Source organism: Neopelma chrysocephalum, unplaced genomic scaffold (genome assembly GCF_003984885.1).
Source record: "Neopelma chrysocephalum unplaced genomic scaffold, ASM398488v2 Primary Assembly neopelma1_299, whole genome shotgun sequence".
In the NCBI taxonomy this organism is placed as follows: Eukaryota; Metazoa; Chordata; class Aves; order Passeriformes; family Pipridae; genus Neopelma; species Neopelma chrysocephalum.
Genome location: NW_020897961.1, coordinates 1 through 288,358, shown reverse-complemented (window position 1 = coordinate 288,358; position 288,358 = coordinate 1). Strand labels below are relative to the sequence as shown.

General features: G+C 43.4%; 4 protein-coding genes across 9 annotated transcripts; 1 reads left to right on the top strand and 3 right to left on the bottom strand.

The window, feature by feature from the left end:
• Positions 1-89,901: 89,901 nt before the first annotated feature.
• CASTOR2 (cytosolic arginine sensor for mTORC1 subunit 2) lies at positions 89,902-212,497 on the top strand. Of its 3 annotated transcripts, none has more exons than XM_027704949.1 (9): positions 89,902-90,326; positions 157,708-157,778; positions 200,977-201,170; positions 201,935-202,067; positions 203,355-203,478; positions 204,030-204,140; positions 205,497-205,579; positions 208,107-208,201; positions 212,279-212,497. In XM_027704949.1, the coding sequence occupies exons 1-9, from the start codon at positions 90,214-90,216 to the stop codon at positions 212,342-212,344; spliced, it is 990 nt and encodes a 329-aa protein (XP_027560750.1). In that variant the 5' UTR covers positions 89,902-90,213; the 3' UTR covers positions 212,345-212,497. The 3 variants fall into 3 exon arrangements, with proteins under 3 accessions (XP_027560750.1, XP_027560749.1, XP_027560748.1); XM_027704948.1 differs by lacking the exon at positions 212,279-212,497 and adding an exon at positions 209,019-209,500 and having other exon boundaries at positions 89,908-90,326; XM_027704947.1 differs by lacking the exon at positions 212,279-212,497 and adding an exon at positions 208,989-209,500 and having other exon boundaries at positions 89,908-90,326.
• A 14,645-nt stretch (positions 212,498-227,142) lies between these two features.
• On the bottom strand, positions 227,143-243,092 carry RCC1L (RCC1 like). 2 transcript variants are annotated; one of them, XM_027704945.1, is made up of 11 exons: positions 242,777-243,092; positions 241,518-241,647; positions 238,952-239,080; positions 238,038-238,104; positions 236,875-236,926; positions 235,178-235,262; positions 233,991-234,172; positions 232,613-232,697; positions 231,407-231,580; positions 230,032-230,117; positions 227,143-228,495 (listed from the first exon to the last, which is right to left on the bottom strand). In XM_027704945.1, the coding sequence occupies exons 1-11, from the start codon at positions 243,068-243,070 to the stop codon at positions 228,418-228,420; spliced, it is 1,362 nt and encodes a 453-aa protein (XP_027560746.1). In that variant the 5' UTR covers positions 243,071-243,092; the 3' UTR covers positions 227,143-228,417. The 2 variants fall into 2 exon arrangements, with proteins under 2 accessions (XP_027560746.1, XP_027560747.1); XM_027704946.1 differs by lacking the exon at positions 231,407-231,580.
• A 670-nt stretch (positions 243,093-243,762) lies between these two features.
• Positions 243,763-252,360, bottom strand: NCF1 (neutrophil cytosolic factor 1). 3 transcript variants are annotated; one of them, XM_027704943.1, is made up of 11 exons: positions 251,809-252,360; positions 251,211-251,345; positions 250,846-250,921; positions 249,503-249,668; positions 249,308-249,363; positions 248,881-249,003; positions 248,381-248,488; positions 247,534-247,651; positions 246,826-246,930; positions 245,144-245,286; positions 243,763-244,231 (listed from the first exon to the last, which is right to left on the bottom strand). In XM_027704943.1, exons 1-11 carry the CDS (start codon positions 251,878-251,880, stop codon positions 244,113-244,115), a joined length of 1,221 nt encoding a protein of 406 aa, XP_027560744.1. In that variant the 5' UTR covers positions 251,881-252,360; the 3' UTR covers positions 243,763-244,112. The 3 variants fall into 3 exon arrangements, with proteins under 3 accessions (XP_027560744.1, XP_027560745.1, XP_027560743.1); XM_027704944.1 differs by having other exon boundaries at positions 251,265-251,345; positions 251,809-252,357; XM_027704942.1 differs by lacking the exon at positions 251,809-252,360 and having other exon boundaries at positions 251,265-251,793.
• Positions 252,361-253,721: 1,361 nt separating this feature from the next.
• Positions 253,722-288,305, bottom strand: LOC113978195 (general transcription factor II-I-like; the record flags this gene model as incomplete). Its single annotated transcript, XM_027704941.1, has 22 exons — positions 253,722-256,714; positions 258,217-258,291; positions 260,599-260,637; positions 261,968-262,033; positions 262,864-262,892; positions 263,808-263,991; positions 264,791-264,874; positions 266,417-266,469; positions 267,342-267,525; positions 268,359-268,424; positions 270,202-270,309; positions 270,795-270,878; positions 271,532-271,590; positions 272,100-272,283; positions 272,782-272,853; positions 274,836-274,894; positions 275,212-275,395; positions 276,088-276,171; positions 278,564-278,616; positions 280,011-280,194; positions 283,198-283,263; positions 288,204-288,305. Coding segments are annotated over 21 exons (2,003 nt in total), but the record flags the coding sequence as incomplete, so codon positions are not given.
• Between the last annotated feature and the right edge of the window lie 53 nt (positions 288,306-288,358).

Sequence of the window (288,358 nt, the reverse complement as noted above, 5' to 3'; positions counted from 1 at the left end):
ATTAATGCCACATCCCTCAGGTCCAATAGGCTGAAAGCCCATGAATCTTCTTTTAAAAAAAGAAGCTACGTATTTTACTTTAGTGGTTTGGGATGCTGAGAGCCCTGAATCACTCTTTCAAAAATAAAGCTTATGATGTCACAGGGTGTCACACCCTTCATTTGTAGGGTTGTTGATGGCTTGAACATTTCTCTTTCCCTGTCACGTTCCCTCCTCCGAGCCCGTGCAGATGCAGGGCTGTAACAAAATAACCCCTCCAGGCAACACCAGCCGACAGAGCATCAGCAGCAAGCAGCAGCGTGGAGATGTGCACCCACAGCTAACATTGAGCTCTCCAGGAACCTTGGAAATCCAGTTATGAGACTTGCACAGCAACAAACCCAAATGATCTGGGCACAGAGTATGAAGTCCACGACTCAAACCCTCAGGAGAACTGAGAGCTCACACCTCTAAGGGTACATAGCACATTCACACATTAACCTCAGAGCAGGTTGCTATAGGTGTATCCATCACAAAGAATTAAAGGTTGCAGAAAAAATTTCTTAAAGACACCTTTTTGAACAATTCAAATGCATCAAAATGAACAGAAACTAAAATTTTATCAGCAAATCCTCACCAACAAAACATTCAGTCTAGAGGAGGCAATAGAATACCATCAAAGCACTTCTCTATTTTAGCAATGCTTTGGGGATGTGAGCGCTCCACATTTTCTTTTTAAATGTTGACTTGCCTAATTGAAATGCAGCTCATGTGGCACCCAGGCTTACTTCTGGATCACTAAGAAATTGGTCCGATTTGGAAATGTCAGGATCTGGTTAGCAATTCAAATGACCACAGTGGTAATTACGGCTTTTCATGTTCCAGCATGTTGCAGTGCATCAAAACTGACACAAATGCCGGGGTTTATAATATCACAGCATGGAAATAAATGTTCAAAATGATATGAAAATGTGCTGGTAAGAGATTAATAACTGTTCTTCTAGGAAGAAAGATGGCTCTTTTCAACCAATATATTTTAAAAAACACTTCTCTGATAGCATCTCTCCTTGAGGAAAACTGAATTATATTATCACTCATAAGCTATAATAATTTCTGTCAGCACCAGTCAGAATATTTGAAGGAAAGGAGGAGGAGAAACAGGGAATAGGTTGTGGGAAAAATAGTGCAATCTTGTAAATAATTCCAGAGAGATACTACTTAAAGGTTCCCCTCCAGTATTTTGTTCGCTCTCCCACCTAGCAGAGCAGAACATATTTCAAGTGTTTTATTTTGATCATAACTCTGTGGATAGGGAGCAATGCACCGTGAGCGATGTGTGCAGCCCCACGATCTGTGATACCAACATGTCATTTTGAAATATGGGCCTAAAGTAGTAGGCACAAGGGAACCTTCTTTTCTTTTTCAGGGTAGAAAGGTCTTTTGAAGCCTGACGTGCCCCCAAAAGTCTGCTTATGAAAAAAAATAAATTAAACAAGCAAACTACTGTCTTCGGTAGTTCTCTTGTGCAGCAGCCAACTGAGTCATTCAACTGCCTGCTAACTATGGAATGGTTCAAACAGAGATCAACACTTGGTACTGCTGCTGTCTGCAGAAAGTGTCTGAGGTGAGATACCAGTCAGCACACCCACAGCAGCTGCACACCTATTTTGTCACCTGACAGGTCACACAACATGCTCTCAACCATATACAAGACCAAGAGTAAAATGAACAGACCAGTGCAACATCCTCACAGGCTGACCCAAGCCTCAGGAGAACACCTGTGCTTTCTCTGCACTCATATTTTCTTTCCACTTGGATAAGATGTTGGATGTCCATGTATTTATCCATGATGTTAAGATGGAGAGATGTGTTGGACAATACCTTCCCTCCTGCCCCTGGCAGTGCTGCTGTTTCATGGGGTTTGCTGTTTGTTCTGAGCAGCATCTGCACCATTCTCTTTAATCCAGCATAGAAAAGTGGCTGATGCTAGACCTGCAGCTCCCTCAGCATGTTACCCCACTGTAACCTGGTCCTGATCCCAGAAGGAACAGTTCTATATTACCTAAGCCTCTGGTCTCTCTTGGCCACTCATCCTCTTATACCAAAGATGGATGTTCTTGAAATGACCCTGGGAAGCAGATCAGAGAGCTGATGGAGAGTAGACCACCCTGAGCAGATAAACCAGGAGATAAACCAGGACAGGAGAGAAGGGGAAACTTTTGGTTCCATCCACTTTGTCCTGTGGCTCACTGGTGCATAACACAAAGTCAGAAGCAGAAAGTTTCCTCCCTTAACAGTGGTTAAAACTTAGGCCAGAGTAAAACCCAACAGAAGTGAACCAGACAAACAAACAGTCAGTTACTAATGTTAGGAGGTGTCATGAAAAAAATACATAAGATTCTGCCTTGAAGAAGAAACACTCTGCAGGAGGTGAATCATGTCTCTCACATCGTACTGAGCACGGGGCTTACACTGACGCACTGGCAACCACGATAAGCCCAGAAAAATCCCAAGGGAAAGTGAACCTCTAGGTTCCCATCTTACCACACAAGGCCCTTTTAAGCACTGGATTCAGCATCAGAGATACATCCTCATCTCTGTCATTGTCTTTTGCACACTGCCTCAATTTCTCCAATTCTACAACTGTACGCCTATTTTTCTGCTTTAATTATATACTTTCCAAGAAGCAAGTGCCAAGCCTTCTCTTAAAACAAAAGATTAAAGTATTTTATCTACTGATCATTTGTGAAGTATAGCTGCCACTGAGACACGGCAGTAATCAGATTTAGTGAAATTTGCCCATATACAGGGAAATCACAGCTAGAGAAGCCCCTGTCAAGTCAGTTCTGCTGGGCAAACATGCCAAGAATGTGAACCATAGGTGAGCAGACAGTGCACATGACTTTAAGACACCTTCAAGTGACTAACTCATAATCCTAAACAAGTCATTTCTCTGTCTCAAGTACAAGTGCAAAACTTCAAGGAATGCAAATTCCACTAAGGACTTCAAAATTGTATCCTTACAGAATTCTTTTACTATTGGAAATGCAATAATATTTTCTGAATGAAAGCAAGGCAGAGTAAGAAAGATTTTGCTGGAATTAACACTTCATCTAGCTCATTACCTGGTGAAATTTCATAGGCACATCTTCACTGTTAAACATCCGTACAAATTTTTGCTGTATTTTCACAAGCACATGAGATGCAAATAATGCACTGCCACACCAATGACCTGATCAACACTTCCAATCGATGGTGGGTGGACTGGACTATTGATTGCACTTCAAAGAGCTCTAGAGACATGAGGAAATAAAACATATTTGCATGGTGGGGAGAAACTTTAGCAAGTCTAGATGCCAAAGACTTGCCTGAGCTTCAAGTCCTCTATCAGTAGACACAAAAACTCAGCTGGCATCTTATTTCCTCAAATTATTTATTGCTAATGCCACATCTTACAGTATTTTGAATCCAATTTCTATGTCATTGAGAATATAACCAAATTCAAAACTCTCATTTACATTTAATGAGAACATTACAAGAAACAACACATACTGAAAGCATTCAAGACAAAGTACCATACAAAGCATGAATCAATTCAGAGCAGTAGGGGAATTGGCTGCCTGCCTTATTTCTCCCCAGCTATCGCCCCAAGAATGTTTTCCAGCATTTTCAGAAGGGAAATAAGTTTTGCAGAGAACTGACTCTTAACTTTACAGCTCCTTCCAGACTTTGGAGGAAGAGAACTACAGCCAAGACTGCAAACCAAAGCTCCAGTCTAGTAAGGTACAGCATTAGTGCTGCACTCAGGCAATCCTTTCATCCCAGCTCTGCAAGAAAATAATGTCTTTCTATGGTATGACACAAACAACCATGAGAACTTAAACTTCTGTTTCTTAAAAAAATGTATCAACAATATACTAACCAGTAACTGCAGAGTGGAATTAATATTCTACCACAATAAAAAAAAAAAGAAACCAGTAAAGTGCAATATTTTTATCTCAGAAAAAAATCACATCTTACACAGTAAGCAAACATATTTCTTACTCTACAGACTGCTTCTGTCCAAAATCAAGGTCTTAGTTTACAGCTGGGATACTATTTTGATTTAAGAGAAAACCAAGGATCTCTGCTGAACCAATTGTGCTCTGCATGAGAAGGCATGCCCATGTGCCACAAGATTATTCAGAGCATTTCTTGTCTTTAGAGCATGGGAAGTAAAAAAAAAAAAAAACTGCAGAGAAATTTCTGCTAGGAGCATTTTGGTGAACACTTTAGCTCATGAATTCAGTCAGACAATGAACAAGTGCAGAACTCTTCTTCTTTCTTTACTTTTAAATGTCTAACAGTGACTTAAAAAAAACCCATGGCATTAGCAATGAGTCCTTTTGCCTTTGTATGAACCTGAACATAGACTGCTATATAATGATGTCATTTAGACCAACAAATATGGTACTACAAATTTAAACATGGAAAAAGAAACACGTTGCCTATGTGAGAGATTCTGTTGCCAAAATCTGAGCTCCTTCATTCACACAAACTGTCACACAGGACTGGACCTCAAAGCTGACAGTTGTGCACAGCAGGTGACCCTAGTCATACTCAGATGGCTGTCACCATTGCAGAAAAGTAAAAAATAAAACATTTATTTGGACATAAAGATAAAATACCTCATTTAAAGAAGTTCATTTTGCGTGAGTCAAAATCAAGAAAGGTTTACACTATAAACTGTAGAGAAGAGATTTTTTTTCCATACAGGCCTTGATATAAAAAGGGCCCACAGGCTCCCAGGTGAGAGTTACAAACAATAATAGTAGCAGTAATTAAAGTTAAAAAAAGGCAAATAGGCAGATTGGATTCCCAGTAGATGAAGGCACTCTAACAACTTACAATGAACACATGTTTGAAGTCAACTTCAAGTAATATGCTAAAAAGAATTATGCGCATCTGCTTCATGCTCGCTGAGAATAATATCATCAAAACTGAATTCAAGTGTTTCAAAGCTACAGAGAGCCTGAGCTTGTCTGACTTATTAAAATTAACCATGTTACTGAGTTACAAGCTTACCCCTTTGGACGAGCAAATTCTGGCTAAGGTCACTTCATCAAGCAAATGTCTGTATTTAAAAGGCATTAACAATACATTTTTTCTAGTTAACATATTACTAGATTGAGGGAGATTTTTGAAGTTATTTAGATTTTGGAAGACCCACAATAACACTCTTTAGTCATAATATATGAAGACATAACAATATTCAATAAAATTTAAGAAAACAGATCAAAACTAGAACCTTAGCTGAATTTTTAATAAGGCCAAAACGGTACTTGATATGAAAACACCCTTGTCATAAGTTTACTTGTTCTAAAAAAGCAAGCAGGAATTTCTCTTTCCCCTGCCCCATTGCAAAAGAAAGATGTTGAATGGGGGAGGGCGGTTTGCCTTGCGTGATTGATTTACACAAAAGAACTAACTGGCAGGACTGCATTCCAAGCTGATGGCCCTCCTAAGAATTGTGGGGAGGAGTGATGAGGTTTTTTTCTTCACTCCTCAGAAACGGGATTCACTTCACTTTTGCCTTAACTCAGGCAAGGTGTGTGTTGGAAAGGCTCTGAGGTCATTTCGTTCTCCTCTTGGTCATCTGTCTGTTTGCTGGTTCCAGGTTTGCCTTCGTTTCCTGCACCCTGTTCTGCCCCCAGCCTGGACCTGTTTGGACTTCATCGGAGAGGTTTGACCCACCTACAGAGGAACTTTATGGAGAGGAAGTCGCCCTTTCCCTCCTCTGCTCCCATGTTTGGCAGCAGTTTGTGCCTATCAGTGAAAAGGGGGAAATCCTGGCCACAGCCAGCCACAGGCAGGGTGAGTTTTCGTGGGAAGAACCCCCTTGTGTCCCTTTTCCCCTTCTCGGTGGAGGAAAAATCTCCATTTCCAGCTTCTCCCGAGGCCAACAGCGCCCCCGCTGGCCGTGGTTAGAATTGCACCAAAAGGCAGAAAGTACCAAACTGTTTCCTTTCGAGGGGGATTTTTGGGTACAGGGTTATTGTTCGGTTGGTTTTTGTGTTCTGCCAATACACATATATCCTTTAATAAAGGGCTGGGGTTTTTTTTTCTTTCTCCATACTTCCTCAATTGGAGCCTCTTAATTTCGGATTTACAGTTGCTTAGAGAGAGGAGCTTGGTCTACCTTATAACTCATCCTCCTTAGCAAAACACTTTAGTCTCATTAAACTGAGACAATCCTATTTTTACTAAAGAGTATCAATTAATTTTCATTTTATTTAAAATTCAAATAAATAGAAAAAAATGTAGATTTGACTGTGGTTTGACATTACTGAGGCCATTGCATCTTCCACATCCCTTATGCAAATTATGGACCTTGTTTTCCTTGGTCAAATGTGAAATGGGAGCAGAGAATCGGAACAGAAAGTTCCAGGTACTGTAACAAGTTCTTTTTTCCAGTCTTCATTTTTCCATAATATAATATAAAGTGGGAAAGTTAAGATCACAATAGACAAAAAAAAGGTTAGGTTTCTCAGAATGCACTATACAGAAACCTGGATTAGCATAGTGGTAACAGCTGAAAATTCTGACTCCACCAGTCCAGCTCTGTCCCAGCCAGAAGGTGCTGGGAGAGCTTGGCCCAGGTGTGCAGTTATCAGTCCATCACCACCAGCTCCATTTCCCTGTGCAATCGATTCCCTCTGATTTGAGGCACCTCTGAGTATCACTGCAATACAGATAAGTGTTTAGGTGGCAAACTGACAGTTTTAAAGACCATTATTTCCTTTGCAAATCATGGCAATCCATTAGCATGGCAATCCATCATTCCCTGTGGGATCTGTTTCTGTCTGAAGACAGATTTACTCACTGTGTTTCAACTGTCCCACATGACTGTAGGCAATTTTATTTTTAGTATATTGGCACTAACAAACTGAAACCTACTAAATGAAAATAATTTTATGTCACAAAATAAAACCCCCTCATTTTATCAGACACTGATCTGATTATTGTCTGAATAAAGCTAATCAGTGTAATTACACAGTTTAGAAGTACATGCTGTGGACCCACAGATCATCACAGACAATACTTCTGTTGGTGCCAGCTGTGTTTCAGGTTTACTAGAGTTTTCTGTAATGTTCTTTTTCAAAAAACTCAGGGGGTTTAAATTATTCTTTCAAATTTAATTATATAAATAGAAATGGAAGATGTTTCCTACCATTTGCTTTCCAGTGAGAACATTCCATCAAAAGGTAGCAATTTGGAGATGAAGCACAGTAATTCCACACATTGTGGTGCTCCATCAGCAAAGGGCTGGATTTGGAAATCCAGAGTCCCACTTCATTGCCCTGACAAAACTGATAAACAGTTCACTTAACTATTGCAACATGGACATTATTGCCATCATTTAATATCTTAGCATTAATATGTGAGGCTGCCAAAGGATTCTAATCACAGGAATACTGTTCAGGCTTAAAAAAGAATAAAAAGTAACCCAAAAGCAGCTTTATCTAATTAAACAAAAAACAGATCAGAATGTACTACTGTCACCACCATAGGGACAAGGGTCAGTGTGATAGTATTCTCCCTTTTATGCCCTGTGGCAGGCAAAATTTGATCTAAGGCTTGCCAGAAATTCAGTGACTATGATCTGGGAATTCCAGCTTCACCTTTACCCAGTTGATCCAGCTCTGATCTGAAGTATCAATGATGTTCTCTTGCACACAGGTTCAGGAGCTCTGGGTTGAAAACCATTTTGACATTTCTGGTTTGGTATCCTGCCCTCAACAAATGAATCTGATGCTCATGTATCGCCTCCTGGCTACTCACTGCCACAGCCATCTGTCCTCGTGGCACACTGCCTGCGGACTAGGGGATGTGCCAGTTTTACTGGGGCACAGATGCCAAGAATAGGTGGTTTCAAATCCACAGCCAGCATATTAATTCAGTGCCATCTTGTCTTAATGCCCTTCCTCCACCATCTCAAGGAAGGCAAGAGTAGCCATACAAGAAGACACCAGAACTCTGTCCAGCGTCCTCTCTGACTCCAGATGCGTGTCATTAACAAGTGCTTTAAAACAAGGGTATCAAGACCTGAACAATTACAGAATAACCTGCTCATCAAAAGCCTGGAAATATTTCAGATGTAAACATGCATATGGGCTTCTCTGTAGAAAGTGTTATAAAACCTGGAGTGAACCTCTCATTTAAAACTGGAAATGCCTCAATGCTGTTAATCATGTAAAGCAAATTAAAGCCACTCCAGCCCTGACACAGTGCCAGTATAGAAAGGTTTAACATTTAGTACATAGTTGAAATCATTTTGAAACTCTTTTTCTTTGTTTTCTTATCTCCATAATGGAGACAAGCTTTAAACTGAACTATCTGATTGCCTGAATATGATTAATAATGTTGTAAATGCAACTAGTTCTTCTATACCTCAATTTGTGTTAAGGTTAAAATCCTGAAAAGTGAATGCTGCATTGGTGTTATTGTGCTTAATTTTCATGCCTGTCCCCATCTGCCAGACTGAAAATTTCACTATTTGTACTGGGTAGGCAACCTTTTTCCTGGGGAGGTCACACAGACCACAATGAGAACACACTCCCACAACTCCCCCAGCCCACGACAGATGGTAAGTTGGTAAGTGAACTTCCTTCTGCTTGGTAAGAAAGTAAGTGAACTTCCATGGGGTCAGGAAGGACTGTAAACCAATTTCCAGTCATGTTTAAGGAGTCAGTAAGGGAAAGAGCAGTGAAGAAGAGGTTGCAGACTATAGGGATGATAGTGAGAGCACTTGCCCTGGTGCCAGGATTTGTGCCACTGCTGTGGCTGAAGCAGTGAGTTACCAGGTAGTGAGTTCCTCACTGAGCACCTGCCCGGCCTCACAGCCAGCTGACAGCTCTGTGCTGCTGGCACAGGCAGAGCGTGGATTCAGAACTGGCCTCAAGGCTAATGGCAACCACACAGGACAGATCAAATCACACAACATTAAAAACCAAAGCTGATGGAGTTGCAACACATGTGGTTCCTCTGAGGAGGTGAGATCCAGCCAGCACATATAAATACGGCTGACTTTTTTTGGCAGAGAAGAGATTTTCTTAAATACGTTTGATTTCCCCAGTTATATGGCACACAAATGTGCCAATTTTGAAACACATTTGAGCACTGAGTACAACACAAAGGCTTTTCAGTCCTGAACCAGGAATTCTACCATATTTGGACAAAGCCCATTTGAATAAAAAGCTAAACCACAAAAAAAGAAAAGAAAAAAAAAGCTAAACCCAAACACTTCATCCATTTTCTGCTCAGGTCCCAGAAATTATTTACACTTTTCCTTATGACTTCATCTTTCTCTCTCTTCAGATACCTCCTCCACTCTTCCCATCCAAACTGCTCAAACTGCTGTACAGCTCTCAGGTAACTGAAGACCAGAATTCCCAAATACCTATATCTGTCAAGTCACTTACAGCAAGCTCCCTCACAGATGTCTGCTGCACCAAAAAAACCCTGACCTAAGCCCACAGAGTCTGAAACACCAGTGAGCATAAGTTCCCTGAACTCCCTGAAACTCCGGGTAGATTTACCACAAGAAGAGAACAATGCTGAGTTCCACCAACTGAGTTTGCCTCCTTCTCCTGACAGGAGGGGCTCGCACTTCAAATCAGAGGATTTCATGTCAAATGGTGAGAGCATGGTACTAATAACACCAAGGTCCACAGATTCAAATCCCATATGGGCCATTCACTTAAGAGTTGGACTCAATGATCCCCAGAATATTCTGCGAGATCTTAAATCTGTGCAATATCAAACTATTTAGCACTTGCATTATTAGGTATATTAGCAAATAATATGCCCAAGTCAAACCTCTTGTTTGTGCCCTGCAGTCGTTGCCATTATTTATGGATGCATAGTTGTAGTTCTAGTCATTAAAAACATTTCAAGTCTTACCTCAATTGTTAATCCTTTTGGGCATCAGGCCAAGTAAACTCACACCAGACATGTTTGCCCCCCTCACCCTCCACAGCCTCCCCAAGACTCTGCCCTTCACACAGTCAGGTGCAGCCCTCTGCAAAATCCCTTGCAACTGGCAGACAAGGGACGTGCAGGTGCCCTTACTGAGAAACTTGGTTGTTCTTTAACAGAGTGGGGGAAGGAGAGGTCCCCACTGGCACAGCAGTAGCTCTTTACCTGCTTTTCTGACAGTGAATTAGAGCAACCAGCAGAGGAAAGACGCTGGGACTTTCCCAGGTAGTTCAGGAGCTCTCCAGGACGATTAGCAGGTATCTTGAAACTAGTGAGGTTCATGTAATGGGCAGCCAGTACTACACTGGTCTCTTGAGCCTGAGGATGAGGAAAGCAAAGAGTGGCTTTTCCCCCCCAGCCTTCCTCTCAGCTCTGCTCCAGGTTCTCTGCTAGGACAAAGAGAGCTGACCTTGACCCACCTCTGACAAGAAGTCAGTCATGGGAGCTTAGCTCACTTTTTAAAAAGAGGTGGCAAAACTCCAATGCATTCCTCCTGTGCTGTCTGCTCAGAAAGGGGTCAGAACCTTCTGTGAATCAGAATATTTGTTTCATACAGTGTATGTGTTGCTCTATATGTGCAAAGTTTCCTGTAATGTCTGTATTTATCTCCCAGTGGAAAATTTGTTGCACATTAAGTCAAATTCCTTCCATTCTTGTTATTTCTGCTCTATAATTACATTACAGACTTCATAAGCTAAAGCTGTGAAAAGCAGCAATCCTCTCCGTTTGAATGGGACCAGATTACACTTGCTCAGAACTCTATAGGATTTGTTTATGTTTGCATGATTACAAACCGTTTTGGGGAAAGAGGATTACTCTAGCACTATGTTTGTTTGCTTTTTAAAGTGCTTGTTTTTCCATCATGTAGCAGATAACATCTCTAGTCATCCTGACTTAGTACACTGAGCCTCCAAGACAGATAATTATAGCAGAGACAGATAAGGCCTGTTGGAATATCTCAGCTGATGTATTTCTGTGCAAGTACAAAGTCTCCAGCGCCGCTGTCTATTGGTACCCAGCTCAATTTAGTTTCTCGAGTCCCAAAAAGACAACCTCCCCCTATTTTGCTTTCAGATATTTTAAGTTTTCTGAAAATTCCTTTCCCTGCCCCTCACCAAACCAAAACAGAAAAATTCATTCACACTTTCCTTCTTTTACACCCATATGAGAAGGAAGCACCTCTACTCTGGGAACCAATGGCAGAGTCCCAGGTCATGCAAGGACTGAACTACATGTGCTTCTGAGTCAGAATTCCACTTCCCTAATTGCTGAACACTTCAGCCTTCCTTCCACAAGAGGGAGTTGCCTTTCCCCATCCCCAAAGATCACTGATCTTTAGGTTACCCTCTCACTTTTAACAAAAGCTTGAGAAACCCTGCTGAGCATCCTGCCTTCACAGAGCCATACCCTGACACAGATCTTGGCAAGGCTCCCTCTGAAAAGGAAATTGTGTCCATGTACACAGGAATGGAAAAACATCTCAATTCACTGCAGCATAAACCCTTGGAAAGTACCTTAATTGCATTAACCAAACTAGATACTTAAATGAACAACAACAAAAAAGGCCACAAAGAACAAATTCCAGAATCCTGTGTCACTTCTAGACACCTGTTTTCTTGCATGAAAATCAGACTCATTCTGTCAAGTGATGTTCTTCAGAAGGGTTGGTACTGTGCACACCAAAAATTCCCAGGCAACTTTGACAAGCAGAGTCCCCAGAACAAAGTCACACTGGTGCTGCAAGGTAGGCAGAGATAAGTTACACAGAGCTGCATGTCACAGCCTAAGATAACAGCAGACAACCTTACAGACTGCAGAAGGTGCCACCACACTATACAAAGTCAGACATGAAGCCAGGGTACCTATTGATGAAGGATGAGGGGAAAAAACAACACTCAAAAGGATGTATAAAGCCTCTCTGTTCAAAAGGTTTGATAAAGCAATTCTTGAAGCATTAACTAAACCCACCATGTGGTAAGAAGCCACTTGTAACTGAACACAAGCAATCCTTAAAAGCTCTGCAAAAGCAGAGGCTGCGTGCAAGGAGCTTTTGTTGGATTGTAGTGGGTTTGTAACCCTCCCTAGGAGGGAAATGGAACTAGGATAGGTCACCTGATGTATATTTTTCCAATGAGCTATTCCATACCATGTTACGTCAGCTCAGATATAAAGAGACGAGAAGGAAACAACTTCCCTCTTCTCTTCCAGGACAGTTGCGCGGGATCGACGGCTGTTTTCGGAGGAGGAAAACACCTTTTGGGGGGAAGTAGTCTTTAGTTTTCCCTGTGTGTATAGTGCTTATAGTTCTTTTTCTTCTCTGAGTAAATATAAAACTGTCTTTCTCAGCAGCCTTGGTTCTGCAAGGTTTTTTTCCTTCCCCCTCCTTCCCTTCTCCTTCTGCCTCCGGGGGGGTTGGGTGGAGTGTCAGTGGACACCGGGCGTTCAGCCAAAGTAACTGATAACGTGGATCTGCAAAGGGCTCCAAATGTGGCACCCAACTAACAATGGAAAAATGGGTATCTACCAGGGGCAGAAATGTGTATTTTATCTCTCTCTCAAAAAAAAAACCAAAACAAAACAAAAAAAAACAAAATAAAACGAAAACCAAACCACAAAAAAAACCCCAAACCAACCAACCAACCAACAAAAACGAAAAAAAACCAAATCAAAACAAAAAAAACAAAAACAAAAAAAAAACCCAAAACTCAACAAACAAACAAAAAAAAACCCTGTTGCTGTTCAGAGCTCTTTGCTGCAAACAGGACTGTCAGGGGGAAGCAGGACGAGGTATTTGGCTGCAGGTCCATATTTTAAGAGACCAGAAAGGACCCCGAAGACCCGCATTGCAGTGGGACACTGCAAGAGAGAGCAGAAGCTGGGGTACCTGGTGTCTATGACCAGAGCAAACTCACACTAACAACAGTATCTTTGTATGGGATTTCTGTCCTCTATGCTTTTAAACACCTTTTTTCTTACTTATACTGATTAGAAATTAGAAACAATGATTTGCACCTTTATGGATGTAATTGACAATATAAAATTACAATAGAAATAAAAACTGAACTTTCCACCCAGTGTTAATGAAAGAAACCCAAGTGCCATTACTTGGCACAGTAACATGCTACAGCTCCTGTCTTGTGTTCTGTTCCTGTCTTATTACAATGATTTGGATTTTGCAGTTTTTCCTCCAAGGAAATTCCTAACACGAAGAGAGGAGAGCTGGTGAAAATTAAAATTCATGTATAACACATAGAAAATGTTCCTTTTAAGTAATATCTCCAAGGACTATTTTCACTTAGACACCTCATTCTTTCCTGTAGAGAACCCAAAAACATTGACTAAATATATAAACCCTATTGGATACACTTGGGCTTGGAAATATCATTTCAGTAATCATAAATCCATTAATATGAGAAAAACTGATAATACTAGAGTAATACTATGCTGACAGAAGTAATTGCACATTAGTAAGCATATAGTCCCTGTAAGAAATGGCCACATTACTATACAAATTGCCTTTAAAAAAAAATAAAAAATAAGCTTTTATTCCCCCTTCTTAAAGTACAGGTCCTTACTGCATGTAAAATGTTTTAAAAATCAAAACAAATTTCCCCGAGTTTTAATTGGCTTTCAGTTTGACCCAGTAGCTGAGCAAGAAAGTAGAAATTTATCAACTATAATTACAAGCAACTTTGTTAAAACAAATTCATGTGCCTGGAAAAATCTAGTATAGAAACAAAATGTCAAGTAAAAACCACAATGTAAAGGTTAAAAAACTAAATTTCAGGTGCTACCTTTCATTTTTAGACACACCTAATTTAAATCAGGGTGACACTCAAGACAGGAAAAATTCTCTTATTCTTTCAGTTGAAACAATTCACGGAATTTGACACAAATTTTATCGGTCTTTGGTCCAAAATTATACAACTTTGGAAAATAATCTTTGTTCTGCCACTGCTATATTTCTCAGCTTCATAAATATTCTGCCTAATGATATCTTCATTTAAAATACATTCCTCTAAATGGCTTTGTTCCCAAAATGATGACTGAACACTAATTAAGAATTCTGAATTATTGTGAAAGAGAGTAACACCTATGTATTGATGCCTCAGAGCTTTTTTCGATTTTTTAACTTTTGAGATTTTAGGAGGAGTTGTGTAGTAAGTGTAATTTTAATGTAGCTGCATTACACCCCTTACCCTTTAGCATAATGTTTACACATACGCAAACTTATTACCCCATTTCATATCAATCCCTCTAAATTCCGTGAGCATGTTTAGTCTTCAAGGTAGAATTGTAGAAAATCACCTCTGTTTAAGATCAGTGGACCCCAGGCCTGGACTAGAAGATACCACACAGACACAGCAACTTCCAAGCCCAGAACTTTGGAGGAGCTCCAAGGACTGTACGTGCAGAAGAAGATGAAGATGAGGAAGTGGGGGTCCCAAACACCCCCAGACCTAATTCCCAAAGGGGCGTGTTGGGGGGCAGAACGGGGCAGAACTGGGGGGTGGATAGATCTGGGATTGGACAGATGACATTATAAAATCATGGAACCACTCTCTGGGTGTGCCCATCGGGTTATTTTTACCAGTGCCATGGAAACTTAATACATGCTGCCATTAAGCAACAGCAGCCTCTTCCAATAACAGTCCCATTTTTCATCAGAACTCAGGGAACTTTTAATCCATCTACAGAATAAATCATTAGCTTTTCCCACTCTGAAGCATCTAAACAAAGCCATTCTCAGCTCAGAAAACAGGAGACACCCTTAACGGGTAGATATTCAGGATGCTGGCAGATATGACCCCGAAAGTTAACAGCTCTACAGGTTCCCAGGGGTCACATTATTGGTTGCTCTGGGGAATCAAAGTCTGTCTCTCACACCAGGAAACGCTCAGTGAATCATGTGGCCATAACCTCTTCTGCACACACAGCTCCATTCCTTATCTTCCTCACTTCTGCACCTCAGATTCTCCTCCTTCGAGGATGTAACATTCCTCCAGGAAGAACATGGTTTAGCTCTTTTGAAGCTTAGTGACTATTTTATATCCACTTACCCAAACACTTCCCTAATTATGTACAGATAAAGAAAAGTCAAAATTACAGGAGATATTCAGCATTTGCAACAAAAACTCTCATGCTACATTCCATCTAACCCATATTGGGGTAGAGGCCAGTACATAAATGGCTTTAACGTCTTTTAATTTTAAATCAAAGATTACAGCAAAGATCTCCTACCAAGTTTTCATGGCCTCCATACTGAGGCTGCAGAAGTTGCAAAGGGGTAGATGACCTAAAACAATAAAGTTTTTTAGTCCAGCTGAACGACAGTCCTCATGGACTCTTTGTATCTAGTATTTCACATAAAAAAAGAGAAATCTATATATGGAACATGAGCTTTCACCATTACAAAGATGAGAAAAGTCATTCATCAAGGAAGAAAAATCAGTCCCCAGCTGTAAGCAATTAGGAAAAGAAATGTATTTTACATTTGAGGGTGAAGGCAGCCACACATTCCTGTGAGCAGGCCCCAAGTGTGCTCTAGCCATGCTCCAAGCTACCTGGGAAGCATGGAACCATTAGCCTAGCCCTGAGGACCATCTAATAACCCTTGTCTTTTGAGCAAGGGTTGTCAGATCAGTGTCAGTGTGAGTGTGTCCCACGCCTAACTGCTTGGATGCTGCCAGCATTTAGAAGTACTGGACAGATGCATTGTAATGGGATACTCCAGGAAGGCAAATTTCTCCTCAGCCTCTCCAATAAAACTATGCCTGAAACATACAGTGGGAGTAAAAGGCAGCAGGAACTGGCCACAGCTCTAACTCTATGGCCACCCCTGTTCTCCTTTAAATCTGACCCATCTGTCTCAACTTATGCAACAAGATAAAATGGTGAGCTTCAGGAAAGCACAGCTCCAGTCTATTTGGCTGCAGAGCTAGGAAAGGTCATTCCACACTTCAGAGAAAGGGCTTGGAATGTTTTCATGGGGCCTCCTCAAGTGGGGATAGAAATGAAGGCTGTTCTGTTTAAAGAGTTAGTTTTTGTTGTATTAGGAAACCACCCTGTTGGCACCTTTTTTCTTTTCACATGGATTTTTATTTTCAGAAAGAAACAGGCACCTGAAAGACACACAGAGATTGCTTGGCTTAAGATATTCTTTTATATCTGCATGGCCACTAAGGCGAGTGGTTTCCTGTACCATGAGTTTCATACCCTCAGGAAAGCATGGATGTCAGTGCAAGGGAAGGCCAGCTGGTCTCCAAAGCATGTGGTGCAGTACCAGTTCAATAGAGTATCATCACTGCAGTTAAAAAGCAGACTGCCACATTTGGATTACAAATCCTGCACAGTCAACTAACAGATTTAGAAAAAGAACATAAGATGGAACAATCCAAAAGGTTAAACTCATCTTGCCAGGGATACTGTGTGGCTTGCATGCAACAGCTGAGAATGAGGATATACCACCTCCACATACAGCAGCAGAGTGGGGGTGGAGGGGGGGAAGGGAGGAAAAGTAAAGTAACCCTAAAAAACCCAGTGGTGTTTGCAAAATTCCTCCATTGAAATATCTGAATCATTACTCAAACAACTGAAAACATGGGCTTGCTTAATATATTTCTTTACCAAGCAATGGAAAACCACCAATCAAAACTTCCTCCAAAACTGCAGTGAGTTGGTCTCTATGATCAGTTATTTGTTTGCTCATTAGAATAAAAGTCCTGTTTCTGAACCCCAGTTTCAAATAGCTACACTGACTGTAAGCAATGGAATCAGGATCAAAACAGAGGTAGTCTGACTCCACACACAAATGCAGGCACACCATCAACAAGCCACACTTAGCATATGGTGGAGCGTGGAAATAATAAATGACACATCAAAGCACTTCCCAGCTGTAAAAGATTCTCCTTTGTAACTCATCAGCTCATTCAACTGCCAGTTTACTTCATTACAGTTCATATTCAATACAAAGTAATAAGAACTGTTTTACTGAACTAAATATGGGCTAATTTGTAGCAATCTGATCCAGAAGACAATAATAAAGGCCTTAATATTGCCTTTTCTGTTATTAGAAAGCACTTTTATGATAAAAGAAAAGTAATTCACCATTTGGTCCTAATGTACTTAAATGGAAAAAATCCTTATAGTTTTCAAAAATCCTGAAATAGAGAAAAATATGCTAAAATTTAGGTGCAGCTGTTTAGTGAAGAGGTCCAATGCTAGAAACACCATTATTGCAAGCTCCCTCTGCAATCAATAAAGAGTTTGTTAAAAAAGCCATGGAAAAGGGTGAACTATTGTTCAGGTTCAGTGATTTTTTTTTGTTTTGTCTTTAAGGCACTGACATCTTTTGTCATCAAAACTTGGAGGAATTTTTTTAATTTAGTATTACATAGGTGTTTCAGCCAAAGTCTCACCAGGCCATATCCCAGCCAAGCCCTCGTTTGCCACTAATTCAAAGCAGACAGAGTTGTTTCAGGTATAAGAATAAAGACACCCAAAATCTGGTACAGGAGGCCTGCTGTGTTTCCTGCTTAGCAACTAGAGTCACTTCAATAGTAAAAAAACTGACTCCATGTTAAGCCTATTACCAGCTTTAGGCCCTTTTATACAACTCTGCACAGCAAAGTATCTCACATGGCATCACTATACTGTTTTCCAACTGGGGGGAAAACCTGCGTGGCATTTAGATGAAAGGCTAATCCATATGACATTACTATAAATTTGGGCCAGGGTAGTGTGAATGTAGACTATTATAATCCTTAGCCACAGTGAGGAAGGTGGTGTCCCTCAAAGTCACCAGTTTTTTAATTGAAATTGAAATGAAAGGGACAGATAAATCCCATTTTTTCAGCAATAAAAACAGTCTCTAAACCTGCATGAGGAAAGTTAAGATTCCTGCTGAAAAGGACACTGACTGTTAAAATGAGGAAGTACAATTTATTACTGTACTCCAGAGCAACCTGAGCCTACCAAAAAAAAAAAGGTGAAAAGAAAATATGAGACTCAAAACAGAGGGCTTATGTCTGCCTGCCTCATGCTATCTAGTGCCTGTGAACATAATGCATACTATACACTATAAGCTGGAGAAGAGAGTTAAAAGATTGAAACAAGGAAAAAGAAGAATAAGAGATGCACCCTTTTGCTGGTTACCCAAATCAATGGCTAGAGCAAAATTAGACCATCACATTTCAGACACTGTAACATGAATATTTCCCGTGCATTTTGCACATTTCCAAGCACTCCATTGACATCATAATGTAGTTCTAATTTTTTTTAAGAATATGATAAAACCTCAGTTTCATCTATGTTTCTGCTGGGAGAGAGAACAGGAAGGATTAGAAATGTAATTCACAACCATAATGTTGGTTAACAGAACAACAAGCTACCAAAAAGATTCAGATGGTTCCTGATTCATGATAATTCTTGGGTTTCACATATATCCTGGTTGATTACATCACAGTTACTATGTGCTTGCCCCATTCCTATGCTCACCCCAGGTATCCCTCACTGGCTTGTGCTGGTGACAGAGCACAACCTCAAGGGATCTTTCTTCTAGTACAGTCCCATGTTGATGGTTATCCTCCAGGGAAATCTTCAGCAGAGAGCTAAAGGTATTAAAGATAAAATATGTTTTATTTTGCTGACTTTTCAGATTAACAGCAATGGACTGAGGCAACAATATTATTTTTATATTTTAATTAATTGGGTCACAAGAAAATGGCTTGTCACAGTTAGCCTTACTGCTGCTGTCTGTGAGCCCAAACACTATCTAGAATATCCAAGTGACTTTTAAAGGACTTTTATGGATATTCTACTCTCAAAGGATGCTAGATGAGATCAATGGACGCCAACCAAGATCATTATGTATGACTTACCTTGCCCATTTCCTTCCCTCTCTGCCTTTGAGGCTCTTTTAGTGAACTTAATGTCTTCCTGGGGAATTTCATTTAATATCTTGGCAGCACACTCAATTCCTCCTGTCAGATCCTTGAGGCAGTCCTATAAATAAAGGGTAGAATGCTTTATCACTAGAGTCAGCAAAAGAATTGTGCACAGTGATGTCCTTATTCATATCACAACATTATTAAAATGTGCATACCCTTTCTGTGATTCAGAGGCAAAAGGAGGCAAAGCAACTTTAACAGGAGCTTCAGCCCTCTCTGCTCGTAGATGTGCATGTAACACTTGGTACTCTGAATTCTGCTCCACATGAACTGACATCTCTGCCTGCTCTTCCTCTGTTAACACAGGCCCACATCTCACTGCTCTTGTGTGATCACATGCTTCGTTTGTGTTTAATACTGATATGCAAACCGTGCACTTCAAGTGTCAGCAAATGGTATAACCTGCTGGGACAGATATTAAGGTTAGAGCTCATGGGTACTAATCAACTTTTGCATTTCCAGCTGCCCATAGCATGCCAAAGACCTGGAAATAGTCACATAGGGTCTCCACTACAAGTTCTACAGCCTGTTGCTGTATAACAGTGGGCTCAAAACTTTGATCTAAAGTAAAACAGGAGGCAGGTCATTGCTAAATGTGCTAACTTAAAACCAGCCTATTTCAAAAAGACTTTGAAGTCCTTCCTAGTGTTATAGAACAATCCAGTCAGGGAAGACTTACAGACACACATTGTAGCCAGACTCATAATTTTATTTCATACACTCTTCCCATGGGCTTTCATGGCGAGGAAGGCTTTTATTCCTTACTTTTTTTAAAAAGAAGATATTTCTAGCATGAGGAAAACACTCAAATAGGACCCAAACCTACCATTTCACCACTCAAGAATTGTAGCCCTACAAGCATTAACATCAAAAACTTAACCAGTTCTGAAGTAGGCAAGGTTGCTTCATGTATCTCCAGCATATCTCTCCCCCAGCAATAGAAGGACTTTTTCTTTTTCCTATTTTAAATTATTAAATAGTTTATTAAAAATTATAACTCGATGTTGTATAGTAACAAAGTCCAAAAAGCATCAGCAGCATCTCACTCAGGTGCATCAGCTTTTAGGCAAAAATATTTACCCTCTGATTCTGCTTTATAAGTAGGTGGTTTGTATTCATCTACCCAGGGGGAGAAAAGCTAGGAGCAAGAGTATCCTCAACGCTATGAGGTGGGGCATTATATTAAGAAATCAATTTCTAAATAGTTTATATCTAAGGCTTATAAAATTTCTGCAAAACATTATGTCTTGACAGTGATACCATGGAGTAAATGCTCCATATCAATTATTAGCAACCTCTTCCAGGAGAAAGAGAAGGAAAGGAGACGTGCCCCATTCGAATGAGACTGTAAAGTTAATCCTCACTAGAAGGGAATGTGCCAAGCGTCAAATTTGGTTAATTTTATGACACAGTACACATATTTTTCCCGAAGTGCAGCCTTCTAAAATGGGCAGAAATTCCAATAGACCACCTCCTTATGGGAAATACCCGCAAAGGAATGAAGTATCACTGTGTGCACAGAGATAGCACTGCTCCCTTACTCCCATCCTCTTGACCTGGCGTCCTCACCAAAATTGTTAAACTGATCCACTACAACAAAGCTTTATGGAACAAACACAAGATTCAACACGCAGTAAGTCCCACACCACTAACTAGAACGCTTTTACTTGGTGAATGTGCGCTTGGGGAGGGTGCATTCAATTAACTCCTGGGCCATTTCTTGGCTTGTGAGGGAGCTGAACATCAGTGCTTGCAGATGCTGTTCTGCACTCTCTGCCTGTTCAACAGCCCTTCACAGTGATTCTTAACCCCGGAGCAGTGAGGTGTTACACGTTATTGCTGTGAGGCCTGATGGGTGGGGTGGGGGTTGGGAGGGAGATGAAGAAAAAAAAAAAAGTGTTCCAGAAGACAGACCTTCCAGAAGTCCTACAAAACATCTTTTTTCAGAGCTACCCTGCATTACCAGAGTTGCACTTGTACTTAAAAGGAAAATGAATGATCTATCCCTCATTTACACCTCATAGGCTGAGGTGACTTGGTCCCACACACCTGGCATACAATGATAGACAGAATATCAGTACAACTTACACTCATGGTCCACCTCGGGCACTACAGTTACCAGTCATCTTTTATTCCAAATCTAACAAATAAAACTTTTATCTCAAATCCAGTATTAAAGTACACTTCTTCTCTTATTAAAATGCTCACCAAGGAAGAACAGAAAGTGCCAAACAGCAAAAGTGTTGCTGTTGTAGGGCTCAGCTGATGCAGAGCACTCTGACTTCAGTAGTCATTATTCAGTGCTTACTTAATAAAACATTCTTTTCAGCTCAGTCACTGATTCTCTAAGCATAAACAACATTCAAATGTTGAATTTTTAATAGTAGGTTTCCATGAGGACTTCACTTGTTGCAGAACTTCAGCAAAGTGTAATAATACAGTTCAAATAGACTTTACTTATGCACATGGGCAGGTTTTCCACACAGAGCCAAAAGAAAGATCTTTTCACTGGACATCTGTTGATGGCTTGTGGAAACTGATTTCCATTTATCTTGACGGCAGCTAAAACAAAATTGTCTAAGGTCTCAAGGGGAAAAAAAAATCTGTAAAATTACTCTTTTAGATTTGTCTGAAGAGCCAAAAAACCCAACATCAATGCACCAAAACCAAATTCATTTAGCAACAGACAAATGTAGATAATAAATATGAAAAAGTAGAATGTTCACACATATCTAATATATATTTTTCCTTACATACACACACAAATATGTGGTTGCACGGTCACAAATTAAACCAGAAGTTGGGTGCACTGACTTGCAGGCTAAGTAAAAAAGAAAACACTTTAAAATCATATGCATGTATTTTTAAACATGAGCATGCAATAACATTCCTTGTTGTTTTTGGAATGGGTATCAATGTCAAACTTGGGGCTGGAATGTCATCACTGCTGGCAGGGAACAACTGTGAGGACACTCATGTATGCAGTGGTCCCACTGACACCATCAGGTGTTGTTTATGCATGATACAAGTCTAGATGTCAAAGCAAAACAGAAGGAGCCAGCAGGGAATATACCATGGAAAAATGTAAGTAGAGAAGGATTAGCTACCCAGATACCAATAAAAATTAAGACAACATTTTCCTTCTCTTTAAAAACTGGATTGTACTGCAAAACAGGAATGATCCCAATACAAAAGAGCTGACATTTAGGCCTTAAAGACACTTAAGAGAAACCTAAAATTAAACACACTTTTCTACAGTTTAGAATCTCTACGCTCAAAAAACATTTTAAAAATCCTAACTACTCTGTTTAAAACAAATTTTTCTCTATTCTGTTAAAACATGGGCCCTTTTAGCAAGAGAAAGCCAACAAAATATGTATTTAAATACTCCTCATTTTTTAAACACAAGCTTACCTGCACATTACTCTTACTTTCAATATCTGTATTCACTTTTGGTTTGAACTACAGAACAGCTTTAAGGAAGTAAGTAACTTACTAAAAAAAGATTAGATATCTCCAAAACCATTGTCAGAAGGTATTTGAGTACTTTCCCAAAGGCTTATTCTTTCACTGCACAAAGCACTTAAACTCAAAGTGCTGAAATATTCTGGTTTTTGGACTAGATGCATCTATGTGCAAAGCAGTTCTGCTACTGGGGAATCAGACCAAATTCAGGAAAACTGAATTCCATCTTATTATTTTCCCTAAACTTACTCTCCCAAGGGAGCTACAATAAATTACTTGATTTCTCCTCCACTTAGCTTCCCATACATAGATGACAAATCTATTTCTGTGCTTTCCCTCTGATTGGGGGATCCAAATCCTACTGATTTGGATTTCCATGTGTGTATATATTAAAATTGTGCAGCACTCTAGGATCCTAATCCTGTTTGATTCCCATTCATACATGCTACCAACAAAGTGTTTAAAAGCCCTACCAGTTAAAAAAAACCCCACTTTTAGACACAAAACTGGGTTTACACCAGCACTGTTTAGGCCAAGATGGAAAATCAGAGAGCTTGGAGTGGTGAGAAATAGCACACCATAGCTACACCAGATCATACTGCAGAGGCAGCTTTCTTGTCCTCTGAGTATGTAAGATATGGAGCAAGGAAGCAAAGTGCTAAATTCTATAAAAAGACTACAAAATTTTGTAATCATTTAAATCATTCTACTACATTATGCCTACCAATAAACACACATTCACTAATCTAATGTAGCACACAACATCAAATTTTCAGGAAGATTCAAGTCACAAGACTTCTACAAATATTCTTCAGTCTGCAACACATTAACTTCACTGATTTCCTCTTACCAAGACAACGTTAACCTCTCATAATTATGAGATATACATTGACAAACCTAAGATATGCAACCAGCCTCAACGCGGGGCATGCACTTTTTGGAAACCAACTAGATGAAGGACTGTCAGCCATTAAATCTGACCAGGGAACAACTGGTTGAATTATTTGTGCAAAATCAGTGCCATCTTGAGACACCTTCAGCTCCCGCTTTGTTAAAATTCACAAGAGTCCTCATTAAAGAGATGAAGGTGCATTAAATTAAGGCAGAAATTAGACCTAATTTTAAATACGCACTGGTTTAACAGAACCTTGTAATCTGCTCAGATGCATTACCTTGTGATTCCCTTAATGTTTCTTTAATGATTTTGGAAGGTAATTCTCTGTTGCACTGCAAACCACTTTTGTTCAGACACATTCAAGTTTTCCCACAGTGGAGTAAGCAAGTTATCAAGAGAACTAATTAGCTTGACCTTCTGTTTGCCCAGTAATGAGAAGTGCACCAAACAGGTCTCTCTTTTCACATCTGAGTCTGTCAATTGAAGTTCAGGCTTTCTATTAGTTACATTGTCCTCAAGAATATTTACCACAAGCGCAGCCAATATAAGGAATGCCCTATCCACTCACATATTAACACTACCAGTTAATAGCTTTGAATTTCCTTCAGAGGAGGAAAACAACAGCCATAAATCATAGAATCATAGAATCAGCTGGGTTGGAAGGGACCTCTGAAATCATCACTCCAACCCTTGATCCACTTCCATCGTGGTTCCCAGCCCATGGCACTGATGCTGCATCCAGTCTCATCTTAAAAACCTCCAGGGATGGAGAATCCACCACTTCCCTGGGCAGCCCATTCCAAAGCCTGATCACCCTCTCTGTAAAGAATTTCTTCTTAATATCTAACCTAAACCTTCCCTGGCAGAGTTTAAGACCATGCCCTCTTGTCTTACTGATAGCTGCCTGGGAGAAGAGACAGACCCCCACCTGGCTACACCCTCCTGTCAGGGAGTTGTAGAGAGTGAGGAGGTCTCCCCTGAGCCTCCTCTTCTTCAGACAAACAACCCCAGTTCCCTCAGCCTCTCCTCACAGCACTTGTGCTCCAGTCCCTTCCCCAGCCTCGTTGCTCTTCTCTGGACCTGCTGCAGCCCCTCCATGTCCTTCCTGAGCTGAGGGGCCCAGAACTGGACACAGCACTCGAGGTGTGGCCTCACCAGTGCTGAGTCCAGGGGAAGAATCACTTCCCTGCTCCTGCTGCCACACTGTTCCCGATCCAGGCCAGGATCAGGAGAGAATTGTTTCTTGCACTAAAGAGCGTCACAGACCCTTTACCCATTCTCAACAGTGTCATCCATCACTGTGAACAAGGATCTTAAGCTCACTGAGTGCCCCCTGAAGAAAGTCAGCATATACCAGTGCTGTTCACACAACACTCACACTACGTTAAACGTCATATAAATTACCTTTTTCAGAAGGAGGTGCATCTTCCTCTTTTAGAGTTCACACACCTGACATCTTGGTGAGTTGTCCACTGGAACACTTTTCTACTGACAACAGGTCAGCTGCCATTCTTCTGCCTGAAACATAGCTGACATGGGGTAAAGTGGCAATCCTCCTTCACCCAATGCCCCAGTGATCAGGGCATGCGGATAAGATGTAGGAAGCCCAATTTCAGTTTCCTTCTCTACTTAAAGGAGGTGCAAACTTTCACCTTTCACTACGCTACCAGCCAGGAAACCTCAGAGCCTGGAAACTCGCAGTCAGTCCTGGGCAGGGAATGATGAAGGCAGAAGCCAGAGGCAGGCACACGAGGGAAATGAATTCTGAGTTTTCTACATGCAGAAGACTGCCCTAAAAGCTTAGCCACATATCAAACACAATCTTTTCACCTCTCATATTTCTTCTGATTGGAACTGAGAGTTCTGACTGGTCTTGTAGTATGCATCAATATGTTCAAAACATACGGCACAAGATGCCCCTTGGAAACAGAAAGGCTGCAAGGAGCCTAGTGAAGAGTCATGAAGCAGAGACAAGGAGCACTGTGCTGTTCTCAAGGCAACCTGGAGCACACGCCCACACAGGGCCTGGTGGAGGCTCCCCAATGACCACAGATGCCTGCAGGCTAACAGAGTGGATTTTAAGGAATGTGCTTCTAGCCTTAGACATCCAAATTCTGCCTACATCCCAGTGTCAGCAACTTAAAGTATTTGGAGACTTCTTCTCAAGAGGTTCTTAACAGATCTAAGAGACCAAAATCCTGTGTTCTGAGTCCCAGACTCATTCCTATTCGACTTGGCAAAACTAGCACACTTCTATAAATCTGCACCCAAATTAATTTCCAAAAGAAAAAAATCAGTTTCCAGCAGTTTTTGGCACCAGTCAGTCATAGAGGCCCAGGTATTATTTGCTCTTCAGTAAGAACACACCACATTTTGGACAATAATATCAGGCATCAGAATTCAACCGGTGTTTAATATCTTGTGGGTAAAGCACTGCCTGAAAACTGAGTCCCTTTCTTAATTCTGCCTTAGAACATGGTTTAAACCTCAGGGAGGAAATCAGTTCCTCTTTCTCCAGATAAGAAATGGAGATAAACAAAATCTCTGTTATAGCATGCTTTGAGAACTACATAATAGTAAGATTACATTAGTACTAAGGGATAATCAGCACCTCATGGTAAATGGCACTCCTTCAAATCCTTGGCAAAGAACCACCACACTTCTGTTTTAAAACGAAGCAAAACCAGGTAATTAGCAACAAGAGTAGCCACCAGCCAGGCATCTTGTTTTCTCAGTCACAGTTTTATAACAATTATGAAATCTGTTGGTCCACATTCTTTGTTCAAAATTTTCAAAATGAGAGCAGATCCCAGCATTTTCACTCTGGGGCATCATCCACCCAAGAGGTGATGCAGACTGCTCAGTCCACAGCAGAGCACACTGCAAAGTCAGAAGAAACCCTGAGCCCTTAAACATTTTCTTTTGCTCGTGTCAAAATATGAAAACTGAGTGTCCTTTACCTTACAAAAGACCTTACTAGACACTAAAAACACAACTCAGAAGATTGTTCTTCTTTTATAATTAGAAGGTAGTATCTTAGAGAAACATGTTACAAGGGCACCTGTCAATATGATGCCATATTCTTCCGTATGAGGATTATCCACATCATCTAATGAGAACAGACAGCCAGGACAGCTGGGTCAGAGTGCTGGGAGCTGACGTGTTTGACAGGACACAGCATTCACGTGGCACTGTGTAAGTTAACGGGAGAAAGGCTGAAGGGAAGTTCTCCTTCCACAGTACTCACTAGAAACTATTTTGCAATATTTGTATGACCCAGGAAGAAAACAAAATAGAAACCAGAAAAAACTTTATAGTATACCCATAACATTAGCTGCATAATCGAATGGTAAAACTCATTCTTTTATTACATCAGTATTTCTCTCTTAGTGACATAAATTAAGCATATTTTTGGCAGTTTTCCCTTGACAGGAACAATTCTTTTATTCATGAACCTGCTCTTTTTAAGGGCTGACTCTTTAGAGCCCATTAGAAAAACATCAACACATTTTGTTTTTTTTAATGCAAGGAAAGAAATGTTAAGCAAGCTGCCATTCCCATTCTTCAAAATAAATCTGTTCTTCTCTCCCAGTTTTATACCACTACATAAAACCGATTTCAGCAGTTACTTCTGATTTACATGGCTGTGGAAGCAGTCACAAATCCATAGCACACGTAAAGGCATTTCTGTAGCATCTCCTTAAGCTGCTGAGTCAGCATCGCATCTAACATAGGACAGCAGAGGAATTTCAAGTGCTGTGCTGCCAAGGGAAAACGTGCCTGGCTTCCCAGACTACAGGTTATTATTCTTATTGCCACAGTGCCCTGAGAGCAAGACCCTAGGTACAGGTTGCTGTACATATCTCCAGCCAGAACATTTTTCGAATATTTATCACCTAAACAGATAGTAGCAAAACCAGACCTAGGACGATGAGACAGAAACCTCCACTGGGGTTTCTTCAAGGTCTCTCAGTGCACCTGTGACAAGTATAAGTGCAGTTCAGGGCCACAGCACCATATTTCCTCTCCACTTGGATTCCCTCTGAACAGGACAGTGTTTTTCGGTACAACTTGGTATCCTCTGGAACTATAACACAACTTATCACGCTAAAAAATTAAGGTTGTAACTTCTCATACCTTAATTTTTTCACATGTTTGTGGGGAAACGGCTTTAATGAAAAAACATTCTTTACCTTTGGAAGTAAATACGTATCAATAATTGCAGGTATTTTAGCTCTCTCCTTTTAATGACAAATGGGGAAGGGTGGTGGAAATCAAAGAGACACATCCTATCATTTGAAGGTCTGGATCAAAAAAAAAACAGAACTAAAAGGGAGGTGGGTGTATCCATAGTGATTTCACTATCTTTGTGTATTTAGGCAGCTTTCCTGAAAACAAGAAGTATTCTTCTGCAAGTCCTTGGGCCAAACATGTTTCAATGAGGCATTGAAATTTATCAGGTACTTTTAAAAAAATTTTTTCTAGGAATTTATAAAGCTCTTGCCTAAAATCACACACACTCCAGTTCATTAGGCACATTATTAAACGATCTAACTCCAGTACTTCAGTCAGTTATTGACTTTACACTAACCAAAATTTATTATCACTATTTGTTCATGACTTACATGTCTTTACAAAAAAACCCACAAGTTCTCATTTCGTGTTAACCGTGCATTAATTTATTCATCAGTTGCAGATGAAAAGCAGAAGAAAAGTATTCCTTAGCACATCCAGTGCCAGACTTCCAGACTTGACACAAAAGAGTTCTCAGACACCTCAGAGGCCATGTATTTTAACAGATGCTATCATTTTTGCCGGCAGCCCTGGCAATAGTGGCACTTGCATTCATACTCTCCTCCTACATAGCAGCCCAATCCAAACTGCATATTTCCACCTCCAGTAATACAACAGTGATACCCTCCCACCTCCTTCGCTTTTTCCTTCTTTATTTGTTTGTCTTGCATAAAACTCAGAGGGAAGCGAGTGTGGAAAGGTCAATTGGCTTCATACTTGCACCAAGAACACTGGTTGTTTACACCAGGCCTTCCCTTCATGTTCAGCAAACACGCAGCATCAGGGCAGTGGCAACTCACCTTCTCCTGAGCTCTTCTCATGTGACAGGGTTTTCATGGATCAGTGGCTGCACATCACTGCTTCAGTTAGAAGGTAACACACTCCACTCCATGAGATGTTGGACTTGAGGGTCTGTGTCCAGCTGAATGTCTCACCAGTTACCAGTGCTTTGCTTACCTTGAACATTAGACTGCAGCTCATTAGTGGCAGAGAAGTTGCTCTGGGTCTATTCTGTGCAATGCCCACAACGAATGTTCCAGTTCCACTGGAATCTCAAAGTACAAGTGTCACATAAACCACAACTTAAGCTGGGAGCAGGACACTAAGCCACAAATTTTATGTAGCAGTTTGTAGCTCAGAGACTACCTTTCCTACACATAAAATAATTTAGCTTTTTTTTCTTTTTTTGGTAAGAATAAAAGTCAAACATTAAGAGTTTGCAGCTGATTCACTGATATCCCCCAGCCTAAATCATGCTGCCTAGCTTTTTTTCCTGTTTTGCTGCATGACTCGGACAAAGACTATTTTTTCATTCTCTCCCTCGATTTATGTTTACATATATGTACAACAGAAACCCACATTACCCTTCTGTAATTAGACACTGTGCAAACACCTGCCAGACTGCCATGTTTGAACAACTCACCATGTGCTTGTAGTGGTACAGAAATCACTGGAATGCTGCACAGGGTGACAAACTGCTGTAAATATCTTACAGGAAGGTAGTCTGTTTACTTACATCTAGGATATGAAACTCTACATACTACTAAAAAAAACAATACTTAGTGGCAGAGGAGATGAACAGACAGGCAATGATCTCCTTCCTTAGCATTTTCTAGACTTGTTTTCTGCCTGTGGGCACTGTGAATATATCACCAGTCTCTGAGGATGTTTACATCCATATTTCATAACTCATAAAGAGTGAAAACAAATACAATTTTCCAAATTCATCTATAATATGGAAGTGCTCAATCTGAGGAGCAAAATGAGGTCTTATTTTCAACATACCAGGGGGTGGGGGAAGAAAAAATTCAGGCCCTCTCATCAGCATGTTCAAAAAGCCCCAGAAATCCCTGTTTGTCCTGAAAGTGAGCTTGCATACCGTGTATATCAAGGTATTACTGAAACATTAATGAGATCACTTGTGTGCTTAACTAGGCATTTTCTGATCTGGAGCAAGAGCCAGAACTACTTAAACAACCTCACTTCCTCTGAAATCAATGAATCTCTAGGAAATCAAGAGGATTTGAACACCTGAACAACAGGTGAGCTCTGGTTTCAATTCCACAGTTTAGCACAGAGCTAAGGTGGTAGCCTGTGGAAGTTTTCATAATAAGATGACTCTTAAAATCTTTTTTTCTTTTCAAATCATACTGGGTATTTTCATCATATATTCAATCACACACTCATTTTCTATTTGGGGACTGAAAAGAGAGCAAGCAGGAGCTGAACTCAGTTTCCCAGCCACCAACATGACACTTATATTTTCCCACCATATTTCATATTTGTTCCTACTGGTTCCCTAGGCCAAATGCACAGCAACTTCACTGGATATTGGGTCAGACCCTTAATACCAAAAGTGGTCCTCAGCGAAAGGCATACAGCCATACCAGTTGTCAACATCTGGTACCAACCAATAGCACTCACAAAAAAACCTGAAAGTCATTCTATAAGAAAGGACATTTGATTTCCTTCTGTGTCAGAACAAAAACTAAAACAACTAGAAAAAGCAGAGGAGAACCCTGTCTCTAAATTCTCCTAGATAAGACATGAACCTGGAAGATGGGAAATTGAATTTCACTTGCTGCTTTCACCCACCCGAAGCAGGGTCTTGAACAAGCTTTCCTAAAAGTTTGAGCAAGAGCACCAGCCTGGCAGCTATTGCACTAGGTTGGACACTATTTTCAACAGGGAAAAATGACCAACAGATAAAACCAAAATGAAATCCACAACACTCTAAAGCTTACCTCCTCCCATCTCTCGAGTCTAGTTACTATTCATCTTTAAAATCACCACCACATTCAAGTAACAGTTACATTCCATACACAAACAGATATTCACTGCACCCCCCCAAATCCTGCCCTGCCACAAGAGTGATCTTATCAGCCCTACATCAGTGTGTTGTCCTTTATCACACACGTTTTCACTGTACATTTGTCTATTGATCCATTCAAAGACTACTTTCCTTCTATAGATGGAAATAACCTTTTTTTCTTGCTGTAGAGTAGCTGGCCCATCTAGGATACTAAGAGGAAAAACTTCAAGCCATCTATTATATGCAAGTGATTTGTCTTCATAGAACAGTCCTAGTGAAATGGATTGCTCCAACATTCATTTTCTCTATATTGCTTCTTACAAGCCAAGTCAGAGGATGCAAATCACATCCAAATGTGGCAAGTAGCAACAAACAAAGCCAAAAGAGCAGAGGAAGCCAAGATAGATTGCATACTTACAAGAAAAATAAAGAACAAACAACTATTTAAAATACTTTCAGTACAAAAATCACACCTACAGCGCATTTGACTAAATAAAGCAGCCTGCAAAAACTGCCAGTCACACACACATTCCCATAACTGCTGTTTCCCAATGCAGATTCAACAATGTTCAGTCCTGGCTTATAAGTATCTCCCTCCCTAGCTAAGGCAAATCTTAACCCAAATAGCACTTCTATTCTTTCACGTGGATCCAGTTATTTCCTCTCATCACCAATATTTCCATAGTCTTTAGCACAAAATATATGGATAAATATTGAACCGTAAATGTTTGCTAAAGAAAAGAAGTAGGTCTGAATATAATCTCACTGACAGTTGCTTGGATCATGCATGATTACAGAAAATCCTGAGTTGAAAGGAACCCCCTAGGATCATCCAAGTCAAACTGTTGACCCTGCTCAGGACACCCCAAGAATCCTACCATGTGCCTGAGAGTATTGTCCAAATACTTTTTGAGCTCTATCAGGCTTGGTGCTGTGACCACTATCTGTTCGAGTGCCTGACTTCCTCGGGGTGAAGAACCTTTTCCTAATATCCAGCCTAAACCTGCTCTAGCACAGTTTCATGATGTTCTTTGGGTCCCTGTCACTGGCCACAGAGAACAGAGACTGTAGCTGCCCCTCCACCGCCCCTCATGAGAAAGTTGCAGACCCCAATGAGGTCTGACATCAGTCTCCTCCTCTCCAGCTGAACAAGTCAAGTGCCCTCAGCCTCTCTTCCTAAAGGCTTCCCCTCCAGACCCTTCAGTGTCCTCATGGTCTCCTTTGGACACTCCCTAATAGCTTAATGTCCTTTTTATACTGTGGCGCCCCAAACTGCCACAATATTCAAGGTGAGGCCACACCAGTGCAGAGCAGAGGAGGACCATCCACTCCCTCAACCTGTTGGTGATGCTTTGCCTGATACCCCCCAGGACATGGTTGTCCCTCCTGGCCACCACAGCACTGCTGATTCATATTCAACTTGTTCTCAACCAGGTTCCCAGATCCCTTCCCACAGCTGCTCTACAGCCTCTTGTCCCTCCGTCTATACACACAACCAGGGGTGCCCCAAACAAGGTGCAGAATCCTACACTTTTTTTTGTTAAACTTCATGCGTGTAGAGGGGAACGATGCTGAAACTGAAACCATACACCATTGAAATCTCAACAAAAACTATTTATTACCAAGAGGTCATCAACAAGACGAAAACCCGAGAGAGAGGAAGGAGGAGGAAAATAATCCCTCAGTATGACTCCCCCTCTCACCCAGATGTTGCTTACGAAGTTTTGTTACAGACCCCAGAATGCCTGGAATGACCCAGAGCAGAAGCTGCACTCTTGGAGTGTCAGCAGGCTCACAAGAGAACAGACGTCCCCACAAAAGGCAACGTTGTCCTTTGATGTGAAGCTTGCGTTCCCACTCCCAGCATGAGCCATCTGCTTTTTATACAATTAATTGGTGACATCTACCTGGGCAGGTGTGGCCAGCACCGACCAGTGAGAGGCCTTCAGTCCCTCCCCCCATTGTGTAAGTGGTATCTCTTCTGCACATGCATGGGTACTCTGGAATGTCCCTGCACCTGCGTGCTGCACCTCAGGGGGGCTTTCCTAAAAGAGTCTGGGGGTTTACTTCATCATCCTCCTCTTCACTTTCTTCAACAAATGGCCTTGAAAGGCCATCAGCCAATAGTGAGGTACCAATTAAATATAGTTTATACAAGATGCTCCTTTCAAGGACGAAAATTCTCGTTTATCAGTGCTTGTTTCCCCCTAACTTGGCAAGAAAAGAATAAACTCTCTACAGGTTGAGAATTACCATAGGTACCTGCTCTGTGTCCACAGAGCACAAGGGCTCAAGTACAACAAACCTCTCTGGCAATCTTAGCATCCACCTGGATTCACTACAGTGAGGGAGGTACTTGAATAATCTACCTGTATTCCTCTTGCAGTAACTCAGTGAACAGCTATTCATGATAACTGGAAGTGACAATGACAGTTGAATAGTAAATAACAGGTACCTTTTCTTAAGAAGAAAGTGATTTGAATAAAGCTGGTACTGCACTTCTAACTGCTGTGTCTAAACACAGAAAGATATTGAGAGTTTTGAATCACCATGCCATAAAAAAAAAAAAAATCCTATGTAACAGGGAAGAATTCATTTCAGTCTAACTTTTTAAGCTGGAAAAATAGGGGCTACAGCATTATATATAGTTCCATCCACCAGTAAGAGCAGTTTTTATTCTGGACATATACTAGTTTAAGTCTTCAGTGGCTTTACACTCACTGAAACATCATAGAGCATAAAAAACAGTTGAATTTGGTGAGCTTATACATCTTTTCCAATCTTAATGAACCTATAATAACATAATATATGCTTATATATATATATAAAATATGATAATATGGAAGAGCTCTTAAGAAAGGTGAAGCGGAATCTACTACTGTCCAAAAGAGAAAAACTAATATTTTGGGAGGAAAAAAAAAAGGAAAAAAAGAAAAAAAAATCCACTACAGTTCCTACTGGTATTCCTACAAAAAGACTAAGACCTCTAGACATAAATAACTTTTGCAAATGGCTTGCAACCCTCTTTTCCTGCCTTAACAAAAAGCATCCTTTTAGGGTACCTCACACAAAGCTCACTAAACAAAAAGAAACTGTGCAGTATCTACTACAGAAAGCTGGAAGTAGACTGTATACCCTAGTGACTGGCATAAGTCAAAATAACTCCATTGTTGTAGTGAATCATATTCCATGTCTTCTTCAAACAGACAGTGAGGTTAGTTATGCCAAATATCACTGTAAAATAACAAATCCAGGCATAGCTTTCTTATGTCACAGTAGCCTGGTCTGGATTAAATTCTCTAAGATGCAGGTTAAAAAGGTAACTTGTTCTACTAATAGGTTCCTCCAAGGGCCATATTCACACTTCCTAAATTATACTCAAGTCCCTGTACTTTATATTTGCTAAAATTGGACTGTAGTTTAATAATACATGAGTTGTCTTTTCAGCAGTTGCTCCATCAGTGGATCTGTCACCACTGACAAAATACAAGGAACTTAAGGGATTTTAAATCCATCTCTTAATGAAATTACATGATGGGATTTCTGGGATCATCTTCTAAACATGATGGGCAATGGCTACTACAGCACTACTGCCTTTCCATTTGCCTTTAACAAATGCATTTTTTAATGATTTCTCTGAATAACTGTCATCAAAAAGAAAGATGCCTAACTGCATATTCCCTTTAGAACACAATTAAGCAAGGCCTGTGCCCTCTCAGTGCTGAGATCTCAGCAGTGAATCTCCTCGAGTATCACAGCACCCTTATCTGTTGCATCTTAGGGCTGAACCGGGAGAAAATAATAATAATAAGCAACATCTTAAGCTTCAATCAGCAGGATCTGCAATGGAAATGATCAAGAGACCCTCAGAAATATTAAAGATTTACCAGACGTATGTTCATCCTGGTTTGGGGTGGGGTGAGGGAAGCAGGGAGGGAATTATAGAGGCATTCATTCCTAAGAAATAGAGAATGAAATACAGTTATCATATTTATCCTTTCACAGAATAGTTATGGGTCTCATTAAAAGTATACTTACTATCCAATCTTTAATGTTTCATGTGGGCAAAAAATATTAAAATAAATACTCCCCATTCAGCTCTAATGACTGTTATTTACCTCAGTAATTCTGCTTGCAGGGTGGAAAGCTACTCCAGAGTTGCCCCACTACAGACTAACCTTCAGAAGACTTTCCACTCTGCTTGGACTAGCTGTACACTAACCTCCAAGGGAAAAAGCCTCCCAAGATTCTTTTGCTGCCCACACTAACACAGCATCAGGAATGAGCAGAGTGATCTTGTGATACAGACTTCCCTATTTGTACTCTCCAAAGAAAAAGAGAATCTAAACCTATTCCTCTTCAAAGGGCATTTCTCACACTTATTGCTGCAAAGACATAGAAACAATCCTTATCCATAAACCTATCCAACAAGCACCTATGCATATGTGCAAATAACTCAAAGAACTTTCTTGGGATTCCCTTAATTTCCATATGTAGTCATCTATGAACAGTGTCATAAAGGTTAAACCCTTACTTTTCAACTGAAATTGTACCTAGAAGCTTCAATTTTCAGTCTGCAGACTCTGGGAATGTATTGTTGTCACAGTCACATCATGTTATTTCCATCAAAACAGCTGGAGGTTTCCAGTGTAGGAAGCAATTACTGTGAAAAGTGTCAAGGTGTCATTCTCCCCAAGTCACATGTTTAACTTCACATTATAGCATTTGACAGGAAACCAGCTCTAAGCCTCCACCAAGAAAAAGGAAAACAGAGAGAGAGCACACGTGCAAGTCACGAGAGAAAAGATCAGTTTACCCTGTGCTATGCAAGCAGATTTCGACAATGCTGACTGATGCCAGAGTTGTGGTACACCTCTAGAGTTTAATTGCTTTGGTGGAAGGCAGGTTTAGGTCTTCATTAACAGTTTGCCTTGACCCAACAATGCACGTACAAAAGACGTAAGTCTAAAACAGCACGATCAGTAATTTCCTGTTCAATGGGTTTTCCAAGTATTTTAGGAGGCAATAGTCACATTTCATGTCAGGATTGAGAGAAAATGTCCTGCCTGCAAATGCACAACAAAGAAACCGAGTTACTGTGACACCTTTCTGGCCTAAACGACTCAATTTAGTGACAGTACCAGATACAAAGGACCACACACGTGCCTGAAGCTTCCTGGCCTAGTGACTTCCCAGGGTATGTCCACACAGGGGAACAAAGGTGGTGTTGTACTCAAGCAGACACATCTCTCAGCATACAATACATCTACTAGCTTAACCCCTGTAATCTGACCAGTTACACTAGAAAACAATAAAGTACAAGCCTAAATAGTAACAAGCCAGCAACCTGGCTACACATTCCCTAAAACAAACAGAAGTGCCTTCCTCTACATCCTCCCCACATCTGATGGCCAGTAGGCACATTTTGCTCTCTCCAGAGCACCCTGCAGTCTGACCCTCCTGTGGAAGACCCTTGATGTCTTTCCTCCAGAGAGAGCAAGCCAGTCTGCTCCGTGTGACCAGGGGAGCCTTGGCTCATGCCAGAGTCAGCACACCCCAAGGAACAGTTCCTTGTTCGCAGTCCCAAGTTGTTGGCTCAGACCACCCACACAGGGTCTCGTTCTCCCATTTCACTTGGCACCTCAAGAGCCATGCTATTAATTTTGAAGTTAATCATTTGTGAAAGTATTTAGAGGGGAAGTAAAAAAGCAAGTGAGAGGACTTCACCAAAAAGAACTTCAAAACTCTTCAAGCTGGAGTCAAGACAAGGAAGTGATACAAAACATGTGAGATCCCAAATTCCAATTCCGCTTAGAGCAGGAGTCTCTGGTTCATACATTCTATTCTCCAGCTACTCATGGTATATTAAATTAATGGAAACTGTGAGCTTTAGCATATATTTAATAGCTACACTGTGCTTTTTTGAGCAATGATATGACTTTCTTGTGTATTCAAAAACACACATGGATGCATTTATGTATATCAAAAATACACATGCAGGCTTCGATGTTACTCAGCAGTACATATTGTCCATGTTCAAACAGGGCTTTAGGCTGTGTTAAGCAATGCAGAAGTAAGCTGGTAAAAAGTGTCACAGTTCCTCAGAACCTAGCAAAATCTTAAAAAAAAAAAAAAAGGTAAAAAAAATCAGTTAGGAGAAAGATGTTCTTCCGTGATCAGCCAGAGTCCAATAAGCCTCTGGTCCTCCCACAGTATGGCCAAAACATCATCCCATTGCACAGACTGCTCTCACACTGACACAGCTGTAAAGGCTGTGGGACACAGCAGGACAAGAGGCAATTTTTCATCTGTTTTTCCATTGACACTAACTAGACAAGGCAGGTTTGGCTAAACCTTGGTGATAACACTCGAGGCAAGAAACCGAGGGTCAAATCATCTGCCACCCAGAAGGATGAAGACAACATCTTCTGTTCCACCCCCCACACACACAGACATCAAGGAAAAATAGGAATTGGGGTCCAAGGGGGGGGGTTAACTAGTCTCCAAAGAAACAAAAGTCTTCGTTTTGCATTCTGCAGCTCTAACTTCATGTGTGTTCAACTGCAGGAGGGTGAATGCAAAATAATAGAGCATTGCTTCCACCATGTGCTACAAGAGATCTCTGCAATCAAGGGGTTTCCTTTTGCCTTATTTTTTAAACCACAAAACCAGAACTGCTATTTGTATTGGCACATTCAGGACAGAGGGTGAGGAGAAGGCCTCCATCTCTGCCTCTTCTGCAGAAGAGAAGAGTTTTTCACAAGAACACTCCCAAAGAAAGGATATCTGAACACAATATTAATGCATTTTAACTGGACCATTTGTCCCATTGATATTTTTAAAATTTTGCCTGCTCCATTTTGTCCCTTGTTTGAGATAAATTTTAACTAAAAATTAAAAAAATATTTGAATATTTGTTCTCCCATAGCAGTTGAGTATTAATACAAAAATTATACCTTCTTCCAAATATGTAAAAATATTTTCACATATTTTAAATCTTAAACAAGTGCTATCCCACAGATAGGAAGGCAGCCAGTGAACCAGAAAATAAGGGAAATTTTCTCAGTTTCAGACCTTCATTTCTGAACCACACTAGAGGCCTGCAACGAGAGAGTCTCAAGATTTTCTTGATTCCAAGTACATATTGGAAAGCATCTAAAAAAAACCAGCTTTATGGCTGTACACTATGGTTCTTGCATCAAGAAATCTTCCCCTGTCAGAAAAGAAATTCTGAAGGGTCCTCTGCCCATTGTCACAGGAAGCTTCACAGAATTAGCAGTCTCCTTATGTAAAATTTGGTTTGTCTTATCTGATCAAAAGATTGGCTCTAGTCAGATGTCTTCCTTATCCAAAGAAGATCCTGAGCTGCTCTGCTACTTCTACTTTCATAATACTATAAAAAAACCAAACAACCCTAAACATAGAAACTATTATAGAAAAAATTGTTTGATGTTTATCTTCTCTCCATTCCTCCTCTTTGTTCTGTACTAGACATTGTCATACAGCAAGACTTCATGTATATAAACAAAAATCTGTACAAACCAGTAGTTTACTTCAATTTTGTTACTTCTGTCGTTTTACCTGGTCTGGTAATTCACCATTATTTTTCCTACTCCTATCCAGCACCCCTATCCCCTTCCCACCCCCCCATCATTGTCTTTTCTCTTTTCCTGCTCCATATGTTTATTCTATACTTCAGAAAAACAGCATTTTAGCAAGCAAATTCGGGCAAAATGAACTGGTGTATACTGGCTGGGGCGATTCTCATTCCAGTCCCTACTTTTTCTTTTTAAATTATGCAAGATGAAAAAACTCCACTCTGAATCAGTGAGAACAGAAAGTAAACATGAAGCATCCCACTCCCCCAGTATGTCATGCTGTGGCTACAAACTACACCCTAAGGGGCACAAATATGCATACATCTCCCCAGTAAAAATCAATTTTCCTTCTCCAAAGGAGCATGAAAAATGCGAAGATCCATTTTGCTCCAGCAAGACACTGCCTCAAAAGACCAAAGGCTGTTAAAATGCATCCAGTGATAGAAAACTTTTAATACTTTTTGACAAATTTAATTCCTCTTTATTCCTAATTGGAACTAGCAATCAGATGAGGTTAGAGTTCAGGCGAGTTGTGCCAAGTGCATGCCCAGCTGCCCCACCTTCCTCTCCTCAGGACGATGCTGCAGCTCAGCTGCAGAGCCAGGCAGTCGTTCTGCCCTCCCTTCCACTAAAGGCAGCCACCAGCATGACACTTCCACAGCGAGCCCACCAACGAGATCCCACTGCTGTCTCCAGCCCAGAAGCAGCTCTGATAGAGCCCACAGACAGCCTTTGTGACTGGAGAAGAACACAGCATTACTGTTCATGTCCATCCTCTGGTGCACTCACAAACCGCATGTGTTGTGACAGCCACTCACAATGAGAGCTTGGCTCTCCTGCTGGAGCTGTCAGCCCTCATTGTTTTAGCTCTGGAGGCCCCCAGTTCAGCCCTGGAGCATGAGCCAAAACTGTGGCTGCAACACAGACACTGTGGAAATACCAGCAGTCAGTGGTCCCAAAAGCTAATGCTTAGCTCAGACATACCCAGGGAAGATACAGTAGATGGGCCTCTCCAACAAAAAAGTGAAACTGTTAAAGGAAGGAATTACAATATTGTCCTTATCTCCTGCAGTGGAGCAACTCTGACAAAGTAGTGACACCTCTGACACGGCAGCCTCCCAGCTGACACACAATTTTACTGTATTAAAAGCTCCACTTAATCTGTCTCATTATAGACTTCAGTTTTATAATGTAACTACGTAGGTCCTAGTCAGACAGGTCACTCGCAGCTTAAATAAAACATTTGCCTCCTAAACTAGGAGAGGAACCATGAATATTGTTTTATTTATGGATTAAGTGTGCTAATAGAATACTTCATCTAATCCTGTTTTCTAAGCAGCATGGCTACTTACAATCTCAACATGAACTGTGTAATAAGAGCAGTTTCATACAGTGCCAGGCTCCTCCAGGTTTGATGCAAAGGCCACAGATGCCGTGGTTAACATCCATCACTGATGATCTGATTAGGCCTGCACTGAGTGATATTGGAACATACTATGAATTAATAATCATCAGAAGGATGAAGGGTTGAAGGTGGTTAGAATTTAAATTTGTCACGTTTATACAAATAAATCAGACATAAACTAATACATAAAAATTTAGTGCTTAAAATTTGATTTGCTTCTGTAGAAAATAAATCAAATTCTTGATTCAAAAAATAAGCTCTAACATAGATAATGCAGATTTTCATTGCAAGAAAGACAACTTCTGCTTTCCAGTTTCAGTTATTGTCATAAATTCATTAAAAACTACTTGAATACAATCCTTAACTCCCGTTGAGTAGTATCATGGGGTTCAGGAGAACACAGAGTATCAGTTGATGTTACTGAGTACAAACAAGCAAGTCTGCATAGCCTTTCTTTGTATAAAATGTCCCCAGATGACATGGGTCACACTTTGATCCCTGTAACTGTATGTATGACTCAAATAATTTCTGTCATGAGAAATGATGAAAAATTGTCCATCCCAAAGCATGCAGACAGAAAGATGAATAAACTGTAATGACTTAAGTGATACCAGTTGACAGAAATTACAGGGTAGTCAGATCAGCTCCTGACAGGCTGGATTCCCTTGGATTTCAGCCAGCAATGCAGAGTTAAAGCCACTCTCAGGCCTTCAGTAAGGCCATTTAGTGTGAGGATAGGGCTTAGCCCTAGACACTGGAAATCCTCCTATCAGAAGCAAAGAACTGAATCCAGAATTTCCAGCAGAAATGCGTTGAACGAAGAGGCCATCACGCTTCTATAGCAAATCTACTTCCTCACATCAAACTGAAAATTAAGAAACTATGGTTTTCTGGACCATGGTCTTGCATATTGGAGTTCAGGGAGAGGATCCACAAAATTCCCAGTAATTTATACTTGCCAGACTGTCAGTCTCTACGAAGAATAAAACACATGACTGAAGCTGGCCAGGGCACCTGAGGAGGCTACACTTCTAACAGTATTTCATCAGCTGCTATAAAATCCAACAGTTTTCCAGTCTGCTCCATCTCCAGCAGATAAGGGAACTGCTAAACTCTGGGATATAGGAGAACCCCAAAGCCTATGCAAACACCAACTGGTTTTAAAGCTCTGATTCCCAGCAGTCTGGGACTGCCTTAGCTCAGCTTTGATGTTCAAGTGCTAAAGTCAGCCTGCACTATATATTGCAGCATGGCCTGGAAACCCTGGAGCAGAGCAGGTACTGGGGTCAGGGCAGGCCCAGGCACACAGCAGCTCTGCTAAAGCCATTACAGTGGGATGCAGCACACGCACCCCCCGACAAGCTCTGCTGCCTTCCCTGGGCCCAGGGCAGGTACCACCAGGAATAGCTCTGCTCTGGTCAGGCACAGCATGTTTGTTGAGAATAATGTAATCATGGGAGGGCTTTTTAGGCAAAGATTTTTAAGGTATTTCTACGCCCCACCTTCCCTCATCAGAGTAAAAAGACCCAGCTGCAGACAGGAAACAACAAGAAATTGTTTACTGTTTCCATATTTGGCCTAAGTTAACAGCAAACACACAAACACAGCAGGACCATGCACTTAGGTGCCGTGCTTCCATGGGCAACCTCTTCATTTCATAACTGATTTTTGTCCCACTGACCTCATCTAAACACACAGAAGAAGCCAGCATAAGAGTTACAGCCTCAGTGGAATCTTCTGGCCCTTCACCGAGGCTATCAAACAATCTGCTAGAAGAGGGTAGAACCTGCAGAAAAATAAAATACATTCCAGAAGGAGAAAAATAAATAGAACACAGTATGGGTTCTCGCAGCACCAGCATGTTTTTGTTTCAGTCAAAGGTTAAAAGCCTCACCTCAAAAGCTCTTTTCATCTTTCAGAAAATACATTTTTAAAAAAATAATAAACCCTATATTGTCCAACCCTTCACTTCACAACCTCCTCACCCTACACCCCCACGGGCTTAAACTCCTGCTCCCAATCCCACACACTGTCCCACAGCCTGTCTTCCTTTAAACCTCACACTCATGGTACTTGCCAGGCAACTGTGAGTCCTTCCACTGGGGTGATAATCCCAGCAACATCCAAGCTGGCTAAAGCTGTTCCTGAACATAAGCTACAAACTGCTACTGAAGTACCAGCACACTAATTCCTCCCAGTTTTGACTCCTGTAACAAGCACAACTGCTTCACATGGAGATCCCATCCCTACCCAACCTGCATTACTCATGGTCACAGATGGCATCCACAAACTATAGCTAAAAAACTTCAATTTCTGACCTACCCTAAAGGCATAAATACATATAAAATATATAAGGCAGCAGAATTTCACTTAAGCTTTTCCTCTGGACGGAACTATCTGAGGAGCAAAGTACAGCATCAACCGAGCAAGTCTAAACCTGTCTTCGTTTTCCTTCACGCTTCAGTCTGTACAGCCTTGGCTAATAACACTCCTGCATCAGCAATTTTCATTCTGTGGTTCACACTTCTCTGGTGGGCAGGGAGGGGGACCACAAAATCTTTGGGAGACATCCACAAAAGGCATCTAAGAAAACTGGGTTTCTGCACACCACAGAACAAACCATATATGGACCCATAAAAATTTCACACAAGTCCCTCATGATTTGGAGGGAAGACTCCAAGAGCCCCTACTGTCCACTGTGATATTCCAGTGATAGAGAAATCACTGATTTGAAACTTGAAAAACCCAAGTTATTTTACCAGCTCTGTCCCTCCAGCAACAGCAATAGACAGGACTTGTCACTGTTCTGTGCTTCAGTCTCTCGACCTGTAAAATAAGGGGGAAATTACTGCATCTATTTTTTAAGATTTAAGACCTACCTAGGAATAAATGCTGTTTGTAAAAGGTCTGTGTCGCTACTGTTCTGCCTCTTAAGTTCACCTCCATAAACCTTTGCTCAGTACCTCAGGTAGTCACCTTGAATTACTGAGTCTCCTGTAATCAGACTCTGGAATTCAGCACTGGATGCCACACGTCTATGAACCATCCTGTTTGCCCACATATAAATGATCGTTGTTGAGTTGCTTTGGTGTTTACACATTGGGGGCAGAACATTATAAATACTGTAAATATTAATGTAGATGGTGACAGTTACATGTTCAGAGTCATATGTTTGAAAGCAGTTGACACAAAAATCCCAGCAAACAGGATCATATAAAAACAGAGCAGGAACAGAATGCAAAAAACACTGGTCAAAGCAGCAGTCTATCATTATGGCACCATTAAGGCAAACCTTCCTAAGCAGAATTATCCTGTCAATGCAGGGACAGAAAGAGAAGATTGCATATAAACTGCATGTTTACAGAAGTACTTCAGTTTTTCCCAGCTGTTAGGCAGAGCTAAGTAATGATCTAAATCTTGCACACCTTCAAGGATGCCCTGCTAGTTCAAACCTTTAAGGATTTTGTATCTTCAAGTGAATTTCCTAATTTATTATTAATCATGCATAAGATCTTCTGTAAAGGCCAACAAGCCTTTGTGCTAGCTTGTTGTACAAACACAGATTTGTTAGCATTTATCCCTGTTTCAGCAACCATACTATGACAATGTGCGTATTTGAGATCTCATACACAATTCTCTCATGTTACAGGACCTAGTGTCCATATGGCTTTGTTTTAAAAACTTTATTTTTATTCCTACTGCTTCCTAGAATAATTCCACAGAAGAGCTTTTGTATATGCTTATCACTTCTAAAAATGCGTGACTTCATCAGAAGCACTCTCAGTTCTGCTCTGTAGAAGCATGACCCAAAACCAGTCACAAACCAGTGGGACCTCCCTATTAGGTAGTCTGGGCCTTGAAAAGCCCTTATGAATCACCTAGCCTTCATTATGCTGTGCAGTAATTTGTACATCAAATGAATCCTCCTGCCACTCTTCATCTCTTGTATCGTGTTTCTTCAATTTCTACATTCCTGGAAGCTTCTATTGCTTTTAAATATAAATGCAAAAATCTGCTCTGACCTTATTCTCCCTTACTAATATCACAGAATCAAGGAAACCAGATAGGCTATCAGCACCAATCATGACTTATGTCCTTCCTCTACCCCTTGCCTCAGCTGCTGCTTCCCACAGCACAAGCAGTTCATTCCCAGGCTTGCTCAGACACGCATGGTTTCAGCACAGAAAGCTCCAACTGAGCCTCTTGGGGGAAACAGGACACAGGTCACAAGTTGCTTCCGCTATGAAGAGCCCAACTCATGGGTATCACTCACTCAGCAGAGTCCATCAGCCCAAGCATATACAGAATATGCCCAAACACACAGAAATTGAAAAATATGTCTAAATATCTCATTGTTCTAACTGAAAAGTGTTCTAATAGAAAAAAAATGCAAAAAAATGAGTCTGCTTCATTTTTGAATTACAGCACAAAGGTCACAAAATAAATACTACAGTAACTTAAGACTAATGAGGTACTGCCCATAGCACTCCTGCAACACCAGTGATCTTACAAAATATTTCTTTATTCTATGCAGCTGCCGATTTTGCTAATGGAAGCCGTGGGTATTTTTCTTAATGTTTCTCTTTTGTTCCCCATTCTCTTACTGTATGGCATATGCTATTTCAATTATAGATACAAGAACATACTTCTTCATTAATACAGAAAAATCCTTGATCAGGGAAAAGACTCTAGAAACAGCAACAGGTAAAACATGATGGAGACAAAAGCACTTGGGGCCCAGCTGCACAACACCCTGGAGGCTGGTTTCCCACAGGAGCTGTGTCAGTAACAGCACTAAGCACAGCCCTCACCACGGGAGTGACCTGAACTCCCAGCACTAGCCATTCATGAGGTAATTTAATGAGAAATCACTGCAAACACTTGTTCCCTGTATTACATTAAGCACCTTGAACAGCAGGTGGGCACTATAACTCCTGTCCAGGCCGGGGTGAGGCCAGGCTGGGTCAGGAATACTGGGCTGGGGCCATCAGCCTCAGCCTTGGACCAGCACTGGCCTCTGCTCAGGGACCTGCCTCTTCCTCTACCAACAACTTAAAGCACCGAATTCTTAAATTGAGTGCTTGTCGTTGTGGAAATACTCTTTCAGGAGGGGGGTTGTGTTGTCTGTCTCCTTGTGCACAGTGGGAGTGTGTCAGCAGCACTGTTGGAATGGCAGAACTGCCATTCACTGCTTCAGCAGGTGAATCGGCCATTAGTACCCACGAGGAAATGTGAATCCTATACTTGAAAATCATTCTTAGTCTAAGATGATGCTAGCTGTCTGGATAACTGTACTGGTTTTCTTTTTAAGTGCTGTGGGTGACTTTTTGTTTATAAACTATTATATAATCCTGCCTCAGTAACACCAATAGAACAAAAGGCTGCTGTTGTTAGGCAGGAATTGGGAGCATCCAGGGATTAAAGCCTCACTCCAGTAAGGAGCCTGAGTTCCCTGGGCTCTGCCCTGCTGTGCATGGGCCTGAATGTGGGAGTGGGGCTCTGGCAGCTGTGGATAGAGGATGCTGAGCTTGCTGCGTGTGGTACAAGTGTTCTGTCCCAGAATCAAAGCATTCATGCATAAGGCTAATTTGTGATGGTTTCAGGCCAAATTCATCTAGCCCAATGGACTTTTCATTTTCTCTTAGTAATCTTATTCAATGAAATAGCACAGGCATTTTCTGAAATGAAAACCTCAGTTCCTTGGTACTGCTTAGTGATGGCAGAAAGCTCGGGACCCCTGGGCACCCCCCTGGTAAGTTTTACTTGGAGGGGCTCCCCTCTTGGACAGCTTACTGCAGGGGTGGACAAGGACTCGCTGCATACTGATAGAAAGGTATTTGTATCTTGTTTGGTTCTTGGTCTTGAGTTCCCATAAGACGGTGAAGGATGCTTCCTGCAGGCCAATGTAGCACAGGTGAAACTCCTGAAGTTGGTACTTAGGGTGGTATTTTGATAAGATAAGGATCAATCCCTTGGCTTGCATGATTGTATTTATGGTATTGGTTCCCTTAAGTTCATGACCACCCCATAAACCGGGGCTTGGGCACCGTTATTGTGTTAATAGTTTTGTGTGTTTATTGTAATTTTGTGTTGTCTTGTTTGTTTTCGGAAAAGTTATTGTACACCTGATATACCTTGCTCACCTTGAAACATCCAGGAGCACACAGTTAAAGGTATTACCATGCTAAGAATTGCTATATGGGAGGTAGTGCTGAACAGTTAACTATAAGCACACTGCATCGGATAAAATCTAGAATTAAGATTTGTCCATTTTGCAAATGTTGGTTATATGTATGAGCTTTGTGTAACAGATGTAACAAATACATCTTGGGGCCTGGGGGAACTCGAGTTTGAGTAAGGCTTTAGATTTGAAGTGTATACGGTGCGGACTTAATCAAAAGTTGGAAGATATCCAGTGGGTGAGATACCATTGCTGCAGAACACACAGGTTGATATTTGTACAAAGTCACCCTAACTTGCCACAGAGCTTTGACACATTTTGTGGGAAAGAGTGACATCTGGTGGATCTTATGAAGTTCTTTCGAACACTCAGAAAGAACGTAAAACAGATATTCCAAAAGAACTTACAACATTAGAAACAATGAAATTTGGAAGTAGAGACTGTAAAACAGCTGGAAGCAAGATGGAAAAAAAAAGGGAAGAAACATTCGCAGAAATTGAGAAATTCAAGGGTAAGTTAACACCGAAGATAGAAAGGGGGAGTTTTGATTCACAAACTATACTAGATTTTGGGAACTGGAGACCAGTTTGGAAAAACCATTATTGTCTTGGTTGGTATATTGCAGAAAGTTTAATAGAATAATATTCTAATAATGGGGGGAAGACTTAGCAAAGAAATAAAGACTAAAATTCCTCTGGGATGCATATCAAAGCATTGGAAAGATTTTGGAGGTATTCTGGGAGGAAACCCAAGTAAAAAATCATTGATTAAATATTGTACACAATGGTAGCTGCTATATACTTTAGATGAAGGAGAAAAATGAAGAACGGCTCTCTAGATTACAGTACGTTACAGTTAATGCTATTTTTGAGACTAGAAAAGAGGCAGGATGAGGTGATGTATGCCAATATATTTTGCACTTTAGGAAATAATCTGGAGTGGCAAAAAGATTGTGCTATTAATACTCCTCCCCAAGATCACCTTGTTTTGGCATTAGAAAAAGGGCAGAAAAACAGCAAACCAATGAGGCATTGTTGCTCAGCGTGTAGTATTGGGCAAAGGTGTTTAAAATTAGGGAAAAAAGAGAGTGATGAGGAGAGCATTGTAGATGCCCAGGAGCTACAGTCGGCCAGTTATAGAAGAGAACTCGAGTTTAAAGGTCTGGATAAATCTGGGCCTGGGGAAATAACAGATTCTGGAAGTATTGCAGGAAGTGTGGCAGAAAGTTTAAATGATCCAGGAGAAGGGACAAGTACACATGTCACCTGCAGCCAGACTAAAAGGAGAAAGTCAAAAAGTAAAACTGAACATTTAGTTGCTTCCTTACGAGAAGTGATTGGACCTGTGGGAGACCCAGTAAGAATTAAAGTACCTTTTTCGTCAGGAGACTTGAATAACTGGAGAGAAGAAGGTAAACATTTTAGACAAGATCCTAGTAAGGTAGCTAAAAGATTTGTATTGATTGTGAAAAATCAAGACCTGGCTTGGAGTGATATAGACCTAATGCTCTCAGAATTGACAGAAATGGAGAAAGAACTCGTAATAAAAACAGCATGAACTCATGTACAGGGAAATATTGCTACAGGAATCTTGAAGGAATACACAGTGGATAAACTTTTTCCACTTCAAAACCCTAACTGGAATCCATATGATCCCAGACATTATGAATTGCTAAGTAAGTAAGTATAGGGATCTTGCAAGAAAAGTGGGTAGAGCCCTTCTCAAATCTTCGTTCGCGAAGCCTAGCCATGATGATAGGGATCTGGTACAACTAGGATTAGAAAATACCATACCTAAAGCAATAAACTGGGCAGCTCTGTACAATGTCAAACAGGAACTAAATTAAAATCCCACCAAATTCCTGAATAGGCTTAGAGCTGCCATGAGAAAATACACAACTTCAGATCCATCCTCAGACACAGGGACGCAACAACTTGCAGATTTAACGATGGGACAATCTACCTCTGATATTAGAAAAAGGCTACAGAAAACTAAAGAACCTGACAACAAAGATTTGGAAACATTAATGGGAGAAGTGTGGAGAGTCTATAGGAACCGAGATAAGAGTTTGGCAAAAGTTGTAGTAGCAGCCCTAACACAAAATTCAAGTGGACAAGGGCAAAATATTCAAGGTCGTGGCCAGGGTCAAGGGATTCAAGGAAGATACCGAGTGAAGGGAACCAGTAGACCTGCCCCTAGGGGACCCACTGGTAAAAATTAAGCTAGGGGAAAAAGAATTAGACTTTTTAATTGATACTGGGGCTACATTCTCTGTTTTGAGTCAAGAATTGATACTTAAAAGTGATAAGTTTTTTAAAGTCATGGGTCCGACTGGCCAAGCAGAAAAGGCTTTCTTTTTGAAACCCCTAAAGTTCAAAATTGGAAAACAAATGGGAGTGCATCAGTTTTTATATTTACCAAATTCACCCAAACCCCTATTGGGCAGAGACTTACTAGAAAATTTGGGAGCTCTAATAGAATTTAAACAAGGTAAAATCGAATTTAAGGTAAAAGAAGAACAATTAATTACAGCTCCGAGTTTAGCAATGAGCTATGCAGAACCAAACCAGAATAATCAAGATATCAATCAACTTTTGGATCAGGTATACCCTGGAGTTTGGGCTACTGACACACCAGGCAGGTCAAAATGGGCAACTCCCATTCAAATAGAATTACGACCAGGAGCAAACCCAGTAATTAGGAAACAATATCCACTGAGGTTGGGAGATAGAAAAGGAATTTAACCAATAATAGGTAAATTCTTGAAGTTAGGGCTTTTGGTAGAGTGTGAGTCAGATATCAACACCCCAATTCTACCAGTCAAGAAGCAAAATTGAACCTATAGGTTGGTTCAAGATTTAAGAGCAGTAAATGAGACAGCTAAAAACATACATCCAGTTGTTGCAAATCCATATAGCCTCTTAAAAAAATTAAAACAAAATTTAGTTTGATTCACAGTACTAAATTTAAAAGATGCCTTCTTCTACCTCTTCTTAGCACAGGAAAGTCAAATAATATTTGCCTTTGAGTGGGAAAGTCCCACCACTGGCAGGAAAACTCAGCTCACTTGGACAGTGTTACCTCAAGGGTATTGGGATTGCCGGATGTGACGAAGCCCTTTTGGTTGTTTTCATATGAACGACAAGGAATGGCCCCAGGGGTCCCAGCCCAGCAGCTGGGGCCATATAAAAGAGCAGTAACCTGTTTCTCCAAGCAATTGGATGAAGTAAGCAAAGGATGGCCCACCTGCAGAAATACAAGTAGGATGCTGAGGACTCAACGTGTCCAAACCCAAAACATCTTATACTCAAGTGTCTATAAAACCTACGAGAAACACCACAGCACTTGCTACCTGAATTGCTTGCTGCTCTGGTCAACATTGGTACAATTTGACGCTGAGTAAACCAATGACTGCAGGATGTCTTTGTCATAATGGAAAAGTGAATAAAGGTTTATCTAAAAGTGTAAAAATACACTTTGGGGAAACCTCAACTACTACAGTTCCCAAGGTAACAACTTCAACTGTAACAACACAACAACAAATTCTGAAATGCAGCTATAAGCACAACCCAACTTTTGTAGGACTTTATGTAATTAGGCAATCAAATGAACAAAAATTACTTTTGGATCCTACATACTCCCTTAAAAGTCCAAACAGATATTTCTAGTATTAAAAGAGACTGCTGACCATATATCCTCCAAAGCATTAAAGGATGGAATGCATGGATAGAGACCAGATCCCATCAAAACAGAAGGAAGAGAGATGCAACCAGATGGTTTGGAACAGGGCTAGGAGTACTTAACGCCATCGACCAAGAAGTCCTAGTAAATTAACTTAGTGCAGTGACTTCTGATTTAGGTAAGCTAAAAATTCCTTTGAGGTCATCTTTGTTAACTGTTCAACTGCTAACGATGCTTGCCAATCACACTTCGGAGGATTTTATGAAATTTTCCAATTATACTGATGGAATAACCAAAAGAATTGCCTTTGCCATTCAATGTGTTCAGACTCAACAATGGGTACAATCAGTAGCTGCAGGAATACTTAGAGAAGGAACCTCAGGGATACTATGCCAAGAAATCTGAGGGATCATAGCTAAAAACAGCTCCACAACCCAATTTGAAAAAGATCATCAAGCATGGTGGCAGCTAGTAAATTTCACTTATAGCTCACATATAGAACTCATTGAAGCTTATGTGCTCACCATCAAAGAGGCCCAGGAGCAAACTATTTTCGCTGTTTTAATTTTAGGAGCAATACACCAGGGCACAGTAATCAAACCCATAGGCCATAATGTTTAGGCCAAGTTTAATAAAGACAAAGGAAATTGGCAGTCAATCAGTACTGAAGCCTGTATTTCTAGAGGACAACTAGGGTATGTTTGCGAAAACGCTGTCGTAGAAAACGAAGGCTTGTGTTTAGATACCAAGGATAGTGTGTGTACATTTGAAATGTCTTTGCATTCTACACTGCAATCACAGGTATATTGTGTAGGTAATGGATGTGCACGTATTAGAACCTTTTGTATGAATATAACTATTGATAATTGTCAAGAGATTACAAATGGCACTAATGTTTGTGTTTGCAATTTTGCTAAAATAATAGGCTGCCATTTGAACTACACAATACCAATAACTACCAAAGAGTTGATTGAAAATGATTATCTGCTGTATCATGATGTACTTAAATTACAAATGGGGATGGATATAAGTCTTTTCCAGAAAATGCTTGAACATCCAGACATAGAAAAGATGGTGCAGGAAATAAATAAAGCCACCTGACGTATACTCTGGCAAGTGAAACACGATACCGAGAGTACAAAAACCATATTAGCAAAGGTAGAGCAAGTAGGAGGACATCATTGGTGGGATATTTTTCTGGGATACTCCCCCCCCGGACCTCTCAAGTGTTCCATTTCGTAATACATCCTATCATAGTACTAGTGAGTACCATAATATTGTTATCATTATTCAGTTTATGGCTACGGTGCAAACTCAGTACACTGACTAGGAGAATATAACTAATATGGTCAATACAGAATTCTCATCAAGAACAATTGTTGAACTATAGATTATGACCCTTGCAAAGGAATTTGCAAAGGAACAAAGAAAGGGGGGAATTGATGGCAGAAAGGCACAAAAGGCATTAAAGATGGCTTAGTTGGTACACCTTGCCCTGCTAAGCCAGGAGAAGGTAATTGCCTAATGTTTGTTCTGCCTGCTTTGCTAGAAGAACATTGTAGGAGCACTGGTTAATGTCTTGTTCTGTTCTGTTTACTGCACCAAAATCATATCATAGAAAGAATGCTAGGGAGTAGACCACAAGGTCTACTAATAAATTAGGTAAATTAGATGTTTGAAGTAGATTCAGGAGGCCCAGAGCCAGGATTCTGCAAGCTTGAAGAATCTACATCATCTAGCAAAGAAAGTTGAAAAGTTCAACCCCGAGGAAGACAACACTGACGACCGCCAGGAGGATGAAGGCTCAGTGTCGACCACCCCAGTGAAAGACTGAGCGTGCACCAAAGAAAAATCTGGAAAATCTCTGCCCAGAGACCAGCCTACCTATTAATATGTGTGTTAGAAGGTGTAACTGTGCAGAGCATTAAGACACATGGACCCAGCAGGGGAAAAACTGAGACATTTATTCAAAGGGTCACAGCCCTTTTATAGCCAAATATAAACAGAAAACATTCCTTATAAGGCAAAAAGTGTGACTGCAACATTTGATTGGCTGCTAGCTGTTGCCTAGGGAAACGGCAGTTTTCGGAGCTACAGCTCACTTCTGTAATGAGTTGCTCTGTTCTCTGCAAAGGTCTGTACTTTCCAGGCTCTAATTCCCACATAACTGTGTATATAAAATGTATAAAATGGTTTGTTTTGCGCTTTTGGGTCAAGCAAGTCTGTGCAGTGCAAACTGCCCCGCTCCCAATGCTGCAATAAACGAATACCTTGCTGCTTAAAGATGCAAAGTCTCTGTGCAGTTCTTCTGTTCCGAGGTTTTTCGGCATCATTTAATGCAAATCAAGAAGATATTAACTGGGGCTCATACTATTACTGCTTGAAATCCAACTATGTGTAAAATTCTCATTTGGGTTGTTGTTGGTAATTTCTTTTGGTTTTGGTTTGTTGTTGTGTTTGAGTTTTTTTTAATCCAGTACTACAGGCAGCAGAGGATGCCAACTGGCACTGTCGTTTCTAGTGTAACACATTTTTTCCCCACATGACTGCTGCCAGCCCTGGTACAGTTCATAAGCTGTACAGCAAGAGCTCGTCTCAGGCCTAGAACTAGCAGAGAAACCCTTCAGCACCAAGCAGACTGGTTTTCCTGATGCGAAAAGCTGAAGGTCATTTGTTCCTTTCATGATGGCCAGTGGTGCTGCTGTTGTGCACAGAAGTACTCTAAATAGTGGTGGTATTTTTCTGGTGTTTTTCTGTGGTAAGGTACTAGGGAGAGCAAAACACTACGGCACCTAAAATTACTCCAGATATCCAGTATAATTTCCTTATGTGTACTTTTTTGATCTTTGTGTGCCAATCATCTGATCTAATTCTACAGGGAAAACATGCCTGTCTATTTCTGTAATCCTTATTGCTATTTGCACAGCCCTGGAAGAGACTTGGAAGAGACTCTTTTCATTGTCCCTTAGTTATTGTCATATCACCAGGCAATAAACTTTTCTGCTATAAAATGCAAAACTGAAGTTAAAATAAATGGTCAGTTTATACTTGTAGACATCACCAAAAAATTGATTGTGTAGTATTTCAGTTAATTTAGGAACATTTACATAATAGGGAAGGAGGTGGTGTGCAAATTCTCTATTTCTCCAGTTGAGAATTCTACTCCCACGTAACCTCTCCAATGTGCTGGTTTTTTCCATGCCTTCCAAGACTCCCACAATCTCTAGGCAGAAAATGGTGAACTGTGAATGACTTTCCACTCATTTAGAGATTGTGGCAAGTCTCAATAATGATCACTTCCATTCTGAAAACAGCTGCAGCAAGGAATGTATTGGGTTGCTAAAGATTTTCATGACTAATAATCCATTTGCATTTCTTCTATGTATGGCAGAGTCATGTTGTCATTTGTAAGTATAAAATGTTCTAGAGCTTGATTGCCCAGCGAAGATATAAAGCAAGGTTGATTTTTATTGTCTGCATATGGAACACCTGTATTTAACCTACGAAATTTATAAGATAGTCCTGGGATTTCGTAACAGCTAATAAAATAATAACTTTCAGTGGGGAAGCAACATAAATCAGTGCTGCTTGCATTGGCTGGCAACTTGCTAATTTGTTCTAAACCAAGCACTAATCTTTAACTGTCCTAGTGAAACTCAGTGAAAATGTATTTTTCAAGTTGGGAGAAGGCCCTGTATTAGGAGGAGGACAATGCCCAGTGTTTATCTCCCTGATTAGCTGTAAATAAACCAGTTAAAGTATGCAGCTCTTTCATAAGGCTTTTGGGAAAGGCTCATGACTTATTTGCTTGACCTGGGAGTGGCCTGTTTCACCCCATTTTCAGGCATGCTTTAGAAAGAAGTTTCATAGTACTTATTGATACAACACACTGTTCAACACACATGACAACAATTCTCCCATTAAGAAAAATGCTAAAGATTTGTTAGGTTAGAATTAAACCTAGAAAAATGGAATGGAAAAGGAAATCTCAAATGTACATAGCTTTTAATAGTAAAGCTTGCTCCTCTGTTGTTCTTCTACATCAGCTGAGAAAACTGTTCATCTCTTCCAATAAGTTCTGCTAAATGAAATTGTCAGCATAATTCACCTACTTGGGAATAATTCACCTTCCTCCTGTAGAAGTAGTATGAACTACTGAAGTAACCTTTCATGATCTAAGACATAAACCTCAGATGCTGCCTGGGTAGTCTTCATGTGTGTAAGAACAGCTATCATGTTCTTAATCATCAGACTGAAATTACCATCCCTAAAGCCAGATAACTGAATGTTTTAAACTTTTTTGCTGTCTCAGTACCAAATATTGGTTAGTTACTTTAGCATAATATACCTTTAAAAATACATCTAAGCCCCTTCTCAATGTCATTTCCAGGGAACATTAGTTCACTGATTTGATGCTTGCTTTTTTTCTTCATCAGTTAGCAAGTCATTCTAGGTCTTTGCCTCCACATAGTAGTACCAATCAAGAAGCTTTAAACTTACTCTCCTTTATTAAAAAAGTTTTGCATTGTGTTATTTTGTTTTCAAAGTGCAAGGCATACTTGTATAAAGTTGCCATGAGTCATATTTTGTCATCTTTAGGCAGGCTAGGGTGATACCCTTCTCTGTGAATAGTGCTGGTGGCATCAATAACAAGTGAAATGTTGATTTCCTTGATTATCAGTAGGGGAATCTGACCTTTGGAGTTCATTGTTCTACTCTTCATCCATATTGTCTAGTAAAACTTTAGTTCTCCTTTCTATGCATTATGTAGCCAGAGAAAATTTGAAGTAGCATATAGCAAGCCATATCTGTTCTAGGAAAGAGCTTGCTGGGTCATCTGCTCTGTCATCATCTTCCAGACAATCATTGCTCTTTTAATCCCAAAACATGTAACATGGCCCAGGCTTTGCAAATATCTTCTGCAGTCTGAAGGTGGGTATCCATCAGAGACAATTCTCCTGAGCCGTGTGTGGTATTTCTAGCTGTGCGTCCTGTCTGGATCACCCCAGTTTACTGTCACATATACTGTGGCAATCACTTGGTGTTGGAAGTATCTTGTGCTATTCTGTGAATCCTCTGGGAAACAGCCACCTGCTGACTCAGTGAAATAAGGAGACAGCTCAGCTTACCAGTATGAGTGAAAGGGTCTGTGCAGTCTCGACATTTTACAAGTTACACTGTTTGACCTTCAGCTTGGGTGGTCTGACCAATCTGCCTAAGTCCTATTAGTGTGTGGGAGTTGTACAGTGCAGGATTCTGAATGTTTTTATCCCTGAAACCAAGGGAGGACATTAGTGAAACTGCATGTGCAGTGCTGGCTGGTAACACTGCTTCTGCTGGTGATGGAGCCAGGGACTCGAAATGGATTGTGTTTGTTGACAGAGAGCACATCTGGTTGCCATACAACCGTGCACTCCAGAGGTCTAATTCTGTCCTGATTTACTCCCCATCTGGTTTGTGGCTGTAACTCTTCCACATGTGCCACATGTTCATAAATATAATTCTTTTATCAGTGACTAAATCTGGACAGAACTTGGTCTTCTGTTTGTGCCTATAGATTTAATTTAATTTTAGTGATACATTTGGATTCAGGAGGCTGAATATAAACACTTGCTCTATGCTTAGATCTGTAATGTCAGTACTTCTTGACCAGAATACAGAACTACTAGAAAAAGGCTTTCTAAGTCCCTTGCTTTATTTAGAGTAGTGGTTTTTTCTTTAAAAACATTCAATTTTTAGGATAGAACAGTTGCACTGTAAAAAAAAGAAAAAATACATATGTGTGCATGTATGCTAATGTCTATATGGAGAATGATAATAGTGATAAGCTTTTGGCCACCCGAAACCTTCATGTTCTTTACTAGTGTTGAATGTCATGATTGCTTAGTGTTACAGCAAGAACAGATCCAGTCTGTAACTTTATCTCTTTTGTAGGTAGGATTTTTTGGAAGGTTTTCTAATATCTGTAATTGTTTTTAGGAGTGATGCTACCCATTTGAGACTTTCTTATGCATATGATAGAGGGCAGCAGCATAAACTGTATTAAATAAAAAAAGCCACAGGCTGATAGCTCTTATAAGCATGCAAAAAATCCCTTTTTCCCCTTTCAGATGGCTCAGATAAGTATGGATGGTTCTGATACTAAATTTGTAATTAAATCTGTGTCATCATTAATTCTAATTTTATCTTTTATTATTACTTAAGTTGTTTATTCTTTTTATGAATGCTTCTTCAAGACAAAGAAGGAAATGTATCTAGCACGTGGTAGAAGAGCTACAATTAAAGTTGCATATCTGCTTTTACTACGACTGATTTTTCTGTACTTTCTCAATTAAGCATATTTATTATTAATAAAGCTTCTGTTAAATTTTGTTCTTCATGTATGAACCCATAACTTCCATCCCACCGCTGTTAGGCAGGAAGTCAGGTGAAAATGTGATGGGCATCTCCCAGGACAGTGAGAGTGCTTTCAGTGAGTGCAGAAAATGTAGTGGCTGCTGAATTTAGGAAAAATGTTTTGGTAAATGTGTTCTATTTGCTTATATGTTTTCATATTGTATTTTGATAGAATTCCTGTTCACTTCCCTTTGGTACCCACATGGTACAGCAGGAGCTGTGCAGAGCTAGGGAGCTTCCATGCTCACTGCTCCTCTGTGTGTGTCCTGAATGTAGAAGAGATTTGAGGGAGCTGATCTAGTATGCATGATCCAAAGGAATGAGAATGAAACTCAGTGTCACATAATTCTGAGTTTATACTTAGAGGATGACAATGATTAACTTTCCTACTCCTTTTCTGCCTGTAAAATAGGGATATTTTCGTTCACACCTGTCTAAAAATAAAGCTTGAGTTGCTTCATTACTACACTGAACATGACAGCTGCTAATAATTCTCTAATTGCAGATTTCTTTAGAATTTCATAGGTATACCAAATTTGAAAAATCACCTTTTTATTTCTTTTGGAGAATATTCCAGTAAGTGTGCAATATTTGCTTTCTGCTTCTTGTTTTGTTTGTTTTTGTAAAATGTCAGCAATTTATAAGTGTGTTGTAACTGATTTCTCCACTGTGATTTCCTTATGCTGAACAGACTCATTCTTCAAATACCAGGCTCATCAAGCTCATGAAGTTTAAAATCCACAGTTTGCTACTTTGAAAGTAATAGAGACACACTGTAAGATTCGGAGCTTTTTCTTTTACCTTTTTACTTTTTTCCAGGGGCACTTTGCTGCCCTTTGTTGACTTTCTCCCTTTAACCATCTTTCTGAAGATGTGTCGAGAGGAAAATGATTGTGACACGTGCTGTATCAACTGATGAGTACCTAATGCATCAGGGATCTTTCTCATCAGTTCAGTAAGTTGTAAGGGTACAAGCTATAGATGAGTGGTCAGATGGCCGTAGAAAATTATGAAGACAGTAGGTTTAAATTTTCTTTCCAGTGCTCAGAGTTTGTTTTAAACTGCTCTGACCTCACTGGAGCTAATTGTGTGTGAGTAGAGTAGTGAAGTGCAGTGAAGAATCCAGTCTACACAAATGCAGAAGAAATCTAAATCATTAAATGATAGCTGTGGGCTTTCCCAATAAGTGTATCTAATATAGGGTAATACTACTCATTTTAACCCAGGTAACTAGAAATCTAACCAACCTTGTTTATTTGCAGGGTCATAATTCTGGTCACAGTGACCAGCAACTCTTTCCATGTACACTGTGCAGAGCTTCTTTCAGCTGCCACCAAGTTCTTTGCTGCTCCCCATACAACCCCATCTGGGCATGCACCCCATTGAGAAATTTTTTAACAGTCTCTCCCAACATAAGCTACAATGCATTTTACAAGAGCAGACATACCTGGGGTTTCTAGAAAGGATGGATAATTTTAACTTTGAGATTAATATCTCCTTAAGAAATAGGACTGTTTCCTACAGGTACCTGTGGCAATAGGCCACAGCTGTATCTCTTCAAGGACAGAGGAGACTAAAGAAGTTCCTGCTCTGCTCTGACCTGCTTGATTCATGCTAGGGGTTAATACTTTCATACATCTGAGAACTCCTTCAGAGTACCAAAGCGAGTCAGGGAAATAGTTTAAATACTTCATTTCTAACATCTTGGATTATCTTAATCAAAAGTGAAGCCCACCCCAATATTTACTTGCTAATAAAAATTGTATGCCCTTTTACAAAATGGCAGTTAAATATGCTTACAGTTATCTCTGTATTTGTATTAGTTATTGTATCCTCCCTAAATGACATATAAATATACTTAAGAAAAATTGGTTTGGTTGGTCCTGGCTATACTGTTCAAACAAATGATTGTTTGGGCTCAAATGAGGATGAGCTATCTGTCATGGATGCTGGCTTTGATCTGATCATTTAAATCTTTGTAGGGAGCAGCGAACTGTGCTACTCCAGTTCTTGTGGATCAAACTCACAACCAAATTCTGGTTGCTGTACACTTTCTGCATTTTTAATGGACAAAAAAGACCATTCTACTTAGAGAAAGTGTATGCCCTGCTCAATGCACTTTCTTGCCTGGGAATAGTATGTTTTCAAGTGCCTTTTGTGATGGAAGTGACAGGTTGCTTTCAACTAAGGCATTTGGTAGGGGCTCATCTGCTCAGGGCTATGCAGAGGGTGGTTTGTTTTCTGCACAGATAACTAGAAAGGGAAATTGGCTGGGTGCACTGCAGCTTCCCTGCATGCAGCAAAGATAAGTCTCCTGGCTTCTGCTGTGCCCAAATAAGATGACAAACCTGATGAATGGAAAAGCTTCATATCTTAGTCATGAAGAGCACAGAGGTGAACAAGGCAAATGTTCTGTTCTGAATGCCCTGGAAGTATCGACTGTAGGCTAACAGTGGCTGAGCAAATGGTTCACCCTTCAGAGTACAGCCCTCTGAATGAATGCCAGTGCTGTCCTGCAGATCTGTCAGTCAGATGGGTTATCTTGCCTCAGAAAATGGATGTCAGCGACAAAGATGTGTTTGTGATGCTTTGAGTTCACATCTGCTTTTTTGAAGAGGATTGCAGAAAGTGTCTGGCTCTGGCCCTGTTCTCATTTTAAAAGTTAAACAACAGTGATTATCCTCAAAGTAACTATACACTCCAAAAAAGCAGCCTTGCTGAGTGTTGGTGTTCCTGCCAGTGTTTGTGTTCTTGGGAGCATCTCTGGCTACTGCTCATGCAGAAACAGTAGTTTGGTAGGCACATATTTACAGGAGAGGAGCTTGGAGCTGCAAATGCATTCCCCCACTTGCTCCACAGGATACTCCAATAAGAAGCAGGAGGAGAGAAGAGCTTGTAATGAGGAGTCAGAGTTACAGAACTGACCATCAAAGATACCCATAACACCTCAAGGCTAAATACCTCTGTATGTGCAATGTTATATGTCATATCAATTACTCTTTTCCAGAAAGAGTAGGGGAAGGAAATACAACAATAATTCCTTAGCTTTGCTGTATATTTGGGGTCGTAACCTGGTGTAACTCAGGATATTTTTCAACCTGAAAGCTAAAGCAGATGGAGGAGGTTGGCTGGTTTAATGCTACCATTAAGAATAAGAAATTAATAGCTGAGCTCAAGACCTTCATACCTTTTGTTGCAGGGTCTGTGTCCACTAAGGCAGCCCAAGACCTTTAAAGAAGACCTGAAAGAAGGAGCTTTACATGAGTGTTGCAACGACTGCAGAAGACAGGAAAGATGACACTGTACACACTCGGCTCCAAGGCTCACAACTCTCTCATTTCAGGAGAATTGTATTCATGGAAACAGGGTATTGCATTTCTTATCCAGGGGATCAATATATTGCATAGAATCTCTTGTGTGCCTGTTTGTGTCCATAGGTCTTATCTTATGAACACATGTGAGATATCCTTAAAAATATTTAGTCATCTTAGTGTTCCCTTTATGGGCTTAGATCCCTTTTGCTATATTGAGTTTGGTGCATTCCACTTAAACACTTCCCTGTTAACCTCTCCCAGAAGTGCAGGCTGCACTGTCCTTGTGTTTCACTTACTCTGCCCAACTCTCTGCCTGTTGCACCTGTATTGTTACTCCAAGCAACGATGATAGTGTGAGGTATTACTCCAAGTATGGGAGTGGGAGGATAAAACTGGGAGTCAGAATTCTGCTTTGTGTTTCTGGATATGCTGCTAGCTGACAGGCAGACTTCAATGTAATCATTTAACTGGTAAGAATACTGAAGCAAGGAGGTGAAACCTCTGAAGTGGCTTCACGTCTCTGCAGATTCTGTAAGGGTGGTGATTATTTTGTAGTTGTTCAGCCTTGTTCAAACAAACTGGAGAAAATGGGAAGTCAGTTCATTTGCACTGATTAAACCTTAGAGGTGGGAGAGGTCGAGCTGTTCTCTGAGAGGGAGAGAAATGCTTTTTTGACCTTGATTTCAGCTGCATTTGGCAAGAGAAGCTGACTGATAACACAGGTGCCAAGGAACATGCCTCTCTTTAAATGAGAATTTTTCTCTGTGAGAGATTGTCTTCATTTAGTAAATTAAAACCCACCATCCAGGCTATGGAAATAGATGGCCTCTTTCATTAATGATTTTGTTGATTACAATAACTTGTATTTAATTGCAATGTACATGACTGGTATGTTCCAGGGAAGCTGTGTGTCATCAGAGAAACTGGGGAAAGTGAGTTGTTTGCTCTGCCAATAGGTCAGGTGTTTTTTCTTGATTCCTCCCTGTGATCTGTTCTATGTGTTCTATATGCATGCATATTAATCACTGTAGGCAGACTTTAATTATAGGTATATTGTACTGATTACTTCCCAAACGACTATGTCTTCTGAAGTGTGTGCTAGCATACAAGAAGAATTCTATGAGCAAAATTTAAAAGTTCTGTTTTGTGTCAGAAGTCACTACCTGGCAAAGTCTCACCTGATCTTTCAAGCAAGTAGCCTTCAAAGGAACAAAAAAATATTTTCCTAACACTATAAAACAAAGAATTAATTTACAGCCAAATGCTTTTTTGTTTTGTTTTGCTTGGAAGAGATAAGAGCCAAATATATATAATATATAAATATATACACAATAAATAAAATAAATAAAAAATACTTATAATATACAAAATATCTTCCAGAATTAGCTATTTTAATATTGAACTTTGGCCAAATTCCTTTCGAATGTGTGTCTGAATGTGTGTCTGAATAGAGGATCTGTAAGTGGAAGCTGGCAAAATGGGTGTTCATGACTCTTACAATTGCTTAGAGGGAGGAGCTTGGTCTTCCTCATAACTCCTCCTCCTTAGCAAAACACTTCAGCCTCATTAAATTGAGACAGTTCTCTTCCCTGTAAGAAACAGTAGCTGACCCCACTTATTGGAAGGCAGACACAGACTGACACAGCCAGCTGTAAACATTGGAGACTTCAGCATAATCTTTGTAACCTACAAATGAGGGTTGAGTACTTCCTCCAAGTCACTTGTTAAATCATCTGAGGCACAACTCAGGGTAATTTTAGTCAGGCCTTTGAAAATGTGCAATCCTATTCTGGACAGTGTTTTAGGCCCCAAAACTGCAGGACTTGTTGCTGAATAGACCTTTGTCTACGTGCCAAACTTCCTCTTACAGCTCTAGAATACTGTAGTGGGATTGGGATTTCTGCACAAGCAGATATTTACAACCATTTGTTCCTGCTACATTGTATTTTAGCTTACTAGCAGGAGTTCATGATTCCTATTAATGGGAAATACATACCTGCTAATATAAGTCAACTAACATACCAGATCCAGAGTCAATACCATGACCATTATCACTAATGCTAGAGGGGAAAATGCTGCTAATATGAATAATCTTATAATCAATGGTCTTTTTAACAGCCTCTGGTTCTCATCCAGAAGGCAAGCACGTGTTCTGAAAATTAAAGAACTACGTAGCTGTCGTGAAGGACATATCACAGAAGCTTGTAAATTGCATATCCAACACTGAGCATGCTTCTAGGTTAGTAACCTTTGCTTTTGCTTCTTCTGGCCCTTATCTGACTGCACACACATTCTTTCCTACTGCACCACTCATCTGTGATGCAGTGGTCAAGATCTTTGTCACTAAAAGATCGGTAGGACTGAGAACAAGAACCTTTTTTGTTTAAAATGAAAGAACATGTTCCCCAGCTGGAAGTTACCATGCATCACATCATCTGTGAACCAAGCACAGAGGGAAGAAGCAGTGCATATTGAGTAGTGGGTTACATCACCACCTTCTCTTTAAAGCATTGAGAAAGTAGAAATTTTACTAAAAAGAGCACCATGTGCCTTATTGCAGATTTTCAAGATAATGCTGTTTATATCTGATGAACTTGCTTATTAGCTTGCTTACAAAACTACTACACATTGAGCACTCTGAGAAAGTCTCCCCTAGATAAACTGAGCATTAATCCACTACAGGTAATGCTTAGGCCATTGCTGTCCTGTCATAATTTGCATCTAAAAAAATACTGAAAATATTTTTGCTAAGTCCCATAATAATAAAAATAATAGTGCATTACAGTCACTTCCTGAATTTTGCTCCTGGCTAGGGAACAGAAGAGGTTTGAGGTTGGAATTTAGCTGTTCTTTGGCATTTGATGGTATTGACTTCCTCATATGAAGGCTATAGGGGAAAAAAAAAAAGATGATCAGTGACAGGAAGACACTCATGAGTGAGACTGGGAACTGCAATAGAAGAGCTTCAGGTCTATTTGTCTACCTTTATGAACTAACATTAGCTGGACTTCATCCTGCCCCCTCTACAGAGGGAGTCTGTCAGGCTTAGTTCTGGAATGCATGACAAATATCAGTGCATCATCCTCAGACAGAGAGATCTTCTCCAGGTTTCAGGAAGAAGTGAACAAAAACTTTACAAAACATATTATTTACAGGAATCGTTCCTCAACAGGAAATGGGACAAGTCCTGCTCCCAATTTAAGTCTGACTTAATAAACCTTAAATCAAGCAGCCAGAATGTCGAGGACAGAAAACACTTAGTAGGCTTACCAAGAAAAAATTACTGAGAAAAACTAATCAAGAGTTATGGAGGGTGGAAAGATACTGAGGATGAGCAGTCATGTTTCCCAGGCTGCTGGTGGTGCCAGGGTACCAGGTCAGCAGTACAGGTTTTCAGAAGAGGCATGATAGACAGATGTAAAGCCCCTACTCAGAATATTGTCTTACTTAGGTTGTCTAGCTTTACTTCAACCTATGCAAGCATGTTTTTCCCCTGTTGTTAGGACATGCCAGTATGTCTTATGACTTGGGTAACTTCTTGTCTAGGTGGATATTTTTTAGTTATTTCAGAATTTGTAAAGGATAGCAAAGGAAACTTCAGATCTTGCTGTCTGCCCCAGTAGGTTGTGTTGGGTTAAAGACAACGTATGCCAGGGAAGCAGGACCTCTGATGGAATAGAGATCCCTTCCTCCCAGACTTATGTAAATTTGAAAATATGAGACCTTCGAGTAACGTGTAGAAGCAAAATAACAGTTTACTAAAAACAGGGAAGAAAACAGAACAAAACAACAAACACACAATAACAGAAAAATGTCACCCAAAAATCACTCCTTCCCTTCTGCTCCGCCAGGGTGGCAGCACAGGCGGTCTCAACACGGAGATGTGGTCCCGGGGGTGGGGCGGAAGCAGCAACAATGTTGGCTGGTGGCGGGACACCGGCAGGTCCCCCTGCGGCGGCGGAAGGGGGAGGCAGCAGCAGGAAAACCTCCGGGATGCGGCGCGGTGCCGGCACCGGGCACATGCGATGGGTAACTCGCCTGGGGCGGGCGGCAGCGGAGGGCACGGAGCGGGACCAGTGGGAGGCACGGGATGGCAGGAAGGGGGGGGAGCGCCAGTGGGCTCGGCCCTGGAGCGGCGTGGGACGCACAGAGGAGGAGCACAAAGCAGGTTCTATCGTGGTTGCCGGCGGCTCCCTCCCAGTAGCAGTCCCAGGAGCAGGACAGGCGGACGCTCCTTCTCGATTGCCGTGTCGGAACAAAAAGAGGAGCGGCTGGTAGCAAACACACGGCAGCTCTGGGTGGCAGGGAACTGGGGAAGCTCCCCCAGCAAGTCCACAGCCAGAGAGCAAGAGCACAAAACTCCTGGCTCTTTTGTTCTTCCCAGTCACCACGGGATTCCCACTCCAGGGATCCCGTCTCCCTCACTGTCTGCTCCCCCTTGCCCACAGCTGATCCGGTATCCCGGTGGCGCTGACCCATCCTCGGGCAGCTGCTCAGGCTTGGGGGGCCACTGGGTGACTTGAGCCGCCCTCCCCTCATGGTGGCATGGAGAAATCCAAGAAGAGAATCCAGACCCACGACATAGGCCTACTGATATATTAGTTAGAAATGAGACTAATTGAAATCCATGTCAGTTTAATTCTTAATGAGATGCCCTGTGTGACTGATTATTTTCAACAGTTGCTTTTTAATCCTCTGGGAAGATCTAATTTCTTAACTACATTTATAGGAAGAAGTTTTCATGTGAGTTCAAAGAATTTGTAAGGTTTGAGTCAGATCTGAAAATTGATTGTATAGGCTAAAATAATTTTATCATGATGGAGATCTCATAGTTAATCTTTGTGGTTGTTTCCTGAACCCACAACAGTGTTTTTCTAAAATTCTGATATAGGTCTAGCTAAACACTAATCATTACACAGCTTTTTTCTTAGTGCCATGCAAAACCCAGTTCTAAGCTACAGAGACTCACAGAACCATCAGTGCCTGAGCAGAGGGGCAATAGGCTTTTGTCTGTTGCTCTGTATACTGCTCAATGTCTGTACAAGGGGCTTGGCAAGCAAATTTGCCACGGGAATTTTCATCTGAATTTACCTGAGGATCTCACTGAAGTAGAACCGCAATAGTGGGAACCAGGTGTATACCTAAGGGAGAAATGCTAACAAATGCACAGCATCTCAAGTCAGCAAACTGCCTGAGTCACCCAAAGCTACCAGAAAACAATTTCCCCTCACCCACGAGATTATGCACATACTCCACACTAAAATGGTATCAGAGCCTGCCATGGCACTCTTAATGTAAAACCAGTTTGGATGTAGGACAACACTCAACTTTTTTTTCACTCACTTAAGAAGGATTATGGACGAGGTTTGAATATTTTCCAGATCACTTGAACTCTACCTTGCTTTGTCAAGAGTTTCATTGATTTGAAGGCAAAGAGATTATTCCATTTAATCCCCATGAAATGTGTTCTTTTGGCCAAATAGCACATACCCAGGGAAAGTTCAAGGGGCTTCTTTTCAGACTAGATTGCATGACACATAGGAAACGCACAAAATCTGCATAGGTGTTTAAGGAATTTTGTGTGTCAACAGTAAAATAATGGATAATTCACATAATCTTTGCACATCATCAGTGTTAGGATGGTTGTCAGGACCCTAGGATGCCAGTCTAGGATATCTTCCTGCCTACCATGGTAGTATGGCTTTCTTATTGTTTTGTCTAATTAGTTATCTGTAAGGTTTTTAAATTAAAGAAAAATAAGTCTAAATTTGGTGCAAAACTTGAGTGGTCAGCTATTCAGTAGCTCGTCTGTATTTGTTAATTGTGCTGACATAGCATCTATTGATCCATTGAGCTTGGACACATGATGTTCCCGATTAAATTGAGAACATGAATGGCTGAAAGATGACTTCTGGAAAAAGCTTAGTTTTGAGTTTCTATCTGTTAGTGCACTGGCATCCCATAAAAGAAATACTTTGTTTGACAGAGTTCAGGAAAAAAAGTTTTCCTGCAAACCATATCTATGCAGGACCATGAGATCCATTTGTCTTGGAAATTTCTTTACCTTTCAGAGCTTAAACATGGTTGACTGTGATGGGCTGACCCTGGCTGAAAGCCAGGTACCCACCAAAGCCATTTTATCACTCCCCTCTGCAGCTGGACAGGGGAGAGGAAAAAAAATGAAAGCTTCATGAGTTAAGGTAAGGACAGGGAGAGATCAATGTGAGAGATTGTGTTCGAATCTCACTGGATTATTTATTGGGTTGGAACAAGCTGTATGTGGGGGCAGGGGGCAGGCTGAAGCCCACCTGGCAGGGCCAGCCATGGCAGCATGGATCTCACATGGCTGGGCTGGAGCCCACAGGGGGCAGCTGTCAGTAAAAAGGACATCTGGTAGCCCACCCACACCATCCCCCTGGAGCCTCTGACTGGCCACACCACTCCTTCCTATGGCTTGGAGGGCTCTGAGTGAGCAGTGAGCCCGATGTCCCACCTGGGAGAGGTGGCCACGGTAGCCAAAGTACATAAATACAGGAGCACATGAGCTCTATCTTCCTCTTCTCTGGCTGCCATTGGGCGCAGCCCCGGCACCCCTTCTGGCGGGCACCCTGGGTGGGACCCCCGGAGGGGAGAAAGGAGAAAGTAGAAGGGGAGCTGTGCCGGTGAGGACTGTGCCCTCGTGGGAAAGGAGAGGGGGAGCCCCGGTGCACACAGAGGTTTGGCAGCCCTGTTTGGGGGAGGGGTGGGATGTCGGGCGGGCCGTGGGGGTCCTTGAGCTGGCAGGAGGCCGGGCAGGACAGTCCCGTGTGGAGTTATGATGTGTCAGAGGTGAGCAGTGTGGGGGAAGATCTGTGATAACACGGTGGGGGGAAGATAAGGTCAGGGTGGATAGTGGGTTCTTCTGGGGGCTTGAGGGGTCTCGACCGGGCTGGGGCCTTGGGAAGTACCTGAGCCCCAGGTGAGTGTGGGGACCAGAATGGTTTGGTTTTGGCTCACCTGCAGTTACTGCCCAGGTTCAGTATGTTTTGGATATACTTTTTGCATCCTGGAAGGGTGGTCAGGACAAAGGGATGTTCCCGGGTATTTCCTTGGGATCGAGTATAGATGGGTGGCAGAAAAGTAGGGAGTCAATCCGCTTTAGTGGGAAAGAATCCTGTGTATCCCTTCACGGTTGGGAGCTATGCTGGCATTGGTACATGCCTTCGGCAGGGTCTCTCATGCCAAACAGGTCAAAACCATAGGGTCAGATACAATATACCCATGGGCAGGATGAGCTCGTTATCCTTCTGGCAGTCATCCTAGGAGAAGGACAACTCTAACTCCAAACCCAGGCAGATGGAGCTCCTTTAGCCCTGTAAGGCCATCCATCTAAGAGAAGGTCTCTCTAATTAAACCTACGTCCTGAGGACCTCGCTGCCACCATCCAAGCTCGCTCAGCCCTGGCAGATGAACCTTAGGATTAAAGGGTGGGTTCAGTTCCACACATACTGCATCTCACCTAAAAAATCCACTGTGCAGGCTCGAAGGCTCAAATTTTTCTCCTTTTCTAATCTTTTTCTTTACTCTTTCTCTCTTCTTCTCTCTCTTTATGCCTGTTTCTTCTCTTAATCCCTCTTTCCTTATTTATTCTTTCCTTAATCTCTTGTGGGTAACTTAAAACTGATGGGTTGTACTTTACTAAGTTGTGAGGTTGGTGTTTGCTGTGTACTTTGTGGAATCTTCTCCTTGGTTGTATGTTACCACTGTGAACTTTTTGCCAAAATGCCTATTTTCTCACTAAATTAAATGAAACCTCTTGAGTAAAACTGTGTGGCTTTTTCTCTTTATGTGACCTCAAAGTAGTAAAGAACAAAGGCTCTGCAAAAGTTCAGTGGGAACTCCTGGAGTCTTAAATATAAAATACTCCCAGTAAAGCTCGAGGCTGCAGGACTGAGGCATTACAGTCAGTCACCGATCACTGTCATGGGCAAAACAGACTTGACTTGGGGAAATTAATTGAATTTATTACCAATCAAAACCAGAGCAGGATAATGAGAAGTAAAACAAATCTTAAAAACACTTTCCCCCCACCCCTTCCTCCTTCATAGGCTCTCCTGCCTCCCTCCAGCGGGGTGGGGAGAAGGGAATGGGGGTCACGCCAGTTCAGCAGAGGTTATTACTGCTGCTGCTCAGGGCATGGAGTTGGAATCCTTCCCCTGCTCCAATGTGGGGTCCCTCCCATGAGATACAGATCTTCATGAATTTCTCCAATGTGAGTCCCTCTCATGGGCAACAATTCTTCACTAACTACTCTAACATGGGTCCCTTTTCATGGGAGGCAGTCCTTCAGGCACAGCCTGCTCCAGCTTGGGTCCCCTACAGGGTCACAGGTTCTACCAGGAAAACGCTCTCCATGGATACACAGGTCCTGCCAGGACCCTGCTCCAGCATGGGCTTCCATGGGCCTCCCCCCCTCCAGCATGGGGCTCCTCCATGGGCTGCAGGGGGGTCTCTGCACCCCCATGGCCCTCCATGGGCTGCAGGAGCACAGCTGCCCCACCGTGGGCTGCACCACGGGCTGCAGGGGAATCTCAGCTCCAGTGCCAAAACTGTTGCCTAAAAGACCTCGGAGAAAAAAGACTCCAGGCCAATTTAGTGTAGGAGATAAGAGAGCAGGAGCTTTAATGAGTCCTTAGGTCCAGAGGAACACATTCCGTGCACACGCTTTCAGACAGTGGCTCTATGATTTTATAAAAAGGTCCATCCAATCCCAATTTGTCCATCTCCCAGTTCTGCCCCCCGACACGCCCCTTCAGGAATTGAGTCTGGGGGCATTTGGGACCTCTTCTTCCCCATCTTCATCTTCCTTGAAGCACGTACAGTCCTTGGAGTTCCTCCAAAGTTCTGGGCTTGAAGGTCGCTGTGGCTCTGTGGTATCTTCAGGTCCAGGCCTTAAGGTGTTTTTCTACAATTCTACCTTGAAAAGAAGACTAAACAGTTAACGGAATATTGAGGAATTGATATGAGATTGGGCAGTAGGGTTTGGGTATGTGTAAACATTATGCTACAGGGTAAGGGATATAATACAGCTACAGTAAAATCTACATTCACTACACATCTACTTCTAAAATCTATAAAAATTAAAATATCAAAAAGCTCTGAGGCATCAGTCCCCCCCCTTTAGAGCTGGACAAAACTCAATCTTGTCCAATCTCTACTACTTACACCTAGCATTATACCAAAGAGATGACCAACATCTACAGCACTGGTTCATGCAATGAGCTATTATACAAACACTAATTATGTATATCACTAATATAAACAGTTATCACTAATATAAACAATTGTTTTATCCAGGTCCAGTTCAGTAACCATGAAGTAAATTTGTGGAGAATGTCTCCAAAACTTAGTGAGACATCATCAAGAGTTATCTGTTGTAGAATTTCGGTTTGCTTCCGAATTGCACCTCCTGCCCCTCCTGCACTGCCCTGGTGGTCTGCTGAGCTGTTCCTCACACATATTCTCACTCCACTCTTCCCTGACCTCAATTACCTCTGCACAATAACTTTTTTTTCCTTCTTAAACCACTTATCCCTGAGGCATCACTGCCATCTCTGTTGGGCTCAGCCTTGGCCAGCGGTGTGTCCGTCCTGGAGCCAGCTGGAATTGGCTGTGCTGGACATGGGGGAAGCTTCTGGAAGCTGCTCACAGAAGTCACCCCTCTAGCCCCCCTCACTCTCAAAACCTGGCCACACAAAACCAATACATTGACTTTCTATGCTTGTTGTTTTCTGAGATTTAAAGCGGTGACAGGTTGAATGTGGTTCATGTTGCATGTGCAGATTGTGTTTTTTCAATAATCACCACTGTGGGAACCATTTTCCCTTTCTAAGTGAAGCGTGAGCTCTTTTTTGATAAGTGTGTTCTACAAATTGGAGAAAGTGAGGCACCATCTCGAGGTTGAATATTGCTTGAAGTATTTTTGTAACCTGTCCTTCTCACTACCTGAAAAGGTACTAAAGGACTGGGTTTTTTGCCCTTTTTGGAGCGGGAGTTAACCAAATCTTCTCTACATGTGCATTCTGGAAGAAGAACAATTTAAATGTGAAGGTGTAGGTAAGTGTATTCTCAACTGGTTCTTGATTTATTGGCCTCATACAAGCAGGTGAGGACCTGGGGCTTGACTTGGTTGAGTTGTGTGTTTGTACACATCTGTGATGCTTTTTGCTTTCTGATGCAGCCCAAGCAGCAGCTTCCTTATCATCCTATTGCTGTCTGTAAGCACCTGATAAGGAGGAGAAAGCACTAGCAGATAAGAAGATGGAAACTGCCAGGGTCTTCAGCCTTGAGCATTTGAAGGGGCAGCTGAGTCTTACACTGAAAATTGAGTGCTATTTTCTTGTAATACCCTGTCAGAGAGTTCGAGCCTTGGGAATATGATGCTTCTCTCTTTACTCTTTAGTGCAGTTCCTTGCACAAAATGCTAAAGTTGAAATGTTGAGCCTTATTTGTTATGCTTAGGCCTCAGTTCATGGATTAAATGTATTTTCAAAGCATTTACCAGGTTGTCTGAGTATACAGCTTGTTAGAATTATTTTTTCTAGAATAGGAGATTACTCAGCCAAGTGGAGAGGAAATGGGCAGTTTCCCAATGAAGTTTTGCTGTGTACAGTCAGGAGTAGCAGACCTGAGCTATGAGACCCCAGGGTCTGCTTTGCTGTTGGCAGTTCCTGACCACCAGGACAGTGTCAGTGCAGTCCCTGATTAAACAAGGTGCAGAGCAATGGACACACACATATGCCATGCTCCTGTGTTTTGAAAGACAAAGAGCAGAGGAAAGTCAATAAGCAATCTGTCCACTTGCTGTTTGGCATGTTACAGGAGAAATTGTTTGTTTTCCTTTTTAATTTACTCTCTTAAGGGACATCCAGTTAAACTTGGTGGAGGCCACAAGGCCCAAGTTCAGTGTAACAAAATATTTTAGTATCAGGGAGGCCATGAACCATTTCAGAAATGTCTGCTGATATTATTTGTAAGCTTTAAAAAAGTATTTGCAGATATTTTCTACATAGCCTGTTCTTTTTAGTGCCAGCAGTCACTGTCAGTCTATCCATACAGAGATGATCTACTCAGAGATGTGAGAAACTGTACTAGTTCAGTGGTGATTGTTTTCCCTGTGCCTGAAACAAACACCAAAGAGCACAAATACAAGGATATGGAATGTGCTTCCTTTGGTTCCCTCTGTATTGCCTGCAAACCACCAGTGGAGGAAGCAGAAGTGCAGGAACTTCCCAGGTGCCAGAGCAGGACAAGCAATGCAGATGGAAAAATAGTCCTCTGGAACTGTGCCTGAGCTCTGAGAGGGGTGCATAGGTGGTGTGTGTCTGGCTGATTCTTCTGGGATAGTTCCTGAGCTGAATAAACTTCCATCAATACACTGATTTCTTTACTCATGTTGTGAAGAGAACGTTTATCAGAGGTTCTGTTACAGTTTGTGTAAACCAGAACAAATGCCCATTTTCTGTGTTAAATAAAAAACAAGTTGGGGACAGGCCCTCAGAGGATATTGTGTGTAGAAGCTGAGATAGTAGTGTTCCATCACTTCAGTACATTTAGGTATGAGAACAAAACTTCTCCTTTACCAGATTCCAAAGAGGAAACACAGTTTCTGCTTCTTTAAAAAGATGTTAATCAGTTTATTGGAAAACGTCTTGATGAAACTGCCTCTAAAGCAGTTAACTGCTATGAAGGAGATTTCATCACCTATTTTGGGACTTGGATATGCATTTCTATTGTATGTAGGGGAAAAAATTAAAACATATACATCAGTATCAATTAAGAGGTGCTATGAGTCCTCTTTGCAGAGCACTAAGAATGCTGTAATCATATTTATAAACAAAAATACATAGTCAAGACTGTGATGAAGCATGCAATCTAAAAATATTTTGTGTTAGATACAAGAAAATATTCTTTAAGTTCTACAAACCATTTTGCCGTATTTCCTTCCCAGCACATACACACTGATTTCTAATGAAATATGATCCCAGTAAATGTTGGGTTTATGGCGCATTTACAGTGACCCCAAGCATCCTATTTTTGAGGGGGTTATGTTAAGCCTTCTGGAAGATATTTGTCTTTCATTGTCACCTTCTAAAATAGCTTTTCAATCTCTGGGGACTGCAGTTCATCTGACTGCTTTAGGCACGTGCTTCAGTTCTGTGTTCAGTAGAGCCTTCAAGCATGTGCTAAGAGCCTCATATTGGGAAGACTTTAAGAAGGTGTTAATGGTGAGCATGTGCTTAAACACTCTGGTAGAGGAAAGCAGACAACTATTTATCACCACAGTTTTGGACATCACCTCTCAGTTGTACTTCTTGGCCGGGTGCTTCTGCTACTCCGTTGGAATGGCAGGAGAACCACTTCAGTGCCGAGTCCTGAGCCACAGGTAGAAACGAGCAGTTTGTAACACCAGGCCAAGCTCAGGTGCTCAGTGGTGACGTGAAGCTGCTCTGGAGCGAGCACAGAGGTGACACCCCTGGCAAAGCTCCATGCAGGAGGTGGGGACAGTCACACTGTTCCTGGCCTTGGGCTGAGAGATAGGGCTCACCTATCCATACTTCTTGACTTCTGCCTCTGGTGCCTCCTCCCTTTGATGCCTGTGGTGGTGCTTCTGCTAGTTTTGAGGAAACTTCTCTTACATGGAAAAAACATATTTAAAAGGGCCTGTAACGAAAGATGACTGCAATTATTGCAGGCTGTTACATTTGCACATTTGAAGGTTAATTCATGTACTGCACTCAGACACAGTCAAATATCCAGGAGAGATGATTCTGATTTTAAAAATAGACTGGTTATTACAAAGCAAGCAACTGAATAGAGATGAAACAGCAGAAGTCCACCTGATTCCAGTATTATAAAATTGTTAATGACACATAGTAGGAAACCTTGTGCCAACTTAACTATTGCTTTTCTTGTAGAAAGTGACAGAAACAAGTCTGTGCAACATAAGGCGTAGGCATTCGCAGTGTGCTGGCAACTTAAACAGGGGTCCAAATTAGTTCCCTATGTCTGAGCCCCCTTTGCTTTTTCCAAAAGTGAAATTTTTGTGTCAAAGCTTGAAAAAGTAGAAAATGGAAAGGTCAAACAATTTCAGGCATGTCCAGGCGGGTTGTTCCAATGGCACCTCCTCAAGGCTTGCCCTTGGAAAACAGAGGCTGTATGTACCAAGCAGCATGTAGCACACCAGGAGAGTGAACAAGCTCCTTGCAAATGCGTACATACCTGTCTATATGTAGAGCGTGTCTGTGAAATGCTGACCTTCTTATGCTTTTGCAAAGTACTGGCCGTGGTACTGCTGCTTCCCTTTTTGCTGTTGGCTTTGTGAACTTGCAGCAGAGTGGCCTGGCTGCAACTTCTGTAGTTTGTGCACTGAGAGCCAAATATTGGTCCCAGTGAAATTAAATGAGCTACCTCCTGCAAGGAAGCGGTGACCCCTCTGACAATGACAATTTGGCCTTGAGAGTGCCAGGCAGATTTAGCCAGCATATAATGCCAGAGTTCCGTATTCCTTCTGAACACAGCTCTCCTGAAAATTAGTTGGTGGGAATGCGCTTGTTTTTACATTTGTAGACTATATAATCTCAACAGACTTTTTTTAAAACCAGATACTGCATGTGCACGAATCTTGTGTCCATCACTTATGAAGATGATCTTGCCCTTTGCAGCCAGGTGAAATGGACTGCAGAGACAGGGATGTGACCTGGCCGTGCCCAGGGCAGAGCATTTCCCTGGGAACATTGCCTGTGATAAATGCTGGGTTTCTGTTGATAGGAGCATGTGTGGGATATACACTTTCTGCAGCAGGGAAAAGAAAGGGTATTTGGGCTTCAGCCTCCAATAAACTGTGTTCCTTTGTGCTTGAGGTTGTTGTTACCCCCATGATCTTTTCAACAGTAGAATTCTCTCCCTTTGTCTTGATCTAGATTATTGCCTTTCAGTATTTGATGAAAGGAGCCTGAGGCCCCAGGCAAATGGGAGGAGAGGTAAGATTGGAAGCAACAAGATAAGTGATTGGCAAATGGTCTTGGATTTACTGGACTCCAATCCTGCCTTATCTTTCTGTTGACTACTTGTGAGTATTCAGCAGATCCTGCTGGGCTGGGAGAAAACTGCAGCGACCCTCTGCAGGCAAATGCTGACATCTGTCTTGAAAGAGAGGTGTTTGTGCATAACTATTAATGCCCAAAAGACACCAAACCTCTGGTTCTTAGTCTCACCAAAGCCCTCTAATGCTGTTATTAGAACAAGGCTGAGTGTTTGCTTGCACAGCATCTTTGCTGGCCCATCCACATCTCTACTCACATCTTTCCAAAACAGACCCACTTCATGGAGTGGTATGTTTGACCCACAACAGTCATTTGCATTAGTGTCAGCAGAAAAACCCTGCATGGTTATGCAGGAAAACAAGCACTTTTAATTTTAGCAGTCTCTTGTAATGTTAGTTTCTTGCAGAAATCACCACAACTTGTTTTTTGTTCAGTTTTTTGTTTTTGTTTTTCGCCCAATATTTTTGGGGGAGGGTGGGGGGCAGTGGGAGGGGAAATCTGGCCTGCTCCAATTTGAGTGGTGTTAGAAACAGTAATTTCTTTTACTGAGATTGAAGAAATTAAATAACTGACTTTCCACTGATTTTCCACTACTCTTTTATAGAAGTTACATAGTCTTCAAGCTGGACCCTGAGAAATGCTAAACTTATACATTCAATGTGAGTAGGCACATGGCATTTTCTTAATAGTGTATTCCTAATGTGTTTTCTAGGGCAAAACATAAGCAGATCATGGAAGCAAATGTATTCCTGCTGTTGTCTTGGCCTTAGGTGTCTAATCTGTTCATTCTGTGCACTCATGCATCCTTTTCTTCTCTTACCTTATTAATGAGCAGTAACACAGCAGAGTGTATAATATGTAGCCCTTGTCTGTCCTAAGCTATAGAGCTGAAAGGGATCTTGTTTACAAGGTCTGCTAGCTGTGGAAGACAGAAGGTAATGTCTTCAGAGATGAATGGAAGTTATAAACACAGGGTCTGAAAGGCATCCTGGGTGATACTTTTTGAATTAAATATGTAGGTGAACCTTTTAAATATGTTCATCTTATTTTCATCTGACCATGCAAACTTCTGTTCAAGAATCAACTGCAGAAGTGACCCTTTGGAGCCTATATTAACGTTCATCTGGCAAAGTTTGGGAATTTCATAATCATATAATTGTTGCCAATATGTTTTTCTTTCTCTTCTCTGCTTTTCTATTGATGGCATCTGTATTCTGTGAAGCCTTTTCAATATCATTTGCTGCTGCATGAAAAGTTATAAAGTCAGGGTGACCATACTAAGGGTGTTTAAGCTTTGTAGAGAGACTTCCATCCACCTGCTTGGAGAAGGAACATATGAGTGCAGGAGTAGGTAGTATGTCTCATATTTGGGTGCTGGTTATGGATTTGAAATTTGCAGGGGTGAGGACACAAGAAACTAAACTGCAAGGCTGGCACCTGGACGTTCCAATTGGTCTGGCTTGTTCTCTTGTACAAAATTTTACAATTTTACAATTTTCCAAGTAATTGGTATAAACATGGAAAATAGACAGTGTAATGTATTGTTAAATCAGTTTTAGTGAAAGCTTCTCATCATGAAAATGTGATTGAAGCTATTATTTTTGTGACAGCTTAGTGTTATAATGGCAGCATACTCCATTGATGAGTGGAATCTGAAGATTCAGAACATGCTTCCAGCTCACATCCTTTTGGAAGAGAACATAACTTCATGTACAGCCACACTTCAAGGAAAAAATTTAACTCTTTCAACACGTATCATCAATGCAGACACAGAACAGGATGATGTGGAATGGGGGAAGTCACTTAATGCACTCCTCTTGTCTTCCTTGTTGAAGAGCTTGCAAAAGGGTATTGGAGCAACAAGTGGGAATGAAGCAGCCTGCTCTGTTCTGGCCTGATTCATTGCATTGTTCTGTTGTCATTTGGAGAGGAACACTTTCTCTGTGCTTCCTTTCAGGTTTCCAGAGTGAGTCATGAAGGAGAAGTACCCAGGTGGCTTTAAGCACATACCTGTCTCCTGTCTCTAGCACTCTTCAGCACACTTGCACAGTAATTCCAGGTTTTAGATAGTAAAAGGATGTTCCTTCTTGAGAGTTTATTGACAGGAATTAATCACAAATTTCTTATTGAAATGTCTGTGTTGTAAAATGATAATTCATTAAAATTAAACCTATTTTTTTTCAGGAGAGGGCTTGTTCTGAGACTATCCCATCACACTTTGGCTTTTACAATCATTTGTACAGGAAAGGTTTTGATGTTGTTGAAACATCTGCTTTGAACAATTCTTTTATAGACTGTACTATTTGAAACACATAAATGGGAACTTAAATTGAAAAAGATAAGACAAAATGGAGAGTTGCCATGAAACAAATATTTTGATTTTTTTGTTCTAATTTACAGGAGGAAAATAATTTTAAAGATCACATTCATATAGCCTGGAAGAGTGTTTCTCATTCTATTCTAAAAAATTAAGGGATGGGAAAATACCTAGTTGAAAGTAAGTGAACAGAGCAAAATAACAGTTCATTTCTGCTCTTTGTAGAAGGATGTTACGTTAGTGTATGATGTTATAGTTTACCTTCCTGAGGCCCATGACAGTCCCTACTCATGTTTGTCCTCACTGTGTTTCTGTTCATGCATGAACTTTAAAGGTGAATTCTGCACACCTCAATCAAAACCTCTTGGGAATTCCAAGCTGGTAAAGATTGTAGGGTCAGTACTAAGGATTGCTTGCTGCTACTCTGCATTTATTTAATATATTAATATAGTAATATAGTAATATAATATATATTAACTATCTATTAATATAATATTAATATACAATCTATTGTTATATATTATATTATAATATTATATATTATAATATATATTGATATAATATATTGATATATTAATATATTAATAAATCTGTATTTATCATCCGATTTCAGCTGCAGCTGTTGCACGCAGTGGGAGATCAGCATAGCAGGAAACAGCATCCTGATTACTTGTGATACCATGAGGGCAAACTAGGTTAATAAGCAAGTCATCTGTAAATTGGCAAAGCATGGTGCAAAAAAGCCTGGAATTGGTCTTCTCTTTAAATCTCTTACCACTGTTTCCACACAGCATAGTGGGAGTTAGAGAACAAGTCTGAAAGTCAGAGCTGGTGTAAACTAGTGCTATTCAGCGAAATCTGGTGGAGTTGTACTATTTCATACCTGCTTTCAAAGAGGGCTTGCACAAAAATGATCATACCATGGAAGTGACATGATGTTACCCTGGCTGCCTAAATTTGTTCCATCTGCTGCCGGAGCAGATAAAAGGAGATGTAATATATGGACTATGCTATGTGTGGGAGGCAGCCTGCATTCTGTTTTTTCAACACTTTATCAATGTCATTCAACTTGTAGTAATTTCTTTTAACTTACAGCAAAGACACTTGACTAGAAGTTCCTTTTTTCTCTTTTGAGTGACAAAACCAAAAAAACCAACACTCTAGCTTTCCAGTAGTGGCCTAAACTGTTATTTCTCCTCAGTATCAAATCATTTGTGTTCATGGAATTTGAGTTTCTGGCAACCCTGCATTGCTAGCAACATGCCTTTCTTTGCTTCTGGGTTGGACAACAACAGTGTAACAGGAATATTCTTCTTGCCTATCAGATGAAGCCTTCTATGATCAGCTGGTTGATGCATGTCTTTTAATTCGTCATGGATATTTCTGTGTTTTCAAGGAGATGTCTAGACTGAAAGTTGGGAAGAAACAGACTTAAAAGGCTGTAAATCTGTGTCAAAGAGTCTAAATACAGACATGACAAGTGTGCCAAAATCTGATTTGTAAGTGTGACTGAATCAAGCCTTACAGGATTATGTTATGGATCTTTCTCCTACTGTTAGTCAAAAAGCTATAGCCAAGCCATAACTTCCTACCAAACCTCTACATATTTAGACTGGATTATCTAAGCAAGTGAGACACTTAACATTTGCAGGAAAAAATCTTGTGAGGGAAAAAAAAATCTGTGATTGGCATCAATCTGACATTCAACATCTGCATTTTAGGAACATAATCTTTTTATGCTAATTGGGGTGATAGATTTGCTATTCCTTCTCCAGATGCACCTTCGTATGTCCATCACAGTACCAAAGGCAGTGTGTACAAGTTGCTGATTGAATCGTGGCCACCTTGTCAGTCAGATGTGGCCATGTGGATGCTGGAAGTCACTATGCCAATAGAAGCTGTGGCATGGCAGCAATGTCTGTATTACTCTTTTGGTCACAGCAGATTTCTGTTGACCCAGGCTTCAGCAAAGAGCCCCTCCTCTCACCAAGTGGGTCTTGAATTTTTTTTGTCTTTTCTAGGCCTTGAGCTTTACAGCTCAAAAACCTGTTGGGAAACACACCGGGGATGAAGTGTCTCTGCCAACCTTCCTTTTGATAATTGATAGGAAGTTTGGATGCTCTAACTCTTCTCTGTTTATGGCTAATGCATGGGTCATTGCTGCTTTCTCCCTGGGCAATTCCCTCTGGAGGGGCTTATACACCAGCAAACTCTAAAGTACAAAGCATTATCACTTGTTGCCACAACTGTGTTTGCATACAGAAAATGAGGTACATAAAAATGTCAGTCACATAATACCAATCCACAATAAAGCTTATTTTGGACCTATGAAAGGGCTTAAGGTGAGATAATGTCATGGTATTTGAAGCAGCTGTGATTCAGCTCTTAATCCTGACTGCAGACTTGTGTCCAGGTGACTGTGGGCTCACAGTTTGTCTGTGGACAGGTCTTCCTTGTTGCTCAGAACCTCAATTAACTTACACTCAGCTGTATTCCAGCAAGCAGTGTCTACAAGACTTTGTCTTCATCCTTGGCTTGTGGCTTCCAAAGAAATCAACAAAAATATTTTCCAATGGCCTATTTTATAGGTAGGCATATAAGCACATCCGAAAGGTAATTCTTTCATTTCTCTTTGTCCAAGTTTGATAGTGACTTGAAGCTAGTCGAGAATGCCACCTTGGAAACACAGAATCAGGAGGAGGCAATGTTCTCTTTGGACTCGGGACAACTGCAGTGAAACATGCATCACCTGCCTTGAGCAGAGGCACCACAGCACAGCACCCCGAGCTCCTCAGCCCTGGGCTCCAGCAACAACAGCCCCCACACACAGCCACCAGCACGGGCACGACACACCCAGGTTGAGCTCGCTGAGAATTCACCAAGCAGCTGAGCTGTTTTAAAAGTCCTTGGCATATACGGGGTCTGAGACATTTGGGAAGGGATTTAAACAGTGCAGTTGCTTGGGATAGCAGAAAATGAGATTGAGAACCAGAAAGAGCCTATCTGGGCTAAAAAAATCCAACTTCCTGCAGTTATACTCTTTCAAACAACATCTTACTGCACCCACATCATTTAAACAGAGGATCTGGCACTTTTAGACAGATTTTTACGGCTCTTAAGCATCATCAGAAAACACTGTTTCCCTAGTCAGGGAGCCCAGCTTGCGCCTTGTTCCACTGATTTAGTGAAATGGTGCTGGAAATGAATCTGCAGGTATGCATGCAAGGAGAGCCAGCCTCAAGCTGGAGGGTAGAGAGTGAGGCAGGGTTTAAGTCTTATGCTTAATCTTTCTAGATGCAGCACTATCACACAAAGTTACAAGGTTTTGTCCTTGTTTGTTTAGTTTTCCTTAGCCAAAATAATTATCAAATCCCGAGTGTGAGTACAATGATACCATTTGTGTTAAAACTGGAGAGTGGAAACAGAGTGCTGTTTCATGAAAAGTACAATGTTTTTGTGTTTTTGTTTGATCTCTTCTTGAAAAAGGAAACCAAAGCTCCCAAGCCTCCATTTTGGAGAAGCAGAGTGAGACAGTGACCAAGTTCCTTCCCCTACGGTAGTAGTCCAGTGGGAAAGGCCAGGTTCAAACACCTTTTCTAAATCTGGCCTTCCACACTAAAGTGATTGCCTTTTCTGGTTTGTGTTTGTCTGTCTGTCTGTCTGCCCACCCCTGCAGTGTATGGCTAGTGCAGAAGGACCCCAGAAGGAATGCTGGATCTGCCCAGTCTTGCCAAGCAGTTGCATTGTGAGCACTGGAACCTGTTCCCAGTTAATATTTCATTGAAGCTGACAGTTTTCCACAGAAAGCTTTGGTTTCAACAAATCAGCACTTTCCAACAGAGAAGTCTTTTGCCAAAGAAATTCTCCAAATATTTAGTTGTGGTTGTGATAGCTCCTCAGTAGGGGGAGTTCTGGTATGCTTAGTTAGAGGTTCACATCCAAGAATTTGGAGAACCACATAAAGTGCTTTCATGACTGTGGTTGGTTATGAGGAAGGGATAAAAATGTCTAGGACTTCTTCTCTTCTTTGGGCTTCATTGTCTCCCACTGTTCTTTCTTTTTGCACATTCCTAAGTTAAAGAAATACTGTGTAGTATTTATTCCACTATCATTTTCCCTTGGGACAAATTATTCCAGTGCAGACACCTTTCTGTTATTCAGCCTACTGGACCAAAAGCAGTGAATTATTTTGATGATGATATTGCCTTACCTTCAATTCATCTATTTATTCTGCATGTGGACTCATTTTTTGTTATTTCTGCCTCAGAAGTTTATCCCATTTCTAGCTCTGCCCAAGAAGCAGATCACAAAATCACTGCCTACTCACTCCAGTTAAAGAGTAAGAAATGAATTGGAGTTATGTGGGAAGAGAGGTAAGGACGTTAACATCAACAACTGAGAAGGCACAGTCTTCAGGTAATGAACAGATTAGGAAGCAGGTAACTGTCTGGAGTCTCTCTTCTTGGTATGACTCCTTTTTTTTCCCTTTTCTGCTTTCTGCAACTCACAAACAACAATACAAAAAAACTAAGAACAATTTATTGCAGCGTTCTTTCTCTAGGATAACATTTGCACCCTTGTGAAAATAGGCCACTAGAAAAAAAAATCAGTTCTCAGTTCAGTAAGTGGCTTTCACTGTCCATCCACTCAATTGCCAGATCCTGCTCTCCCCTCTCAGCCAGAGCTGTCCTGCTGTTTGTTTGTTGGACCTCATGGATAGTAAAAAGCGCCAGTTTTCTTCGCACGGTACTTATGGCATATCCACTTCTCCCCACCCATCCCCCTCTGCACTCTCGCCCCTCCCTCCTTGTTAGACACGATTACATGTTGTTTGGCCTCATTCCATTTAGTTTACTTTGTTGTATCATCCTGAATTTGTGCGTAGCATAACAGCTCCAAAGATCTCCTGGTTTGAACCAAATGATGGAGTAGGCAGAGTTCATTAAAATAAGTAACAGCATAGCAAGAAACACAGCCCTGAGGTAATCAAAACTGAAATTTGAAAAAGTGACTCAAAGTGTGTTACATGCTGTCTGGTACAGGCAGCAATGGGCCCTTGAAAACAGTCAGTTTTATATGTTCTATTCAAACCTGTCAACTCTCCTGACGAAGACATGGGTAGTTATAGCGGGGGGAGAGAAAGCAGGTGGGAGGGGGATATGTGTGACTATATCATAGAACCGTGTGCCTGAATTCCTCCTTTGATCCCCAAAGCTGGAACACTTCATGTTGTTGTTGCTGTTTTTTATTGCAGCATGTGGCAGAAGAAAGCCATGATTAAGCCTAGGAGTGGAACTGTTTCATATAAAGCAAACTTTCTACACAATTAAATGTGTAGACACTGCCTCCTTCCACTTGCTCCCCTGTGTGTCTTGCTGTCCCATTTCTTTAGACTGCTTGTTTTCAATGTTTGTAATGTTCCATTTTAAAATATCTCAGTGGTTTTTAGCCTGCTGTCTAACAGATTTTGTTAACACTCCAGCTTTAGTTCCTCAGGGCACTCAGATTATTACTACGAAAATTTTGCTCTTAAAATACAGGCTGAGTGGTTTAGAAGAAGGTGAGTTTTTGTACCTGTTAGACACTAGACTGGATGTAGCAGTAGAGGCTACAAAAAACGTCTCACATTCTGCCATCAGCATTTGCTACTGTCAGAAACAGGATCCAAGGCAAGATGGTCCAGTTCTGCAGCTCATCATATTCATCGCTGAATTTGTTTCAGCAACTCCTCCCTTGCAGCATCTATGGACCTACAGATACGGTGTATTACCCAAGTAAAACATATTCTCTGGTCACCATGGTGGAACACACAATCTGAAGATGTGAGAACACATTTCTAGTTCTCTGCAGAGGTATACTGTTGATAGATACTTTTCCATGATTTTTGCACTTGCAAATTGGAGCCTGAAGCAATCATATGTGACTCCCAGGTGTTAAAGAAGCAAACTTTGTGTAGGCAAATGTGTGTGCATTTCCTAATTGTCTAGTTATTTTTATGTCTCTTTAGTACATTCTTCATTTTGGTCCTGGTCTGTGTCTACTGTTAAACTCCTTGGAGTACATGAGAGTAGTTGTTGTGCATGCTGCTGTATCCTGTTTTCAAGGCATAACACTGGGTTAAAAATCTTAAGCTGGTATGAGAGGCAAGAGGAGGAGAGTATTTTCAAGTATTTGTTGGAATGTGCTGTCTGGAATCAAAAGGGTTGAGATACTTGAAGGAAGACCCATGTTAGAGAGTATGAGAACAATAGGCCTTTACCTTCTAAATTGCTCCAGGAGGACTCGTTTGTATCAAAGTTATCATGTAAAAGAGACCCTGCTGAAGAGGACAAACAGGAGGGAATGGATGCCAGTAACGTGCTGGAGGAGATGGAGATTGTTAAGAGAGACCAGGCTGCTTCCCTGTTGTTAGCTCCTGCCAAGAGAGACGGGACATGATGGCTATGATGGCTCAGGCCCTCTATCTCTTATAGAGGAATGGCCAACAGGCCCTGCTTTGTCCCAGCAAAGCCACTTTGCCTAGCTGGGATTCCCGCCTGCCTGCCTCAGCTTCCCTTAGAGAGGGCAGGCCTTAGAGTGGATTTAAAATATTAAGTTTCCCCCTCTTTGCTGAATTTCTGTCACTGGAGCTCCCTGTGGCCACACAAAAGCTTTGACTAGCACAGCAAATGTGTGGGAATTAGTCCCTTAGAGCAGGCTGCAACATCTAAAGCCAGCTTCAACAGCAGTAAATGCACTGCCACAGCCAAAACCTCCCTAGCAAGGAAAGAGCATGGTGTTCCAGGCCCACAAAGCCAAAAATCCCCAGGACTTATCCAGAGGTTATACTGACTGAGAGATTCAGGGGGTCCTCAGATGGCAATGATAAAACCCTGTGGGTTCAACTTAGCTGCAGTAGTTGTGAAAGAAGCAGTGTGGTCAGAAGTGTACTGCCTTCTGTGCATGTAGGGTTACTCTCTAAATATATGAGCAAATTAAGGTCTTCTCACCATTAAGATATGGGATGTAGTTTATTGAGAATATGAGAGACAACACACAGGGGATTTTTCCATATGGCATTTTATGTGGAATTAAATCTCGTGAATACCTGAATCCTATGGTCCAACAGAGCACAGAGGATTTTGTCCTGTACAATCAGAACTTTCCAGTGTGTAGAAAGATTTTCTGGAAAAAAGATTGGATTGGTCTTTAGGAGTCCCCAGGCTGCTGTGGAGCCCCACCTGGTCACACGGTAGACTGTGAGATATGCACTATGTTCCTCAGTGGGAGGTACAACAAACGACATTGAACAAGATATTGATCTATGCTTTCTCATGAAATCTTGTCCCCACCAGCAGATGCCTTCTTGCAGAAAATGCTCTGTCCACTGCCTCCTGCACTCTGGCCTCTCTTACAGCACTAGGTTTCTATAGAGCAGTGACAGTGTTTGTTTGATTTGGTGCAAAACGGTGCAGTTAAGGGAGGAGCTGGGAATAAATTTCAGATCCTTAATTTGTGGATCATTAGCTCTGCATAGTAACCCTTGGGAGACAAGGTCACCTGCTTCATGGGGTGGGAAGGTGCTTTTGCAAATAAGAGTGTTTGTTCAACATTGCTGATCCCTGCTGATCCGTTATAAAAGCCAAGTTAGTTATTGTATTCACGTTATGTACAGTCATGTGATGCCTGAGGCCTGACATACATTTAGCCAGTCAGGAGAGATAAGGCAGGCTACAATCTGGCTTTCTTCCCTGAGGTTTGCAGAATGTGTTTGCAGATGTGTTGATCTTCAGGAGGCTGGGGGGTGGGAGGGAGGGAGCATTTTCTTCAACTGCTTATTTCAGTATCCAAAGTAAATGAGAAGCTGAGGTCATCTTTAACACCTCTTATTAGCTGTGAAGACATTCTCCCCACATCCTGAGCCTGCTGTCTCAGTTTTGTATCAACAATGCTTTTCAGCCTTCATAAAGTGGATATGACTTCAGTCATTTCATCTGGCATTGTGTAAGAGCTAATGAGCTGGACTGGGTCTGTTTCAATAATGCTTATTGCAGCAAACAGGTTTAAGTAGCTCACCTGATCAGCAAAACAGTGTGATCAGCATCTTGGCTAGCAAACTTTCAGCTTCTGTCTCGTGATGTTTCGGTTCAGCAACGCGTGTATTACTTTTGCTCGTTTTACCTCCCGGAGTTTGAATGTTTCCAGTAAAGTCATAGGTTCAGCTTCTTAATGCATCTAGGTTTTAAATGAGAATGAGGGATTCATAGGAGTGGCTGTAGCCATGGAATTTCCAAGGATGAGGACAAACTTTGGCAAACACTAGCTAAGAGAATGAGGAATTGAATAAAGTTTAGCAAATGTTGCTTGCCTTAAATGGGGACAATACTAACCGGCCACTCTTTGGTACACTGAGTTTTGGCGAAGTTGGTGAGTACTGCAGTTGGAAGTTGCTGTGTCCACTTACACGTGCCAGGTACATGGAATTTCATCCCTTCTATCCAGGGGCTACATAACACTGATTATAAGTGCCAAAGCTTCCTTTCTCCAGCCCAGTACTGGGAGTTGTGTTGTTTTCTGTTCTAGGACAGTAGTTGTTGGGTGTCACCAAAGCATAGAACACAGGTGGGGGAGATGCGAGTTTTTGTCCTCCCTGACCGAGGTGTTTAGTTGGATAATCTCCATTTGCAAGCTGGGGAGTGAATGCTTAATTGGAATTCTCTGCTGCTGTTCAGGTTAGGGGTAACGTAGCTTTGTGCACAGTGGGAGCTGCCTTTGCACATCTCTTGGCTCCCGTGGCCTCCCCCAGCTCTCCTGCAGGACTTGGCCTCTCTGAGGAGCTGCTGCACAGCAGAGTCTCACCTGCACCTCTGCTGACCTGTGAGCATGAGGTGTCTGACCTGCTCAGCCCACTTCATACTTCAACAGCAAATTAAAGTTCTTCATTAGTGTATTTGATAGTTGAATAAAATGCTTTGAAACACTGGCACATTAACTGCAATCAAGTTTTGAAAGGTCTCTGGTTGCTAGAAGGAAATTAGCCTGATAAATTGCTCTTTTCAATTAAACAAATGGGTAATTTTTCACAAGCAAGCTCAGAAGCTATCATTTGGGGAGCTTTTTTCCCCCCCTTTTTTATTTTTATTTTAGTATATTACACGTGATTGTTCCTCAAGAATTGATTTTTTTTTTCCCCCAAAGAGACTAATTGTCCCTGAAGTGTAAGCAGCTTGTAAACCCATCCTGTCTGTCTGCCTCCCACAACCCCATAGTGATCTCATGATCGAGCAGTGGCCTATGAATTGTACTTCCAAAATGACAGTGACTGATGGTGTGACCTTGGCTCATTGCCTGCCTTTCTGTGCCTTTGTTTACCTGTTTGTCTAAAGAAGCATTAGCCTCCCTGGGTCAAAAAGGCCTGTGTAACTTCAGCAAGGAGTTCTAAGGTAATTATAGTTACTCAGTAACTTTCACCTCAGAGCAAACTGAGCAAGGAGGCTAAGAAATGTGGTGGCTTCCCTTTTGGTCAAAATCAGCGACTGACCTGAAGGTACCTCTGGTCCTCAAACCTTTAAACAGAATCTGCATTCGAAAGCACAGCTTAGGAGCTGAAACAGATTGCTGTATCCCTTATGTATTGAGTCTAAAAGGGATCCCAGAAACACACATTGACCCTGGTTTCACACCAGAGCTACAGATGTGCCAAGAACTTCATATGCTCCATCTACTAAAGAAAAGCAAATGCTAGTACAAACAACTGCGGCACTGGATTCATCTTGCCTTGGGCATATTTATCCAGGGTACTGCCATTACATCATTCGCATTAGGCCTTTATTATCTGCTATTTTAGATCTTAGAAGCTGCTACAAGCCCTAGTCAGAGGTCAAGATGCTGTTGAACTTCAGATCTTTCTGAAAGAAGAGCATAATTCTGCCAACAGCAGAGCAGTGTTAGATTTACAGCAGTGTAATGTCATACAAATCATGAAAAAAAATTTTATCTAAATTATATTTATTTTTAAAAATAAGGTTTTGTTGCCAAAAATATAGACACTGCATGTTAAAATCCACATGGAAAAGACTACTGTACCTTCATCTTTGAGAACTAAATAAGGTATTTTGGGGCTTTTTTATGCTATCAGAAAAGACCACAAATTATTTAAAAACAAACTTCCACCATCTAAATAAAATAATACCAAAATATCTTGCTGTAGTTTGGAGTAACTGCATAAAACATGACTCACATGTTTAGAAATTCTCCTTTATCTTTCCTCTGTGTGCAGCACTGATCTTCATGAACTGTTTGTCACAGTGCGTAATTACATTCCTTTCACCTAAACTGCATCTACATATTTTAAATTTCTATTTCCAGAAGCTGATTGTTGTTGAGTGTTTCAGTTTGGTTTGGAAGAAATCTTCATGCAGTCACTTGGGTGGTGGACTTCAGTGTGCTTTATGAGAAATTTTGCGCTCAGACAAAATGCAGACTCAGAAGAGCAGAGTCTACCAGAAGACTGTTGGTGACCTGTATTTTGGCTGTCGCTGACAGAAACACTTGAGGCAAAAATACAGACCATCTCCTTGAACTCAAGTTCTTCATAAAACACTGCATTCCTTCTGAGGACCTCACTTCCAGACAAACAGTGCTCCAGAGCAAGCAGGAGATGGCTCTTGCACTGCTCACCAGTGGGAAGGTCCTTGTGATCGTGAGCAGAAGCCAAGATATCTGACAAGTGCCTATCAGTCCAAGTACAGTCTGTATTCTTCTGCTGGAGAACCTCCACCACCTCTGGCCTCAAGGCTTCAAAACCCAAATTCTGTTTAGTGTTATGGCTGCTATCTGACCTAGAGCACTTGGAAATCTCATCTACTTACGACAGCTCATGAGCACTCTGCTTACCATCCAGGCAGCAGATGACTCAAGGGGCCTGGTGAGATTTGTTTTGCTGTTATCTCTGTTTGTGTGTTCTTGTCCGATCCCCCCATTCTTGTGTTCTGCCTGCCCAGCATGTGCTGTGGTAACTGACCCTGGAAGCTGTGTGGGCAGGGAATGGGTTTTGGTTTAAATGAAAAGGTGCAGTTACATCATCTTGCACAACAGGTCCCTGCTCTGTGTCTGGCCTGGGCCAAGTGAGTCCTCTGGAGCTGGAAGAACATGGAAAACTTGGAATTGCAGTAATAAAAAAATATTATAGAATGTTATGTATAATAACAACACATTCTAGGCTGCTCCCTGCATGGAATCTCCCAGGTATACCTGACAACAAAGGATAGAGAGATCTGAATACTAATAACAGCTGGAGGAGGGGGCCTTTAATAGTATTTTGGCTAATTGCCAGGTTGCCTGCTCTTGAAAAATTTGCCTGTGCTGAGCTAGACATATTTTTCATGTGTAGAAAATTAGGTTGTTGGTAGGACTTTATATTTTCCTAATGCTTCCTGCAGTCAACTGTGCGAAGGTTCACAATAGCCATGAGATCTGTGTTTCTAGCTCAAAGGCCTTCAGGCCTTCTTTGAAAGACTTGGAAAACTATAGCAGCTGAACAGGTCCCGGAAAGAAATTGCAATTTTGGAGAGCTCCAGATGTAAACTTAGAAAATGAAGAAGTATTTTTGTATTTTGTGTGTTTGGGTTTTTTTTTTTTCTTGTTTGCTCGATTCTTCTTTTTTTAGTAAATACAGATTACTAACTCAGGGCCTTTTTTCTCCTACCCTGAAGGAAGAACAAAGTCTCTGATGATTTGCTTGTTCAAAAGGTCTGCACTGATTTTACCTTTGGGTCTGTTCTAACATTTCTCATTGTTTCATTGTAAGCATTTTCTGTGGTAATTAGACTGTAATAGCATAATCCCTGGTGGCCTTCCTGGAGTGTCTGGCCTCTCTGAGTTGAGAAAGCTCTGCTTAGTGACAACATATTTTCCTCTAAGTGGGAAGGGGAAGAGTTGATGTTGTGAATGGTGTCCTGATTATGATGGAAAATCTCTTAAAAGAGGGAAGTTTTGCAGCATTTCCTAAAAGTGATTCAGGCTACATTTGTCTGATTTCCTCTGGAAGCTCACAGCAACCAAGATGGTGCATGTTTATTTTGTCTCTGGCTGCTTCCTTCTGGACTCTGTGGTCTGCATTGTCCCAGAGGAACACAGATATCTCTGTGATTTGTAGATGCAGGTGCAGGCATTTTTTGTAGCTGGGCACAGATACATTCAGAGCTTTGAAGTCCAAGACCTTGAACTGCCAGTGGAAGCAGATTAAAAATCCTCTTTAGCTTCCTAAAATGCAATGCCTAGAGTCATCTGAACTGTTGTATGAGGCAAAGAAAGAAAACTAGCTTTTTAAAGGCTTCTAAAAAATGAGGTAGAGATTTGATATTTTATCTTGATTGCATTTCCTCTGAATGATTTTGACGAACTATTGATGTGAATATCTCTAATTTCAAGGGTTTTTCCTTGGGATATAACAAAATTAGGACAGCCTTTCAAAGTATGGCCACAGGCAGAGGAAGAACAGATGTGTCCAGGGGAGAAATACAGCCATCCCATGGGAATGAACACAATAGAAAGCCCTTGGAAATCCTGATTTTGGAAGCTTGTCCCCAGAAGAACACAGGCCCTAAAAACTTAACTTGCAACTGCGGAAGCTCTTCCTTCTCTATAAGGAAAAGGAATGGCTTGGAGTGGGGCTTGGCTAACTGAGCTCTCATCTTGTGCCCTTGGACACATCCTGTGCCTCAGTTTTCCTCTGTGCAGAATGGAAGGGTTGCTATTAATGGTCTTTAGAAAGCTTATTTGAGAACTACTTGTGAAAAGGGCCATAGTGACTGGGGGGTGGTGATGTGTTCCTGGCAGAATCAGTGTCATCTGAAGTCAGAGAGAGCCTTGTACAGAATCTGAATCAGGTTTACAGCCCAAGTCCTGCTTTACAAACACCCCAAGACTGAATTTAATTGCTGTGTCAGCGTGGTGCCAGTGAGGTGCAGCGCTCACAAACAGCGTGGCTGCAGCTGGTTGGTGTCATGACACTCCCAGTGCCAGAGCAGCCCCATTTCTGGGGTGCTGGTTTGGAGGCTCATCCCTTCCTATCTCTATTCAGCCTCTTTGTGTTGAGGAGTAAGGCAAGAACTGGGATGAACAGGCCATTCACCCTTCCAGCACTACAACTGTCACACGCACAAGGCTGGTTTTATATTCTTGACAGCTGTGATTTTACCTCTGTAACATTTCCACGCAAAGTGAGGGGGTTTGCCACTTTATTTTTGCTTCCCAGGGAAATGGACGAGGACTCCCCATCTGCCACATGAACGTATGAAAATGGTAACATTTGACTATTTCCCTGTGGTTAGTGAAAACTTCTGAAGTTCTCCTTATTGTTGGTTTTTGGGTTGTGAAAGATTTTTCCCGATAGGTGCAAAGAAAATGAAACAAACAAAACTAACACCCCAACCAGCTGGGCACTTACAAGCGTTGATTCCCGTGTTTAATTTGTTTTTCTTTCTTTCTTTCCTTTTTTTTTTTTTAAGTGACTGGTCAAAACTGCCCCTTGAAAGCAGTTGTGGGGTTTGGGGCAGGGCAGGGGAGGACAGACTGTCCCATCCAAGTTGGGGGTAGTGTCAATCTGCTAGAGGGTAGGAGAGCTCTGCAGAGGGATGTGGACAGGATGGATAGATGGGCTGAATCCAATTATATGATGTTTAACAAGGCCAAGTGCCGGGTCCTGCACTTTGGCCACAACACTCCACGCAGTTTTACAGGCTGGGACAGAGTGGCTGGAGAGCAGCCAGGCAGAAAGGGACCTGGGAGTTTGGATTGACAGGAAGCTGAACAGGAGCCAGAGTGTGCCCAGGTGGCCAAGAAGGCCAATGGCATCCTGGCCTGGATCAGGAACAGTGTGGCCAACAGGTCCAGGGAAATGATTCTTCCCCTGGACTCAGCACTGGTGAGGCCACACCTGGAGTGCTGTGTCCAGTTCTGGGCCCCTCAGCTCAGGAAGGACATTGAGGTGCTGCAGCAGGTCCAGAGAAGGGCAACAAGGCTGGTGAAGGGACTGGAGCACAAGTGCTGTGAGGAGAGGCTGAGGGAGCTGGGGCTGTTCAGCCTGGAGAAGAGGAGGCTCAGGGGAGACCTCCTCACTCTCTGCAACTCCCTGACAGGAGGGGGGAGCCAAGTGGGGGTTGGTCTCTTTTCCCGGGCAACCAGCAGTAGGACAAGAGAGCACGGTCTTAAACTGCACCAGGGGAGGTTTAGATTAGACATTAGGAAGAAATTCTTTACAGAGTGAGTGATCAGACATTGTAACGGGCTGCCCAGGGAGGTGGTGGATTCACCGTCCCTGAAAGTGTTTAAGATGAGACTGGATGTGGCAGTCACTGTCATGGTCTAGTTGACGAGGTGGTGTTGGATCATAGGTTGTATTTGACGACCTCAGAGGTCTTTTTCCAACCTGGTTGATCCCGTGATCCCGTCCCGTCCCGCCGGGGCGGCGCGGACTCCAATTCCCGGCATGCAGCGGGGCGCGGCGCAGGCGCAGGGCTGGGCTTGAGTGGCAAGTTGTTTGTTCCAGCGAGCACCAGCTGCTCGGCGCCCCGGGCTCCGCTGCTCCTGCCCGGCTCCGCTCCGCGCCCCGCCGGCCTCCCCCCGCCCAACTCCGGCACCCTCCGCTCCCTCATCTCCCAGCCCCCGGAGCCGGGAAGGGGCAGAAGGAATCGAGGGGAGGCGGGGGAGGAACAAAAAAAAAAAAAAAAAAAAAAAAAGAAAAGAAAAAAAAAGGCACCGACGATAACAGCCCCCTCCCCCTCCCCATTCAAAAACACAAAATAAACCCCAGGAATAGATGAACTACAAATGAGAAAGAGGAAAAGATGGAACTGCACATCCTAGAGCACAGGCTCAGAGTGGCCAGCATAGCCAAGGAGAGCATCCAGTTGTTTACCTATGGATTAATCAAACTTGCTTTCCTGTCCTCCAAGACGAGGTAGGTGCTGGGGATGGGGCAGTGCGGGGGCGCCCTCCCTGCGAGGGGACGGGGTGTTGGGGGCGTACCCTCCCTGCTCCAGGGGGGCTCGGGGCTGCAGGGTACCCTCCTTCCCGCACAGGGGCTGGGGTGGGGGTGTCTGCCTGGCAAGTGAGCACAGCAGCCTCCTTCTTGCAAAGGGGGTGGGTCGATGGGTGCTCTTCTTAAAAAAAAAAACCAAAAACCAACCAAACAAAAAAGGCATCCCCTCCTGGGATGGAGGACACCCCTCCTTGCAAGGGGGCAGGGTGTTGGGGTAGGGGACACCCTCCTTCCTGCAAAGGGGCACGGTGCTGAAGGGGGGGGACACCCTCCCTGTAACGGGGCAGGGTGCCGGGGTGGGGGAGGGCACCCTCCTGGAGCAGTCAGGGCGCTGGGTGAGGGGGTCTTGGGCGTGGGGGAACACCTGGGTCTTCCCTGCTCACACCCACTATCCCGGGACCGGGAGATGGTGATACCCGCGGGTCAGCGCTCGAGTTCGGGGTGTCCCAGCCCGGCTTTGGGGACCCCCCGCCAGCAGCGCCCGGGCCGGGCGGGATGAATGGGAACAGGTGGGGGCCGGGGGGCCCGGCCGGGCCGGCAACAAAGGCAACAACAGCGGCCCGAGGAGGAGCAGGAGGAGTGGTGGTGGTGGGTTTTTTCCCTCTCGCGCTCTCTGTTTTCTGGGGTTTTTTGTTTTGTTTGTTTTTTGTTGTTTTTTTTTCCCCCTGGTTGTTGTTCCTTGCAGTACTTAAAACGAAGCCTCCACACGCGGGTTTGTTTAAAAGGTGCTTTTCCAGTGCTGCCAAATTGGAGGGAGGTCGAGGGGCAGCGCATGCCTTGCACTTGAAAATTGTGATATTGAGTAATATGGATTGTTATAGCTTTCGGGAAAAGAAAAAAAAAAAGAAAGAAAAACTTAGTAGAAGGCACTGTGAGAATTTTTATTTTTTTTTAAGAAGAGGAAACAAGATAGTGTGGTCAGTTTATTGAATGTATGTAAGGTGCTAGGCCTGTCACACAAAACAACTTGAATTGTAATCGTGTATTCTTCTGTCTTCACTTAGCTTGGTGACTTTGGTCTATACAGAAAAAGAGAATGTAAATAACACGACTCAAATTCTTATTTTTCCTGCCTGATAATTAGTATTTCAGTTTTTTCCCCACATTCATCTTGAATAGCGTTCTTGTATGAAGGTGGGAAGTTTTCTTTGGCTGTAGGAAAGTAATAAATAGATAATAAATTTACTTTTTATTTCTTAAATTGTTTTATTCCAATCTGTAATTCAATCCTCTCTCTGTTATAATGCTTATGGATGAATGGAGCTATTTGTGATGTAATTTGATCACAGTCCCTTATCTTATGCATTGAAATTTCACTCTGATTTGGGGCTCATCCCATTTGGCTCACCACTGACATTGTTTGCTGAGTAAAGTGTATCAGCACCTTGTTTACTGCTGTCCCTGAGTACTCCACAGGACATTAAAATAGAAATGTATGACTGAAGAGCCTTTAATGTGTTGTTTTATTACAGTTGAAAGTTGCTCCTGATTTTTTTGAAGGACTTGTTGCTCCTCCTCCCATGCTTAAAATGTCACTGTTAACATCAATAGTGAAGTCTTTAAATCTGCACTCCTAATGCATAGACTGGAGTTTTGGAGGTTGTTTCTCTGGGGTATTATATTTTATTTTTCTTTTTTAAACTTCAAGGATGGTCCTGTTGTCTTTTTGTTTCACACTAAATTTCACATCTTCAATGTTAGAGAGCTGTGAAAGGATCAAGGCAGTAAGATAACCCCTTTGGAGTGTGATACCTTGTCCTGCATTTGGGTGCAGCACTTGACAGTTTCATATTGTCTTTGGTTGCTGTGGTGTCTGTCCCTTTCCACATACACTGTGAGTATCAATCTTTTCCTTAGCTTTTGTGGAATCTTACTGATCAGGAAGAGTAAATGTTTGTGTAAAACTTTGTTGGCATGGGAAGCCTCTATTTATTTCCCTTTTGTTTGTTTTATTATTTTTGCAGACAGTAGAAATGCAGGGGAGAGAAGGGAAAGTTTGTTTGTATCATTCTTAAGACAACTGACAGCACTGGAACCTTGCTTTTTCCCTTGTGCTTTTGCCTGCCCTGATGCAAACAAGGTCCCTGCCCCACAGATCTCTCTGATGAACACCAAGTGTATGAGGAAGGTGAGGGTCTCCAGGAGATGTAGCTCCATAAATATATGATCCCACTGTTTCTTTTTCCTCCTCCTTTAAAAAGTGAATATGCCCAGGAGACAACAACTTTTTATGGGGGTGCAAGAGACATCTCTCTTCCTGACCACCCCATCTGCAAAGGACCCATTAGGGGACGAAAGGGGAAGGTGGCCCACATCCCTGCTAACCTTTTCTGATGAGATAGCAAAGATGCCAGTTACACCACCTGCATTTTTCCCAGTGAGACCTTAAACGGAGTTTTTACCGGTGCTGCAAAGCTGCCAGTAAGAAATAATGATTTGTGATCCAAAGGGGTGGCAGTGACATCATCAATATTCTTATGTTGGTCCTGCAAGAAACTAGAGATTTTACATAGCCACCTGTGAGAAGTGATTTGGAGGGTCTCTTTTATATTTTTCTTAATCCTCTTGGGAAGAAAAAGTAACAAATCTCCCTCTTCGTTTGGCCTTTTGCCACTCTCAGTCTGCCCTTGTTAATGACATGAGTCTTTTAATTTAGCTTCTGTTACAATAACAGTATTTTTTGTAACAAAGAACAGCAATTTTAAAACTATTCCGATGGCTGGAACCAAGGCAGCAGTTAACAAGGTGAAGAGGTGAGACCAGTAGTGAATAAAACAGTGAGCTGAAGTGAGCTGAAAGAAAAACACTATTAATCATAACTGTGTTAGGCATGCCGTTTTTTATGCAAAGTTGCATTAAGAGAGGTACTTCAGGAATAAATAACAGTGGAACTCCTGAGCAGTTACACTGAGCACTGTGCTCCTGGTGCTCTGCTTGTGTCAGTGCAGACTTGGTGATTCCAACGGGCTCTGCCAGGTACCCAGTGGAGGAACAGATCCATGTCATTTTTAGTTGCATGCTGAAGATTTGCACGTGTCTGATCTTTTTGCTGTTCCTCTCATCGTCATTCTGGTGTTTTACTTTGTGTTGGTTGGAGCGTGTTGCTGATAATGTCAAGGTCATGGGTTCAATCGCCGTGCAGGCCATTTGCTTCAGGGTTCTGTGATCCCTGTGGGTCCCTTTCAGCTCAGATTCCTCTGGGACTCTGTGTCTGACTTGAGGATTTTTACCTATTCAGAAGGTGTGCAGTGTGTTTAGGTATGTAAATATAACAACTGTGTGTGGCTTCACCATTGCATCCTTTTTCTTTTGCACATGCCTCTGTAAATGTTGGTTCTCTGGGGCGGGGAACTGTGCTCATCTGGGAACTCCCACCTTCAGCCTGTGTGCTGCAGAGCAAGCGGCTTCCCTCCCATCAGAACTGCCTTCGCTCCCTGGGTCAGAGTTAAACTGTCTTGGGACATGTGACACAAGTAACCTGCTTGAAGACTTGATAGACATACTAATATGTTGCTATGTTCTTGGACTTGATAGACATACTAATATGTTGCTATGTTCTTGTCTTAAGTTTTTTTTTTCCTAATGGCAAAATATTATGTAACTGCATCTCGTTTTAGTGCATGGGAATTAAATCTGAATGGAGGGGAAGGACAGCCTGGGATGATGTTTGCACTGAGCCACTAGTGCATGCAATAGGGAGAAGGAAGGTGAGCCTGACCTTGTGTTTTGAGTGTATATAAAAATATATGGAGAGTCCAGGAGGATAAAGTGGGATGAGGATTCTTCCAAGCACTGTATTTTATATGATGTAATTAGCCTGATTTCTGGGTAATGCTTTGGTAGACCCCTGAACATCTGGAGTCAGTGAGTTAAAAAGTAGCATTTCCTGTCTATTTCAGTACCTCATATAAAGATTTGGTGGTAAACAGTGAAATAAAGTAGTTGAGGGAAAAAGGTATATTATTTAAATTGTAATGCTATTAAATTATAACCAGAATGAATCGGAGCCATTAGTTTTTTCACAGGGCTGGGTGATTAAAGTAATTGTAGGTCGCTTGTCTGGCATCACAAACTTTAAAAATCTCGGAGGGTTTTTGTTACTCTTTGGTTTGAGATGGTCGTTATGTCAACACACTGAAGAGAAGGAACAAGTTCTGTATGTGTAAAGGATGAGATTTTGGTCACAGAAGTTTCTAAGGCTGCCATTCCAAAAGCATCTGTCACTCTTGGTTCTTTTTCAAGATGCTCTGATCTTCTTCTGAAGGTACAGTTTGTGTGTATTGGTGACTTGAAGCAGAATTCCAGGCTCTTTGCAAGCTTGCAGGTTTGGCACTAAGTACAGTTGGCTGGCCAGGCGAGTGAGGTGCTTCCCAGAGAAGCTGGAGGAGCCAGGCTGGGCTCTGCTTGTCACTCACCTCTGCCATGGGATGCTCAGAGGCAGGAGGTATTCTTAGCGTGGAGAGGTGCTTAAAAATATTCATTCTACTAAAAGTGTAGGAAGAAGTGAAAACTACGATAAACTGTACGGAATAAGTTGATTTTTTTTCTTTAGTTTGTGAACAAAAAACATAATTTTGTGGTGGTATTTTTGGTAATCTGTCCGTTTTGCTTAGTAGTAATTGACACCTCTACTTATGAACAGTGTGCTGTTGCTATTAATATAAGTGTTTCTCATTCCCTGATCATTTGTTTACTGTCTAGGTGTCCTGAAATTGGAGATACTGTTATAAAAAGTCTATTTTGGATTTCAGAAAATAATAGGACAAACAAGTGCTTAAAATGTATCCACGCATCATTTAAAGGCACTCAAGAGATCAGCAGCCTGTTTCCTTTGGTATGAACACAGAAAAACGTGTCTTCTGTGCCCTTGTATGAGATACAGATCGGTCTGCAACACTACATGATTATCTGGCAAAGACAACTCCTGGAGTTAAAACCTTTTTTTTTTTTCTTGTGGCTTCTGCCATCCTGTGCATCCAAGGAAGACTGAGTAAAGGCTTTTGGCAGTTATAAGACAGTGTCTACTCATCTAAAACAGCTGTTTTCTTTTGGTGTGGCAGACTCACAAACGTCTTGAATATTTTCTTTTCTTTTCTGGGGGTGTATGTGTGTGTGTGTTATCTGAGGTTTGGGGACCGTTTGTTACAGAAGGACTGAGTGCTGATGTCCAGACACCCCAGGAGGCTGGAGTATGGGAAGCCTCATGGCTTCAAGCCTACCTGCCCTTCCCCAGAGCACTTTGCTGCCTTGCTTGTGTCACTGTGTGCATGTGTGGTGCTGAACTTGATGGTGGATGTTCAGAATGAGTAGAGGTAGTAAGAGTCAGCTAACTGAGAAGGAGAGAGAATAGAAGTTACTTGTTTGGGCTAAGGAGAGACATAAGTGCTTTAATTGTGGATGTCATCAATTTATGTGCAAGGCTGCTGGGTGTTTCAGATGCTGCAGTGTTTTAGAGTGTTAAACCTTGGGAAGAACAGGTTTCCTTCCTGATGGTCTCTTTTCGTTTATCTACAAATGTTGTTATTATTTCCCTTTCTTTTCTGCTTCTGGCACACAGGTGACCAGTGGGGCACTGCCTGATTTTGTCTTTTTTGCCTGATGGTTCTGTTCTGTGGTCCTCAACCTACCCTGTGGTCCCATCAGGCTGAGGCTGATGCCGTGTCAGAAGCTGACAGGAGTGCTTAGAAACTAAATGAGATTCAAAAGGTAGACCATAAGTGCTGGATCAAACCCACACTGTAATACTGGGGAGCACTAAGTGGTGGAGAAATGTTGATTTATATATTGTACTTTTAAAATAAATAACTGCCTGTAGTTTGTAGTGGGATGGGTGATTGTCCTTATTTCCAATGGTAAATGTTTCAGTCCATTGGCAGAGCTGTCACATGGATGAGATGCATGTTCTGTGGATAAGGTACAGCAGCAGTAATATAAAAGAAACACCAGTAGTGCCCATTCATCTTGAGTTGAGAAATAAAAAAGAGGAAAAAAAAATTATCGTGTAACTCATTAAAGATCCCTTCAGCTGAATATTTGTTTATTACTTTGAGATTAAAGTCAATATTTAAATGAAAAATATGACTTTTATTAGTTATTAGATGGCTCCTCCTGCAAGCTGGGTACTCATGCTTCAGCAGTATAACCAGTGCAGGTCTGCTAAGGGAAAGTATGAGTATTGTGCATTTGTCATTGGGAAGCAACAGCTGAGTTGTTCATTAACACAATAGTTTGAATCCACAGGCTACTCCTCCACTGAGTTAAACTTAAATTAGGCACCATTTGATGGCTGAACTGTTTAACAATGCCTTGTTTGTGCTCTATAAATATGTAAATCTTTCCACTTAATTCTCTTTTTTTTAATCTGTTGAGCACACTACCTCATTTATCCAACACACAACTTCTTAATCGTCCTGCGTGTTTCAGAGTTTTAATATATTTGGACAGGGGCTGCAATTTCTTTTTTCAGAGGAAACAGTGCAGATTTGTTCTTTTGTTTACTGCCAACTCCAAGGTAAACTCCAGCTCTGATCTGTTGGTAGCTGAAGGCTGGTAAAGGAAGAATTATACAACAGGAATGTGAGGAAATAAGTCCATTCTTTATAGTTCAGAATCAACAGCCTGTAAGCTGCAGCTATCATTTCAAAGTAAAAAAGATCTCTTCTCCCCCTGGAGCTCAGCTTGGTTTTGTGCAGCTAACTGTAAGATATATTTGTTGAGAGAGAAAAAAACAGACAAAAATGTTTTATTATGGGACAAAAGAAATTAAGGGTGATTAAGCCAGTTCCGTGACTATACAATCCCGTGTTAGTTCCAGACATTCTGCACAAAGTTTACTGTGCTGACCATGGAAACAGAGTATCTGATCTAATTTTTGTGGGCTGATGTATAATAAATGTTTTGTACTGGTTGATAAAGTTTTATTTTCACATCCAAAGAAAAGCAGTGAATGCCTAAACTTTCTCACCGACCAGAACAACCTTACTTTGGTCTGTTAAATGTGGTTTACTTCAGATTAAAATAAAAAGCCTACTTCTGACCTGCAGTCTGCTTTGGGAAGCTTCCAGCAGTAATGCTGAGGTACCAAAGCTGCTATTTAGCACAGTTGGCACATGGAATAGAGAAGTGGCAAGTTTGCTTGGTGGCAGAAAACCATTTGTTAATCCTTTGGGGGTGATTTTGTGGGGATGCCTGGGTAGGCAAAGTGATTTTTTCAGACCTTTGTGGTCCATTTAAATTTTGTTAACGTGGTGGAATAAAAGTTTTTAAGATATTGTGCTACTTACTGGTCAGTAGTTGTAGGGAGACGTAGGCTGTTATTGGTGGTAAGCTGTTCTTGATCCAAATTCTTTCAATACAAATTGTTTATAATAGGAACCAAACCTTCTAGTAAGTGTGAATGTGTATTTGACCAAGATGTAACTGTAAAGGAAAAGTTCATTTTCTTTGCCTGCAGAGTTTTAGTGCCCTTGTTACAGAGGATACTGGAGATGCTATAAGGTGTTGCTGTTTAAGAGTAAAATGCAACCTTTAAGTCTTATGCAAAGTATTCAAATAGATGAATTTCAAAAGTTGATGCTGAGGGAATTTCTAAACCTGAGAGAGGAAAATTTACAGGTTTTGACATGGGTGGAACAGTTAAAACATAGGTGTGACTCTCCCTGTCTTTTTCTGTTCAGGCTTTTTAGAAGAGAACTTGGGTGCAGAGAATTTGGGTGATGATCTGCACTAGTTTTAGTAATACCTGAATATTTATCCTAGTTCCGTGGTTAAAAGATTGGCATTTGACCCTTTCTTATGCCACACGTGTGTCCTGTTTTACAGGGTGAGTTGGTTGAAGTTGACAAGTCTGAGACCTCGATTGAAATGGCCCATGTTAATGTGGTTTAAATTTGTAGCTTTTATTTCTTTTCCTAAAGAAAGATTGACTCTTCTCTCTTGATAACCTCTAAGGCACTGAACTGCATGTAGATGTAGTCTTGGGAGGAAGAAAAAAAAGGTAGCTCGTAATAATGAGAAGGATATACTCTGTATTCATCTAAGCAACTGTATACATTTACATAGATTTACTTAGTCTTTATTTTTATGCTTTTTTGAAAGTGATGGATGACTTATCACATGATTAGTCTTTGAGTTGTGATGCTTTTCAAGCTGCTTTTGGGTGGAAATTGAAGCTTGGTTATAACATGGAAAACAAACATTTTCATTTGCTCTTTTTAAACTACTACACAATATTAAATGTGCTAAGTGTTTAGGGAAAAAAAAAATCTCTGCCTATTTTGTGTTTAGAACTAAGCAGTGTAATGTGACCTGTACTAAACAAATGAAGCTGGTGGTGCCTTGAGGCTGTGCTTGGCAAGGCACTGGAGCTGGGACGTCTCAGACTCCCACACCTACTTCTTGTTTGCAGACTGGAAGAAGAAAACCCAAGTTTACTTGCTTTTTCAGTTCCTAATTGTTTCTCAACCTGGAACGAACCAGTAATTATTTTGAACTAAACTGAGTAGTTTCAAATAAGGAAAATATTCTCCCATCTTGCAGAAGATGCTGTTGCTGTCAAAATCTGGTGTGTTGCATGAGTGGACTTGTTCCCGTGGCTTTATCACTGATTTCTCCTCTGCTGACTTGTTTCATTTGCTTTGGAGTTTCAGCAGGAAACATCTTTTTATGAGTGTTGTTTACATTATCTTATTTACACCTAGGATGCCATCAGTCCAAAAATGTTTGGATTTTAGATATTCTTCTATTAGATGAGCTAATGTTAAAATAAAATTGTGCTCTTAATTGTTTTCACGTTCAAACTACTTGGTTGCAAAAGGGGGATGTTAGAATTGACCTTTCACTGCTGTGGGGATTTAGGACAGTTGATGATATACTGAGATGTGTTTTGAGTAGCATGTTATTTACCCATTTGGCATTTTTGTAAGCCAAGTAGAGTTTTAATGTGCATTACTTGTTTGTGTCTGCTGAGCCAGCAAGGTATAAAACCACATGCTTGTGGCTTGGTCTCTCCTGAGCTTACTGCAGGTCTCAGACTAGTTAGTGAATGGTTTTCTGTGGTGAGCGGTGGGTCTGTGTGCTTTGCAATAGTTTCCTTGCATGAACTAAGGGGTCACAAATTGACATAGATTATTTTTGTCAAGAGATCTTTCTTCAGGCAAAACCCAGCAGTGTGGACAGGTTATGGCAATTTCTGTACAGATGAAATTAATACATTATTCTGGAAAATGAAAGGGATCTGAGTTACCTGCATTGCAGGGTAGGTAATGAATGGTATGTACAGATTTGCAAAACAGCCAGATTCCTAAAGAACAGGTCATGATTTTTAATGCAGTTTGTTTTTTCTTTTTTTCAATGATTGCTTTCTTTTCAGTGTTCCTGGCATGCAGGTATAATGGTATTTTGGTGACTGCCAGGAACCACTTTCTTTGCTAGACCAGTGTGATGCTGGCTAAGCACAGAAAAGTTAGCAAGAATTCAGCTTGATCGGAGCAGGCTTGGTGGTTTAATGGGGGGAGAGGAAGAGGAGGGGAAGTGACAAAGCCCAGAGTTGGCCTTGTGAATGAGCATGGATGGCTCATGGCCTGGGAGCCTCACCTGGGACTGATGGTTAATGCCACAGTGGAGCCTTAACCTTTTTGTGCAGTTTGTCCACGCCTGGTGCGTTGTCACAAAATTAGGAAATAGCAAATCTTCACAGAATGGATGAGGTCGAGAAGGATCTCTGAAGATCATGTAGCCCAACCTTCCAGCTCAAGGCAGAGTCTAGAGCAGGTTGCTCAAAATTTTGTGCAGTGGGATATTGTGCTTAAAGCCATGCAGGGAGCTTTGCTCTCTGCTGTGTTAACATTTTGTTGACCTCGTTGACATTTTGATGCTTTGCTCCATTTGGCATTACTTTCCACATAGCATTATAATGTGTAATTTAATGTCTCATTTAAACACGACAACGTGTTTTTTGAATGTGAGTGAAACTGTACAACCTCTCGGTTATGGAGAGAACTGTTGGTATGGATGAGAGACTCTTTACTGCAGTAGTTCATTGGTCCTTTATGTTGCTCTGTGAGTATTTTAGGCGAAACTGTGTATTTGCTGTAAACTGTGAAAAAGTAGCTGAAACAAACTAGAAGCCGAAAAATTCCATAGCTGGGTAAGAGCAAAGCTTGCCTTGGGAAAGGGCATGTACTCACTTCTGGGCCAGTGCAGACAGCTTAATTCCAATTTGTAATGGGGTTAGATAGATGTACAAGACTAATGAAGGTTCCTCTACCCAAGTCCTCTACACAGAAGCTTTATTCATGTCCTTGATGCAAGTAAGGTAAAGTACTAGAATGGCATGAAGTCCAAATGTGACTTGGTTTGACTTTAATGTGCCACTGCTCGTGTTGTGGTGCCCTTCAGTAAAAGTTGTGCTTTGGTTATTGGGCAGTTTCTGAAATCCCACTGTAACAGTGGTCATGTGATGAAACCATGCTGTAGGGAAGGGTTTTCTTTGTGCTCTTCCTATTGGTATCAGGTTACTGCAAGCATTTCTGAGTGGTTCTCGTAATTCCTGTACGTGCAGTCATGTTGTTGGCTTTGTCTTGTCACATTACCCCTCATAGTGCTGTGTTCTGGGGGCTGTGAAGGCCTGACCCCAGGACAAGTGCTCTGTGTCTGTATGTAGGGAGAACCTCGTGTCTGAGGAAGGGTAAGTTTAGAAGGGAAGGGTTTGCATGGAATTGCTGAGCTATGCCCCGGTAGCTCTTATGCTGTGACAGGCCAGAAGTATTTCTTGTTTGCACAAGAGTGTTAAATCAGCCCAGAATGACTAATCTAAAACGGCTTTGTGTGTTCTGTACCCATATGAATGGCTCTGTTCATTCAGATGGTGGTTGAATTGTAATCTTAGGCAATGATTTAAATATGAAGTAGTCCGAAAACAATATAGTTATCTAGTGGCTTTTAATGATCTTGTGAAGCAGTGTATTTTGAATGGATATCTCATAAAGGTGATAATGACCTAATTATTGGTAGGGGGGAAAAAGGAGGAACAAAGTCAGAAGTAATAAATAGTATGTTCATATGTATGTTATATGCTTCCTATAAAATTTGTGTTCTTTTGAGGTGTACATGAGCATATGCTCGAAATTAACTTTCTTCCATGTTTATAGTTTATCACTGAGGCTTTCAACTGGTGCATCCTTGGCTGTTAGTCTGTGTTTGATAGCCTTCTATGGAAAGGTATTGCTGTTTATCTCGCTTTGAGTTTTTCTGCTGCCATAACCATGTGTTTTTCTTATGGATTTTTGGATGGCCACACTACTTATAACAGTTAATGGCTCTATCTCTAGGTGCAGTCTTCGTTTGCTGGATTACTGAGGGGGGTCATAGCAAAGCATTTGATGAAATTCCTGTCCCTGAGTCAACAGTTCCCATCTCCAGTGTTGTGGAAGTTGCTATTAACTTGCTGAGTGTGTTTCAAGTTCATGAGAAAAAAAAACCAAAAACAAAAGCCAAAAACCTACACTTTGAAGCCAAATCATTTTGTTTATGTTTATGGCACAGGGATGGTTAATTTGGAGTTGGAGTGGAAATGGTTGACTTATTAACCTTCCTTTACTGCCCAGGAGAATGAATGGTCAGATGATTAGATCTTGTTGTAGGGAGAGAAATAATTTATTTGTAAAGGTATGAAGTGTATGAAGAGCAATGGTGTTAACCTTTATTCAAAACTATAGGGCTGGCTTTTCCTGTATGTGTTACTAGTATCACGCTTTGAATATTACATTTTCTTATTTTGTATTTTTATGGTAATGGTTTTTCCCTTTTACTTGGGTTTGAAAAAACTCAGTGGCAGGAATAGAACAATTTCTGGATTCAAAATAGAGTGGTAAGTTTTACTTGGCCTGTTTAAACATATTACTGATTATATATTTCTTGCAGGATCAGCATAGAGAGAAGGACAATGAAAGAATTTCATTGTGTTCCTTAAATGAGTCTTATATAAAACGAAGTTTAAAATTAATTAGGACCTACCTATTAAGCACTTGTCAGATGTTCTCAGTGTCAGGTTTTCTTCACATTTAATGCTCACTTTATATCGTGTCTAATGTGAGGTACATGATAATATTTTCAGAATCACCTAAGTCCCATTAAAAAAACCTGACTTAAGCAGTTGGGTACCCCAAGGCTCATTGGAAGCCAGTGGGGCTTACACTCCAAAATGGCTGTTGTTGTTTGATGGGAAGACATTTAAGGATCTTAAAAATTTTGCCTCCTGGTCAGACTAGTTGGCGACAGTCAGGACAGGAGCAAGGTAAAAATGAAATTGAGGGGAAGGCTTAGTCTGGCTGCTCATGCAGGCAAGAGTGAAGATGTATTTCTGAGAATTAGTAGAGGGAACCAGAAGGAGGGTCTCTTTGTTCTTCTCTCTCCACATAACCAGGTGGGTTATGGGCTGTCTTGGCTCCATGTCTCCAGCAGTCCCAGGTCCTGTGGGATCACCTGGTACAGCCTGTTCTGGTTGTGCCTTTGAGAGCTGGACAGATGCTGACTGGATTTGCAGAGGGAGAAACTGAGGAAGGCGAGTCCCTTACCCATCTCACACAGCAGGTCTGCAGTCGGACCTGACTCTTGTTTTCCAGGTCCTGCATAGTGTTCACCACTAGAACTACTACTTTTTGGTAGTTCCACCAGATGAAAGTCATGATTTCAGTCCCTGTGTTTATTAGCCACTTTGAAGTCCTTGTCATTCAGCTGCTGCTTTCTTTTTCTTTCACCTTTTTTCTTCCTAGGTTTGGATTCGTTAATGGAAGTGTGCTCTGTTGTCTCTCCTTGTACCTTGAGAGAGCAATGTTAGCTGGAAGATGTCCATTTGAAATTCCAGTAGTAACAGCAGTCTTCCTGAGAGTCATAAAGAAAACCACCAGGAATGTACTCATATGTATGTGTGGCTTTTTAATACACATAAACACACATGTATATGTACATATGTGTCACTCCAAAGTCAGAGCACTCTCGAAAAGGAAATTGCCTCAGCCAGAAATGAGAGGTAACTCCTGCTGCCACATGTTTTTAGGAGTTCTAATAGCTGTGCTTGAGAACAGAGAATGTCTCTCTTCCCAGTATCCTTCAGATGACAGCTGCCACAATGAAGGCTGAATATGAAGAATACATTTTCCTGTGGCTGTATCCTGGGCACAAGGAGGACTCTACAGCTCACAACAATAGCGGAATACAGAGCTGCCAGCAGGCAGCCTGAGTGGACAAGTATAATCATGTACTGCTCTGCTTTCAAGGAAATTACAGTTAGTGCACTGACTTGCTCATAATAGCAATGCATTGTTTAGCTTAATAACTTACCAGCTCTCCAGGAACCAACTAGTGATCACTGTCATCATACACTGCTAATCATTCTGTTCTCAAATTGTCCCAAGATGACCTGTCACATCACCTATTAAACAGGCAAACTGAGTGCACTGTAATTTATTTTTTTGAAGCTCTGAGGAACGATATTGCCCACCTTTTTTGTTTTCTTGTTTTGTCATTATCTTTGTCATATGTAATTGTGCCTGTAGTTTTTTTTAAATGTTGAGTTGAAAGGACATTGTCAAATTGTGTTGGGATTTTTTTAGATTGATAGAGTTTTTGTTATTGCCACGTTTTTGTGATGACTAGTAGGTAACTGAATCTGAAACCTGCCTTTTAAAGAACATTTGTTTTTCATAAAGCGTTTGGGGCTGGGGGTGATTTTTTTTTGTGGTGCTTCTCTTTAGTACCTGAGCTCCTGTCAATCACTAGTAAGTGTAGCCTGACAATGGCCCTCTGTAGTCATGAAGAATGATTATCCCTCTTATATAAATGTGGAATTTAGGCACAGAAAGATTGAGTGATTTACCCAGAGGCATGCAGGGACTTGTGGAAGAACAAGACAGAGGAGCAAGCTGGTTTGAGTCCTGATCCTGATAGGCTGTATATCCATGCTGAATGCGTTCTGGCTTCTTGTCAAAGGGTTATTTGTGAGCTCTGAGCTGCTGGCACTAAAGGAGCCTTGTAGCATTTTTTCTGATGGAAAGTGGCCACAGCTTCACTTGCAGACATTGAGATGAAAGATCTAGAATAGTGCAATGTACCAAACCTGTGAGGACACCTGCCTCTATAACTTGCATGTCTGCGTGCCCCTCACCACGAAACGATCTCCAGCCTGTTCCATGCTTAGGACTGAAATGGTGAGTCAGTTGAAAGGGGAGGGAAAAGATGGATGTGCTCATCTGAAACAGGCCTCCTTGCTGTTCCAAACAGTGCAGGCAACTGAAGGATGGTATCTCCTGATCTCAGGAATTCTGCAAACTGGGGGGTGGGCTAATTTTATTAGACTCGAACAAGTTCACCAGGATTTAAATGAAACCTGGAGTGTTTTTCTGTCTTTTCAGTTGTTTGCTTTGGTTTCATCTCTCCTGTGTCTGTCTTGAGAAAGACAATTGTATCTCTTGATCAGTGACGACCAGAATTAAAATAGGAAGGAGCCTTCTGCTGCAAGATTTATTGCCTGGCACACCTACATTGTCTGATGAAGTGTCATCTTTTGTTATGTTTTGAGAAGATGCTGTCTGACTGTGGTATCTCTGAACCGAATGGGAAGACGTTTGGCCACACCTGTTCTTGTCAATTATAGCAATCTTGTTCTGGCTCAAATTATACAGATCTTTCTGTATTGTATTGAAAAATTTAGGTGCAGCCTCTGCTAATAAACAGAAAAGATCAGGTTGTTATAAAATGGCAGTCTCTACAGAGGCTTGCCTTTGCATATGCTTTAAATGCTACTTCTGTCAGCGAGAAGTGAGAAAAATGCTAAGTATGTCGTCCTCAGACAACTTCCTACCTGAACTTTACGGTGTGACTTTTCCATGGGAATATTTCCCACTTCTCCAGGAGTTTGCCATCTTTCTTTGAAAACAATTGTTCAGATAGTTCCCTGCTGCAAGTTGTCCTGTTTTATTGGCTCTATTTGTTGTAGGGCCAACAAATGATGTTCAGCCCAAACTCCAAAGTGTTACTGGTTCATTGTATTTTACATTCTACAAAGTTGAAGGGCATTGCCAGGTGAAAAGGTAGAATAGAATAGAATTAGAAAGCCTAAAACCTCCTATTAAACAATGCCAGTGTGCTCTTTAATACAGCATAACCACTGTGCAATGATTTGCCTTACTGTGTGTTTTGAAATGTGTTTGACTTGGAAGTTATGCTTGACCAGAGCTTTTTCTTGCAAGAGGTATGTCTGTCTTTACCATGTCTACGGATGCAAGAGGGGAAATGTCAATATACAAGCCAATGATTTTGTTACAAATCTCCATGGGATGCCCTGATAACCCAGTTCTGTGCCTGGCAAAGTAAACGAGTTAGTCTCTGTGTTGATGTTGGCGAGTTAAAGCCTGGGCTGAAAAATTCACGTGAGAGGGAGTGTTTCTGCAAAACCCTGTTCATGCAAATTGGACATTAGTATGCTTGAGGTTTCTGTGAACAATGCTGTGTGTACAATGCATTAAGATCCTTGGATTAATTCATTTTATATTAAAGCCAGGTCTTGATTATTTCTGGTGAATTGTGTGAATGCTGAAAGTCCTGTACAAAGGGGACAAAACATCTGGATCTAGATGAGCAGATTGGAAGCAACATGGCATTTTGTTGTTGGTTTCTCAGCTTGGGAAACTCAGCAGATGACAGGATTGCTGATGGTTCTTTCCCCAACATCACATTCTAGACTCATTTGTGTGGTTTCTGCTACTTAAACTTTTATTTTGCCAAGGCTCTCCCGTCCCTTTGTTCTCCTGGCTAACTGATGTTTGCAGTGTTCCCGTCCTGTTGCAGGGCAACTCCGCCGTGGTTTGAGGCTGTTGTGTGTTGTGAAGTGTGAGTGTGAAGATGCTGGTACTCAGTGTGATGATTGCCTAAGCCTTGCTCTGTTACCTCTGACCCTTTTATTGCTGCCTCTGTGGCTGTGAGATTCTGTTCAATGCAGGTTTGTTGAAGAAAAAAATCCATGGTGGCTCTGTGCCATCATTTCAAAGAACAGCTATTCACCAGGCTCTTGATGGAGAGGTTTAAGAAGAAATTATTTTGCTCCTTGGGCATGAAAATGCTGGTTAAGAGTGTAACTGGCACAGGACTACCTTTGCCCTGGGAATCTGGCCAGAGAGAATTTTTTTCATTTCCATTTAAGCTGTGGGTCTGCACCCTCAGTAGGCTTTTTCATCGATGTTTTGTTTACAGCTGTCAGTGCCTCACAGGAGCAAGCTGTGATGTCTTGCACTGAGAATAGCCTGTGATGCCTCAGAACAGCTCTCCAGCTGCTTGGCAGTAGTGGACTGACATGCTGGGAGAGGGAGGATGCAGGGAAGAAAGGGTGCAAAGGCTAAATCAAGGGTCTAGGAAAACTTGCATGTTAATTTTGGGGTTGCGTTGAGTCTTTTTTCTTTTTTTTTAATTGTGAAATTGAGGGAAACATCTTCTCTAGACTCCTCTTCTGTAAGCATAGGTGAAGAGATTGATCCCTTGGGTACAGGTGACAATAGTGCTGCCCCCTTTACACTGCCTTTGTTTAGAGCAGGAAGGTCTGAAGTTTGCTACTGCTGAAATAATTGTGGTAAAATCATCCAATCACTTTTTCTTCAACAAATCCCTACCTCCAAAATGAGGCAAAGATTTGTTGAAGATAAAGTTATTGGATCTTGGCTCATTTTGGAGCCTAGTTTTGTCCTTTTTTCAGGCACCTTGTATGGTTGTATCACAGCTGGCAGTGATACAGGCTCATTGCAATCCAGGCAACGAGGAACTCTCAGGCGAGGAAGAAGCTAACTGGAGCATGGCCCAGCACTGAATGGTTTTTGATAGACAATGAGCAAGTTAAGACTGTGTAACAGGAGAAATCTTTACTCAGTCACAAGCAGTGGCCATACTGACATTAATGTAATTGGAACGGACAGACATTTTCCCTATCTGTTGATAGATTTGAGTGTTACTTTCTTTTCCCAGTACACTTATATTTAGTTTTTAAAGTAGAAGATGCACAGCTCCAGAATGAAGCCTCATGCACCAGCTGAAACTTTACAGCAGTTGTAGCTTTCCTTATTGCAGCCTCACATGAAACTGAAGCTTATTTTACAGAAATCCAGTAAACTACGCCTCAGCATTTTTTTGGACAGCTCAGCAGTGACTGGCTTGGAAACCTTAACATAATGTTGTATTTCTGTTGTGCTGAAAGCTTGCCTATGATTTAGTCTAAAAGATTCTCTTCCTGTCTTCCCATCATTTATTCCTCTCGGCACAAAAAAAATACCTTGACATTGTGTGAGCTGATTTCCACGAAGGTAACGCTCTTCCCTGCAGAGAGTCTGTCCTGGCACTGGAGCTTCCCAGGAAATTTGTCAAAACTGCTACACCTTGGCCTCTGTACCTTCACAACGTGTCACATTGCTATTAAACTAGTCATGTCCTTCCGTCCAGGCTGGCACACTGACAGATTTGAAGCAACAAGCTCTATAATGTCCTTTTTACTATTTTTACCCATGCATTTGTGTGGCCACATGGAGCCTCCTCCCGAAATGTGTGCAGCCTCCCCATTCTGCAGATGACAGACTGGGAGCAAGTTTCCTTCTTGATGCCATATAGAAAATCAGTGTTGTATAGTTACATGGCACCAAACTAGTGAATGTAGTGGCTGCATCCAGAATTGGGAAGTGTCTTTGTGGGAGACTGGCTTCAGTGGAATTATCCGATATTCTGGTTAACTGGTTCATTGCTGGCTTTCTGAAAAACCCATAATGTCCCTTAGTCGTTTTCTTTCATAATTAACCTCTTTTCCTTGGTCTGGATTGTTGGTCCTTAAATAAATTACATCCTTCATGAAAACAATTTCTTTTGCTTAGAAAAGATGCACAGACTCTTCTTCTCTGTGGGCTCCTAGCAGGATTTGTTTCCTTGGTTTGTCCTTGTGTCCTGAAAAGAATCCAGAGTGCTTGGGCATTCAGGGATTGTGTTTACTCATTTTCAGAGCAGGATTTTGGTCCCTTTGCTGACAGTTTGTCTGTGACTAGACACCTTTTGAAATAGTCTGCAGATTCTGTGCTGACAGTCCTCAATCTGTTGTCACTCATTTCTTGTCTTGTACTTTACTTGTTTCAACATTATCAGAACTGTTCTGCTCGCTCCCTCAAACCCTTTAGAGTCTTGTTATGTCAGGGTGTGTGGGAGAGGGTTTTTTGTTGATGGGGAATCTCATATTGAGTCCTTTATCTTTTATATCTCAGGCCTTGGAGGTATTTGGTTCTTCCCAAAATGTGCTGTTTTGAAGAAATGCCTCTTGTGCTCAACTGGCTAAAACCTTTGCTGCTGAAGCACTGGGATTGTCTGATGCAGCTGATTCCTTGGGGCAGATCCTGTGCAAGAGACTGGAATGCAGGCTGGAAACTCTTGCAGTATAGGTGGTAGGACAGTGGGCAGGATCAATGCCATGAGAAAACTTACACCAAAGTTACAGGCTTGATACATGAATTACCAAATCAGTTTTTTTCAGAAGGTTAAACTGTGTAATGACAAAGCCTTTTCTCTCTCTCTGCCTCCCACCCTGCTCTCCCTCACACACACAATCATCTTTTTCATTCTTCTTTCTCTTTAGTCTGCAGAAAGCTAATTCTGCAGAATTCCTGGCATAAGGAAGAAGGCTGATAACACTGGTGTGTGATACTGAAGCTACAGCCATTACATAGTTTTCAGCACAGAGCTGGGGGAAGAGAAGCCTCATAAGGGCCCTGTGTCCTCTTGCTACATCCAAGTCCAGTTGTGTGCCAAGTGCCCTGTTTGGGAGAAGGCAGAGGTTGTGTAGTGACTACAGCACTAGGAACCAGGATTCCCAGCTTCTATTCTTAGCTCAGCAACCAATTCATTGCAAAGCCTCTGGCAAATCATTCAGGCCTAATCCCGCACATACAGCAGCCCCCAACAAGGTCCTTTCTGTTTTTACTGGGGACACAGGATCAGCTTCTTAACTGCTGCTTTTCTGTCTCTCCGCGGGACTGGTGGGTTGAGAAACATCTTCATGCAGAAAGTGTGATAATTTGTTCATATTTGTGAAGCAATAACATGGGCATCACTGGGGGGGTGTGATCTGACATCCACAAAGGCGGGTTGATTGATTGCTGTTATCAGCTGGATCTTTGGAGCATGGGATTTTTGGCCTCTCTCCTCAGAATACAATTTTACATGATTATAGAGGATAATGCTGGAAATGCCTCTGCATTGGGCTCGCCACATGTCCAGATGGCAAGGTCAGTGTAGCGTGGACCCTGCTCAATTGCTTTTTGTGCCAGGGTAAGTGCTGCTGCTTCTTTTCCCCTTTATGCCACTGGCACAGCTAGAAATTGAGGAATTATATGGCTGTCAATAAATTCTGCAAGATGGAAATTAATACCTACAGTGAACCCTGCTTTTATTGACCTTAAAATAATTTCCCACCCTTTTCAAAGGTGAATGACAGTGCTCATTTTTCTATGGTACTTTTGCTTTAAGATAATCTGAGCTGCAATCTGAAAATTAAATGGTATTAAAAGCATTCTGTGCTAGGAGTTAATTTCTGGAGTACCTTGTAAGATAAAAGGGCATAACAAAAAGGTACTTTAATCTGCAACCCTCTTACCTTTACATTTGTCTGTGCTGTGTTTTGTAGCATGTGCAGTTCTGGTATCTGCCAAGTGCAGCATCTTGGTCTGCTGATTTCTGTGAGGCTTTATTTGCCTGCCTCAGGCAGGGGCAGAGGTGGATTAATCTGCAGAGCTGTTGGCAGAAATCCGTTAGCAGGCTTTTCAGGGGAGATCAGCTCGAAGAAAACACAACTTGATTTTTGTGTCAGTTGAGTTTCTGATAATATTAGAGAAAGTGTGGTCTCTTTGTAAACTTAATTCTGAAAGCACAGAGCCTGGTAGAGGATTTTTTTGTTTGTTTTAGGAAATGTTTTAATCTAGTGGCACTTCATGCTCTTGCCTATGAAGGGACAGGTCCATTCCAGCGCTTACAGATACTTGACAGGGCTTGAAAGTGGGCAGGCCTTGCTGAGTTAATTATTTAGGTAAAATAAGAGACAGAAGAGCAGAACTATTACCTTCTGTGTCCCTCAGGCTGGGACAGCATCCTCTCTTCCGTTCTCTCCAGTGACTGAAAATATTGTCAGCAACAGCTTCCTACAACAAACCATTTCTGGGAGCTGGGGGGGCAGTGGTGCAAAGAGCACAGGTAGCCCATAGTCAGAAGCTTGAAGATGGCTTTTAGTTTGTTGGGGGTTACATGCCTGTACCTTTAAATATACATATCAATTTACTGGTGTCTCTCCAGCTTTACAGTGTATCTGTTGTCTCTGACTGCATATGAGGCAATGGATTGGAGCTGCCACAAGTGCTGGGGACTCCTGGTCCTCACGGAACTTCACCCAGGGATGTACCTGCTGGTGCCCGTGTCGCACTCTGGTGCTGGGGACACGGTCTGAATCCACAGAGAGTCTCTGAGGTTGATGCACTAGGTCTGGGTCTGTCCCCCCCAAACAGTAATAATGATGATGATAAGAATGTCATCTGTCATACAGTCGTCTCTCTGTCTGGCAGTCACCTCATGATGTGCTTTGGAGGCCTTGTGCAGCAAGCTCCTGTTCTTTAAAGAGATTCCTCTCATTTTGATCTAATGCTTGTCTAAATATATTTTTTCTTCCTGAAAGTACAGGAATCTCTTGCTTTCCTGTCTGCTCTCTCCCTCTATCCCTTGCTAGAGCCCTCCTGCCCTGAAGGGGAAGGCTCTGGAAGGAGCCTGTTTGCTGCAGTTCTGCCTGAGGGCACCAGTACCCCTGTGGGTAAGGCGTGGGATGTTTTGGGGGCAAGTTGGTTGGTTTGCTTGTCTCAGGAGGACTTGGAAGTAGTTGTGACCTTCCAGTTTTCTTCCCACCTCCTTGGTAGAGAAGGTGACAGCCCTGAGTACTTCTCACCGCAGAGGAGCAGGGAGGCTCATCCCCAACAAAATGGGCATCAGAAAAAGGGCCAGGAAAATAAGCCTTTGCTCTGCTTCTCCAACTACTGGACTGGACAAGCACTTTAAGATGCACTTAAATGTAGTCCAGTGTTGACTAAGTTGTGCACTGGATGACTTCAGTATTTTTATTAAAGCCTGCCCAAAATCTCATGGAGGCTCTTGGACTCTTTTATATACTGCTATTTTTTTCCCATTATTTTTACTGGAGTTTTAGCCACAAAGCAGTTTTTTTGGTCATTTTGTGTTAATTTCCTTTTGTTGATACTAGAGCACCGTATGATTTAGGGATTTGTTTTCAGGCATGATATGAAAGCCAATTACTTCCTTCTTGCATCCTCTGACTAAGAAATCATAGGACTTAATCTTTCAAAAAGAGAAAAGCAAGGAAAAATTTTTAAATGCCTAGAAGTCTTTGATAAGTCCCTAGATTTGAATTTATTTTTCATAGCGTAATGACAACAAAACATTAGAAGCTAAGCTCCAAACTCCATAGCTCTGTGGACAGTTTTCTCTTTGGTTGTTTGTCCTCACTGGGTCTAATTTTGCAATTACAATTCAATCTGTTCCTGAGTATGTTCAGTAATTAGGGGTACACTGTTGATATTTATTGTTAATATGAAAGTGTGTATTTGTCTTGTTTCAGCCCTGTGACTTGCTTTGGTTATCCATAGTCTTCTAGCTAATTAACCTGTATATTTTCTCCCTGCCTCTTTCTTCATATTCTCTCTTGCCGTAATTTGATAAGAGAAGGAGAAACTACATCAGGAAACTTGGGAGCACTAGTTGCAGTGGGAAGGCGTGTGACAGTGTTTTACAGAGATTCCAACCTAAAGGCAGGCTGCTGTCTGGGCAGTTTGGGAAGAAAAAGGTTGTTGCTTCCTCATAAAGTGTCACTTTAATACAACCAAAGGAACATCAGCTCTTTGGTTCACTCATGTAACATGTGACTGACAAAGCTGAGAGGAATCATATTTCAGTTCTGAGCAAAGTAGTTGTTAAACTTTCATCTAAAATTCCTGCATGGTCTAGGCAGTAAGGATTGCAGGCATGCATTAGAAAATGCAGTACTCCACAGTGCAGTGTAAACCCCAGATAATTTGGGAATGTCTGTCTGTAAGCAATGATAGGAAGGTGTGCTTTTATAAAAGCTTGGTCTGTGTTAGATGGTTGGTTTTGCTCCAGGGTCAACGTGCATCGTTACCAATATCCCTGGTTCATCAGGCTGCCTCGGGCCATGACGAACTTCAAGCATGAGTCACTCCATTTAAATTTTATTAGCTAGGTATGTGATTAAGTGACTTGATAAATTGGGAGTGCAAGTTGTAAGTAGGGACTGGGGAAGTGTTCCCCAAGTCTCTCATCTGGCCATGACTCTGTACTGGTATACTTAGAAGACTTGTTTGTTTCCAAGACTTACTAATGAGCTGTTCTGAAGTTTGGCAGAAGAAAAGTCAGATGATTCTTTTGAAGATGTGCTTGTGGGATTCAGAGGTGATAAACCCAGAAAACTTATTTTTTAAGGAACTAAGTTCTGTGGAGTATCATTAAGAATAGCTTGTTGTCCGTGGCTGTCTGAACCATTTTTAACATTTGATATAGAGGGATTACAATTCCTTAAATTTTTTACAGAGATCTTAATTTTTGTAAGTGCTTATAATATTCCTCAAGACTTTTCCAACAAGATATATAAAGGATATATTAAAACTCAATAAAATTGATAATGTTGTGTGCTCACAAGCTTTGTAGCAAGGCAGTATTTACAACCTGGACATGCCTGTGTCTATTTTTCATGCATTAAAAAAATACAAGACAGATGGTTTTAAACATTTTCACTCAGATTAAGTATACATACATTGTCAAAACAATGCAATTAATTTTAAATTCTTGATATATATTTTTAAAATAAAAATAGAACTATTCTTGTTAGATTATTATTTATGTTTCAATCTGAGCCTCTTCAGTTTCAGAGGCATCATGTTTATTTTGCGTTTTCTGTTTAGGTGAGCTTCATATGATTTATTTTTATAAGCTTTAAGAAAGGCTCATGTCACAGGGTCAGTGACTGTAAAACAGATCATCAATGCTGAATTTTATTCCAAGTGAAATCCCAAACAGTGTCATATATACCTTGACAGCCGGAAGTTGGAAATGTAAAGAAAAGAGACAGAAATTACTTTTTTTTAAACCTTGGTTTGTGTCTAACTGTATCTTCAGCTGAAGAATAGGCTCAGATCTGAATTAAAGGGATCAAGCCTGTATAGTGCTTCTCAGATGACTCTCAGCCGAGGTTTTGGGTTTGGGTTGCACTTGTGATGGGCAAGTCTGTACCTTCATTCCCAGTGAAGGGCTGCTTTGTTCAGCATCTCCTCTGAGCACCCTTTGAACAGCTGCTACTGAGCTCACAAATGTAATTGTATAGTGTCAGTTGTGTTGGAGACAACATTGAAATGTAGGCTTGTGCCTGGGCATCTGCATGGGAAACTGTCCTGGTTTAGCTTCATCCATCCTCAGCCGTCAGGTGAACATTCAGGTTGTTAAAGCCGGTGAGTACTTTTAAGCAGAAAGGTGGGATAAGTAGAAAAAACAGCACAGCAAAACGTGGACAAGTGCTGATGGCATCTGCTTGAACACTCAGGAACTTGCCAGGGGCCTAATGGAAGAATGTGGTGTAGGGGGCTGGTTGGAGTTGCTTCTCCAGGTGTGCAAGGTCAGTGCTGCACGGTAACCAGGCACAATCAGACCAAACACTGCTCGGAGGCCGTTCTTGGCTGGGCAGCTGTTCTAGGAGTGCTGTTACCACAAACTCTGAATACAAATAGCTGGACCAGCAGCATTTTAGGAAGAGTGGTTAAGCTGCAGAACACCTGGATGAGGTTGGCTGGACATTCCATTTTCAGAACTGACATACCCGAATAGACAAAATCGCTGTGAATTGGGCCCCAAGAAATAGGAAGACTGGTTTTAAAAGGTAAGTTTCTTTCTCTGATTAGTATCCAGGCTTTCAGTTTATATTTGTCTGCAAACAAGCCTAAACCTATTTACTTACTTTTTTTTATGTTTGGTCTTGCATAATCACCTTGTTCAGGGTAGAGATTTGGAGAAAAGATACTTGCTTTGTTAACTGTGTTGCAATGAATGATAGCTCAGGATTATGCAGGAGGCTAAATGAGGGGAGAGATTTGCTCCAAAGCTGCAGTACCTTAGAGTTCCTGACCTCTCTGGCTTTATGGAAATCATTAATCTGAATGTGATCCCATGCCTTTGCAGAAAGAACTTCTTCCTTTTCTCAAGCTGCATCCTATTCCCTTCCCTACTGCCCAGAAGACCTTGTGGTAAACTCAGGGTTTCTAAAGAAAACACAGAAGCATTAATTAATTGACTTTGAGATAGGAATAATGAACATGTGGCTCTCATTTGATAGAGGTTTAAACTAAATATTCCTGGCTGTATAAATAGTGCTCGGGAGACTTATGTGACATCTGAACATGACAAGCTTTTATTTCTTGTCTCAAGCCAAGTTTTGACAAAGCCTGGAATTTCTTGCATGGGAGACTGGTGGGATGTGACTGTGTGGTATGGGTTTAGTATGGTGAGCAGTAATTGATTCAGAGATCAAGGACATCTACTAGAAACTCTTCATGAAAGAACAGTGCCAGATCCTGCTTGATGGGCAGAGGAAACTAAAACAGGAAGTAAACGAGTGACAAAGAAGGTTCCCTTTCTGCCTTTGAAATAGCCATCATTGTGGGTTTTGAGCCTGTGCAGTTAAAGGATTGTGACTGCTCCTCTTTTGGCTGGTGCTTGAATGGATAAATGGTTTCACACCATCGGATTACAAAAGTTTAACAGTGCCCTCAGCAAGTAACTTGCATGAAATCCCTGTTTGAAGAGCTCCCAAGCTGAGCCTTGCAGATAATCTTGAAGGATGGTGGGCAAGGCTGCCCAGTGCTCACCTTCTGCAAGTGCCAACTGCTGGGCTGGCTCCTCTGGTCCGTTGACCAGTGCCAAGATCTTGGCCAGCCAGTAGGGCATGGATGCATGTGTGATACATGTGCAGGTTTTATTCAGGGGCCCTTCAGAGCTGCTGGGGGAACCTTCTCCCTTTTGTAACACTTACTTTCTTCTGAGACAGCTTTGTGATGATGCCAGGGCTGAAAGTCCTTGTTTTTTGACATCAGATATTTAAAAAATAGCTACAGAGAGCAGCTTCCCTTTCTCAAACATGAACAGTTGTGTACATGCACTCTCAGCACTCAGATTCTATGCAATGAAGCAGGAGCCCTGTGGCAAAGAACTGGGCTGTTTCTTGAATTACTACAGTGTTTAATCAACTTTCTATTTTGAGGAGTATCCCATTGGCTTGTAAGAGATCTGTCCAGATCACTTGCACTTGTGGGGTTTTTTGGGTTTGTTTGGGTTTTTTTGGTTTTTGGTTTGGTGGCAGTTTTTGTATGTAGTTTTGGTTTTTCTTTGTTGTTGTTGTTCTGCCACACTGAAATGTGATAAGGAACTTCAGACCTGCATTTGGGAGAGATGGTCCCAGCCCCAAGATGCTTACACAGATCACTGAGGGCTGTCTTAGCGTGCAGTTTTGACAAGGAGATAAACGTAATTTGGAAAGGTAGTTTCCATGAAAGTCGTATTTCCCAAAACATGTATTTGTAATATTTTTATGATGTGGTGTGCTGGTCTTGACTGAGATAGAGTTAATTTTCTTCACAGTAGCTGGTATGGGACTGTGTCTTGGATTTCTGCTGGACACAGTGTTGATAACTCAGGGATGTTTTCATTATCTCTGAGCAGTGTTTGCACAGAGCCTTTTCTGCTCCTTGCCCCACCAGCAAGGAGGCTGGGGGTGCACAAGGGGTTGGGGTGATATATCTGGGCCAGGGATATCCCAGCCCGGGTGCTGTCATGCTCAGCATCCAGAGCAGGGGGCAGAAGGGAGGGGTGGATGTTCAGAGTGACGTTTGTCTTCCCAAGTCAGCATTACATGTGCTGGAGCCCTGCTGTCCTGGGGATGGCCGAACACCTGCCTGCAATGGGAAGTGGGAATGAATTCCCTGTTTTGCTTTGCTTGTCTGTGCAGCTTTTCCTTTTCCTATTAAACTGTCTTTGTCTCAGCCTGTGAGTTTTCTCACTTTTACCCTTTGAGTTCTCTCCCCCATCCCAGTGGGGGGGGGGGGGGAGGAAGCAAGCAGCTGTTTGAGGCTGACTTGCTGTCTGGGGTTAAGCCATGACACACGGGCAGATTCTGATGAAAAATTGTTATTCTAGAAGCTTGTTCTGAGTTTTCCCTTGTTAGCTTATGCAAACAGGCCAGTTCAGACAGAGGAATAAAATCATCATTGCCGTTTACCTTGCTGAACTGAGATACAAAACAAAGTTTAAAGAGCCTTTTTGTGTGCAATCATTTCCTTGTTGTTAATGTCTCACATAAGTTAAGCTCCCAGTTCCTGACACAAGGACTTTTGACTTCCTGGGTTTGTTGGAAAAGCTCTTTGGGCCCAGGCAGCGCTGTGGGTGCAGGCAGGGACATGTGCCCAGTGAGTCAGGGCAGGGAAGCTGCCCTCTCCCTCTCCGCTTCCACAGCTTCCCAGGGGCTGTGTCTGTTCCAGCAGCACAAGTTTGCAGCTGGAAAAAACTGCGGATAAACAGCCAGCAGTGGTTAAATCCAGCAAAACAGCAGGAAATACGCTGGCAAGTGAGCTTCAGCAGAGTTTAACTTCAGTTTTGTTCTTGCCTTGAAAGCTATACAGACAGTTTCCTATTGAAGTGCTTCCCAGGGCATGTTGCATACATAGAAGTATCAAACAAATCTCCTGAGCTTTCTGCATTTTCAATCATGAAACTCTGTTTTCAGTTTTCAGCGAGTTTTCTTGGTAGCTGGGATGAGAAGTGAGGTTAACACATAATTCTTCAGGAAAAATGTATTTTGTTATCAAACTGTAACAGTAACAGTGAAATTATTAAAAGCTGTCCAGAGCAGTGGACTTCACCTTCTTACACAGGCACACATTGGTGGGAAAAAAAGATTTGTTTTTATCTCCCTAGACTATTTCTATTATCTGAATGCCAAGAAATGAGTAATTTGTGGTTTTGTTTTTCTTTTTCGTTCTTATAAATAACTTTTGATGTGTTTTCCTAAGGAAGTTGGAACTAAAGCCTAGTTCTGGAAATGTTAAGCTGTACATTGCTTTCTCTTTGAAAGCCTCATGAAGGAGACCAAAAGAAAAAAGCAATTAAGTTTAAAAAGTCATAGTGGTGGCTTTTTCTGCCACATTTAACTTTAAATGAAGAAGGCTTCCTACAAATTTCCTTCCATATTTTTCTCCCATGCTTTCTTTTGTTGTGGTGGTTTTTTCTCTTCCTTTCAGCTTCTCTTAGCCACCAGTTGGTGTGCCAGGCAGATCCTTCTGAATTACCTGTTGGAGAGCCACAGAGCTCACAACAATCTGCAGTCAGGCCTCAGTGGGAAACTGGATGCTGGTGCTGCTGGCTGGAGGGAGAAAGTGGCCTCTGTGACATGGGGAGTTTGCAAGTGAGAGTTCAGGCGAGCTCTGGGTTACATCAATAGTTCACCCACATTTGGTAAAACACAGTGAATTTGTTCTGTCATGCTCATACAAGGAGCCACGTATCTACTAAAGGTATTATTTGTAAAGCTGGAGAAGAGACCGGCCCTGGAGGATGGAAGAAATTCGAATTTTTCTGCTTTTTTCTTTTTCATTGAAATTCAAAATATTGGTGATGCATCTTACTAGTTTTTAACAGTGAAAAAAAAGCTTTCTGCACTGACCTTTATGTGTGTCCAGATGCTGTTTTGTTAGTTATTTACAGGATAAATTGTATGATCAAAAAGCCAATTCAAATAACTTTCTGCACTTTCAGTATGATTTAAAAATAAAGCATGCACAGACTGATCTCACAGGCTTCAATTCTGTTTTCAGGGTTTAACCAAAACATTGAATTACTTTTACCTTTGTGATACTGTGAGGATTATTTTTAACTAAGTGAAGTGTTTTAACATGCTCTGATTTGTTTTTCAGCAAATGTGTTTAACATTTGATAGAGAGGGGCTGGTTCTGGGAACAAGATGTTCTGTGTCTTGCCTCACTTACCTGAGAGTTGGGTAAATACTCCTTGAGGATCAGGAAAGGAGAGGTTATTGATGAATTACCTCCTGTTATAGCCACGTACAGATCCCAGAATACTTTTGCACAAACTTCAGGGAGGAGATGATGTGTGCAGGTTAAATGCTCTGATCCTGAGCTGTGCTGTAGGAGCAGCTTGTTCCCTCAGTAAACAGTGCAGAAAGCAGGTGAATCTGAGCAAGTGTGGTGGGTTGACCTTGGCTGGATGCCAGGTGCCCACCAAGCCACTCTGTCACTCCCAGCTGGACAGGGGAGAGAAAATAAGATGGAAAAAGACTTGTAGGTTGAGATAAGGCAGGTCACTGAAGCAAAAGTGAAAGTTTGTGCACACACAAGCAAAGAGAAAAAACAATGATTTTATTCTCTACTTCCCATCAGCAAGCAATGTTCAGCCACTTCCCGGGAAGTGGGGCTTCTGCACACGTGGCAGTTGCTCAGGAAGACAAACACTGTAAATAATGAATGCCCCCCTTCCTCCTTAGCTCCTGTCATTAGCTTTTATGTCTGAACTGACATCCTATGGTATGGGATATCCCTTTGGTTAATTTGGGCCAGCTGGCCCCTCCCAGGATCTTGCCTATCCCCAGCCTGTTGATGGGGGGAATGTTGAGAGACAGCGCTGATGCTGTGGGAGCACTGCAGCCAAAACGCTGGTGTGTTATGAACACCTTTCCAGCTACCACTGCAAAGCACAGCACTGGGACAGCTGCTATGGGAGATGAACTCCATCTCAGCCAGACCCAGTGCAGCAAGGCGTTAGCTCTACTCGTTCTTAATCCCTGATGTACTCTCAGTCTACTTTTAAGGTTATACTGAAGCCTAAATATTTATTTTCCTGGGAAAAAAGTAATAAATAAACTATTTCTTCACCAAAACAACATTGCATAAGAAATTTTGTAATTTTTAAAACAAGCCAACAGGTGAACTTAAGGGGGGATCAAACCTACTGCAGAACAACCTGTACCTGGCTCTTCCTGCCAGGGCTGTGCACTCTGGCATAGCACAGAAGGCTGGAGGGAGCCGTGGCTGAGCTCCCTTTGTGGGGTATATTCCAGCATAAGGGGGTCGGACCAGAGAACAGTGCTTGGCCCTTTAATCAGCAGAATGCATGAGACCCCAGAGTGTGGTGAAGAAACCTAAGTTTTCTTACCACAGTGCAGCTTTTCGGGGACTTGAAGGGAAGATCCATGGCTCTTCCCATGGGCTCGACCTGAGTGTAGAAGATGGGATAAAACTATATCGTGGTTTAGGAATGGTACTCCCCAATTTAGTGCTCCCACTGAGACTCTCCAAACCATGCTGCTGCTCGCTGCCTCACCCCCTCCTTCTTCCCCTGTGATGGAATGGAGAGGAGAATTGGAGGCACAAAAGATAAAGATCAGAGATAAGACAAATTTACTGGAAACAGCAATGGGATAAGAAAACGAACAGCAACAGCAACAATACTAATGACCAAGGGTACAAGAAAGAGGTGAACAATTCTCATGGACACCCCAACAACAGACAATACCCGACCGCTCCCTCCCCACACTGTGCTGGCCCAGAACAGACTCCCTGTCCCCCGCCAGGGGCAGTGATGTGGTGTGGTGTAGAATAATCTCCAGGTCCTGGCCATGTGCCCTCCTGGCTACTGCTGAAACTGACCCTGTCCTGGTTGGAACCAGGACAAACTGCCTGTGGAGAGGTTTAATCCAAGGATATTTGAAGGTGATGGAAAAAGACACTACACAGCAATGGACAGAAGTTTGACAAAATCTGGGAAACTGAGACATGTTCTCCTAATCTTGCAGTTGTAATGAGATTTCTTCCCTTTCAGAGTGATCATTAAGATTAGCAGAGAGCGTGAAGGTCTGGGTCAGAGCTGAGTCATAGCAGGCACTTTGGTACTGAAACTTTACTCTTTCTTCATTTCTTCCAAAAGTCAGAGTTGGCTTTAGGTTAATCTTACACCTCATCTCTTGCTTACTGCAGGGTTTTCCTTTCCCTCTGTCCTTGTTTTAATCTGTTTTCCGGTCTGATGGCAGTAAGGTGTAGGGCTGAGGTGTGCCCACTGTTCCTGCATCCCATGCATGTCAACAGACTGAGAGACAACTGATGAAATAAAGAATGGGGCTTCTAAAGTGGATGCCTTCAATTGTCTGATTTATAAGCAACATCTCAGGGAAGGAAAAAAAAGGGATGTTTGTGAACAAGAATTTGCCATGTTAGTAGCTCCTATTTTGGTTGCAAGTAGGAACTTTACCCTTATTTGCCTAAACTGCATTCAGGTGTTTCTGAATATGACTCCTCTCCCTCCATGTCAGCCAAAGGCATTTAAGCAGAGTATACAACTGTGTGGTATCTTAATTTCATGCTTGGTAGCTTCCAAAAACTCAAAAGAGGCTAAAGAAAGTTTATGTTTGTAGTTTGTTTTGGAGGTCAGGGTGAAGGGTAGATGAGAGATGTTAACCTTGTAATATTTAGAGAGGTAGAGTTAGCATGTGTGTTTATAGCTACCTAGTGCCAACTTGCGCAATAAAAACCGTGTAAGGTTTCCAAGAGTATCAGGAAACCCAGGGTAGTGTTGGGAGAGGGAAAGGAAGACAGCTGCTCTTTTATAGATCAGATTGCAGGAAAACTTGGGTTACTGTGCTGTTGTGTTATTACTGGGGCAGTGGGGTGGTGTGAAGTGGAAGCAGACAGATGCATCACAGATGATGGCTGGAAGTCTCTTTTGTTATACGGAGTAACGGACTGAGTGGCAGCTAGATCATTTTAAGAAGTGATGTTGTGATTTTAAGAAGTGATTGCTGTGTTGTTATGTTCTCTGCCTGCCAGCCCGAGCAGTCTGTGGCAGTTATACTTAGTGCACGACCCTTCAAAGCAGCTGCACTGCAAGGCCTGAAGGCTGTGCAAGGGAAAGTGGTCTGTGTGCATCCAATCACAGAGTAGTTTATGGTGTCCCTATCAGGACTTTTGGAAGTGCCCCAATAAATACAAATACTGTATTTGAGCCATAATCACTGCACTGTAGCAACATTGCTTAAATGCGTAATAACACATCTGTGGGGGGGGAAGTGAGAATTACATGGTTCATTCAGTACACGGGTAGGAAAAATTGCTCTCCTTAGGTGTCTTCTCTGTGGCTCAGTTGGGATTTATTGTCATAACTAAATAATTTTGTACCAACAAGTAGCCATTTTCTCCCATTATAACTTTAAATACTGATTGGAGGTGGAAAGGCAGCACTGAAATCCCTGTGGATTGTAGCTGTGTCATGCCCGTGATTTCTTGCAGCACAGCAGGCAGAGTCCCTGGCACAGTCTGGAGTGCAGCATCCCCTCTCACCTCCCAGCAGCAGCCTGGGGGGTGGTGGGAATCCCCACCACTGCTCTCCAAGGTCTGTCCACCAGCAAAAACTGAGACAGTTCTAGCATTTCCTGGGATGGGAACTTTCACTCCTGGTATCTCCCTGTTTTCTTAATTTTTACTTCCACAATAGTAGATGTCCTTAGTGGAAGCAAACCTGTGAGGGGTTGGAGGTGTGTCTCTAACCTTCCCGGAGGGTAGGGCCACCTTGGCAAAAGGAGCATGTCAGGACTGAATGGAGGAATAACCAGTGGTGGCAGTAGCTGGGCTTTGTCTTTGGGCTCCAAACAAGGACTCACAAGTGCTTCTGTATATTGTAAAGGGAGGGCTTGGGTTACTCTTTGAGCTGGGGCTTGGTCTCTGCCATTCAGTTTCAGGACTGCTGCAGCTGATTCACAGGTTTCAAGAGCCACGACCCTTTTTGTGGGCAGTGAAAACCTTTTTGAAGCCAAGTAGAGGTATTTTTGGCCTTAATTTTTCTGTCTCCTTTCTCTATCTGCAAAGCAGGATAAATGTGCTTCTATCTTCACCCTTTTCTGCTGAGTCTGTCTAGATAAGGAGGTTGCTGATGGTACAGTCATGGGTTTGTATGAGGGACACGTGGGACACTTCTCCCAGTTTGCTGGGTTGTCATCCTCCAGCCTTAGGGCACCAGCAGCAAGCCCAGAAGGCAGCTGCCCTCAGGATGGGGTTCTTGCAGTGCTGCTGGTGTCGCCTGGTCCGTTAGATTTGTGTGTTTTCCCCTTCTTTCTAATTATGCTGATATTTACTGCTCAGCAGCTGTAGTGTGGGAAGGAGAGTGGTGAACGCTGGCTCTGCAGCTGACAGCCGCCTGGTGCCTTGGCTGCGTGTCAGCAAAGGGCTGTTGCTGGCTGGGGTACAGCTGTGTGGGCTTTGCCTTCTGCTGACCGGAAGGTGGTTTGGAGTTATCCACTTGGTAAAAAAAATAAAAAAAATATTTCCCGTGTTTCTGTGGTAGGAACTACCTGGCAAATGACTGAGAATTTTTGAGGAGGGCTTCTCTGAGGAATGGGATCTGCTGTAGCGAAAAGCTCCCCCAAAATGAATGCTTGGACAGTTTTGAGTAGGTGATACTGTCCTGACGCCTGGTCCTAAATTGCCTGTTGTGTACCAGTCTGTGTTTCATTGTTTTCCTGCATCTGTTTCTGAGGAATTCTGGATCTGCTGATTTCACAAGACCCTTCCTGCTATGTCCCCAGTCTGCGAGAGCATCAGAAAATGGTCCTGGGAACTTTTCTTGTCCGGAGTCCTGCATCCTCCATCCCCTGAGGCCCAGCGCCAGTGTGATGCTGGCACTAAAAAGAGACCTGGATTGAGTAACAAAATGGTCTTTTGGACCTTAAGCTATAAATTTTAAAGTTCATTTAACGATTTATCACTCTTCCAATTCTGCAGTAAAGCCTGCTTTATCTTTAAGTACAGATCTATGCTCTCATGACTGTTTCCAAGGGTCACTGTCCTAATTCAGAACCTCCTGAATTTGCTTGATAGCTGTTTCCAATTTCCATTTCCAGTGGTGGGAGTGCAGTGTCGTGGTAGGAGCATTGCACTCTCTGTGGAGCAGGTATGGGAGGGAAGGGGTTGAGCTCAGATGTGGCATCTAGATTAATGTTAAACTTGACTCTGATCTGGGCTCTGGAAGTAGGTTTTATGCCTGCTTCCATGTGTGAAGATGAAAGTGATGAAGTTAAAGACAATTTACACCTCTTTGCTTCAGGGAGATGTGAAGATGTATTTGTAAAATCCATTTGCAGACAGTGCATGTCCTGAATTGCTGAGTGCTGGGCAGTGATGGGAGACACGCTGATGAAAGGCCTGGTGCATGATGCTGGATGTCCTTGGAGGGGGGGCAGTTTAGGTGTCGGCCTTCAGAGCCCCATTTTTCCCAGGGAGCATTAGACACCTGCCCTGGTGACTGCAGGCTATTTGCCAGCATAGAGCTTTGTACTGAAATCTTTGGCCTGGCATGCAGGAATTGGTTGGGGTTTAAATTCTTTCCATTTTTAAACAGGACTTCAAATGCTGCAGCTTTGCCATGGGGTTATAAGCACATAAGCCATAGAAATGTACTTCAGTGACCAGTCAAAGGACTTTGTTTTTTCCAGTAGTTTAAGCTTGCCATTTATTAAGTTGCTGAAGAAATATAATTGAAATTCATTGGAGAGTTTAATTTTATCAAGCCCTCTATTGCTTATGCTTTTGCTTATGTCTGTGTGTATCTGGACTGCCTATAAATGGCTTGTTTGCTTTCATGAAGGAATTAGCACAACAGTGCAGCTGTGTGAGGAGCCAATCCCCGCCCCGTGCTGTCTGTATGGACAAGAATTGACATAAACATGGGCAGAAGTGGCCTCTAAGTATTTCAGTTGGTAGAAAAGTTCTGTATTTTTATTAATTTTGCTGCAGTCCTTTATTCTATTTTTGAGCATAAACAGACACCTGAGGTCTAATATATTCAAGCAGGTTTTAATGGCTGCTCTGCGGATGCTCCTGTCACTCTGGCTGGTGCTGGGAGATGGCTGCTGCCCTGCAGTGCTGTCAGGCCTTATGGTCAGCAAGAAACTCGTTTGCTTTGTCTCCCTTTAGGACTTTTCAGCTCTGTATTGCACAGTTCCCAGGTGGGGGGGTTGCCTGTTGGCTGTGTAAGTGTTAGCTTGATCTGGGGTCTGCCCCCAGCTTGGTGCGGGGCACTCAGTAAGAAAACAGTGCTTTGCACTGCAGAGACCTCTGCAAGCAGTTCTTGGTCCTTTGCTACATCCCCTTTTCCTGCACCAACCTCGGTGCTTGTCTGTGTCTGCCATGAGTCTCTACACTGTCGTCCCCACCCCGTCAGCCTCTGTGTTTTGCCTTTTCTTCCCACATGTAAATTGTGAGGCCTGGTGATTCTTGCTGGCACTCCAAAACTGGGAGGGAGGAGTCGTGGCACTTGTGCTTCTTTAGATGGTGTCAGGCCTCCTCCACTGGGATTTCTATAACCAGCAAATCCGGGGAGGAGTTAAAGCATCGCTTTCTGATCTGGAGACACGAACTGGCAGGAGCCTTCTCCACCACCTCCTGCTCTGTGAAAAATACTGCCTCAGCATTCCAGCCTGAATGGAGATCTGCCGTCTGTCACTGTGTGGCTGTCCCAGATTTTAGGCGTGGTGGCTTTGGTGCTGTCCAGGACATTGATGTGCTCCTTGGGCATCCTGTCTTATCTACCACGGCTCAGTGTGTGCTCATCGCCATCCCCATGGAAACGCAGCCACTCTTTTTTCAGTGCATGACAGTGCCTAGCCTGGATTTTGATGCTTTTGGCAGCGTTGTTCCTTAAACCAGTGACTTGAGCTGTGAAAGGTGAGCATGTGGGCAAAAACCTGCTTACAGGAATCTGGGCTCTTGCTTTGAATTCTTTCATTAAGGGGTTTCAGGTACTCAGTTTTCACTCTGCCCCTTGCAAGCACGGAGGGCAGAATGATGAACGCTGTGGCTGGGTTCAGTTCTGCTCTACAGTCCAAGTCACAGGTTTGGGAGAAGGGTTACTGTGTTACCACGTGAGGTTCTTTGTGTAAGTTGGACTTTTAAGTGATTATAAAGATTATTCTCTCTTTGACTTAATTGGTCCTTGCTGCTCTCCTCATTGTCTAGCATCCCCACAATTCCTCACTTGAAAAAAACAGGCTGACAGGGGCTGTTAGAATGGTCTGAGCCCAGCAGGACATATGTGCTTCTCTGCAGTGTGATCTCCCTGCTTTTTCTTTTAATTAAACTTCAGTATCTTCTAATTGTTTTCTAGTGATTGTGCTCCAGTTTGTTGAATCCATCCTTAACAAGGCTCAGCCTGCTCAGTTTGTACCAGAGCTTCTGTGCTTTTTGGCAAAGTATTGTAATGCTGGTCCTTCTCAAACTTTTTTTTCTGAGGCCGATGTGAAAGGGAGCTCACAAAACAGAGACTGTCTTAAAATCACACAAGAAAACCTACAATGAGAGTGCAGGCAGCTTTGAGTGCTCAAATTTGATCTGTAAAACATAGGGGGGGGAAAAATCTCTTCAGTCTTACAAGGGTAAGTGCATCAAGGGCAGTTCAGAGAGTAACGTGTTTCAGTTTAATGACCATCTAAACACATTGTATTTCAGGCTTGGAGGTTGCTACAAACTGACTCCTCAGGTTCTTGTCACCTGGAAAGATCCAACTGTTGTGTGTCGGCTGTAGCTGCAATTATAGAGTAAGGCTGGGTTTTATGAATGCATTTTGTTTGAGGATGCTGCTCTAAGCACAGTAGCAAAACTGTCTTCTGACTGTGCAGAGCAGAGGGGAAACGGGGGGGGGTTATGCTATATTATGACGTTTTCTTCTTGCTTAGTAACTATAGCTTGATTTCCACATCTGGAGATGTTGAAAAAACCTGAAAGAAATACCTGGAGATAGTTGGGGGGGGAGGGGAGGACTTGCTAAGTAGTGTTTTCCTATCAGTCAGGGGGAGATCTGTTGCACCGTTTAGAACAGTGCTACAATTAAATCATGATGAGCCCTTGAAGGCCAGGGACGTGAGCACTGTATTGCTCCTCTGTGCCATTCTATGCACAGGGTTATTTGGGAACATTGATAACCAAAGGGATCCCTGGCCACCCATGGCTGGTTTGCAGTAGCCCTGCGCTGTATGTCTTTGTCTACTGGAATGTTTAAAATCAGGAATAAAATTTTAATGTGGGAATGTTCAAATTACCACTGAGTTAACAATGAAACACTGAGTGGGTTGCTCTCTACAGAGATGTGGAGCCATTGCAGCTCCAGCTGCTGGCAACGGGAATTACTGGTAGCTCAGCACTTTGGAAGCTGCTGAAGGACTTGCAAGCAGATGTAGTGACTGCCTCTAGGCAGCGAAGTTGAAAACGCTGGCCTGAATTTGCATGGCAGAGGAACATAAATAAATAGCAAGAAATTAAGCAGGACAGAGAGAGGAAGAAGTTCATGATAGCTGTAAATGTTATGGGAAATTAACTCTTTCTCCATAGCGGATTTTAGAGTAGCTAGTTAGCAGTTGTGAACTCCAGTGGCATTAAACCAGTCATGGTTATTTGATGCTCGGGAGTTGAGTGTGGCTGGCTGGTAGCTGGGTATTGTATTGACCTTCTTTGATGGGATCGTTCCAGCCTGGTGAATCACAGGCTTTTCCTTCTGATTTAATCCCATGTTCTGGTTCCGTCCAGGACAGGTTTAATTTTTGCAATAGCCGGGAAGGGGCATGGCCAGGACCTGAGGTTATTCTGTACCACCTCACATCACTGGCTGATGGCCGGGCCCAGAGAGTGCTGGGGAACGGTTCTGCATCCAGTTGGGATCCGGTCACCAGTGGTGTCCCCAGGGATCAGTGTTGGGCCCAGTTCTGTTTAATATCTTTATTGATGATTTAGATGAGGGGATTGAGTCCACCATCAGTAAATTTGCAGATGACACTAAGCTGGGGGGGAGTGTTGATCTGCTGGAAGGCAGGAGGGCTCTGCAGAGGGACCTGGACAGACTGGAGAGTTGGGCTGATTCCAAAGGGATGAGGTTCAACAAGGCCAAGTACCAGGTCCTGCACTTTGGCCACAACAACCCCCTGCAGCTCCAGGCTGGGACAGAGTGGCTGGAGAGCAGCCAGGCGGGAAGGGACCTGGGAGTTTGGATTGACAGGAAGCTGAACATGAGCCAGCAGTGTGCCCAGGTGGCCAAGAAGGCCAATGGCATCCTGGCCTGGATCAGGAACAGTGTGGCCAACAGGTCCAAGGAAGTGATTCTTCCCCTGGACTCAGCACTGGTGAGGCCACACCTCGAGTGCTGTGTCCAGTTCTGGGCCCCTCAGCTCAGGAAGGCCCTGGAGGTGCTGCAGCAGGTCCAGAGGAGGACAACGAGGCTGGGGAAGGGACTGGAGCACAAGTGCTGTGAGGAGAGGCTGAGGGAGCTGGGGCTGTTTAGCCTGGAGGAGGCTCAGGGGAAACCTCCTCACTCTCTACAACTCCCTGACAGGAGGGTGTAGCCAGGTGGGGGTTGGTCTCTTCTCCCAGGAACCAGCAGTAAGACAGGAAGCTCTGCCAGGAGAGGTTTAGGTTGGATATTAGGAAGAAATTCTTTACAGAGAGGGTGATCAGACATTGTAATGGGCTGCCCAGGGAAGTGGTGGATTCTCCATCCCTGGAGGTTTTTAAGATGAGACTGGATGTGGCATCAGTGCCATGGTCTGGGAACCACGGCATAGTGGATCAAGGGTTGGACTTGATGATCTCAGAGGTCCTTTCCAACCCATCTGATTCTATGATTCTGTGATCATGTGGGGGGCAGTGGGAGGGGTCCTTTCAGCTTGATGTTCTGTGGTTGGGTGTTGCCAGGCTCTGTGTGGTGAGCAAATCACATATGAATTGTTCGCCTTCCTTTTACACCCAGTTATTCATATTGTTGTTGTTACTGTTCTTTTCCTTATTAGGTTGCTGTTTCCAGTAAGTTGTTCTTATCTCAAGCTGTCATCTTTACCTTTTGTGCCTCCAGTTCTCCTCTCCAGCCACCACAGGGGGAGAGAGAGGGGGGATTGAGCGAGCAGTGCATGGTTTGGAGTGTTTCAATGGGAGCACTAAATTGGGGAATACCATTCCTAAACCATGACACCCACCTCTACCATGGCCTTATCCTCCTCTTGTTTGTAAGCTGGCAATTAAATTCTTGTTCTCCATGTGCAGGATAAAGTTACTCCTTTCTTGCCTTTGTGTTATCCTGCCAGAACTGCCAGATGGAGTTTGCAGTATGAAACAGGGAGAGACTTCAGCTTTTGGTCCCCTGTGGCAGACTGGACTATCCCTGTTGAATTTACTCAGAGCACAAATCTGCAGAAAACCTGTTGTTAACCAGGAGTGGGATAGTTGTGGTCTTGCAGGACAGTGAACCTTTCTCACTGTAAAAAGGAGCAAAGCTCCTCATCCTGAGACTGCCTTGATACTGCCCTGCTGGGACTGTCACGAGTGCCAGCACAGTGCCACACACGAGCAAGATGGGACTGGCTGGAAAGCTGGAGTTTTAGAGAGCACTGCCTGCACCTGGCATATCTGTCTTATCTGAGAGAGAAAGTGTATAGGTGAGCACTTGCTAATATAATAGGCTTTGTTCTGAAGCAGCAGTATCCTCAGAAATGCCACAATATATGCCTTATTTTCCTTCTCCTTTGTAAGCTGAGGTGAACAATTGGATGTATTGGGAGCACAAGACAGTGATTGTCAGTGTGGAGGCTAAGTCTGGCACTACCCTGAAGTACAATAGAGGATTATTATTTTTATGAAAAATGCAGTAGTTAAATTTTAAAGCTGTGACGGAATATACTTTTAACCCCTTATTCCATCTACTGCCTCTTTCTCTTCTCCCCATCCTGTTTGGTTTTTTTTCCATTGCTCTGCTTTATGCACACAAGTGCTTAATTCTCTCTGCAGGCTTTTTTCAGCACATACAACTGTGTGTCATCCTGCACATCAGACTTCTCTTACCTAGGGAAATAATTCATCTCATGTAGATCTGTTGCTTCCATCAAAGAGTCACCCTCTTCAAAGATCTTCAGGTCATTTAAAAGAAAGAGAGATCTTAAAGCACTTTTCCTAATCTTCACTGTTGATTGAAAACTGCCTCAAGGAATTATGTGGTAAATGATAAAAGTGGTGCTGTGGACATGGAAGTGCTCATGGGTGGTCAGACACAGGAATGGGTTAATTGTTTTGTGGAGACATGTTAGGGTTTGCTCTCTCCCCTCCTTGCTCTTTGGTGCGAGACTAGAATTATGCTGTTGAACTCAAGACTTGATTCTTGTTGAGTATAGACAAAAAGCAATTTCTTCCATATTCACACAGAATTTGGCATCCTGTTTTTGGTTTGTGTGGTAATGCTTCAGGACCTTTTTCCACACCTGTGAAGTCTAGCTTAGCTGCTTCATTTTAAAATGGCTTTTTCTTTTTTTAATGGCATGTGATTACACAAAAACTTCGTCTGTTTTTAGATACAACAGCATCAAGGCAGTCATTTGACAGTTAGAACACCACACGAATCTGGTGGCACAACACCAAATTGCTGCAGCTTAGGAGAAGTGTTGTGAGGAGAGTTGCTTTCGCTGCTGCTCCCTCACTTCTGTGCCAGCAATTTCTGAGTTGATGGGACAGGATGGAAACTGTCTGAACACAAAAGGGACAATAAGGTGCCAGCAGTCTCTGTGATTAGCTGGATTTCTTTGTACTTGGTTCTCGTTTAATAATAATACACCAGGGCTATGCTTCTCTTGCCTCTGTGTTGGTTGAAATTGTCTGATGCCTAAAATATGGCCCTTTATTGTGTAGTCTTCCTTTTGGGTTTGTAACAGAAGGAGTTAAGTTGGTGACAGTATTTGCTCCAAAGTGTGGGCTTCTGACCTATGTCTCACCTTTCTTTTTTTTTTTCTAGCAGCCAAGGCAGCTGATAGTATTTAAGTTGGTAATAATATCTGAAGCATGCCTGGAAATATCTGATAAGTTGCTTCATTCTTTTGATAAGAGAGTGAGGCAGAGAAAAGCAGAGCTTAGTGTAAAGTTTATTAAATGGCAGAGCACGTTTAATCTTCCCACCCCACACATTGAAGCCAGCATTTGTAATCAACAGTGGCCCTGCAGCATTACTAAAACCAGATTTGTCTTCACGACAGTAGGTTGGTTTTTTTCTTTCTCAGATGGACACAATGGGTTGTTTGTTCTTTCTCTTTGGACAGCTGAATAATCTGTGCACAAACCTTCCTACCTCTGTGCTTCCAAATCATGGAAGTCAGCAAGTTGCACAGCCACCCATTTTGACAGTATGGTAGCATGCTGTCAGTGCTAATATTCATTAATATGCATTGGCAACTGCTTGTGTTTGAAATGAAGTATTCTATAATTCCCAGTAAAATGACATGAACGTAAAGGAGTTGCATCTTGAGGGACAGGTATGTGAACACTTAGAGCATGTACATGAGCTGTTACATGCCCACTGTTGAACACTTCTCTCTTTATCACTTCCCCATGCCTTGGCACTTCAGTACACTTAATTTTATTGACCTTTAAAGATGATTGCAAACTTCATGAGAGCTGAATTAAAGTCCTGTACAGATAGGTTGTCATAAACCCCTACCAAAGTTGTTGCATACATTTTATATTTTCTGGCCTTTTCTCCATGATTTTAGTGCTCTACCACTTCTATTGGGGATATCATGAGTGATCATCTGAAAAATGAAATAAATTGACTCACTTACTGATGCTTGGGTGAAAGACTTGACTATGAACTGCAGTACTTCACCACAGCTGGTAAGCTCAGAGAATACCCAAGATGTTGATATGCTTTTTTTGTCCTTGGATTTTTCACTGGAAGAAATAGGTGGAAGAGGATTTTCAGCAGCCAGCCCAAAATACTGCAGTGAATGCATGTTGAAGCCATGACCTGCATCTAGAAGCCCCGAGTCCCAGTGCTGCCACTTCCATTAGATTTCTTCCATTGCTTGCAGGTAAAGATCCAGGCTCATTCTGGCAGTTTGAAGGACCACGTGCATGTACTTACGCATTTCTACTCCTGTGGCTGTTTCAGTTTTTGCTCCGGCTTTCTTGGACATGTTCTTTTAATGTAGGCAGAAATTTAATGTAGTAATTTGCCTGCTCCTGTGCTTGAGACAAAAAAGCCTCTTCAGTCATAGACATAAAGCTGGGGAGGAATGCAGGAGCGAGCACTTTGTTCTTATTTTGTGGGGATGTTTTGTTAAGAGTGGGGGAGCTGGCCTTTTCTCAAGGGAAACAAGGCTGCCCTTTGCATTTACCTCTTGAGAACAAGAGCTCTCTCGCACACTAAAGCATCTTAAAATGGGAAAATGCCTTTTTTGACCTTCTTTTCTTCACTAAAGCCACAAGACTTTGTTCCAGAGAACTTAGCGCTTGTATGTGCAGTTGTTTTCCCATCCTTGAGGTTCTGCTTTATGTGTAAGTTTTGGACTTGATGTCAAAATCTGTGGGTGTGTAGGACCTTTTGGCACTCAAAATCCATCTTTGGAGGACTAGCATTGGTGAAACTGCTGTGAGACTGTGTTTGTCTTTGAGGTACACAGCTTAAAAGATAAAACCACTCTAAGTGAAACCGGAAATAAATCTGCTTTGTTGCATCAGGTAGTAAAAGAAGATGTTAGCCTGTGTTGACAAAGCAGATGAGTCTTGTAGCACCTGTGTGGTCCAAGGGATGAAGCATGTCTCTTACTAAGCAAAAACATTTTCTCTTATTCCTTTGAGTTCCCTTCTCTCTGATCTCTCCTTTTATTGTGTTTTTTTTCTATAAAAATACCTTAGAAAGTAGTCTTTGTATGACATAAGGTCTGTCGTATCCAAATCCAGCACAGTAACAGAACAAACCAGTGAGACTGATTTGTATGATTCTTCGTGATCAGTTGCACATGTAATTTCTAAAGGCTTCCATACTGTCCATGAGTGGTGCAGAGAGTGCACCTGCTTGGGAATGGGGTATTCTGGGTTTTACTAAATGGCTGATTGGATACAAAGATTGTTAGACTGGTAAAAACAGAGGAAGATTCTAAATTGTTTCAATGTGTATGACTGATCTGTGTAGTGGTCCACATGTGAATTTACACAGAAGGCTGTAAATGGTGTTTAGCTAAGAGAGAAGTAAATTCTTTTCTTAGGAAGATGAGTGAAAGTTCCCTTACCTGTCTTACCTGCTACGGAGTGGAATTGCTTATGATGAACATGGGTCCTGAGGCAAAAATAGCAATACTAGATTGAGTCATGTCTTTAAATAAAAGAAGAAAGAAAACTGTTAGCTTCATAATTTACATTTAGCATGTCCATTTAAAGATGTGCAGCTTGACTATATCTGAAACCGATGCAGAGGAATGAATAAGAAACCACAGCACAAATTAGTGCAGGATGACATTGTTCCGTGAAAGTGTTTGGCACCATGAACTCGTTTTAATCCCTCTTGTTGTGTCTTCTGCCTCCTACTAACTTGGAAAAGAGCTGTGCCTTAGTGAGAATAACTCAACAGGAATGGTCCCTGGTTTACTGATAGTTTATTGAATGTATTTAACTTTCACGAAAGCAAGGATTGCTTAGATGAAGTTTCCCTTGCCCTGATGCCTCAATGATTCACTGGGTCTAGAAATGATAACAACTCCCAGTAAAGTCCCTTCTCATCTTACTGGGGAAGAAACCCCATGGTACAGTAGCACTCAGTAGTACAGAAGTTGCCCACGCTTACATGTGCAAAGGAGTTCATTTTGGTTACTCATGGGTTTTCAGAGGTATTGAAGTGCCTGACTCTTTTTCCATTTCTGTTTAAGGGGCAGGTGCTATGGAAACCTCACAGTGAGCAACCCTGCCTACCTTTGAAAGTCTGGCTGCTGGGGTTTAGTGTGGAAGTTGGCTGGCTGGCAAGTAACTATGGAAAACTCCTGCCATCACTGAGGCAGAAGCATCTCTAAGTTGTTTTCCCCGTTATATCAATGACTGAGATGTACCGTCCCCCGGTCTGATTTCTAGGAGGTTCTCGTCCAGCCCTGTTTGCTCGGTGCCTTACAGCTAATACACAGTGCTGGAACCTGCAATTAGCTTAGCCATGTCAGGGCAAACAGATGGACGTTTCCAAGGAGAAGATACTAAGTATTCTGTACAGGTTTTGCAGTGTGGTGAAAATCCAGGTAATGGAAACAGTCAGAAGTGAGGGCTGAATTACATCGTATTTCTGAGTCGTCAGCTATTGATGCAGAAGATCCTGCTGCCTGTGCTTTTGTGGTGATGCTGCTAAGTAGCATTTCCAGCCCTCTGGGCAATGACATCAAAGGATAGCAAAGATAAAAACAGACCACTGTTGACTTTGAGAAAAAATGTTCTATTTTTACAGGCAAATGTTGAGATAACTGAAAACTTTAGGACTGCTCTAATGAAAGTTTGCCAGTCCTCAGCCTTCAAAAACTCATACCCAAGCTTGCCTTCTTTCCTTCAAAATCACAGAGCTGGCTTTGAGTGCCCCCACTTCTTAGCAGAGGAGAGCTTCTTCTAGAATGAATGAGGAGCTCCAGGAGGGAAGGAGAACCTGCAGTGACCTGGCAGGATGGAAAGGGTGGCCAGGCCCTGTCCTTTGCTAGAGATGCCCCTCAGTCATGCCAGTCTCTTTTTCTCCCATGAACATCCGGGTTCCTGATGTATGAGCTGCTGGATTTAGGTCAGGTCTGGTTCCAATCTGGGCTCATGCACAGCTCTCTCCCACCAGCACAGCCCTCCGTGTGCTCTTCCGTTGGCTGGTGACACTCACTACTGGGTTTTCCAGCCTCTTCAGGCAATTAATATAAAGAAACACCACAGCTTTACGTGGGATTTCTAAACCAGCCAAGATTCTGCCTTGCAAAGCCTGCCCGGGCTGCACTTCTCAGTTGAGAACAAGCAGCCAAACTAGTAAAGCTGGTTTCCCCTCGCTTTCTTTTGCAGCAAGACTCTCTGCAGTCTAGCATAGTGTGAGCTCTGAGGTTTCCTGTGATCAGGACATGCCTCTTATGGATTCTTTGCTGTCTAATAAGGTTTGTGCTTGCATTATGGCCTTTCCCCCAGGGCTGTAGCAGACAGGCTTTCCTCTTCTATCTAGCACACCTTTTAGTGAACCTTGCTGGAATTTGGTACCTTTAAAATCTGCAGCTCTGATATTTAACAAATTAGGCAATAGGTCAAAAACTTACATGAAAGGAACAAGCGGCATAGTGTGTTCACATTAAAGCTGTCTTTCACTTTAGAACTAGGCCCAAAATAGGGGATCTGTCAGCACTTCTTTCTTAAATCTTCCTTGCCCTGTCTTTTGGAAGACAGTGTTCGTCTCTTCCCTGCTTCACTTGTTGCTGAGCACTTGAACAGCAAAAAAACCCCAAGTATTCTTCTCATCTTAATAAGATCTTAGTTCCTTCAGTAGGTCACTGATCCTCTCCTATGCCAGGCATCTCCAGTGACTCATGGCTTGGTCCATCTACCTGCAAACAGCTCCCTGGCTCAGAGCCAGTTCACCATTCTCAGCGGCTGCTTGTTACTGGAGGAGCACCTTGGTGTGTGACCCTGGATCATGCTTCAGCTGCTAGAGTGCACACACAATTTCTCCAAATGCCTCCTGGGCATCCAAACCCTCTATTGAGGTTAAACAGTGGAATATAGTTATAGGAAAGACAGCAATTAAAAATTCACGTTCCCAAAACATTCACGTCGTTGTGCCAGATCAGCAGGAGACAGCAGTACCCAGACATTCCTACCAGTCTTCTCACTGCTCTGTCACAGATCAGACTCTTGACCCCACACTCACAGAGAACAGCACCTAAATCCATGGGTGGAATTGCAGTTTGTGGTGCAAAATGCTCTTTGGGTAATTTGATGTGATATGATTTGACTGCTTTGAACGTCAGAGGATCATTCTGTAATTCATTCTGCTTTTAGCAGAGGAACAAAAAAGCAAAGAACTTGCTGGCAAACAAATGGTAACTTCCCTCTCTTGGATTTATACAGTTCTTTGAGGTATAAATGTATTCTTGATGGCTAGAGAAATCAGTCATTCTGCATTAGGAAGCTTGATTGATTTCTTCAGCAGGCCTTTACGAAGAGTGGTTTTGGAAATAACCCACAGGGAAAAATACTATGTGGTCTGGTTCATTTAATACACAAGTACTCAATTATGTTTTTGTGCTACTACTTAAGGAAATTTTAATTGTACAGATATGTGAAGATAAATTACTTCATGCCTCCAAAACATCCCTTGTGTGACATTCATCACTGCCGAACTGCTATGACTTGCACCACATCAGAATTTTAATCATTGCATTGTTATGTTCCAATTCGATATTTCTCTTACTGTGACAAGATCAGATGTGTTTAATTATGGAACAGGATCCTGCTGAGGTTTACAGATAGTGCTTGCCCCAAGGATGTTGTATCTGAACTGTGTGTCTGCTCACCTTCCTTAGGAGCCTCCATCGTCTGTGCAACTTCCCATCCCCACAGTGAAGGTGGTGGGGAAGGAAGGGCTCCTCAAAGAGCTTAAGCAGTGGGAGAAGGTGCATCAGGGTGGGGCCAAACAGACCAGCATTCTGTATTGAGATATTTTGGATCAAGAATAATAGCAAATGCTCTAGATTTGGACTAAGATGGACGGTACTGGAGACTGAGGTCTTGCCTATGATAATGCACTGGAATAATGAAGAACACTCTCAGTTTAGCAGCTGGGCACACTGTCATAGCCATGGCGAAGGCTTTTTAGTTCCTAACCTTACAGTGGGATTGGAATCTTGGCACTGAGTGGAGGAAAACTTGTGCAATAACCATTGGGTTTCCTAGCACCTTCTGTGTTGCTCCTCCTCTTGATTAATAAAAGCTTCGAAGATCAGAGGGTCATTTATGATTGTTTTCTGTTCTTTGAGCAGCTTTTGTCCCCTCAATCTTTGTCTGATCAAAACCCCCATGCTGTTCACTTACTGACAGAGGTCAGCAAGAAAAAAATGGTGATTAAGCCCATTAATTTCTGCCAGAACAAAGCCTGCAGACTGTATCTCAGAGTGTGAGCTTGACAGTAAAGCCTTGGGCTCAGCAAAACAGAAGTTGTCTGTATTGAAAGAAGAGATCTACCCTTCCCAGAGTGTCCAGCACTCTCTGTTCCCCTTGACACTGAAGTCCTGGTTTCAGACAGTTTTCTTATAAATCATCCAGGTGCTCTCTGGGACAGGAGCACAGGCAGCAGATATTTGCAGAAGCTTCCTGGAGCTGCTGGAGACTGGTTGCTGGAGGTTAGATGCTGCTGGAGACCTGTGCACCACATCAGACTAAATAAGGTGTAGATCCCTAGTTATGCTGAAAAAGTCTTGTTCATATTTGTCCTCTGTACAAGACTGAATCTTATTTTTCAGGTCGTTACTTGCTTTGCCAGCTTTTATGCTATTCCTTGGATTGATCTGTGGATGAAAATGGCAAGGTGCTGGTGGTTTGGGTCAGATCCTGCTTTCCTGAGGGTCTGTGCTGTTTTCTCCTTTCCTTGCTGCTCTGTGAGTGCTTAGAGTGTGCAGACAGCAATATCTGGGTGGTTTTCTTCCCGTTTGTTTCTGCTGTGAAAAAAACCCAAGTGTTTGCTTGAAAGCAAAGTCTCATATATCGCTGAAGGCTGTGCTTCCTTTATCCTCAGCATAGGTTAAAAATGTTCTTTAACTGTTACAAACTGTTTATTCTACCAGAGGACTTACTGGAAGAGCACTAAATGTTCAGGCCTGCCTGGGCTGTGTGAGGCCAGAGCGAATATCTACTTTTGTGCTTTGTCCTGTGAAGCTGAGATGCAATAAAACCTGATATTGATACTGACTTTCTTTAGAAAGTGCTTTGAGGTCTTCTTGTGAAAAGCAGCGAACAGAAGCCAGGTGCCTTTCAAAGAGTCTTTTCTTCTGTTGTTCCCCCACAACAGTAATTTAGCAGTTCCCTGTCAGGTCCACTCACAGCCTAGCAATAACTTGTGTTCTTTAGTTGCAGTTCCACCCGTGATTGTCTTAATTCAACATTTTACTTAGTTTTGTATGTTTTTCTAGGGTATTCAAGTGTTTTCTGTGACCTAAATATATTTTTAAGAGAACTTTCTGATGGTGAGCAGGGGGGGAACTCACAGAGAGCAGCCTTGTAGAGAAGGACTTGGGGTGGATGAAAAGCTGGACATGAGCCAGTGGTGTGCAGAGGCAGCCCAGAAAGCCAATCCTATCCTGGGCTGCATCAGAAGAGGAGTGGCCAGCAGGTTGAGGGAGGTGATTCTTCCCCAAACCTTTACAAGAGGAAGATTGTGTAGTTTTGTTGTGTTTTTTTTTTAATCTCAGCTAGTGATTTCACAATTTTAATTTTCTGTAAATCTTTGATAGCTGTTATTTTGTTGCTTTAAATTTTTTCAATCTATTTTAATACTTGCCCTCCACACCACTTGTGCACAAGTACATGATTATAGCCTGTTGGGCCATCACAAGGCCTGGCTGTTTTGCAGTCTTTGGCTTGTTTCCAGAGAACATGAGTAGGGACTGTTGGTTACTGAAGCATCTCCTTTTCCCCTTATCTCATCTTCCCCTTCTGTGTGAAGAAACAGGTAATGCAGTAAAACATAAAATGAAATGGGGATTAGAATTTCATGTGAAGTGGTATTTTAAATGGTGCTGCACTTGATACACTTACAGTTTAAAGCAAAGAGTGTAGGGCAAGGGAAAATCTGTTAGTTAAGTATTAAAATCTGCCAGGGGCACAGCATTTCCTTTCACTTCCAAAATGCCTATCCAGTTGAAGACAATTGGAAATGTAAAGATGATGTCCGTGCCCTCAGGGTCTCACTTCGAACTACCTTAATTTCTTGCTACCTCTGCTGGTGGAAAGGTTTTCCCAGCACGTTAAATGCATTGGATCGGTTCCCATAGACTTTAAATGCCTCTTTAAAACATGGACTGACCACTGCCATTTAGGTGCTTTTTAGTTTGGCTGAGATAACAGCTAACGCTGTTCTTTGGTAGCTGGAACCTCTAAACCATTACTAAAACGCTGACCTTTTTCCTGATACAATTCTGTTCTGTATCCCTTTCCCAGCACAATTCATCTTGTTTGAAAAAACTTTACAAATTTAGTAGCCATGAGAGCTATGCCAGAAGAGGATGCGTCTTGATAGCAGACTTTACCTGGCTTTTAGCTAACTCTCCTCTTTTACCCTTTCTGATATACGGGCTCAGAAGCAGGAATTTGAGAATCAGGATTTGAAGCATGGAATTCTCTGTGGTTGTATCTGAGGCAGCAGGCTCTTAGCCAGACAACTGGCTTAGCTTAGTGCTGGTAATTTTCTCTTCCCCACCCTGGGAAAGAGCTGACAAATTTCTCCCAAGTGGCAGCTCAGCACGAAGAGTCCATCTAGGATCCATGCCTAAAAGGACCAAGAGGAGGAAATTACATGGGAAGGGCTTTGCTCTGTGACTGCGTGTGTCTGGAGCTGATTGACCCTGAGGCCAGTTACCTGAAAGGGACAAGATGTCAGAGGTTGCCAGATTGCACAAGTACTCCCTAAAGTAATAAAACATCAAAGAAAAAGAAAGGGATTAAGACCACAGGTTTTTATTTCATGCTGTATCTTCTTGTCTTGTCCTTGCTTTGAGCCGTGCTGTCCTTTGGAACACTAGGTTGGTCTGTCCTCTGGAATACAAGGTTGGTCAAAGGCAAGAGCCATCCTGCCCAGCACTGTGTCTTCCACAGCACTGATTGGGCTGCTCAGGGAAGTGAAACAGGGCCAGTGTCCATATCCTGGAGCATCCTCCCAGAGCCAGGAGTGCAAGAGGTGTCCTAAAGGGACATCGTGTTCAGTGTTGGAATGGTTTTTGTTGGAAGGGACCTTGAACCCGTCTCTTCCCTGTGCATATTGGCTTTTGTGTTTTTATCTGGCCATCCCTCTCATGTAGGTACCTAGTCATGCCAGTTTTTAAATTGAAAAGTTTATGCTATCAGATCAGTGTATTGGATGCCCCTCTTTCTCACACTGTGAGACATGAATTATTCTTTAATCACCTTGGCCATAATAACTTTCCCTTTAATCCCAAACTGAGCTATTGCTTCTTGCAGTTGGACGGTTCTCATCTGTTCAGTTTTCCACACCTTGGATCACCATTGGCACTTTCTCTGTGTTTCTTCCAACTGAATTCCAACCTGTTTGGTAGCCTTGGGATGGTTTGATCATGAAGTACTTGGCATCTGGGTATGTGCTGAATTTGTGATTTGTAGTAATGAGATGTGCCTTGCCCCCCTCTCCCCCACCCCTGCCTTCCCCGATTACCTCTGTTCTCTCAGCGTCTTTGGAAGCCTTGACCCTTTTGGGAAACAGCCATGAAGACTCCAGCATCTTCTTCCTGACTGGTAATAACTCATTTAGAGTCTTGTCATTCTTCATGCAGAACTTAAATTATTTTCCTCCTTTATGCATTAATTTCCATTTATTGACTTTGTATTTCACCTGCCATCTTATTGCTCAGTCACCAGGCATTATAAGATGTTTAAGTGGAAATTGAGTTCATGAATCCTTGGCTCTAAGCAGCTGTTTTCTCGCCACTCAGCAAACTGAACAGCCTTATCAAGCAGTGTTCCTAAAGCCTTCTGTGCCACATGCTTTCTAGAAATGTCTGTGCCTTTTTGTGCTGGGTGCTGCTTAGAGGGCATGAGAGTTCTTGTGCTGAAACTCTGAAAGGGTCAAAAGCCAAATAAGAAGGCCTTGCAGGTAAAGTGCAGCCAGTCAAATTAAACAGCAAACATATCCAAAGCCTCAGAACATTAATTTCTGGAGACTTTTGGAGCATTGATTTGAGGCCCTGCTTTGAGCTGCTTTTGAGTTTGCCAAGAATCTCTCACACTGGTGGCCCTGCAGGGTGTGAGGCAGAGCCAGCGAGGCTCAGCCCCACAGAGGGGCTGTTGGGTTCCTGCAGTGTGACTGAGCAACCAGAAACGTTTGTGGGATGGTTCTGGCCATGACACTGTTTTTGACCCAGTGACCCTTGCTCTGCAGTATCATTTATGACATACATACTTCTGCAGGAGCTCTGGCTTTTGGGTTGGGTCCTGATCTGGCAGCTGGATTTTAGGAACAATATTCCAAAACTGCAGAATTCATTCTGAGCTATGTAATGCGGACTTGCTGAATGATCTCTCATGTTTTCCTTGGGTCTGGTAGGCCTGGGAAGAAGTTTGATGCTTCTACCTTTACCATGGGCTCTTCCTTTGCAGCCTGAAGAGACCAATTTAGAAAGAGCATTGTTAAAAATAAAACTGTCTGGCGTTTTCAAGGCTGAAACTTTGTGACCAGTCAGTACTGACTTACTTTAAAAACCTTAACATTCTTGAAATGCATTTTCTCCTTTGCTTATGCATATAGGGAACTTTATCCAAAAAGACAGCATTGGCATGAGAGCAGCTTCCTTTTGCTTCATTAGCAAAGGAGGAAAATGAAGCTTCCTTTCAGTCCTCTGAGTGTTGTAGATTTGGTTAACTACAGGTTTATGGAAAGCTGGCTACAGGCACATCTCCAACACTATTTTGCATATAATGTGAGCTAGAATATGCAGAAATACTGCTTTTATTGTTCATCACTTGGCTGGATAGTACCCATGTTGAGTAGGACCCAAAAGCAGAGCCTAGGAAAATGAGAGCAGTCAAAGGTTGCTTTTCCTGTAAAAGTGTCCTTTGTTGTACAAGAAGCTAAACCCTCACTTTGAGCTTAAGAGAAAGTTGATGAAACTATTTTTTATTCAGGCTCTTAAATTGTTAAAGTGCATTAAATTTGGAGTTGACATGCAACCTCACAGAGAGCATTCCCCCTCAGATGGAGTTGTAATGTGGGGGTTTGGACCTGCTTGCAAATGGAAGGTCTTTGAAATCTATGAGGGCTGAAATGTGCTTCTCCTGCCCCCCTGTTCTGATGGAGTGTGGCTTGCTCGTTCACCTCCCTCCTCTTTAATCCCCCTGCCACACATGTTCTCAATTACTGCCTGCATTGAAGCTGCAAACATTTCTTGTGCATCTAACTTTCTGTATTGAGCACTGGAAATATATTTTAGTAATTTGTGGGAGAACTATTATGTCCCATGCTGGGAAAATTGTGTTTATGGTTCCTGCAGGGAAAAAAGTTCATCAATTCCAGTCCACAGTGGATTGTCTGTTTCTTCCTCCTTCTCTTGTATCTTGGAGCAATATTGTAAGAACCTCTTGCCCCCAGAGCATTGAGCCTGGGTTGCTCCCATCTTTGAAATAAAAAGCATATGCTCTGCAGTCTGTGTTTTTCAGTCCACGAAATAATCACTGGTTTTTGGCTGAACACAACAATAGCTACTATGAACCCCAAATATTTGGGTTTGGATGTACAGCAGCATTGCATTTACAAAAACTCAGTTGTATTTTATTGTTGGTAGAATAGTCAAAGTCAATATTCTGCAGCAGAGGGCATTAAAGGAGTGATATGGTAGTGCCTGATCTGGAAGGGAAAAGGAAACAGGACTTTTTCTTAGCATTTGCGTTGTCCTCATAGGATAATCCTTCAGGATCCAGTTGGTAAAATGTATTCACAAGCTTTTCTTGTACATTAAGTCATGCTTTGTTTTCAACTGTAAACCTCAGGTCCCACACCCACATCTACAATGTGTTTCTCTGTTTGGATTTTGATTTGTAGAAGAGAATTTATGGTTAAGAAAAATTCTGTGTTGTACTTTGCCTCTGTCTTGTGCTGAAAACGAGTTCAACTTGATAGTGATCAGGGGATACTGTTGCTGCTGTACTGAGAAAGTTTTTAAAGCACAGTTACCTTCTGCTTAAATAAATGTTGGGCTTTCTCAAATGTAAGGAATTACTTTAGCATCTCACGTGTGACGTAAGTTGGCTCACAATAGATGGGCTTTCAAGAGTGCTGGCAGGCCAGGATAGCAAAGAGAGAAGAGGAAAAGGTGTGTCTGGACCAGTTAGTTAATTGTTAGATAATAAATGAATCCTTTTTCAATGCACACGAACTAAACTTCCTTTTCAGTTACTGCTCCAACTTCTTCTTCAGAGATTTGATTATAGCATCCTCTCCCAAAGCAAAGAGCTCTCACCATTTTGATGTAAACACTCACTGACACTCTGTGGAGATTTGAAAATTTGCTTTCCTGTCATTAACAATGATAAAACTGTAAGCAATGTTGTTAAAGATGCTTTGGGGGGGCATCAAACCAACAGGAACAAATTAAAGGACTTTAAGAAGTCTTCTACCGTTATGCTCTGAGACAGTAGTTTTGTGCAAATTATTTTATGGGTTTTGATGAAGTTTGGGAATTCAGAGTTTTTTGCTATTATTCTGTTGCTTTGTTTCTGATACATTTCTTAAAAAAAAAATAAAGCTGGAGGAACAACAGCAATAAAACATGAGCAAAGTAATGCCTGAGATGCTCATTTAGTTCCCATTAGCACAATAAATGCAAATATAGTGAGGTTTGGTTTGGTTTTATATCCCCATGCTTCTCAATAGGATTGGTTTAGATCTGTATCACAAATGGAAGCTGAGTCATAGGCTGGCCCATAGGACTGGTGTGGAGCAAGGCGCTGGATCTGAGTCTGGACCTGGTAATGTAACTCTGGCAGTTTTGCTGAGAGGTGGTTTTTGTTGGCAGTTGGTTGTTGTTTTTTTAGAATGGATAAGAGTCTTGTCTCATTTTCCTATTTGTAAATCCAAAGGCAATCTAAATTAGCAGACTGAAATAATTCCTGATGTTATTTATGGGTTTGCCTAAAAGGAAGAGAACTTTCCCAGCTGCAGTGTAGGTTTGGGTCAGTAGCAATGGCCACAACCTCCCTTGCTCCCCTCCTTGCACAGGGCAGTGCCTGCAGCCTTGGGGACTGGATCTGGTAACCCAGGAGATGTGTTACTGCCTGCGCTGGGACAAAGCTGTTCCCATCCCACCAGGCGTGGAGGCTGGGAATGGAAGCAGTTGCAGGGTGCTTTCACTGCAGAACCAGGATCTGGCTTAGCCATGACAGCCTGTTCTGACTGTTCTCAGGCTGTAATGACTGGAGGAATGTGTTACCTAAGGTTATTTTATCTTTTGGGTGTTTCTGTTACTGGCTTCTCTCCTGTCTCTTGGGTCTGAGGGCTCTGACACCAATCACACTGCGAAGATCTTAGTCCCCTCTCACATTTGTTCCTAATAAAATTTTTTTGAGAGACAGAAGGGTGGAAAAGCTGTGTAAATACATGGTGTTAAGTTCACAGAGGAGAATGTGCAGAGAAGCCCTGTGGGCAGTTTCCTATTTTCCCTCAAGTGCTCTGGGCTGAGAGGAGGTGTCCTTGTCCTTCCTGCACGTTAATGGTTATTATGGTTCCCACTAATAGTGGGGTTCATAGTAGGTCAGTATAGCACAGGCGGGGCCTGGGGTCAGAAGTAGGTCAGCATCTACCTCAGCACTGCTTAGGATGGCCATGGCTGGTCTGTGTTCCAGGCTCTTGGTATCACTGATGTTGGCAATGCCACACTGCTTTGGCTCCTGGGGAGACCTGTGTGCTGCTGCAATGACATGTAGGTCTGGCATTTTCTCTTGTGCTGTGGCTCACCTTCTGCCTTGGCTTGACTTTCATTCACTTTATCTAGTGCCAAGCCTCCAAGTATCTTCCTTTGACATGAAGAGTGACAAGTGCTTTTTTTGCCAGTCTCCTGGCTCTGTGGAGCTGTACAGCACCCTGGTAGTCCTCTGTGACTCTGCACTGCCCTGGCAGGAGCTTGCAGAAATGTGCCCAAGGGCCATGGTGAAAAGCTGAATGCAGAGTGAGACAATCCCAACTGGAATATTTTGTGATACAGAGACTCACTACCGCTGTTCTTTCAGATAATAGTGCTAAAGGCAGATTTCTATAAAGAAAAATATCATCTGGTTTTACCCTTTACCTGTATTGCATTTAGTGAAGCTAGTGTTGGGTTTAATGGAAGTCAGAAGAGTTGGAAAGAGAGACGGTGCAAACAACTAACTGGGTTATGTTCAGAGAATTACACGGACAGAAAGTTTTTTTTTGCCAAACCAAAACCAAAAAAACAAACACAGGTTCTTGTGGCTTCTTTTTAACTCAGAAAACCGTGCTGATAAATCCTGGGCTGGTTTTGGTTATATTTCTGTGAGCCTTGGACATTTGTTGTTTTGTTTTGTTTTGCTCTCAAATTCAAAATTGAATTTTTCAAGTTGAGTTTCTTTAATATAATATGAATCAACCAACAGTGGTGGCTAGAGGAAGAATTACTCATCCATGTTTTCAGTGTTCAGAACGAAAATTTGCTTTCTCTACACACTTTGCCTTTTGGGGAATGTAGTCTTTAGTGACCCAAAATCAACCACATGCAAGACCCGTTCCTACAGCTTGGTTTTGTTTATGTATCTGCAGATATATAACACCGTGAACCAGAAAGCCATGAATTCATGAAGAGGGAATGCACTAAACTTCTTGACTTAAATTCACATTCCTCCTGTATTGCAAGTTGAACTCCTTAAGTTGCAATACTCAAGCTGAGGGAGGTTCCTTCTAGGGAAAGCTGAACATCAGCCCTGTCTTATGTTTACTGTTGGGGGAAAAAGCAGATCCTGGGAGCACTTGTGAGCTGGCAGGGAAGCCTGCTGGATCCAGGGATAGCACTGATGTGTTGTACTTGCCTCTGTTGCGAACGTGCTTCAGTGCTGCTCTGGCAGTGCAAACAGCATCACCCCGTCAGTGTTTGCTTAGAGCTGTGTAAGGCCACCTGAATTGGTAGACATTTATGCACCATTTGGAGAAAGGGTCAGCACAGGATGAATGCTGACTTGGAAAGAGTTGGGTACCTGAGCTGATCCCACACCTTGTGATCACTGCGTGCTCGGTGCACACAGCGTTGCGCCGTACGAGGCTCCTCAGCCGGGAGGGCTCTCCAGCCGTGTCAACTCCACTGACTCTGGAAGACCTGTTTTTTTAATGCAGACAGCAAGCCTTTTAAAGCAAGTTTTTATGTCCAGGGATAGAGCTCAGTTTGCCTTGAGCTCTGTAGAACCAGAGCTGCAAAAAGGCTTTTGTCATAATAACCAATGCTGAGCCCAGACAAGTGCCCAGTGCTCATCATCCAGACGCCCCACGGTGCTGCATGTACACCTGGATGTTCCTGAGGTGAAGAGCAGGTGTCCCAACCCTCCAAAGTTACTGACTACAGTGGCAGCTGGACACCCAGTGGCCACCACCTTGTGCCACGCACAGAGAAATCCTAAGGTGCAAGGGTAGCTGTGACTTTCACTTAGCCTGCTGCCTGCCCCTATCAGAGCAACCTAGTTTTTGACTTCTGGTCAGTAGGCAAAATCAGCTAATAGTTTTTCTTGCAGAACTTGAAGTTGCCAAATTTGTGTTGTAGGAAAAATAGAAAATCATTTCCAGTGAGAAGGGGGCACCTTTTATTGACTTCCTGGCTGTTACCCTACAAACAAGCATGCTGATATTTTCAGCGGACAAAGATATATAGTCCACTCCATCCATGTTCACCCGTATGCTGATGAATTTGGGTTCAGAATTACTGTGTGATGACAGGAAGGAAAACTAGTAATCACAGGCAGTTATTAGGGAACTGTTCTCAAAGTTTGAGAGAATAACAGAAGATTAATGACTTGGTAATTCTCCTCTGTTTCCTTTCTCCAGCAGTTAGTGCTTTCAAGCACAAGTGCAGCTAGTTCCATCAGCAGTCTGACACCTGCACTTTTTGCCCATAATGAATCTAGACAGTTCAAATACTCTTTGGGAAAGTAATACCTAACTGAATGTATTTATTTTCTGTCATTTCTCCCTTCCTCCAGCCTTCTCTTTTCCCTACTGATGATTGAAATGAGTTTTCCAAGATGGGAACAGACCAGCGCTATGCTGTGCAACTCATGTTTAGCAGCAGAAGAGGAAGGTGGGATCTTGTCATGGCCCACCTAAATATCACTTATTGCTCCCCCAGCAGTGTCTGTAGTGCATGTGACACGTGCAGGCCACCAAGCCAACCCTGTGCTTCAGCGAGCATGTGAGCCACGTGTCCAGGGTAGTCACATGCTGAGAAACACAGTGCAGTCTCAAAGGCCCAAGAAGAGAGTGTGGGGTGGAAGCATGAGCAAATACCTGTCTTAAATGCTGGTTTATTCTAATATTTTTTTACCTTTAAGATTAGTGGAGGACCTTGTTCCCGTCTGCACCTCTGAGTCATGACTGCTGGATTCTTCCAGCCCCTTTGTCTTTTGCTGCACCAAGATAAACATTTCCAAAGCAGAAGGCATTAACCATTGAAGGTTCTTTATGGAATTAAATTTTGAGGGGCTCAGTTATGTCAAAATGGAATAGTGCCTTCCACAAAATGTTTGTTGCTGGCGCGAAATTTTATATTTCAATTAAAATGAAAAGGAAATGTTTCAATTTGAAACTACAAGAAAGGATGAATGAGAAGTAGAAGTGAAGTAATTCTCTTGTACTTTTTTTTTTCAGTTACTTCAGGAAAATTTGAATTATGTTGCTATAACTGATAGCTTTTTAGACCAAGAGCTGCCTGTCTCTGAGCACCATATAGGCTTTCAGATGCCTTGTATCTGCCAAATCCTTATGAGCACTAGTATTCAGTCCCACTAAATATCCAGTAAGAATGCTAAAACCTATGTGTGTGTGCAGTGCAGCGTGGGTGCAGGTCTGCTGCAGCCTCCCATCCTTGTGCTCTGGACTCTTTGAGCACCCTCTGAGGATCCTTCCCGGAGTCCCAGAGTGCAGCTGAGCCATTTGGAGGTAGTTGGGTGACTTTGCTCAGTGTGTGGATGGAAGGGCTCCTGCCAGGCTCCTGACACTTGCATCAGCTGGGGACCAGCCACGGCAGTGGAGTGCAGATCCAGGTTTTTGGTTCAACCCCTTTCACTAATATAGGTGATGAGTGGTGATGTTCCAAGTAAAAATTACGCAGCAGAGCTCACTAGAAATAATTTGTGACCCAAGAAGAAAAATCTGTGCTAAGAACAACTTTTAATTACATCAGGACAGTAAATTATTTTACAGATTCATGCCCAGGACAAGTCTTTGCTGTAGAATAGATCTTAACTTCAGTATATCCACACCTAGAGTCATTCATTTGTGTATTGTTCTCATGTGGTTCACAAAAAAAAGTCTCTGTATTTGGCTCCTTCAGTGGACAAATAACAGATGAGCACAGTAAGACTTGCATGGTTTTAAGCTGGATTTTGTATCTCCTGCAGCACCTCTCTGCTGAGCACTGTTGGGTGGACTTGCACCTCTTCATCTCCCTTGTAGTTTCCTTGAGAAAACTGAGCTTTCTACTCCATTCCAGCATGTAACATGCCTTAGTTTCTTCATGTAGAGAATTTTCTTACCACTACTTCAGTGTAGTTTTAGCTTGTCTCTTCACATTTGGCAAGAATTTATTTCTACACATAAATAGAGATAAAACAGATTTTCTTACAGAATCTTCCTAAGTATGATGGTGGAAGTCTGTTGAAGGGGAGAAAGTAAACCAGCCAAGTTGTGTGTTGCCTTCTAATTGGTTCCTGGGAAGTATTAAAAAAATGCTGTCATGACAAATGAGAGAAAGATATGTTTTATCATCTCAAGTAAATTTTAGAAAGCAGTGCTACAAACGCTGTGCTTTGACTACTGAAAGCACCATGACTTGGGCTTTGCTATTCATACAAAATAAACTCCAAGTATCTCTTTATAGAACCAAAAAAAATACCTCCTGTGGTTATAGTGAAGGATAACTCTTGAATATTGTAGCTTTTTTGAATCTGGGAAGTCTTGACTGACCAGGTCTGACTACAGAAAAAGAAAAAATTATAACTGAATTACTCATTGGTGTTGTTTCAAGCTACTGCTAGTCATTCATTTGCAGCAGTAATTTTATTTGCATGGGCTGTCATAGTGCAGGCCTTGTGAACTGTCCTGAGGAAGACCTGAACCACAGTTTGATACTGGTTTAATAAAGCCAATACAGTAGATGCCCAGCTGACACTTTTTGAATAATCCTTGCTTATTTTTGCCATGTGTCCTGGCTTTTTCAGTGAGCTGTATTTAAGATCAGTTATCTTCTCCAGCATAGCCAAATCTGCTTATTTCTTTGCTTATTTTGTGTATGACAGGTCATCCTTTCTGTGTTTTGTCTTGATTTCTGTTCCTCCAGGGTGCCAATCATTTTTCTATTATTCTGCTCCCTGTTGTCTCAAAGTCTAAATAAAGTCTCAGGTAACTTGCTTAGCTCCACAAAAGTAGCAAGGAGAGGGCTTGAATAAAGGTCTCCCTTTTAACTTTACACACTGTAATCTGTAGCTTAAACTGTCATTATTAGTAGTATGGATTAGACAAGACCATCATGGTTATTGTGATGGAAGTTTTGGCATAGCACAGGCTGTGACACTTCTGAATTGATGTCTGTTCATGAACACTTGCTTTCCCTAGCCTCAGCTCTGTTAGTTTTGTTCTGTGTTGGTTTTGAGGATTATTAACTTTCTGTAATGAACTAAAGTAATATCACAGTGTCTTTTTAGGCGATCTGTAGTTGTGTTTGCTAACGTCTCTGTCCCAGATCTGAGCACAGTTAATGACTGGAAGGAATGTTGCCGGTGTCCTTTGGCCATTTCTAAGTGCTGTGACATGTTTAATGTTTCCCTTGGTAGGGACAGTAGGATGGGAGAAGGGCATTCCTTCTGGTTGAAAATATATGGTGGCCAGAACAGTCCACTACTGTCTAGTGTTGGGGGCTTTTCTGTGTAAATCCTTTCTTTGTCTTATACCCTTTGTTATTAATATTGTTGCTGTTACTGTTCATTTTCTTATTCTGAGCTGTTTCCGGTAAATTGTTCTTTTCTCACCCCGTGATCTTTACCTTTTGTGCCTCCAGCTGGACGGGGAGAGGGAAGCAAGCGGCAGTGTGGTTTTAGTGGGAGCACTAAATTGGAGAGTACCATAAACCAGGACAGCCTTAATTGGTGCCCAGTGTGGACCACTAAGGGTTGAGGTAACAACACATCTCCCCAGAGGAGGCTGGAAACAAATTTGATCTACGCATTTGCTGTGTTAGGTACAGAGCCACTGGTCGCAGTGTTACTTGGTCTGTCCATGTGGGTGTGGTACCTAATCCTGTATCTATTCCCCTGTGTGCTCCTCGTGGGGCTCTTTTTCAGAGGGGGGGCAGAATCAGGATTGATTTGTTGCTGTACTCTGTGATATCAGTGTATGACATGATCACATCGAGGGCAATGAGGGTCATTTGGGATGTGTCTTCAGTGTTGCTCTCCCGCCCTGGCCTTTGATGGGAAGGATTCGATGGGAATTCCTTCAGGGAATTCTTTAATAATCATACCCAGCCTGTGGGAGGAATGAGGAGAATGATTCTCCCCAGCTTTTCACACTCTTTTCCTTCATTGGGCCTGTTACAAGAGCTTTTGAGAATTTTGACTTCCGTTTGGATGTTAAGGAAAGCATGTTTTTGTTGCTAAGCCTGCCAGTGCTGTCCACACGATGTTTAGAGAGTTCTAGGCAGGTTATTCAGAGATCTGCCCCCGAGGGTGGATAGTCATGAGTGGCGTGGAATGTGGGAGAAAATGAGCCAAATTTTTGGGAAATTCTCTGCTCCAGTGGTTTGGAAGTTCACCCCTAAACAACTACAAGATCCTGATAAAGTAACAGAATATTTGCAAGGAGAATGCTCTGGCAGCTCCAGAGAGAAGCAGCTTATTGCAGTGTGCTGGATCCTGGCTACTATTTATCAGACACTGCTTGACACTAGACAGCACCCTCACACCCTCAGGAGGAGGAAAGCAGACCTACAGGAACTGTGGCCACTCAAACTGCAGCTGAACCAGAGGAACAACCTGTGCCAGTAGCAGTTGCCCCTATACAGAAGAAGAAATCCAAGACAAAATCAGTTCACTTAGTAAGGGATGAAGAGGAAGCAGGGCCCTCAGAACAGGAGGAAGAGGCAGGGCCAGAGATAATCACCTGATCCCTGTCCCTGGGTGAGCTGCAAGATGCACAGGAGAGCCCTGGTGACCTGGCTGCTCCAGTGCTGGGATATCACAGCCCAGGATATGGAACTACATGGTAGCGAAGCCAAGCAACTGGGATCCCTGATCCCTGTCCCAGGATCCCATGGCACTGACAAGGGGATTGGGAAGAGGACAAAACTCTCAGCCTCTGGAAGCAACTCCTGTCAAGTGTGAGGGAAAGGTGTTCTCTCAAGGGTGACCTAATGGTGCGCCCAAGCAGGTGGAACACCATGGAGAAAGGTACACAGTACCTGAGAGAATGAGCTGTGCTGGAGGTAATCTATAGAGATTCCAATAATGAGCAGTCCCCTGTAGATCAGATGAGGTCCAGCCCACACAATCCCTGTGCCAGAAGTTTGTGTGGAGCGTGCCATCGTTGGACACCAACTCATTGGCATCGATGTCAATGAAAGGAGGAGGACAAACAGTGCTTCAGGTGACACCTGACTCTGGCAGTAGGAAGATCATCTTTTTTCCTCCCTACCGACCTGCGCCTCAGCTGTGGAAAGACCATCCAAGACTGTGAGCAGACTCAAAAGAGTTGAGCAAACTAGAGAGGAAGTGTCCTATGCCCCACCAGTATGGACTGGTATCTCTGCTGTTGGGAGCAAGCGCCCTGCTGCTCGAGAGGGAGGGTATACACCACGAGGTAACCTCTGGTTTTACCTGCATGACCATGGAGAGGACATGAGGAAGTCCGATGGAAAACCCACCTCTGCCCCAGCAGCACGGGTGCATGAGCTGAAAGGTAGGACAACCACTGCACGAAGTTCTTCAGTGATAAATGCTGCTCGAGTTTCCAGAGGACAAGTCCTCAGACAGAATAGAACGGATGATGTTACGTTCAATCCTCTTGAAGGGACCTCCAGGTCATATTTATAAGAATTGAGCAACGAGCACCATGACCAGGACTAAAGGGGCCCTGCCTCCAGCCAGGTGGAGGAAAGGGACAGTTGGAGCTATTGGACTGTGTGGATCCCATGGCCTGGCACACCAGACCCACAAGAGCACAAGGCTTTAGCTGACACCGTACAATGTACCCTGATGCCATCAAGATATGTAGGGACAGAATCCACCTCTATTTCTGGGCTGACAGGGGGATCCCAGGAGCTGATTGTACTGGAAGCTGAAGTGAGCCTGACTGGGAACGAATGGCAAAAACACCTCCTTGTGACTGGCTCAGAGGCCCGGTCTATCCTTGGCATAGATTACCTCAGGAGAGGGTATCTCAAGGACCCAAAACAGTGTTGTTGGGGTTTTGGGATAGCTGCTGTGGAGACAGAGGAAATTAGGCAGCTGGGTACCTTGCCTGGTCTCTCAGAGGACCCCTCTGTTGTGGGACTGCTGAGGGTCAAAAGAACAGTTACTGATTGCCACCACAGCAATGCAATGTCAGCAATATCATCACCCCCACCCACGAGATGATTCATGAATTGGAGAGCCAGGGATTGGTCAGCAAGACTCGCTCCCCCTTTAATAGCCCTGTATGGCCAGTGCATAAGTCCAGTGGAGAGTGGAGACTGACAGTGGACTATCGTGGCCTGAAAGAAGTCACAGCACCACTGATGCCGCTGTGCTGGACATGCTGGAACTTCAGTCCGAGCTGGAGTCCAAGGCAGCCAAGTGGTGCCACTGCTGACATTGCTGATGGGTTCTTCTCCATTCCTTTGGCAGCAGAGTGCAGGCCACAGTTTGCTTTTACTTGGAGGGCTGTTCAGTACACCTGGAACCGACTGCCCCAAAGCTGGAAACACAGCCCCACCATTTGCCATGGACTGGAAAAGGATGAGGCTCCAGAACACCTGCAGTACATCGATGACATTATTGTGTGGGAGAACACAGCAGAGGCAGATTTTGAGAAAGGGAGAAGATAATCCAGATCCTCCTGAAGGCTGGTTTTGCCATAAAACAAAGTAAGGTCAAAGGACCTGCCCTGGAAATTCAGAGTTTAGGAATAAAGTGGCAACATGGACATTGTCAGATCCCAATGGATGCAGTTAACAAAACAGCAGCTGTGTCCCCACCAACCAGCAAGAAGGAAACACAGACTTTCCTGGATGCTTTGGGTTTCTGGAGGATGCATATTCCAGATTACAGTCAGATTGTCAGCGCTCTCTATCATTTGACACAGAAGAAGAACAATTTTAAGTGGGGTGCTGAACAACAACACACTTTTGAACAAATTAAACAGGAGGTTGCCCATGCAGTAGTCCATGGGCCAGTCAGGACAGGACAGGATGTAAAAATTGTGCTCTACACTACAGCTGGGGAGAATGGTCCTTCCTGGAGTCTCTGGCAAAAAGTACCTGGGGAGACTCGAGGACAAGCCCCAGGGTTCTGGAGTCAGGGATACAAAGGGTCCAAGGCCTGTTACACCCCAACTGAAAAAGAAATCCTGGCAGCTTCTGAAGGGGTTGGAACCACTTCAGAAGTGACTGGCACCAAAGCACAGCTCCTTCTGGCACCCTGACTGCCAGTGCTGGGCTGGATGTGCAAAGGGAAAGCCCCTTCCACACATCATGCCACGTGATCCACGTAGAGTAGGTGGATCGCTCTGATCACACAGCGAGCTCAGCTAAGAAACCCCAATTGCCCAGAAATCTTGGAGATCATCACAAACTGGTCCAAAGGTGAAAATTTCAGATTATTACCAGAGGAGGATCAGGTGACATGTGCTGTGAAGGCCCCACCATATAATCAGCTTCCAGAAAATGAAAGGTGACACACACTGTTCACTGTTGGTTCCTGCCGTGTTGTAGGGACACACTGAAAATGGAAAGCTGCTGTATGGAGTCCTATGGTGGTGAGTCACAGAAGCTCCTGAGGGACAAGGGGGATCAAGTCAGGTTGCAGAGCTGAAGGCCGTCCAGCTGGCTTTAGATACCACTGAACAAGAGAAATGGCCAGTGTTCTACCTCTGCACTGACTTGTGGGTGGTGGCAAATGCTCTGTGGGGGTGGCTGGACCAATGGAAAAAGGCCAATTGGCAGCACAGACAGAAACCCATCTGGGCTGCTGAACTGTGGCAAGACGTTGCTGCTCAGGTAGAGAAATTGGCTGTACAAGTACCTCATGTCAGGACAGTTGGAAAAGACCCTTGAGATCCAATCCAGCCATTCCCCCAGCAATGCCAAGGCCACACTAAACCATGTCCCTAAGTGCCACATCTGCATGTCTTTTAAATACCTCCAGGGCCAGCGACTCCACCACCTCCCTGGGCAGCCTGTTCCAATGCCTGACAACCCTTTTGGTGAAAAAGTTTTCCCTAATACCCAATGTAAATCTCCCCTGGTGCTATTTGAGGCTGTTTCCTCTTGTCCTATGGCATGTTACTTGGGATCACCTTAACAGCACAAGTGTCCTTTATTGCTTTCCTAAATACATTTCCAAAGATGATGTACTAGAATCCACCCCTTGTCATTATTTATAAACTGCAAAGATCACCAAGAATTTGATGATTAGCATGAGACTTTTTCTCTACTGAGAATATATATTGTCATAATAACATAACAAAGAGTACAGCCTGGAATAAACCCCAATAAATTACATTTTTCGTATTCACACAGATGAACTTGCTGCTGCTTCTTCTTAATTCCCATTCAGTTCAACTGCTTCTTTGCAAACTTCTGTGTTACCTCCAGACATTTGACTGCCTTGAATGACATTTGGGCATGGTTTCCTGTGTGTGAGGAGACCAGCCACCCACCTGCTTCTGGAACAGATGTTTTCCACAGTACAGACAGCTTTGCAACGCTTTACCCTCCTGAGACAAGAATTAACTAAGTAGTTTCCATATAAATATGAAGGTAAGACTTGTGGTCTTCCTTAAAGACCATTGTCTGTGCTGAACTTTCAAATGATGCACAGCAGTATTCCCACAAACTTGTGCTCTGCATGTGACCCGGAACCAACGAACGTCACCTTCATCCCAGGATTGTCCCTCTTGTGATCTCACCAAGTCTCGAAGACCAAATGGCTGGAGGAGACACTTCTGGGGTGGACCTGCAAGCACGACCAACCACTCTGCTTTCCTGCTCTCTTCTCCCACAGAGGCTGGAGTACTGTTTGCAAACTGACACGATGCTGCTGCTGCATCCTACAGGCGATTTCCTGCTCTGTGCAAGCATGGGCATTGCTGCCATACACAGTGTAGGCTTTGCAGTTTCAAAGATCTAATCTAATTATAGATTGGTCTACATTTGTGGCATTGCCAGAAAAAGGCATATGTTGTTAGGGAGTCAAAGTCAGCAACAGTGCTGAAGTGGAAATGTACTGAAACTTTAAGGAGGCAGAAATCCAAAATAATCCACCTGAGGTTTGACTATTAGGAAACTAGCAATATCTCTTCCTACATATATGCTTTCCACACGTACTTAGAGAAATACTGTTTGCCTGATGTCTTAAAATGATTAAAGGGCAGTTCTTTTCCTTTCTTGACTTTGGTGTGATAACAGAAGATGTTGTTGGCATTCAGCTTATCAAGGACTGGTTTAAGAGGAAAGAGAAATTATTGAAATAACTTGAATGGAAGAGGCATGTGTTATATAAGGAGAGAGATATGACATTGAGTTCCTTCTGTTTTGTCACACAAGATTTGCAATTCCAGTTTTTCATGTTTAGATTTCCCTTGGGAAAAAAAACCCCACATCATTGGCTTGAACAAAGTGAATATAAACCCCAAGAACCACTGGTCTTCTCTGTGCTGGTGAAAGACTTTGCTTTTAAATTCAGATGGCTCTGTGGTACTGACCTTTTACAGAACTGCACTGAGTTGGGGATTGGGCTTTAAGATGGTACTTGAAGATAATGGGGTTTTGACATGCGTTCTGAGCCAGCAATTATGGGATTTCATCTGTACATATCCCTCAGATATGTGCTCAGAAACTAGCGTCTGTCACAATCATACTTTTTCTGCTGGGGTCAGCGGTGCACACAGACATTTATTACTGTTCTGGTTCAATATTCTTTCATAAATGCCACTGCAGGTCAGGCAAGATTAGGTTTTTTTATTATTAATGTTTTCTCCCTTATTAAGACCACGAGCTTCTCCCCAGTCAGCGTGCATGTGGATCAGTTGGGTAGCAGTAGCAAAGACTTTAATTTCATCGACTTTCCCAGGGAATTCGTCCACTAAATAACAAATACTTCTACCTCCTAGGGCTCACCTGGAACAGCATCCCAGAAATCCATTTTATCCAGCTTGGATCACCCCTTGCACAGGTAGCAGCCTTGTGCAGTTGAGAAGTGAGAGTAAAAATTTGGGCTGCTGCTATTTTCTGCTTCTCTTGGCACTGTTCCTAGAGAGACTTGAGTTGGTAAATGTGGCCGTCACAGCAGCTATTACCGATGACACAAAATAATTAAGTTGTGGTTTCTCTTGTGGAGGGGCCACGTCTGTATTTTATAGTGATATGTGTGTGCTAGGAGGAAGAGTGTCATGCTTGATTGTTGTGATGGATGCTTCCAGGGAAACAGGATGAGTCTCTAAAGGCAGATTGTCTGATACTTTCCATGTACATGAAATCGTGCTGGTTACATGGCAGATAACTAATTGAACTGTGTGTTGCTTCTTCCTGGTTTTCTGATGAGATGATGGGGAGGGCAGCATCCATCTCATTTTTCTCCCTGTTGCTTTTGGAGGGGATAGCTGCTGTGTTTATTCTTTTCAGCCAGTCAGAAGAATGCTGCAGCCAGGTGTTATTCTGATTCTTTAATCAAGTAAATGCTTTGATCTTTTGATGTCTTGAACCACCAGCATGGGGTTCCAGGCTTTCAGAAGTCCTGAACGCTTTAAAACACAGATGCTCAGCAGTGCTGAGAAGCCCTGGTAGTCCTTGGCTGATGAATGCTGCTGAACTGTGCTTCGTGCAGAAATTATACTGTGAACATTCTGTGAAATTTGGGGGTCTTGAGAACAATATTTCTTTTTCAAGTATTTAAAATATTTTCTGTAGGTTGCCTCAGATAAATTGAACAGTATTATAATGTAACTGTGAAATCCTGCTCTTTGGTTCTTAGAGACACAGGCTCTTCATGTTGCAGCCAATTTAGCTTTCTAGAGGGAAAAATTTCTCCTGTGGCTTGGGCAGCAAAAACAGTTCTTGTGCTCTGGCATGCTCCTGGAGGGCCTGGGAGCCCTGTGTGGGTTGCTGCCCAGCACGGTGCTGATGCTCTGCTGAAGGTGAACATGAGCTTGAAAAATGCTGTGCTAACCTTCCTGCCATTACTGGGGACCAACTGGATAGAAGCTGATTTTTTTTCAGTAGATGTTGCTGTACATATGTTGGTGTGTCAGGGAAAAAAATCCTTTTCAACTATATGTGGTGTTCAACCTTAAGGCTGAACCTTTTTCTGTTTGTGTCTGCAGTGGAAGAATCACATGCCATATTTGGTTTTTATCTCCTATTAGAGGTGACATGGTGCTCAGTGCTGAACAAGCTGGGAATGCTGTGCTGCACATGACCTGTAGTGTCAGAAGATGAGCATGGAGCAGAACAGAAGCAATAGGGGATCAAGGTGGGGGAAGCTCAGCCTTGTGTCCATGGACTTGATTGCTGCTACCACGGCTCTTCACCTGGAGCACCCCAGGGAAGGGGCGAGGACCAGCATAGGAAGTTGGGGTGCTGTCTGCTTGTGGAAACAGCCTCTGAAGCAACAAGAAGAGATACTGGGGCTTGGTTGAGAGATTGGATGTCAAATCTTGATAAGGCAAGAAATTTCAGTGGACAGATAGGAAAAACAGTTGCATGCATGAACCATGGAAAGGCTTTTGGAGGGTGCTGGAGTGATCAGTCAGTGAGCAAAGCTTTTTGCTCTGTGTCAGTGCAACACAGCAGGTCCTGGCTGTGATGGGAAGCCTTAAGGGATATGGTAATTAGAGAAAAGTAACTAACAACTAAGTCATAAAAAACAGTAAGAGTTTTACCAGCTCCATTGTGCATAGGCAGGCAGCAGGGAATGTGGGTCACATAGTGTGAGTTAGCCAGGAATAAAATCCAGGTCTGTTAATGCCTCAGGCCTCTCCATAAACACCAGACCTTGACTCTTTCCTCCACCACAGCTTGGATGGGAAAGGACCTCCATTTTAGGTGAAAGACCAGTCCAGCATCTAATCATGTTTTCCTACTGTTTGCCTTTGCCAGGTGCAAGTTCTTCAGCCTCACGGAAACCCCCGAGGACTACACCATCATTGTGGATGAAGAGGGCTTCCTAGGTAAGTGTCAGCATGTGCCACTTGGGTATCCAGCCTGGGACAGGAGGAGGAAAACACGTCACCTCGCTGAGATTATAAATCAAAGTGTTTGTAAAACAGGTCTGTTTGTCAGTGCTGGTAGTGCAGCTCTGAAAGGTGCTTTGATCACTTAAGCAGAGTGTCTCAGCTGCTGTGCTGTACAAGGTGATTCACACCCGGAACATAAATATTTTTGAATGCTGAGAGAGGAGCACACACAGGTCTTAAAGAGCAGTTTAAGTGTGTTTGAAACAGCAAAACCATCTGCATATCATTGTGTTTAGATTTGACTCGATGATCTCAGAGGTCTTTTCCAACCTAGGTGATTCTGTGATTTTGATTCTGTGTTAAAATGAGCTGGCCTGTGTCCTCAAGCCTCCACAAGCACACATCTTGCATCTCTAGCTTTTTCTACCAACCTCTCTTTCAAAGGAGCACTTGAGTAGTTTGTATCATCCCCACAGCCAGCACAATGCTGTGGAGTTGTGAATCAGCTCCTTTGGCTCATCACCAAAAGCTGGGATTTATCCCCCTTTCTTACACCCAGCTCTCCCTGTACTGGATGTGCCATCGTTCCTTGCTTGTGCTGGCTGAGAGGGTCAAAGGTGGAGTCGTCACAGAAGGTGACTGGCATGTGCCAGAGAGCTGCCGATTCTTAGTGCTGGGCAAATGCTGATGGAGAGATTGTTTTGGCTTTGTAGATGGAAATAGTTTGTAATAACTTCTATTGTGTGTGGAGGTTTTGTTTGTAGCAGTGTTATTGAGGTGGTGGAATGAGAACGTGTCGGGCAGCTATTATTACTATTTTTCAGTCACTCCTTTCTGTGGTTGGAATTAAAGTTTATACAGTTTAGATGTTGGAGAAAATTCATCAAAATATGAAAAAAGAGGATTTTATTCCTGAATAGGAATTAACTGTTGAGAACCTTCTTGTGACACTGTAATATTCAGTGGGTTCGTAATATCCAAAACACAAGAAAACTTGAAACTGTATCATCTTTATTTAGTGCAAAGTCAAAGTTTATGATCAGTAGCCTTGCTGAGTAAGTCCCATTTCTGTTTCAGGAATACTCATAAACATGTAATAGTACAATAGTACTACATTTTAGAACAGTACAAAAGTAGCTAAAGATTTTAATAAATTAATCCCTGGGTTGAGAATAGGTAAATAGATCTTTACAGCTATATCTGTTTATACTTTGGCAGTTTTGGTGTTTGATTGAAAGTCTATGTCACATAGTTTTGCTCTCAGAAGAGGAGGTGACATACGATTCTGCTGCCAGAGTGTCCCTTGTTGCATTTGTTTGAGGGGCATATGCACAAGAATTTTATGACTGTTGGTAGTATCAGGCTTTTTGTTATCAGTGGCAGCTGGGGAAAATCAATTCAAATTTGGTTTTGCCATAATAGTAGGATACAGAGCCTCCCACTAAGATCTCAATTTAAAGAGAAGGCTCGCCAAAGTAGGAAAAAGTTTTTGGGTTTTTTTCCCAAGAGGCACAGCACGTGGCAGAGCAAGAAACCCAGAGATTCCCATTGTCAGGAGGGAGTCTGTGTCACTGAACCACGCTGTCCCTGCAGATGGGATATGCTGGGGGCACACTCACCTCCAGCATCTGTGTCTGATACCCATGGCACTCGTTCCTCTGCCCTGTTGGCACAACACAGATTTCTCAGTTCAATCACTGGTGGCAAGTTTAGATTGCAACCACCCCTGTACAGTCTCCAGCAGCCACACTGCCATTTTTCTGTCTGGAAATTATTCCAGCTTGAAACAAAGGTGAGCTCAGGCAGTGGCCTTGCCCCTCCATGGTGGGGGATGTTGCACTGTGCACCACTGTCCGTGCTTGGAGCAAATCCCAGGTCTGGCATGACCAGTGTCCTCAAGGACCTGCATTTCCCACTGGTGCCCAAGTTATGTCTGTGAACCAGGAAGTGCTGCTGCACTTCAAAGCAGCAATCCCCTCTGCTTGGACCTTCTGTTACCTCGACTCTCACTGGCACCTGAACTTACTGCTGATAGTCGTAGTGCCCATGTACCTTCTGTTGGGCCGTGGTTTTGGCAGCATATAATATCCCTGTTTTTTCAAATACACCGTGTGTATTTGGTGTGTTAAAGCAGGGCTTTGCAGGAGAAAAGGTCATCTTCCAGACAATGCAGGGGAAGGAGGGAACATGCTAAGCATAGCATGGAAGGCAGGTGCAAAACTCAGCCTGGGTAGTAGCATCACAGAGCTGGCAGCTTCATCCCCTTTTCTGTGCTTTTTCCTAGGAAGTGATGATGTGCTGGCAAGAGCTGTGTGCACTGCTAACTCTCCTGCCACAACCCCCATATCTTTTGGGTTTGTGTACAGCCTGTGTTCTTTCTGAATTGTCACCACCACATCCAAAGCTTCGTCTCAGGGTTAGCCCTGTCTGCAGTTGTTCTGTCCTTGTTCCTCAGTTCAGTATGGTTTAAGTTTTTCATGGTCTGGAGCAATCCAGGATCTAACATACAGGATGCCCTGTAACAGTGAAAGGGCTCTGCTTCGCTCCCTGGTTCCCCTCAGAGTCCAGCTATAAACGTCTCGGGAGGAGGAAGCTCACTTTGCCATTGTATAGCCTGTAATCAGCCCATGGGCTTCAACAGAATCAAAATCTCCAAGAGTTCCAGCATCCCACCTTCTTGCAAAACAGCACCAATCATGTCTGCCTTGAGTGCATCAGCTGCTGCTTGTCCTGAGTAGCAAAGTGCCAAGTTCAAGAATTACAGGGTAAATCTTCAGCTTTGATGAGCAGTTCAGATAGCAAGTCCAGCAGTAAGTGACTTTCTTTTTCTTTCCAGATAACTGTTTTTCTTGCAGTGCTTAACAAACTTGATGTAAGTCTCTGAAGGACAGATTTTCCTGTGTGGAAAATTAGGACCTTTCTTTCTCAGGGACCTGTATGAATTTTTGTCACAGCAGCAGTGAGAAGGTTGTCCTGTTAGCTGACATCTCCCATGGTAGCCATGTTAGCCCTTCTGCACATCACAAACATCCCTGATGGGAAAACACTAGGCTGAAGAAATACTGGCACTCAGCAATCCTTGACATTAATGCTTCAAACACACTGACATGCAGTAATCATTCTTAACTGTTTTGTCAACAGATAATCTCTAGGCTTGTTTCCCTGAGAGCAGTGAGTCGGGCTGGTAAAGAAGTCATTATTTCTTCTCCCCAGAAGACGTCTGCAGTGCAAAGCTGTAACCTGCTTAAGCATTCATTGTGCTGAAAGGGAACAGCTACAGCCTAATTCTGTGCTTTAATTCCCTGGTGGTGAGGTGGGGATTTATATCTGCACAGAACCTTGTTTGTTCCAGTGGCCGTTTCTTGGGCTTTGGCCTGTTAATGAGAAAGAATTTTATTCAGCAAATAACACAGGGGGATGGTGCAGAGAAAGCTCTTTCCTGGCTGATACTGGAATGAATTAGCAGAAAGAGTTTGGCCATGGGCCTCCTGCATGAAGACAAGTGTCTCAGCTGCTGGGGTGCTTGGACAGCCATGTACAATCCTGGCATTTATTCTCTGCTGTGGAGCCAGCACATGGCAGAAAAATGGAGTGGCTGCTGCTCCCTGAAATATAGGAATATTTGTTTGGCTGGTTTGCTTTTTTTCCCAAGGTTTGGCTGAAAGCAGGAGCTGTCTGTGCGTGGTGCAGATATGCCATAGCCCCTGTGCTCTCTACATAGTCTCTCCCTTTTTCAAAGGGCAGCAAGGACATTCTCCCTGTCTTTGAGCAGCTGCATGAGCAGAACTTCTAGCCTGTGGTCTTGCTGTTCCCAATAGTCTCTGCTCACCAAAGGTTTTAACTGTCACACACTGAAAGGAAAACACATGCCAGCACACCTGGAGATACCCATGCTCTTGGAAAACATGTTTGTGTGCACTGGGAAGCATTGCAGTCCTGTGCTGGAGATGCCATCTGAATAAAATAATAAGGTTTGGGGGTAGCAATGTTCCTCCAGTGGCACTTCCAACATCTGTTGTGTCGCAGCTCTCTGTATCCAGAGAGCCTTTTATTGTAGGTAAAATGGCAGTTTAAAGGGGGTCGGGCTCGGTTTGATTGTCCTTTTCCTGTTCCTGGTTTCTCCAGCTGATTTGTCTGCAGTCCTTTTTTCTCTTGGAAGTCCACTACTATGTTTAGTGAGAGCTCTGCTTGGGTAGCTTTCCGATGAAATGCCATCCATCCAGCCTCCGATTTCACAGCACTTCCCTAACTGCACAGTACAGTGAGAAATGCAGAACTTACACTCTCCTCAACCACCATTATTCTCTACAAGCCTAATGAAGAGCCCATCCAGTGCCATCTATGGTCCATTTGTGTGGAGGTGAGAGATGGCCACAGTTTACCCTTGGGTATTGATTTGTTTCAGTATCTCTTGAATTCATTGAAATGAAGCTGAACTGTTTGATAGTGACCTGCCCAGAGTCATCCCCACTGGGGCCTGGCTACGTGCTGTGCCAAAATAGGCTCCTCTGTACTATCATCCCTGTGGCAAGATAGTGTCTTTGGACCTAGAGGGCAACAAATTCTACTTTTTGACTTTGTACCCTATTTATAGTGGAAAGACAAGTCTCCCTTTTTGAGACCACTTAGAGGGCAGTGAATGGAGTTTGAAGGCTTCTCTCTCCATTATGGGGACAACCCATGCCTGTGGCTGCCCCAGCCTGGTCTCCTCTGTGACCTTGGCAGCTGTTGATTTGCTCCACGAACATCTGCATAAATGGGGTCTGGAACAGTCTGTCACCCAGGGGAAGCTGTCCTGAAGATGGAAGATTGTAAAGCAGCATGTTGCTAATATTTTCAAGGTGAGGTCATTGTCTTCCCAGCCTTGGCACTTGCTTGATGTCCCTTGCACGCAATCTTTCACGCCAGCAGTGAAGTTCAAAGGTATCAGAGAAGGGGAAAAGAAATAAAATGCTGGGGTAAAGGAGGGAGTGAATCGCTGTGACTTTCAAGTTGGTAAACATGCATATTCTAGTTTCAGGGAAATTTGTGCTAAGGGAAACACATCACCTTGGTGTACTCTGATCTTTGTCCTAGAATTGGCAAGCCCATTTCATGTAGGTCACTGCAGTCAGCAGACCTTAGGTCCTGACTGGTCTCTTCTGGACTGGAACCAGTGAGGAAAGGCCATTTCATTTCAGTACTGAAGCAGCACTGGAAACGTCCTTCTCAGGTGCAGATCCCGCTGGTGAACATGTAGCAAGACTTGCTACCTCCCCACACTGAGATTCATCTGCAAGATGGACGTGACAGTCCTTCCTTAAACCTTCTTTGGCTGCCTGATATGGCTGGGATCTTCTCTGAGGCCAGAAATCCATTCATTTACATGTTTTCCAGAAGGAGGAGGCTCCTAGTCTCAGTTCATGCTTCACAGTAAATTGCCCAGTACATTAACAATAATGGAACTATTTGAAAAATCTCAGCTAGTTAGAGTGGCAGAGAAATTTTCATTTTAATAAAAAAAGGATAAAAAGAAAAAAGCCATCTTGTTGGCAATGCTTTGTTTTGATAACCATCTTCCTCAGACAACCTGTTCCCTGTCTGACCTTGGATTCAGGACCATCATATGCTTTAGTACCACACTGAGTTCCTGTTTCAATAACATCAAAATGGCAAATTGCTTTCAGTGTCCTCTCTCTCATCCTGTATATAAAACGGGCAAGAAATCAGCTTATAAATAAGTCCAAGCACATAACCCATCTAGCTGGGAGCAATTTTTAACTTTATTTAAAGATACAGAGGGAAACAAGCTAATAGTTGCATGTTGTTTTCTGAATATTGCTTCTATAACTATCTCTGCTTTAATTTTTTATTGCCCAGTGACTAGGCCGTTGTATCTCAGGCACAGTGGCATAATTTGCTTGCTGACATTTATAGTGCTAGTTTCCTCCCCCGGACAGCCAGGAGAGCCTGTGGTTGCTAGGCAGAACATGTTTTTCCCTACTAAACACGTGTACAATTGCTCTCTTTTGAACCTCTGCATTGGCTAGACTATGCTGTGTCTGGGATTTTTGGGTTTTTTAAGTAGTGTGGTATTAATGACCTAAATTCAAATTAAAACATGAGAATTTGACTACTGCCTAATTATGAATATGTGCTTGGTTGGGGAGATTTTCCCTGCAATGCATGTCTGTTTTTACAGATCAATAAACATTTTTGGGGTCTGTGGTTACATGGGATTTCTGCCCTCTCCCAAGAGGCAGTAGGATTTGGTAGTTAAAGCTTTTGGGGGAAGGGAGGGAAGAATGAGAAACACGTAATATTCCAAGGTCTGGTTTGTGTCACCTGGGGAAAGGAGCGTTTCAGCTTCTTCTCAGAGCTTGTATGTGAGTGGGTTTGCAAATCTTGACATAGTATTCCTTATGTTTGTAACCTGCCACATAAAGTCTTTTGGTTCAGTGTCTCTGCTTGCTCCTATTTAAAGAAGTACTGCATAAATAATACATATTTTTCACTGTTTCCTCCAGCAGATGGGTGTGTATTGATACCTATTTTTGTTTCACAGCCGGTGGGTGAGAAAGCCCAGACTTCTCTTCCTGAACCACTCGAGTGGCCATGATTTCCTCCTTTAAATTTATTACGTCTTGGCTGCTTCATAGCACTTTCCAAAGTCCGAGATAGATGAGCAGGGCTCGTTCTTATCAACCCCTCTCATAAATGCAGGACCCACAAAGCTTTTCTGGCTGAAATGATGGAACAATTCACTGAAATTTTAGATTGCTCTCTAAGAGCAAGATGCAGCTCAACAGAGAAGTAGCAGCCCTGCTTATTTCATTAGAGAGCATTTGACCCTCTGCTTGCTGTTCCACTGGTGCATTTTTGGTTTTTTTTCTGAAGGGTGGGCTTAGGCAGAGAGGGTAGCTTGTCTTGTTTGTTCTGGAGCTGGCTGTATTCCACCATGGCTAAGTGCACCCCATGGCAAGGCTGAATACACTCTGTAAGACCTTTTAAGGCATTTACATATTGTAAGTGCTGGTAAGACTGTAATTTGTTGTCTTTCCCTGCTTTTGACATGAATCTTATATGGAGCTTCCCGTGAGAGATGGGGAAGTGCAGTTGCCCACCCACGACAGGTTGAGACATGAAGCACAGGGAAAACTGTGATACAAGAAATCAGTGATACAAGCAGGAAATGGAACCCCTTTCCCACGGCTGAAAGCATTCAACCACCAGTTCCCAAGCTTTGCTAATTGTGAACCTACTTTAAGTTTAAGCCATACTTTTCTCGAGTCCATGACCTGGATGAGGAAGTGGATTTTCTCCACCTTGGCATCTCATAAGTGCTGTGACCTCAGTCTAGAAATGGAGTCTCCAATAACCTTGGAAAAAAACCAGTCTGACATCATCTGCCAACAGAGAAAACGTCTTTCATGGTAATCCATGGCAAAATGCCAGTGCATGGCACTCCCCAGGGTTGGTCTCTGAGCAGATTTACCAGATGTTCTTATCAGAGCAGGAGATGCCTCAGGTTTCCCAAGGATCAGCAGTCATTCATCGAGGTGAGAACATTTCTGTTCCTGGCAGGCTTGGAGGATTCTCTTAATCAAGTGAGATTGGAAAGCCAAACTTAGATCTGTCTGTACTCAGACAGAGGCTGTCAGGCAGAGGTGGCACATTTTGTGCCCAAAAACTTGACCAGCTTTTTCTCCTGGTGCCACCGACCAGGTTTTCCCAGCTTTCTGCCTGCCTCGGTACAAAGTCTCCAGAGATGATGATGGATAAAGGGTGGCTCTCATAATCCCAGTGCAATGTGTGTGGTTGGTTGGTCGAGGGGATGTTCTTTCCTTTGCATACAGTATTAAGCTGATGGTGAAACACTGGGCCACCATCATCTTCAGGCTTTTGGCCTGACAGTCACAGTCTGTCTTGGGTTTGTGGAAGGGCTGCCCCATGGGCAGGTGAGCCATTCTCCAGTGAGGAGTTTTGCTGCTGCAATCACAAGGAGAAGGGAGCCAGAGCACCACGGTGAAATTCCCAAGACTTCTGCAGGCTTTTCTGCTTGACCTCGGACAAGTCTCTCAGTGTCCCTCTCAGTTTCCTCATCTGAAAAATCGGGATAATCCTATTAAATCACCTCATAACAGGTCTTGTAAAGATTACTTAGTAAACATGTGGAAATGCTTTGATAATGTAACTGCCAAGGGTCATGATAAATAATAATAATTGAGGTAGCTTCTGTCCCCCAGGATTCCCTTTTACAATGGGTGCACTTGCAGCCTGCAGAACAAATCCTCTCTATAGTGGAACAGATTGAAGATTGTGGTGGGAAAAAATACCCTTTATGAGAAAAGTTACATAATCTTTTAAAAATCTTCTATCTTGGGATTTAATCTTGCACAGGATTAAGACTTACAACGTCAAGGTTACAATCTTACAGTTAGGAATTTAGTGGCTCCATCTTCAAGTCTTGTTTGCAATGTAATTATTGGCTCTTCTCTGTCAGTCCAGTGAAATGTTGTCTGAAATACTGTCTTCTTTAAAAATAAAAAAAAAAGGAAAAAAAAAAAGAATTCCTTGTGCTACTTTGTTTGAAAATACAGAAGGACATGGAATTGTGAGTCCAACTGCATTGCTTCTTTTTTTGATGTTCTTTTATTTGCGTTTTTGGTTTCTCAGTGGAAGGTGCTGCCTGCGTCCCCTCGCTGGCAGCAACCAGAGCCGGCAGCTTTGCCTTCCACTGTCTGGGCTGCGTCCTCCCCACCCCCGGCTCGCACAGTCTGTGAGCAAAACCTTTGCCAAGAGTTTTTGAAACACAGGGAAAGTTTTATCAGGAAGTGGGAAATCTGCTGATTTCTGCAGTTCCTGTTACTGACCTGTCAGAGACAAAATCCTCAGTTCTTTCGGGCTGTGGATCCCGTTTGCTCATGAAGCAGCGAGTGGGTCGGGAGTGGCCGTGGCAATACTTTCTTGCCTGGGAGCAGAAAGCCATGGCTGACAGGTTGGGAATGACCCAACTCTTGATTGTGGCACAGAGAGGGCATCAAAGTCTGTGAACTCAGGAGGCAATCCTGCTCAGGTCAGATGCACCAATACCCCTGCTCTGAACACATCTTGAGCCACACTTTTAATCTTCATTGCTTGCCACCTAAGAAAAAAGCCAATTTCTGCTCCCTTCTTCGCCTAACCTGGATTTGTCTTCCTAACCCAGCTCCCCAGTGAGAGTGGACATAATGATTATTTTTGGAATCTACCTTACCATGTTCCACATTTTTAGCCAAACATAATAATGATGCTTTGTTTTTGGAGTGTATTCATACTTCCTGTCTTATGAGACCCCTGTGAAGTAAGAATTAATTTTTTTCTCCCACGTATGAGGAAACTGATAAAAAGGAGACCAAATTACTTGGTTCAGGTCACATACGTGCTTTGTGGGACAGATGAGGTTTTTGCCTTACTTAGAAGCCCAAATTGACACCTACTTATATGCGCTTCAAAATCAGCTTTATTTGCGACTGTATTCCAAAGACCTGAATATCTGTTCTAAGACACTGCTGTAAAACCAGTTTCCTTATGATCCTCCCAATAGTCTGTAGTGAGTCCCACATCCCCCTGTGTCCGTGGCCAGGTGGGAATTGTGCTGTCTCGTTACAACAGCCTCTGCATGTTGAGTTGACTTTGTTGTGCAGTTCCTTTTATTGCTAGGTCAATGTCTGGCCTGGCAAGAACTTGTCTCTTGCTCTTAGACTCAGACTTTGGTATTAGGCTGCGTTTTTTGTTTCCCGCAGCAGAAATCACAAGTAGAAAGCTAAGAAGGGAGGCCACCTGAACCAGATTTTCAAAATGGACATTTTTATGCATTTCAGATGACTGCACCAATCTCATTGGAAATGCACTTCTCCTTTCTGTTCAATTTTTAAAAGTAAAAGTATAACCAGCTTAGGTTTTAAATTGCTGACGAAGTTTCAAGTTACAAGGATTGCAAGAGGAGAAATAGTTGAAAATGAGGCAAAAGCAAGGGTTTCTGTATAAGCATTTCCTTTTTTTCCTCTCTTAATGGACACTTGTACTGGAGCTCTTTCCTCAGGAGGTGCTGCTGATTTCAGTGAAGAGAAGGCTGTGCTTGTACATGTGTATGGATTTGCAAGTTCTCTGTCCCTAAAGCACTACGGCTTCAGCCTGAACTTCAAGAAGGACCAGTGTTTGTTATCCTATGGCCTGATTGAAAAGGATAGTTGCATGCCCTAGTTAAATGTTTAGTCCCTTGGAAAGCAGAGGAGATACTTGTCAGAGTCAGGATTTCAAAGCTGAGCTATGTGTTTGTACAGCTTCATTTAATTCCAAGTTACCCTTGGGTTATTTAATTTCCTGACAGCTGCAAAAACAGTGTTCTCAGATAACAATGGCCTCTAATTAGGCAATGTGCCTAAAATGGTAGAATGTTTTATTTGACCATGACATTAATATTTTGCATGCAGCTTAGAGACGAGAAAGTCGAGCAAGTTGCATTTGCAGCTTCCTTTGGCAGAGCTGTGTCTCTCTTGTGATCTCCAGTGCATAATGCTGAAGGCACGGCCGCTCCTCTGCCCCTGCGCCTTGGATGCCTCTCATTGCTTTGCACTGTGTCATCAGTAAATCTGCCTTTCAGCTGGAGCCACCTTCCAGAAATATGTTTTATCAGCCCAGCAGCACTGAGAGGAGTTGCATAGCTGAGGCTACAGAGCATTTCAGGGACGTGCAGGCAAAAAGAAAGCAGATGAGATTTACCTGTGGCTAAGGCTTGTAGCTTCTTGGGGGTTGTGTTACACTGCAGAGCTGCCCATATGTTGCTTTTATGGCTCATGCACTTAGTACACAATCAGGCAGTGATAGAAGTAAACATACAAGTCAACTATTCTTCCAAATCATTTATTCCATTTAAAAAGGGTGTTAGCATCAGGTTATGTTAATTAGATCCTGCAAATGATTTGTGCTTGTGGCAGCTTTATGCGTTGGGCTGCACGAATTGATGATCTCTGAATTCCTTCCTGTGACAGCAAAGAGTGGCTGTTGGGGAGTCCGTCCCCTCCTTTAATTCTTAGATTTCCCTTGAAGTCTTGAATCTAAAAGAAAATAGGTAATTTTTTTATTCACGGTTTGGCTCCCTATTTTAATTCCTTTCCAGAGCTCAAAATTCTGAAAGTTCCCATACCATTCCTCATCATTGCACAGCTGTAGGTTCTTTATTTAAGATCCCGTTCATATAACCATGATGCAAAATTGCACTTCTGATATATCCGATGTCTACTTAAAAATTGTGCAACTTTAATTAGGTGTTTGCTAACCTGCAGTCAGAGTTTATCACTGCCTTTCAGATGAGCTCTCTGCATCATGTCCTGTACCACTGACCAGGGGGCTCTTTGGAAGGTTTCTCTAAGGATTCTGTGTAGCCATTTGCTTTTAGGTGACTGATCCTGCTCAGACACCGTAATACAATGAAAGAGAGATTACTGCATCAAATGCAGTGTAAATAACAAAACTGATTGTCTGTATTAATGTGGCCTTACCCAGTTCTGTGGAGATGCTGTCTGTTTGAAGGAGCTGTGGATGTTGGCTCAGGTTGGCTCGTGGCTGTGTGAGCAGTGCCCATAGATCGACCAGGATAGGAGATGAGCAGGAAGTTTTTATTCTTCCTTCCCCACCACAGTTCCCTATCAGTTGGTAACTGAGGGATTCCTAAATTACAGATTGAATCCACATTATCATATTTAATAGCTATCAGTATACCAATCCTAGGCAAAGTTGTCTAGACCTCTTATGAAGCCTCTTCATTCTTTCGGTCTCCAAGACATCCTCTGTGAGCACTCCTGGTAATTTCACTGGGTTTTGGGTGTTGTCTGTCTGCACTGTAGCATGGTTATGCCTGTGGTCTTGCTCAGTTCCCCTCCCAGCAGTTCTTAGAGGTCTTTGAACATCAACTTGTTGTTTCTGAAAGAACTGTCCACAGTATCTCCAAGACTCAGAGGAAAGAGGATGAACAGAGCCTTAATAAAAATATAAAATAACATAGGTCGTGCCAGGTTATCCTGCAAATGTTCCTCCGTTGAGAACTGACTGCTTGTTGGTGTTTTTCTTAAAAGTCCACCAGAGGATCTTTGCTTTTTAAGACAAATTCTACCCTTTGATGAGCAGTTTCACAATATCTTGTCCCTTAAAATCCCATCTCTGACAACTATATTATAGCTATAGTACTCTTAACAGAAAAATCTGGTTGATTTTCTCATGATGGAGAAGAAGAAAATTCTAAAATAAGAACATTTCATCCCCAGAAGACAAATCAAAAGAGTCACGATATACCTCCCTGTCTCTTTCCCCCTCCCTCTCTCTCTGAATATGCATATTCCCAAAATACATAAATCCTAAATCCTGGCATTAGGAACTAAGTTGGGTGTAAGATGCAATGTGCAGTGGTTAACTTCCTTCAAAGCAGCATAAAGACTCGAGTTTATTTTCCACCATAATCTCTCTCCAAGCTTTCTGCAGACCATCCAGGCCCGTGGGAAACATGTGCCCAGTTTTGCTTGTCCATTTTTCTTCTGGGTTTGCTCTCTCTGAGATTTCCATCACCATGTTCTACCAAAACAGTATTGTTATTGATTCACCAATCCCTCTTCAGTTCCAACTTCCCTACTTCCACATTTGTTGAATTTTTGCAGTCACAGTCTGTATTTATTGTTTGAGTTGGTTTTGGAGTACATGAAATTCAAGAGTTACATAAGATGTTAGAGGTGACTTCAAGGGCTGGAGGTGTCAGCAGCACTGGCCTTGTGGCTGACAAGCCCCTGGAGGGTCCCCAAAAACCTGATTTCTTTATCTTTGTGTCTTTCACATTGCTGACCAGATTGCAAGCACTAAATAATTTTTACTCTGCTGAAGTAACTGTGTCTGCGAGGTATTTATTTCACAATTGTTCTTCTCTTCTGCTTCTCTGGGCTTGGTTAAGATGTTTATTTCCTGAAACACCTTGAGCTGAACTTGTGTAATTAAGAGTTGCCAATTTAAATGTATATAAGTATATATATATATAAAGCCTGTGTATGTATGTGTATATACCAGTATTTCTATATGTATATATTTATTCAGGGATGTTGAAGAAAACCTGTCTTTAAACTCTAACTTAAAACTGAAAAGTGTATTGGATTTTCAGTGTGTCTACCAAGAGCATCTGCTAGGACTCAGTGGTCCACGACCAAAACAAGTTTTTTTGTAGTTGATGAATTAAAAAGGCAGCTCACACATGGACACCAACATCCATAACTGAGGGCAGCCCAGCAGAGCAGGGGATCCTCAGGAGCTGGATGGCAGGTTGTGTCCTGACCTCTTGAGTACAGTTGTCCTACAGCTGAAATCCTCAGGGATACGAGGCTTCAGTTTTGGTGAATTAGGTGGTTTATTTTATTTCTTTTAAAAATTTAGAATTGAGCCTTTGGAGATGTGAGATGAGGATTTATGTGGGTCATCATGTGGATAAAGCCTCTGGTGTATGTCTGTTCGTGCATTTTAGCCAGTGAACAAAAATAAAATAGCCTCTTGCACAAGCTCTGTGCTGTTTGCAGCAGACAGGAGTGCCTGCTCTGATGGATGTTTACCACAGCTTTTCATGCTCTAAACAGAGCAGATATCATTTTTCCCCAAAACTCATTTTTAGAATTTGTATAAACAAATTCTTGACCTAGATGAGTACTCCCAACATGCCACAATGTGCCTGGTTTAAGTGGCTTGTATGTACCTCTACAAGGAAATGTATTTATGAGTCCAAGACTCGAGGACAATCCATGGCAGCTTCTCAGATTGTCTGGGATTGCCACCCAGTCGGATGAAAGGAAATCACAAACTGAAAACAGTTTGTTTTTCAAAGTGCAACCTGTGCACCTCATAAACGTGAAGTTCAAAGGAGCTGCACTTCACCAGCCCCAAAGAAAAATGTTCTTGAGAACAGGAGGTTTAGTAGCAATGCTCTTTGTGCAGCAGTGGCTGCATCTTTAAGGCATATGCACCTGATTAATTTTAAGCATTTTAAGCTGGGTCTTAGTGAGCCACTCGTGTGCTGAACATGGCTTAAATATCCAAAAGATGAGAACCCCTTCCTGTCCTGCCCCATAGAAGCGGGGGAAGGCAAAGCAGTTGGATGAGCCCAGCTCTTCACAGTGGGGAGGGAGGAGGAGGAGGGCATCAGCAGAGGTTTTCTTCGCATAAAAGCCTTGTTTTGCAGCTGAGTCTGACTTGGGTTCTGTGACAAGGGGCGTTGATGTCTGTTAGCAGTGCAGAAGGCTGGATTTTGAGCAGGGCTGTTTCATACAGCAGACAAGGTGTGTGCTGGAGTTCTCGCTGCAGGGTGCCACGATTTCAGATTGTGTCAGTCACTGAGTCTCAGTCCTTCCCCAGCTGCTTTAAACAGTCTCTCCAGTCGAAAAGTTTCTGAAGGGAAATTTAGTAGGAAAAAAGAGCCTGTTCTATAGAGGTTCCTGTTGTTTAGTTGGTATAGTTTTGATGAGCTCTTCTAGGTGGGGACACTTTTATTGTCAGTTTTAATTAGTTGGGCTCCAGACGTAGGGTGCAGCCTGCTTCCTTGTTTGAAAAGGGAAAGGTGATGCTGTAAAAGCACTCAGTGGAAAATTGGGAGAAGGAAAAGAGTTAAATACTGCTTTTCATCTGCTGCTTTTCATGTTTTTCAATTTTTCGTGGTTTTTTTTTCCCCCTCCAGTGAGCTCAAGGCAGCTGAGCTGGTCTCTGGTCCATGACCAGGTCTCCCAGCCTCTGCCACAGTCATGTGGGCCAGGAAGCAAAAATCTGAAAGACTCTTCTGTGTTTACCAAGTACTTTTTTCCAAGCAGCCATTGCAGCTTGAAGGTTCTAGGTGGCAAGGAAGGTTTGAACTAAAATGCAGAAGGTCCTTATTGCCAAGGTGAGCAGAAGGTACCCAATGTGACCAATTTCCCATATAGAAAAGGTCTCTGTTACTGACTTGTGTGTGACTAAGTGAACAGTGTCTCCGTTGCTGAATCATAACAACAATATAATTTCTGCAGTGCATAGATGTGCAATAATGTATTGGGTTTTTTTTCTCCCTGCTTCTTTCTTCAATTCTTTAACAATTTGGCTCCTCATGGATTAGAGAGTAAGATTGATTTGGCCTTTTTCCATTGAGGTGAGTGAAACAAGGCAGCCCCTTGTCAATGTAAGTCTAATTTGACCTTATCTTCTCCATTTGGAGAAGAGCTGGAGTCGCTGATGTACTTTGAATGGGTAACGTGACCACCAGAACACATCGAGCTTAGCAGTGTGGGGAGTACTCTATAAAGAAAAGGACCTTGTACTCAGAAATGCCAGAGAGAAATTGTGTAGAAAATTCTGTCAACTAATGGTTTGAAAAATACTCTGCAAAGGCTATTTTCTATCCTTAGTTCTAATTACATCCTTAACATTAATAGCCTGAACAACTGGAGAATCACACACTAATGTCACAGTTCACTTGGAGCAATTTGTTTTGTAGGATTGTGAACCTTGTCAGCAAAAATGTAATGTTTGCTGTAGGTGGGGCTGACAGTGCAGCCTTCTGCTAACTTTGCCAGCATTTCCCAGTAAAATGCCCATGGTCTTTGCTTGATTCTCTGCGAGATTTGGTAACCTGAGGGGGAGGTTCTCTATGCCATGACTTCTTTCAGTTATTTTTTATTTTATTTAAGGCATTCTCTGGAGCAGCTTGGATGCTGCAAAATATTGACAACTACTTCTTTGAAGAGCTCTAGTCCTCTCGTGTCTTGGCAGGGGAGGTATCTTTGCATGAGAAGGTACCTTCACCATTAAAGCCATTCAGCCCAGGTGTGGGTTTGTGCACCCTGGAGTTTTTCAGCTCCAGTGTCAGAAGTGGTGGGGTTTTGCAGTCCATAGGGCAGCTCATGCTTGCAGAGGATGCTGCACCCCTTGGCTGTGGGTAAGGCCATAGCAGTGCAGTGGGTAGCAGGGACCCCAGGGAGTGTACAAGAGCAAGGGAGGTTTCTGGCCCTGCTGTTACAAATAAAATGCAGAGGAAGAAGAAGAATAAAGGTATAAATAGTGAGTCTGAGATTGTAGGGAAGAGATCCTTGAGTGAGAGCAGCAGTGGTGGAGATAAGAACAGGCTGGTTGGGTGGGGGAATAGACCTAGTGTCAGGGAAGATAGAGTACAGGACCAGTGGGGAGGACAAGAAGAGTTAAAAAAAAGTAAAGATGGATATAGGAACAAGGAGAATGGGAGAGAAGGATGGGAATTGAGTTGTAGAGGGTGACCAGGGTAGGGAGGTGGGAGAGGGTAAGAGAAGAAGGAGGAGCAGGCTGGTGGGTGTTGGGTTTGTGGATGAGCAGAAATTGGCCACCCAGAGGACTCTCTCCTCCCACTTCCCAGGAGGACACTCATGGCAGCAAGTACCTGCCAAGCAACAAGGGTTGTCTTTCATTCCACACCAGCTCAGGGCAGTGGAAAAGGCCAGGTACAGTTGCAGTGCAAGGGGCAGCAGGATGGGCTGGCTCCAAAGCAGCAGCACATGCAGCAGGAGATGAAGCTCTGATACAATTGCTGGTTTTCAGCAGCTCTCAGTGCCCAAGCTGGTAGTCGTACTGGGTTTGTTTCTGAGCATTTTGTTTATTATTAAAAGTGCCTGGGGTTATTAAAGCCTGATACCAAAACTCAGTTTGCCTGTGATAATTTACCTCCTCTTGTGTGTGCCTCATGCATTCAGTTGCATCTTTGCAGGCAGCTGCTTTGAGATCTGTTACCTGAGTGCCCAGAGCTGCCACGCTGGGGTGGCAACGGGCTCTGTGGTGGATGTGGCTGGGGCTGCAGACAGCCCCGTCCTTCCTGCTGAGGGAAACTGGAAACTAAACAAAGCAAATGGCAGGAATAGAAATATTGGTTTCATGGTAAATAGGATTGTCTCCTTGTCTGTGACAACCTCATTTGGCAGCCTCCCACCTCCAGAGCACATTCCTGGCTGTCGTGGGATGTGCAGTAAATTGACCCTGTGGAGAAACTCTGCAGATAATGTCCAGCTGTATTGAGAAGGATCACCTTTTTCATTAAGGGCACATGTATTAGGAAGTTATAAAAGCTTAATAAATGACAAATAAATAGTTAATCAATTATTAACTCTAGTGCAGATTGCTTTTACCTGTTTGAAGGGCCATCTCTGCCACACATTGGAGAGATGAGACTGCACAATACAGCGTTTAGTGTTTTCTTGCTCTCTTTCATCTTCAGGATCAGTTGGGAGTCCTGGGAGTGGAGAGTCATCTCTGACTGTGTCTGGTTTAGAAGTAGTCCAGATTTGTTTACCCTAAGGAAGAGGTCATGCGAGTCCAGCACAGACACAACAGCTTTGTTCAGTGGGATGCTTCTCTTCTATGCTTTCTTTCATACCGTGCTGTCTCGTGGCATTCTGCAACAACAGCGAGGCACAGCAGAGCTGAAGAAGTTAGCTATCCTTTTATTTTTAGGATCCAAATTTGTAGGTCCAGTTCTAATTCTTACAAATTAGGAGTTTAGCTGTGTTAGGACAGCACTTTGGGAACAGAGCTGGGGAGGACAGCCTGAAGGCAAGAGTCCAAGGTGAAGGCATGCTGAGCTGCGAGGTTGCTGGTGGGGCTCCGTGCCCGTCTCTCCACAGACTGACCAGCTGGGAAGGAGACGGTGAAGCTGGGGAGTAGGATTCTAGTCTGCATCACTTTGTAAGCCTCCTTCTCTGGGACATCCATCATCTCTCTCAGTCAGTTCTTTCAGAACTTGTGTTTATCTGAAGATGTCAGTTTTATTTCTTTTCTCAAGAGCTTGTGCTGAGTTTCTGCTAAGCCCTGTCATGGTTTTGATTGCCCATGATGTACAGCAAAGTTCCCCTTCGCACTTCTCGGATTGTGACTGCAGAAATGAATTTAAGCTATTCTTGTCTGTACTTTTCTTCTTTGCTCTCCTAACATTTCTCATGCTGTGAAAGCAGCCAGAATGCAATTTTGCTTATGTCTGTTGTCTCTTTGTATTAGATGGAAATGTAAGCTTGTGGGGCAAGAAACATCTTTTGGAAGGAAGTGCAGGGCCCTTTGGAGTACTACTGTCTCTGGTCCATTTGGTGCAAGTGATCAGTAAAAGATTCAAAACTTAAGTCATGCAAGCGTTTAAAACCAAACTGCACGTTAAATCAACTCACTCCCAGCTGGTGAGGCACACTGAAAATCCTGGTGGCTGCTTTTCTGCTTGCTCTCTTGTTCTTCTAATTAGCACCTCAGCTTCCTATGGGAAATGGAAACCCTTTCCCCAACTGGTGTGTTCTGCAGGGTGGGCAGGTGGAAGGAAAGCCACAGTGGTGCTGCTGGCTCAGGAATCTGTCCTCCCAGCCACCCTCTGGGCTATGTCTTGTTCTGCTTGAGGATCTCCGTAAGTTGCAGAAGTGAATGCGGGGTTCAGCCCCACCGTCGCTTTCAGGGAGGGAAGTGGTGGCTCTCACCAAACAGAGGAGTGAGTTTGCTGCCTGCTCCCAGCTGAGCAGTTGTTGGTTCACTGGGTTCCAGCTGGATGCAGAGTCCATGGGACCAGCGCTGGGCAGAGCTTGCCCAGAGCCCCAGTGCTGGGGGGTTTTACACCCTTTAAGTGGTTATTGCCTTGGCAGAGTTTGGATGAGCACTGTTTACTCATTTTCTTTCATACAGACCAATCTGAAAAACCTTTTAAGTGGCATTATTTTCCATACTCTTATAGAATGCTTTTGGGTTGGAAGGAACAGATCGCCTTGTTCCTTTTTTTTCTCCCTATTTTTAAACGTTTGCATTTCTGTTGATGAGGATTTGCAGAAATGCAAATATCTTGCTGCATCTCAGGAGAGAGTAAACACTGTGGGGGAAGTTCTTTTCTTATAAATAATCCTTTATTCCCCCTAATTTGAATGGAAAGCAACACTTTACTAATCTTTTAAAACTATCAGCTTAATTCTGTGTTTGTTACCGGTGTAACCTCATCTCCCTGTAGCATTCTGGGCGCTTTGCAAGCTGAGAGAAGTTAATATATATTGTGCTCAGCACAAGTAGGCAGGGGCCACTAGGTTGATGAAATATCAGCTCTCCTTACCTAGCCCAGGCAGGTTTCAGTATACCTGGAGTTGCAGGTGACATTAATGCAGTCTGAGAGATGCTTGTAGTAGCTTGTGTCATGGACTGTGCAATACATGTAATCAATACGCTATTAAAGAGGCAGCAGGCTCTCTATCACTGGGTGATTTCAAATAATGCATTAAATAGAACAGGGAATGATCTATAGACTGGCTGTATTTTGTCTGAAGATCTTTCAATGCTGTTTTTTTATTGTCTGAGTTACAGATGTACACAGCTCTTATCACCAAACAGGAACAGTGGTGCATTGCATACTATGTAAGTGTAGGAAGAGATGGTTGTACTCCCAGATCCAGTTGTAAAAGCTAGACAGGAATTAGGAGCAGGGCATATTATTCCAGTCTTAGAGACTGAGAACTGAGATCCAGTGAGATGCTTTTGCAAGATAATCTGTGGTGGGGACTGGTCCCAGCCCCCAAAGCTGGTGTTCTGTGCCCCAAATGGAGCTTGTTTAAATATACATGTCAGTGAAACAGAGCTCACAAGCCTCTTTGGCTGAGTGCCCGTAGCTAATCAGTAGCGATTTCACTGTGAAGTCCTTCAAAGTGTCTGTTTGATTAATGGTTCATATTTTGCAGATCTGAGGCTTTTTATTTTATTCTTAAATTTATTACATATTACTTATACAAGTTAAATATGTTTTAATTCCATCTTAAATACAGTGGGAAAATCTTTACAATGAAGTCGGCTTTTTTTTGTTTGTGCAGCAGCAGCAGTGTGTTTGCAGAGGCTCATGCTTGGACATGCAGCTGGTTAGGTAGAATTCTTCACAGTCCTGTTGCACTTCCCTGAATGTCTCTTAAAAGTGAGAAACCAAAGAGGTCTGAAACACCATGGAACTGAACCTTATGCCTCAAGGCTATGAGGGATAACCCTGCTGCTTTCACAGGAGAGAGGTTTGGTATGCCAGGCTGTCACAAAGGTATGTGCAGAGAGGCTGGATGGGAATGGGAATGCATGTTTGGGTCCATTGAGATGACCTTGTAGAGTCCAGCTGGTTTCCCTGCGCCAGACTTTGAGGATGTCAGAGTGAAACCTGATTTTTACAAGTTCACACAGTCTGTATGCTGCTCCCTTCCGTTTAAATTAAACATCCTTTTCTTTTCCCCTGGCAGGAAGGCCCCCAGGCACGCTCCCATTGTGGCTGTGCTGTTTGGGGACAGGCTGTTTGCTGTGACTCTGGCACAAGTGCTGCAACAGCAACTGCAGTTGGCTGTTGAATAAACAGTGCCCCTCCATCTGTTCAGCTGTGCATTCCTGAGGATGCCTTTTCCCCCCATTTGCATACATGCATGAGCAAGCTACCACTATCTAAGTAAAGCCATGTCAAAGGGTTCATTAACAAGGGATTTAGCAGTTGTGCCATGTTTGCCTGCAGAGCTTTGATCGTGAGAAGGGCACTCAGCAGCAGCAACACTGCTGCCAATATCAAGTGCCTTTATCCTAAGCACCTGGGGCTGGAGGCTCAGCAGGGAGGAGCTTTGAAATGAATTAGGAGCCTTTCTCCTGAGAACCATGAACGCCTGTCTCAGTGAAGTGTGTGTTTGCTATTTTCCAGTGCTGCAAGTGATCAGTTATTGTAAAATCCCTTAGTGTCTTGTACAGTGGAGAAATCCATGACAAATGCAAGTAAACTTACTGCTTTTGACACTTGCTTCTCTTCATATTTTCAGTCCCGAATGACAAATGAGCTGTATTCTTTGTGGTTAGCATGGACCATTTGCAGAGCACTGTGGAGCAGAAGCCTCATGCATCCATGTCTTCAGAGCTCCAATAACTTCTCAAGCCAGCTTTTCCAGCAAATTGCTTCTTTCTGAAGTTCATTGTTGAAGATCATAATAGCTAGGTGGCAGAAGCCCACAGAAGAACAAGGCAGTATTCCACACGTAATGATGTAACTTAGTACATTCAGTAAGTTTTTGTGTGCTATTCCTTCTTGCCCAACTGCACTATTTTAATCCAAACTGTTATGCCAGCTAATTCAGTTTTATCCCTTCTTCTTCCTCTTTGTCCTGCTTTCCTGGGTTTTTTGCTCATGTTCACAGGAGCAGCCCTGCCAGACTGTCCTTCCACTCTGGGCTGCAGTCGCTGCTTTCAGAGCAGGAGTAGGATCTTCTGTGTGCCACGACACCTTTTAAAGCCAAGAAGTCTCTCTCTGAGTTGATGTAGTGCTCTCCAAGGAGCTGCATTTGTGTTTTTTTTCCTTCTCCACTCTCCCAGGATTGTTTTTGTTCCTGTTTGTGACACCAGTGGTGGGCTCAGCACTCTGCCTTGACATCTAGGCAGCCCAGGGTTTAGTTTATTTATAGACGTGCTGCAAGTCAAGGGAGCATCAGTGGCATTTCCAGGTTTGGGGAGGTGGGAGAGAAACAACAGAAGGAAGCAGCTTGCTAGCAAAGAAGAGATTATTTGTCACAGTATGTTTTTTGCTCTTTCTGGAATCAGCTCATTTGTTTTAGAGGACCAGTGTGAGAAGGGCAAAAGTCCTGGGGGTGCTGTGTTTGTAAGGGAGGCTCTGTGTTGGGATTACAGAAGAACAGAGAGCCCTTGCCTGAGCCTGTAGGGTGACGTGATGTGGGAACTCGTGATGTGCCACTGAACTGATTTTTATTTCTGCATTCAGAGACAGAGTGCCTGCTTCAGCTCTCTTTAGGTTCACAGATAGGAAATAAAGGAAAGGAAATATTTCTTGCTTTTTTCATGTAGTACACAGTTTGGAAGCAAAAGTCTTTGCTGCTCTGCCAGTATGGCTCTTAAGAAGAAAAGATAAAAAATATACCAAGGAAGATTTTAAAGGAGCACCAACGGGCAGTGATCTTGCCAGCATATAAAAAGAATCCTCAGTTTTTCCTCAGCATCTCTTATGTAGTGCTTCCCCCCCTCCACCCCCTTGTTTTTGTCATCTGAGCTATCATCACTACAAGACAGAAAAAAAAAACAGTATTGAGAAATCTAGTGTCTGCACAGAATCTCAGCCTGTCCCTTTAAACTAGAGAAGCCTTAGTGGAATTTCTATTCTGGGAATAGTTAATTCTGTTTGAGGTTGGGCAAGAGAGAAGCATTCACAGGCTTAGTAACAATATTTTTACTCCATTTGGTTTTTCTTCTAAGGATTTGCCTCCCTCATTTGATGAAAAGTACAATTATTGATCAATCCCCCACTAAGGAGAAGCTTTTGAAGAAAAAAAAGAGAGAGAGAAAGAAAGAAAAAACAAACAAAAAGCCCAAAAGGGAGTATTTGTAGCTCAAGTGCTGTTATATAATAGCCATTATGTAATGCCTGTTGGTGCCAACTAAAAATATACTGGAAGATAACTTCCAATTCATTGAAGCATTTAACTAGATTCGTCCCAGGGTTTCTGGTTCTGGATTCAACCTCTTCTGCAGATGCTGAGAAGAGCTTACGAGTCCTGTAAGCACCTGTTCTGTCTCTTACCCCTCTTCTTCTCCACTCTTGTTTTTTTCTTCTAACTGGAGTTTTAGAAATGGTAAATGCCTCTTCACATCACCTCTCTGCACACTCCGCTGACCACGCCATCAGTCCACACAGCCTCTCTTTTAATGCTTTGTTCAGCTGAGCTTTAAATGTCCGTGGCAGACACTGGATTTCAGGAGAAGCTGAGCATAAAGCGTAGCAGGGATTAGATTTTGCACTTGCTCATGCAGCAGCCATTGAAAACCTAACAGCTTCATAGGCAGTGTTTTATAGGGAGCCCTTCTCCTGTAGCTGAGCTGCAGCTAAAAGTACATTGCCTTTTCCATCCTTAAGCCTCCCCTCGAACTGCTGGCAGGACCTGCCATCGCACCCAAATGCTCAGCCCAGCTACAACTGCAGAAATGGAGCAAACCTCCAAGGTGCCCATACCCAGCCTGGGAGGTGTGATGCAGACTGTGGTTTGCCCTTCCTCTCTGTAGCAAAATGTCAGTGTGGCTGTGCAGAGCCTGGAGCACCGTTCCCAGGTGGAGCGCGGACAGCCCACGCTGAGCCATGGAAGTGTCTTGTCCGAGGCTCAGGGCAGTGTCAGCCTCTCTGAGGAAGGGGAGGAGACATCAACTGTGGTCCCCTAGACAGGGTGGGTGTGACAGCTGTAGTCCCCTAGAGCTGAGGGGACATGGCAGGCTGGTGAAAGTGAGGAGCTCCAGGGAGGTGACACAGACAGTAGCAGTGAGCTGCAGCGCTGACAGGGACCCCGCAAGGTTTGTTATTTTGACAAGAGAAGCTCAAATAGTCCTGCTGAACAAACTGTGAGCAATAAACTTCTTTATATCCACATATCCAGAATTCCAGTCTGCATAGAGCCTTACAGCACTGTAAATAACATGATGTGTTGCAAAATTGTGTAAGTGCTTTAATTAAAGCCTCATGGTAGTACTGGGAGAGGATGAGTAGACCTGTTGCCACCAGAGGTGAAGCTGAGCTGTGGCTGAAGCAACTTCACACAGAGGGGTTTAGAAAGCAGGGTTTGGATTCTCATATTTTGCTGTAATTGATGTAAAGCATTGCCATTTCTGTACTTCATTATTGAGAAGTCATGGTGCTGTTCTGTACCCAAGCACTAAGACTACAACGTCAATATCATTGGCATAAATCTGTATTCAGGTCTGTTACTCTAGCAGATACATCCTGTTAACGAGCAGTGGTCAAGGAGACTGATGCCTTCATTGAAGGAGTAACAGGTGCCTTTTTCGGTGAGGAGGGATTGACTGTCCCAGCCCTCCAGGATCACTGGTTCAGTCCCCAGTGAGATCAGCAAGGGGTTTTGTTTTTCAAAAGAGCAAAGTTTGAGTCTGTCTTCAAGCCTTACAGAGCATTTGTTTTGTGTGAATTTACCCAAGAAGCATGTTATAATTGCATGCAAGCAATTATGTACATCATGTGACGCATTTTGCTCTTGAAGGTGCAGAAGTCATTAGTACCCATAGTAGTTATTGTTGTTGCTATTGCTCTATTACAGCAGCAGAATGAAATGTGAATGCAAATAACTTCTGGTTAAATTCGATTGCCTATGCAGGAACAGAAATGTTGACAAACTGAGAAAGGGAACCAATGGTGCTTTGTGCATGCATTGGCTCCCTGTCAGCCATAATGACAAGGGCAGTTATGTTGTGTACAGTTTTAATACAGGGGAAATCCTGATAAGTAAGTAGAACTAGGATTTTAGCTGACAAGGTTTTTTGTCTGCTTTTAACTAAAGCTGCCTGCTTTCTGCCACGAGTGTGCTTCATGTCCCGGCTCCTGGTTGGATGAAAGAAGCCTTTCTGCTGGAAGATGCCTGTGTAGGAAGGGCAGTGGGTAGTGGGTTAAGGCAGGGGATCAGGACATTGAAATCATATCACATATGATCAGATGTCTTAACCTGGTTGTATGTTGATGCTTGTCTCTGGTAGCTGACACTGAGTCATGTGAATGCTTACTCAAAATCACAGCAAATTAGGTGGGTGATAATAATTTAGCACTCTGGGATACAGATTTAGGACTCCAGAGCCTCAGGCCAATATGATTTGCTTTCTGTGGGGTAAAATGTTGTCTACAGTGCTTATTGCTTTATTTGTACAAAGAGGGAGAGAGAGCCTATGCAAAGGGTTTGTTGCTGGCATGTGTGTGAGAAGAAACCATTCTCCATTTCCTTGTGCCTGTGTGTCAGATCCCAGGTAGCAGAGAGCTGGAGAGAAGAAACACAAAAGCTGTGGAAAGAGGCGCCAGTGGCTTTAGCGCTGCCTCAGTGTCCAGCCGAGCACAGTCAGAACAATACACTGCCTTTGGTGCCCTTCCCTCGGTGACACCATCAGCATATTAACTGAAGATGTGGCCATAAATATTTTAGTGCCAGGAAAGAGCTGGAAGTCTGAAACATTGAATAGGTAACAAGAGCCCCGTGGGAGATGCACAGGAGTGGGCAACATGGGACAGATGCCGGCCCATCGGCTGTCCTTGGGAAGCTGGAAACTGTTGCACTGAAGGTCCTCAGTCTGCACCCTCCGTGTGCCTTTAGTGGGGCCTCTGTGTGCCTTTAGTCTGGGGAGTTGACTCTGCTGCATCATGGTTTTGCATGCTCATGGGCAACACGTGTTGAGAAAAGCACTCATTACATTCTGAATAGGACAAACAAACCAGGCAATACTGTATCAGCGATATTGTTGTGTGGGATTGTTATTTAAAACAGTGTTTCATCTGGAAGCTTTGACCAGCTCTTTGACTGGGAGTCAGCTGGGTTTGTTACTGTGCTTATGTTTAAATTGTGCTTTCTGTTAAATGTCTTTAGTCTACATCTTGCATTAAAAATGCACTTAATTTTATGGCCAGAAGTTTCCCTGGCTGCTCCTCCTGTACAACTGCTTCACCACCAGATATGCCACAGCCATTAAATCGACCCTGCAGTGACCTGCATGTCTTTAAGCATTTAAATGAGTTCTGTAAATTAAGCTTTTAGAATTAGTCATTGTAGGTTTGCAGCATCATTGGTGCATTGCCAAGGACCCCAGTTTTGTCACCATGACTACTACCGCAGGGATACTGAGAAACACGAACTGCAGGAAAGTTTATTAAACCAAAAATTCACGTGACAGAAGGGGAGTGGGTGAGTGGTGACGTGGCACCCACTGCAGCCAGGGGAGCACCTGGTTGTTGATGCCCAGCACAGCCCAGAGGTAAACCTCCAGAGGGGAGAAGATACTGTTTATCTTCCCAGGGAAAATCACCATCGTATGTGTTTCTTTGTATCATCACTTGTTCCTGTTCAATAAACAGTGTGCTTTGAGAAGGAAGATGGGGAGGCAGTGTCAGTGTGTGCTTATTCCTCTAAATGCTCTAATCCTGTGGAGATTGTCCCTTCCTGGGAAAGGCTGTCCCCACTCTGGGGTGTGAAGCTCCAGGTGGGCTGATCCTGTGATAAAGTATTTGGAATGATAAAATTCCCTGGTACTGTCTAGTGAGATCAATGGTAATGAACTGCCATGTTTGGGAGATTTTTTTTAAACCTAAGCACTGAAAAACAGGATGCTGTGATTTGTCTCCAGTGGGGAACATACAACACAACTCTTCTCTGCATCTTTAAATATGCCTACCTTGCACAAAGGAAAGCTCCCGGCCCCTGTATTCACCTTCTTTTCTAGACCTTCTTCAGACGTATGGGAATTAAGTCTTTAGAAATAGGGCTGCTGGAAACTCCTAAGTGCCATCTCTTCCAGATCTATGATCTTCTGTCATTTGAAAACCCATGCCCATAGCTCTCCTCTCTCTCCCCCTAGTGTCTTCTAGGACATGCAACATGTATGCGTGAGTTTGCCTGGGAGCTCCTGAAGAGAAAGGGCATTTGGTACCATCATTTGGTGTGTTTTTCACCATACTGTTGATATTTGTGGCTCTGTCTCCTGTCCTCTGGCACATGTCCTGGACTCTCCTACTGAATCTTTCAACAAGACAGTGCCATAAATCATCAGTTCACTGGCACCTAATGGAAGAAGGGTCCAAGTTTTGAAATGTCTTTTACAGTCCTTGGCGGGAGAAGAATTCCAGGCAATGGTTCTTAGTTCCTCATCAGCTCTGCAGGCACTTTCTCCTGCCCAGAGCAGGCATGCTGATAAAGTGGCTTCCCAGCAGTGCGCTTAGTACCAGGCAGGAGCAGAGCCCATTCTCAGAGGACATTTCTGCTCTGCATGAATCTGCCTTTCCCATCTCACCCCATCCCTCCCCTCTCTGCAGGACCTCCTTGCAGGTCTTGTGGCTGACTGTCTCTGTAAGGCTGGCTGTCCTCTCGGAGCATGGGATCCTCCCTGTGCTGTTCCACCAGCTCTGGCCTGCCAGCTTGCCATCTTGGCATGAAGGCCTGAGTGGGTTTTTTGTTTTTGAAAGAGATTCTTTGAATTCAGAACATAGCAAATTCCTGGTGGAGGCAGCTGACGGATTATGCTCTGCAAGGGCTCTGTGCCTGGGACTTGCTCTTCTGTGGCCCTTCCCTGACCTTCCAGCAACAGTGCCAAAAACCTCTGTTGTGGGTTACAGATCAAAAATACATAAATAGAATGAACCAACGTGCTGGGGTCAAAAAGGGAACAAACACTTCTGATGCCAACTCACACATGTGGCCTGAACACACTGTCTGTCCTATAAGTCTGCTACTCCCTAAAATTGAGACTGGTTGGGAGGAGAGAGCATAGCTGGGTGCTTATGTGTTCTGTAGAGGAACATGCCTAGCAATGCATGCAAGTACATTACATGTTTGTGTGCTAGTGGGCCAGCATAACCCTACTGCTTCCTCAGTTTGGAGGTTTCCCACTTAAACCGTTACGGTTTCCCTCTTATGTATTGTTTTTACCTTTAATTTCCCACAAATGGGCCATCGGGGAGTTCTCCTACCACTCTCCTAAAGGTTTCCTTCCCCTGAACAAAACTGCTTTTGCAGCGGATTTTTACTTACTTACACACTAAAGTGCTTGTTTGAGGTCTGTGTGGGTGACTAAATGCTATTTGCTTTCCAGTTTCAGTCCCTTTCCATATTTGTATTTGTCCTGACTGTGCTAGAGAAGTAGAGGAAAAATACATTTTCACTTCAGAACCATCTCAATGTAAGTGAATTTTGTGCCTGTTTCTTTCGAGACTGTTTGGAGGCAGCCAGTTCACCCAAACAGGATTATGATAGCTCAGGATTTTACTTCATTTCCACTCCCTTAACCATGGGATCAGTGCAAAGTACACAGCCTGGTGTGGAAAGCAACTCATTTTTAATTACTGCTAATGCTGCTGTTTCGGTAGCACTTAACACTGGATTACTGGAGAGCCTGGCTGTCTCAGGAACACCAACGTTATCCACAGGCAAGTGAGATTTACACACATGCAGAGCCTGCACCTCTCTGCTTGGCTGGTTTCAACCAAGTTTGCTGGAGGCAGAGGAAAAATTCTCAAGGATCTGTTTTCTGCCATTAATTGTGCAGATGGGCAAGTGGAAAATGGAAGAGTTGTTGTGTCCCTGTTCACCCTTTCCTGCTCCAGGAAAAAGGTCCTCTATTGTACATCAAGGGAACTAGGCTTCCTCATGTGCATTGCTCCCATTGCATCGTGCTCCAGACAGCAGTTGCCTAGGGAAGGAGAGCCAGCAGTGGGAATGTGGCTATTCCTGCCTCTTCCTGGGTCTCATCTTCCCCTTTACTTCAGCCCATTCATCTCTTGGGTTTTTTTCCCACTGGCAGTTATCATGGTCAAATGCTGAAGAAGAGGTGAAATGTTAGAGCATTTCTTGCAACATGTAGCATTGGACCCGGTCCCTCAAGCAGGAAGATTTCGGATGCTCCCTTGCAGTATGATGTTGTAATGTACTAGTGTGTACTCTTGATCTGTCTTGTTCGTTGTCACTCAGGGTAATAATTATCCAGACCATTTTACCTTCCAAATTCTTGGCAGCTGTTAATCACTCAGCAGCATTCCTGGAATAACAAGGTTTGTATCCTCCTTATATAAATAAGGAAAGTGAGATGAAGGCAGTAGCACCAAAACTTCATAGGGGTGTCTGCCACTCTGGGGTGGGTCTGGTTTGGGAGTTGATGTGCAGATGCTATTTCCAAGATGCTGAGTCCCAGAGCACTGCTGGGCTGAGTGCAAATCAGGCTCTGTGTCTCTCAGGGTGAGGAGAGGCTTTTGAAAAATTGTCTCAAAATTAGAAAGCTGATTTAGGAGTTAGAACTTAGATCAGCTTTCCTCCAACTACGAGGTTTGTTTTTACGGGGGACTCCGCAGGGAGACAGGAGATGAGTTCCCGGCGCAGCAGCAGGGTGGGAGGACGGGCAGCAGTTTTCAGCCTTTCTGCATCATCTCCACAAAGCATGAAACCAGAGTGTTACCAGCAGTGATTCTCTCCGGAATCCCGAGAGAACTCAGATTTTGCCAAACACCATCCAACTGTGCAGAGGCAAGAAGAAACCCTGCTGTCTGCTGTTTGCTTCATTTGCAGCTAACCATTCTATCCTGGCTGGTTTTATCCATGGTTTCTAGCCTGTCCTCCACCTGCATCTTTCTGTATCCTGGCAAAGGAAGTGCTGTGATCAAATGTTAATGCTCAGGAAAATCTAGCTGTGAGCAGCAGCGCTCACATCCTGCTATTTAATGTTCCTTGTCATGGGCTGCAGTGATCAGTGACTGGGGCAGGCTGCCTTCTCTCCCCTCCCCATGCCAGCTGCTCTGGGGACCCTGCCACAGCTCTGGCACTGGGCTGCTGGGAACTGTGCAGCCATTGCTCCCTCCCTCCTTCCCAGGGCTAAATATCTAGTGTGCCCCATCTCTGATGCTCCTTATCAGGTCCAGCTTTGTTTACTTGCATAATTCCCTCAGAGCCTCATCAGCTTAGCATGATTTCGAAGTGTTTAGAGCATCAGTGCCTCAAAGAGTTTTTCAGTAGCTTGCCTTGGCCTCAGATTAGATGTAGACATGATAATAATAATAATAATAATAATAATAATAATAATAATAATAATAATAATAATAATAATAATAATTCTATTCTGTAGAATATAGAATAATAGAAAACCGTTTGGACAGAGATGGGTTATTTTTTACTTCCTGGGTTAATAATAGAAGTATGGAGACCTGTTGGAAAGGAGCAAGGTTTTCTCATGTAGTTGCTTTAATCTGTGTTACGTCTCCAGTATCTGACTTTTTTGTGGTTGGTGTTGAGGAATGGCAGAGAAAGCCCCATGTCCCACAACAAAGACCCTGTGTGCTTCCCCAGGTCACAGGAACAGAAAGGGATTCCTGTTGGTCCCTGCAGTTGGGGAATAAGGCCCATCTGAGCAATGTCTTGTTTCTCCTGGGTGAGTTTGGAGATTTGATTTGTTTAAAGAAGGGTCATGGAAGAGGTTACACTGGAGCCAGCCACAATTATCCCTGCTTCCCTCCCTCCTCCTTCTCTGAGAGCAACAGTCAGGCATGTTGCATGCATGGGAGCGTTATGTCAACACACAGGAAATAATGAGATCTTCCTGTTCCTGATAGTGTCAGGTGTAATCAGACCAATATCTTTGTTCCATCCTGAAGGGTAAAGGTTTTTGGGGTGTGTGCTGGATCGTGGTTGGAGAGGGCCACCTAGCCCCTGTGAGGATGCTCATTCCTCTGAAGGGAGGTGGTCCTGAGCCCAGACCTGGGCAGAGCCCTAACCAAGCTAATGCCTGCCTGAAGAGTTTGCCATGTGGCCAGTTTGCACCTTGTACCTATCCACGTACCTCACACAGGGAGGATCTGTTTCCAGAGTACTTCTGCCTTGCTTGGAGTGCTGGGTACAGCAGAAAATAGGCTTATGGTCTAACTGAGGAGATATCTTTACTCCTAGTCAGAAAAAAATGTGCTCTGCTTTCCACATTCATACCATATACCCGTTCCCATGATGCAGTCTCAGCCCCTCCAGCTCCCTCTGTCCACCTTTTGCCTGATTGCAAAAGCATCCAACAGCCACGTTCATACTTGGACTCAGCCAGTTCCAGGCATTGACTTTTTTGTCGTTGACTTTTCTATCCAGAAAAATTTATTGTTATTCATGCTTGCTCTCACCCTTCCCTCACCATTTCCCCTAAAATTCCCACTCCACATCTTGCTGAATAATTTCAAGGTGCTAATTGCCAGTGCTGCAGCTGATCCACTGATCTGGAACATAAACAGTCTCGAGGTAGTTTCTGTCTGAGCCAGTCTGGGGTTTACGCAAGTGCTGGTGTTTGTTTCCTTGTTTTTTAATTTCCTGCAAAGAAAAGCTTTTGTCTTGCTCTCAACAAGATGCCTGTGCCTCTGCCTCAGTCGGCGGCTGCTCTGACAGGCCACGTGAGGCTCGAGGAAAATTGACACTAACAATACCTTATTCTGTGTAATTGAAGTCTGTGGGTGGGAATTGAAAGTCCTGCTCGGTCATGTCATGTCCCTGTATCAAAACTGTTAGTCTGGTCCTTGAGATATCACGTGGCTTCTTTGCCCATCTTTAGTTCTACATTTGGGACAGACTGGGAGCAACTCAGATTCTTTGTCCTGTTGGAAAAATACTTGTTCTGTTAGATAAATACTTGGAGGCAGAAGTTGCTGGGGTTGCACATCTCTGAGGATTCAGACATCCCTGTCTGTAACAGCTGACAACAAAACCCTGTACTGGGTCGCTGTTGGCAACTGGGGAGTGCATCCTGCACAACAAAGAGTTAATTTTCCTATGGCTATTGCTTCCAGCAGCCTTAGCAGAAGCTGTGCCTTTGCAGGGTTTGATCCGAGGGGCGGGGGTGTGGGATGATGTAATGTTAGCAACTCCCTGTGCTGGTGGGAGGAGGGGAGGCAAAAAATAAACTCATCTGCATTCATTTTTCTTCCCAGCTTGTATGCGCAGGTTCAGTTTACCTGGAGGACTTGCTTTTGTACTTGTTAAATGAAATCAGTGGTTGTTTTGCTCACCCAGGCAAGGCTGATGCAGCAGTGCTGGCAGGGAGCAGGGCATGGAGCCAGAGGGAGAACCCAGCCCGGTGCTGGTGGGGCTGCACCCTGCGTGAGGATGAGCAGGATGAGCTTTGCATCCCATTTCTGGAGGCAGTCTTGTCTCCAGGTGGTGTGTACATGTAAGTAGGAATGAGTAGTTGTCTACTCCTGAATCATAAGCAGATTTTGAAAAGTGAAATACAACCTAACACCTATCTCCCTCCAGTAAAGCAGCTCCTTCTTCACAGGGTCAGATAAGGTGCCCATTGCTCAGCCTCCTTTTGATGACATGCAGCAGCCTGGCTGAGTCAGCTCTAAGGTGGCACTAGCCAGGGAAAGGCAGGGCTGTGGGAGGGAAGGGGGACACAGTGGCATTAGTTGCAGTCCTGGCCCCTTTCCGGGCTGGCTGATAAACCCCATCGCTCTGGCAGGAGGGGAAGTTTGCTCCTACCAGCACCTTGTCCCAGGCCTTTGGAGGGGTGCTGACTCAGGCAACTCAGCCCTTGCTTTACGGATTTCATCTGCAGAAGGGGAGGATCTGCCTGAGTGAGTGTGTGGAGTCCTCACACCTGCATACTTGGCCTTCCAGAAATGGCAAAGGTTGATGGCATCTTTGGAATAATTTGGCATGTCCCAACCAGGGAAAGATTTTCCCAGTTCAGACACAGTACTGAATATCCCCTCTGTCCATCCACAGATTCACAGATAGAGTAGGGTGAGGTAGAAACATCTCACAATTTGGAAACTGAGCTTCTGTGAATCCTTTCCCCAGCACCACCCCATGTCACCTGCGTGCCTGGCACTGGCAGGGAATGGGAACAGAGCAGAGCTCAGCTGGCCTGCATGGCTGGCAGCTGGGAAGAGTTTGGGGGTTTTATGATGGTGGGCTCAGATGACAAGTGGCCAACAGATGTAATCCTTGTGATGATGGGATGGGTAGCCAACACTCCTAAGTTTCTCTCTGGTTTGCCCACAGATATGCAGGTCTGTCTGCACTGCCCTGAAAGCCTCTTTTAAAATGAAGTAATTGTTAGGGCAGTGTTTTGGATCCATTCTGTAGTCTCAGAGCAAGATGATAACACTCAAAAAATGGACCTGTGTGAACATCTGTCACTGGACACTATTGGAACTGCCTCTGGTCTGACTTGGTGTGGTGAGTCGTGTGTATCCAGAACATCTCTAGGAGGGAAGCCTTCCACTCCACCTCCTTTAACTGGAACAAGGGGAGGCAAGCATTTAGTAAAACAGCTTCAAAAGTTGGAGAGCTTGATGTTTTCATGTAAAGTTAATGAATGTTAAAAATAGCAGTTCTCATTCATTTCCCTACCAAAGCCCTGTCTGTTATTCTGGACGTGACCCAGGGTGTACATGGGACTGTCACTGTGGCTGAACACAGGACTGCAGCTGCTATTCCAAGAACAGTGATCTGTCTCATGTACCTCCCCAGGACACAGCTTCCCCCAGCTGTTCTGCTTGCCACAACCTTCATGGCAGGCCCAGGTGAAGGACCACAGACAGTCTGGAAGGCTTCCACAAGGCCAGGAGAGAGCTATCATAGCAAAATCTCTGCAAAGCCCAATGCACACACTCATCAGATACTAAATACTTGAGCTGGGAAAGGGAGAGGAATGGGACATGAGCTCTTGTGTGTCTTCAGAGATTTGTGCTGGGTGCCTCTGGTGAAGCAGCTTGGGCTGCAGTAGATCTGGTGGATGTGCAAGAGAACATGGCACTGCTTGGTTATGTGGTTTAGTGGGGGACAGGCAGAGAATCTAGATGGTGTTTCTGGCCTCTGCCTGCAGCTGTGCAGCACTTGGAGGTTGTTGAGTTCAGCTCTTTGTCGGGTCGACACAGGGATGTGAATTCTTTGCTTGAAGGTGGGGAAGCCAAGGTTCAGAGGAATATTTGCTGATTTTAAAAGAAATATATTGTGTTTCACATCTCTCTACTGCAAGGGAAACTTGCATTGCAAACACATTCTTTCCCCCCTGGGAAATTATGTCTTTTCTTTAATGCAAGGGGATCCAGCTGCTCTCTAGATGCAGACCAAAGGAGTCACTTGTTTTGGTGGTAGGTTGGAGACTAATGGAGGGAGGAAAAGCAACTGCTTGGATTTCTGCAGCTGTTGCTGGTTTTCCTATTTCAGAAGGATAGGAGAGGCATGGAGACCCCTCACCTCAGTGGCACAGGCACTGCTGGTCCCTCCTGTGGACACAGGAGGCTTTGGGAAAACGACATGAAATGAAAATACCAGCACACAAATAAAGGGGAGCTACATCCTGTAAGTGCACTGGGATGGGTGGCCAGGTCACACCTCCTGAGTTCATTCTTGGTGCTGTTACTGTAACACCCAGGAGCCACAATGCTCTGTGGAAATATGCCAATATTCCACATACTTATTTAGTGCAAGAGAGAAGGACTTTAGCAACCAAATACTTAATGTGAAAGGGTAACACAGGTGTGGGAAGGGATGCTCAAGGTCACCTCACAAGCCAGTGGCAGAGTAAGGCAGGTAAGTCCCATCTGGTGGGGCCAGAGCATTGCGATGGACTCACAGCAGCCACCTGCAGCCCTTGCCACTGCCCCAGTATTCCTGCACGTGGACTGTCTCTGTCTGGCAGGGTCAGGGCACCTGTGAAACAGCCTGCAGCTCTACTTACCCCCAGGCCAGCAGCCAGCTAGACAAGGAGTATAGAAAAGTCTGAAAGAGAGACAGGCTGCATGGGAACGGTGCATTTCTGAACACAGCACACTTCTTGCCTCTGCTTCTTACAGTCAGCAAAAGCAGCACTTTTAACCTGGCTTTGATGCTTTTTTGCATTCACAACAAGCTCCAACAATAATATTCACTTTATTTTAGCTCTTCCCCAGAAATGAACCTTTCAGTTTACTCTGCTTGCCTGTATTCAGGCAGTAGAGAGACCCTGAACAGCTTACACTGGGGAAAAGTCTGGTTTGTCTGCTCAGTCCCAGTGGTGTGCCAGGAGCATTTGATTGCTGGAACTACCCCAAATTCCTGTCTGCACCCTTAATTGGGAAACAAGGATGGGGATGAGCAGGGAACTCCAGAGGTGTAAATAGATCAGTCAGCCACATGGCGTCATCTGTGCTTTGTACAAAAATAGTTGAGGACATGCTGAGCAGAAAGAATAATCTTAATTATCACATGCTTCTTCCCCAGCTCTGGAACTAGTGTAAATACATTCTCACTTCTGCTTCTTTTAGCAGACTAGCTAGTAAACTTTCCAGGAAGGTGCCATACCTCAGCATCTACCTCATCTCATTCCTCAAAATGCACAAAGGCTGTGTCCATGTCAGCAGAGATGCGGAGCCCTTTGGCATCTGTTGAGAATGTTCCCGATAGGTAAAGAGAAGCAGCACCACACTGTCCTCCTTCAAACTCTCAGGGCATGGACGTTGTGCCCAGGAGGACTTTCTGTAACTGTTCATGGTAAAAATACACACTTCTCGATCTTGGAACATGACACCTGTCAGACTTTCCTGTTTTGTGCAGATATGTGGGCAGATGTATAACAGTGGAGAAGCTGCAAAGCAGTGTAGCCTCCCTTCCTGGAAACTTTTTGTACAGGCCTTGCTTGGGAGCTGCTAGATTGTAGTGCCTGCAGAAGTGGTTGTGGTGTGGGGGATAGTGGATGGGGCTGTTTAGGAAAAGTAGTTAATTTGCATAAAAAGTTTCTAGCTGTTTCAAAATAGTCATTTGCCCCTGCAGATTGCTTACAGTGAAGGTTCAGTGGAGATGGCTGAGCTGACACAATGTCTGCTGTAGCTCCTGAGATTGCTGGAAATATCCAGTATTAAATCTCTTGTTGTCTCTGGGTAGGAGCCATTTCTCTATCTTTAAGAATAGGGCTTTAAGAAATGCCCCAGGTGACCTCAGTGCTCTTCAAAGCAGATTTTTGAGTCTTCTAATTTTTATAAAATAAAGGTGCCATGAATGTGTTTATCATTTCCTTCCAGTAAAGGGCTTGGAGAACTCCCTTGTGTGTGACTAACAACAGTAGTTTCCATCAGATGGACATGAGACCCAGGGTCACTGCATGTAATTCCCTGTGTATGTGATTTGTCCTATTCATGTGAATAGCTGGAAATTCAAACTGGTTATTACACCAGGTAAAACTTGAATTGAATTGTCAGGACAACATGACAAAATTGCACTGGGTATGTTCATTGATTCTGATGTAAATAAATAGCCTTTAGAGTTAGTTACTCCATAAACTGAAAGAATATCTGTAACAGACAAGGACTAGTATAAGATGAATGTCATGCAAGAATCAAGGGAAGATGCATTTGCTTGACATTGCTTTGGGAACACTCCTGGCAGGCGTGGGTTTGGGGAGAGCTGGTCTGTACTGGGTGCTCTGAGCCAGCTGCTCAGAGCTCAGGGAGTGGGACTTTGCCAGGTTCAGGGTGCTTTTTTCCCCTAGAGAGCATTCTTGTTTGCTTACTTCTTGTTTTCTTCCTTTTCCTCTGTCTGTTTTTCTGTCTTTTATGGTCTTGATAGCGGAAAATGAGAAACCTTTGCCTTTCAAACCTACCTGATTATCCTTGGAATAGCACTAGTACCGACAGCTTCCTCCCTCAGTGATAAAGCAAAGATGTTCAAAGAGGCCAGAACAAAACTTCCCAGTTCCCTGGGAATTCTAACCCTGTTTTTAAACATTCAAATCTTTGCTACACTCCCTCGTAGTGCAGAAATTTTCCATGCTGCTTTGCATTAGCTGTAAAGTCCTTCAATTGTCAGATGTATACAAACCTCAGCTGAACAAGTCAGCTGGTTCTTCAGAGCAAGATTTAGAAGAAATAGGGGTTTGTACCCACTTTATGGATGGGAAACTGAAGCACAGAAACATTGAGGCTAAATGTCATTTCCTCCCTGCAGAGTGTGAGTTTATGAACCTAACAATGTTCTTTTGACAGTTGTGTGAGTGGGATAATACCTAAATAGGAAAATGAGATGACAGGTTTCACAGCTTCCCTGTTGATGGCGCTTGGAATAAAAAACCCCAAGTTTTGCATACTCTGCTAGGAGAAAATGTCAGAAACACAGGAGCACACAGTTAGAGATGGCGAGGTTCCCCAGGTGTGGATCCAGTCCTGCAGGTGCCCAGGTTCATCAGGAGCAAATTTGGGATGAAAGAGATGAAAATGGAAGTTCAATGGTCCGCTGAGATCCTGGAAAAACCTGCTGTCCCATTTGCTGGCACCACTTGGTATCTAATAAACATGTAGAGCTCTAAAAACCCCTGCTGTGCCCTGGATGAGATGTCTCACTGCCAGCTCACACACCTGAGCCTGAGCACGCTGTGCACAGAGACCCGGTGCTGGAGGCACTGCACTCCTCATGTCACAGGTCATGTTCACAGAGCTCACTTCTGTTCCTGCTTCTGGCACAGCACCTCTGGTTGCCCAGAAAGGTGGTGGATACCCCATCCCTGGACACATTCAAGGTTAGGGGGCTTGGAGCAACCTGATCTAGTTGAAGATGTCCCTGCTCATTGCAGGGAGGTTGCACTAGACGGCCTGTAAAGATCCCTTCCCACCCAAACCATTCTCTGATACAATGATCACCTCTGGTATTGCCCTGTGAGGAAGGTGGCAGCTGACCAAACCATCAGCATAAATGGAAAAAACTGCTAAAGCTGCTTGATGTGAGCGTGCTGACCTCTTCCCAGGATGAGCTCAAGCTTGTTGCCACGTGAGATGCTTTCAGCTGGTTCGGAGCTGTAGGGTTTTCTTCCTCCTCTTGAGCACAGGAGCATTAACTTTTTGGACCTAAGACAAGCAACGAGCTTTCACCTTGCCTGACTGTTGTGCTTAGGTAAGTCCCTTGGTGTGGGAATGCTCTGTGGCACTTGGATCAAACTGACACCCAGGACTTTCTGCCTGGTGGCCACCTCACTCTGCATTCCAAACTGCCCAGGGGGCTTGCTTAGAATTTGTGTGGCAGCAGAAATCTTTGCTCCCAGTTATTAAGCGTGAAGCTGGCAACGTGTGTGCTTTAAGGCCAAAATAAAGGCTGTTTGCATCCTCTGAAGGGTTATGATTTGCCTTGTAACCTCCCCAGGATGTTTTTGCTGCCCTGGTGGGGTCCTGTATGGGAAGCACAGTGCTGGATCACTTTGGGTTGTCCATGCAGCAAAGCACAGCGAGGAGTAGGACATCCAGCACCGAACAACCCTCATGCTTCCAGAGTAGTGAGGACCAGGACACACAAAGCTGGCCACTGGACCAGCTTCAGAGCTCTTTCTGGATTTTAGCACACTTTAGAAACTGATAAATAAACACCTTTATCCTGCTTTATCCCCTTTCTGATATTTTCTGGAAGCGAGAGAAACAGAGTACTCCATTTCCCAACATTAAAGGAATATTTACTTTGCCTGATTTCTCAAAAGAAATGGGGTTTGGGTGGTTATCTTCCACCCACTCTTCCCTCAGGATTTTGAGCTCACGTGGCCAGTTTCCACAGTGCCTGAAAGAATAAAAGTTCCTAAAATGTTTCCCGAGCAGAGATATCCAGTTCAAACACATGCACTTTATGCAGATGTCAGGGAAACCACAGCAGTGGGTCCTGGCAATGAGCCCTGTGTGCCCCAGCTCCCCGTGGGCTCGCTGGTGGTTGGGCATTGCACAGTCTGCACAGCAGCACCTCTCCAGCCCCTCTGGCGTGGTGAAGCCAACAGAGAAGTCAGACACGAGGCTTTGGCTCAGGCTTTACGCCCTGAGATTATAAAATTGGATTTTAAAACTGCAGAGCAATGAAAAGCTTCTACTGGATAGTGGGAAGAGAACCCCTTAATAGACACAAAAATCCTATTAAAAATATATTTATACATAACTGTGCTGACACATTGAGGCATTGGTGACAGCTCTCCTGATTTATCATGATGTTTGCACGTGGCAGTGTTTTTATTTCTAGTGACTGACCATTGGAGTCCTGCTGTTGTAGGAGCCGTTTTCTCTGTCTTTTTTAATATAAGCCAGAGTCTAGCTGCCATTTTTGCAGAGGGAAGCTATAAAAGGTGAAATGAGTACAGTGTAAGGTTTTTAAAACCAGAAGGCTGGTCAAAAAAATCCACAGCACTTTTTAATTTACTTATTTTTTAGTATTTGGCTGAAAACACAAGTCTTGCAATGATGAATCATATGAATAGTTGGTTCATTCAGAGTACCAGAACAAACCAGAGAGTAGCACATCACTCAGGGCATTCTGCTATGCAAAAATTTGTGTACTGAGTGAAGATAAGTGCTTAGGAAATGATCCTAAATCCCACACCAAAGGAACAAACCGAGTGCCTTCATTTCTCTCTGAGCACTATGATAAATACATCATTTATCTATAGTTTCACTTGAAAACATAGGTGTCCTGAAATGGGCGTCTGATTGTTGTTAAGTTGGAATAGGCTCCACAGAAAACAGGATATTTTTGTGGAGGAAGGGAGTAGGTCACTGGTTGGCAACACATTGCACAGGACTCACCCAGCTATCAGTGTGGGTAGGTGAGATGCATTTCTTCTGTGGAGCTGTGCATCCCCCTCAACTATAACCTTTAATGAGAAATGTGAACCCATTTAAATTAGATACAGAAGGGCAAAAAATTCTGGTGGTCCTGCCCTTTCTCAGAGCATTTTGCACATTTTCCAGTGTTCTGCTGGAGTGGGAGGTCTGTCTCCTGGTGCTTTGTCTCTTGCTATGCAGGGTGCGTGAGACTGCAGGGTCCCCAGGGTGGAAAATATAGGCAGAAAAAATGTTGTTTTCCCAGTGTTGTGCAGACCCACACTGTCGGGCTGACTCTTTGATCAGGACTGTAAAAACAGAAGATTTTTTTCTTTCCTGCTTTCTGTGACCTCCTTGGCTGCTTGCAAAGACCTGTGAGCTGGAATCTCATCATCTGCCCAACAACCTCCCCAAGGTATTTTAGGAGTGCCACATGGAGCACCAGCTCACAGTACTCACAGCATTGCATAGTGCTCCAGCGGCAGCAATTCAGTCCTTATTTGGGTTTCAGCCAATGTTTGTTGTCCTCCTTGGAAATGGTATTGATTATTTTTGCTGAGGAGCCAATTATGGCCGCTATGATACTCACCACCTCTCTTCCCAGGATGATGTGTGCCATAGAGGCTGCTCTGCTTCAGCTGGGGCTGCCAAATGGCCCAGTGAGGCTCCAGACAGAGCCCTGACCCTTTAAATAACCCATGATGTGAAGAAGCAGTTACTCACTCCCTAAACCTTATTGGATGTGTTGGTTGGGTTTGGTTTGTTGCAGGGATTGGCATTTGTTTAATACCTGGGAGGTTTAATACTGGGAGGTGCAGTGTCCCACCTGGCATCTGTCTGCTTGGTGGCACTGCAGATTGCATGCAGTGGGAAGAATTTTGGATGAGAGAAAACTGCTGTGCCAATGGAGAGCAGTCCCACGGGCTTTTGGAGCCCACCAGCAATTGGTACCCAGCGTTGCATTGCCAGGGAAAATTATCCTGGGCTATCAAATTGTTCACATCTTGCCAAGCCTGGTGGGGTTCCATGCCAGTGACCATGGAATGATGGCTGGAGTCTAGGACCCTGCTCTGCCAGTGGTAGTTGTGATGTTGGGCAGAAAACAATGGTTGTGGAGCCTGCAAGCAGCTGACCTGCTTCTGGTGCCTGCTGTTGGCAGCAGCTCTGCAAAGCCTTACACAGCAAAACCACAAAAATCTTAAGGCTTCACCCCAGTGAAAGTTCAAAACAAACCCCCTGATTATAATAAAGCCTTTGAGAGGTCCTTCTCAGCTAGAGGTGAGATGTCCCCCATGATCAGAAGCAGGAGAGAGTGCACTCTGATAAACCAGCTGCCAGAGAATCTTGATAACCCAGCAGAGAGATTTCTGCCTGATGGGAGGACAGAGGATGTGGCAGTGCTGAAGCTGTGGGGTGTCCAGAGTTCTGCTCTCCCATGGGCTGAGTGGTGGAGATGGTGGATTGGTACTGAAACATGGGCGATTCCTCATTTTCCTCTATATTTATTACCTTGTTCTACCTCGTTGAGTCTGTGTAAAGAGGTTCTTCGCCTAGATGGTGGTTGGGTGCTGGAACAGGCTCCCCAAGGCAGTGGTCACAGCACCAAGCCTGACAGAGTTGAAGTGTCTGGATGATACTCTCAGGCACACAGTATGACTCTTGGGGATGGTCGTGTGCAGGACCAGGAGTTGCACTTGCTGATCCTTGTGGGTCCCTTCCAACTCAGCGTATTCTGTGATTCTGTGTTAATGTTACAACTGATGTTTTTGGCTCTCCTTGGGTTTACAGCATTTAACAGGATCCTGGGCAAAGCACTGTCCTACGTGATTTATTTGATACTATTTAGATGAATTTGTTGAGCCTCCAGCCTGAGTTTGTTTCCTTAAAATTTGGGCTGTATTTTTCCGTCTGGCTGCCTAGTGGAGACAGTGTCCAAAATTGGTATTTCAGTCACTTCGTATATATTTTTTGCAAAGTTAATTGAATTGTGAGAAGCAGGTTACTTAAGCAAGTGCAATGGCCCCTGTCACACTTCATAGGACTCGTTAAACACATAAACCCAAACGTGATCAACACTTCCCAGTAATTACAACTGCAATGGGCAAATCAGCCATCCTGCCCCCTGAGGAAGAGGCTGATGAAGTCTTCTTGGGGCAGCTCCTGCAGCGCAGCTGCTGCTGGACTGAAATGTGATAATGCCTCTGTCCACCATGAAATACTACATCTTCCATCATATCCCTGACCCAAAATAGTATTTAAACTGATATGTGATGAACTGCATCCAGGCCCATGTTACCTGTACAAAGCAGGAATATCATCTGCTCTGTTTATAGAGAGGGAAATAAGTTGTGTGATCTCTTCTCGCTGCCATTTAGGTGTCATTAGTGAACTTGGGCACACCTGGGACGTGCCCACTGGGGGTGGGACTGGTTGGTGAGCACAGGACCCTGAGGCAAGCAGAGTTCAGCAGCAGTTGTTTTGAGCCCTAGTTTCTCCGTGCCAGATGATGCAGTAAGCTTGGCTTTGGGGGTGCTTTTCTGATGCAAAGGGCTGTCTGATCAGAAAATGGTTATTTTGCTGCAACAATTTGCTGCAAGCAACTTGCACTGGTCTCTCCAAGGTAACATCCTATTGATTAATGCACAAACTTACCCCTTCTCACTGTGTCTAGTTTTCATTCCATGTAAGCTCTGATTACTCAGTAAGAAACATTGGCTTATGAAGCTAAACATCAAAATGCAGAAGCAGAACCCTCAGTATCTCCACTGTTTGGCAGTGTGTTTGCTCAGGGTTATTTTCATGCCACACACAGCTGAGGTTATTGAAGAGAGCAAAATGAACAGTGTTTGTTATTCAGTTCATTTTGGGTTTTCAGTGCTGTCATTGTCTCAGGGAAGTGGTGCCTGAGGATTCGGAGCGGGTGAGGTTAAGAATTTATTACACAGTGTTTGGGGCTGTACAGAAACAGTTCCCAAAGGTCTCACTGAAGGAAAAGGAAAGGATACTGTATGGAGGAGCCAGGAGTGGGTGGACATGGAGACAAGTCTGCAATGCCAGGGCACTGACTGCAGGAGCAGTGATGCTGGGGTTTACGCTTTTCAGATTTCTGGGCTGTATCTCTCCTCTGAGCTGAGTGTGTAGGTTTCCACTGGGACCTCTGCTGTGTCCTTACTGGCTGGATCTGCATCTGAGGTCAGGTTCCTTACACCAACTAGATTTAACTGAGATTATGCATTTGTTAGTTTGGATCTGGATCTGAACTGTTTATTTCTATAATTTGCCAAACTAAAATCCAAAGTCCAGAGGATCTTAGTGTATGCCTTCATTCCAGAGTCTGACTTTGGTTTTCTAGGCTGTTAATGCATTAAGGGTTCTTTAAAACAGTTAATAATTTGTATTAAGTGGTTTAGCTGCAGATTTTTAACTACTTAACCACAACAGACTAGAAGCAAATGGAATGGGGTTATTCTTAAAAAGATTTCCATTATCCTAGTATGTGCTTTACCTTGTAATCCCTAGTGTACATGTTATACCATGTATCTCTACAGAACTGTGTGGCTCTTCTGCTTTAGAGATGGAGGCAGCAGCCCACAGATGCATAGGGTGCCTGCTCTGCATCTGCAAAGTCTTGGATACTGCCAAGGCTGTTCTGTCAACCTTCATCTGAAGTCCAGGAGAACAAAATTTGGGTTTAGATTAGAGTGGGAAAATGGAAACAAAAGAGACAAGAAAAGCCTGAGTAAAGTATTCAGAGAAATTGTGTGATAGAAATTATTCAAGTTAAGTCGAAGACCTTGGGCTGTTTCCACATGGGAAGGTCACCAGGGCCGGACGCAGCCATCCAGGTGAATTACTGAGTCTCCCTGTGTTGTCCTCAACAGTCTGTATGAGCCATGGAATTTGATGCAATCACTATGTGTGAAAACCAGCACAACACCATCCTGTGGAGTAGCGTGGGGAAGCCCATGAGGTTGGCTGGGTAAGGGGGCTCATCTCATTCCTTGCACTTAGGTCTGTGCTAACCACGTACTGACAGATGATGGACCTGGTTCTCCCTGCCTCTAAAACAAACCTCTGTCCTCCCGTTCTGTCTCTTTGCAGAGCTTCCTTCCTCGGAACACTTGAGCGTGGCTGATGCGACATGGCTTGCCCTCAACGTGGTGTCTGGTGGAGGTGGCTTCTCCAGCTCCCAGCCCATTGGAGTGACCAAAATTGCCAAGTCAGTAATAGCACCGCTAGCTGACCAAAACATCTCAGTGTTTATGCTCTCCACCTATCAGACGGACTTCATCCTGGTAAGAGAATGTGAGAGGAAAAGGCAGAGTTACTGCCACTAGATGAGGGCTCAGTTAGGCATTTCTGGGAACAAGTTGTTTGGGAAGCAGCAGAAGTACCAAAGTCCGCTTTCCCCAGAGCTCTGTCCCTTGTAGTTGGGCTTTCTGATGTCTCAGGAACTTTTCCCGTGGAATGAAGCATTTGTTGTCATGAGCTGTCTGGTGTCTAAGGAGAGTGCTGAGCCCACACTACAGTCTCTCCCTCAGTGGAGGTTCTGGCAGCATTTCCCACCATCACTCAGACATTGGTTTTCTGACAGTTAGAGGAACACAGTGTCTGCTGTCAGGTTGGCTGGTCATGGCCAAGAGGCTCCAAAGTTGTTTTGGACAGACTGTCTTTCTGTCTCACACACACGTGTGTGTGTGTGCACCTGCACACAGGGCCCAACCGTATTTCCTTAGGAAACAAGGCTGAAGAACAGGCAAGTACTGAGTTCTTGAAGGGATGCTGGAAAAGACACGAGGCATCCTCCTCTTAGAAATCTCCACACTCTTTTCACAATCTTAAAAGCGCTCTGAGGCTCACACTGGTATCACCACTCTAAGACACACACAGATGGTAATTATCATTACACACACAGATGGTAACTATCATTACACACCTGCTGGCTCAAGCAGGAGTCACATGTCCACTTCGTGGTGCCCTGAGAGCGTGTGCCCTCCACTACAGTGTCTTGTCACTTCTGGAGCACAGCATCACCAGATAATCCTGTTGTCACCTCCAGGTGCGTGAGCGAGACCTGCCCTTCGTGATGCACACGCTGGCTGCCGAGTTCACCATCCTCAGAGTAGTGAATGGGGAGACAGTGGCTGCTGATGACTTTGGGATAACAAATGGATTTGTCAAACCAAAACTAGGTAAGGACCGGCACAGGCTCAGCTTGCCAGGGAGTTGGTCTCCATGACACATGGGGTGGAAGTCCTGTCTCCTAGCTTCCTCCAACATTTGGGGGAATGTTTATCCTGTTGTAAGATAATAATCTTACAAGGCTATCCCAGTACAACCAAGGATTTGAGTAGGTTCTTAACTTTCTGAGCAGTGCTGATGAGTTTTGCTGAATTTTGGCCTTTTAATGCTCGTTTCACATCTCTAGAGGAGACGTGCCTTTTGTAGGACAGAAGGTTAAAGTACAGTTCATTGCAGTTGCAAAAATAACATTGTCTGCAGCCCGTATTTCCATGCTTCAACATTCCAAAGGAAAATGGCTTCTATAAAAGCTTGTTTAAGTATTGCAGTGATGCACAGAGAAGATTGTTGTTCATCTTTCACACTTCAGTGCCAATGAGGATCAAGGCCACAATGAGCTCAGGACTGTACAAAAGCTTAGTATGTTTGCAGTCTAGAGGAACAAGCATCAAACCAAAGGGCACAAATTAGGAAAAGGAACAACTTAAATACATATGTTTAGCTGGAGACCTCTGTGTAACTTTTTGCCCATAACCAAAAAAAAGCAGAGATCAGTTTTTATGAAGTGCCACTCAGTTTTGTCACTCAGGAGCTATAAATCATCTGATTTAAGAAAATGAGCCTTAAACAAAAAATGCATTAAGGAAGGGCACAGTGAAACGTGTTGATTAGGCACAGGTATGTAGTTTACTGTGTTGCTCTGTTTACTAGTTAGTTGCCTAAATACTGGCTGCTTCTCAACCGCTGGCTGCAATGTGTTTGCCAAACTGCTGTGTGGCAGCTGGTTTTTAATTTTTCTGATATTATCATCCCCAGAAATGAGGAAAAAGAGGATGGACTGCCAACAACCACAGCTGGAGAAATGCCTTCCATAGCCCTGCCTTTTAAATGGTGGAAGCCTGAATTTTTTTCCACTTTTCGGTTTGTCTTGGCACCTCCTTTAGGTTGTCCCTCATCTCATGTGGCTACACCTGATGATGTGAAAGCCCCTGGGAATAGAGAGCTGGGCTGGGCACTCAGGGTGGTACCACCCCAGGGAGAGCACCACAAGAGCAGGTTGTGCACAGGTCCCTCAGTCCCTGTGAGAGCCAACGTGTCTCCAGCTATGAAGAACTACCTTACAAATACCTTCAGCTTTCTCTGTGGCTGCTGCCAGTGCATGGGTAATACAGCTGCTGGGACAGGAACCTTCTGCAGATGTGGCTTCACAGTTGTCTGTGTCCGTGTGTCTCTTTCAGTTCAGAGGCCTGTCATTCATCCCCTTTCCAGTCCGAGTAATATGTTCTGCGTCACCAGCCTGGATCCAGATACCCTTCCTACTGTTGCTACACTCCTAATGGATGTCATGTTTTACTCCAATGGGTAGGTCATGCAGGGAAGTGTGTGTGCTTCCAGGAGAGCTGTGCCTGGTGTCTGGAAGCACAGATTCCCACTGCTCCTCTGGGATGCTCAGGGATCTGCTGTGGCCCTTGTGCTGCTCCCGTGCTCTGCACTGGGGGAGGAAGGTTTCACAGACTCAGGAGGGTTGTCCTGATAGGTGGAAGCCCAACGGGCTTGATGGTGCCCAAAGACATCCGCTGGTTTTGGAAAGCTTGAGCCTTTCAGAGTGAAGTGAAGAGCAGCCATGTGATCAGTGTGCTGCATATCTGTACAGCTGGCTGGGCTGCTGCCCCTTGGTGCCTGTGGCTCCTGGCCCACAGCCTCCTGCAAGGGGACCTTGGGGCAGGGATGGGAGAGGTTTGTCAGATGTGGAGATTGCTTTTCCCCCCCCTGCAAAATCAAAAAGTTAAAAGCAGTATAGAGTGACAAGACTCTGTGTCACTTCCCTAAGTCAGTGTATGAACATTTCTGGTTTCACAGCCTTCCTGTGTTCTTCTAGCCATAGTTAATGTTCTTCTCTTCTGTTTCTTCAGAGTAAAAGACTCGGTGGTGGGCAACGAAGACTCGGGACATATTCGCTTTTTCTCCTTTTCTCTCATCGAGGGTTATATCTCCTTGGTCATGGATGTGCAGACACAGCAGAGGTGAGCATTAGTCTTAGGGTAACCTGGACCTCAAAAAAAGCACCTGGGATGTTTTCAAAGGAGCAGGAAGCAGCTTAGACTCCTTCACGTTAATTATTGGGACCTTCATGGCATCAGTGTCATGGGTCTGTACATCCTCTCACTTTCCAGAGTGAAATCTGGCATGTGAGTTCCAGTGTCTGAATTTTGGGCTTGTCTGTCCAAGCCCTCAGTGAAATCACAAGTCAGTGTGATTTCACTTTCAGAAGAGGAACACTGGAGTGAAGTGATTTTGGCATTTTTATTCTATTGTTCATTAGCTGTGCTTTTAAAAGCAAAACCCAAAAAGAAAATCTGGTGTAGCTGTTTGAAGTTTTACTGCTGAAGGCCAAAATCAGGATGGGGATGTCAGTGATGCTGTCCTCCTGCTTTTCTTTTACACATGGCTGGTCTTGGTTTGAAATTTTGTTATGATGATTGTGTCCTGAGTTATCCCTGTGCAGTGGGAGCCCATGACTCATTTGTCTGATAAGGAGGACATCAGCTGGGGAGCAAATATCAACCTCTGTGTGTGTTTGTGCTTCTGCAGCTGCACAGCACAGAAGGCTCTGAGGTCTGGAGGCTGGAGAGGATGCTGAACTGAGACTCAATGCTTAGATCTGCTTTTATAACACAGAGTAGTGTTTGGTTTGATTCTTGGGGGCAAGTCCCCTGCCCCAGGGACTTGTTTTTCAAACTGTTAATTGCCCTCTTGAAAGTTTCTTTGACCTTACTAGAGTAAACCTTTGTCTTCCTTCAAGACTGGCCAGAGGGCTGGAGCTTCGGCCTGGGGTGTGGGAAACCTGGGAGGCCAATTCTTCTCCATCCCAGGCCGCCTGACTGACGTTGGGCAAGTCTCTCACCCACTGGTCTCCTTTCCCCTGCTAAGAAATAAGGATCTCTGCAGAGATACCAGGGACCTCCTGGGGATAGTATGGAAAAAAGCACTGATGGTGCTCAAACACAAGAACAGTAGTCAACATTTACATTCCTGAGAGCAGGTATGGAAATATATTCCATCCCTAGGTGTGTCCAAATGCAGCTGAAATGAAACCTTCACAGTCTCAATGTTTGTAAACCTGGGGCACAGCCTGTTTCTTAGAAATCTTTTCCTGTGCCTCTCTTGCAGCAGATGCTGATTTACCATAGGACACTTGGAGGGGCTGGCAGGTGCATTTGCCCCACTTGCCTTGAGTTTTCCCAGTTTGCCCAGGCTGCTGCCCTGCTATTGTTGACTTCAAATGTTGCAGGGATGCAGGAAGAGCAGATCCCCGCAGGCAGAATCTGACACAGTGCTGTGTTTTAATTGCCATGTTTGGTGTTCCTTTGCTTTTACAGATTTCCTAATAATTTGTTGTTTACAAGTGCTTCTGGCGAACTGTGGAAGATGGTGCGGATTGGTGGGCAGCCTCTTGGCTTCGGTAGGTGACATTTGGGGGATCAGTTGGTGTGCAGGCAGCCAGTCGCCTCAGGGCCTTCAAGGAGAATGGAAAAATCCATCTGAGGCTGAGGGTTTTTGAGAGTCAGCAGCTTAACGTGACTTTGTGAGCTGAGATTTTCAAACAGGAGGAGTCCGACTCCTACCTATTAAGTCAGACTTCTAAATATACTCCTGAAAGTGCTACGTGCTTGACAGCTCCTGCTAAATTGCATTCGTCTGCTGGACTTTGGAGGTGGCTACTGCTGGGGCTCTGATTAAAGAGAAAAACTGGACAAAGGGTGGCATGGAAACGCATTGTAGATTACTGAAATCAGTGGTCCAAAGGCACCATCGTACTGCAGTGCAGAGATCATAGAATCATCAAATCAGCAGGGTTGGAAAAGACCTCTGAGATCATCAGATCTAATCCTTGATCCAACACTGCTGTGGTTACTAGACCATGGCACTGATGCCACATCCAGTCTCATCTTAAAAACCTCCAGGGACGGAGAATCCACCACTTCCCTGGGCAGCCCATTCCAATGCCTGATTACCCTCTCTGTAAAGAATTTCTTCCTAATATCCAACCTAAACCTCCCCTGCCAGAGCCTAAGACCATGCCCTCTTGTCTTACTGAGAGCTGTCTGGGAGAAGAGACCAACCCCCACCTGGCTACAACCTCCTGTCAGGGAGTTGTAGAGAGTGAGGAGGTCTCCCCTGAGCCTCCTTTTTTCCAGGCTAAACAGCCCCAGTTCCCTCAGCCTCTCCTAATAGGACTTGTGTTCAAGTCCCTTCACCAGCCTTGTTGCTCTTCTCTGGACCTGCTGCAGCACCTCAATGTCCTTCCTGAGCTGAGGGGCCCAGATCAGGTTATTCTCTGACTTTGGTAGATTTAATATAGATTTATAGCTGTCCAACTGGGAGTCCTGTTCTCAGATGTTTCACATTCAGTGCTGCATGTTTTCTCTATTCAAAAAAATATTGGTCTTAAGTAACACAGAGCAAGTGCTTCATGCCTGGAGGCATGTTCTTCTTATTTCTGTGTCCCCTGCAATTTTAAGGGTCTGATCTGAATACTGCAACAAAGGCCTGATCTTCAGGAAACATGGGGGCTCCTTCCCATGGGCTACAAAGTACAAGCTTCACGAACATTTCTGAAAAATGTTTGGCCAATTTTTATATTTAATTGCAACTTCTACACCAGACAAACAAAAGTAGCAGGAAGGAAATTTTCATGTACTTTCTCTTTAAGCATCTTAGAGGCAAAATATGTAGATATGTCACTGATGGCACATCAGGACACTGACCAGGCCCCTACATATGTAATGTTTAAATATGTTAACTTAAAATCAAGTTGAAATGTTGAATTTGGATCGGTGAAACTCAAGGTTTCATCTGAAAGCAGTGTACCATTTTATCTGCAAGAAACAAGACAGATGAACGATTTAAATTCCATTTAAAGTCCAGAAAGCAAACCGAATAGCCCAAACAGCCAACCAGATCCTGGGCTGCATCCAAAGGAGCAGGGCCAGCAGGTCAGAAGGTGGTGATTCTCCCGCTCTACTCTGCTCTTGTAAGACCCCACCTGGAGCACCATGTACAGATCTTGTGTGGACATGGAACTGTTGGAGCAAGTCCAGAGGAGGCCACGGAGTTGATAAGGGAACTGAAGCACCTCTCCTATGAAGACAGGCTGAGAAAGCTGTTGAGCTGGAGAACAGAAGATTGTGTGGAGACCTCACATCAACCTTCCAGTATCTGAAGGGACCTACAGGGAAGCCAGGGAGAGACCCTTCATCAGGAACTGCAGTGACAGGACAAGGAGTAATGGGTTCAACCTGAAAGAGGGGAAATTTAGGTTAGATATTAGGGAGAACTTTTTCCCTGTGAGGGTGGTGAGACACTGGCACAAGTTGCCCAGGGAGGTTGCAGATGCCCCAACCCTGGCAATGTTCAAAGTCAGGTTGGGTAAGGCCTTGAGCAACCTGGGCTAGTGGGAGATGTCCCTGCTCGTGACAGAGGGGTTGGGACTGGATGATCTTTAAGGTCCATTCCAACCCATTAACATTCTGTGATGAGATTGGCATGAAATCCTGTCTCAGGGGCTGTGGTGGGCTGCAGCCTAGGAACCATCTCTCCAGGGTGACGGGTGGGTCAGCATCTCCTCTTTCAAAGGTGCAGGGCAAAGTGTTTGATAGCAGAGAAAAATGGAGGCAAAGGGCAAATGAGGCTGGTTGTGCTGCTTCCTTCCTGAACATCATTTAATGCCTTTCTTTGGACCTCTGAAAATCGTTTCAGTTCTAACGTTTTGTGCCTTTAGAGATCTGCTGTGTAGCAAAAAGAAGGTAATAAAATTAAATGTGAAAAAAAAAGCCTGATTCTGTGAGAAAGAACACATTTCATTACAGAGATTCCTTCTGGTTGGAGTTTGTAAAGACAAACTACTCCCTGTGTAGCCATGGAGTTGGTGAGCCCTGGGAGTTCTGCAAGCCCCTCCAGACAATGATTGATTTTTTGTCTCCCCACAGATGAATGTGGAATTGTTGCTCAGATTTCTGAGCCTTTGGCTGCAGCCGACATCCCAGCCTACTACATCAGTACTTTTAAGTTTGATCACGCATTGGTGAGTATGAAGACAGCTTTTTTTGCAATAGGGCAGATCTTTTCCCTGGGAGAAAACTCATGATGAAAGTGTCATTTCCATCTGGATGGCTTGCTGGAGTGCCTTTGCTTCGATATAGCCCAGCAGACACCTCTCTCCAGCCTCCTCCTGGCTGTCACTGCCCTGTGTCAGAGGCTCCTGAACCAAGCCCAGCCCTACCCAAAGGCAAAGCTGTGTTAGTGAGTGTTGTTCTGGAAAAAGGCTGCTCCCAGTCCTTAAAGACCTGCAGCAATGGAGACTTCACAGTCTTGTTAACTGCATCCCTATCTTTTATTAGAAAGAGCCACAAACCCTCTCCCATTTGGCTGCAGACACAGTTGCAGGCTCCAGACTCTCGGGGTGGTGCTGTGACAACCCACCCTTAAGGAGAAGGTGCCTCTTTAGGTGCTTCCTTCCACTTAAGGGTGGGCCATCCCAGGTGCCTTTGTGTGTGGGGAACATTTTGGAGAGTCTCCCAGTAGCAGACCCCTCCCTTCATCTCTTGGTGCCTGCATGGCCCCAACCTTTGTGTTTCGAAACCCATCTATTACCTCTGCTGCCCCTGCATCTTCCTCCTCATGGTGCAGACCTTTGATAAACGAGCAATAATTGCCAGCACAGCAAGGGAAGGCACTTTTGAAGCAAATAAGTTTGTTGCCATGTTTGTTCTCGTGAGTGCCCATAAGCAGTTACAGCACAATCATCAACATGAGGGTCTTGCCATCCTTGCAGAGTTCTCTTTTATACTGATGGATATTTTACTTTGTAGGCCTACATTTGCTCTTCCTTTGGCTTTATAGACACCCTCAAAAATGAGGAATTTCCCTGGAAAGGGAAAATTGCTGTGCCTGTAGCCAGAAGCAGAATGGCATTTGTCTTGGAGCCCATTTCCCTGGTCCTGAGGAAGGGAGTCAGTAGCCCATGTGCTAACAAGGCTACAAAACTCAGCTGCGTTATGCTATTCAATTGTGGTGTTTTTTTTTAAATGTGCCTTCTATTGCATTGTACTTCTCCTTTCATCACTGCAAATTCACTGCTCAGGCCCTACCTTTGACCTGTGAAAGCTCCAGTGAGTTCAAAGCAGGTTTTGGGGGGCTCGGGGAGAGCTTTGGTTTCACAATTGGTATGAACCATTAGCAGATGATAGGTCTTGTGTGTAAAGAGTAAAAGTAAATATTATTTCAGATAGCAAAGGTCAAAGTGTTGTATATGTTTGCCTTATTTTCTTGAATTTTAACTGTGCTGATAAGATAAGCTAATAAAACACCATTTAAAAATCAATACTGTTAGCTTTGCCTCACATTCTTGCCATTGTGTGGCCCCAAGTGCCCACTTTCTGTGCAGAGCATAAGGTGCAGAGTGCTTCTAGGTGTCAAGCCATATTTGGAGAGCTCAGCCCTGTCAGTTAAAAGAGGTATTTAACCGAAAACTTGTGCCCTACAATTGTGATGACTCTGCAGGCAGCTCCACCCTGTTGGAGTGCTTCATCCTGGTGCCTCCAGCCCCACAGGAGGGGCCTGATCTTGCCTCCCATCAGCTGGCAGGGCACTGGGGCCATGCACTGAGGTCTGCAGATCTTCCTTACTCAGAGCAGTATTTTAGTGTTTTTCCTTGCTACTTGACGTTTTCTTTATATATGGTTTTAAAAGCCTTTTCACCTGGACAGTGCTTTTCTAGTTGTCAAACCCTCCATCCTTTGGAAGGTGCATTTCAAGCCCTCCTTTGCCTGACTTTGCTCTGGGCACACTGGCCAGGTTTAGTGCTTTTTGGTTCTAGGGTGCTTGTGTTGGCCAAGACCCTGACCTAGATTTTGTCATATTTTCCCTAACTTTGCTACCCAGATACCATGACTTCTAGTGACATTTCTCAAGGTCTAAGTGCATCTTGAACCCTTTCTCTAAATCTTCCCTGTTTTTATTTAAGGTATTGACCTGTTGTCAACAATTTGGAGCACTTTTGTTCCTTTTGATCTGTTTTTTTTTCTACTGTGCATCTTAAGGTGGTTTTTGTCGCTGGGGTGTTAATACTGAGGTCTTCCAGCAATGCTGTCACTGTAGATGTTTGCCCTGGAAATCAGGACTTGTGCTTAAGAGGAAATAGAGACAGTGTTGGAGATGGGAACCTCCAGGTCTCTGGCCTGTCCCCTGCATGATTCAAGGTCAGGCTGGTGAGAGCCACGGTTTCCAGCTCCCTCTAGAGAGAGCAAGGGAGAAAAGTCCCCTTTCCAGGTGCTCTGCTCTTGGCTGCCTCATGCTCACAGATGTCTTGCTCTCCTTCACCAGCATTTTCCTTCTGAAGAGGCTGAAACTGTGTCTGGGATGTAGTTTGGAGCTTTACTTCTCCCTTCATGTTTGGTGCTTTGATCTGTGCACTGCCTGAGAAGTGAACACAGTGCACCAGCTGCCCTGGGACAGGGATCATTTCCAAGGGGCAGGGAGGGGTAGAACTCCTCCGCTGTTGGCAAAAATAGGATGGGTCCTGCAAAGCAAAACCATTTGCGTGTCTGTCCTGGAGAAAATCTGGCCCAAACATGTGTGGGGTGATTGATACCATTTCCATGCCATTAGGGCAGTCAGGCATTTTTCAGGGAGAGAAGGACCAACCCCGTGTGTTTTAGAGAGGAAGTGGGTCTGTGCAGGTCAAAGTCAGTTGGCCAGAACTGGCCAGTGCTGCTTTCTCCTGCTTCTGTCCAGTGCTAACAGAGCATATGGAGAAACCTGTACTGCTGAGCATCGCTGGGGCTGACGAGGAGAGTGGGGTTTGGAAAACTGACTCCTGTGCCTTTTCTCATTATCTTCTGGAGAGGCAAGGAGTCAAACAGCTTCTTCCACTGCAGTGTTCAGTGTACTGGGAAAAATGATGGTAGGGGAGGTAATGGAAAGTCCTGTTCCCAGTGGTGGAGGTATGCTGGGGTTTTCTTCCTAACCCAGAAGAGTTCTCTGTATGCTTGTTTTAAGATTATTTTCTTCCTTTCCAAGCTGACTTTTGTTCACACATCATCAGAGATTCTGTCTTCCCATTGGAAAATTGAAGATTTTTCTTGTTATTTCTCCTGGGTTTTTTCCTCAGTTTTGTTAAAAGCCTTGCAGAAAGTCACAGTCCAGTTGTATTCCGACTGTCTGAGCTCTGGAAATTGTCAGTAAATCCAGGTATTGTGCTCTGGGCCTCCTCCTCTCGCAGAGGAGACAGTCCTTCTTTAACTTACTCAACGTGAATTATTTTGGCTTCTTGCAGCAGCTCACAGACAGTTCATTCTTCCCTCAGTCCTCTTTCCACTTTCCAAGAGCTGCCTGTTCCCTGAGCAGTGTCTTGGAGTTTATGTAATGGTCAGATGCCCCTTTTCTGTCTGGTGTAACTTCACTTGTGATGTTCTTTTCTACTGATGACAGTTGCTCTGAGAGCTTTTGCATCTTCTGTTACAAGAGGTTTTTCTTGCAGTAAGTGTGAAAAGATACCCACTAATAATTTTGTATATGGACTTCTATGGTTAGGTCTCCTCACAAGACTGGATAAGGAAGTGTAGATGCTACACCACACCATCTGGGAACCCCACCACAAGCAGACTGGTGGTTCTCTTCTTTGTTTGATGGGTGTGTTCTCCTGTCACCCAGCGTGGTCTTCCCAGCTTATGGGTCCCAAACCTGTAGGATACCCCTGAAGCCCCATGGAGCCCCCAGGCAGCCCCATAAATCAGTCAGCACAGGCACCTTGCATGAGCAAGCTCCTGGTGTACAAGGCCTTCACCAACAAAAGGAAGGGAAAGGAGGGGAGAGGAAGAGGGGAGAGAAAGAGAAACCCCCAAATAGTTGCCCTGCCACGAGCACCCACCATACGACAGCAAACCAGCTGGCTTTGACTTAGCAAGGGGATAACTTAACTCCAGGGATACAGGGGTTAACAGGTGTGTCCTTGCATGTGGAGTCCTTTCTCAGTGGAGTTCAGGTGTCCAACAGCAAAGTACCTGCCTCCTTGGGACTGCTCTGGCTTTGTCTCCTGCCTCTCTTTTTCTTGTCATCCATTTTGCTGGAGGTCATGACCTTTCTTTTTGTTTTCTTGCAGGTACCTGAAGAAAATATAAATGGTGTGGTCAATGCACTCCAAGTCAGTCAAGCTGAAAAGCATTAGAAATGTTCTGAGCTGGTTCCAGATGCTTTTTATTATTATAATTATTATTATTATTATAATTATTATTATTATTCTTTTTTTCTGACAGTATTTCTTGAAAAATCTGATTACAGAGAGTGACATGAAAAGAGACTGTGGAAAGCTGAGCAGAAACAGCTCCAATAAGCCTTTGTTTTAATTATTATTGTTATTTTATTAAATTTATGAATGAGGGGAAGGAGGAAAGGGAGTTCAGGTGGTTTCCTGATGTTCAGCTCCAAGGTGAAGTGTGCCCTGCCTGTGTTCTCAGCGTGGAAGGAGCTGCCCGGGGTCCCCGTCTCTCCCCGTGGGTGCACTGCTGAAAGCAGCAGGACAGGCCGAGAGCAGAAGGACAGGCTGCTGGCTCAGAGAGCCCTGAAAACCAGAAACAAAATGAAATGTGGAATTAAACAGAAAAGATATCACATAGTGCTGGCTTGTCTCCTCGCATCAGACTTTCTGAGGACTGTCCATCACTACCTGTGTTGAGGTAGGATGGGAATTGGGTTCTGTTTCCCCTAACAGAACTGTTCGGTGTTGGAAAAGGGGAAAATATCCAGTTGTTTGACTTTTCCTCTTTTCCCTTCTCCCTGCAGTCAAAGCCTGGCTGCTCTGAGAAAGCCTGGAGGAGGGGAGAGCTGCTCTGGCCAGTTTCTGGCAGGTGGTGTCACCCAGACTTCTGTCTGCATTGAAACTTGGCTGATTTTGCCCAGTTTCTCCCAGTCACCCTCCCACTGCTCCCAGCATCCTCCTGCTGGGAGGATGTCTCCTGTCTCCTGCTCCCAGACAGCTGCTGTCCCCTTGCCCCATATTGGAGCCATCCCCCAGCCCTTGTCCCCCAGGGCCAGCAGGAGGAGGGAGGTGTCTTTTCTCCTGTCCCCTCAGGCTTTTTCCTATCCACTCTGTACATGGGGACACAGAGGATTGCCTGGGCTCCCTGGAGATCTGCTCTTGCACATCACAGGCCACCTTGGCCAAGAGCCACAGCAGGTTGTACCCACCACGGCCAGAAAGGTGCCTGAGCCCTGTGGGGACCCTCCTGTAAGTTTTTCATCATCTCCTTCATCTCCCAGGTGGAAATCGCTGCTGGCTGGGGTCTTGATCCATGGGATTTTCCACTGGGTTCAGTGTGCAGCCCTTTGAAAGTAGAATGGTGCTGAAAATGCCTAAAGTCTGAGGTGTTTGCATCTGGTCCTGTCACAGGAAGGTGATGGGGGCTTTTCCTGCTCCGGGGCAGCAGGAGTGTGTTTGCTCCTGGCTTGTACCACAGGAGCCCCATCAAGGCCTGTAGTGCCACCTGGCTCCGAGCTGTGCCTGTGGCTGCTCCCAGCACTGTGGAGGACAGTGAGGACCAGTGCCAGGAGAGCAAATGTTGCTCAAGACATGGATGCCAACAGTCTGCCCCGTGTGTGACCATGTAGCAAGGAGTGGTGAAAGGAGAAACCGTCTGCAGAGGACCCTTCTTTTGTGGTTAGCAGCCCCAGTATATCTTGCATTTCTCAACTTCTTCCACTCCAGTCTTGACATAAAGAAATTGCAGATCTTGCCTTTTTCCTGAGGGCTTTCCAGCCATGCTTCAGAGACAGCCTCTTGCAGGATTTTCCTGAGGCTGTGTGAGCCAGGGTTTTGCATTAGTCTGGAGGCAGTAAGTGAGCACCTGAGATGGTGCCATGGATGTGGCTTTTACTGTTGTGTAGGACACAGGCTTACAGCTTGCTGATTAGTTCCCCATTCACAGTGCTGGAGGCCTGAACTTCAGTTATGGTTTCTGATGCTGCTGGACCCAGACAGTTTCGAATCTGATTTTTCATCAGTGGGATGTTGTGTGGCAGCTAGACAAGGGATCAGAGTATCCGTGGAAAAAACTGTGGATCACTCTCCTTGGTTGGCCCTACCTGAGCTAAAGCATCCCTGCTGAGAAACATGGAGGCACATGTTCCTCTGTCCCTGGAGATTTTTAAGATAAGACTGGATGTGGCACTTAGTGCCATGGTCTAGCAACCACGGTGGTAGTGGATCAAGGGTTGGATCTCAGAGGTCCCTTCCAACCCAGCTGATTCTATGATTCCATGATTCCATGATTCTATGATTCTATGTTCAGTGCTTTACCAAACAGGGTACTTTGCTGTTCCTTTACATGGGTTTTCAGAATTGCCCCATGATATGTTATATTCACTCCAGATTTCTAGAGCAGAGGTTGATCCCAGATGTGGCACTGTGCCTCTCTGGATGTTTGCTTGGAAAGATGCTCAAGTCTCCTGCCACAAGGATGCAGGCACAGGTGGTGCAGTGCAGTGTTTGAAGCACTGGGGGGTGTTTGCTGTGGCTGCCCAGCGTCCTGGGCACAGAGCTGGGCTGGGGCAGGGGGCAAGGCAGGCAGCAGCTTTTCATCACATACATTGTCAGAAGGTTCCTCCTTGGGGTGGCAGACTGGGGAGGAGATGGGACTGCACAGGACTTTTTTTTAATTGATGTAGAGCTGTTGAGTTGCCAGTCAGGCTTTCTGGTCATCTGAGTTGAGCCCGAGTTTTCCCTGTGTGCATGGATGGTGCCACCACGATAGGGTCACCGAGATGGAGTCATTTTTTTGCTCTGGGGTTTTGGCAACCTTTGGAAGGTGCCAGTTTCATCATCAGAGCCCTGTGCAATGCTCTGCGTATGCCAGTGCTGCTTCCAAAGGACCGTGATCTGGATGGGGAGGAATTACTTGAAACAAGCAACAACTTTACTGAGCCTTAAGGGAAAGCAAAAAAAAATGGTTTTAATTTTCTTTTTCTAACATTGCACTCAGGCACTTAGAGGCTAATCTTTTTAATTCAAATTTTTCACTTTTTTTCCCAAGGATGCCAGCCTTAAATTTGTGAAATCTGTAGAAGTCTTTGTGGTGTTTCAAACCTTCCCAAAACAGGTTGATGTCCCAACATGGGAAAGTTGGCCTGGAAAATTCACAGGGTATAAAATGCCATTGAGGGACTCTCTGGCTCCACCATCTTCTGGCACCATCCTTGGCTTCACCTTTTTATTTCCTTTTCTTGTTTTTCCTGACATCCAAGAAGATTGTTTTAGACAACTTGGGGTGGTTGATGCTTTCCCTTTAGTGTTCCCTGCGTATTTTTGCTGGTGGGAACTGAGATACTCCAAATGTGGTCAAAATTAGTGGAACCTTGTCCCTGTGCCCTGGGAAGGGCAGGCCAGCCTGTAGTCAGGGTTGGTGCAAGCTTGCACAGCACTGGATAAGACAGGAGGGGGTCTGAAGGGGCTTTGTTAAAAAATTTCATAGTAATAATACCACTACAGTAATAACACCACAGTGTTCAGTGAGCCCAAAGCAGGCAGTCTTAAAGCTGCTCCACAGCTCCCACTCTCCTGGCCCACAGTCTTTGGGGTGAGGAAAAGTGGAAGTCTTTTCCTTTTTTTAAAATGCCTTATGATAATACATCTGAGCATCCCTGGGATCGTGCTCTTCAACGCTGTGGATAAAGGAGGAACATGTCTCAGTTGGGACACCCTTCATCTGGATACCTGCATTACCTGTCAGCCCCCCACGCTGTCCCCCAGCATCCCTGCTCAGCTCTCTGCAGAGTTCTACCTCTCTGTGGCTGCTGCTGCTGATCACCTCAATGCCACGGGACCCTCCCTGTGCCCTCTCTCCTCTCGTTTCACAAAAATTCACCAAACAGCAAAATGCAAAAGTTTTTCCAGCCCTGCAGGGAGAGGTGGGCAAGGGGGGGGGGGGAAGCATAGCCTTCCCACACGCTCTGTCTTTCTCCAAGGCCTTTGTTTTCTTAGAAATCTCAACTTTTCCAAGTTGTGTGTGTTACTATGTAGGGTTTTGTCTTTTTCCCCTGCCCCAGTTAGATTTTGGCTGCAAATTCCTTTCTACTGTGTGTGTTCTTATTAATGTATAATGTTTCTATAGAAATCCTTAGTGTGTCTCTGTTGTACACATATAAATACCCGTGTTTGTATCCGTAGGGCTGTATATGGTGTGGGCACTCAAGCAATAGGGGTTCATATATATATATATATATATATATATACAGTGTGAGTATGTGTGTGTATACCCGGGGCACACACTCTGTTTGGGTGTGTATCTATGTAGTAAGTGATGTATACACTCATTTATTCACCATATATTTTTAATTCAGTTCATGGGCAATATGAGTATTAGTTCCGCTCTCAGGATTTCTCTACATGTGTTTCATGCAGAGCAGCAGTGGAGCTGACCCAGAGCAAAGCTGGGGCTCCTCTGCTTGCTGTGAGCAGCATCTGATTTTCCTGCCTGCTTCAGAAACTCCCTGTTCCTCTCCATTTTGGTGCCTCAAGCACAGAGACTGTAGGAAAGTTACTCCTTTATCTTTCTACGTTTTAGTTGCTGCCCTGAATTGCCCCAGCCTGTAAGTGTGGCTGGTTCATTTGCACAGTGCCTGCCCAGGCCCTGGGGTTTCCAGTGGGGCTTCCAGCTCCTGCAAGCACCAAGCAGGTGCCAGTGCCTCCCGCCTTCCCCTGGCCAAGATGGGAGCTCCACCCGGGCCTTCTGCATCCAGGGCTTTGGGGTGGCCCCTCTCAGCCAGTTCCCAGCGTCTCCGCAGGAGGCTGTGGGCAGCTGTGAGGTTTCCCGGTGGATGTGTCTGCCAAGTGCTCACCAGGCAGAAGGCAGCCCAAGGCTAGTGTAGGGCTCTGGTATTTGTTGAGGAGTTCACATTTGTTGGCCTGTGAGGGACTGAAATCAGTGGGTTATTTTTGAATAGATGGAAATGCTGGAAGGTCTTTTCCCGTTGAAAGCAGGAGAGGCTGCTTGAACCCAGTCATTGGAAGTGCATGGTCTTTGCATCATTGGAGATTTCTGCTGGCCAGGAATGCTGTAAGGGTCCGGGTAGGGAAAAGTTTTAACCCAAAACATCCCCTATTTTGCTATTTCAGTTACACTTCACAGAAGGCAGTGCGGGTACTGTCTTGCCGCTGACCTTTCAGCACTTTGAGGTTGCTGGTTTTTCGGGCTGCCCCACAAATGCATCCTTGCATAGGTTTGTGCAGCCTTCCTTTTCTTTCCAGGCATTGAAATCAGTTTGGGGTTTCTGCAGTGCTGTGCTGTAGGTGGCATGGATCTGCCTGTTGCATGGGGAGGCCTTAATGGAAATGTTTGGGTTTGCTGGAGCACAGAGATGGTGGCACCTGCAGTGGGTGACGTTAGTATTAAGACTCACTTACCAGCAATGCCATTTGTAAAGCACATTTGTCATACAAATATTATGCTGATGCTTCCAAATGTATTTTAAACTCCAAGCTTGGTATTAAAATTCCCAGGTAGGAAATGCTACTAATCAGAGATAAATCATTCTTCATCTGTCATGAAAAGCTTGTGGGTTTCAGACTCCTGTGGGCTAGCATATGACACTGAGCAGGGATTTACTCTTTAAGACATGTCATGCAAAGTGAGTGTGGGGACTTTTAGGACTGACACTTGAAGAAAAATGTTACTGGGAGATCATGATTGCTTTAGCCAAGCAAAGCATCCAACAGAAGTGTATCAGGTTTAATTTTTCTGAAGCATGATGTTTTGTCCTGCCACCACTGGGAGGGAAACAAGGCAGTGCAGCACAGGGAAGTGTGTGGCAGAGGAGGTCACTCGGCCTCCAGCATAGATCCCTGAGTTTTCCTGGTGTTTCCCAGCTGTTTCCTGGTTGTTCTTCTGGTGCTCTTGATGCTCTCAGCAGTGTGCAGACCCTGAGAGAGGCAGGCTCTGCTCAGAGCTGGCACTGCCATGTGCAGTGCAGTTGCAGGATTTGCTGTCCCCCTGGCATGAGCTCCCGACACATTCCCCTATTGTCTCACAGTGTGTCCATGGGATGAGGGTTTAATAGTCTGACTGACATCTCATGAAGGCTGGGAAGCTGTTTGGGACATTAAAGCCTGAGTCACATGTGCTTAATCAGAGCCTGGCTCTGAGAGCAGCTGTTTCCTGTCTTTTCTCAGCTCTGTTGTACAAAGCTTGAATTTTCTTCTGTTACAAAGGGGGCCCCTCCTTGGTGTGAGGTGATGTTGCTGTCACTGCCCCGCTGCAGAAGGGCCAGGGCTTCAGGCTGTGCTGACCCACAGCAGCCGTGGGGTCAGCCCAGGCTCCTCTCTTCGGAGGCTTCTGGCTCTGACCTGGCAGTGTCCCACACATCCGTGCTGTGGCAGTGGAGGTCCCTGTTAGTGACAGGCATGGAAAGGCCAGGGGAAAGGCAGGGATAGCTGGAGTGCCAAGTGATGCAAAGGAATCAGTTTGTTCCTTTTTAGTTGTGCACATATGAATGTATTGCAATTTTGCTTATTGTTGTTGTGAAGACAAAAGCATTTTCATTCTTTTTCTTCCTCTTTGACTCAAACAGATCTCCCCTCCCTGCCCAGCCTCTGAGCTCAGGCCCGGTATCCCAGGGGATGCATTTGTCCAAGTCCCACCATCCCAGCAAGGGTGGGTGGCACAACCCCTCCCAAACCCCAAGTAGTCAAAAAATCATCTGATGCTCAGCCTCCCCGTGTGGGAAAAGCCCCCAAGAATCACCCTGTGTTTTGATGTAACTGTGATGTCAGGCACTGTGGCCCAGATGGGTTAGTTCCATCCTTACGGTTTTCCTCATCCATGTTCCCCCACACAGCGTTCGAGAGCATGGGGCTTGCAAACTCTGCTTTTAGAGGTCAGTGACTTAGGAAACACAGTGACTTCATCGGCACAGTCAGCACTCACTGAGGGCAAACACTCCTGTCTTAGCACTGGAAAATTGGTATTTGCTGATAATGGCAAGGGAGAAATGCTTTGTTCGGCCCCAGGCTGAGCACTGCTGCTATCTCCCAAGAGAAGGTGTCCCCCAGCAGTGATGGACAAGAAGTCATTTTCTGATGAGGATTTCGTCTCTCTCTGTTACTGTGACTGTTGTGCACATCTCTGATAAGCAGCTTAAGGCATCTCACTTACCTGTTCCAGTCCTGCCAGCAAACATAGGATTGGATTAAACATTTATTACCTGCAGGAGAGTAAAACCCAGTAATCCTTTGCCAAATAGCATTTACATGTTATAGCGTGTGCTGGGGTGTGTTTACACTGGCTGAAATTTGCAGACCTGCCTCCAGATTTCCATGCCTTCTCCCCATCTATCTGCCTGCCTGTGTGTATCCTGTCATGGGCCATATGTCAAGGGCCAGCAATATCCCTCAGGCATCCTGGCAGCACTAAGCCAGTACAGAAACACTCTGTGCACATCCTCAGCAAGGCCTGCAGGACCTTCTCAGGGCACCTGGGAGGGAAAAACTCAACTGTGAAAATAATCTTGAGTTACTCTGCTGCCCTCGTCCTCCTTTATTTAATCCTCATGAAGCACAGCTGGGTGAACTACCAGCTCCAGTTAGCACAGGTGAAGGAAAGGACAAGGTTCTGCAGCAGGGTATGTGGGCAGGAGGCTGATCAGCAAATCTGGTGAGCACAGAGCAATGCACAGCCCCTTTTCTATGCAGGGGGAAATGGATGAAGTATGTATCAAGGTACATGCATTTTAGGGTATTAATTTTAGGGTTCTGTACCTCTTTGGAACATGCCTAAGCCAAAACAGTCTCTTGGTCTCTCTAGACAGCACCAGCCATTTTTCTTCAGGTTCAGAGCCTGGGACTGAATGTTCCCTTGTAATTAGTTGCAGATTGCATGGAATAGCTTCTCCCTGCTCCATAATTCTCTTGCAGTGATGACCTGTGCTGCTGCCTACCCCCAGGTTTGGGGAAGGCCCAGCCACGAGGGTAACACAAACCCCAGGCATTTTCTCCCAGCTGAGAGCACCTAAGTTTTGCAGCCAAGGTGCAGGGAGCGGCAGAGGGACGACAGCCACACACCGCCTGCCCTGCCTGCAGAGCTCCAGAGTGGCCATGGCCTGCCCAGCTCGGCACCATACCAGCTGTGCAGAGCAAGGGAGGTTGCAAAACAGCTACTTAATGTCCTGGGCTCCCTTGAGGTTTTGTTTTCATCAGTGTTTAGTGTTCTGCAGGATTCTGTAAACGAAGCGTGGGTGGATTTTGGAGTAGAGACGGACAGAGATGCCCAACAGGCATCTGGCAGGATTGAAATTTTGAAATATGTCTGAGAGCGGAGCGGGAGCATGTTGCTCTCCTCTCTCCAGCTCTGTCCTCTGCCCGTACCATAGGAGAGCTGACTGGCTGCTGTGTCCCTCTCTAGGCAGACCCAGCTGTTTTACTGGTGTCCTCCCAACCTTAAAAGACTATACCAAAAATAGGGCTAATTTCATCCTTCACTTTGGGGGGTGGTTGCTTTTTCCTTCCCTGTGGGGCTGTGGCTGTGGCAGAGGCAGCGTCTCTTGCACAGCACGTTTGGGAAGATGCCATCAGAGGCTGCTGTTGTTTGGGGTCCCTGTGCTCTGTCTGGCTTTCTGCTGTTATCTGCTCAGTGTCCCGAGGATTTGAAACCAGCTTTCTGCAGTTACAGTAATAAGCTTTTTCTTTATTCCTACCAGCTCTTTTGTAACTTGAAAAACATAATTTTCTAGGTACTCGATTCCCTGGCCCTTGTGGGAATGCTGCTCAAAGCACCCCACTTGCCAAGATGACTGCTGTGAGCATATACTGCTCCTTTGGGCCCCAAAAGAGAAGTCCAGCCCTGTTTGCCTGCTGAAATGCTGAAGCAGCCCCCAGGCTCAGGCTGGCAGGATGCTGCTCTGGGGACAGGTCACATGAGACAGACGGCCAAAGTAAACAGAACCCTCTTGCCCTCCTTATCCTTGCTGCCTGCACAGTCCTTCCCATCAGCTGGAAGGGGATGTGCAGTGAATTTCCCTTCTGCTGAAGAAAACCAACAGTCTCTTCCATGGGTTTGAAGTTGTTGGGAAGAGCAAAAGAGCATTTGCCAAGTGGGACACTGAAGGAAGGGGCCAGGAGGTTGTATGTGTAGGGCAAAGAAGAAAAAACCCACGGCCTTTGTTGTAGCTGTTTCTTGCAATTATTTCTAATGCCAGCCTTGGGATGGGATTCAGTTTTTGAGGTCACTGAAATTACCTAAAGAGCTGGTGTTGCTGTTACAACTGTGGGAGCTGCAGACCTGTCCCCAGGCAGGACCAACCTGCACAGGGTGTGGGACCCTGCCGTGGTTCAGCCCTGGGACACGGGGTGTCTGGGGCTCTCCCATCCAGCTGTGCTGTTCCCCTGCAGGACATGTAGGGCTATTGAACCAAGCCTGCTCTTGCAGAAGTCCCTGAGTTCTAACATCTCCTTCCTGGCAACAAACCTCTGTGTTTTCCCTGGCAGTGTGTGTTTGTATGTTGGTGCAGCACGGGACTGGGGGGTTCAGGGTACCAAGAGGATGCCACTGCAGGAGGAGCACCCAGTTTCTCCTTCAACCATTAGGAGCAGATGCTGTCTGCGCCAGCTCAATGACCTTGGCCTTTTTTTTAGTTGTATCATAGAATTAAAAATGAATGGTGCCCTCATTCTCCTTCAGGCCCTGCCCACCAGGCTTCCCCTCCCTGCCCCGTGTCTCAGTGCTTTCTTCCTCCAGGTTTTTGATTTGCTCTGCAATTGTGAACTGCTCCAACGATAGTGTGGTGGAACAGAGGAGCAGATCGGTGTCCCAGGGCAGTCTTTTTAGGTGCTTCTGGTTGTGCTGGATCCGGGACTGCTCTCACTTCTCACCCCAAATCCTTCTGCTACTGCTGCTAAAAATAATCCTGCCAGTCCAAAGGTTATTGATTGTAGGAGTGTGAGAATTGCACCTGAGTGCTGTTAGTGCCCGGGTCAGTACCTGGAAATGCAGAGGGTAGGGACACTCACCTGCCTCTTTCCAGCCCAGGACTGTGCTCAGTGTCACAGCCAGCAATGTCCTGTACCCTGTCCCTGCTGCCCGTGGCTGGGTATTCTGTCATCCCTCCCCCATGCGTGGGCTCCAGGCTTGGTGCTGGGGCTTGTGAGACATGAAGTTGAGGAGCAGGACATTCATTTTAGCACTGTGGCAGTCATGTTTTCTGCCAGTGCATCCTCCTCCTCCGTGCTGTGCCTGCAGCAGCTGAGGACGGCCATGACAGAGGGAACACACTCATCCTGGTGACCAGAGCAGTAGGATGATCATGGCTCTTGGGACAGGCAGAGGAGGAGGCAGCCAGGCAGTGACTCACGGTAGGATCCAGTTTTGGATGCTCTGTTTAAGCCTTTGGAAGAGCCTGTCTCACTCCCTCCCCACAAAGTCCATTCTCCCCTCGTTTTAACTAAAATTAGAGGGGGGTGAGGACCTCAATTTGGTTAACATGTTCACCTGCTCCCACTATGCCAGCAGGTCCCGGTGCTGCTGGGATTTGGGTCACAGTGCCCAGGGAACATGCTCTGGACCTGCAGCCCCTCCTTACAACGGCTCGGGCTGCAGCTCCACAGTGCAGCACTGGCTCACACTGGTCGTCCCCTCCTCTCTGGGCACCACGAGGCAGCCAGGGAGGGTTAGTCCAGGGGGAACATTGCACAGAGGGAGCCTCATCCTCCTCATTAGTGCTTAGGGCAAATTCTTAGTTTGGTTCCTCTGGGCTAAGCTGCAGCAAGCCATCAGCCCTGAAGGGTTGAAGAGTGCAGAGTTACGCCTCCACTGCACAGGGCACATTCAGGCCATAGTGCAGCACCACTTTATTAGTGCCTCAAGTGGCTTGAACAAGACTGAGCATTTCTCTCTGTCTCCCCTTTGTCTGGACTCAAGAAGGAGCCCAGATTCTCTCCAGATGCCCAGGATGGCCACAGCATGAACCCAAATTCCTAGAACTGCCAAGAGAGCAGAGAGGCTCCTGGTGCAGAAGCTGCTTGGAACAGCTGTGCTGGACAGCCTGGGGAGGAAACACAAATCTTTACGACTTTATTTAATAAGTTATTTATATAGTATTTGCTTGGTAACTGAAATACCACTTTTGGCCTCAGACACCCACCAAACTGGCTGAAGTGGGGCTGGGAACCCCAGCCTCCTGCAGCCTCTTGTCCCTGCTCACCTCTCAGAAACCCCATGGAGGTTTCCACTGGGGGAAGGGGGGAGAGTGTGCAAAAAAAAAAGTGTATTTATTTTCCTTTAATTACCAGACTAATGCAAACTGCCAGGGCAGGGGGGCATCCTCCCAGTGCAGGGACCTGGGCTACACCCCCTGCTCTGGGCTGCAGCCGTGTGGGCAGTGCCTGTGGACCCAGTGGGGCTGAGCACCGTGTGGGCAGCAGCTCCTGTGAGCTTGAGGTCACAAGGCACAGTGGAGCCTGAATGCATCAGTCTCCTTTGTGACCTCTGCACGAGGGGGGATGATACACCATGGGGCAGAGGGAGTGGTGGCCAGCTGGGGATCATGTGCTGGGCATGGCATGGAGCTGAGAAGTGGCTGCTTTGCTTTCCCAGTGAGTGCACACGCTGCTTTTTTTTTGCTGGTCTTATGCTGAAAAGCTGAGATTTATGTACTGTATGAAAAAAAACAAACACAACAAAAGAGAAAAAAAGAAAAAATCCTAATGTTCCAAAATAAATGACAGTATATTTTGTACTTTGTAAAGTAATTAAAATGAAAAAAGAATAAAAAGTGAAACTTATGCTGTCTGCTTTTGTACTGATCAAACTGATGAAAATAAAGCAGAGCTTGGCATTGTCTATAAGATGTAACTCTAATTTCTTTCGCTTACAGCCACACTGGGCCTCACACCATTTAGGAAGGCCAGCAGACATCCCCAAGGCTCTCCAGTGTCCAGGACCTATCACCAGGTGTACTGTACCCCTATTGATGGTACCCACCACCATTTCCATCCTTCAGCTCTTCTCTGGGAGCCACAAACATGCCCTGTCCTATTTCCTTAAGAGACAAGGTTAGTGGGATGCTGCTAGTGTATTTGCCAGACTTAGTTTTTTACTGGCTCTCTGCAGGGTGCAAGATGCCCAGGAGCCTGGAGAGCTCCAGCAGAGATCCCAGTGAAGCATCCCCAGAGCCCTGCAGCCCTTTCATGGCTTATGTTAGGGCAGTCACTGCTGGGTCCTGAGTCTCAGTCAGCAGCGTGGCTGCACAGCACCATTGCCACATGATTCTCTGCAAGGAGGAGCTGAAGAACCTGGCTGAAATGTGCAAGAAAAACAGTGAAATCAGGCGTATCATCACCCTCTCACAGTTGTAACCATTTATAGTGGATGTTTAAAGGGAAGCAGCTCAACTGCATAAACTGTGGTCAAGTAAAGTATCTCCTTCTTAGCATAGTGTAACATATTTTTTACTCTTCCAGTCAAGTGTAAGAGCCTTTACGTAAGAAATTAGCGTGGGATTGCTAATCTGGAATGCAGCCTTACTGCAGAGCACTGCCTTGAGGGTTTAATCCATTATACACAAATAAATCAACACAGGCACTGCCATACAATCTCAGCACTGCCTGTCATTCCCTGCAAAAGCAACTGTCATCTTAGGGTAAATAACAGGATCTAGGCTGTTAAACTGGTGTTCAGACCCTGAAGACACTGCACACACTGAGAGGCTTTTAGCCTTTGAGTTACCTCACCTGCCCAGGCTCACACCTTTGAGCAGGAGGTGCTGGGCCGCTGGGGGATGGGCGAGGCTCCAGCCCCTCGCAAAAAATGCTAAAAAAATAGATTCTGATGAGTCATGATGAAGTAATATTATTTTGGGAGTTATTATTTTGAATGCTGCAGGCTAATTATTAGTTCTCTGAGTCATTTGTTTTTGAAGGATCCTGCAGAGAAAAGAATCTGCTGTAATGCAACAAGTGCCCAAGATAATCTTTGTCTTACAGGCACTCGTGTGTTTTCTCCCCCGTTGGGCAGTTTGCTGACAAGATGAGCCCAGCCTTGCTGTGCAGGGGCTCACGAGGTGGCCCAGGGGCCATGCTGGGGCCAGCTCTCCAGCAGGAAATTGCCAGCAGGATGGCAGGGTGTGGACAGGGCACTTGGGCTTGAACCTTTCATCCATCTCTCCTGCAGCTCCCTCAGCCACTGCTGTGCTTGGAACTGTACATGCACAGGGCTCTGTGCCCTTCTGGGCTATTTTAAGCCAAACGTGCTGGCACGGTGCTGTTCAGAGGGCGAATTACTCGTGTAATCAATGCCAAATCAAGTAGGTTATTCTAGCTCTAATTTGAGCTGCTCCCCATGTGCATCCCTGGCCCCCACCCCCCTCGCTGCAGGTATATTTAGGAATGCAGGTGTATTTTGGGCTACTTTACCATACTTTGAAGGACAAAATGATAAAGAGTTGCCTTGCAGTGCACACTGGTAGTGACCTGGGGTCACCCCAGCATGGCAGGGCCCCTCAGTCCTGTGGGAGGAGCACAAGCCACACAGGTTGGGCCTGTCTTCAACAGGTAAGGGGTGGCAGGGCAAAGAGGGTATTTTCATTTTCTGAGCCAAGACCGAGCCCATCAGCAATGGTAGCAGCACCTCTGGGAGAGCACACTTCAGAAGGGGGAAAACTGCTGCACAGCAGCAGCCAGGATAGAGTGAGAATCTGTGAGAGACAACCATGCAGACACCAAGGTCAGTGCAGGAAAGGGAGGAGACAGAAAAACCAGGATTAAGGATGAGCCTGGGAAGAAGAGAGAGGTATGGGAAAGGCAGTTTTAGATTTCTTCTTATTCCTCAGCAATAAAATAATTTCTCCAACATGAATCTGTTGTGCTTATGATGGTAATGTGTAAGTGATCCCCTGTCCTTATCCCAACCCACAAGCTTTCCTTGAGATCTTCTCCCTCTGTCCTGTTGATGCAGGGGAGATGGTAACAGAGCAGCTCGGGCAGCACCTGACCAAGGTCAAATTGCCCCCCTGCCACTGTAACCAAAACAAAGGTGAGTGCTGGTCTTGCTGAACTGCAGACCCACTGCCATTAACCTGGTTCCCACCAAGCAGTGTCTGAGAATCCCACAGCCACTGTAATGAAAGCACAAATGCCCCCACTGCATTAAGCCACACAACACTTCTATTTAGGGCTCAAGACCTCATTGGCATCTCATTAACACACAATTTTCAATTTATTGCACAGCAAGACTGCTACACAACAAGGTATGACATGGCACTAACTCATCCCAGCTCTGCAGAAGGCCCAGCCCCAAGGTGCACTGGGAAACAGCTGTGCATGAGAGCAGCTGAGAGCCCAGCACTAACCAGCCCTCCTCAACAGCAACATCCATGACGGGAATTGTTTGTAACACCTTTCTTACAAGAGTTTTTGAATTTGTTTTCAATGCTTTAATAAGCCTCCTCATGTTAAAAGGGCACAGCAACTCCCATGAGGCTCTGGACACCACAAGTTGCCCACGTCGCATGTAGAATCAGGTATAAATTAAAGCTAACTAAATGAGAATTCAGAGCAGTGAAGGTCTACCAATTTTACAGTAGCTTTCTGCTTGTTCTGCCTCAACCCACCCAGCAATACCCATTTCACAGGAACGTCAGTAAGAACTGAGAGATGTGTCTCTATTTCTGTGGACACTGGTTCACCTTTCCTGTATTTTATGAAAAGCCTTTCAAGACTTATTTCATCAAGGTAAAGTTTAAACCCTGAGTTTTGGCACAGAATTTCATCTAACAAAGCCAAAATGTGACTATGTGATGTCCCTGGGGCCATAGATGCAGTGCCTGACTACAACAGTATCAGTTCTGCAGGTGTGAAGGTGGCTCAGCTGACAGAAGTTGTTTCCTCTCACATCACTGTGAACCAAAATGCTGAAGTTTAAATGCAGACTGCAAGACAGAGAGGCTCATGTGTGAAGTCATGCTCAAGAATATTCCTATTACTACCAATAAAGACTTTATAATCACTTTATTTAAAACATATCAGCTTGGATTTTGACAAAATAATTTGCACAGTAGAAGTATCCCACAGAGAGAAAAGACAATTCTGCCTGATGTTTGAAGTGTTTCACAGGGGACAGTTTCCCATTCTTGGATGTGAAATTGGTAAGTGCCTGCTACAGGTACATACAGCTGTTGCATCCCATTTCCATCACCTTACTGCTAAGAATGAGGCTCTGCTTCTCACCCATTAAGACTCCTTCCCCTGCTAGGCAATCCTGAAAACCCCAGCTAACTGCAACTGAGAGCTGCCGTCCTCTGAAAACAGAAAGAGTGCAGGGACTCCCCCCAAAAAAATCAAAGACCGTGTTGTGTGACCAGCACAAGGAGACAAAAGTACCTGAGGAGTAGTGAGCACTGCTGAGATCCGTGCCTGGCACCAAGTCAGCAGGTAGCTGAGCAGGGACTTTGTTTCCAGCCTCCCTCCCATGACAGGCTAGATGGGCTTCTGTCACCATCTATCTGTCCTCCCACAGCCACAGCAGCGCAGACAGCCTGGGACTGATCTTTCCCTGCTGTCTCATTTAACAGTACTTTCCCCTGCAAACAGGTTCTCACTCTTCGAATGTGTTCCTCGGCTGTTCAGCCTTTAGTGCTGACACAGAAAGCTGCAACAGCCCATGGGCACACCACTGCCTCTAGGCCACCACTCTGTATCCAGCTGTGCTTCCAGTTTCTGCATGGGACAGCAGCCCAGGCACAGTGCAGCTGGGGGTGGCCACTCAGGACAGCTGTGATGGGCTTCAAGAGCCAGCAAAACCTCTCTTCCACATAAAAAACAGCTATAAAAAAAAACCCTTCCCCTTGAAAAATAGTTTGGCTCTGCTCAACACTGACACCCCAGAGCTGGTGACAGGGAGTGTCCATAAATCAATGTCCTATGCTGTAGATTTCATCCCATGCCAGCCTTCCTTGAGGGAGATGCTCTTCATCCTCAGGCACAGAGAGGCTCACCAGCTTGGGGCTGGGCCTCAGATTCTCAGAGAGCTCATCATGAACCAGCCAGAACACTCTTTGCATTTCCACACTCCTCAAGGAATGTGCTTCCTTCCTGCAGCCAGGGCAGAGTGTTTCAAGGATGCAGAGATGACAACACACCCAGGCACTGCTATGGCTGTCTCTGCTCACAATCACTCAGCTTCACAGAATGAGTCTTCCTTTCCAAGAAGCTCTTCACCAAGTCCCCCCATCGCCCTGGCACAGTGCTGAGGCCCAGCAGCATTGCTAGGTAAAAGACTTGACCAGGCTTACCATATGATCAACTCCACATGCCACATCCACCACCTCCCCGGGTACAGTCACCTGGATGAGATACATGAGAATGGGTTATTTATCAAGCCAGTACTCTGCACCTGATATATCCTATTTCTCAAGCTCTTCTGCTCAACGTGCCAGCTGGTTTCACAGGGCCTTGTACCAATGGAAGTGCCAACTTGAAAACCCAGAAAGAACAAGATTCAGCACCAGGCATGCTTGTGCACTGAGCTGTGAAATACTCCTCTTTTTCCTTCACAGAAGCAGATAAAGCTTTGGAAGGACAGGAGAGCTGGCTCACTAGCAGACCATGAGACTGTAGCCTCAGCCCATCTGTTCAGCAGCAGAAGCAGCATGACTGAACAGAGAGCAGGAAGAGCATCTGCCCAAGCACCACAAGGATTTGCCTCTTCTCTCATCAGCAAGAACTGGAACAAGGCAAAGGCTCAACTCAGCCTAAGGCAGTTTGTGCTTCGACTAAGAGACCAACTCCTTACTCCTGAAATTACAGGCCCCTTCACTTAAAGCTGACCTCAAACTTGAGGAAAGCAGAGGCTAAAAAAGCAAGTTTTTCCTTAGAGCTAAGAGAGAGGACAGCTGGCCAATTCTTGGACAAGAGGAGGTCACAGACAAGGATCCCAGCACATTGCCATAGCACTGTGAGACAGGAGTTGGCTGTCTGAAGGAGCATAACCCCCAACGTCCACACATAGGGAAACCTGGATGTGCCACGCTTGGAGAATTCAGAAATTCCACTCAGCCACAGCAATGTGATTTTAGGCAAATGTTCCAGAGCTGGTCTGATTCTATTCATGTTTACAAGAAGGAGAAAACACATTACAGAAACACATCCACTGCAAGCTCAGACACATGAACAGGAACTCCAAAGTAGTCCCACTGATTGCCTGCCTCCTCTCCTACTTGGCCTTCATGGAGACCAGGTACATCAGTTAGGCTGAACTCCAGAGCCAAGGACTCTTCTACATTCACTGAGTCTGGCTCTCAGAGCCATCTGAGGGAAGGGAGTAGAACTGGAAGTGCTATGCAACAGCTATGAAAACAGTTGAATAAGGATCTCCTACTGTAACCTCACAGTCAGTCCAGTGACCCACCATCACAGCTGGGAAGGAAGCCCACCACTATGCAGACCTGTAGCCACGACAGTCTGAGCACCATGACCAAAATGTTCACCTAATTTAGATAAGTAATTTCTTCTGGGACAGGTGACCAATACTGGTGGTTTTCTTTGCAGCACATACAAAACTGAAGCGCAGGTTAGAAGAGGAGGGAAGAGGCAGTAAGGGCAGCACGTAGATGATGATGGACAGGAAGGAGATGAGAACTGTTCAGATGTGGTGGCACAGCACCAGATGCTGTTTCAGGATCTGAAATCATTACTGGCATAGTAGACTAAAAGGTTTACTGAATACCTCCATCCCTAAGCAGGCTACACAAGGACCTCTGGAAAAAAAAGCACTTCTACAGTCATCTTAGACTTCCAGTTCTTTCAGAATTACTCAACAAAACCACACAAAAAAAACTAGCCAAAGAATATACTCTTGGCGTTAATATCACAATCCTCACCCTCCATGGGAAATACTGGTCTTCCATTCTTCCAGTTCCCAGGCACCCTCTTAGATTCTTGCCCCATACAAACAGTTCTCCTCTGTCTACACAGGAGAAAAAAAATAATAGAAAAGAACAGAGACATTAAAAAGGACAAATTCTATTTGTGATGTTGGCAAATGTGGCTACAGTGTTTCTGGGAGTATACAGGGTTATACAAGCAGTATGACAGCAACCAAGTTACTTCAAGGTACAATAAATGTACTTGTGTTTGGGGAAAATGCCTAATGAGCAGGAGAAGCAACAAGTTCTGTGCACAAGTCTTCGTTTCCCCCTCTTATAGCTATTGCTTTAGCATTTTATTTGAAGAAAGAGCGCAGCAGAAGAAATTCCAGGGAATCATTTGTGAAATGAATAATTTGTGCTGGAAGTCAGACAGTTGGAACTGATCCATATCAGCTATAAGCAAATCCAGTAAGCAAGACAGTGAGATCTGTCCCAAGCCATCACCTGGGGACTGCTTATTCAGCTGCCTGACAGAAGTGACCTTCTAGTAACAGCTGGGGAAAAGCAAAAACTTATGTTTAACAGAGTTAAAAGTTTTATGCTCCGCAGGAAAATATGTAGATCTTGGAAGTGTTTGGATCAGCCCCACTGCAGAGACAACCAAAACACAATCTATAAAGTATGTATAGTTTAATCAAAACATGGTTTCTAATACTTCCTGAACACTAAGGGGAGCCCAGTTACAAGCACCCTGCAAGACTGACAGTGTCACATACGCCGTTTGCCCCGAAGGACGCGGCACCGGCACTGAGGTGCCCCTCCACAAACACTGGCTGTGGGTGTCTGTGCTGCTGCCCTCTGCTGCTTGATGTCAAATGACTTTCAAATTCCAAACCCTTCAAAGGCTGGGAACTCACACAGGGTGCACAGAGCACAGTGTCATACCCTTTGCATGTTAAATGTCCAGGTCTGCCCACATTGGGCTGTTAACTCAACTGGTCAGAAATGCCAAGAAACCCTGACATCCAGCTCCACTTAGACTCAGTTTTGATTTGTTCATTTATCATTTATAAATTCGTGCTGCTCCTAAAGTGCACAAATTCTGTACAGGGAAATGGAAAAACCTTCCAGGTTTCCTGTTTGAGAGGAAGTTTTTTTGTTTGCTTTAGACAAATAACACTTTCTTAATTAATGCATAAGTTAGCACAGTATGTATGCCAGAAACCTGCTGCCTGCCCCCCCGCTGCATTCCAGTGTGCTTTCAGTTTCAAGAAAGATGGGTGCTTTTTTGGGGTTTGTTTTTCTTTTTTTTTCTTTTGGTTTGTCTTCTTTTCTGCCAATAACACAGCAATCTGACTTCCCCACGACAGCAGGATGAGAAACTTACTTGTAAGTGCTGCAAACTGGCTGAGTCCACAGCGAATATGAGCAACACAGATGTCCAAATTGAAGTCTGACTGGCCAAAAAGGCTGGGTGGGATCATCTCTGGCACTGCTGTCTCTATTAGGTTTGGTCCTTTCCCAAGAATTCCATATCCCCAGACAAAAATATTTCCTTCTTCTGTATTATAATAAGAACACATTCTGTAAGAAAGTCTGTGCTTGTGAAATTCATGCCACCACCAAAAGTTAATCAAAACCAAAGCAATATTTTCCTTTCTCCCAGACCAGTCTAACACCTTTTGATTATTTCAAATCTGCAAACAATGCGTTCTCATCCAAATGCCTCAGTTTTTTCCTAAGATGTGTAAGCAGTCAAGCTTCCCAGGCAAAACTTTCATAGGGAAATAATGCCAAGACAGTGTGGGCTGGATAAAATACTTCAGCTTACTGACTGATGGGATAGAGGTTGAGGGTTTATTGTCATGGCTTTCTCCTTTGAGGCATGCCCAAACCACCAGTAGGCTCATCACTCTGCCTGGCATTCTGCCTTAAGCTGGGTGCCTGAGAAAGTCAGCAGTTGGACAGTGTAAGACAGAGTAAGTTTCTACGTCAGCTCTGTTCCCTTCACACTAGAAGCTCAAATGTCTGGTCATCACAACGACTCCATCATAAATATGAACATCTTCCTCAAGATAATCCTTCATAAAAGCAGTACAATCCCCTCCCTCATTCTTTCACTCAGCAACCCTCCAGCTGTGCTCCCCAGCCACCGACACTCCAAGAACAGTCACTAAGAAACTGCTGCAGACTTCCACTGTTCTCAGAACTCTCTACTTTCTGTCCTAGTTTATCAAGATTTATAAACGTGTCAGATTCATATGGAGTCTGAAGTGTGGCCTTACTTCCTCCCTATATCCATACTCATCAAAGAAAAGACCACACATGGCCCGTGTGACAGGCAACAGCAGCCATGCTCTTGTTCTAGTCTGCAGAAGCTCTCAAAACAGCACACACTGGAAGCAATGCTCTGTACTAGTGAAAACAACTCCTCTAGTACATTCTTAAATCACAGATTTCTCAGTCTCACAGCTCTCCTCGTCACGGACAGTACTTACCTATTTCCAGAACACAACATGCTTGTTCCACGATGTTACAATTCACCTACTGCATGGCCTTGCACTGAAGTGGATGATCCTAGAAGTGAACTCACCTGTTAACACAGCATTGCCAGTCCCTCCACAGGCAGCCTCCTTTATCTTCCCAATCTTGAATGGCAAATGCCTGGGAACATTCACCTGTATGAGAATGCAGAGGAGTTGTCAGACACAAGGTAAACTGCAAACCAGACACACATTTTTACTTATCCTCTAGTTCTGGTTAGAGCTTACATACACTGGATTCCTGATATAACCTTTATTGCCTGAATAACAGAGTAAGTGCAAGTCTAAAAGTTAAAAAAAAAACTACATGAAATTCATTAAGGTGAGGACAAGGTGGAAAAGGTTACCCACTGAAAAGCTTATATGAAAGACAACAAGGCTGGGAATGCCTAATGTCTGCTTCTATCCCTTGGTTCTCCAAGTCAGACACAACAGGGAAGTCAATACGTCAACATGTTTGCAAGTTTTCACGATGGACTAGATCACTAAAATTTGGTTTGCAGTGGCATTTTTGAACATTCTGGAGAAAAATCACTAGAAGAAAATTGCACTTATTTGGTACAGTCCAACACAACCGAAACATACACAGCTTGACACATGTAAAGAGCAATCTCTGATTTCACAGCTCTGCTATTCCACAATTTGGACTTCATCTATATTGTAGCTAAGACTCTCGTTTTTGCCATTCATCCATTTCAGACCCCTCTGACCTCCATCGAGCACCCAGCCAGGAAAACTACTACACAGCACAACCGTTTTCAGGCATTACAGGTCTCAGGATTTAGCCCTACATTAAGGATCAGCAGAGGCATGGGAAACAAAGGTTTCTAAAATTTTGCTAAAGCCATTCTAATGAAACTGTTTGCTCTTAGCCTTCTGCCAAGAGTAGCTTAATTAATTCCCTCACTCCACTTCCTAAACTAACTGTAAGATGAGACCATCTGCCTAATGAGTTCAGTACTACAATGCCTAGTGTGAAGTCAGCACTGTATTTTTGCCCCATGTAAGTATGCTACAAAAAAACTTTTATCTGTGAGACACTGGAATTTGCTTAAGACTCAGTTATAAACCTACTAAGGATGTTCATTCGAAATTGGAGATTAGTCAGCCAAAAGACTAATTCCTGTCCTGAAACTCGCAAAAGCACTTGAGCTGGGTCTCATGGAGTTCTTAGACTAACAAACTGGGGTGAGGAGACAGAAGCCTTTGCCTATTAAAGCTGGGAAACATACTGCCCTAAAACTACACAAACATGTCAGATAGGTTGGTTTTATAAGCATAGGTAAAAGCAGTCTGTTAGTAGTATTAGTTTATATCAATTTACACTGCTGTCAGAAGGACCCAGAGCAGGGATAAGTGCATCATCTTTAACTCTGTGCACAGCAGCTGAACTGAAACATGTAAAAACACACTCCCAGGCCAACTGACCTGTGTGGTTTCTGTGACAGATGCCAACTGCAAGTATTCTGAATTTCCCCAACCAAAGACATCTCCTTCATCTGAAACAGCCAGACAACAGTCCCCACAGGAAGAGACCTGGACAATGTTTACTCCAGCAATGTCACCACGTAGCTTAGTAGGAACACTGGTGATGTTGTAGTGTCCAAGACCTGAAAGAAAAAAAGTTGAGAGATGATGATGAATTTTTTCCAGATGCACTTTTAACGCCTGCATAGGAACATTTTGTCATGTAACAAAATCACGCATCCTCCAAAAGACATCTTTCTGTCCATACTGCTTAGCTTCAATGGGCAAGCAGCCATAAACACCACTGCCAGTAGCCAAAACTACCTCTCTGGAGTACACAACAACTTTATATGATCACACCTGGAAAACAGTCTCATCTCTCTTGTCTGCATGGACCGAAGCATTGAAGAACAGTAATAAAGCCAGGCAGATATCCTGACAAGAGATGAAGTTTCACAACCTGGCTGCATCCTTGTCTTCTGCAAGGAGAGCCATGAGTGACAGCACACTGCAATCAGTTAGACAACAGCAAGAGAAGTGGCAAAAGAGGCTGGGAAGCAAACGCTTTACACGACAAATTGGTGCCTGGAAAAGAGACCAGAATGTAGATGACAGAAAGATGGGCTACAGCATATTGGCACAAAAATACATGGGAGGAACACAGCTTTGGGAGCAGCAGGACTAAACAGTAGGAATGAATGTGAGGAAGTTCTCTGACAGCAAAAGCCACCAGAAAAAGTGCCTGCCCAAAGATCCCATGCTAAGATAGCAGAGCTTAGTCAGCTCAAAAGAGCAAGAAGCAAAACAGATCCTGAAACAAGAATCAGGAAGGCAAAGCCTGCACAGAACTGGGGAGCTGAGCTGCCCATGTCACTTCCACATCCCCTCAGAAGCTTTCAACAGCAGACACATTCTCTCAGACCGCATGCTTGGATTGCCTTGCCTGGCATCCTAAAGCTCCTCCAAAAATGAATTGGATTGTCTCAGTTTGGTTATACAAGAGTACCAAGAACATCTGCACACAGCTGGAAACATACCAGCCCCTTTCTGTCCACACATGCATGACAAATACATGTCATAAGCTGTGAATTATGACAACTTGCTATATTCATCAATTCCCTGAAAAGCAAGCTGAGCTGAGCTCCTACCTGTTTGTCCATCAGCTCCCCATCCACATGCATAGACTGAACCTTTCTTGGTTCTAAACAGACTGTGGTCCTGTCCACACGCTACCTGCACACAAACAAGAAGTCAGAGCTGGTCAGGAAAGGTCATGTGTTCAGACTCAATGTAATGAAGCATTACTGGCAGATAAACTGAGCCTCTACAATGCCCATCACTTCAGATTTTGACCTTTCTCTCCTGATCAAATGGCTCTACAGATGGGGAAGACCAAGAACAGCAGGACACAACACTGAACAGCGAGATACAACACCAAAACCAGCAGCATATTTTTGATGGAAAGTGATGTTGCAGTTGATTTGTTCTGAAATCCAACAGGGAAAGAAAGCTCAATTCAGCAGTACAACACAATAAAACAGCAAAGGGTAAATGAGAGCTCTCCTTTCCCAGAGTGCTAACAACATGGCTCTTGATGCCAGCTACAAACTGCTATTGATTCCTTGCCATGTAAGTGCTCTAGGCACACAGCTGTTCTCAAATCTACATTTATGTTGAACTAGCAATCACGTCTGCCACAGGCTTGGCATGAATTAAAGCCAAGCAAAAAGTTATTCAAAAGCAGACATTAAAAATTAGCCAAAGATTAAAGGGATTTAATCAACAAGGTAAGAGAGGCACTACCAATATCAAGCACATGACTGCTGTTATCGAAGTACAAACGGGTACCAAGTATTCAACCCCCTCGAAAAAATAAAACCATGAAAAGTCCAAACTGAAGTTTACCAGCCTAATTCAAAACATTTTCAGGTTGTACCATGCCACAGTCTCATCAGGTGAACCTAACTGAATGACCCTTCCTTGAAACAGGAGCAATGTCTGCCCATAGAGTATGTCTACAGGGGCACAGATACACTAACAAACTGTTCCTGGGAATGCTGCAGCCATGGCAGGCATAGTGGCATTTCTGCTGCTCTGCAGTCCCTTGCTCTCCAGGGAACCTGCCCTAGAGAAATGCTGGCTAGTCTAAGTGATGGTCTCACAGCTCACTTTTGAAAAGGGAAAGACAAAATTCAAACTAAAACAACTCCCAAGCAATATAAAATTGACAAGGGGAACAAGAAATCAGGACAGGAAGAGATGAGGTGTCAGAATGACCTCCCTGTACTGGCAAGCCCAGAAATGGACACTGTACTTCAACAATGCTGAGCAGAAGGGAAGAACCACCTCCCTTGACCTGCTGGTAACGCTCCTCCTAATGCAGCCCAGGGCATCATTTGCCTTCTCTGCAGCAAGGGCACAATGCCAGCTCATGGTCAACACGGTGCCCACCAGAACCCCCAGGGCCTTTTGCTCACAGCCAGTCACCCCCAGCACACAGTGGGGTCTGGGGCTGCTCCTACCCAGTGGCAGGACCCGGCCCTTCCCCTTGCTGAACTTGATGAGGTTCACATAGGCCCATTTCTCCAGCCTCTGGATGGCAGCACCATCCTCTGGTTTATCAGCCACTCCTCACAGTTTATGCCATCTGTTAACCTGCTAACTGTCTAAGTGCACACTCAGTGATCCAGATCACTAGAAAAAAGGAAACAGGACTGGACCCAGTACTGACCCCTGGGATACAGCACTCCTTACTGATTTCAACTTGGCTTCATGCCAGTGACTGCCACCCTCTGAGCTCAGCTTTCAATCCACCTTCAGAACTGAGTTCAGATGATCCTCTTACCTGGACAACTCTGCTGTCAAACTCCTTCAGCTGATGAATGAGGTAGCTTTCACTGGACACCAAACAACCACCGAGAAGAAAAAACACAACACAGAAGATTTCAGAGGACTGCAACTGAAAAAAGCAAAGATAAACCTGCCTTTACTGAAAGACACTTTATTATTACAGGAAGAGATTTGTCCACGTGTAGTTCCACATGCAAAATAACTGCATGAAGAAGGAACATAATTTTACATTCTCTTCTTTAAGAAAATAAGAACTGTCACTTTTCAAATATAACTTTTCATGGGAATTAGGGATAGGAGCAATCCTCAAAGATGGTCCCTAGTCTAGAACGAGCACACTAGAATGAGCACTACATAATACTGCAGCACCTATATAAACACTACACTTAACTAGAGATGAACCAAATATTCCAGAGCACAGTGTAATGCTAACATCCCTGTCATTCTTTCACAATACCAGGAATTAGGAACAATCCAATGACTGACTTGCAGAATCAAGGCTAACAAAAGCTACCTAATTACAGCTATTTTCTCAAACTCTACAGTCCAAGTGTTGTGGATCACAGAGAGAGCAATGAGCAAGATTTCTTCTAGGTCCTGCCAGGGAATCAGAAACTTCCACTTACACATTCCCACTATCCACTTGCTCACTGCTATCTTACAGAGCATTTTGAGCATATGCTTTGGTGTGGCCCACAAAAAACCCTGTGAAGGAAAAGCACTACAGATTCAGAGGCAGTTACAACAGAGATTCAACAAAAGCACACCTCTTTCATAACTAAATGGCATTTCTAACACCCTCAGGAATTGCACGTGGGCTCTGAGCAGTTAAAGGGAGAAAGCCCAACTACTAACACCAATTACCTCAAGCAATTTATGAAGGTTGGGTTTTCTCTCTACGCCCTGTGAGAACTGTCCCATGCTGACCATCCTTCTGTCTTTTGTGAATGTGGTCAGCAGAACGCTAGTGCCCAGTCTAGGTTCAAAGCCAGGCCACTTGTTTGATGCCTGCAGCACAAAAGCCTGTTCTCAGACTCCTCAATCTTAAATGGCATGCCTATACTACCAGACTTTTCCCACCTTAGGCCTTTTTGCAGAGTTGTTTTCATGCAATTATGTTTTTAACATTAAGAAAGTTCAGGATCTTTCAATTCTCACCTGTAAATTTCATCTTCAACAACCTTCCGGCCACACTGTCCATAAGAATTGTTTCCCATTGTGAAAACTGAAAAACAATGATAAAATGCATTAGTTTTATTACTGTCCAATCCCCTGAAAGCCTCTTTTCAGGTCCACAAAATATTTTCATGCCATTCTCAGTCTGAAAGGGAGAGCACTGTAACAGAAAAATGGCATAAGCTTTCTTCAAAGCAAGTCCACTTCAATTTAAGTGACCGAATCCATTTTCATCAACAAAACCCAGCAATATTGTTGCAGGCACAGCAGCAGTACCTGGAGCCCATTGGCTGTTTGTCAGGAATTGCCCAGTTCATCCTGCGTTGTCAAGGAGACTCACAAATAGATCAGTGTTCCCACTGGAGTGGTAAATCAACCAACCAACCAGCTCCCCCACTGAGAAGCTGCACTGAATCGCCTGGCACAGCACTGAAGCCACTGCACCAGAGAATTCCCAAAGACATGGAGAGATAATTCACAAACAGGATCTTCTCTGTAAAGGGCTATTAATTAATTAATTGCTTGTATTAATGCAGCACTCCAGAGCTCCAAGGGGAAAGCAACACAGGAGTATTGGCATAGCCATCCAAAGCTGCATTCAAAAATGTCTGAGTGAACTGACAAACAGGCTGCACTTCAGCCAGGCCTGGGGCAAGATAAACAAACCTCAGAGTGAAAAATCTCCCAACACATTTACAGTTTGAGCCAAGCAGAGCTCACATTTCTCCCTTGCAGCAGCAATCCCACAAAGGCCAACAGCTGCCTGTGTTCCATTTACAGTGCAGACAGCCCACCTGGGGTTGGTCTAGTTCTAAAGGACAGAAATCAATTTTTTTTGAGCTCTTAATAAAAGCATAGTCAGGCATTCCTTGTCCACAGCACAAGCGACATTATACCTCCTTCACTATCTGTCAGGACCAGGGAATGGGCTCTCCCACAGGACACCTGCAAGACTCGAGTCTGCTGCGGCTTCTCCAGTGGTAATGGAATTGGAGATGGTTCCAAGACATATTCATAGCCCTTAGCTTAATGAAGACAGAAAAATGTTAAGTCAGTAGCTTCCATAAAGTAAATTTAGCACATATTTGCTGATTCCATTGTACATTCACATACTCACTTCTCCCTTGTTACAAAAGCAGATACATTTTAGAAGGCCAAGATACTAACAAAGGAGCCTGACAGACATTTATTGCAGAGAAAGAGAGAAGGTAAAAGCCATGGTGAAGGTCCACCACACCTAAAGGCTGAATTAAGGCTTCAGGTGGCAGAATTGAGAAACTGAGGCTTTCAGCCATATGTTCAACCACTTTGATGAATAAGGCTGGATTACCAGAACTTAACACCAAGCACAAACTAAGTACTGTGTGAAAATGGGGATATTGCAAACAAGATACAAGAGCAAGAATCACAAAGAAAAAAAAAAGCAGGAAAGGTGAACAAAAAATCTTAGGGCTTTATATTTAAAGAACAGTAGATTAAAGGCTCTTTCAGAAAAAAGGAATGCAAGAAAGACTAGCTAGGCTAGCTCCACAGGGAATAAGAGATCTAACATTTATGAAAGAAAATGACATGCTGTACTTGAAAAAGATTTAGTAACTTGAAGAATATTTAATTAGTTATAGTCAAGGGGGGGGAGCAAAAAAGAACAGCAAAACATAAATCAGTACTAGGGAAAAGGTTAAGGGGAGATAAAAAGCTTTGATATCAAAGAAAGTCACTGTAACAAGTGAAATCAAATCCCAGAGGACTCAAAGAAATATTTTGCTCATATGCAGCAGTGCTTTAACTGGTTCTCACTATCTTCAATAAAAATAAGAATTAAAAAAAAAAACTAGAAAATCTACACAAGCCCTTTTGCAGTAAGACACTACTGGATGTGAGGACAGGCAGGCACTGGATGTGACAACAGGATGCTTGTGAATGGCAGGTGCCTGCCATGCAACAGAGCAGGAGCTGAAAGGCAGCCAAGTCTCTGTCTAAAGACACGTGGAAGTCACAAAGCAAAAAAAAATCTTTTCCTCTCTCTCTGTTCCTTCCAGCAGTGCAACACAGGCTATTAGGATCTGTGGTAATCATTACTGATGGCTGAGGGATTTTGAAGAATAGAGGCAATGAGGTGGCTAAGGAAGAGGAGGATAAGAATGAAATATTAGTAGTTCAGATACAACTACCTAAAAGTCAGACACAAATTCCCCTGGAAATAAAGCATCTACAGTGTTGGAACCAGTGGGTAACAAAGTAAGTTTGTAAAACAGTAATGAGCAGCACATCCCAAAAGAAAGCTTGCCTGAGGGAAGTAAGGAGCAGTAGCAATCCCACTGTTGAATTCCCACTTTCAACAGATTCTGCCAAACCCTCTTACTTAGCAGGGCTTGAACTGCAAAACTACTTAACCTATTGCTGGATTCTCTGGCAAAAATAATCTCCAGGTCAGATGACAGGCGAGAGAACCACAAGACACACCTGAGACATCAGCACGTGCAGAACAAAGACACAGCAAGAGCTGAAACCCTTAAAAGCAGAAGTCAGGAGAGGCTTTTCCAGCCCCTGCATTTTGCTGCTGCTGTTTAAGCTCACACTTGCTGTGTACACACACAGCTGGGGATCTATCCAGCGTGCCAGCACAAAGCAGCATCACTGCAAACCTCAGCATGCTGCACTGTAGCTGCAATTTTCTTTGCTTCTCCAAAAAGTTTAAGATTTTGCCCATATCAGATGCATTACACTCTTATACATTATAAAAACTGCTTTTAACGTGATTTTCCTCGACTGTTTATGGAGGAATGTCTTCAGAGACAGCCATTTTATGATGAAAGTTTGTGTTTCTCCTATTTGCCTTTGAAAAGTGTCCATTTTCTGCACAGAAATCATCATCTTAAATGGTTTGAGAGCCTGGAATAAGACAGAATGACTGAATAATGTGTTTTTCCTTCAAAATTCAACTTGCTATTAAAATAATTTAAAAAAACGTCCTACAGCTTCACAAACAAAACAACCAAAAAAACCCCAACCAACCAAACGACTGTATAAAAAGAGCTCTGTGGGAAAGGAATTTAGTTTATAAGTGCATAGGCAACAGAAGTGAGCAAACAGCCCTGCCAAAATCAATTAATTAACTAGCCCCTAACATTGTCTACTATCGAACTACAGATTCAAAGCCACCCCTTAACAAACATCCACATAAATAGTTCCATGCCTGCCTGGATGTAACTAAACTCTGTAAGTGCAGTGTATAGAACAAAGGCACACCTTGACCAAGTACAAAGCACAGAAAAACACAGTTAAGTTCAAGAAAAAGATCTCTTTAAAAAAACCAACAAGCACAGCCCGGCACTGCATCAAAGCCTCCTGATATTTTTCACACCTTCAAACTGAAGTTTCCTGTACCACAGGTATCCTGCAGTGCCCTCTTGTGCCCCCCCCTCCCCGCCCTGTAAATCTTTAAAACACTCCAATCCTTACTTTGATCTCTTCTGCTCCTCTGGAATCCAAGCTGGGAATCCTTGTTGAGCCCCATACCCCACACTTTGGTGATGTCCGTGGTACTGGAGGCCAGCAGTGTGAATCCATAACCACAGGCAGCAGAGGATATCTTTAAAGACAGAGAAAACCCACACCACTCGGTTAGCAACTGTGGCTCAGAAAAGCAAGTTTCACCCCACGCTATTTGTTCACCAGCATTCATCCCTCATTAAGCTACATCCATATATGGCCCGAATTCAAGGCACGTATGATTTTGCAAAAATTATCAGAAACATTCTTCTGTGATAAGCACAGTGGTGCAAATTCAAGTCCAATTTTTTTGCCTTTTTGTTTTCATGTGCATACATCTTTATTTTTGTATTATTTTGGCCCCGTTCAAACACAACAGGAAGACGTGTCTGCTGACCTGCATCAGCAGATTACAAAAAAAACCCAACCAAACAAAAAGATATTAAAAGAATAACATTCCCGTTTCATTCCTTTTGCCAAAAAAAGCCCAGGACAAAAGCCATGTGAGGAACAACTGAGGTCACTTGGTTTGTTCAGCCTGGAGGAGAATGAGGTCAGACCTCAGCGTGGATCTCTCCTCTGTGTGAGCAGTGACAAGACCTGAGGGAACTGCTGGAGCTGTGTCAGGGCACGGTTAGGTTGGATATCAGGAAAAGGTTCTTCCCGCAGAGAGTGGTCGGGCACTGAACAGGCTCCTCAGGGCAATGGTCACGGCACCAAGAGAGCTCCAGGAGCGTTTGGAAAACGCTCTCGGGTGCGTGGTGGGATTGCTGGGCTGTCTGTGCAGGGCTGGGAGTTGGAGTCGATGATCCATGTGGGTTCCTTCCAGCTCAAGATATTCCATGAATGTTCTGACCTTCTCTGCACTGAACAGCAGAGCACAACGAGTGAAACATGTAGGCAAAAGAGTAATATTTTCAAGACAAGCTTCCTATTTGTCGTGTGGGAGGAGCCACGGAGCCACTGGAAGCGAGGCGCGTTTTCTCTGGCAAACGTTCTTCACACCCTGGTTCTCTTATGCCTCTGACAAAACTACAGATATATACTTTCCAACCTGTATGCTGCTGCAGTTATACCAATAATCATCCCGAGTAACACTGCTATATCGACAAAAAAACTGTGAATCACGACAAAGCCCTTAAACCCGATCCCGCAGCGCCGTTCTCGCTGTGCAGAGCCCTGACCAGGCTCCGGGGGGGAAAACGGCGGCCTCGCCGGGCCGGGCCCACCTTCTCCTCCGTCTCCAGGCGGTACGGCGTGGCTTGGATACGCCGCGGCTTCTTCCAGCCCGCGTCAGGCTTCACGAAGCTGGGGACGCCCAGGGCGCCCGAGAAGCTGAAGCCCCACACGAACACGCGGTCCTTGCGCCTGGCCGCCTTCCCCGTGTACTGGAACACTGGGGCGGCCTCCTCGGCCTCCCGCAGCTGGCGGGTGCTCGGCGGCCCCGCTGCCCGGCTCAGGCCCCTGCGGTGGAACGGCCGCGCCGCCCCCGCCGTCCTGAGCGCCCTCAACGCCCCCGCCATGGGCGCGCTCAGACCGCCGCCATCTTGCCGCCCCCCCGCGCGGGGTCACCGCCCCTGCGCGCACGCGCCCTGCCGCGGGGGAGCCGCGCGCTCGCCTTAAAGGGGCAACGCCGCCATTTGCAGAGGGTGCGTCAGAGCCGCCCAGAGCCAAAGCTAAACCTAAACCTACACCCAAACCTAGTTCTAAATCTAAACATACCCCCAGACCTAAATCCGCACCCTAGTATGGATTAGACCCAGCCCAGACCCAAACCAAGATCAAAACTCAAACTCAGGCCCAAATCTACATGTAGACCCAGACCCCACCCCAAACCCAAATCCAAACGCAGACCCAGACCAACCCCGTCTGGCGTGGCAATGGCAGGGCTGCCTGTGGCGATGGCAGGGCTGGCTGTGGCGATGGCAGGGCTGGCTGTGGTGGCACCCCAAACCAGCCATCACACCGCACTCCCTCTGAGAAGCAGCCCTATCCTCACATCCTAGCCCTCGCTTTCCACTTCAGGGAGCAAAGAAGCCGCCTTCCAGGAGGAAGCTGCCGTCCTTTCATCCCCCCAACTAAATTTCCTCCCTGCCAGCATCTTTTGCAAGAGGCTCTTGCCCAATATCCCCCAGGGAGAACACCTTTTCTGTCACCATACCCACCCTGCTCCTCAGGGTCTGCCTGATTCACTGTCTAGGTGAACACTGAGATGTCTATCAAGTGTCTCTCCTTTACTGATGAAAACTACAAAATCATTCAAAACACAAAAAGGTGATAAAAGGGGATCTAGAGATGAGGAGTCCTGGTGGCTGTGAGGTCTCAGCCCCTTGGAGCTGTTGGAGCAGGGCTGGTCCCTCCTCACAATGCCCCCAGGACACCTTGGGCTGGCCATGATGGAGGGTGAGGGTGGGCACAGGTCTGCGCCGATTCACCCAGCAGCCCCCCGTGGCCTGTGGTGGCTGCCAGAACCACATGGATCCCTGGTCTGGCTCCAAGGCCTGGCTGTGCAGGGGCTGGAGGAGATGAAGCAGTGGGTGTCTGGCGTGGGGGCTCAGAGGATCCTCACAGGATCTTCCTCCGGGTCCTCTCAGTGCAGCGGTTCAAGATGAGGTCTTTGCTGGGACGAGGAGGAACAGCAGGTTGAGCCTTGGCCTCATTCTCCTGTGGCTCGTTTTTCTCAACTGCGAGCAAAGCAGATGTACAGATGGATCAAAGTGCTCCACCAGCCACTACCCTCGTGAACGTTCAGCAGCTTCCTATGTGATGGCCACCAAAGTTTCTGCCTCTCCTCCCTGCTGCCTGTAATGGTCTTCATGTAGGTGAGGGTGGTGGGATAAGCCCACCTGTGCCCAGCTGGGAACTCTTCTCAGGGAAATCCCAGCTCTAGGTCTGCACAAGGAGCTGCTCTCCCTTGGGAAGGTCATGGGTACTGCATGGGGACTGCCAGATCTAAAGGGTCTACCTCAATGGCAGCCGTCTTTCTCATGGAGAGAGGCTTTTTACAGGGGGCTGGAGTGACAGGACAAGGAGGAATGGCTTCACAATGACAGAGGGAAGGGTTAGATTAAATATTAGGAAAAAAATCTTGCCTGTGAGGGGGGTAAGGCCCTGGCACAGGTTGCTCAGAGAAGCTGTGGCTGTCCCATGCTTGAAAGTGTTCAAGGCCAGGTTGGATGGGTCTTGGAGCAAACTGGGCTAGTGGAAGGTGGGGTTGGAACGAGATAATCATTAAGGTCCCTTCCTACTGAAACCATTCTATGATTCCACGATTCTTCATACAACACTTCCCTCTGGGGGCTCTGCTGACAGCTCACGTACATGGCAATGGCAGTGGTAATGGGGAGGTGAGGTGCACAGAGGAAAGCACAGGTCCCAAATGCGGGCTGACCTCCCTCCAGGTTCATATTCCACTCTGTCTGACCTATAGCCAGGGGTAAGAAACCTCGCTGAAAGAAACACCTCCCTGCACACACTTTCCCCATAGGAAAAAGGCAGATGGGCATGGTGTGACCTCAGTGTGCCATCCTGCTCCAGCTGCCAGCACTGGGGGTCACAGGCCATGCCTGCAGGATTCCAGTCTCGTTGAGACTTACTGATGACATTGGCCTTGTTCTGGGAATTTCCCTGCATGTTCCGCCGGCTCTGGATGTACTTCTTGCTGTTCCTCCTGTAAGTCTCCTGGCTGATCTGCTTCCGGCCCTGCTTATGGATGCTCTTCGCATTTCGGATGGTGGATCTGCAGGGAGTGAGAAACAAAACTTTCATTTTCATGCTGGCAGCTCTAACACCACACATTTCTTTCCCCGTGTCTCCTCCGCTGCTTCACCCAAACTCCAATTTCTGCTTTTGAGTTTTGCCTGGTGGATGCCAGCCCTCGAGGAGAGCCACGAGGGACACGATGTACGATGTGTTCAGAGGCAGCTGGATGGTGCTTTAGAAGCAAATGCTGAAGGGTGAACCCTGAGCATAAGTCTGGAAGGTAACAATGGGGATGGTGAGGAAGATTGGGTGTAAGGCTGGGAGGATGAGATGGGCATGAGGTTTATCCAAGAAAGCCCTGTAAGTGATCTATAGCTCTTTGATGAATGGACATACAGCACCTATCCTGGCTGCAACACTGAGGTCCCTGCTGCAGGGCTTGGCATGGCTCCCCAGTGCCCAAGGATCAGATGCAGGGGAATGGAGCGTGGGGCATGTGTCAGCACGCACCTGGATGTGCAGTGTTGAACCCACAGCAAACTACTGAGAGAAGTTAAAGGCTGAGCAGCACGGTGCTACTACAGGAGAACACACAGCATCAGGACCACCCCCAGGCACACAGACGGAGGCCACTGCTTTGCCTCCACTACCACGGCAGCAGTGAGGTGGCTCCTGAACTCCACCTCATGGCACCATCCTCCTGCTCTTCTTGAGCCAATGTGTCTGTCTACCTTCAGCCCCTTCCTGGTCTGAGAACACACTCCATGTCATATCAAAGCTCTTACCCACAATGGCAGGTCACCACTTTTGCAACAGGGCTCAGCCTGGCTGCCAGCGCCAGCACTGCAGGGGCAGTGTCACCATGGTGGGGGGACAAGACACTCACCTTGGAACAGGCCACCTCACCTCCCCCAAGGGTATCAGCAAGCATCCCCGCACTCAAATAGGTGGATCTGGACCACTTTACACTGTCCCACATCCAGTCCATGATCCATCAGAACTGGATTTGGAGAGATTTTAGAGCAGGGTTGATGTGTTTTCTTGCAGGGAAGAAAAGACAGCTGCAAGCTCTGCCCTTCCTAGCCATTCTCTCCACACCAGAATTAATGAGTTATTATTGCTTTTTATCTTTTTAATCAAAATAAAATCCCTTCCATTAGCTCAAATCCTCCTATCAGATTAGGCCATTTGGCAGCTCTGTTTAGTCAAATCTCGCCTCTTAAAGATTCAGTGCATGCACTTGGGAAATAAGAAAATGGCCAATTTGAAAATTAAAGGAGATTAGCCCAGAAAATAAACTTTGCAGAAGGACACGGAGAAATGCCCCTGGCTGGAGGACCTGTTGGATCAAGGATCACACAGCCTGGCACCAGCAATGCTGGGGTACTTGTGGGAGCTGGGAAGCACAAAGCTGGTTTTGCTGCAGCCTGGTCTGTCTGCTCTGCTCACATCTATCCAAGCAGTTCCTCATTGACAGGGCAAGCAGGTGACACCACAACCCACTGTCTGGTTTAATTTCATCTTGCTCAAGGAAGAGCTTTAGTCCAACCCCCCTCCCACCCAGGGCTTCTCCTACCTCCGTGGAGGAGCACTCCGGTTCCTCAGTTCACTCTTCACAGAGTTTACCTCTCCAGCTTTCTGCAGGTACATGGAGGGGTAATAACCCGTGGTTTCATCCTTCCTGCAGTGCAACACAAAGCAACATCACTTGCAGTCGTGGCTCTGCAACTGCCTCCTCAGTCCAGGAGAGAGACTTGATGATCCTTGTGGGTGTCAAAGAATCCCAGGATGGTTTGGCTTGGAAGCGACCTTAAAGATCATCTTGTTCCAACTCCCTGCCGTGGGCAGGGACACCTTCCATTAGAGCAGGTTGTTCCAAGCCCCATTCAACCTGGCCTTGAACACCTCCTGCTTAGGATATCCCATGATTCATGGTTCATGCCTGTCCCCTGCTGGTGTCCTGTGGGTTACCTTTCATGTTTCTTGCAGATGAGATGAAAGTTGAGATTTTGCAAAGCAAAATGTGCCAGACCAATTAGAGGCAAAATAACTAACAATTTTTTTTCCATCTGCCTCCTTCTTGGATATTTCTGAAGTCCCCAGCAGAGGGGACATTTAGTATTTGGCAAAGAACAGACTCTGAGAAGCAGCCCTGCAAAAGGAAGTGCTGGGCAGTGGCACCAAACAGCCCACGGCTTCCACAGCCCTGATGTGGAGAACCATGGGAGCATCCCTTCCCTCTGCCTGAATCCTGCTCACCTGACCTGTTCTTGGCATCTCTCACCTGATGACCCACCAGCCATCAAGGAGCTTGTGGATGACTTCGATTGTATCACCCTCCTTGAGGGTCAGCTCGTCCTCCTCCACAGCTGTGTAGCTTTTCTGGACCACATACGACTCACCTGCACACAAAATGGGGATGGGGGATGGTATGCTGCCACCCCCGGGATGGAGCTCAACCTCCCCAGCCACTGAGGAGAGAGGAGGCACCAGAACATTTATCCTACATTTTAGGCAAGACCCAGGGTGCTTCAAGTTTGGATTCAGACTTTCCCCAGCCTTGTCACTGCCCATGGCTCATCCCAGCCCCTCCATCACCTCTCCAGAAGAAAGCTGCTGGGTGCAAGCAGTGGAAGCACAACTATTTCTGCTGGAAAGTGTGTTCAGAATTCAGTTGATGAAATGAGGCAGAAGGAAGTGTTGTGGTAATAAAGCCTGTTGCAGTGTCGTAAAACTCATGAAGCTGAAGCCTGGTGAGCAATCAGCACAAGTCTGTGGGATCCTCCCTCTGCTCTGTGCAATAAGGCCCCATTGTCATGGCAGGGTGACGTGGGGGGCACTGTGCTCCTCTGCTAACCCAGCACTGCAGTATTCACCCTGCCACCTCAGCACAGCCACTGGATCAAAATGAGCATCTGTGATCAGCCAAAACACGTGTCATGGGAAGCTCCCAAGGTTGACATTGAGGCACCAAATCATGAGATTTATCCCTTCTGGCAGTTCCTACAGCAGCATCTCCCTGCCCAGTGATCCTGCTCAGTACGGATTGCCCAGCCTTGCAGTGAGCCATCCCAGTGGGGAGCTGCACAGGCTGTGCACTGATGCACACCCTGGTCACCCCAGCATTTTACCTGCATAGTTGGGCTCCTGCTCTTCAGACTCATCAGGACCATCCATCGGCTCCAGATAGGCAGCAGGCACCCAGCCCCGTTTATTCTTCAACTGGCAAAACCACCAGCCTGCAAGGAAAGTAGCCATGGACACAAACAGAGAATACTGTGGGGGCACCATGGGGACTCTAGCACTGAGTCTGCCCTGGCTGGGGCAGGTGCAGACATCCACATGTCCTGGACTGAAGGGACAGTGCTGGGGCTGGTCTCTGTTGACATGGTGCAACCAGAGGGCTTGACCAGTTCATCATGTTCCTGCTGGGCAGGAAACCTCACAGGCTGAGGCACATCAGGAGGTTGCACAGTTTTCTAGAATTGCCCCTCACCCTTCAGCCTGTGCACTGTCATAACTAACTCACATGCTGCGTTTGGACTCAAGATGCAAGGGCAGTCCATCCCTGCTGAAATGGTGGCAGGGAGGGGGCTGGCCCTTGGGGCTCTCCCAAGGGATGGACACATACCATTCTCACTCTTCTCCACGACATCCACCATGTCCCCAGCTTTTAGAGCCATCTCAGACGTGGAGCTCTTCTCATAGTCAGCGATGGCTCGATAGGTTTGCAGGACGATGGGGCCTGTGATGTCTGCATGGGAGAAGTGAGAGATGTTCCCTCTCCCAGCACCCAGCAGAGAAACACCCTATTTCAGGCAGGCCAGAAGCAGCCCCAGGACAGCCCAGAGTGCTCTCCCAGCCTCTTCCTTCCCCAAACCAGCTGGACCTCAGGACAGTGACTCATTCCCCCTGAGGCTTTGGCTTCCCCCCAACTGAAGCTCTGGCACAAAGACCATGCTCCTGATGAGCGTATCTGCTGTAGGATGGCAGCCCCTCTCCCAAATGGCCTTTGCTGCTACCAAGGCAGCTGCTTGCACCCCTCTGAGGCCTCTTACCAGTGAGGCTTTGCTTGGAATCCTTCGGCAGGAGGAAGACCTCAGGCTTCTTGATCCTAGACAGGTCAGAGCAAAGGCAGCTCAATGCCAACCACCCCTATCCATCAGCAGCGATGTCCTCCCTGTGGGCTACTGCCAGCACCCAAAGGCCAGGGACACAGGATTTCCCTCAAACTAGCAGGCAGCTGGACTCACTGGCTGTCCGTGACAGGGTTCATGTCGTCATGACGGACCTTGAAGAAGTTGACCACATGCAGGCACCGAGAGATCTTGTGGGGCAGGTTGACCAGTGCATAGCAGTACTCAGCCAGCGTGCCCTGCCTGTTCTCAGTCGAGCGCTGCCCGTCAAACCACTTTGGGGCTGGGGGAGAGGGAAAAGGGCTCAGAAAAAGCAGACAGAGAGCCTTGTTTTTAATATGTTCCCAAGCAGGCTGCTCTGAATCATTAATTTTGCCCTGCAAACAAGTGGGTTTGGCCCCAGGGTGCTGCATGGTTCCATGGTGTCCATAATGTGAAGCTCTGGGGGAGCACAGCTCATGCAAGCTCAGAAAAGACCCTGTTTGACCCCATTTCAGCTTCAGGATAATTCCCACGTCTGTGTTCAGACTAAGCCTGGCTGCTGGCCCACAAATACATCAGCTGCACTGGGGCACCAAGAGGGGGAGCCTGTGACCAGAGGACACTTATGCTTATGCTTATCCCCCTGTCCCACTGGCCATGGTGCTCTTGGCCCCAGAGCTCCAAAATGTCACTGGCAGCTCCAACCCCCAGCAATGCTGAACTGCATAACAGGGGGTGCATGTGTGTGGTTGGTGGCACCCCCATGCCCCCCCAGCAGTCTGACACCTGCCTAGTCCCCAGTGCTCTCAGTTCCCCAAGCGGAACAAGGACACTTTGAACAGCCCCAGCATGGTGGGGGCGGTGCATGGGAACAAGCCCAGCATGTCAGTGTTAGCCCAGCCCCAATGGAGCCGCCTCCCAAATGTGCCACCCTGCATAGTGCAGGCTTATTCCTCCTTGAGAGGTGTCAACTTGCAATCTGTACTTCTTTCTCAGGCTCTCTCCTGCCTCCTTTAAAGCAGGAAATTAAATAAAAGGGGGAAGTTTGTTGACCTGCACCTTGCTTGGGGACAAAGCGTCAGCTGTTTGGATCAGGAGTTCATTCCCTGTCATTGAAGAGATATTGCATTGCTTACAAAGTATCTGTGTTGCCGTACGGGCATTAAACCAACCCCAGTGATGGTGTCACCAAAGGAGGGCTCAGCTCAGCTCAGCTCAGCCTCCCCAAAGCCGGGGGTCACAGCTGATGCTTCAGGACATGCCCAGCCTTCAGAAAGGAGTCTGTGGGGCTGCTGAGTGGGGAGGAACCGCTGCCACTGCTCAGATCTTTCCAGGGTTTAGATTTCAAGCTTGGTGGGCAGGAATGATCAGATCATGCACCTGCCTGGGAGGCAGCCAGAACAGCTTGACCCACCAGGGAATTTCCCAACCTGCTGCAATTTCTATTTCACCCTCCAGCCCCGGAGCTTGCCCCTCACCTGGCAAGTGTGGGATGATCCGGTTCTCTGTGTTGATGTCCCCGGATTCAATGGGGAACATCTCCTTCAGCACTTTCTGCAGAGTAGAGCCAGGCACGGCCGTGAGGATGGCACCAGGGGAACCCCCTTTAACACCCACCCTCCTGCCCACAGCTTGCCCCCCTTCTTGATGCTCGCCCTGCTGCCACTAGGATGTGCTGGCTGGATCCCACGCTTCAGCACTGGGAGAAACCTGCCCAGGGACACAGATGACTCCCACCTTTAAAGGGGCAAAAGAGATTGAAGGACTGGACACAGAAGCTTCTTTGGAGCCAGGTTTGCTTTGGGGCAATTTCAGATGGAATTCACCCTCCTCTTTTCCCCACCTTGAGCCCTGGTGTGCTGGGCCAGGGGACAGTGCCTGTCCTGCAAGGACTCACGTGGAACTCGTATATCTCAGTAAAGCGGCGGTAGACGACCTTTTCGGACAGGTCATTCCACTTCACCAGGAACATGTAGACCTGAAGGGCAAAGCAGAGGTTGCAGCTCCGCAGGTGAGTGGGACCCCACACTGTACTGTGCCTGGGGAGCCCCACAGATGTTCCAGTTTCAGATAAACTGCGTGTTTTCCTTCCGCCACCCCATGCAAATAGCTCTGCCCTGTCATCGAGCAAGCTGGGCACTAAGGAACTCGGCATGGATGGAGAGGGGACAGAAACATGCGGATGGGTGGCATTCAAAGAGGAAAAAGTGCTTTCCAAGCCTGTGAAGTAACCAACAGCTTGCGAAGGAGGTGCCCAAAATCTTGTGTGTTTAGGACATTTTAGTCTCTGATTGCCTCCAGCTCGTGCCATCATCCATGACCCCTCCAAAAAGCATGTTCTTAGGCCCTTGGTCACATCTATCTCAGGAAATTTGCTGGGCAGGCTTTTTACCCCGCCCAGTCCTCGCTCTTCACTTGCTGGAAGGTTGCTGTGTACTCACATAGTGCTGGCTGGGGAAAAACCTTTTCTCGTAGCCCAGCAGCTCGATGTGCCGGATGAAGGCGTCCCCCATTGCTGCTCCTGCCCGCGGCGTCCTGCTCCAGACCCTGCTTCTGCCTCTCCGAGTGTCTGGGCACCCTCTCCTTTCCTTTCCTCTCCTCCCCTCCCCTCCCCTCTGCCCTCGCACAGCTCTGCTTTGCTGTTAAAGCGCTGGGGAAGTGGAACTCGCGCTGCAATCGCACCCGTAATCGTTTACCCACTGTGGTTTGTACTGAGTCGGTGCTTCCCATGGTGAGTTCCCAGCCCAGCCCCTCCGGTGGCTCCAGGGAGAGGGAGGAGGCGGGGTGGGAGGCCTCAGGGATATCCTGAAAGCACCTCTGGAATCAGAGGACAGTGAAGGGCGAGGGCCAGGCTGGCTGCCCTGATATCCAAGTGACCCTCTGACTGCTGATGCTGCCTTGTGATGGCACAGGGTGCTGCAGCAGAGGGTCAAGGACAGACAGGTGCCTTGGCAATGGCAGCCAGAGGAGCCTTTTCCATCTCTAGCAGAGGTGGAAGGGCTGAACGAAGCGTGTTAAGGCACTCCCTGAGCCCAGGGATTGCAGCACCATTCTCTGTATGGCTGGGAAGGGCAGGTAGGGAAGCTGGGACAGAGCCCAGGCAGGATGGGGCAGCAACAGGCTGTGTGCAAGAGCTCCTGCCCTTGCATCACCATTTCCTTTCAGTTACCTGCAGCTTCCTCAAAATCTGCCACCAAAAGGCTGCCTTGAGCAGCCCTCGGGGATCTGAGCCAGCCCCAGCCCTGCTCACCACCTTACCTGAGCATAGGGCCGAACAGGAGGGGACCCCAGGCATAGGGAAACGCCAGGGTGGGCTGGAGACAGACCCCTACCTCTTGCTGGGAGAGCAGGAGGGTCCCTTGCTAAGACATTCTGATAATCTGCATCCACCTCCTCCTTCTCCCTCCCCAGCCCTGAGCAGAAAGACCTAAATGGATGTGAGATCTGCATGGATCAATCCTACACTGCTGGCAGGCAAAGGTGCACCCAGGAGTACTTTTGTTCTCACCAAGGGCACCCTGGATTACAACAGGTGCCAGTGCAAGGCAGTCCCCTGACAGAGGCAGGACCTGCTCTTCACAGGATGCTCAGAGGAGCCCAACTCCAGCCAGCCATGAGCCCTCAGCCCCATCCCTGACTCCCGGTGCTCCATCTCCTGCGAGAGCCCATGCCTGGGTGCAGCTCTTGTCCCTGGCAGGCCAGCACATTACTGTGAGCAAACCCAGCCCCACTCTCAGCTGGGAGCAGAGATGTTTTGGGCAATGATGCAGCACCCCTGTTGCCTGATCCTGGCAGGCAACAGCCCCAAACCATGGTGGAGCTGACAGGGGCTCTCCCCACTGACCAGCCCTGCCACTGGCAAGTCCTGCCACAGGATCAGCCCGGTGCCCTTATTAGCTGTAAAGACAAAAGGTTGCTCTGTCTGCATTAAAAACATCAAATACTAACCATAACTTTCCCCGGGCCCTTGGGTGTGGTGCTTTGCATGTGTGGAGTTCAGAAACATGGTTATTTACATTTGGCTTCTTATTATTTTAACATGGGGACTTCCCTGTATGCAAGGCAAAATTATACAACCACAGATATTTAAAAAAGTCCTTCCAGGGCTGTTTGGATTCTGCTCTGTTAGTCACCAGATAGCTGCTGCTTATGGAGGACACCACAAACTGTCATGAAAGCTTATTTCTAAATTTAAAACTCTGTTACAGACAGTACATTACTGGAAACTACGCAATTCACGTTTCTTCCTGTTTCATCATTTTCTCACATCTTGTGATGTGAGAAATGAAACAGAGATTGTAAATGCCAGTGATGGGTTAGTTCACAGGAAGACACCACCTGTAACTCAGTGTTCAAAATGTAATTTTTTATTTTTGGTAGTTTAAATTTCAGCTTAATTCAATACAGAGCCAAGGGAGGCCTTGCTTATGTCACTGATGGCAGACAGCTGTTACACAATCACAGAAACGAGAGCCTGCCCTCTTCCTTGACAGTGGGTCTCTGACAGGACAGATATAGAAAGAAACAAAGGAGAAAAGGTTCAAGTTTTGTATGTGGAAAACTTTAATTCCCAAGGGAAAAACACTGGCCAGCAGCTGCACCACAGAGGTGCTGGACTTCAACTGGTTGTTACGCTGTGAGAAAAGCCAGGTGCTGCAACCAAGAAATGCCCAGTTCCACCATGCACATCCTGGATACTACACTACTTGGACCCAAAATTCCCATTTAAGAGAAAGGAGCCAGCCCACTGCACAGGACAGGCTTTTAAAGTTCAGTAAAACATAGGGAATAAATACTTGTCTCCTTCTTTGTCAACACAAACCTTTTATGCTGGAACAAAAACTAGTCAGAGGTCTGGTAAGTGGTTGCAATTTTATTTATTTGATTGTTTATTAGTACAACCAGGGCTTTTTAGGGCATTATCACTCAACACCTAAAGAGTGACATATCTCATGTGTTTGAAAATGAGTGAGATTTTCACAGTCAACATCTTAAAAGTCTGCTGTTAGGATTAGAGGTAGGTAATTTCTTAATATAAAATTGATATTTGGAAGGTATAAATATTGGTGCAATTATTTTGTCAGTCTAATTTATCTCTACTGGACATAACTCAAAATGTCTGAGACCAAAATGAGCCTTCAGTGTTGAGTGCCAACACAGCCATCAGCAGCACTGCACGCCCAGCAGCAGGCCACACACGATGCACACCACCACCCCAACTCCCAGCATCACATAAGGACTCTAGTCCTTCCAGTAAAACCACTGCATCCCCTTTCTTTAAATTTTTTTTTTCAGGTCCTGCATACAAAGCTGTAGGAGGACCACTCTGCTATTATACACTTGACAAGGCAATATCCTGGAATTATTTATTTTCCCGGTTTCTTTGCTGTGATACTCTGCCCTCATTTTGAGTAAACACAACTCCATCAGCAATAGAGAGCCTTGCTCCACAGGCAGCTGTGCAAAAAGTGCCTCCTAAAGAGGGCTGTGTGTGAAGAAGGGATGGACTGTCCTTCTGCTTTTTCAGAAGGGGAAGTCAAGCCAGCTGAAACCCAGAGAAAGCTGCATTAGCTCATTTCCTCATTCTAAACATGTCCAGCAGCAAGTGTGAAACTTGATCCTGACCTATTGCTGCAGGTTCATTAACTGAGCCTGTCTGTTTGAGTCATCAGCAGGCAAATGTGTCAGTGGTTATAATGTGGACAGTACCCCTAGGCTGGGTTAGCAGATAAGGGGCACCAAGGGGCTCGTTCCATGGGGCTGGGAGGGGCTGTTTGCTGAGGCAGGAAGGCAGCTCGGCACTAGTCACCACCAGCTGGAGAGCAGGAAGGTAGGACAGGATGTGTGTTTTCAAAATGCCTCAGCACAAAGCCAACCTTGCCCCCTGCTGACATCACCAGCACAAGGTCCCAGAATTGAGTGGGAGCACCTAGATCTGCATGGAGCAGTTGTGAAAACACAAGCACGTGCTGCTCTGAATTTATCTGCTGCATTTCAGGTTGTTTCCAGGGAATAGACACTCTGCTCAAATGAATTTAAGGCTTCAAAATTTTCCTTGAAGATACAACCACCCCAGCCACCCAGAGCTGGATTTCTATCTCAAAGGCATGACAGGACCTTACCTCTTTGCTGGAAGGAAGTAACTGTGCTGCAGCATGTTCTACCTGCCTACAGAATTACTGCTAGGACTTGTTGTAAAATACATAAATGTATACTGCATGGACAGTCATGAAAACCATCAGGAAAGTCTTTATTTCTTCATCAGGGAATAAAGTTTACCATTTGTGCATAAAATGCAGTCATCCTAAGCTCATTCCAGTAAAAGAGAAACCTTTAGAATAACTTGCATCTTTGGAGATTATCATACAGCCAGAACTGTACATCTCTTATGGCTTGTGAAACTTTAAAAAAAAAAAAAGGTACATTAGTCTTTTACATGATGTGGGGTGTAACCAGGACTACAGGGGACTTCAACTGATTGTAGTAGTCACAGAATCACAGAATATCCTGAGCTTTTGACATAGTAGGACTTAGAGCAGCTTGTAGCATGTTTCCATAACTGGTTCTAGATGAACAGAAGGGCATCCCCACAGCCTTCAGAAAAGCTCTCACACAGATCCACAGGACTATTGCCTACAGTAGGACTGCAAGACCAAACCCATCATATATAAACTTGTGATACTCTGATAAAACATGCACTTACTACTTTGAATTAATGGAAGAAACTATAACAAGGTTTAACACTGAAATACTGACCATTTCACAGTCCATCTCATTAATGAGTACTAATCATCAAATGAACCAGTTTATCTTTTATTTAGGAAAAATATATAAATTGTGACAGGTATGACAGGAAAAATTAGTTCAAATATGCAGATATTATTGTCCAATTAACCATTAAAGTAGTAACTGAAAATGCATGATTTTTTTTTTTCTTCCAAAGTAAAAAAAGTGAACTCTTTACAGAAATTTTTCCTCATTAAAAAAGCTGAGATGCATTCAGGTATGGTGAAATTCATCTGTATTGGGAAATGTAGACAGCCTCAGCTAAGTCCTTAATCATTTTAATCCCTATCATCTCCCCAGCATTGATTGCTGCATCATATTTAGTCCTTAAAATATATTCCAAAGTAAAACCAGCCATTCCAAATCTACAGTCAGCTTTTGCTTTAAGTCAATTCACAGAACTGCTGAAAAAGTACACATTTATATTTAAAAATACAAAAGGGTTTGTATAGAAGGTATTTCTCTTATACAAAAGGGTTTGCATTGAAGATACTTCTCTTATACAGTTATATTACACAGCTCTAGACAGGCCCAGCAGGCTCTTCTCAGAATCGGATGCTTCTGACAAGGTAAGAAAAGTTACAAAAGTGAGTTAGTTTCATTGCAGCTTTGGATCTTACTACAACTATGAGCAGTTTGTGTTGGATTGTCCAGTACTTTAGGCCTAGATTCTGCAAGCATGCAGAAGCTGAGTATTGCTCTCAGTAAATGTGAGATTAAATGTGTGTGAGTGGTCTCTGTAAGAATTTAGAACAAATATTTACTTTAGTACAAATTCAGTGGATGGCCTAAAGCATCTAAAATCCAAACCACTGCAGCATCAAATTGTGTAGCCATTGCTTGGACAATATTTCTGTGGCCTTTAATGGACAAGTGAGAGGGTTTTATATATCTCACTGACTGCAGTGCTTCCCATGACAAACTAGAAGTTTTTCTTTAGTATATTTTCTCCTGCCACATTCAGTTTTATGACAAATACCCACAAAGCAGATTTTACTGATTTAATAAGACCACCATTGCTGTGCCTGAAATGCTCAGGGCATAGACAATTGGGATGCTGATTTGTCAGTGCCTGCCACTTTCTACCACATCATTTCATTGTCCCAACGCCACCAGCAGCCTTTCATGTCCCAGGCTGTGTTCCTGCTGCATGGATGCAGGGCCATGGCCAAGGCTGTCCCTGGTCTCCAAAAAGCTGGATGGCGCCAGGAGTAAAACCCGCAGGCTCCAGGCTTCCCCAGCCACTGCTTCATCTAACTTTATGTTAGATGAAATCTAACAAATTGCTGAAGTATCAAATACCACACTGTGAGGGGAATATCTGGTTTAAAGTATTATCAAAAAACTGAAATGGGAAGAAGTACTACCATTTTCTCTGAATGAAGCACAGAGACTCAAAAACGTGGGTCAGCGTTTTAAACTCAGTGATGTAACAGCATCACTATCACTGTTCTCCATCACCACAAAAATGTCATTTTTAGGAATAAGTGACATTAAAAATAGTGTAAGAGACGGACTTGAACATTTTGGCACTGTAAATTAAAATAAGCTTTTCGTAAGTTAACACAAAAGAAAGAAAACTTCTAAAGGAGATCTGTTTGTCATCAAAGCTAAGAGCTTTACTGAGTGTCCCAAGCTCAGACAATACTGCAAAAATAGTGAAGAGCTTTCCTGCTCAATTACAATTTGGAAATACATGGGTGTTACCAAGAACAATAATGCTCTTTTACACAACCATGTCAGAGCTCTTCATAAACACTAATTCCCTCAGCTTTCAGTTGCTCTGCCTCCCAGGTACATAATTATTACACATTTTTATTTTTAGGTAACATTTTCCTAGGACTGACTGTCTGAAATTTGAACACAGTGTGCTTTACACTGCATTTGGGTAAGAAAGTGAAAACATCCTACACTTTATATGTGAGAACTGAGACAGATAAAATAATTCACAAGAAAAAGACTGGCTCCTTCTGACATTCAGTATTGTACCCTCTCCTCCCCAAAAATATAAGAATACTATTCCTTGACAGGCGCTGACTTCACAAAACACTAAATTCTTTTACCTGGTATTGGTGATGTCTATGACATTGGATGTGGTTCTTGCTTTATTTGAGGATTTTCTTCTTTTTCTGTATTATCTGTTGAAAAAGCAGTAATGAATGAAGAAAAGGGGAACTTCCCCACCAATTTTGTGGTTGTACTTAATAAATAAAACTTTATGAAAGCATGAAAAGCATTAATTATCCCTTTAAACTATTAATGATAAATAAAAATGTATTCACAGCAATCTGACTCTAGAAATTACCATTTCCACTTCAATGTAAAGCAGTCTAGGATCTTAGAGAACTCTAGTTTTTAAATAACAGAAATAAAATGGCGTTAGTAGGACTTCTCTCAATTAGAAACAGACTTATGCATTTTTCTATTTCAATCTGTCCAAAACAAATTCTGGCCCTAGCTAATTTTCTTCTTCAAAGAACAGTATTCCACAGGAAGGCATTATGGTATGTTTAAAAAAAAAAACCCAAATTTTATCTTGTTGACTAAAGCATTTATCATCTTTTGATACAGGTTTTTCATTTCAGGGACGCTTGGAAGTAACTCAAAAGAATCTTGTACCTGTATAGCACTGGATATGTGACCTGGAGCCTGATTCTGTTCTTTTTATAAACAGAGAATATGATGTTGGAAGGAAATTGTTTTTTCCCTGAAGTTGTTTGGAAGGTTTGGGGTGAGGATAATTCATCACTACAAAGCCAAGCTGTTTCACCACATAATCATTTTATACCTTCCAGCCTAGTTCTGAAGTGATTTTGGGTTCTTTACCAATCATATGCCTTTTCACAAAAATATTTCTCTAGTTACAGGGTCTGAATCCAGTTTTGGGTGACGAATTCAAAAACACACTTGTCTGTCTCTTCTAAACTATCATTTCGAAGGCCCACAGCTAGAATTCCTCCACATGACAGTATTCAGGAATAACTGTCCTTCTCCCTCTTCATCTAACTTTGGTGATCCCACAGAGGTTTGGCATTATTGAGTCATCTGATGTTCCAGCTTTCAGTAACTGTGAGCTTAAAATCTGCAGCTCAGCTCTCCTGTGACTCTAATGCTTGCCTTCCTTCTGTCTTGACTGCTGCAACAGGGTTGATCCATACTCCAAGAAAGACTGACTTAAAACCCTCGGAGTGAACCTGTAACTGAGCTTGTAACAGTCATTCCAGTTGAGCATGTTGGCTTGGCTCAGAGTCCAGTGACATGACAGGGAAACTGAAGCAATGGAGACTGGAAAGGGCATTTCCATGGAGAAGGGTACAGAAGAACAGGAGTGCTGAGGTTTGCCGCTTTCTTTTTTGGGGCCACATAAGCAGGATTAGGGAATGAATTGAAGTTGAGAGTCTCAAAGTGCTGATGCACAGCAGCCTCCGTCCCAGGGCTGTTGGCTATGCTGCCATCAAGCTGCCATGGACACATCAGAGAGCCTCTCTCAGGACCACCTGACATGAAGGCAGCACCCTGGCAAACTACCACAGCACCTCAGATCCTCTGTGCCAGCCACAGCAGAGGCGGGCACGGCCGCCCAGGGCCACGCCTGACAGACTGGGGTACAGCAAAGGCAGCATTTACAGGAGCAGAGCACACAGCAGACACCAGCATCCCAACTCTCACGTCAATTCAGTATTCCTGAAGACCACATGCAAAAGCACAGGGGGGATACAAAATCTACAGCCTTCTTAGTCTCACATATATAAACATATTAGGAAACATTTCTTCACCAAAAGGGTTGTCAAGCTCTCCAACAGGCTGCCCAGGGAAGGGGTGGAGTCACCGTCCCTGGAGGGATTTATAAGCCGTGTGGATGTGGCACTTGGGGAGATGGTTTAGTGGTGGGCTTGGCAGTGCTGGGGGAACAGTTGGATTTGATGTTCTTAGATGGCTTTTCCGACCTAAATGATTCTATGATCCTATCTGAAAAAGAAACAACCCAAGTATACTCTTGGACAATAGGAAAGCTGGATGTTTTTCAGAGCTTAAGTTCTGGAAGAACAACAATATTCCCCTCCCTTGCCCTCAACATGGTATATCAATATGGCATTCAGAGTTCCTGATGATGGCAATCACTCACTTGCATCAATTGTGGAAACTACTGCACTGAATAATTAGATGCATCACTCAGGATATGAACAATCACTCAGAGCCTATCTATCATCATGACTCAAGTGAACAACAGTTCATAAAACTCCTTTGTAAAATTACTTGAATAATAACATTTGCACAGAGTATTTTTCCCATGATGCAGCATGACATCAATATAGATGAAAAAATGTCCTGGACACCAATAAAAGCCCTTTTTTTGGTTTTGATTGACCTGACTTCAAAGAAAAGGTAAACTTTGTTCAACATTACTTAAAAATATTTCTTGATAATAACTGAAGAACACTTACCTCCTAGAGATACTTCTATTATGCTTGTTTCAGCTGGCTCTTAAATGAAAAAAATACAGTCAAATGAATATGAATATAGTTTCAACATGATGAATCAGATTAGGGAAATTAAGTTTTCCCTGAAAAAAAGCAACTAATTTTTGTTTTAACAATCAGACTCGTATCTTTTTGTCTGAGATAAATTTGTGTAACTTTCTACAGTCTGCAGCAAATTATAAACAATCCCAAACATTTATTACATTCAACTACCTAACACTTTCTCTTCAAAGAATGGTTTACCATGACAGACGTATCACCAAGTTGCAGCACAGTGTAATGTGCAGTTGCACAGAACACACCCCGTTCGGAACAGCTTGAAAAAAGAGTCATCAGTCCTGATGGACACTGTCTTTGATGGTGAGTATTGGGGGAGAGTGAGAAAATGCAGAATACAGGACAGGAAGTATGTTTTAATTCAACAATGAGTTTTCTATTATCTCTGCATGGTTTATAAATGAACAGGTTCTGGGAAAGCCATTTAACCTTTTTAACACTGCAGCTGAGTTAAGGACAGACAGACTACATCAACCTCATGGACCATCAGCAGCTGATTTCCTCCCTCCCATACCTTCACATATAAAAAGTTGAGCCAGTAGTTTCCTTTATAATAATTTTCATCATACAAGTGTCCCTTACTCTTAAAATGTTTATAGAATGTTTTCTCTTCATTTCCCAATTTCTTCCTGTAATGGTTTATTCAGTCAATTGCAAAAGTTTTTCCCACACTATACCAACTTGGGATACACATTTTTAAAAGGTCTGTGAACATTTAGAAGCTATACTGGATCAAAATGAAGTTGCTCAACCACATTTACTCCAGTTATTAATAGCACAAAGCTGAGTTCTCCCTTCAGACTAAGACAGGTGATATGTGTGCAGTCCAGACAGTCTAGCAGGAGTTACAGGTCTGCAGCAGGCAGAAATTCCATCCAGACCCCATTGCCAGTTATGCAGGCAAACTTCACTTGGCTGAACATCTATCTGGTTCAGACATGCGCACATTTGAGTTAAGAAGACATCAATAAATGGATACCAAATTGGCTTTATATATTGCCCCCACTAATCCTTCTTTTCAGCTCACTCATCATCTGCAAAAATCAAATCAAGGAACATACCAAGGACAAAGCTCAAAGAAAGCAGAGGCTCTTCCCATTAAATTATTAATATTTAACAGCTACAAAAGTCCCTGTTGCACACAATCTATCAAAATGATATGGCTCATCATGAGCAGTGTATTCCCAGGACTTGACTGTTAATGTCATCTGCCAATAAGCTGGAGAACTCCATAACCCACCCCTCCTGCACGGACATACATCACGCTCTGCATTACCTGCTAGTCCTGGGGCTGGTGCTGTTGGTGATGCTTCTGCTTCAGCTTCAGCTTCTTCAATCAGATCTAAGATCAGACATGATCACCATTTAACTTCACAATGAAAATGGTTCACACGTAACACAAGGGCAACCTTTGAATCTGCAAATCCTGAAACTTGTCACATGAACAAGTTACTAACACTTGTGATTGAGCTGCTGTTCAGTATATTCTGTTACAGAAAAAACGTTCCCTATTTCACCTGCAAGCACCAAAAATTTCAAGTTTCCACATATTCTTCATATGAAAAATAAAGCATCATACCTATAAGCAGTAGGCTCAGAGCCTTTCATTCACTTTGGTATCCATCAGTATAAGATCATTTTGATCATAATTAGTGGACACAGATAATGCCCAAACCCCACACGGTCAATGACCAGCCTGCTCCCCCAGTCCCAACACATGCTGGCAAATTGGCCATGGCACTTCAGCTAAGTACATTTGCCTCTCTAAACAGTTACCGTTTCAGCAGAATGCAGAATTTTTCACTGGAACAGGGTTGTGCAGCTACTGTAAAGTTCTTGCTTACTAACAGCTACTGTGATGGATCTAAACGTGTAAGTCTGTTGCTAGGTCAGGATCCTAAATCTCTTTGGTACCCTGCAGCTGAAAAATACAAACTCAGTGTCTTGCATTTTCATATGAAAGTTATGCTGATCTTATGCTGTTTAAATGTAAATTTACCCCCATGCCCTCAAGTTAACTGTATATGCATGATTAGTCAGAAAATCTTAATAAGAAAGACACAGACAGTTATACTGAGACCTTAATGACTGTGCCACTAAGCCACAATGTAGAAAATTAATCTTGGTAGGTTACAAAAATACATTTGTCATCAGTGTCTCATAAATACTTACGATTGTTAATCACAAGTCCTGGAAATGGTCTGAAAAAAAAAAATTACTGATTCTTAAATGCACTGCATGGGGTGCCCTCCCAGTGCAACCTCCCCACACTTTCTGTAACAGAGGTCATGCTAAAAGTAAAAAACAAAGCCAAATAAAACAGATGGAATAGCAGCTCTTGGGCGCTGTGGTTGTTCAAAACTTGTGTTTTGAAAAGTAACACACACAAGAAGAGCTAAACCCATCCCTAGGTCACCACTAGTTAACAAGGGGTCATCTCCTCTCTAGAGCTCCATTCAACAACACACATCAAAGTACTTTTGGTTAGAACATGTCATGATTAAGGGCTGAGAATTCAGACCCCCTAGTAAAATATATTTAAGACATTTCTCTCTCTAAAGATAAACTGAAGCTTTTAGACTCCTGTAAAGTCAACTATGATTTGGGGAGTTACAGAAACTGATAAATTTTTATTTTCAACTCCTCCTTAGTACAATTCAAAAGTTTCATCTATTCTGCTTCATGCATACAAATTAACTTTGTATATATGTGTGTTTTATATACATCTATGGAAATATACACATATAAATGAAATTCCGTTATACTGTAATTGGACAACACTGTATTTTAAAATCTTGTAGATACACTCATTTTGTAGGGAAAAAATTATCAAAGAATTTACCTAAACTCAAGATTCTTAACACAACTGAATATTTAAAAATACTAATAGTAACACTAATACAAACATACTATTTACTGTTAAGAGCCAACAAGCTCCGGACTTCATTCATGCTAGAAACATCTGGACTTTATTTGACCTGATATATTGTTATCCAAAAGAACCTCACACTATTTAAAGATGCACTGCTACTTCTATTCTCTCACATTTCAATTCATTGCAGCTACAGGGCTGTGCTCACAGCACCTGCACACTCTAATCAACAGTAACTACATACCGAACGACTGTAAACTTGATAAGTTCTGCTGATTCCAAAATCTTCTCCATGGCGCTGATTTCCAGATAACTGGGTGCTTTAAACGCCACGCCCGGAGGCAACCCCTCCACCATCACACAGCCAGGGTTGGTGGTGATTTTTCTGTATGGAACTTTCACGGGAAAATTCATACCAGTGGCTTCACCTAAGTGAGAGAGGTCATGTTTATTTTCAAACCTTATAATATTTATGACTACACTGAAGAAAAAAGTCCTCAGATGATTAACAAACACAATGCAAACCCAAGCTTTCTATCAGATCTGAAATTATGAACAGTCACTTGACAATGAAACCATTGCAGCGTTAGAAATAGAGGTGTTGGATTACATTCATGAACATTAGTCACAACTCCAACTCTGACTGCTCACCATAGGAACAACACAGATTCTGCTTTTACTAAAAAAAAAGTATAGAACGGGGTATAAAAGGAAATAACTACATGAAGGAAAACAAGGCATTTCCTGCAAGGCCATGAAAAGCAATTCAACACAGCACAAGTGAAGGAATTTCAGATAAAGAAACTCAGGTCATTACTGCTGTACAATGCAAAGTAAAGAATCCAAACAAAACTATACACAGCAAAAAGCTTATTTGCATTTTTAAGATTATTCCTAAGTATTATGAGTTTGGGATTATGAAGCCCTGAGAAGAACCATGCAAAATAAATACTTCATCCATGTTGACACAGAAAGAAACAGGAAAGGGGAGGGGAAGCATGAAGCAATCTAGACTCTTATGATTTTATTGTTTAAAACTACCTACATCACTTGCAAAAGATTCTTTTCCAAGTCAAAGCACAACATTCATATACAATTCTCAAATTTGTTCATTTTAATGATCACATATATAATTCACTGTAAGTGAATACTCATTCAGTAACTTCAGTATCAACAACATTTATTACACCCACACCTATGCAAAAATGGGGAGTAAGAAGCAATTACCAAATTTCTGGCTAAAAAGATCATTTACTTGCTCTCTCAATTGTCTGGTCTTTTCTACTTTTGACAGTCGCTCACTTTCATCATCTGGAAGAAATTGTTAGAATAGCGTGAGAATTAAGCACAAATTTTTTTACCCCTGAAGCTTGTTTATCCCTGAGCATTTACTTATAGCAGATACACCTGAAGGCTTCAAAACAGGTGTTGTCTTTGCTCCTCATTTTATCAGTAACACAGAATTGTAGAAAAATACAAAAATAGATGGTTACTAAGAAATCACAGAATCCTAGAATGGTTTGGTTTAGAAGGGACCTTAAAGCTCATCCAGTTCCACCCCCCTGCCATGGGAAGGGATACCTCCCACTAGAGCAGGTTGCTCCAAGCCCCATCCAACCTGGCCTTGGACACTTCTAGGGATAAATCTAGGTTTACTGTCTAGAGGTGATTTTGTAAACTTAATCTGAACCAACAAATTGTATTTTATTTTCTTACAGAACATGGAATGGTGGGGAAAGGTAAAAGCAAAGTGACCATTCAATAAGATGGCCATTTCTTATGGTTTCCAGTGAATTCCAATGGATGTACTATATGCCTGAGAAAGCAGTAATCAGTGTTAAGACCAAGCAGTTCAGTCTGAGTGGTTATTCAATTCAGTCTGAGTACTGATCTGTTGAATTTGCCAAGAATTGCAAATCAGTATTTCATTTATTGCATGAGAAAAATGTGGCTACTTCTTAACTAGTTGTTGGACCAAGAATATTCTGAAGATGTCACTGAAGAGATATTAATGAGTGTTAGAAATGTCTCAATAAAAACAAAATGCTAAATTATGCTCTTTGTTGACTGTACTTGCATTTCAGTGACCCAGCTGGACTGTGGGAAAAACTTCATCAAACTAAACAAATGTCATGAAGAATATAAGCACAAACAGTATGAGGTGAAACCAGCCAGTACAGACACTTGGTATAGTTATTTGAATCATGCTCAGGTCTTCAGCACCAGTGGTTGTGTTCACCACTGTGTTTGTTGTGGTTCTTGCTGTATTGGCTGTATCAGATGAATCAGTTTTCCGTAAAAGGATTAATTCAGAAAACATTTATAGAGAACTCAAAATCTTCAATCTCTTATATGAAGAAAATATTGCAAAACAACAGATATTGGCAAAGTTTTCAAAGAGAACCCAGTTTCAAAAGAGGAGCATTTATTCCATGACCTACCTACCTACCTGACACAATTTTCTACTGGCTATCTGCACGCCCATCTCTTAAACATTTGTCATTTAGATGACCTACATATTAGGAGCAAATAATTTATCTCCAGACCTGAATTACTCCTGTGAATCATATATTGCTGGCTACATTTTGATTAAAAACGGTAAAGAATACATTAGACGCATGATTATTGTGAATAACTTTAAGAAATGAATACTCCCTTGCTAGAACTATATTTAAACTGTGATTGGTAAGTGCTTTTCCCACCTTAAAAACAATCAATCAAGCAAACGAACCAAACAACTCCAATGTAGAATGAATCTTTCAGGAATTTGTTAACACCATGCAGCTCTCATAATCTGTATTTAATCCTTGAAAGAAATTGTTACATAGAACATGAAACAGTTGCAAAACTCACTTGGGGGGCTTCTAGCAGAACTTTCTTTAACAGCTGCCTCCAACATCTCAGGCCTGCAAACAGATCCAACATTTCATGTACAACAATAAAATTACATCATCAACATTAAAGAAAATGCAATTTTCTAGTATTATTTTATTAAAGATGGGAACTAAGTGATATCCTCTCAGCCAAACCGACAGTCAAGAATGCAATGAGTTGAGAGGCTCCACAACTTCTTAGAATCACAGAATGGTTTGGGTTGGAGGAGACCTTAAAGCCCATCCAGTTCCACCCCCTGCCATGGCAGGGACATGTTCCTCTATCCCAGGTTGCTCCAAGCCCTGTCCAGCTTGGCCTTGGACACTTCCAGGGATGGGGCACCCTCAGCTTCTCCGGGCAACCCGCCAGGGCCTCACCAGCCTCACAGGGAAAAATTTCTTCCTAATATCCAATCTAACCCTGCCCTGTCAGTTTAAAGCCATTCCTCCTTTTTCTATCACTACACGCCCTTGTAACTTCTCTTGCCACTGTTTCGACACTGGCACATGGCTATCTAAACCTGTTCTAGACAAGAAAATTCTTACACACCCCAGTACATGAATCTCCACTTCTCAGCTCTCAGTACACAGCCAACAAGCTCTATGAGTAACCCCTAAGTGCTCCCTGCAGTAGGAACTAAACCAGTGATGTGATAATTGTAATGAACTAAGAAACCTGGACTTGTTCTTCCTCTCACAACAGCCTCTAAGAGTCTTTCAGAACAAAGAGAGTATTGTATCTTGCTCCACCTCTACAAGAGCTTTCTGGCCATTTCCTCAATTACTAAATATATTCCAGCGTGTATTTTATAGAGTAATTTAGCAGCTTCCCAACACAATTTCATTTTTTGGTCTACATTTCGATACTCATAGAACAGATTATCAAAGACATATGGGAGTCTTACTTTTTTATAATGAATTTTATTTTAGATTTGTTTCTCAGGATCTTCTCTAGTCTTGGAATTCCAAAAGTTGAAGGTTGGCGGAAAGGCACCCCCTCAGGGAGTCCTTCCACATAGAAAACCTCCGGGTAGGATTCAAACAGTGAAAATGGCACCTTCACCGGTTTACTGAGTCCTAGTGCTTCCCCTGAAATGCAACAGAGCAAATAAGCTACCAGTTAGGTAACTCATGTGTACAGAAACAGAAAACCTCTGGTGTAAATGGTATAGCACAGTTGGCACATATATAACTAGATCAGGCAGAACCAGCAGGTTTGCCTTTTTTGGTCACAGCTATGAATAGGCACGAAGAAAATTAACAGTTTCAAACATAACTCATTCTGTTGCAGTAAATCTCATCATGATTTACTGAAAATTAGTATTGGCAGCCAGTTCATGCCACTGGCTTGGTCTGCATACGAGACTGTCCCATATGTATCTCACTTTGTTACAAGCAGTGCATTCTGTCTCTGCCTCTTCTAGAGAACAGTACTAAGGGCAGTGAGATTAGTGCTCTTGTTCAAAAACCTGCACTCAGAAGAGTAATCAGAAATTATTACTTCCAAAACTCATTAGTTTCCGAACAGCCTGCACTAGAGGAAGTGCTGGAATATGACAGTGCACGTCTCTCCAGATACGACCCGCAGTGCATGGAGTCCTGCAGAGTCATACAAAGTCCCGTTCATAAGTAGAGTGAAGAAAGCTTAAAAAGATGTGTCAGGATGTGGATCACTGTATCTGTGGGTCATTAAAAAATTCATAATCCAACTACAACTTCTCCATTTCCAAATCCAAATAAAATAACTAGTGGAAATGAGACACAGGATTGCAAGTAAGTACATGAGAATGAACGCAGGTGGGAAACTGTGTAGGATACACAAGAATTGCAGGACCTCTGGAATAAACGTGAACATCTCTCATACATCTAACTGCATGTTCATAAGAAAGGCTTGTCAGTAAAAAAAGAATCAATAAACTTACCACATTTTTCATTAAAAAGATCTTCAACTTTCTGCTTTAAGTCATTAATTTTGGCACTCCATGCCTCTGCCAGGAGGAAATTGAAAGAATTAAATCAACGCTCACACAATGAATCAGTCTTCAAAGAATATTTTAAAAGATGCTTAATAAATTATTATGTTTGATTTACTATGGCAGTAAAATGTGCAAAATGGCTTTCATTCTGCAAAACTATATTCACATCAATCCTCATTTTCCTGAAGCTTTGAAAGATATTGCTATGAGATAAAGCCAGGGCTATTAAAATTAATCCAAGAGTGATCTAAATTTACAGTATTAGGCAGTATAAAATTTACTCATCTGAACCAGCACCCAAAATAGTGGCAGAAAGCTATTCATATGTTCAGTGACACAGCTCTGAAACGCACACCTCTCTCCTGAGATCTCTAATCTCTAGCCCAGTTTCTACTTTAGTGGGTGAGATCAGATGTCCATCAAGAAGGCATTTTGTTTCTGACAGCCATCAGAGGAATTACAGAGTCACAGAATCACAGAATATGCTGAGTTGGAAGGGACCCACAAGGATCATCAAGTCCAAATCCTGGCCCTGCACAGGACTATTCCAAAGAGTCACACAACGTGCCTGAGAGTATCATCCAAATGCTCCTTGAGCTCCGTCAGCCTTGGTGCTGAGAGAGCACTGGGGAGTCTGAAAAGTGCCCAACCATCCTCTGGGGGAAGAACCTTTTTCTAAGATCCAACCTAAACCTCCTCTGACACAACTTCATGCCATTCCCTTGGGTCCTTTTTACTTGTGGCTGCACTAAGTGGTCTATGGTTGGTCTACAAAACTAAAAACTCAGTTAAAAGTTAAAAAAAAAAAAAAGCCTAGGTCTAGCAATAGCAAGCAAGTCCAAAAAAACTGAACACAGCTCTGAGTATGAATAACAGCCATGTCAAAAGGAGCAGTCATTCCAAATCAATATCTTATATGCATTCTCAACTGGCTCAGTAGGAGTAAAGTATTCCTTTCTTTCACATTTTTTGACCATAACGCTAAAAAGAAAGCATGTGGGACAAAAAAGAAAAAGCAAACTTTTATATGTATATAAGTAAGGATGCTGAAAAAAAGGTTTACTGAGACATAGAACTGCTTACAGTTACTCTGACTGCAGTCACTCATCTTATTGGACTACGAAGAATTTATCTGAGTTGCAAATTGATGCTGCTTTCAATACAGAGATTTCTGTGCCAGAGCACTGACAGACAGGCCTTTAGGCCCAAAAAGCTCCAGCCAACACTCAGGAACACAACTATATGGCTTCCAGTCCTGTCCAGCTTCTCCTTTACTGATTTTACAGACTTGGACTAGGCAATCATGCATAACTAGCTCTGATAGAGCATGGCTTACCAACGTTAGTTCAAACCCTTCCTGGTTCCTACAGGAATGGGATGCCTCCACAGTGATGTCAATATTTCAAATTTGTTGAGTGCTTATGAAATTCATGCACTATATCAGATCTTAGCTGGGTTTATGCACTTTGGTGGTACTTTGCACCAGAAAAGTCCTTCAAGGGTCTGAAGCATCGTGCAGTAAAGACCAGCAAAATCCTAACGGGCCTGACCAAACCCAAAGATCTAACAGACCTGTGCTGCATCTGTACACCATTCTCCATACATCATTTAGGATTTTTCTAATGCATATTACTCCACATGATGAAGAACTGAATGTACATGAAAGCAAGAGCTTCAGTCATTCACTAACTGTACAACAGAACATGAATGCAAAATATCTGATATGTAATCAGAATGTTCCATACCAATATTAAAAGAATGCATCTGTGTGAATTCCCACAACACTTACGAAAAGAGAAGTCTTTTCCTTGTGGCTTGAAACCTATAAAGGGGCCATTGGTTTGAGAATTGGTTTGAGAATTAGTTTGAGTCCTTGTTGTTTGTGCTTTCTCAGGACCTGTGAAGAGACATTAGATATATACATGCAGAGAGCAGAAGCAAGACATCATACAAAAACAACACATCAAAGTTGATTACTAGAGAAATCTTAACTTCTGAATTAAGAGTAAAATAAAAAAAAACCCTTAAGAAGTTCTTGTAGGATTGTATTTAAGCATTTGATACTACTGATCACATCTATCATTTCTCTGCCTTGGGCTACATCAGTTCCCACATCTCTGCTTGCAATAATGGGCTAAGCAAGCTGTCAAATTCCAACATTCCACATAAGCATCATCTACACAGAATCCAGTATTATTCAGAAACAAAAAATAAAACTGTTTCTATATTAAAGTGTATCTGGAGCCCTGAAATGAAAGAGTTTGCTACATGAGGCAGGTGTACAAGTTATTTATGGACTACAAAAGCTGAGAAGAACAGAAAACACAAGAAGAATAAAATAGAAGAGCATCAGAAGAATGCTTAATGATATTTTTTCCATACTTCCATCAACAGTAACTTCAATCTCTGGGACATCTGAATTGCCTGCAGGACTTCGTGACCTTTTGGAACTCCCTGGATTCGTTGCTGGAAGCCAAGAGAACACAAGGGTGTAAAGCACAAACCCTTTACAACATACATCCTGCACAGCTAACAAAAAAAAACAGCTGTATTCCAAAAATTCCAACAGACTGAACTAAGTACATTGTGAACCCTGAACAATACAGTGATGCTCACAGCCTTAAAAAGTAGGTTTAGTGTTCTTGAAAAAGGCAGGTATTATACCTATATTTTCATGCCACTAATTCAGAAGAGAAGACTTCATTGTTTCTAAGGGTGAAGGACAGGTTTGGTACTTTTTCTTATCTAAATAACAAAAAATTATTAACATCTGAATTTTTTACAGGCAACTTCAAGGACTTTTTTTTCTTATAAAACATAATTTTTACTTACTGCACTTCACAGCTCTCAGTTAAATACGGTTTAAGCCATTAAAAGCAAAATAAAAGTTGTCAAAATTGGGTAAGTTCCATTTTCCGTACTAGGACAGTCAATTAAAAAAAAACAGATAAATTTATGGATTATCTTTTTCGAATAATACCATTTGAACAGGCTACTAGGCTAGATCATCTTAATGCCTTTTTTTTGCAACACTCATATTTTTCAACCAAAAAGATCTTTCGGTCTGCTAGGGAAGCAGAAACTAAGTATTTAGGAATTGATGGCAGCAAATTGCTTACCTTTTGTGTATTTTTTATTAGCCAGTTTTCGAGACAAATAGGAATTGAGAAGCTCAGGCCTAGAAGTTGGACAGAACACAACCTGATCAATTACAAGTCAAATAATACAGCAAAATGTTAACATTTCTTGGAATTCAGTTGAGTTCCAACGCACATAACATCAGCTCTTTACAATAAAATTCTGCTAGAAGCATGGATGACGCTCCCTCTACTATAAGCCAAAAAAAAAACCCCAACCATAAAGCTACATTTTCTCATCTGTAATTTTGTTCTGGGTCTATTTTAAGCAAAAATAATAAAGAAAAAGAAAAAAAAATAAGAAAAAAAGCTTCCAGGTACAAGACCATTTCCCCTTCCCTAGATCCTTGATGCATGAAACATCCAATTTATACATCTACAGAAATTTAATGAGGAATGTATATCCTTTTATGAGATAAAACATATGTGCAAAATGGTCTTTCTGTTTCATGGAACCAGAATTTAGGTAGCATTTAAAGCCTAAAGTTGCTGGGAATAAAATCAAATAACTTCAAAATCATGAGTAAAAATAACTGAATTGCAAACATACTTTTTAATAACAAATTTGATTTTGTCACTCGCACGGATAATTCTTTCAAGGCGTGGAATTCCAAACCATGTGGGACTCCGGAAGGGGATTCCTTCTGGCAAGCCTTCAACGCACAAATGTGTAGGATTTGACTCAAATATAGCGTAGGGAACTTTCACTGTCTCTGAAATCTCCAGAGCTTCGGCTGAAAATAAAGATTAAATGATAGATTGCACACTCGAATGGGTGGAATTTTATCTCAAGTGACTTTATTAACCTCGGCTTACAGAAGCTCTGCTACTCAGAGCTAATAAAAAACCCCAAACAACAGAAATATCTAAATAGATTTAAACAGATTTCCTATTATTTTCTGTAGAATAACTGCAAACGGGGACTTGGTCCATCTTGTTACAGGTAACATCTAAGCCTGCAGTGCCTAATATTTTCTTTTAAGAACTTTTTTTCATCCAAAAGCTTTTGTGCACATACCATCATCTCTTGTCACACAACTGGAAAAATTATGGCCTAGGATGCTGTTATAAAAATATTTATGTCAGGATAGAGTCAGTAAAACATAGGTAAGAGGAGTCAAGATTTCCATATCTGTATATTTCTGATGCTTAAGTAAATACAGTAACGTTTAAACAGAGGAGTTTTATAATGCAGCAGCATTACAGAACAGTTCATTTAGCATTTAACTTACCAAATTTCTTACTAAATAACTCTTCTACTTGGTTTCTTAGGTTTGTGATCTTGGCATTCCAATCTTCTTTCTCTGAAAACCAGAAATAGATATGTCAGAGAATTACTCAGTTCTAGGTACAGAGGTACATTTGAACACATTTCTTCCAACATAAGAACTTGAAAATTATCAACACAATCACATCTGAGGAGACAAGGATACACAATGAATAATGATTACTAATAGCAGATTAATGGTACATGCAATTCCTTCTATATAATGGAAAATCTGTTTAAATATAGTTACAAATTTCAAACACTGACCCAAGTGGGAGAACTTGTTTTTCAGAGCCTTTAGATTCAGGAAGAATTTATTTTAGTGGCTCTCACAAAGTTGGAATTAATTAATCATAGTGTATAATAAATAACACTCTTTAGAGCAGAAGATGAGGATTTAAAGACTGCTTTGCTAAACATTTTGATTAGCATTAAAAAGTCATCTTCAGTTGTATTCTCTATTGTAAATAAAAGCCAATTACAGGAGTGCTAACTAGCACAGACAATTTGTAGCTTAGATAGAGAAGAAAGCAAAGGCTGTGGTATAAAAAGCACTTATTTTCTAACAAACAGCATCATTCTTCACTACGTTTCATCACAAACCACAAATAACAAATAACTGCTACTGAGCCAAACCCATTCTTTCCAAGCTGTGGAATGCATGCAGGGAGGAAGCTATATAGAAATTTTTTGTTTCCAAATCCTATTTTTGACTCAGAAATTACCTAACTTGCTTATTTCTAGTGTCTTATACTTCCATGGCAAGATGCATTATTATTTTTTGCAGTCTGGCCTACTTATTTGGTAGATTTCACAGGTATTTAAAATCTGCATGTGTGTAATCTCAGTGGCAAAGCAATTAGAGTAATTTACTTTAAAACACTGAAGTGTTATTCACAAACTATCTGTTGAGAGCACAGGATTAATTTTGCAAAAGAATAATATTTTGCTTAAAAGAAGTCTAATATTCTTTAGCAACATCAAGTTTGCAACTGCAGTAAGAAGATCCTTGGTCTTTGTCTGGGAAAGTGGCTTCCACTGGTCTTTAAGCCCAGGAGAACATTTGCTGTGTTTGCCTGTCTGATATCAAACCTTGGACCCTAGAAAGCTTTGTGAGCACTGGTAATTCCAGAATCACTTATAAGTTAGTGAAAGATACAGTGAAATAACCAGTAAAAAAAAAATATTATTCTGAACATTCAGTCTGAGGTTTAAGAATCATCATCACTACTTACCTTTCAGAAAGAGGACTTTATTAGCTGTTTTTTTACTGCTGTCATTGGCACCTGCTGTTACCACTTTGAAAAAACCTCAGACTCAATGCTGCCTTTTCCTCTGCTCTACAGTGAACTCCACCTTTTCTACTGAGCTACTCTCTTACTGAATATGAGTTTTTTCCTAAAATCCAAATAAAATCCACAATACGTTGTGATGATATAAGACAATTACTGCTTACATGATTATTAAATCATATTCCTTTTTTTTCTCCTTCATGTGAGCTATGTGTGTGGAAAAACATAGGAAGTCCTGGATATCCATTTGTTTAATTATTACAAGCAGATTCATACTCCTCTAAAACCCAATGAGATCTGGATTGCATACTCCTGTAGCAAGAAAGTGCCAATACACTCCAATTCAGGGAAATAAACCCCAAAATGATTCCCCCTCCCTGTTAAGGCACTTCATGCTTTGAAGAAGCTCCTACAGCTCCTCACCAACAGAGGCCTGAAAAGAGCCCAGGATCAGCTGTGAAATGCCAGGGCCTTCAGAGCTTTCATTCAGGCCAGGACAGTAACTCCAGTTCCCTGGGGCTGTGAGGCTGACCCAGTGTAGTTATTCAAAGGCAGGTGGACTGCACCATGATCCCACAATCCATGTTCACAGTGATCAATTTATTCCTTGCAGCCCCCATGAAGAACATGCCGACACACTCATCACACAAGGGTTACTTGAAAAATGCTGCACTTATCCACCAAACCAAACTCTTCCATTCCCACTTGGAGACAGCACCTGTCTTACCTCTTGGGTTCAACCTGGGCTGAATAACTTCGGTTGAAGTGACAGTTAGCAGCTCTGGTCTGCAACAAGGACACAAATAATCTGCTTATTCTTGACATAAATTAAATATTACTACCTATCATGACATGAATTGAAGAGTCTGAATTTTTCTATTATGTTTTTCACACTTGTCAACATGCTACAAAGGTATTTTGGAATACTTGTCTGGATTGCAAAAACCCACTTTATAATGCAGATTATTTAATTTGCCTATTTGGTAACTAGAAACCAAATGTTTCATGACTTCACGAAATCAAGTGCTTGATTACACACAGGGTGTTTGCTTAGCCTCTTTTTTAAGAAAACCTCAAGCTTTAGGCATTAAACAAATACTTACTTTTTGATCACAAATTTTATTCTCTTGGCCTCTTGAATTATTTTTTCAAGGCAAGGGATTCCATACCAGGAGGGACTCCTAAAGGGGATGTTCTCTGGCAGCCCTTCAACATAGAGGTCAGTTGGATGAGCTTCAAATTTCTTGTATGGAACAACTTTGGGCTCACTGCTCCCCATGGCCTTGGCTGTTGGAACAAAATACATCCAGTAACTGGACAGATTGGCCAATCAACCTTCATTAAAAGCTAGCTGATACCAATTACTCAGGCTATTGCAATTGTGACCTTAGAACCTGGGACAATGCAGGACATCTAAATCCAAGTCTCAGCACATCAAAAATGTAAAAAATTTGCCATATTGTATGATGGTCTTGCTGGGCAGTCACAATACCAGACTGAAGATTACTGGATTGCTCACTGAGGCATACTACAGTGGTTTTATCCAAAGATTTTAGTCTATAACAGAGCATTATGCAATGTTTCATTCTAGCTCTTAGGAAGTTGACTATTTTTTCATATTGGAGAGGACATAAAAATTCACCCGGAAATGTTCTAATACTAATTTTAATGATACTGCAATGGACATAAATAAGTAAATGGCTAGTTTATTCACCATCAAAGGAAAAATATCCAAATAGGAGGGAATTGAGAGCAATCAGAAGAGCTGTATATATGACTTATAATTATTTTTTAAAACTATGACTTTACCTTGTATAAGCAGTAAACTAAAACATTCTTTTTCACTCAACTGCCAGGATTTTAAATATTTGAAAAAAAAAACCTGATCAAGGTCTCATTCACGTAGATGTTCAAAGGAAGGAATGAATACAACCTTCAAGAAATACAAAGCTATAAAGAAAAGAAAATAGTGTACTCACCAAACTTTTTACAGAAGATTTGATCTACCATCTTTCTCAGTTTGGTGACTTTGCTATGCCACTCCTCTTTTCCTGTATTTAAGACTGACACAGAACAAAAACAAAATTCCTTAATTATTTTGGTTGTATTTTCAGTTGTTCAGTTTACAGCATGCATAATCATCCTGCATTTTCAGGTAACACAGAAAATGCTGTGAGGAAGAAGCATGGATTCGACTTGGAAGTAGAAAAAAATAATCATTAAAAATGACATAATATTAAAACTGAACAAAAATCCACTGACTCAGTGACATCACTTCCTACAAAATACACAAGAATTACAATGCTTTCATCAGCCACCTCCCATCTGCAGTCCCACTTGGAGATGGGATTAGATTTTTGCCAGTGTCATTTTCTGAAGAATTATCTTGATATTCAGTGCAGAATTAGGTATGCCTATGGAATGAAAACCTGCTTACAAGGGATGAAAGGACATATAATACAAATCACGTTTTTCTTCTGAATATGTCTTTGTGACCAATAAGTCAAACTTATTGTCGAAGCTTTTTGTGAAGCTCGTACAAGACCCCGGCAGCTGCCCCGCCGTGGGTTCAGCCAGCACACAGAAACAACAACTGCATCAGGGTGGGCTATCAGCACAAGCACCAGCTCATGCTTCTCCAGCCATTCCTGAGCCAAACCATCACTGCCTGACTGGTTTGTCCTGCAGCCAGTACCAGTCTATTAAGGGTTTCAGGACTGAAACCATTCTGTAAAACCTTCCTGACTGCTTCCCACAGGAATGCAAACCCAAATCATCATTTCCTCTGCCTGTCAAAATACAGGTTCCATATTCACGCCATTCCTCTCCTGCTGGGGATACAAGCTGGCAGGTGCTACGGACAGAGCAGGACATTGGACGTGGAGCCAATGTCTTTTAAGATGGCAGTGGACACATGGAGTAGCAGAGGAGACAATGAACTACTGGGAAAGAGGGAATCCAAACAGGAAGAAAAGAAAACTGAGGGAAAGGAGGCTCAGACATCTGCTGTCTTCTGTGTTCCCTGAGATGTTACTGACAGCTCCCACAGATGCTCTCTTCTCTTAGAAAGGATGCAGAGGTCACACATGACTATCACTACAAGTTGGTGATGACAAGAAATGTAAGAAACTGTTCATATGCTGTGCCATAGAAATTGCTTACCACTGGTTTTCTTAGCTACGGGGGTTTTGAGATAAGTAATGTACTTGCTTTGCCTTCGTAATCAGTACAAACATATTAAATATGACTAAAACAACAGAGAAAAGGGCTAACTTGATCCAGACAAAAGTACACTTAAGGTTAAAGCTCAGTTATTAGCCTACCTACTATTTTTGTACTCAAATTTGCTGCTTGAAGGAACAGTAGGTTATTAAGACTCAAAACACTAGGTTAACTTATACTTCAGGAAAAGTTTAATTCCTGCACACATGTTAAAGACACATTTTTATGGCATAATTGCTTTGCTTAATTTATATCCTTAATATTCACCTTAGTACAGTCTTTGATATACTTTTTACAACAGAAGACTATGAGTATATAATACAACATAATGGTGCTGCACTAGTGCAAACAGTTCTGTCCATATGCTTGAGTTACTGTCTGAACTAAGGACTTCTCTGGTATTACTAAAATTCACAGTTCAACCAGGCTGAGGGTGCCAGTTAGCATTTTGGGTTTGGGAGCAACTTCTTTGCAACTGTTTCTTCAGACATACAAGCTTTCAACACTTGGTTTAATTGGACATTTAAAAAAATGCTCTGAAGCCCAAGAAACAATAGAATTCAACTGAACGGAAAAACAAGTCAGGGAAAGATATTTACCAACTAGTGCCCATGCAAAGGTAAAATTCTTTCAAAACTTGATTCTTTTTCAATGTTCAACTTCTTTCTCACAGTTTGAGAGGAAATGAATTCATGGGTGCAATTGGAAAAAAAAATCTATTCCTGTAGTCTTAAATTTCCATGGTCATTTTTGCTATCTTTGGATGACTGCTCAATGGAGACACATAAGAGCATGAATCTGCTGAAAAGTATTCCAGATGGGAAAAGTGGCTGGAATGTATTATTTTTGCACCACTATAATCACTATGTTCATCAGTGCATTTCAGTTAATCTGATTTTGGAAAATACCATATATAAACAATTATTCCACAGTACAGACAGTTCCCAGTAAACTCTTATCAGCTGTGGAAACTGTTGCCTTTTCTCTGTATCTCAACAGACTAACACCTAGCTCAAGGTTTTTCCTTTGGAAACCAGCTGAATCAAATTCATTGACAGTGTGTTAGTAACGTTGGCTTGGATAACCAGTGGAAAACTGCTGCCCCTCTGTAGCTAAAGAAAATTCAAATCCAGAGGAATTATTTGCAATGTGTTATTAGTAAAAGCAATTTGTAGCCACCACTAATATGAATATCATACTGTACTTGTACAACTCACACATTTGAAAACCTACCTCCTGTAGCTGTTTTGTCCAATGGAACATCTGTCGAATTCAGAAGTTCATCCCTAAAAGATTTAAGATACATGTTTAACAGTAACAGACACTTTGAGAAACCAGCCTCCAGTTACAACCTCAAGTTACTACTGAAGGATCAGAAAAAAAACCAACCAAACAACAAACACCTCAGGGGACATCATGATTCCCAACATTAAATTCCAATTAACACCAAAGTATCATAAAAGCTAATTGGAACACTACTGACAAAACATTTTCCATGCCTGATATCCATATCCACCTGAGCTATAACATTTTATGGTAACATACAGGTTCCATTAATCTTAACTCTAAGATACATTTCATAAGAAACAAAGATCCAAACCAAAAATTTAATCTCTAAAAAGGAAAACTTTAAAGCAGACACTTCTGTTTCTCAAATACATCTAGTTTTATCCAGATTTGAACAAACAAGAAATTAAACATTCTGATGTTTCTCACAGAGCCAAACTGGTTTTTGAGCTGCTCTGGTTACCACACATTAAAAAACCGATTAACAGCATAAATTAATTTCTGTTAACAACTAAGACAAATTTGACAAGAGAAGGTGCCAGCATTGCATGGATACTAAAATCTATGCATAATGTCTGATTTTAAGTCAGACAAAAGGTAGATCTACACTTCTTCCTCTTTCCTAGTTATCTGCAAGCGTCAGGATGACAGAAACTGGCCATGTACCTCTCAAATAGGAGCAACTAGCACAGGGGCAGGGGCTGTCATTACTCCCGATTCTGAGCCTGACCACTGCAATCAGCAGATTCCTGTCCATTTCAAAAACTTGGATTAGGCCCTACACCACTAAACCCCAGGAAAACATGAGCTGATACTCACTGAAGCTTCCTTTAAGCTTCAAGCAGTTTCTAGGTACACCTCAGGTCTCCTTCATGTATGCTACCTGATCTACCTCCAGGCACACACAAGACACACATCCAATTAAACCACAGGAACCAGTAGCTATATCTTGGCCTCAAGCCTGCCCTGGGAGATCCTCTATACAGATACAGCCATAGACACTTTGATACAGCGTTCCAGCAAGAAAAAAAATTAAAACACAAGCTGAAATTTAGGCCAGGATCCTCAGATAGCATCAAATATGTCAAAGTCAATGGCTTTCAACAGGTACTGCAGCTGAAGAGATTTGAACAGTACAAAGAGATCTGCTTATGACAAGAAATCCATAATATTGAAGAGATCTGTCCAGAGATCTGTCCACACCACTGTGGTGTTCTGCTGGTCTGATAAGCTGAGTTTATCAGGGTGAACATCAACTAAAAATCCCTCCTTAGTATTGCAAATGAATATGTCAGCAGAAACCAGTTTGGAAGATCTCGAAGACAAAACGAAGCAGAGAGGAACCCGCAGAAAACAATGAGTAATGTACGGACAAAAATGCAAAGTTCCTTACCTTTTAATCACAAATTTAATCTTCTCCTTTGCTAGAAGTATCCTCTCCAGCCGGGGAATGCCGTACGTGGATGGACGCCTGAAGGGGACACCTTCTGGCAGCCCTTCCACTTGTAAGTCTTCAGTAGTTGACTGGAAGAGTGCATATGGGATAGACACTCGACCTTTTGCTTTTATAGCTTCAGCTTTGAGGGAAAAGGAGAATAGAAAGATTAGACTGGCTTGTGGCTCTAATCAAATTACCTGTTTGATATCACTCTGATAAACATTATAATTAGCACACGGGCAATAACCCCTCAGCACATTTAAATATGTAAGCATTCATTGTTTTTGTTTTGTAACAAAATCACTCTGATTCACAGTAAACAACCTGCAGTCCTGCACATGCAGATCCTCCTCTTTTCCCTCTACTCTGTAAATGTTTCATAAAAGTTAACAGTTCGTAACAACTGCACCTGTTAGAGTGAAGAGTCACACTATTTTCGTTTTTTAATAGTGCATTTTGAAAGATGACGTTATCTAGACTTAAATATAAACCAAGCATGTTTCAGTTCACTAGCTCTTACTATTATTATTTGTTACTACTATTGGCTTACAAGAGTCATTAAAGCCTTGGAGGGGGGGCACACATCCCTTCTTTTTCAGTGAATTCCTAAAGTTGTGGTTTATTTCAGAAATCCAAGGAACCACTACGGAAATAAACTACACTTCTAACACTATTAAAAAAAGCATGGCCTTACTAATGAGATCTTTGAAGCAAATGGAAAGCAAATAACTGACTCAGCCACAGATGGAAAATAACCTCCATGTATTTAAGTTATGAGGACCATAATCATATCAATACATGTATCGGGCTGGCAAATACTGAAGAATGACACGAGGCTTTGCAAATATGAAGAGGGCTGATTTCTTTATACTCCCAAGGGTATGTTAATTTTGTAAGCCATGCAACAAATAGTTTGGTACATTCTGTTGTATTGCTATGGAAACTAGATGTAAAAAATTATTTGAGGAGAGAAAAGCCAAGCTAAGGCCAAATTAGAGTACAGTGATGTTGTGGCAGCATTTCTGAAAGCAAAACTACTCCGGGCACCTTTTCAAGCAACTTAATGTCACATCCAAGTGGCCTGTGGTTCAGACATTGTCTATGCAAAATGCTCTCATTAACTCACAGATTCTTAAATGCAATAAAACAATTTAAGTTTTAAAGCTATGTGGGTAACACACTCTGTCAACCACTTGGAACCAGAATACTTCTAGGGATGTTTATCATAAAATAGGGAAACTTTGAAAACAAGTACATTTCTTAGTACATATCTTAGTCTTCTATTAGTCTCGTACATATGTCATCTTAGTCTTGTATGTATCTTAGTCTTCTATGCTGATCAGAACTGAGTATCAAAATTTTAGAAAACTGCAAGAACGGTGTTTCAATTAGACTTGGTTTCAACTGGCAAATACAAGATGGCCAAAACTGGAGACAGAGAACAGAATCATAGAGATGGACACGAACCTGAAGATGAATCTTAGCAAATAGACTAATGAAACCCTACTCAAACACATGCCAAAGGTGTTCCAGAATAATCAAAAGAGCTGTTGTGTATCACCCCAGTCCTTCATTAATGTAGATTTTTATTGCAGTCATGTACCTCTTTCAAGAAATTAAAAAAAAAATTATTCTCAGCCCTGGGGGCTGTTGTGGCATGTGGTGAAAAGCACAACAAATCCAGCAGACAAGCCTCAGGGTAACAGATCAACATCACTAAAATCCAGATCACTACCAAGCATCAAGTAAGAACAGCTTCACAGGAACAGAAATCCTCTCTGTTTAAATAAGTAACTAATAATAGGTAAGTTTTTACAAGTGAGACTCTTTATTTCTCTTAAATCAGTAAATTTTTTAGGCAATACACTTCATAGAGCCTAAAAACATCATCAGCATCACAGTCTGCAGTGAGGCTTCTCAGATTTGGAATCTTACATGTTTTTGCATAGAAATTCTACTGAATACAGCTTTCATTTTTATAAATTAGTCTGTATATGTAAAGTCACTAACAAGTAAACCCATTTAGTTTTCATCTAGACACAAAACTATATTTTCAGACACATCAATTGCAATGGATTACAGTGACTGACATTGCTAAAACACTTTGGAGCTACAAAAGCCAACAAATTTGAAGGGCATTCTGGGAATTCTGGATATCCATAACTCATGTCAGTAAATAGATTGCATGCCCACACAGACAGAAAGAACTAGAGTCTGATAAGGAATTGGTTTATGAATCAAAGCAATGTTGTCATCCACAGGGAAAAGGGGATAATTTAATACCAGATACCCTGCTATGGAAAGTCAGGAATAGCTCAGTATTCCACAGACTACACAGGAGATTTTTAGGCTGACTATGTGCAAACACCAAAATCAAAATTAAAGCAATTCACTAAGAATGATGCTCCTTTTTAGAGCAATTAAAATACAGTGAATGAGACCCTGAACTGTTTCAACTTGATGTGAGTTGCTTTCAGTGGGCTGTTTATATGTCAGATGATAGTCACACCCGAAACATGTAATAACTCCAAATCACAAGGTCCATCCTGAAAGCACTTCCACTTTTTGTGGTGGATGAGCACCACCATTTATTTTGAAATCTTTGCTGACGCTGTTTTAGTCTGTGATACTGGGACACAAAATATATCTAGATGCAGCATCTGGAAACAAATTCCAAGGTCTAACATGTCTGATGCTTTTTCTTTCCAAGAGCCATTAACATATAATTTTTGCTTCACTGCAAATCAATCATAATCAGACAGGAACAATCAATGAGTGGCAACTTCTCCCTAGAGCCATTCTAACAAGATTCTTTCACGTAAGAAGTTGGTGTAACCACAGAAAAAAGGAGAGCTCTCTCAAATGTTGTTGCCTCAGACCTGAGCGTGCTGGAGTTCCAGGAAACTGAACAAAACTAGTACCAAGTTTTGCACTTTGGTGCCAAACGGAGACACTCCATTTTGAAATTACTCTGCTAATCAAAAAAGCTACTTTCCCCAGTTTTACGTCTTCTAACAGTATTTAACCCTTTGGTGCTGTCAGTTCAGGTGTACTCCTGAGCCAACAACAAGATGCAAGCCAAAGGGCTGTCACAGTAACAAAGAACTAGAGGCGATGGTTTGGAATGGTGTGTAACACATACCGTATTTTTTTTCAAACACCTCTTCAACTTGCTTTCTCAAGTCTGTAATTCGTGCATTCCATTTCTCTGCAAAGAGAAGGACATGTCAGACTACAAACAAAACTGAGGATCTCTTGTAAAATCTGTGTTAGCACTGAAATATGCAGTGTGCTTTCACTGCTCACTTGCATACAGGTGACTGCAGAGTACAGTACAGGCTATACTTTAAAGCAAATGGATATGTTCAGGAAAAAAAAAGTACAAAATAAACTTTTTAAGATTACCTCCCAAACTTGTATATTAAATCAAGTTAAAAAAAACACAACACAAACCAGGCTAAAGTAACTCCCAAAACTGGTTTCTCTTTGACGGATCAGTCAGCAGCTCTCACAGCCATCAGGGGTAAAGGCAGTTTGTAGCTGCTGTTGATAGTTATCTAAATTTGTGTGCTGAAAAGCTTAATTATTGAAGCTCGATAAAGCACACAGTGAGTACATGGAGTTGTTTTGGTGCAAATCTGTATAAATATCTGGGTCAGGAGGCATTGTGCCACCCTCTACCTTAACCCAGCATTTCTCCAAGTCCTGGTGTTGCAAAACATCCCCATAAATCCTACTTCTGAAAGAAGATACAGGCTGCAAGACAGAAGTTATCCAAATCCAATCCTGTGTTACATGGACAACTGGATTAAATGGCAGAATTTTAACACTTAATTTTCTGCCTGTGACAGAGCACAGGTTTTCACTGCTTTTTTGTACTATCAATGCTTTTAGGAAAATCCCACAACTCTTTTGTAGATGTTACCAGATGTCATCTGGCCTTTTAAGAAAGAGTTAAGCAAGTGTACTTACAGCTTATGTCTTACTCCAAAGACTTGAATCTAGTAACTACAGAGGTCAAAAAATGATGCCATTGAAGCTGTGACACTTCCAGTTGTCAAAAAATATCAGACAAGATAGAGGACTGAATTTTGAGTCTGTATCAAAAGGGACTTAAATATTCATTCTCAGACCAATGTGTTGCCCGTAAACAAAAACACAAACCAACTTGGTGCCGGTTTATGCGGTGCTTTATTCGGGGCCCCGGGAACCTGAGGACTAGCGTCCCAAGTCAGGATTCCAAAGACCCTCATTTTCAGTTCAGCTTTTATACACAAACAAGTTTACATCCGGTTTCCACGGCAAAATAGTACGTGCAGTTTCTACAGCAGAGCAGCTTCATTCAGTTACAAACAAGCTCATATTGCTAACAATTGACAATCAACTACTCTAATCATAAATCTACTCAAGTTGTCTTACCCCTAGTAACTGTTTAACAGACCCTCACCACATCCAAGGTAACAAATCATTATATACATGCTTGACTAAATCCTTTAATTATTGTTTCCACTTCTTTAGTACATTTCATGCTCACAAACGGTTGCTAACTTACTACTTTGGAGTGTTGCTTTTTAGGCCTACTCTCTTACTAAGCCTTAGCTATTCTACTACTAATTTAAATTGCTCTGCAACAAATGTACACAGCTTTGGTGTCCATATTTAATCTTTTTTTTTTTAATGTAGTTTCATGGATATCAATAGGACAGAATGCTTCAGATGTAGGCAAGAATTAGACCTTTTTTAACAGGGAAAGGGTATTTTGGCAATGTTGCCTTGCATCCACACAAACCCTTCATTCTAGTTACCTGGCAGATTTTGAAATTACATTCTTGTGGATAAATTCATACAATTACTTCTGCCACCCTTCTACTGCTACCCTGTACTGCACAGCTTCTTATGTGATAAACATGTTGTGAGCTCAATGTTTTCTATTACTGTGTCACTTTCTCCTTACAATATTCCCTCCTTTAACTTCAGATATAGACCCAGATGAAGCGCTCTCTGATTTCAGCACAACCACCAACTGCATTTTCTGTTGACCAGTGGAACAATGGATTACCAGCAGCTTTACCAGAAGAGTCAGGAAAATATGAGCCAGAACTGGGTGGTCTAAAGGGGAAACCCTACTTTACTTCACAGAGCTGGTGAACACACATGGACAGCCGTGGAACAAGGGTTTTAAAAGGCATCTGTGTGACTCGGGAGTGGAACTCAGAGGAAAGGGTCAACAGTTGAGATCCTGTCAGTTTGTCAAGCTCTAAGGCAGACTCGACAAATGATCTCTAAAACTCAGGCTGGTTTTCATCAGAGGGAGAACAGGCAGAAACAGTGTCACACCATATTACAAAACAACCATATAGAAGCATACAAATAATACTGAATATTGGTGGTTGCGCAATTTTGGGAGACACTGCTCCTACCCTGACTGGTCTCCTACATAAGCCATTAAGCTATCAAGGCTTCATTTTTCTCAGTTTCCAAATTTCACTATCACTGGCCAAATATACCATGTGGATCTTTTCAATCTCCTACTTTCATGTCCCTCTCCCTCCAATGGAAACACCACAGGGATTCCTAATCAAATATACCACATTACAGGTATTTTTGTTTGGAATGGTGGATACACAGAGAACAGGGAACTGGAAAAAAAAATCATAAACTGGCTCACATTTTGGTCAGCACACTGTTTTTTTGGTTACTTTTATACTTTATTAGTAAATCGAACAACAGAGATATTTAAAAACTCAGAGGGATTATCAGGTAACCAGTGTGATTTTTTAATCTGATTGTCAGCATTACTAACCCCTTGGATCCTGACCAATTACTGTAAAAACATTCTTTGTGCTCACATAGCAAAGTTGAAGACCTATCACAAAACTAAGCTGATACTCTGTTTTAGTAATCACCGCAAAGCAATTTAGTTTTCCTGTAGGCACCAAAATAAACGGTGGCTTCCTTCTATTCCTCCATAAACACCTTCTGATACACCATCCCAGTTAAATAACAATCCTGAAAACTTCCCCCATTTGTCCACAGTCTCCTCAATTTATCCCCTTCTCTGCTCCTTTGGATATGTTCCAGATAACATCCACTACAGCTGAGGAAACCTCCACAGTGTACATACATTGATGTTCAGGTACTAGGCACTCTACTATTCCCATATCCATGCCATAGAGTACTCCATGGGGAAATAAAACAGAAAACACACAACTCAGCATGGAAAACACAGAGTAACTCTAAGCATGCTGCAAGCTGGTAAAACCTGTGCTCAACAGTGTGCCAAAATGGGAAAAACCATACACGCTTCCCATCACTGTCGTAGTCAGACAACAGCTAGGGGGACTTTATTCCCCACTAAAATGGTTTAACACAACTGCAAGACACAACTTGAGGCTTCTGACCTTTTTATAAAATTTCTTAAGAAAGCAAAAGAACATGGAAAGTGATTTTTACTGACAATGTCAGTTCCTTTCAGCAATGATATTTTTTCACCTCAAACAGCTGGTTCAGATTTTTTTTGAAATCCAACCTCCCTTCCCAGAGATTATCAAATTCTATCAAACATTTTAATAGACATTTGTTACAATTACTTTGTTTTTCTGTCTTCACAAAACTAAGAGCACAGTTCATTATTCACCCTGTTTCTCAGGCCACTTGGGCTGCCTGATCAATCAATCAAGACATCAAGGAAGCCCCTCCAACCCAAACATCTCATCGCTGTTATGTAAAATACTGAAAGTCCTTATCAGATGAGACTGATTTCTCTCTCAAGCATCTATAGACCCTTTCCAGTTTTCTGAGTGCATGTGCCTTTGTCATTCTGCAGCTTCTCATGATAGAATTAACCACCTCCTTTCTCCTGTCCCATTAGCTAATATTAGACTTGGTTATCAAAGGTGCAAAGTCTTCTGAAATATCCAAACATCAGCACTGAAACTACCAACAGTTGCTATTTTTTTCATTAGAGCAAATGAAGTATCTTTCTCCAAAGCTTCTCACATTCATTTTGTGTTTTAAACAGACCTGGAAACACTATAGAGAAATGTCACTTTCTGTAGGTGAACCCCGAAGTGAACATGAGGGGCAATAACGCCAATACAAATTAAGAAACCCAGGAGTAAAGATGTCTGAATAACCCGTGAGCTGTAAATCTCTGTAATCTAAGTGCACAGTGGGTGGTTTAGAACACAATTTTCTTGAGAATAGCTCAGAGCAATAATCTACTAAGTCAACTCAGAGCAACAATGAGCAGATAAGCTCTGAGATGCTCTTAAATTGGTGTTTCAACATTGCAAGCTCAACTAAAATTTTTATTGTCCTAATAGTTTATTACCTTTGCTCTACATCTCTAACCAACATCACTCTTTATTTCTCTCCAAAAACTGTTGGCGTGCAAAGCTTAAATGCTGTTTTCTGCTGAGAGAATATATATACAGAAAGCTTTGCAACAGTAAGTGGTAAGTATTGTAATTGCCAATGCCCAATGCTGACATTACGTTATCCAGTAGCACCCAAAAATAATGTTAAATATAGAAGTGGCTACTAGTATTATTGACCTTAAAAGACGACAGCACACAATACTTTGTTATTTTGGCTGAAATTAGCATTAAATACATGTTTCACGCAATATAGATGTCAGAAGGAGATCCAAGGGGACTATTCAATTCACCTCAAATTCCAGAATTCCTAAGAAACATCTCAAAAATGTGTCAAAGGACATATTCCAGACTGCACGGAACCTTATAAAAGTAGACAGATGAATGGGCTATGTGTCCAGAAACCAAAACAAACCAAGGAATAAAGGAGAGGTAAAGGACTTCCAAAAATTCCCAGGGGAAGCATCTTTGACCAGAGTAACCACGGTGTGGGGATTCATTTCTGTGGAGAACTCTACAGAAGGGATCATGAAAGAACACCACCAAAAAGATCCCAACGTTCTGTGTGGCCATTCAGGTGCTCACTTGGAATAACAAAAAGCAACAGAGGTAGCCTATGATGATGTTTAGACTCCTGCAATACATCGACAAAGAGCCCTGGGCTCTTAAATGAATGCTTGCACTGGTGTGTCTCGCTCCTGCAGCATGACATTGCCTGATACCTCTTCAGAAAACAAAACAGAGAGAAAAATAATTATAAGTTTTATCTTACCAAAATTGAATTCTCCCACTTTTCTTCTCTCAGTATTGCCAGCTTCATTAGTCGACTTGGTCCTTTTTCGTCTCTTGCGCGACGGCAGATAGTCATCATCATCTTAAGGAAACACAAAAATATCACTGGTTCAATGTCTACACACTTCATGTGCA

Bases quoted from the DNA above. Each gene is read 5' to 3' on its own strand.
- NCF1 (XM_027704942.1), bottom strand. From the start codon at position 251,681: ATGATGGCACGAGCTGGAGGCAATCAGAGACTAAAATGTCCTAAACAC. The intron at 249,669-250,845 runs GTGAGGGGCAAG...CCTCTCCCCCAG, and splicing joins GATCATCCCACACTTGCCAG to CCCCAAAGTGGTTTGACGGG. The intron at 244,232-245,143 runs GTAAGTCTCAAC...CTTTGCTCGCAG, and splicing joins GAACAAGGCCAATGTCATCA to TTGAGAAAAACGAGCCACAG.
- CASTOR2 (XM_027704947.1), top strand. From the start codon at position 90,214: ATGGAACTGCACATCCTAGAGCACAGGCTCAGAGTGGCCAGCATAGCC. The intron at 90,327-157,707 runs GTAGGTGCTGGG...TGCCTTTGCCAG, and splicing joins TTCCTGTCCTCCAAGACGAG to GTGCAAGTTCTTCAGCCTCA. The intron at 204,141-205,496 runs GTGAGCATTAGT...TTGCTTTTACAG, and splicing joins GATGTGCAGACACAGCAGAG to ATTTCCTAATAATTTGTTGT.
- RCC1L (XM_027704945.1), bottom strand. From the start codon at position 243,070: ATGGCGGGGGCGTTGAGGGCGCTCAGGACGGCGGGGGCGGCGCGGCCG. The intron at 241,648-242,776 runs GTGGGCCCGGCC...CTGTCTTTAAAG, and splicing joins GCCTGGAGACGGAGGAGAAG to ATATCCTCTGCTGCCTGTGG. The intron at 236,927-238,037 runs GTGAGAATTGAA...TTTGGTGTCCAG, and splicing joins GTTGAAGATGAAATTTACAG to TGAAAGCTACCTCATTCATC.